The sequence below is a fragment of the Centruroides vittatus genome, unplaced genomic scaffold, assembly GCF_030686945.1.
Source record: "Centruroides vittatus isolate TY-2023 unplaced genomic scaffold, ASM3068694v2 contig_345, whole genome shotgun sequence".
Lineage (NCBI taxonomy): Eukaryota > Metazoa > Arthropoda > Arachnida > Scorpiones > Buthidae > Centruroides > Centruroides vittatus.
Window position 1 is genome coordinate 1,374,410 of NW_027122170.1, and position 288,358 is coordinate 1,662,767.

General features: G+C 33.6%; 6 protein-coding genes across 9 annotated transcripts; 1 reads left to right on the forward strand and 5 right to left on the reverse strand.

The window, feature by feature from the left end:
* Nucleotides 1-1,683: 1,683 nt before the first annotated feature.
* Set1 (SET domain containing 1) lies at nt 1,684-69,313 on the forward strand. Of its 2 annotated transcripts, none has more exons than XM_067269006.1 (15): nt 1,684-2,095; nt 2,187-2,431; nt 2,862-2,998; nt 21,064-21,168; nt 25,162-25,432; nt 39,702-41,917; nt 46,098-46,286; nt 49,487-49,553; nt 53,075-53,200; nt 55,253-55,481; nt 56,818-57,733; nt 64,349-64,519; nt 64,617-64,745; nt 68,039-68,296; nt 68,419-69,313. In XM_067269006.1, the coding sequence occupies exons 3-15, from the start codon at nt 2,864-2,866 to the stop codon at nt 68,590-68,592; spliced, it is 4,986 nt and encodes a 1,661-aa protein (XP_067125107.1). In that variant the 5' UTR covers nt 1,684-2,095; nt 2,187-2,431; nt 2,862-2,863; the 3' UTR covers nt 68,593-69,313. The 2 variants fall into 2 exon arrangements, with proteins under 2 accessions (XP_067125107.1, XP_067125108.1); XM_067269007.1 differs by having other exon boundaries at nt 1,684-2,069.
* Nucleotides 69,314-77,371: 8,058 nt separating this feature from the next.
* Nucleotides 77,372-78,685, reverse strand: LOC136974179 (protein FAM200C-like). The gene has a single exon (XM_067268982.1). The coding sequence runs from the start codon at nt 78,683-78,685 to the stop codon at nt 77,372-77,374; it is 1,314 nt and encodes a 437-aa protein (XP_067125083.1).
* Nucleotides 78,686-86,169: 7,484 nt separating this feature from the next.
* Nucleotides 86,170-136,766, reverse strand: Mdh2 (malate dehydrogenase 2). Its single transcript, XM_067269029.1, has 8 exons — nt 136,622-136,766; nt 127,908-128,102; nt 119,945-120,112; nt 116,527-116,652; nt 99,057-99,233; nt 97,298-97,348; nt 97,134-97,235; nt 86,170-86,361 (listed from the first exon to the last, which is right to left on the reverse strand). The coding sequence occupies exons 1-8, from the start codon at nt 136,697-136,699 to the stop codon at nt 86,236-86,238; spliced, it is 1,023 nt and encodes a 340-aa protein (XP_067125130.1). The 5' UTR covers nt 136,700-136,766; the 3' UTR covers nt 86,170-86,235.
* A 15,286-nt stretch (nt 136,767-152,052) lies between these two features.
* Nucleotides 152,053-185,172, reverse strand: LOC136974202 (uncharacterized). 3 transcript variants are annotated; one of them, XM_067269019.1, is made up of 14 exons: nt 184,787-185,170; nt 184,556-184,705; nt 183,381-183,542; nt 181,663-182,040; nt 178,593-178,847; nt 170,049-170,204; nt 169,790-169,943; nt 167,094-167,252; nt 166,866-167,008; nt 166,620-166,798; nt 157,070-157,202; nt 154,553-154,621; nt 152,310-152,504; nt 152,053-152,231 (listed from the first exon to the last, which is right to left on the reverse strand). In XM_067269019.1, the coding sequence occupies exons 1-14, from the start codon at nt 184,940-184,942 to the stop codon at nt 152,190-152,192; spliced, it is 2,331 nt and encodes a 776-aa protein (XP_067125120.1). In that variant the 5' UTR covers nt 184,943-185,170; the 3' UTR covers nt 152,053-152,189. The 3 variants fall into 3 exon arrangements, with proteins under 3 accessions (XP_067125120.1, XP_067125121.1, XP_067125122.1); XM_067269020.1 differs by lacking the exon at nt 154,553-154,621 and having other exon boundaries at nt 184,787-185,172; XM_067269021.1 differs by lacking the exons at nt 184,556-184,705; nt 184,787-185,170 and having other exon boundaries at nt 181,663-181,996; nt 183,381-183,536.
* An 11,690-nt stretch (nt 185,173-196,862) lies between these two features.
* Nucleotides 196,863-216,306, reverse strand: LOC136974156 (uncharacterized). The gene is made up of 6 exons (XM_067268958.1): nt 216,188-216,306; nt 214,491-214,634; nt 210,969-211,172; nt 203,219-203,436; nt 197,796-197,922; nt 196,863-197,066 (listed from the first exon to the last, which is right to left on the reverse strand). The coding sequence occupies exons 1-6, from the start codon at nt 216,245-216,247 to the stop codon at nt 196,863-196,865; spliced, it is 957 nt and encodes a 318-aa protein (XP_067125059.1). The 5' UTR covers nt 216,248-216,306.
* A 43-nt stretch (nt 216,307-216,349) lies between these two features.
* On the reverse strand, nt 216,350-225,934 carry LOC136974265 (SREBP regulating gene protein). Its single transcript, XM_067269104.1, has 5 exons — nt 225,818-225,934; nt 220,990-221,143; nt 219,986-220,137; nt 218,699-218,812; nt 216,350-216,473 (listed from the first exon to the last, which is right to left on the reverse strand). The coding sequence occupies exons 1-5, from the start codon at nt 225,914-225,916 to the stop codon at nt 216,384-216,386; spliced, it is 609 nt and encodes a 202-aa protein (XP_067125205.1). The 5' UTR covers nt 225,917-225,934; the 3' UTR covers nt 216,350-216,383.
* Nucleotides 225,935-288,358: the final 62,424 nt, after the last annotated feature.

Below are 288,358 nucleotides of genomic sequence, written 5' to 3' on the forward strand. Positions count from 1 at the left end.
CAAGTGACGATTCGAAGAGATGATTGAAAGGAGTTCGTTGAGAAAGCCCAAATTTTTATGTAAATTTGACGTAATTCCTTGAACGTCTCAATCTGAAAGTAAAGATATGACGTCTGATTGACATAATAATAAGAGTATAGTCTCGGCTTGTGACGCATAGCTACGCGCCAAGTAGTGCCGCGGTGGTTGCTGCCTCCTTAATGAGGACTTTTGATGAAAATGCGAAAACGAGTCGACTTAATTTTCATCCGCTTTACGAGAAATACGGCGTGTTTTTCAGAAATTTCGATCTCGCTATGAAATTTTTGTGGAGTGTTTGTAAATTTGAGAGTGATCGATACTCTCGTTGCCAGAGATAGCAGCAAACGAAGCCGATGATGTTGGAGTGCTAAAGGAGGACGCTTAGCCAGTCACCGGGCATTTGCATCTACTACTCGTCTGCCAAAGGTATGAGAAGAAAAGTTTCTGTAGAGAGGCTCCCACTTGTCTCTGTATGATGGACGAGATGCCGTCGCAGCTGTTCGTTCTTGTCTTGCAATCAGTCGCCTTTCGCTCTGGGAGATCGGAGTCGAATCGGTCTGCTTGGCTACATTGGACCCCATCCAACACCACCCGGCCGAAAATGGGCTTGCTAAAACGGTTCTTTTAGCACTTATAGGGCGGAAAAGGTTAAAACAAGAACACTGGTTCTCTTTACAGAATATTGGGGGTAACGATTGGGACTTATAAACGGTGACGCATTATAACCACGAGGCCTAAGCAAATTTGAATTAGGGGACCTCGTGTACAGTACTTCAGACATCATTTTTCGAGGAAAATATTTACTTATATAGGATTGATTTGGGATCCTTTGTTGGTGGGGTCCCCTTTTTGTCCATACGGTAACACGCTACAGAGTTCAGTGAAGTCATATTCCGTCGTCCTGCCACAGAAAACCCATTAAGATTTTTTTCAACTCTTTCCACCCCTGGGCACTAAGAGGGCTTTTTTTTAGCAAGCCCCTTACGAGTTCGGCCAGGCCCACAATGGGGCGGCCTGGTGGTGAGGGACGGGCCCAACCCCGACAAATTCCTAGAGATTTTTCGACCCGTCCGGATTCGAATCTGAGTCCTCAGAGCGGTAGGCTGCCACGTTGACTACTCGGCCATCCGGCCGTCAAACCCATTACGGGTTCGATATTTCAACGTATTGTCTGCTGGAGCGCACTCCGATATTTAAAGGCCGGAGTGATGTTTCGCATTAATATATAACTGGAAGAATGAGATAAATTTTCATTGTATATTTTTGTTTTAATATAAGAAAAAGATACCAGTAGCAACGCTAGGGGGCACCAATTTCAATATTAAATAATTCAATGTTTATTCTCGATGTTTTCCGTCTTCTTTGATCTGCAAATCCCAATAAAAATTAATTTCGTAATTGCATTTATCCTCTTACTGTACTTATTTTATCTAACACCATAAAATGCCGTTGCCGTATATTTATCGGTGAGAAAGCGCGACGTTAGCCCTCTAGCGGTGAAGTTTTTTGAGTCGTAGATTTCCCATAAAAACGTATTTTATTTGTACTCACGTGTTTGTTTCCTTCAGATTCTTTTTATATTAATTCGATTAAAATCAATCAATTAACGAAGTAAATATGATGAAAATACTCAATTTATATACGAAACTGATTCAGGAATTAAGAAATTTTTATCACCAGTGGGTTAAACTTCCTAATAACCTTTTATATGATAATCGAATTAGAATATTCATTTTATATTTAAAATAAGGTAAATTCCAATGTAAGCAGCATTCTTAACTTGATATTATATATCAATTAAACAATTATTCGTCGTAATTTCCGATCGCAATCATTGAAAGACGTTAAAAATAGCTTTCTATATTCGTTTTACTTGAAAATTTCAAACGTAAATCACAAAAAATTAAACAAAAATACGAAGCTTCTTATAATTCTGAAAATGCACACGCACCGCCATTTTGCTAAGTACAATTATCGCCGAGAAACTTTCGTAAGAAGTAATGGAATAATTCGTCCGATAAATTAAATATAATCAATTTATAAATTCGGTAAGGATTATAAAAATTCATCACATGTGCATATTTTGCCGTCGATTTTAAATAAACTATTTAAATCGGAAAAAACTTTACATACGAAACTAATCTTTAGATCATTATTATTAATAGTGAAGTGAGAGACGCAAAGCATGACGGGTAAGAGCCACCGCTCCGAAGAAGAATCGTCATATAAAAAGGAGAGAAACGTTTAAATGTCTTTGAGTTATATTTGTTAGTAAGGATAAAAGTATCCTTATGTAGCTTAAGGATCCTTCTAGATATTTATAGAATGATTGAAACGGTGTGCACGAGTGTAAGAACGTAGATCGAAGCAAAGAAAGAATTGGTTCAACAGAACTTAGAGGAACTGAAAAGTGAGTCTTGTTACAATCAACTTTATAACATTTATTAATTACATTTGTTTTTTTCTTTGTAGAGACACGTGGACAGCGTCACAATTACGTCACACAATGATAATTTTATATTAAAAAAAGGGTTCACCTGATGCTTGTTTCGAGTTTCCCCACTTTTAATCCACGACTAAATTTCTGTCGATGAGATGATAATGGCATAAAATTCCACAAAAATCTATTAATATTTTAACCATTACACTTGATTTTACTTATGTTATAACTTTAAACATGCATTATATATTATCATGTTGAGTATGTGGAATTGTAAACACGCGCTCATTTGTACTAAAACTTTGTTGCTGTTATTTGTGTATTAGCATATAAAATTTTGATTTAAATGTTTAAAATTTAATGTAATAATCTAATTTCTTTTTCCGTTTTTGTTTTTTAGCAATGAATGGTATGAGGCCTTTGCCTCCCGACATTCACGTGCCCGAGAAACGAAAGAGGAATTATAAACTGTTAATAGATCCTATATTAAAGAAAGGAACCGAGAAAATATATAGATACGATGGTGTCGTACCCGGGGTAATTAATGTTTACCTTTCTTTCTGCTTTGACGTAAATTTATTTTTGTATTCGTAAAACTGGAATGTTTATGGATGTAAACAAGTTTTAAAGTATAAACACAAAAATAATAATAAACTTCAATCAAATATATTAACTAAAAAATATGCATTTATCATTAACGTTATAAATAAAACGATTTAGCAAAAGGTAAGAGTGATTGCATATAATTACAAACAATCACTTTTATCTTTTTATTAATTTATGTTTTATTAATAATGACAAAATTTTTTAATTGACAAAAAAAATTTCGTGTGTTGCTAAACTTGTAAAAAATCTCATTGTTTGACGATTTTAGTAATAAAAAGTAAATAAATAATGGATAGAACTCAAAATTAACATTGAAAATTTTTCAATAGATTTCTTGATAATTTCTTTTTATATTACTAAATATAATTTGAATATAACAAATATTCTTTACAATATTTTGTAATCACTTCAAATATATAGTAAACATTATATCAGTTAGGAATACAGAACTAGATATTGAATCTCTTATATATTTGTTAGCTATAATATTACTGTGAAGTGTATTTTTAATTTTGCTTCAATGGTATATATATCTTACATTTTGATGTTTCAAAAGTTATATAAATATCATTTATAGTAATTATTCATTTTAATTTTGACAGTAATTTAACTACAGTTTATGAACATGTAACAATATATAATACTATCTAATTTTTTTACACAATGTTTATTTTGTTTCTGTCTTTAAATCATAATATTGGAAGACAATTTCAATTATAATTTTGTTCAATATTTTAAATTACCTTAAAAATAATAAATTTTAGAATATGTTTATAACATACTGTATCAAAAAACATCCATATTTCAGTTATTTTGAAATTAAAACTTTATTTAATAATGAGTAATACAAATAAATATTGAAAGTTTATAACTGTTACAGTTTTTAATATATAAATTTAAAAAATATTTGACTGTTATGATAAATGCTTATATACAATAAAATTTAATGCATTTGAAGTTTCTTTTTATATGCTTGAAGATGAAAGTTCAGAAACAATTTAGTTTTATTTATATAAAAAATTAAATTTTATATCAAATATTAAAGTTTTTTAATTATTTAGTTTTCATGGATAAAAAAAATATTAGAAGATAACTAATTTTTAATTTTTTTTTGTTTATTATTCAATAAAAATGGCATCAACAAAGTGGAAACAGTATTCAAATTTGTACCTTTTGCCTCTTTATAATTTTTAGCTTGCAGTTTATTAGTTCAAAGAAACATTTTTGGCTGCTTAAGTGGGCTTCGTCACTTAGTAATAGCTTATTTAAAAGAATTTGTTGCATTCCAAGACATTTAAAAGCTTTTAAATATTTATCTCTATTCATTATTCAATGAAATTGCTATAAATACTTGCAATTGAATATTAATTTCAAATTAAAAATTTCATTATATAAGTTTTGTTTCATAATAATTATTTAATAATTTACTGTTTATTTGAACAGAATAATATAAAATCAAATATTTTAAACAGTAAAAATAATTACAAAAAAGATGAAGAAGTTTTATTAGATCTCAGTTTACTTTCTAATAGTTTATGTTCAAAAACATGTATATATATTTTCTAAAGCAAGCTACAAACACATTGTTAGAATTGTAATAATCATCGATAATTTCTAGTTAGAAGTTTAATGTATCGTGATTATGTATGACCCGATTTTCTCAATTTGCTTGTTAATTTTTCGCATATTAAGAATGCAAAATACTAAGGTTATTTATACAATTCTATACTCAGCATTAATAAAAGTAATTGTTTTTTTTTTTTTACTGTTGATTACTATTAAAAAGTAGATTATTTTCATTTTGAACTAATTTATTTTTTATGAAGGATTGTCATTGCACTTTTAAAGCATGACAGCTCACTAAATAATGTTTTAAAATTAGTTTAACATTAATTCCCTTTAGCTAAACTTTTGTTAATATAGAGAAAACTGTAATGTAAGGTTCATGCTTTTAATTCTCTCATTAAATGAATGACAGCTTTCCTGCATTGTTTTCCATTAGAATTTTGGAATGTTATTGTGTTCATGCCAAATACATAACTTTTGTTATATTATTAACTGTTGATCTATTTATAAATAACATTTTGGCTTATATATAATCTTATTTACATATTTTTTAAATTAAAAATTACAGAATTCTTTTGAATTTTTATTTAAGCCAAAATAACCCTTTAGGAAAGTATGATTTAGATTTGTTTTTTGGTTAAATAACCTAAAGTTGTAAGCAGTCATAATACAGTATTATGATCAGACATTTTAAAAATTAAAAGTTTCAATACAGTAATAGACAAATACAATAAATATTTGAACAGCTGAGAAGTTTTTAAAAAACTACAAAAATTTAATTAATTTAGATAGTTAATTTTTATTCTTCTTAAAACTTTTTAATGTTATTAATACCTGAAAGATTGATTAAACTGGTTATAAATAAATGAAAAAGCAATGCTTACATAGATGAGTGAACTCCTTAATATTGTTTAGTGTATTTGTTTCTCTGAAAAAGCAATAAAAATGTCACTATAATTTTATTAGTTTTGATACATCAATAGTTCATTACTGCATGATTCTGTTATTAAAATCAGTCATACACATGTAATTTTATTGTTATTTAATTTAAAGTAATTTTTTATATTATATCTGTGGCATATTTAATTATTTTTTATTTAATAATTTTATCCTGTTGATTGTAGAATTTTTTCACGTATGATATGATACAGCATTAACGTAACAAATGCATTTATATTAAAAAAAACCCTAAACAGATTTAAATATAAATTTGCTCTCCATTTTATCTGGAAAAAAAAAAGTTGTATAAAAAAGACGAGTTCTGATTTTATTGAGTGATACGAAAGACCAAAATTTGTGCCTACTTTTCTATTATGTCAATAATGAATATTCTCTATAAATGCTATTGAAAATTTCTTTTTTGATTTTTTACTTAAAAACAATAAATGATTTTTAAAATAAAGTTCATTAATTAAAATAAGAAGTCACAAATTGTTTTATTTAATCTTCTGATTTATTAATAAATGTCAGTTAAAAGCTTGAAATATGATATATAAAGCAATCCAATCACTGCTATAATTTTTAAAAATTTATATAATCAAACTGATTTTGTTTTTTATTTGACAAAATAATTATTATAAAATGAATCTAAAAATATGGCATTAATCTGCATTTCAATGGAAAAAATTTAATTTAAAATGAATTTTGCAAATTTGATTTTGTTAGTGTCTCTGAGGAATGTCAGATTTATATGTAAAGAACATGTCTTTACTGACCAATATTTACAGAATGTTGTTATATTAAAAATTAATTTTTATTGTAAAAAATATATGAGATTTGGGTAATTAATTTGAATTTAATTAACATCTTGATTTTGTAAGTTAGTTTCCATACTTACAATATTACTTTTGTCTTGTGAAGTCATGTTTTCTGCATTTAGTACTCTTAATGTCTCTCATTCAATGGAAAAATAACATGCAGAGAAATATTAGTTTTTATTTTAAAATATAACTTTATTGTTTATATGTTTAAACAGCTTTGTCAGTGACAAAGAATTAATTTGGCTAAACAAAATTAAAATTTTAAAAATTCCAAAGTTTATAGCAATGTTTGGATTGCTTCAAAATATAACATCAAATCTAGCATTATTGAATGTCATATCAAATTTTTATGTTTCATTTTCAAGAAAATGATGATCAACAGAGTGTTAAAATATTATTAAAATAAAAGATCCTGAGAGTTCTGTAAAATGTTTTTAAACTGTATCTCTAACAAAATTTATACTGTATATAATATGATAGACATATCTGAGACCCTTTCACCAAAAATTAAAGATATACTGAAATTTTAAATGGCATAAATTAATTAAACTTGTCTTAATATATTTGAAAAATAAATACACAGTAAAACCTGTCCAAAATGGAACCTGAATAAAATGGAAACCTGCCTAAATGGGAAAAATTCTTTGGAATAGAGTGATTTTCTGTGTTAAAAAAGAGCTGTTCAAAATGGAAACCTGCCAAACCATAAAAAATGTTTGCTACAATGTGATTCAGCTTATGCAGAGTTTAATTTAATAATTAGAAAAATTATCAAAAAATTATCATCATTTAAAAATTTTTTAAGAACATGCAAATTAACCTTGAAATTAAATGACAGCTTTTGTATATCAGTTTGTAGAGATCCTATAGTCCGGGGGTGGCCAACATGTCGATCGCAAAGCCATTTTGGTCGATCGCTCGCAATGTCTTGACTTAATGTGTTACACTTGTAACCAAATGCAACATGTGAACGTAATGTGCAAATGCAACCGTATGCATGCAGTTATTACTCGACTTGTAGAAAAATACGGCCATTTAGCTTGAATATTAGGTACCGTCGTACATCAACTGAGAAAAATATCCCAGTATCACCAAATTAGCAAATATATTTATTCTTATTTCGGATCTACATACCTGTGTGAATTGGAATTTTCATACTTAAAGTTAATGAACAATGTGTTCTGTCCTTACTGATTACCATACTGAAGGCTCATTATTACCATCTTTGTCAGGATATACACCTAATTATGATTCCTTGCTTAAAGACATGCAAACTCAGTCCTTCCATTAATATTAAGATAAAGACAGATTTAGAATTTTTGTCATCTTTAGCTAATTTGAATTAATAAATATTGTTAATAATTACTCATGTTGTTTTAATTTTTCTGGACGTGAGTTTATTGGCCCGTTAAATAATTATGTTGTTTTTTATGTAGGTAGATATACAAGGTGTTTCAGTACAAGGTGCACTCCCCACTCCCGTGAGCTATTGATAGATTAGCAAAAAATAAGTCTAAAAATGATAAATTTTTCTGCCCCAAAAAATTGTGAAAGTGAAATCTTATAATCAAATTATCAGTCATACTGTGCATTTTTATAACAACTTTTTCATATTTACAAACAAATAGTACCACAACTTATACATTGCAATTGATAAAAAATTAAATTAGATTTTTAGTATCTTAAAATATATCTTGTAAAAGAGTCAAAAAATTGAATTTTTTAGATACCACCTGTACAGAATGAACTCGTAGCTGCAAATATCAAAAGTTGGGTCTGAAAATTTATTTTCATTATGAGCCTCTATCTCGAGAACTTAATAAATGATTAAAACTATTTTTTATTTTTTAAAACTTATATTTTGCTTATCTTCCCATAGCCCGTGGGAATGCACCTCGTACTGAAACACAGTGTATAAACATAGTACGTATTTCACACCTTTCCCCCCCACTTAGACTATGCCTATGACAACAAGTCAATCGCAACATATTTTTAAAATAAAAAGTAGATCTTACGTACACAAAAGTTGTCCACCCCTGCTATAGTCCATTACTGAATTCCTTTAAAAGTACATCAGATATAAGTTTTTAAAATGATGATTTTGATTAAAAATTAAAGAAAGAAGGAAAAAAAAGTGTAATAATAAGTATTGAAAAAAAGTCATGGTCTTTTAGTGCTCTCTGAGCAGAAAAAGACCTAAAATCTCAAAAAAGAAAATAGTTAAAAAAGGTTTCATACATTTTCAATACTAACACTTTAGAAAATTGATCAATAATCAAACATATCATTGTAAAGTGTAATAAAATTGTTAAGTAAATAAGTAGAATCTGTTTATCTCTTCTGTTCTCTTTTTATTAGGGAAGAGGCATTAAGTTCAAGGTCACTGAGTGTCATTACCTAGTGACCTTGAATAGTGTTATAAAGAAATTTGAAACTAAGTATAGAAGTCATAAAATAAAGTTTACTTTCAAAACAATTGTTTGTTTGTTTATATTTGTAGATTTAAGTAATAGTTTCATTAATTTTACAGAAGAAATATTCTTGCAATGAACTATATTGATTTTAGAAGTTATTACAATGCATGTAAACAAATGTTTTTGAATGCATTCTGTAATTTATATATTTATTTAAAATGGTGGAAATGCTATATTATATGTTTAATTAACATCCTGTTTTAATTTTATCAATGATATTTCATAGGAAATTATTTAATTATCTTTTTATATTTTTTTTTTTGTGAGCTTGACATTCAATTTTATGAATTTACAGTATTTCACCAAGGTATTGTTTTGTTAAGATGCTTTAAATGTATCTTGCAAAATGTGAATTTGTTGTCTAATTGCATCCTTTATTTTTTTAGTAGTTTTGTTTCAGTAATTCTCAAGTAATGTATTACAAGTAGTTAGATGTACTATGAATATTATGAAAATATACAGATATCTCCAGCTTTATGGAAATTTGTTTTATGCCACTTTCCTTTTTACAAAAGATCTATATTAGTACCCATTTTTGTTTACCAAAATAAATCCAAACAGGATTTTTACTTTTACTACAAAAGTCGAAAAGCAAAAATAACCTTTAGTGTTTCTTTTGTAGTGTGCTGTTTTAGAGGCATTGTGCACCCATCCAGTGAAAGACAAGCGATTCTAAGCTCCTTCCCTGAGAACTACATTCAAGCTGCTTTACCTTTTTGAATTGTCTGAGCATCTGTGCTTTATGAAGATTTATTGTGTGCATCTGCTAGCAAAAATAAAATAATAAAATGGAAAGTCTATTGCTTGAGTGAATTGATGGATGTACAAAGCATGATGTTCTGTTAATTTATTGGGTATACTATAGATTACTCCCTATGGAATTTCGTGTGTTTGGGTATATATCTGAACTCGGGGACCGAGACGAGTTCAACGATACTCTACTTTTGGACTGGAGACGAAAAATAAAAAAGTTATCATACTTTTTTCTGGCAATCGCGCGATGATAGGGAGTCACATCGCTCTCCGCTAAGTCGGCCTCGCTATTGCGATCGGGAGTCGCATGCTTGCCATTAAAATTGCCTTTAGTAGACGTTTCCCTCCTTTTTTTACTTTGTTCAAGAACTACCGTGAATCGATCACTAGTTTAGCACATGGTGGCATGTGGTGGCTCCCATACCAGAAGTCAGTCAGGCCGCCATGTTTGCTGCCATAAGTAACATTAACCGAAATGGCGATCGCGCGATGATCGGAAGTTGCGTTGCTCTCTCTGCTCTTGTATCGCGTGTTTAACGCTCCGGGAGATGACCGTAGTCCGACGTCACGGTTTGCAGACTTTACTGCAAGATGGCAATACTAGCAACTACAATGCCGTCTGCATGAGAGCATTAAAAAAGTGTGATAACTTTTTTATTTTTTGTCTCCGGTCCAAAAATAGGGTACTGTTGAACTCGTCTCGGTCCCCTGAGTTCAAATATATAATCAAAGTCCTGAAATTCCATAGGGAGTAATCTATAGTACACCCAATTTATCTTCACTTAAGAAGAAATCAGTCAGTCTCTTCAGTTAGCTGAAACAGAAAGAAAAGATGATGATGATGAAAGTATTGAAAAAGTGGAATTTAAAGATAACCGTGGATTGTTTGATTGGTTTTCAGACAAGAGCAGTTTTATAGCTTAATGGTTACTTACTAGAGAGAACCTTCTGGTTTAGTTTCCCTAACTAAACTGTACTTACATTTATATTTTTTATAGGCTGTTTGTTTATGATATTCCTGCTTTTACTATGTATTAGTATTATTTTGTGTGTTGTTTGGTATAATTTACTAAGTTAATTTTGAGACTAGGAATGTTCAAAAACTTGTCCTGTATAAATCAATTGAAATTGTTTTTCACTTCATGTAATTTTGGTTTATGAAAGATTTCATAAATGCTCTACTTTTGAATAGCAGGGGAACCTATATTTTAAAATGAGTTACACGAAAAGAGGGAGAATGCCAGTAACTCAAGTCAGTTGCAGATGTTGTCAAACATCCAATTTTAATTGAGTGCAGGGTGCTAGAGATACTGTTGATCTTTCTTTCAACTATGAGGTGGTCATAACAGCTTCATAGTGCGAGAGAAATGGTGGTGAGCCTGATTGCTATTACTGGAGCAAAAGAGCATTGTAATAACGGTTGTGCAATGAAAAAGGAATGGCACAGCCAGATTCTGTTTTTGGGGAAGTGGTGACTCCTAAAGCCCTCCCACAAATCATCTGGCAACTGGTAAGGATGGGACCCAATGTATCTGAATGGTCCACCCCAGAAAAAATTCTCGGGATTTTATTGATCCATCCGGATTTGATCCCTGGTCTCTCGGAGCACTAGGCTGCCACCTTTAACTGTTTGCCCATCCAGCCTAAGGGCTTCAGTTATTGTATGTAGAGTTGGGTAGTTTTGGGAAGTATCATACAAAGAAGTAGGATGTTTGTTGTTGCCAGACAGAGTAGTTATGCTTTGACATTACTATAATAAAATGTGTTCTCTTTTTTTCTTTTGTTTATATAATCATTTTTAACTTTTTCCCTGATTAACTTCAATTACAGAAAATCGGTAAAAGAATTTCAGTAATTATCGGTAGTAAATTTCCAGTTTTCACATCCTAATGTGAACTGACCCATTTTACTTGTGAACTGAAAGTTATTCTGTGCTCTTATATGTTTTATTCATTTTGTTTTATTTGAAAGAATTCTCTATCTGAAGTATTTTCCATTTCTATTATCTTCTTTTCAATCTCAGGTATGATGGTTGTGAGATTTGATTTAGTGTGCAATATCTATACCAGACCCACTTCTAGAGTTTGTTGTACTTTAAAGGGTATTACAAATGCCATGAATGTGCTATGACAGATTTAAATCTATTTTTTTAGGATACATTTCAATTTTTTGATATAATTTTGCTTTAACCTGTGGGCCACTTATTAGACATTGTTTGTTTAATATATTCTTGTAATGCACTGCTGAAAGTCAAGAACTGCCTGACTGAATTGTCTTAATAGGGGAAAAGGCTTTAGAATATCTTCAAAATTCATTAGTTTAGAAGTATATTCAAACAGAACCACATCACCATTTTTTCTAAGGTACTAGGTCTAATAGCAGAAGTCACTATAAAAAATATTTTAAAATATTATGCTTTTATAAGCTCTGCATGTTGTGTATATTATGTTATAAAAATAAAACTCATGAATTACTCAAAAAAAATTTTTAAATTGTTGAAATAATTTTAGCAGGGAGAACTGAAATATTAAATTTCCCAAATTTTAAGCATTAAAATAGATGTCTCATGTCCCATTTTTCATATGTTAGAATGAAACTTATGGATCTTTCCATTTAGTATATTCAATGTGTTGTTCAAAGCTGGAACTTAATGATAATTAATTTTACACTTTTCTTATGTCTTCCGACAATACTTTATTAAATGTTTTTAGCCTAGTTTACAAGCCAGCTTTAGGTTCTACATATTTGAGTTGAAAAGTTTACTGAGTGTTTCAAAATTGGAATGTTCCAATCTTTAAACTGACTTTTTAAAACCTCAAATAACCTAATGAATTGAATTAAAAATAAAATAAATAAATAAAAAATTAGATATGCGAATGTATAAAGTTATATATTTTGAATATTGTTTACATAACTCAAAAAATAAAACAGAAACAATAACTGTAAATAACAATTAACAACTAAAGTTGTGCATGAGGTGTTATATTACACAGTAACAGCATAATTCTAATTAGATGTGTGTAGTTGTAGGTTTGGCGATGAACAATTGCCAGTCGAATGACAAGGTCTCACGTTTTTTATTGTTAATGCAAACCCCCTTCAGTTTTAGTGCAAAAGATCTCAAATGTCTTTAAAGTTCTTAATTTGTAATTATCAAACTCCCTTGTATAATTTTTGCTTCATCCCAAATGGTGACACCCTGGGTTCACTGGCATATTGTGCTAGTGCAGTAACAAATTATATCTATGTTTGTTTAGACCAGTGTCTGCCAAACTTTTTTACTTCACGGCACACTGGGCAAAGAGAATTTATTCGTGGCACACCAAATAAAAATCCCAATAAAATTAAATATACTTTACCAGTATGAATAAGTCTACTATACTATACTATATATGTCACTATACTAAAAATTTATTTACATTTATTTTTAAATTTAGTATAATAAATTTATAATTTTTAGTATAGTGACAATAAAATAACATTGTTTTATCTAACAAAACACACATCCTATAACCGGCCAATAACCGGCGTGAAATATCCAAAACTGGCAAATGTTTTCAATGCCCCTCCTCTTCCTCGAGCTAAATTTGTTTTTCGTTGGAATCAAATTCCTTCATTCAAATGTTTTTAAATAGAAACGTGCTCTACTTCCTAAAGCTCGAATATGGAAGGAATCAAGTAAAGAATAATTAACACATTTGTGTTGCGGCGTTATTAACAGTTATTTGAAATGTTTCACATAAAAACGCAAGTACTTTCAACAACTTAAGATTGTCATCTTCAGGCGAAATCGAATACTGTGATTTTCAAACAAATTAGCTTTTTTAACGGACTATTTAAATTACGTAAAACACAAGTGGTGAAAAGCTTTAATCATTGTTTTATCTATATATAAAATATGTAGGTAGGTAAAATAGATGATAATTTTATTAGTGAGAAGGATGCAATTGATTTTGAGAAAGAATTATGTCAAAATGAGGTTCAAAATTAGATAAACAAACATGTAACTCGTCACCTACCATCTTGTAATCATTCCTTTTTTTTTTTTTTTTGTTTTTATTATTTCATTTCCATAAGTGCCAAGAAACCTAATTTGCAAAGAAAAGATGATCCAAAGGGCAACAGAGATTTAATGGCTGTAATAGCTAATTGATATTGGCTCCAAAGTGAAATCCAAAATTCTGGCAATTCTAGTACAGAAAGTGAGATGTGCACAGGATCATTTTTTCAAGTCTATTACATTTTTTTTTTTTCTGTTAATGTTAATGGCAGATGTTGCAAAAGGATTGATGACCCACTCACATTTGATAATCAAGTGATGGAAAGTACTTAGAAAATGATACAGAGAGGTTTTTTACTGTCTTCTGCATTTCTGATAAAATTTTAAATTTTTTTGGAAAAGACTCTACATTTGGAAAACAATCAAGCTGCGAGTTTTTAACTTACTTGGTACACGGTTCTAACCCTTCGGTGAAAGACTTTAATTTGTTTGTAATTGTAATGATATTTTCGTTCACTCCTTGCAGAGTCAAAATGTTCAACTTCTCAAAAAAGATTGTTGAGAAATGCTACTTTCAGCCAAAAATTACTATCGTTAAGAAATTCAAATCCAGAATTTTCAGTATCAAAGAAACATATTATTTCATGTTGCAAAGAGATAAATCATGCAAGCACTTTTCCTTTTGAGAGCCATTGTACTTCTGTATGAAGCAGTTAACACCTAAAATCAGAATCCATAGTTTCACAAAGGGAAACAAAAACTGCAATGTAGGGAATGTGATTTTATATAATTCACTACTTTAACAACGTTGTCCATCATCTTCAGGTGACCATCAGATAGAGATTTTGACACTAAAACTTTGCCATGAATCATGCAATGTACAATTTTAACTTGTGAATGTTTTTGTAATACATAAACCGTGAAACCTTTTTTTTTCAACCCTGAATGGATGAAGCACCATTAGTTCAAACACTAATTCAAGTTTGCCACTGCATCTCTTTCAATATGATATTTTGGTTGACCAGGTTAAAGACATCTCCCGTTGTTCTTTCCTTCAATTCACAGGAAAAGAAAAACTGACTTATGATTTTACCACCTATTATTATTTGCAGAAATGTAGTTAGTTGAGCTTTGTTGCTGATGTCTGTACTTTCATCGATTTTTGTAAGGCCCACAAGTTTTGAAGTTCATTTTTTGCTTCGGTGAAATGTTTGCAGAGCTGATCATCAATGTCTTGTGAATTGTCTTGAATTTTATGAGAAATTGTGTGAGCTGACAAAGGAATAGTCTTAATTTGTTTGACAGCATCGCTAATCATTCTGCCAATGGCAATCTGGTAAAATAATGTTTTTGGCATCAGAATGTGGTTTTTTTCTTCTTTGCCAAAAGCTGACAATCTTGTAACTAGCAATTTGAACTTCCTTGAGAATTGAGTGAAATTTCTTCAGCCTTTTTGATTGAATTTTTAAATTATTTCTTAGCATTTCAAAGTATTCTTTTGGTTTGTCCTTATGTTGCAGATGATTTCTTATTAAACAATGTTGAAGTTTACTGGAAACCATCGCTTCATTTGAGAGTGTTGTTAGTTAAACAAATCATACAAAAAGGAACCGTGTTGTCTTTTTCCAATAATATAAAACATATTGGATGTAATTTTCATTACATTTTCGTTTTGACGAGATGGAATTTTTATTTTGGTGTTTGTCTTGTTTGTTATGACACACTCATTTTTCTGAGGTCTCAATAAAAATTTGTTCATGTTTAAAATATTTTCTCTCCACTAAAATTCGATTTAATTTATGTAAATTATAAATAAATTATAAACTAAAATCTACTAGGACTTCTAAACAAACCAGGATTGTCAGTAGTTAAATTAACTTTTTTAATGCAGAAATATGATATATTAATGGTTGATCAAGTTAAAAATGACATTAAACATTGTACGTCAGCCAGAATTTCAAATTAAGAAAACTAAAGCGTGTGAAAATTGAAAAAAATATGTTAATTAAAAAAATAGTTCTTTCCATTTATTTAAGTTAATGCATTTCATAATATATAAAGTATTAAACTTTAATACTAATTAATTATTTAATAATTAAATGATGCATAATTAAAAATGCTGAAAATCATTGTTAATTAACAAAAAATGGTTTTCCATCATCAAGACTTAAAATATAATATAGATTTTGAAAATTTAATTCACACTCGTAGACGGTCCATGGTGTCTTCATATGTTTTTACCTATATTTTTTAATCTTTCGCGACACACAGTTTGGCAGACACTGATGTAGACATTTGGTCAATGATCTATTTGCCAATCCAATATATTTTAGCTTTTTGTTAAATCTGTTGTCCTTAACTGGGACTCTGCTATTATCAATTTTGTCTTTACCCTTTGTTAACAACTTTAAATATAGTAGGATTGTGTTTAATGTGACACTCGTGTTTACGTATTTAGCAATCTTTTTATATGCAGAGTAGTTTGGGGTCGTACTTTGTTATAGTGCACTTCTGACTCTATATTAATATATTGGATAGAATTCTCTCGGTCCTGTGTTGGTTTCTAAGGTTGTTTTCTATACTGTGAGCCATGTTAGAGAGAACTTTTGGATTGTAGCCATGTGCTGCTGTGGTGTTTTAACTCCTGAAATGTATCTCTAATGTCCAAGCAATGGGTGTAAGCTTTTCGAACAAAGCCGTATAAATTCTGCTTTTTTATAATTATGCAGATCATTTGATATAACAGGGATAAAAAAGGATATATAGGTTGATTTGAAAACACCAGTGTTACTGTTTCGGTCAAGCTTTATTGCTAGGTTGAAAATGTTTGTTTTTAATAAATATTGCTAGAAGACATAAAGAAGGTGTGTAATTAATTATAGTATATTTACCAAGATTTTTCAGAATACAATTTGATTTTTTAACTATGTAGGTCTCTGTTATATTTTTGATTTGATACTTGTTATGTACAGAAAAAATTTTAAATGTGGCATTTATTTCCCATTTTCATAAATCTTAAATCGCTGAGAGTTTAAAGCAAATTTATAACACAACTTCCAGCACCTACATTTCTCACAAATTCAAATGTTTTTGTTTTTTCAATACCCGAAGAAGGCCTCTGAAGAGACCAAAAATGTATGAGATTTGAAATTCTTATACATTTAGCTTAAAATTAGTTATTTCTCTAAAAGTTCTGTTTGTTAATCCAGGAATGCACAACCTGCGGCTTGGGGGCCACGTACGGCCCCCTTTCAATGTTTATGCCGTCCGCGCGGATGGTACAGGCCAAATTCCTTCTTTCCAAGTTTCTGAGTATAGAACTTTTTCCCTTTCACAAAGTCATTAGCATCCAACTGTTTTATGCCTTTCCCTAGGTGAGAAATGGGGGGGTTGAAGTTCTTCTATTTCTAGCTAACACACTTTCTGGTTTAGATTTCAAATATTTTAAGTCTAATACATAGTAGTATAATGATTTTTAGAAGAATCAAATGTAATAAAATGAAGATAGAACGTCATTTCTGATGTTATTGGGAAGTTTCTACTTTGGCGGGAAATTTTCAATTTTATGCTTCGGAAAACTTGCTTATTCGTATAAATAGCACCAAATAACGTAAAAATAAGTGAAAAAAGTGCCGAAAAACCATGAAAATAGCGATTTTTTTTTTTTTTTTTTTTTATGCTGGTATGGTATTTCGCTGCATTATCTATATTAGCAAAAAGAAAGTCCCTCAGTTCACAAAAACAATTTTTTTTGCTAATATAGATAATGCAGCGAAATACCATACCAGCATTTTGGAACTTGCAAATTTAATATGTTACACGTCGTTTTTCGAATTTGAAGATGATACATATTTGCAAGAAAGAGGGGTGCCTATGGGAAGCCCTATGTCCTCTATTTTATGTGAACTTGTATTACGGCGTTTGGAAAGCAAGATCATACTCATCTTTCAACATCAGATTGTTTTATATACAAGATATGTGGATGATGTTTTCATCCTTTGGAAAAATGATAGTAGCGCTCCGCAGTTCCTTCACGAAATCAACAAAAACCCATATGGTTTGACCTTAGCACTAGACCAAGAAAGTGCTTTTAATGTAAATTTCCTTGATCTTTCAATCACATGCAAGGAGGGTCAAATATGGACTGGACATTTATAGAAAACCCACCTATCAGCCCATTATTATACCAAAAAATTCTGTCGATCCGATGAATTTTAAATACACAGCGTTCCATGCCTGGATCAAGCGTGCTCACACGCATTGCACCAGTGTTATTGACACCTATAAGGAACTAAGTTACATTCGTGCTACAGCATTACAACATGGGTATCGGAGTAAGGAGATTGATAGACTTATCGACAGGTTTCAGAGGACGAAAAATCAGCAGCTTCCTCCTATGAATCAAGGGAGAAAAGTGATTCTCGATTATTTTCCTTTCTTGCACACGATGATTAAGAAAGTAGCCAAAAACAACAACTTAAGATTGTTATATCGACGTAATCCTACAATATATCGATTATTAAGAAACGACAAGAAAAAAGAAAACCAGAGTTTTAAAACGGGTATATTCTATACCGTTAAAGGATCGTCGTTTTAATTCAGATCTGGTATACGTTGGTGCAACTATGAGGCATTTAAAGCAGAGGCTTAAGGTGCATAGATACTCCATTAATAAAAGCTTGGATACTACTGTGCTAGCAGCTTTCGCTAAATATCAAGATGTTGACATTTATTGGGACAAAGCGTCTATTATTAAGGCCACGACCAACAAACAAATGCTGAAATATTTAGAAAAACTAGAAATCTACAAAGCCCTCGTTAACACCGGTTGTATTAACCATAGAGACGCTGATGCTTTGTCCACGGCTTGGAGATCGTTTTACCGCAGTACATAACATTTTTTCTTGCAATAGACAGGTTTTTGTGGCAATATTTTGTTATTTGTTTTATTTTTTATTTTTATTCTCACTGCGATATGTTGCGCATGCGCAATTTGTTATTTTCTTATCCAGAACGGCATTTTTACTTTGGAATTAATTTGAATTTTAAATATTTGCTTGAGTTCTATTTTTTCTGCATTCTTTTCGTTTTTGAGTTCGTTTTAACTGATGAAGGCTGTTTAAAACAGTCGAAAACGTTTTTATTAAATATTTTTAATGCTGGAATTATTAAGGTTTTTGTTTTTAATGGAAGCTGATTACACTAAAAAGTTTTGGATTTAATAATTATTTCAAACCCTGTCGAGTCTCGTAAACTTCCTGTAATTATCAACACTGTCAGCGGCTAAAGTAATTACACTCCTTGTGTCAACAAAGAAGGTTGTAAAATGGTCCGGGCCCTCTGGTCAGTAAACTTAACCCGGCTCTTCTTCAGAAAAGGTTGTGCTTCCCTGGTTAATCCTTTCATATGAAATAATAGAAAATCATTTTGAATTTTTGCTGAAAAGGGAAACATTAAGATTAGAAATTTTCTGGACTATACTCTATAATTGAAATTTTTTAATAATTTAGGTCTACTCAGATGTATTGAGCTGGATTTAAGTTCTTATGTGTAATGTCTAGAGCTGTTGCATGTGGCAAAATGATGTCATTTTGATGCATTCCGACATACTAGAGCAATGATGCCCAACTTTTCAATTGGCAGTCCAAATTTTACATAAGTTGTAGGTGGTTGGCCACAAATATTTTGTAAGTTCTATATTTACAAAGATTAGGCCTATTTCTGTCATTTATAAGTGTGTGTCAAGTATGTTTGCAGACAGGACTTGGTTCCAGAGCCATAGTTTGGGCATCATTGCATTAGAGTTATGAGAGCAGACACTACTAAATAATTTAAATATATTAGTCTTTACAATACAATGTTAACTAAAAAGAAAATGATGATAAACTTATATTGGAAGATGCAATGAATGCTAAACTTCTTTTTGCTTGAATTGTTACCAATCTGAACTATCTCAACATTTGCAGGTATGCAACCTAACAAACACTAGATAACTATCTATATTATTTACTAAGAAAGCACTGATCATGTGAAATGACATAATTCACATCTTACTGATTAGAGGACAATGCCCTGGCTTAAGGAAAACAAGGGGCATGCATTTGAATTGCTGTCATAAAATAGCATTTCAAATCTGATGAAAAGGAGGTCCTGCAATTTGAGGAATGTGTGCATGATTTTGTTAGTCAAATAAATAGTTTTACTCACAAAAACGGTTTGACTAACATCAAGTAGGAATTGTAATAATGTGAATGAAATGAAGAAAACAGACTGGAATCTACAAACCATCTAATTGGAGCATTTGGGAATTTTATCTCACCACACTCGTGATTAGAATATTTTGTTTTCATAAAGGAGAAGAGAGATTAAAAAAAATTAGATGGTTGCATTAAATTCTCAACATTGAGTACTTATATAGTGTTACACCTATTTATGAGTTTGATATTTTCAAAAAAAATATTGTCAATTTGTGTGTTAATTGTTGAAAAATCTAAGTTTCTCAGATTTATTTATTAATTAAAAAATATAAAATATGAGGGGTGTTCAAATGAAAAGGTATGAAATGACACTGTGGGTATAATTGAAATCTTTATTCAAAGTAATCACCAGAGACCTGAGCACAACTATCTCACTGTTTAACGAGCCAAAGTATTCCCTGTTCCCAGAATTCCTGTGGCTGTGACAAGAGCCAGTCCTCCACTGTGTCCTTCAGTTCGTCATCCGAATTGAAGCGTTTCCCTTTGAGATGTTTTTTGAGTGGACCAAACAGATGGAAGTCGCAGGGAGACATGTTACCGTGTTTGCCTGGCCGGTCTCGGGTCATCACTCAAACACTCCCAGCCTTCACGAAAATGGGCACTCTGCTTTCTCACTGACTTGTCAGACACACAGTCTCCCCATATACGGCCACCATTCGACAATGAATATTGGCCGGTTTAACACCTTCCGCAGAAATCCGATAACACCTCGCTGCTCCTCAATCGTCAGCTTTTCCAATGTGAACACCATGATGTCCTCACACGCGCTGCTGCATCAATTGGACAGAACACACAACTGCCTGCTTCTCTCCTGTGTCGTGTGCAGGTGCACAACCACACCGGACGCTACATTCACATCCCTAGATGTCTCACTACGGTATCCCAAAGTGGCATATTCCCATTTCAACTGGTTTGGTTGTGATGACATTTTGTACCTTTTCATTTGAACACTTCTCATACATAACTTTTCTCTACCTGATTGATTAAACCTTTCAATCTGAAATAGCCAAATTCAGTCAATTAAAAATGTAACTTTATTTATTTGTCAAATTTATTATTAAATATATTAATTTTACATGTTACAAATGTTGATTTATTTAATTTAAAATGTTTTATTTAATAACTTTATAGTATCGAAGGGTAATATATCCTTTACTTATTCATTTCTTTCCTTTTTCAATAATAGCAAGAATCACTGTATCCACCAGTGCAAATTCGAGATCCACGATCAAGACTTGCATTGCTGTGGTCCAGGACTGAGTGTGCAGAACTGCCGGTACCTAGATTTAAGGTAATTTTCAATTTACAGAAACCTTTGTAATTATTCATGTAAAAGCTTTCTCTGAATATTTAAGTAAATAAATAAACTTATTGGAGAGTCATTTAAAATCCAATTCAAACTATTTAAAAAATTCAATCACTTTCAAGTTTTATGATGATTATCAGGAACTAACAAGAGAAATTTTTCTGTTGCTTTCTAAAAAAGTTTTCATTCTGAGAAAAGGAGTTTGAATTGCAAATAAATATCTTAATACAGAATGGCCTTGTTTTATGTGAGGGCTTTGTGTTAGAATTTCATTTTATACAGTATCTACTATGTGTAACTTTTTGCTCCATTCTAAGTAGTTCCCAGATGATTGCCAAGACACTTATCTAATCATTTACAATTAACAGAAAAATGTTAAATTGATTTACTTAAGTAAAATAACTATATATATATAACATATATATACTATAGTCTATATAATAACATATATACTATAGTCTATATAATAACATATATACTATAGTCTGTCTATGGAAAGAATCAACTTGGGTATTAACCAATAAGCATCAGCCATTGATTGCTTAGTTGTGGCAAGTTACTTCCAGTTTCTTTTTCATTTATTAAACATGTCACTCATTATAAACAGTGTTATGAAAGTTTCATGTTCTGGTATTGGAATACGAGGAAGTTCGTTATAGTAGTTGTTAAATGTATAATTCTTTACAGTGAATACATGCTATAAAAAATTAACACTATTACCACCCTTTCGGGAACCTTTTACTGGTGTTGGACGCAAAACGAAAAATCTTCGTTAACGTTTTCGAACTTGGTAGTTTTTCTTCAGACGGTAAAAAACGAGGAACGTGGATCGAATAATGGAAACTATTAACACTATTAATGGAAAAGTTGCTATGCCTTCTAGTGAGAGAAAATAAATTAAAATTCATTGCCTGACATATTAAGTGAAAAGTGCTGACATCATTAGAGAATGTACTAATTGGTTTAACTGAAGTGATATCGCATGTGATGTTGATCTCAAGTCAATTCTTTTCATAGACAGACTATAAATTTATGATAAAAATAGTCAGCATGTGCATTTATATAATTATTCCTGTGTATCTAAGAATTAACCTAATCGTTGTCATCTGTGGAAACATGAATCCACATATGTAATTCAATTCCCATGTAAAACAAGACCTTACTGTTTAATTTATGTGCCTTAATTTATTAATTTGAACTTAATTTGTCAACTAGGACATAACTACTATTGGGATTTATTATACTGGATAACTGGTTCTGCAAATTAAGTAAACGAAATCAGAAAAACAGTCTTTATTTATCACCTGAACACATACATGATATCTTTGTGTTTTGGACCTGTTGGTCTCTCATCAGCAGGTTTACCATCAACATTTTTTAAAAAATTTCAATTTAAAATTGTTACAAAATCATTTAAAAAATATAAAATTCCCAACAGTAAACTAATTTAAAAACTTACAATTCCTGGGTTTTTAAGTACATCCTCGAAACCGACAATATTTAATGATAAATTCAATAATATCAACCCAAATATATTCCTGCTTTTAAAACAATAAAATTAATTAAATTAATGAAGATTGGTTTAAGCTTATTCTAATAAACTTACATCATCGAGCTTTCGCTTTCCCTTGAACATTGCTTTAACCTTACTTAATGCAAGTAAAAGTTAAAAATTAAGTTTACCAATGTTATAAAAGTTACAAAATAATGATTTATATTTGAATGAGTAATATTTAATATATGAAATCTACTTGTTCACACAGCTAATAGACTTATATGAAGACATACAATGAAAAGAATGATTTTCAAAACTGTAGGAATAAATAAACTATTTGGTAATTTCTTTGTAATGAAGACATGTATTCCAAAACTTGTTTGGTCTGTGAAGATAAATTTTACAAAAAGACAAAAAATCTGTCAAGCAAAAATGGCTAACATATTGCTGTAACTCCTGGCAGAATTTAAGTTGATCAAAGGAGGTATACTGACAGATGTCATATGAAAATGTGGCTGTTGCTCAAGACAAGATATTTGGTGTCAAAAATCTTGGGCATACTCAAAACTCATTCAGCCTGTAGACTGAACAACTTTTGAGAGTTTAACTCATTACAGACCATTATATAGAATACTCTTGTAACAATAACAGATAAATAAAACACTAACATCAGTTATTGTTTCCTCATTCATAGAGTTCATCACACATTTTGATATGAGAATGCTGTTCATTTGTCCTTGTTCTAGCTAAAACATCATTATAGAACTGCCTAGCTGACTGTTGTATAGTGAAATACTTTATAAGTTTTTCAACATTTCTTGCCTTTTTTTTTTTTTTTTTTTTGAAACATTGTTTTCCTTGGTTAGTGAAAGTGCTTAAGAGTTACACAAATCTAGTTCTTCCCTGAAGTACAGAAACTTGTCAGTTTGTTATACAAATAGATGAAACACATCAGTATTGCCATGCTGTGTAAATATTTATGTCCAGAAATAGTGCAAAATACCTTCAGAAACCTTTTGAATATAGTGAACAGTACCTCTGAAAACCTTTAATCTGTATCAGTATTGAAGATAATTTAAACTTTATTTAAATAAAGCATGTGTTCAAAAATCCCATAATCTAGATTTTATTTTGCAATACAGTAGACCCCCTATAACACGGTAGATACGTTCTGTGTTATATGAATTCTGTGTTGTACGAGTCACTTAGGTTTTACAATTACACGAGCCATTCACGGCCTGGCACTTGTGCAGTTTAGGGGGTACGGCTGTTTGAAAGGTTTTCTTCCATAAAATTAATCGATTCTGGACTAATTTGACTCAAACATTTCCAAAACACATATAATTTTTTGGGAATAATCCATATAAACTATGCCATAAACAAAAATTGCAGGAATAATTACCGAGTGCACGCCGTTGGAAGACACCATTGATTAAGCTTGTTTTCGTCGCGTAGCGGCTCATGGAACGGCAGACGCATTTCCCGATAAGTTATTCTTTCTGCGAAAACTTCGCCGAACTTTGGAGACATCGTTAATAGAAATATGATTTTTATGGCCGTTAAATAATAAATGGTTTTTAGTAGGTCCGCTGCTCGTTTAAACTCGACGGTTTGTGCAATGTCCACTATTGGTCCAGATTCGACCAATCCTGTCGAGACACGAGTCGGCCATGACAATCTGTCTCATTCTTTTACCATGTTATACGAGCCTCTTTTAGCGTGTTATACGAACACGATCGCAATTTTTCTGTTGTGTTATACGAATCCGTCTTATATGAACCTGTGTTATAGGGGGATCTACTGTATATCATTTTATACTGTTTCCTTTTTTGTCAAGCAATTGTTTGTAGTCCACTGCAAATCTTTTTTATTTAAAGCAGTTAAATCTCTCCTAAAATACATAATATCAAATATTACATTTCCATTTCATTTACTTTCCTCAGATTATAATTATCTAGTTCATATTTATTATATAAAAAACAGCAATTAGGATTTCAACATTTGCAATGTACTGTACTTGATTATTAAAATTCCATTAAAGCACTAACATTTGTGTTCTAGTGCTTTCAAGCAGTTGATATTCATCTTCACAAATATGTGAATGTTGCTTGCTCAAAAGCACTAGAACTTAAATATTAAAAACTATTAAAACTCTATAAAAGTGAGCATATTTTGAGTTATTCATATTTTTAAATTCTAAATTCACATAAATTATTTTTTGTATTATAAGAATTGTAATCAGCAAATTCCTGTAATAAAAAAAATTATTTCTAAATGTCTTCTAATGACATATTATTATAAATGTTTGTATTACTGTTCTTGCAAATTTCATTTTTATGTTTGCATTAGAATTTATAGTAAACTTTCTAATATATTTAATTACATTTTTGTGATAAATTTACTTCACTTGAATTACGATTGTCTTAAAAAGTTAATATCTATAATTATATAATTTATAAAATATGGATTTATTTTCTTTTCAGATTGATAATAATTACGTTGGAAGTCCTCCCAAACTTGAAATCACTATAAGTAATTTAAATGATAATATCAATAAAGCATTTTTAGAGGAATTACTTAAGAAGTATGGTACAGTAGAAGAATCACAAATTTTTTATCATCCAAATACAAAAAAACATTTGGGATTAGCAAAAATCACTTTTACAACAACTCAAGCTGCAAAGTTTTGTGTTGAAAAATTAAATCATTCATCTGTCATGGGAAATATTCTTAAAGTGTTTTTTGATCCATTTGGTAAGTTTGAAAATTTAAATTGATTATCAAAGTATACTTGTTAAAATTTTATTTTATGAAAACTGAAATGTACTAAGCTCATCCAGAAAGTAAGTACGTGTACCGTTTGGGTATTAAAAAAGATTTTCAATTTGTTTTCATTTGTATTTTATTACAGAAAAATCTACATGCCTTAAACTAGTTTTCGACATATTCACCATGTGAATTAAAGCATGTTTCATATCTTGGCATTAATTGCAACATACCTGCTTCGTAGAATTTGGCCGCCTGAGATCTGAACCAGTTCTGGACGTTTACCTTGATCTCATCATCACTTGCAAAGTGGTGGCTGGCAAGAAATTTCTTGAGATGAGAAAACAAATGGAAGTCAGATGGAGCTAGTCCGGACTATAAGGAGGGTGACAGAATTGTTCCCAGTGAAATGAATCAAGCAGCATCATTGTTATGTGTGCAGTATGCGGTCACGCATTATCATGCACAAACACAATGCCGAAAGTCAGTAGTCCATGCCTTTTGTTCTGTACCACATGCCGTAACTTCTTCAATGTTTCACAATACATTGTAGATCTCGTCACCACTTTGCAAGTGATGTTGAGATCAAGGTAAACGTTTAGAACTGGTTCAGATCTCAGGCGGCCAAATTCTACGAAGCAGGTATGTTGCAATTAGTGCCAAGATATGAAACATGCTTTAATTCACATGGTGAATATGTCGAAAAGTAGTTTAAGGCATGTAGATTTTTCTGTAATAAAATACAAATGAAAACAAATTGAAAATCTTTTTTAATACCCAAATCTGGATGAGCTTAATATATAGTTGTATCTTAAATGAAGCTTAATGAGATAACTGTGTCATAATATACACTTGAAATTTACATAGTACAACTGATACTCAGTATATGCTGGGGATAGCCTAACATTGTCATGATAGGAACCATATATTGCGTGAGAACCGAGGGGGTTAGAGAAGGGATCTCTATGCCCTGCTTACCAGCATGGTCTGGTGAGGACAGTCAGTGTCAATGGATGGCTTTAGGAGGACAAGTAGTGGAGTGGGAAGGTTGCAAGTAAGTCAATAGGTGTTGGCCGTTTCTGAGAAATAGACAGGTTTAACATAAACACAACAACAATTTAATATCTCTAAGTTAAGATGCATAAGATTAAAAAGTTATGGCTAAATATGGCAGTTATATGCGATAAAAGATACAAAGATATAAACTGCGCGACAAAGATTCGTATGCCACCTGATATGCAGGTCTGCTAAATCTAGGTGCAGAGAGAAAGTCACATAGATCTACTTAATTACCTCAGAGCACCCGTTCATACGATGTTGGCTGGATGATTGTGGATCATGGAGGTTGCTTTATGAGAGCTCTGGGAGAGGTGACAGACTGAGCCTGGGTCCTCGCTTCTTGAAGATTGTCCATGCTGAGGAGTGGGTACTACTACTATTTATACAGTCATCTGGCTGATGCAATCTTGATGTAATACATTCTACGTTCGAACTGAGTGCAGGTGGTGTTTATACGAGTTTTCAAGAGTCATACATCTCAATGAATTATTGACACTTTCTATCCGGCATTGTTACTCATCTTACTTCAAAATTGAGACAACAGCTGTCAAACATACTAAATTAATTGCCGGTAGTGACTAAGGTTTGATATTAGGTTACAACCTGAGTTATAATTGTTTAAATTTGAGAGACATTTAATCACTAATCTGTTAAGAAATGGGTGAAATAGGATATGTGTGGGTTTCTCCATTGACCCTTTCCTCTCCAATTTCAGCAAAGAATTAAAAATAATTCTTAATTATTTAATTACTTAATTACTTTCATACACCCCTCTCAGAATGTCACAATATGCAACTATTATGTAGTTAAAATACTATAGTATATGGAAGCCTCAGTAACAGCTAATTGCAGTGACAACGTTTAGATGCTGATGATGATTTAGAGATCATCTAGATCAGTGTTTCTCAAAGTGGGCGATAACGCCCCCTTATGAGCGGTGAGTAAATCTAGGGGGGCGCTGGAGGCAGGGTACTGAACGATGACCAAAGGCAAAAGTTGGGGTCACTGACAGCTGTTCCCTTTCCTCTGTTAAACAGATAAGAGGAAACGTTGTGTTTAATGGTTTCCAGATGTTGAGAACAATGTACAGTAAGGGCACAAAGTGTGAGATTCATAGAAAAGTTTTCCTAAGAATATTTCCAATCCTTTATCACACAAGAGAAAATGGGTTAGGGGATGTTGGGTATAACTTTACGGAACAAAGGGGAGGTAGATCAAAAAAGTTTGGGAATCACTGATCTCTAGACCATGGTTCAGAAAATTTTCATTGCAGAGATGGCATTTTTCACTTGCCGCAGTTTGTGGCAAGCAAGAATTGCCGTGAAGCGTGAAGGTCAAATAACTTGTTTCTAGATTCCCTCGATGATAGGTTTATCCACCATTTTACTTGAGTAGAAGTCACCATATTCATTTTTTGGTTGCAAAGTTTATGTTATAATGGATATTGTTCATTTAATAAATATTGTAAACGAGACGAATCAAGAGAATTATTCATGTTGACAATTATGAAGACAGAGAGGGTAATACATCAAAATATTCCTTTAAAAATCTATTCCGAGGACAGATTTTGAATTTGGTATAAATTTTCTTAATCTGGATTTGTTTGTCTTTTAAATTGTAGTGGCAATGAAATTAAGCATCTAGATCAGTGGTTCTAAAACTTTTTTACCCATGGACCTCTTTTCCTCTTAATTTTTTTTTTTGTGGACCCTCCCATAGACATTGCACAGGAAAAAAAAACCTTACATTTTTCACTAATAGAAAAAGAAAGGAAAATATTCAGAAATGTCACTGTTAGGTGACATGATGCTGATGGTATAAGATTCTCCTAACAAACTCCGGCTTTATAATCTCTCTTTGACCTTTGTCAATGAGATATATATGTCGTATATGTATTCAATATTTTAAATAATTTATATTTTAATTCTTATGCAAGAAATGAGTAATAAAGAAATTGACAATATATATATACTGTAAAAATTTAATTCTCAGTAAAACAATTGTTCTGAAGTAGAATTACCCTATAGACCACTAAAATATCACCGTGAACCCCAATTCAGTATTTTTTTTCTGTGGACTCTGTTAACAACTACTGGTCTAGATGTAAGAGGATTGCCATTAATTACTGAGCAACAGTTGTTGACGGCATTATGATTTTATGCCACCGAAGCTTCCAGAGGGTAGCCAGTGATCTTATCAGAGTTCACATCTCTATTGTATGCAAGTATCTATCAAACTACTATTAAATAAATTTAAAAAGTTCTTTGTATAGTGATAGAAATGTTTATAATAAGAATAAGGTCTTGTTTAATGAATAAGGTCTTACTGCAATGACAAGGAAACGACGAAGAAAATTTGTCTGTACCATCTCCCATGCAGGTTTTTTTATCCCCAGAATACAATTGTTCTAACCTCTCTCCTTAACTGCAGGATAATTTTTTATAATTTCCATAAGGACACTTTTTTCTTCTTCAAAAAAATTCCAGCATGATTTGAACACATTGTCACTTTTTTTCTGGTGTCATAAACAAATAACCTGATTGATTAAATGACTCCTGAGAGAGGAAAGTAACAGTGAAGAAAGTAATAGCCAACGTTTTGCCGAGATTCGTTTAGATGGCATTCAGAAATAGACAATTGTCATCTTTGCAAACGCATTTTAAACTGCGGTTCAGCCAGCCAACGTCTAGATGCCGTTCGGCTATTAAACGCCATTTAACATAAACCCTGTCTCTGCAATCAGCTGTAAGGGTTTAGAAGAGCAACATATGGCTTGTGAGCTGCAATTTGACTACCATGGGGTATATGCAACAAATACTGAAGAATTCTGTGTTGATGGAAAATTCATACAGGTCAAAAATTGCAGTTATATTTACATTATAGTATAATAAACAAATGAAATAATGTGAAATTTTGAAATAGAAAACTAATACAGTAATACCTCAGTTTTTGTTAACTTCGGTTATTGTCGATTTTTTTTCGCAAAAATTTGTGTCGGTTTTCATTGATTGCCTCAAATTTCGTTGCATGCTCAAGTGACTTTGCTGAATTTTGTGAAAACGAAGGGTGACCCATGTGTTTTTCGGCACAGTGTGGCATTATTTCTCGTTGCGTGACATTACCCCATGACGGTCCACCATTTGCCAACTGTTCCATTTGCCAAACACTGGGAGTTTGGTTGTGGGTTTGCGCTTCGGCAGGGCGGGCTGGCCACATGAAGCTTTCCGGGTTTTGTCCACTTCTGTAACACCTGAATAGGGGCCAGTTAAACGGATTTCCCCAAAGGCATTATTCTCCTCGATACTACCATCATAAATGCATACAACTACTATTACATGACAATTACGTCACACTTTACTACAGGTAATATAGGGTAGAAGCTCATGCCCAACTAGCTTCTACAAGACAAGACATTAACCCGCATGTCTAGCAGAACAATTCCATTGCTTTCATCTAAATTCTAATTATCTTATCTTTAATCTTAATGCTTTTATCTTTATGCTAATTAGTCTTTTATGTTAATTTCTTATTGCTTTTAGTATTTAATGCTGTATTAATTCTCTATAAAATGAGTTTTTGGTATGTATTTTTGAGTGTCTAGAACGAATTAATTGGATTTACATTGATTCATATGGAAATAATTGCCTCGGTTTTCGTCAGTTTCGGATTTCATTGTTTTTGGACAAATTATCAACGAAAACCAAGGTAAAACTGTATTGACTTAGCCCATCTATCTGGCAGTTGTGAGAGAGAGAGTTTACAATTCTTTGTGAGTCAGGAAATACCTGTGTTGATGGCAATGCTTCTTGATTTGGATTCCACGAGGACTTGGATATCTAGGGTCTTGAGGTTGTCTGGATTTGGATTGTTTGGGACAGGTCTGGATCAATCGAGGAAAGTTCTTCTAGGCACAGTCGAGGGTAATGTGAAAATCGGATAGAGTACGATTGGCACCGACACGGGAAAATTTCTACGACTTTAATCCTAGAGGAACTGGCAACGACTATCTCCTTCGACCGTTAATTACGATATTAAAATCAGTAACGCACGGCCAGGAGGTCAAGGGATCACGGAAAAGTGTTGCTTTTGCCGTTGAGAAAATGTAAATCAAGATGTTCTCAGGTAATAGACGACAACCATTATCGAATAGGTACGATGAAATCGACAACGAAATTTTGTTAAAGTTCGGATTCTCACATTGGTGTGTGTATGCATATCTCCAAAAATGAATATGAATTATTTTGATAACAAACCAAAGTGCTGATATGAAAATAATGTGATGTTTGTATTATATTTGTAATGTATTATATTTGTGTAAATTGTATTATTATGAAAAAGTGCATAAGTCAAGCATCTGCAGTATGAGTATTCACAATTAAAATCTTGTTATAGTTTCATGGATTTATATTTGTATTCATAAATGATTTTATGGTTAGCTCTTTAATTAAGAAATAATTTTAAAATCTAAAACAGATTAATATAAACAAAAGTGTAAAAGTGAAATTTCATTGTAAGCAAAATGTTTTATTTCAGAAAAATATTTAAATATATTTAATAGTTGTTTTTAAAGGTTTTTTCTTTCTTTGAATATTTTCAATCAAATGCTAATGAACATCAGTTTCTGTCAGCTTCTAAAACCATGTTTGTTTCTAGTAGACAGTGCAGATTTGTGAGAAGAATTTGAATTGCTAACCTTGTAATTTTCTTGTTAATATAATTTTAGATTAATAAAGCATTTTATCATTGAAAGAGTGTTGTAATTATCAACTACATTTTTAAAAAAAATTTTGAATTTAACAAATTACTTTATATCTAAATATAACTTAAAATATAGTTATTAGTTTGTTGAATGCATCTCAAAGATCTTTCTCATAACAAGATAATTTTTTATGATTAATGATTAATTTAGTTAGTTTTATGATAAAATAATTCTCCAAAATTATTGATCCGATTCAATGCATTAATAATTCCAAAAGATTAAAACTTGAGAGAATATTTTATTAAAACTATTTTGTGTAGTCAATATTATAAGATTAGTATAAAAAATACAATCATGTATTAAGAGTAATCTAAATACTAATGTTTTCCAAGTTATAGAAATTTTATAAAAATAAATATTTTTATTTAGAATACTTCATATTTGACAGTTATAAGTAAATTACAATCAAAAATGGTCTTCTGTTAGTCATTCAAAAGAGTACATTAAAACATTGATGACCTTGACCCATTTTTGTAGTTATTTTGTAAAGGAAAATATGTCTTATTGATTTGCCAATATCATTTTCTTTTTCTTGTACAGTATATATGAAACTAGAGCAATAAAGAAATAATAATAGACTTAAGAAAACAGTTGATTAAGTTGTTTAATCTTATGCTTCTGGAATACTAGAGAATGTTCTACACTTTGTTGGATCTTATGAAAACTGTTCTCTACTACAGTAGTTTAATGTGTTCCTATGAATTTTGTGAATGGTTATATATGAATTATTTTTTTTTTATAAAACAATTTTCCTTTAGAAATATCAATGTCAGTTTTGTGTTTTTATCCTTAGCTTGCTATTGACAGTTGGGATAACGATGATATATATGGCATATAATTAAGTGAATTACTTGTATGCAAAAATATTTTTACTTTTTATTACAAAACTTTTAAGTGAACATTTAAATAGAACATGACAGTTTTATATTGATTTAAACAAAATAACTAATGGAAAAAAATAGAGATGAGTGAATATTACTTTTCTGTTTTTGTGCATTCTTTCCTGACAAGGGCCTCTGAAAGATGGCTGAAAATGTTTGAACATTAAAGATTATATGCTGGAATTTGCATTTAGGTGTTAGTTTTTTGTTTATTTTTCTTGAATTTGAATACTTTGCATACCTTGTGTAACTTACTTAGTTAATAATTTATTTAATTTATTATTTAATATGTTTTATTTATTTCAATATCCCAATAAATTAATAAAGTAAAATAAAAAGAAAAACAATGTACTAAATTTTAAGAAATGGAACTTCAAACTTTTAATTTTCACTTTTAACTAAACTAGTTTTTTTTTTCTTTAGGTAATTGTATCTCAACTATAGTAAGTTAACAAATAATTGTTCTCATTCTCACCTACTGCAGATTTTTATTTAAGAAAATAAGAATTTGAAAACATTCGGGATCTAGTTTGCCTCTTTTCTTGTTGCAAATTAAGCCAGTAGTACTGACTCTGTCTGAATGCAGTGGCAGATAGATACAAGGAAATATTATTAGTGAGGTTGCGGTCGATGTTTTTATCGTGAAAACGTGTACGTCACACGTTTGGTGCCTCCTTCCTGTAAGCCTAGAAGTTTGACAATGGTATTTGGAATGTCAGTGGAATCATGCTCGACATTCCAAATGCCATTGTCAAACTTCTAGGCTTACAGGAAGGAGGCGCTGAATGTCCGGCGTACACATTTTTGCTATGAAAACGTTAGCCAAAACCTCTCTATTGACATAAAAAATTAATATATCCTTGTTTGAACTTTAAAATATTTTAAAAAATATTTATGACAACAAATACAATTTATTTGGCCATCCACTTATAATAATTTAAGTATTTTTAATTTTTGAGTTAGTCATTTGAGTACTTCTAGATCCGCCACTGTGACTGTATATATGGAAATAAATTTGAATACTATGAATACCTCCAATATTTATTGGTGATGTTCATAGTACAGTTGACTCACCTTAAAGCAAACACCAATAAAGCAGATTTTTGTGTTAAAGCAAATTTTGCCATTGCCCTGGCAAAACACTATTGTCAACATTAATTTTCATATGATCAGTAACACAAAAAAACCTTTCACACTTTGTTTCTAGCAGTTTAATCACTAAGTACAAATGTTTTTGGCCATTTTGAATGGCCTTCTTCGGGTACAGTAAGGTCGATTGGAATGTTGGTTAGCAGATATTTAAATGACATCACTGTTCATAAAGGTTTCTTCTTACTAGTGACGTCATTGCTAGGAGTTTAAACGATATAGACATTGTTAATTATCTTTTGAGTTAAACCAAGACGTGCGAATGACTATTGATGATAAGATAATTGTTAAAAGTGGAAAATAAAAAACGAAATAAATTTAGAAAATGCTCGAAAGATTGCAACGGGCTCTATGAGGGTGGATTGGCTTATTTAATTTAAGGGGTTATCGAGGAGTGATTGCCGTGCGCTGGAGAGCGAGTCTGCGTCTCTGCTGTTAATACAGTTCTCTTTAGAAATTTTTACAAAATCCCTCATTGTTTCAATTGTTCTAAGCTTGTTATAATCAAGCTTAGGTATAATAATCTTAGCCTCTTCCCATTTGGCCGTTATATTCGGTTCACTTGCAAACTGGGCTAGGGTGGAATTAAACTTATTGTTGTGTGTTGTATTTATGTTCAGCTATCCTTTTTGTAAGTGATCTGTTGGTTGAGCCTATGTATGTTAATTTTTCGTTCGGCTTAAATCTATTGTCCTCAAGCAGAACCGAGTAAATCTCCGGTCTTCTGGCTTTATCCTTGGTATTATCCTTGGTATTAGCCAGAAGTTTATATATCATAGGGTTGCGTTTGTATGTAAGATCAGCTTTGACCTTCTTAGTTCTGATTTTAAATGCTTGGCTCATTCTAGGGTCAAAATCAACTACAATTTGTTTACATTGTTGTTTAAGGGGTCTGGAATTAATCGCTTCGTTTTTTAAGTAACTGTATTTTTTGAGCTAGCCTATCTATAAGCTTACCGTTGTAACCGTGGGCTATGGCAATGTGTTTGATTTCATGAAGCACGTCATTAATGCTAGAGCAATACGTAAAAGCTGTACAGATTAGAGCCCTGTAAGCGGATATTTTATAAGTAAATGGGTCTTTCGAGGTTGAGGGGATGAAGAAAGATCGAAGATTAGGCTTATGGTATACCTTAGTGGCTATACAACCCTGATTCAGGTAAATATTGAGGTCAAGAAAATGGGCCATCTTATCGTCCTGTTGGTCTAACTTTAACTTAAGCTCAAACGAATTGTTATTGACAGTCTGCAGAACTCTATCAATATCTGGCTTGGATATCCAAATAATAAGAATATCATCGACATAATGCGTGTAAAGTATGATTTCTGTGTTGAAGGATTCTAGGACTTGGCTATCTAATTTTCTAACTACTAACTCACAGAGGTCTTCAGATATTCCCATTCAAACCCCTTTTTTTTTGAAGATAGATTTGCTGGTTGAAGGTGAAAAAAGAGGTGTAGCACATAAGGTGGGCTAGTTCTAAAATCTGCTTGTGGTGTTTAGGCCTGGGTGGAACAGCTTGGAAGAGGAAATCTCTAAGGGCACAGAAACACGGTTCCAATTTAATGGAAGGATACATAGCTTCAAAATCTAGAACTGTAATAAATTCTTGATCTGTTAAAGCAATATTTTGTAATTTAGTGATGAGTTCACAAGTATTAGAAATGGTGTAGCTATATTCTTTCAAATGGTTTCTGAGGAGCTCATGTAAACCCTTCTTAATGGGTAGCATTGGGGATCTTGATTTGTCCACGATCAGCCATATTTGTTTGCCTGGTTTATGGGTTTTAGCATAGCCAAATAGTCTTTGTATCTCAGGTGATTGCATCGTGGCATTTCCTAGTTGGACGTGTTTAGCTAGTGGTGAACTGGTAAATCTAGTAACCCTATCATGGAGTTTGTCTAAATATCCTTTTTATATTTTTTGGCATTCTGCAGAGCCAATGTATTCTTTGAGCAGCTGAATTTATGTATGTTTCTTCATAAGAACTAGATTTACCAGTTCACCAACTAGGAAATGCCACGATGGCATTTCCTAGATGGATCCAAAAGATTGGATATCATGCAGATCTTTTACTTAAACAAGAAAAGAAATTATCACAAAAAGGCATTAATTATGTATAAATACCGCTTTATTTGCTAGCGCTTTGTTTTCAACATATTATAAGGTGTTGTCCTCAGGCAGAAACAAACTCAAATAAATATTTCAAACAAACTTTTCAAATTAAAACAAACAGCTTTAGTCCTTTAGAACAAAATTATAATTAGAATTAGTTGAATATCATTAGCTGAATATTAATTAATAACGTCATTATTAAATATATTGGTAATCTGGGTAAAAAAGTTTTCTGATTTACATCAATAGCACTTTATATTGGAAAAATTTATATATGTATTATTAACCAATAAGGAATATTTATTAAGACGAAGTTGTGAGAATAATCGTTTAATATTCATATTTATATCAGTTGTAATAAATCTGGAGTCAGGAATTTTTAAAATCTGAGAATACCAGGAATGATAAGCCAATTTTAATATTGAGTTTTGATCTTGAGTTATTGATTTACGATATGGCCGATTCCATCAATAGTGTATAGGCGTTATTCCAATTTATGTCAGATTTATCTAATAAAGCACTTGAGATTCCATATGTTTCAATTATATTGTTAAATTTATATTGCCAAGTATCTTTGGTGGAGTTTAGAACATTGATTTGAAACATATTTTGGTGTAAAAATTTTATATTCTCACCATCTGTATTTATAAGTGAAGTAAATTCTAAGTATAATTTCAAATCATTTTGATTTGAAATTATAATTAGAATTAACGAACGTAAAGAATTTAAATTAAAGTGTGCCTAGCAACCATGTGCACTTTAAATTAAATTCTTTATTTAAATTAATTCTAAATTTTTTATTTAAATTAATTTCTTTAACTTAATTGTAATTATAATTTTGTTCTAAAGGACTAAAGCTGTTAGTTTTAATTTGAAAAGTTTGTTTGAAATATTTATTCGAGTTTGTTTCTGCCCCGAGGACAACGCCTTATAATACATCGAAAGCGCTAGCAAATAAAGTGGTATTTATACATAATTAATGCCTTTTTGTGGTAATTTCTTTTCTTGTTTAAGTAAAAGATTGGCACAACATCCAATCCTCAAATTTGATTAACTATTTATTATATCATCACAATGTAAAGAATAATTTTTCTCGTGATAATAGCATCATTTATAAATAAATATTTTAAAAATTTTTTTATTCAACTTGATGATTGCTTTGCAGGATTCATATATTACCTTTATAGTGCAAATAAATTTGAATAAAAATTTACCATTTGTTTGATTAAATTAATGATAACAGGATTAAAGATATAGTAATAAAAGTGATATGGATTTGAAAATTATTCAATGTAAAGTATGAATTGACTAATATTTTAAAATAGACATACATGACAATAGATGAAACTAAACATAAAAGTTTTTTTATAAAAGTTCAAGATTTTCTCTTGTGCTTTTATGAAATTTTTCAATACTTTTTATTTTTAATTTTCAATAACATAGTAGTATAAAAAAATAAGAGAGAAGTTAAAATATTTTTAACATTTTCTTTTATTTATCTTCAATTTTGTGATAGTACTTTAGATCTTACGTACTTATCTTATGATCTTACTTTAGATCTTATCGTACTTCAGAGGTGTTCTTCTCTGAAGTACCCAATTTTAATTTGCCATAAAAAAATGAATGGTTTAATATATATAAAAGTACCAAGCAGCATCTAGTGGGAAAACTCGCCAAGTTTCATAGATATTTTTTGTACAGCAAAATGGTGCAGAAGTTGAATTGTGAGCATTATTATTATTATTCAACCATGGCTTCATCACAGGAGAAAGTACAGGTTGTGGTCTGGTATGCCCTGTAGCATGGCCACCAAAATCTCCCAATCTAATCTGTTTAAATTTCTTTCTGTGGGGCTACATGAAAGGCACGGTTTACATAACTTTGGTCAAAGATCTTTGGGAGTACATTGTCTCAGCCTTCACCATTGTGAGATAGGACATGTTGCAGTGTACATAGCAGGAAATTGTCTACTGCTTTGATGTTGTCACTGTGACTGCTGGAGTGCATAGAGAGATGTGGTATTTTTAATGAAATCTTGTGATTTTTCCTCTTACATAAAATTTGATGAACTTGTGGTGTCTTTAACTGTTCATTTTTTATAGCCAAATCAAATTGGGTACTTTTAAGCAGAACACCCTATATTTATAACTTTTTAAGCTCTGTATGTAAACTAAAACTCCTCACAATTTTTGACAGTAATTTTTATTTTTTAATAAATTTGAGAACAAAAACATAGATTATTGTTCAGATTTTGTAGATTTTAATTCATTTTGTCATGGCAATAATATCCAAATGTAAACAAAATGGAACAGCTTAATGAAGAGCAAAGAAAAACATGAGGAAAGGGGAGAAGTTTCACATCTAAGTACTTTGTGGATGTGTGAACTACAAGAATGGTTTTCAGCATCATAGAAAGGCTGGAAAGTGGTAAGACTGTCCAGTGGGCTAAAGAGAATTAAAAAAATATTATTGAAATATCGTTGGTGCACAAGAATAGTGACACAACTCAAAAATTTCCAATTTCAAGTTTATTGTAGAAATGTGTAGCAAACTCCCCATATTTTTATGTGGAAGAACAAACACTAATATTTATTTCCAAAATAGATTTGAAAATTTTCAAAATCCAAGATCATGACAAAGCCTTACAGGAAACAAGAAACTTTTAAGTGGCTGTTCTGGAGGAACTATTTTTTTGAGTTGTGTCACTATTCTTGTGCACCAACGATATGGTCTTTCAGAAGTGAAAGTCAGCCCAAAATATACAAAAAATGAAAAAAAGCTCAAATCACAAAGGACTGCTGCAAAAAATGCACAAGGGTGATTTCAAGCCTTCAAATAGAATGGACATTACTAGCAATGAGTCATATTTTACTTTTTATGGAAGTGATTGTGCTGGGAACAACAACAACTATTGTAAGAATGGAGTTAAAGATGATCCATGGGTAAAATTCAAACACCATGAAAAATTTCCTCAGAAAATGTTGGCTTGGTTAGCAGTCAATCCAAAAGGAAGATCTCAAATATTCATAGAATTCCCTTCCCACTTCATCAACAAAGAAGTGTACATAAAGGAATGTATTAAGAAGATGCTGATCCATTCCTCAAGAAAAACATCACTCAGATAGCCTCTGTGTCTCTGGCTAGACCTCATAGCTGCACATTATGCAGCAGATACAGTTTCTGTGCTAGAAGAATATGGAATCTGTTATGTCAGCAAAGAGAACAATTTTGCAAATATTTCTCAGCTGTATCCAGTTGAACAATTCTGGTATCAGCTGAAACAGAATGTGTACAAAAATAAAGCAGAACTGAAACAGTCTAAACTGTGCCAATTTAATTCAGGGTACTTTCAAGACTAAAATCAGAAAATCTGCTCTGCTTATATTATTGAAACATATTTAAAACTTCGATATTAATAGTTTACATTTGACTTTAGGTAAAGAGGTCTAACACTTCTTGGAAAAGATTTATATTTAGGAAATATATTTTGGAAATATATTTAGGTACCTAAACATATTTCCATAAAATACAGATCTTCTCCAAGATGTGTTAGACCCGCATTAATATCAGAAGATAATTAAATAAAATTATTTTTTGACAATAATATCAAAATTTCATTTCTTGTGTAAGTACCCAGTTTTGTAAAATAAATATGCTACACTACATATTAAAATTTATGATATAAAGTAGTTTTTTAACGTAAATATAGGTTAAGATTTTCTATTGAAAATGTTATACAAATCATAGTCCTACATAAAAAATAATATGGAATTAAATACAATTTTTACATTAATTAATGAATGGAGTGACAAAATCCAGTCACCAATACATAATTTGAACAATTATCGAATAAATGAATTTTAAAATTTTTTTTATGTATATTGATTTAGGTATGTCGAATTTTCACGGTATATTTTATATGTTGGAACACGCTACACAAATTCGTCACAAGAATGCTGTCTTTTCGTATCATATTAAATGTTAAATGATGAAATTGTAAAGAAAGTAATTTTAAATAAAAAAAAATAAAATAATATATTGATGCAGAAATTAAAAACTAATAACAATATTAATGTAATTGTATTTAATAAAATGTATGAAACACTGATTAATGCAGTTTATTAAATTAAATTTAAAAAACTTAATATGCTTATTATAATTAACAATTGTGATGTTTAATGGCAAACCTTTGTTTGGAAATAAAAAGCAAATAAAAAAAATAAATTTGTAAATAATTGTTAGATTGAATTAACAAATTTTTAAAAAATTTTGTTTTATTGTTTAATCTTTAGGAAAGGAGTGTAATCAGTTATATGAAGAAATTGTAAGTAATCGTCCTCGTACTAATTCTGCCAGTGATAATGAAAGATGGCCTGTGGTTCAGAATTGTGATCCAAGAAGAAGAAGTAACTTAACAGAGAGAGAGCGTGTAAATTATAATGAATATGGAAATTCAAAGAGTGAATACATGATGACCCAGAAAGTTGGACATAATGAAATACCTAATCAACATGCCGCTTATAAATGTGACACTATTACACCTAGCCATTCGGACTATGGATATAATTCTGAAACGACTTATTATAGTGGACATTCGGATAGGAGCTTTTCGGTTCCTTCAGATTATAGTGGTTATCAATCTAACCAATCAAATCAATCTACTCCATTAAGTTATGATAGTGGATTTTCTTATAAACATGGTAGTTATTTAGTGAGTAGTCATATACCTCAGCAACAACCAGGAATGCCAAGCATGACTCATACAAACAGAATTTCTAATTCATCACGATGGGAGAGTGGTCATCAACATCAGAGAACGTCGTCATCTTTACCTGCAACATGGGAACAAAGATCTGTAGTTCAAAGGAATGAAATCAAACAACAGGTTTCCTGGGAAAACAACACTTCTTCACCTTCTTGGGACTCTCAAAAATTTAGTCATGGTCGTCAACGTCAGCCAACACAATCCGATTCATCATCATCTAGACATAGTCCCTTAAGAGGAAGCTTAGATTCCAGAATAGAATTGTTATTAAAACAAACTGAGGGTAAAGGTCCTGCATTTTTAGATCTTGGGTCTACTCTTGGTAGCCCTGCATTTGATACAGATTCTTCTACTTCAACAAGGGAGAAAAATCTTATGGGTCCACCTGAAGATTTGACTTTTGCTGAAGAAGCAGCAGCAGCAGCAGCACCTTTACCTTCAATTGATTCATCTCCTATTCCACCTCTTCCAGAGAGTGATGATTTACCACCTCCTCCACCTGAAGAAGATGAAAATAGTAATGAGATACTATCTACCCCACCATCACCTTTTTTGAATGCATCTGAATATTTCAAATGGGCTCAGATAACTAGAGACATTGACAATGGAAAACTAACATCACTTGAAAATGATGATTTCTTATATGAACCTGAAAGAAATGATGATTCTGACTTAAAATCATCATTGAGTTTATTAAAGCTATCAGAAATACAATTTAAACATGTGTCTGAAATTGATAATGAGGATGAAAAGAAAACAACAGATTCTGAACTGAATAATAATGATCATATACAAAATTGCTCCCAAAATGATAAAGAATCTACTCCAGTTAGAGATGAACCTCCAGAGCCTCCGACAGAAGCAAATGAAACAGTTGAGGACAAAAATGAAGATAATGATAATGTCGACGATGATGATGACAGAATGTCTTTATCTTCTCTGAGTAGTGGTGGTGAAAAACTTGAAGTAAATGAAATGCCTCTGCCACAATGTATTTCTCATCAATCTACTCAAGAAAATTTAGTGTACAGACAGCCTCCCATTGCTGGTTCAAACTATGTACCAATGTATCCTGTTCCAGAGCATGGTTATGCACCAGGTACTATTAATACAGCATTACCATCAACCAGCATGGCTTCACCATATTTAAATGCAACCTCTTCTCATGTTGCACCTCATCCTACTTATATGAATCATCCAATGTATCCAAGTGAACATGTAAAATTAATGGCAAGAATGGGTATTTGGAAACCAGGAATGGGATCAGGTGTTTATGAATCCTATTATGGAAGTTATCCTCCTCCAGGTTACAGAGATTCTATACATTCTAGAAATTATTCAATTCCTCCACCACCATATGCTCCAGGGCAAGATTCTAGAATAGCAGCCATGTCTAGAGGAATGGGACCATATCCTCCTGGATCTAATTTATATATGTATATGCGAGATCAAACTAACTATAATACAGTGCCTACACAGCAAAATTCTATCAGTAACTATTATAGCAATAACTATTGGTCCACCACAGCCATGCATCCACAACAACCATATCATCATCGCCCTTGGCATCAAGAGCAGTCCATTAAAGAAGATCCTCATATGCCTACTGTTCGAGGTGTTTTGAATACTGTTGTATCTGAATTAAAGGAAATAATGAAGAGGGATTTATGTAAAAAAATTGTAGAAAATTCTGCATTTAAAAGTTTTGAACAATGGTGGGATGAGCAAGAAAGAGAATCCAAGGTAAGATTATTATTTTCTAAAATAATTTATATTAAAATAATTATAAAGCAATATAATATTATTTTACAGGAAGTAGATAAAAGTTAATAAGAAATTCCAATAAAATTTCTTTTGAACATGCTTTTATAACTTACTAGCTGTTACTCGAGGCTTCGCTTGTGTGTATTTTGCATGCAAACCCTATTTACATTCAATATTTCAACAACCATAGTAATTGTTATATAACACCTACCGCTGAGAATTGCTGAGAATCAAACCAACTGTTTTAATTTGATAAATTTTCTGGAATGTTTACAATCATTTTATAATCGAACCAATATGCAATAATAAATTCAAATTTAAAATGGTTTGAACATTTGGTAAAAAAATCAAAATATATAAATATTTATAACAATGTCTGAAATGTTACCAATTTAATACCCCTAAGTACTCAATGAAGACTAAACGTAATTAAAAACAAAAAATCGCATCTAAAATAGAACAGTAGAAAGCTGTTCTTCAGGTTAATGCTCTCCCTCTCCCCCTGTGGGGGGAATTTCGAAAAATCCCTTCTTAGTGTGCATTTTCATGATGTACCCTAACTGTGTACCAAATTTCACTTCTAGGTTCTGGAAATTTCTAAAAAAAACTGGAACATTCTCATTGAAGCGTCATACATTTTTGTAGTCAACCACTTTCAACCCCCATATCTCCCACACCCTTATAGCTACAGAGATGCAACCACCATATGCACAATGGGAGGCTTGGGGCTACTACCATACACAAACATCATTCATGTGCGATGTATAGTTTTGGCTGCAGAGTGAGATATAGGCACAAACACGTCCATTTATATATATAGATTTAAAAATTTTTCTTCAATTATTTCTTAAAATTTACTTGATTTCTAAGGGGTGGAGGGTGGTCTCTGTGGGTGGGTGGGATTGGTGATGGGGAATGTCATGTAAGCTACCAGACCAGGCTCAGTTGTCTCCAAGCCTTGGAATGTGTAGATCGTGCCTGAAGTGAAAGTGTGTTTAGTGCTTGCATCAAGAGTTAAGATGCAGTGAACCATTGAGCAGTGTTTTGCCATCAAATTTTGCATTAAATTGAACAAATCTGCTATGGAGACTTTTGATATGATCAGTAAGGCTTACAAGGATGAAGTCATGTCCAGAACATGTGTTTTTGAGTGACATAAACAATTCAAAGATGGCTGGAAAGACGTTGCAGATGAACAACATGCTGGGCATCCGACGGCAACTTGAACCGATGAAAATGTGGCCAAAGTGCAAGAACTTTTGAGTTCTGATCGCTGGTTAAGTGTTCATTTGAGGATTAGGATTTGCTGCATCTGAAAGGAGATGGCCGATACTTGGATGCTCCATCACAACAATGTGCCCAGTCACACATTGCAAATTGTGAGGGAGGTTCTGGCTAAATGTGTCAGTGCTACCTCAACCACCCTACAGTCCAGATGTGACCCCCTAACTTCTTTTTGTTCCCTCAGATCAAAAGGAGCCTGAAGGACATTGTTTTGGAAAGATTGAGGCCATCCAAGTGGCTTTGACGGGGTGCCTGAACAGCCTTGTGGTTGCCGACTTCCATGGGGCATGTGAAGACTGGAAAAAGTGCTGGCAGTGATGTATTGATGCAAGAAGATTATTAACTTACTGTACATATATCTTCAACAAATTTCTTTTTATGACTTCAGTCCCAATACTTATTAGACGAACCATGTAACACTTACCTTATGGTTTAGTCATTAATATGAGATATTTTCTTTTGTTTTTAATTTCCAAAGGTTATTAGCAAAGTTTTATTAGCAATTAACAGCATATAAATAAGTTGGGATAAAAATATAAATTCATATATTATGTTGTTTTAATTAGAGAGAGAGAATATTAATTTATTATTATTATTATTTTCTTTTATGTATCAAAAAGAATAATAGCACTTTTTATAAAGAAATCTATCAAAAGGAAAATTGAGTTCTGTGCAAGTATATATAGTTAATAATTTTTCTGAACTTCATAATAAATTCTAATTTTATAAAAAAATAATTTTAAATTAGGATTTAATAAGAAATAGTTAATAACAATAGTTATTATTATGAAACAGGATTTATTTATTTGCACAACATGATGATGTATAACAGATGGTTCAAAAAGTTCGGGAGAATGTAGAGGGGTTGAAACGGACAGCTTTCAAATAGGAGCCTGTGTTTGCTGATGTAATTCTGAGTTAGTACAAGCTATCTAATGTAAACTTTTTCGGGCATGTCAAAAGCATCATTTATGAGACACTGCTGGTTAATCTGGAAACACTGTTGACCAGAATTCTTGCAACATCAGATGTGGTCTGGAAGATGCTTGGGATATTTGAAAGGTACACCAGAGTTTCCTTTAAAAATGCATTGTCTGCCTTGAGTGTAGTGGTCACCATTTCAAACAACTTTTGTAATGGCACCATTTCATATGTACTACATTTAATTTATGTATTTTTTGTTTCTTTATTAATTGAATGCTTTATTGGTATGTTTTATGTTGTCATGCTATCTACAATATAGTTCCTTACATTAGACAGCTTGTACTGACTCAGGATTATGTTAATTAACACAAGTACCTGTTTGAATGTTGCTTAATTTCAACCCTTCTATATACTTTTGAAGTTTGAGATCAACTTTTGGAATCACCCTGTATATTTTATTTCTAAACTAAAATTACAGAAAGCAGCTCATTTACTAATAAGGCAAAAATGAAGCTAATTTTAAAATTTATCTTGTATACTAGTACTTTGTTATCAATTAACAGGACTTATTATACTGGAATTATGGATGCAGATATTTAGTCTTACATATCAGAAATAATACTTTTTATGTAGTTCACCTGACTTCCTGAAGAACCATAACTATAGTTATGGTGCTCCTGAAATATTCAGCTTGGAAACAATAGAATGAGACTACAAAATTAGTTTATATGTACAAAAGTCAAAATATGTATATTTGTATGCATGTTAAGTAAAGGCTTCTATACTGTTCAACTTATCCACACCAAATTTGGCATGAATATTTTTTGATGTCCTAGAAAAAATATTGTGGGGTCTCCATCTCACAACCACCACAAAAGCCTGAACAATATTTAATACATAAAGAAAGTTTGTTAGTTTGTTCTTTGCACATTTCAACATGGTTTAAGCAAACCCACCCACAACAGGCTCTTTACTATTTACCATCAGAATGGTGACATTTTAATAGGAAAATTTAATTAATACAAAGTTACCAGCAAGCACAAAATTGTAGAATCTATGTGAATCTGTTTCTAGGATGTTGAAGAATATTCATGCCAAATATGGCATGAATATTCCAAAATCCTAGAAAAAATACTGTGGGGGATCTCTACTGCAACCACTCTAAAGTCCATGCCCTTTTCAACTTAAGCTTGAGCAACTTTTGTGTTTTGCAGTTTCATTATTGTAAATACGTGAGTCAATAAATATACATTTTAGTTACTAAGACCATTGTTTTTATCATCCACTTCCAACTAAACCTCACTAATTTCCCATCCCCTAAAAAGCCTGAGCAATGCTGGGCACTTGCAGCTAATAATTTATAGTTTCATTTTATTTTTATATTCAATTTGTTATTTAATATCTCTTCTGTTAATGATTAATATTATTTTGATAATTTTAATTCTATATTGGTAATCAAAATTAAAATCTGACTTTTATAATGTAATTTATCTTTTCTTAATATACTTGTAAAAAAGATATAAACAATGCATGTAAATAATAATTCTAAGCAGATTTCACATACATTTTTTCAAAGTATTAAAGTATAATTTAATCTGTTTCTTATCTATCATAACATTATTTTCTGTGCTCGAGCAATTTCTTCCCGTGTAAAATTAGCCTCCATTTATTACCAAGTTCTGTATGATTTTATGGTATAATCGTGACCCCTGCCAATATTTTATTTAAATTTCTCACAATGATTAATTCCTCAGCTGTATAATAATTTAAAATAATTATTTTTTGTATTTTTCTTTATATTATATTATATTATATTAGATAAAGATATATATTAGATACATATCAAAACATATTAAGATTTATTTTACATAGATAACAATAATGTAGTATTATTTAAAACAAATTTAATTCTAGGTTTTGTTTTACTTTATTTTTCTATTTATCTGTTTAGAACAAATCTTCAGAAGGCATGAATAATCAGGAAAAAACTAATTCTGGAGAGAAGAGCAAAACGGAATTTACTCCACTGTGTAGTTTATTCGATAGTTCTCGTTCTGATCTTGGTCTCGGGTACGGATTAGACAGCATGGGATTTGGATTAGGATTACGAGCTGTAATACCCAAAATGCCTTCATTCAGAGTGAGTATATACAGAACCAACTAACTATATCTACACATATATTTAATTGCTGTTCTTAAAAATGTATACAAGCTATTTTCATTCATAGACTAGCAGAATATTTAAAAATTACAAGGTTTTTGGCAAGTAATTGAAGAAAACTCATTTTTCAAACAAAACCAGAAGAGAGAAGTTTCTTAAAACTTCCCTCTTCTAGTTTTCATTTAGAAATATTTATCAAAATATAATTCTCAAAATTAATTACTTTTTTATAAAATAACTGGAAGACTATGCTCATATATCTACAATTGATATTATTATGATGAGGTTTAATAATAGTGACATAAGAATATACAAGAATAATATGGGGCAATTATGACAAAAATCTGTCAATATTATTCCAACAATAGAAAGACTATTCCTCCACCATACTTCATCTCTAAATAGATGAAAAAATGTCCTGTAAAATCCTGTCTTTGTAAAAGATAAGGTTTGATTGGCATAGCCAAATGCTATGTTGATCACACATTTGTATACAATGATTGATAATTCTGGACAATTATCAGTGAGATACATTTTTATTAGTCAAGTTATAGAAAACAATGAATCATTAAAGGCAATTACGTATGTGACTTCAATTTAATTCATTATCTTCTATTCTTTAAATCCGTGGTTCTCAATCCGTGGTCCGGAACACGGGTGCTCCGTGAAAGCCACTTCAAGTGTTCCGCAAAAAATCAAATATACAATTAAAAATTGTTGCAAAAGAAATATCAATACGATGTAAAATAATTTTTGTATGGGAATGTAATCGGCAAATGCCAATGTTGTCATCTACTAGACCGAATGCGCCTGATTTTAAAAAGGTTTGCCACCCTGCTTTAAAACCGATGTATTGTAAGTGTTCCACGGAAAAAAATGTCAAAGTTTAGTGTTTCCCGACTTCAAAAAGATTGAGAACCACTGCTTTAAACGAATCAAAAGCAACTGTAATATTTTAATATTGTCAAAACACGTGACAATGAAAATAATTTAGTGCATCGGTTAATAAATATAATTACGTTTGTTGGCTTACGAGATGTTGCAGCATGGAGGAGGTGCCCTGTAATTCTGTAATGGTAAATTTAAGAAATAGTTTATTGTTAGTACAATGAAAATTTAAAATTTACTAAAAATTAAGTCTAAAAGGCAATAAAGCAAAGTGTAGGATCATTACTTACATTATTTTAGTATTATTTACTTTGTATTTATTATGACATAATCATCTTTATCATTCTCTTTATTATGGTTTATAAATTATACGTTTTTTGTTATTTTAATTTTTGAATTTCAAATTTGTTCAGATAAGTAGATGATTAATTTTTGATTAGGACAAATTTTTCTGAAATTGCTGAGAGAATAATTCAGTTATTGATAATTAACTGTGTTTATTAACTGTGCTTATGTGATAATTAACTGTAATTAATTATTTAATTAAATTATATGGATAAATTTTTTAAAATATACTGTATATCTTGGTAGATAAGACGATAGTTGAATCGTAAAAAAAGGCCCCCAAAATCCGGGGTTGTCTTATAGGACAGATACAAAAAATTAGATTGAAATTTATATAAATTAAAACCTTTATAAAAAAAATGGACAAACCGTAATTACTTACTAATAGAGAGTAGGGTATGTACACAAAATAGAATAGTCCATACAAAATTTTTGTGAATAGTCAAGGTCATTACCCGAATGCCAAATCAGTGTGAATGCTTGCAACAATTGCAAGGCAGTGCTGCCAGATGCAAGAAAATAAATTTGTTCATTTGAAAAATTACCAATAGGACATAATTCTATATACGCTATACAGTATTATTATTCAGATGACGATCGCCGATCTAAACTAAATTCATAGGCCGTCGATAGTTTGCGGTCATCTTGTAGGACAGATAAGCTAAAACTATAAGACTTTGACGAAAATTTATACCTCGTCTTATCTGCCAAGATATACGGTAATTATTTTCATTTACATTTATAAAAAGTTAAAAAAGAGGAAATGAAGTAAATGAATTCTTTGTATGCCCATAAGATATATAGAAAATCTGCACACCTCCATTGATGTGTGGTCATCTGTATTAACAATTGATGTGATTGATACTTTATCTGCATTTTGGGTGCATCTAGGTGGTAAACAGCTAAGTAAGCAAGTCAGTGACAAATGTCATTAGCTTGCTTGCTTAGCCTAAAATGGTCAAAATTAAAATATTAGTAGTAGCAAGTAAGATAATGTGTACATGTGGTCAACCAAAGTGTTATATCGGAGAGATGAAGCGACCTTGCAAAAAGATTGGCAGAACGCTTGCCGACAATACAATTTAAAGACAAAAATTCACTGTGTTATCAACACTGTGAAGAAAATATATGTGCAGGAGATGAAAATACTATTAAAATACTGTATAAAGAAAATAATAGTGTAAAGTGGGGAATCGAAGAACATTATGTAATAATGTTATATAAAAATAATGCTAATTTAAATAATGGTATGATAGTTGATATATGCTGAGATAGAATTATATTAAATATAAACGGATCATTACACGACCGATTTGTTACACGGACAACGAAAGCAATTAAAATGACTGTTTTTGTGTTATACTTTGTTTTCTTGTCACACCACCCTGTAATCCCACTGAAGAAGCCTAGGCTGAATAATCTAGGTGAAATGCATTTGGAGGTAATAAATTTTTAAAAGTATCAGAATAAGAATTATTCCTTTTGACTATGTAGAGTAATTTTATATGCTTAATCTTTAAAATTGGCCTAGAAAGAGAAGTCCCTTTTTGCAACTGTTTTAAAATATTTTTGAAAAAACTTTATTAGCTTACTTATTTAGCTGCTTGCTACCTAGATGCACCCTTTAACTCTAGTGTTCATTTGATAGGATAATGAGGAAAAAAACTGATTTGCTTTAGAATTTTTTTCCTGCTTCCAGTCTTTGAGTAGGTTAGACTTACGTGAATCTGTATGTAGGTAAATTCCGTACTATCTGAATCACTCTTGGCTTTAGGAATGATGAAAACTGTTGCTTTGATGCTGTCAAATTTTTTTCTCAAGTTTGCTGTTGTTTCTTTATTATTAAGAAATAGATAATTTTGATATTAATAGACAGTCAGAAATTTTGTATAGAAATTATATTGCTGAAATATGAATCAAAAGTAATAATTAAATAAAATTACTAGGTTAAAAGGAAACCACCATCTCCACCTCCTATGGATGAAGATGATAGCAAGAGAGATTTTGATTCAGGTAAGTTCAGTATTTTATTTTTAAATTTAAATAGATTATTATTTTATGATATAACATTAATTAATTTTGTTTTGCTATGTTTTTAATTTTTAGTATGTCTTTTGTAATTTGTTGTTATTTTATTGGGAATCTTTCTTTCTTGTTATCTGGGAGGGTGGAATACAATTGTCTTTTGACGTTTCCAATTGTACTAAATAAATAAATAAATAATTATATTATTCTAATGCAAATAAGTAATATTTCTGTTTTAAATTATGACAATTTAGATATTTTTTAGAATTTTAAAACTGTCTACAATGTATAATAAATTATAATATTAACACCAATTTTAAAATCAAAAATAAAATCTTTTTGAAATTTTATTTTGATAACATCATTATGAATTTTGATAAATCTGAAAGCAAAAATTTTGGAAAGTATTGTGAGATAAGTAGGGGTTTAGGGGTTAATCCCTTCTGACCACTTAATCTGCACGGGCTTGTAAAACCCGATCTCTGCATCTGTTGGATGGCTTTAGGAGGGCGAAAAGTGAGTGGGGAGTGCATTGGTAAGTCGACAGGTGTCCTTCCGGAAAAAGAGATCGACGGGTTAACAAATAAAACAGTTATTGGTTAACTAGGGTTAACATACAAGATTGTTTACAAGGCTACTCGATTAAATGCGGTTAAATACAAGTTATACAAAGGGCAGCTGTTAGCTATGCCTATTCCCATTTCTGGGGGGGGGAAGAGAGTTCACAGATCGCTAACAAACAATACCTCTATGCAGGAATGAATGATATGCGTCAAAGTATGGCGGACGTCGACTGTATGGAAGAGTCTGTATTGAATTTCTTCTCAGATGGGATCCAAGTTCGTTGCGTAGAGATCGACTGGCACAAGTACAGAAATAACTTCCGAGTGCAGACGCGCCCCGAGCTTCTGGTAGCTCGTGCTTTTATAGCATTAGTGTGGGAAGCGGTCCATTGTTGACAATGACTTGCAATTCTCGACAACTAAGTGTCAACTTTCCCACCTAACTGTTGATAGTTGGAGGAGACCTCTGCTCTGATACACCGCGAGGAGTTTTTTCTAAAGAGGATGTTTACAACAATTTTGAACAACGAAAAAAGGTTTCCTTTCATTAAAAATTCCCTTTTAAAAATCTGCGGTTTCACAGTATTAAGTCAACTTTACAAAGTGTGTAACAGACGTTTAGTAATTATAAGTTAACCATAGTGCTGGGGTGCACTAGGGTGCAGCAATGGCACGTTGAGGATGCCTCGAAATATAACGCCAAGCCGATCCATAATACTTCTTACATATATTATTAAAAGTACAAAAAGCACAATAACTCTACATTGATAAAGAAATATGGGTGCTGCAAGGAAACAGTTACCAACTTGGGGTGCTATTATTAGAAAAAGTTAGAAAACACAGTATTAGGAAACTAGACATAGAACAAATTGCTTCTTGCTCTCGCCACATCAGCAGTGGAAATAAGTCAAATAGATTTGAAGATTTGAGATAGGAAAAAAGAAACAAAACAGCATTAAAATCTCAAAGTTTACACAAATGGAGAGTAATTCTTCGTCAGTGAATCTTTTTTAAGGCAGTGTGTTCTGTTTTTTCTTTCTTATAATGCTGGAGAAAATGCCATGACTAAAATCAGGAAGTCTTTTTGTATTAAGTGCAAAAAAAAAGACATGATGCTTGTTCCAAAATTGTAGAAATAAGACAAAATTAAAGATGATGTATTAAACTGATGCTCTTTAAAGAAAATTTTAATAATAACAATAATAATAATAATAATACATATAACAAAACAAAATACTTCATTAAAAGCAAAATTTATTTGAATTGAGATTGACTTAGATCTCTTAGTTTTTTTGAATTTAATAACAGTTGATTCTAATTTTTTGTTCTCTAGAAATGATGAATATTATAACAACAGAAACTACAGTTATTATGTATTATTACCATATTTTGTGAATATTATACAACAAAAAAATAACAACAAAATTAGTAGGATCTGACAGGCCAGACAATGTTTTCTGCATACCAATTTATACATTTGTATTACAGATTTATCATTGTTTACTAGTAACATATTTTTAACTGAGTGGAATTATTTGATTAATGATTACTTGCCTATACCTAATTTTTTCTGATAATTAAAACTTTTATTAAAATTTTGAGGCATAACTAGAACATTTTTTAAAAACTCATTCTACACTCTGGGAACTAAGAAGGCCTTTTTTAATATCCATCATGAAATTGGCTAGGCCCACAATGGGGATTGCAGGGATGGTGAGGGACTAGACCTGACATATTTGGTGGATCTGTCCATGAAAAATTCCACAGGTTTTCCAGTGATAGGCTGACACCTTAATTGTTTCATCTATCTGGCTCCATAAAATTTTTTGTTAATACATGCTAAATTGTTACCCACTCTGATATTTTTCTGTTTGACAAGATAATACTTTCATCTCTTGTGTTGTTTCATTGTTTATTTCTAATCTATAAAAACTATTTCAAAACTATAAACTGTTAAAATATTATATAGAATTTGTCTTTAAGTTAGATTGTTTGACATTCATTTGTATATTTTAAATGCAGTGAAAAATATTTCTTTGAATATTATGAAATTTCTTAATAAGAAATTATTGCAAAAATGATTTATTGTAATTATTATATATTTATATAATAAAGCTACATTAGTGTCACCAACATGAAATTTTCAAATCAAAAGGACTTCTTACAGAAAAATGAAATGCCAGATCTGAAGTGGACATTACCAGAAAAATTCGGACTTTTAAAAAAGATATTTTAGCCAAAAATTATATATATATAAAATAATTTGACTATCACTACCTCATAGAGCACCATAATAACACAATTAATGCTACAAGGTTTTAACATTTATCCATTTTATGGTGATTTAAAAATGATGAGCACAATTTTTGTTTGGAGCAAATACAGTAGAGTCTCTTACATATATTGGCTGGCAGTTGTTGGATTACTGGATTTTGTATGTATATATGTATGTACTGTACAGTAAAAAAAAACACACTTGGTTAATTTATCGTATTAATCGCGATTGTGACTGTTTTGCCAATCACACATGCAATAAACAACTAGTGATTGACAGTATGCGTGTACATCACTCTCTCTCTGTCATGTACATCAACATGGGATAACAAAAATTTCATGTGCACCATCCTGCAGAGTGTCAGATTACTAGATGTGTTGGACTGGTGAGCGACTGAGTCTAGAGACACTACTGTACTTTGAGAAAGTATACATAAATGGAGTATTGCCTGTTTAAGAAAGAACATTCTTAAAAATTATATTATTATATTAATTCTTTTTTTCTTATTAATTCTTTTACAGGATAATATAGTTAGTCATATTAATTATTAGTGTAAAAATATTTCTTTGTTTTTAATAAAAAGTTTTATTTTATTTATATTATTTTAAATATATAAATTACATCAAATTAATATGCACAAAATAAGTAATTTAAGAATGTGATTTTTATAGATAACGATATGGATAAACTGTACGATTCAGAAACCGAGAGCCCTATGAGACAGAATTCATTTCAAACGATGCAATCTACAGAAGAAGAGCCAAGTACTCAAGAAAGTGATAGTGATAGAATCTCGGGTATAGTTTTTTTTTTATAACATTCATTTTTTATTTTTTTATGTAAGTGTGATAATAAACTAAAGCAATTCTGTTATTTACTTAGATGATTTGTTTAAATGTTTTCATTTACAAGATTTTCTTTGCTCTAATTATAAAAATGGTTGGCTGAATGAAGTTAGAGTTTTCTTTATTAAGTGTTTCTAGCAAATAGGATAATTTTGGTTCTTTTTGTAGCTTAAATGTGTTATTTTTTGAGGTGGAACAGGTGAAACTTTTCCTTTTCCTCCTGCTATAAATAGACACTTTCAAAAAAATTGCTACCATTTTCAATTGTTGTAATTACATTAATTGTTATTTGAGAATGTTGTAATGTATATTAGAACATTGGAAAACCATAAGTTTCACATTTGTCCATTACAATTTCTCAATGTGTGCACTTCACGTTGCATGGCACACATCTGACTGATACTCAAATTCTTATGCCCTCTATGGCATATTCATTGTCACTCCTCCTGTAGCAGTCACATTTCTATGGCTCTTGTAGATAACTCATCTTGCACAATGACAAGTGATTCCAACTTTGTGAACTTCAGAATGCAAAACACCTTCTTTTTTGTAGAATTGTCATTTTCACTTATGGTGCTTCCTAGAGGACCACAAAGGACAACAAAATGTTCGACTGCAGGTGGGATTTCATAATAATTCTCAGGTAATAATTAACCTAATTACAGTAAAATAAAGAATTTTTGAATCGAGTGTGTCTTCATTTTACTAAAAAATTTAGCCATCTGACAAATTCCTATAATAATTACAGTGATTTAAAGTGGTAGAATTAATTTTGGAAGACTATATATATGTAGGCTGTTTTTTTTTAACCTCCGATAGTCCATAAAAAAAAAGACAAGTGTAAATAACAAAATGAATTTATTACCAAAACTTAGGTACAAACATAATTACTTTTTGACATAATCATTGTGAAGATTGAGGTATTTGTCATATCTGTGGATGAGCTTTTTCATCTCCTGTTATAAAATGTTGTCACCAATGATTTGAGATGGACCCTAACATTGTTTTAAAGATTGTCGTTAGTCTCAAATCTCTGCCCTCCTAGCCACTTTTTCTGTTCAGGAAAGAGGTGGAAGTCACTCGGCGCTAAATCGGGGCTATAAGCTGGGTGTTTAAAGTTGGTGAAGACTTCCACCCAGCACATTCTATGACAAGGGGATGGAAAAGCTCATCCACAGATATGACAAATGCCTCAATCTTCTTGGTGATTATGTCGAAAAGTAACCATGTTCGTACCTAACTTTTGGTAATAAATTCATTTTGTTATTTACACTTGTCTTTTTTTTATGGACCGTCGGAGGTTGAAAAAACAGCCCTCGTGTGTGTGTGAGTGTGTGTGATATTAAATCAAATGTTGATCTAATGTCATTATTTGTTTGCCTCTGAAATTGTACTAAATCAAATGCAGCAATAAATTGAAGTACCTCAAATGATAGAAATGATATATAGATCTACATAAGAGTTAGTTTGAAGATCAAATGATTTGGTGATAGCAGTATTATGTGTGATGCAAAGTTGTATGTTTATTAATTTACAGATATTGACAGGTTCTGTATTTAATATTTATAGGAAAGATCTATTTATGAGCATTCATTGGTACTTTACAAGGTTGAGATGCTATTTAGGATGAGCTTATATTGACGTTTGACTGTATTTTTGTAACAGGTAGAACTGGTTTCATCTTCCTGCTATTTTGAAAATACGAAACATGGGTAAATGAAAATAGTACAATTTCAAGTAATACTGTTATGTAATAAATATATGAAATTGGTTATATAAAAATTTTTCAATACAGAGTAATAGATTCATGAAAGGATTTAAATACAGCATGTCAAAATAATATATAAATATTCAAAAATTGTGTTATTTGACTTTAAAACTTCTCTGATTTAGTGATGATAATGTAGATGCATTAGTGTGATCATATAAGAGATAATTCTAAACACACTGCATTTTGAAAGCTCACATTTTTTCATACAGAATCAATAATTATATCCATTTCAGAAGGCGAATCTAGTTCGGATGAAAGTTCTGATGAAGAGAGCTCTTCTGCTGCTTCGGAATCTGAATCCGAAATAGAAGAAAGTGAGGAGGAATCCGAATCAGAAGACGAGAAAACAGAGGATTCGCAAATTGAAACAGAAATGTTAAGTGATTTAGATTCTACAAAGGACACCGAAATGGCATCTATTTCTGAAATTGATGCAAAGAAAGAAAAGTCTGTAAGCGAAAGGTATGTAGTTATAATTTGATTTACCGAAAATTAGTAAAACTTCTGTAACTTTTTGTAATCTGATATCAAATTTGAACATTCCGAGCATTAGCTTTGATACAAACTCGTAATTTGAATTTGATTGAAATTTTAGAAGAAATTGTTAAATTATAATTTAAATTTAGAGAATTTCATTGACGGAAAATTATTTACAAAGACAAATCAAAGTTATGGTTCATGTTATAGTATAAAATGTTAAAAGTTACTTTAAAAATGATTCATAATAAAATTAAATAATTTTTTAAGTGGTGCTTTCTATTAAAAATTTAGATATTTAATATATATGTATGTTCATATTTACATTAATCTGTGTTCCTGTGAAAGTCAGTAATGCTACAATTATTGTCATTCATCAGTGAATATCTATTCAATTTCCATATTCTTACTTCAACATTTCTGAATCTTAGGGAAAAAGTCATAAAAACACATCAATAGATGGCTATTGCAGAGATTTAAGCTTGTTTCTACATTACATCCTATCATGTGATATGTGGAGGAGTCTGTCTTGAGAAAGTTATACAAATACCAATTATATATCAACTAGAGAATACTTCAAAAAAGATACTGAAAGCAAGGGGGTTTCAGTTAGCAGGCTAAGTAAATTTTGAAAGCTTCAGATGTAACACTTCCTATTAAGATACCTTACAAACTGACTTTCTAGATGTCGGTTATAGTCGGACATTTTCAGCAATATATTTAGTCACTGCTATGACTGTACATAATAATGATTTTTATCTGGTCTGAAACAAATGTAGCACAGTTAAACATTTGAACATCTGTAATCAGTTAAGTGCTTGCAATAAAATCTGTGTGGCATTGGTAAGGTTTCCTATGAAGATTGCAAAGAAACTGAATCAAATAATAAAGGATGAGGACACAAAAGATATTCTTGTAAAAAAAAAAATGTGCAACAAAGAAATGTAACTGCTGTATGCAAAATTTCAAAGAACCATATTGGTATCTTTACTGTAAGAATTAAGCCAAAACCTCTGCAATTGTCATCTATTGATATGTTGTAGTTTCCATAATAAAAAAAATATGCAACAATGTTTTTTCCTAGATACATCATAATATATGTGACAATATTGACTTTCACTAGCAAATGTCAAAGAATCATAAAACACCCTGATTTCTAACATACACTACATTTGTGTGGTGATTATTAATATTTGCTATTTATTGTCAACATTAGTAGCATTATCCACTTTTACAGCAGCATATGCATTATATCAATATTCAGAAATAAACAAAACATTTAAATTGATAAATGTACCAATTGTTTTTTTTTCTTCTTTAGTGTTACTGAAGATAAGAAGACAAATGATTCTGTTGAAGAGCAATCAGTGATATCTAACAAAATTAAAGATGCTGCGTTTGAAAAAGTAAAAACTAAAACGGAAGATTTTGACGAAAATACCGCAGATCTTGAAATGTCCAAAAAGAAGGTGCCCGAGTTGACGAATGAAACCGAGAAACAGATGCTGTCAAAAGAAGAATCCAGAAGCTTAGAAAATGATGCCACCGAGGCATTATTGGCATTGGCAGCAGGCTTTAACAGTTTTACAGATAACCATGCTTTTGAAGACAAACAAAAGATTGAAAGAGCTAAAAATGACTATGTAAAATCAGACATAACTTGGAAAGAAGATTTGGTTAATGGTGAAATGGATGTTAGTGTTAGCACACTTCCCGAACAAGAGTTACCGTGCGTGACATCGAAGGTGGAGGAAGTGTCTACAGTCAGTATGGACGTCGATGTGGCACAAGAGGTTCCGACAGAAGTTCCGGAGCATCACATAGTTCTGGATCACTCATACTGTATTCCATCATCTGTGAAATTAGCAGACTTGAATAAGTTAGATTCAAATGTTGATTCGGTCATCGAATCTGTAATAAGAGGACCTCCTGTAATGTTAGATCATGAATATATTCGAACTAGATTACCCTCTCCTGAACCAAAATCCAAACAGAAGAAACCTTCCAAATCTCGCAGGACAAAACTTAAACCCTTAGTTCAGGAAGTAGAAGAACCTGAGACTAAAGTTGTATTCCAAAAGAGGGAAGTTTTAGAAGAAATGAATATTTTGTATGAATTTCTTAAAACGGGAATAGATGCAGAAGACGTGCAGCATCTAAAAAGAAGTTACGATGCAATGCTACAAGATGATATTCAGTTGTACTGGTTAAACGATACCCATTGGGTTGACCATCCTCATATCCTTTATTTACATTCAGTGAAATTTATTTTAATAATAAATGTTTTTACACCTTTTAATGTTTAAAGAATTAACATCAGTTTATATTATTAAGATTTTAACAATTTTTAGCACATAAATCTTATTATATCATACAGAAAACAAAATAGCACTTTACATCACTTTCTGTATGAATTCCATTAATTTTTGTTGTTCACATATTAAAATATTAAATTTATTCTTTATATTTAAGATTATATATTAAAGTTTACTAATTTTAACAGACTTTGCCATTGTTCAAGCACATTAACTGTAGTAATGTACAATGGAACCTCGCTTAACAAGTAATTCACATAACGAGCAAAACAAATTGTAAAAAATGACTCTCTTAACAAGCGATGTTTCGCATAACGAGTGACGAGAAAAGGGAAAGTCCCAGATCGTGCACATGCTCCATCAGTCTGTGTTTAGCACTCGTTCTGCTAGCATCTTAGTGTCACTTATGATTACACATTATTCCAAACTTGTGTTCAGACATATTACATATAAACATAAACAACCATTTCCCGTTATATAATAAACCCGCTAAACAATATCCCAAATTCTTGGGCTATGTAAAGGCTATAATTAAATATTAGAAATTAATTAATTTGACTAGAGGTAGACAGTTATGCTGCCATCTCATTAAATTTAATAACCAATTCCAAATTAAATTTTAGAAAGGTCTAAATTAAAAATTATTTGGTACTTATGGGTTAAGAGGACGCCAGTTGGAAATTGCGATCAAATTCGCGTTTTTGAATGAAATTATCTAAATAGACTAGTAAATTTAACTCTAAAAAGAAGAAAAATTACTGTTTAAGTTGTAAAAATGAAAAAACAGCAAGAAGGATGATTATTGATATCACATCTCTGATTCCAGCAAACAGAAGAAGCAATGGAGATGCACGTTCTAACCTTACCTAACCTAACCTATTCTAATAATTTGGTTGATAATAATTATGGTAATTTGTTAGAATAGGTTAGGTTAGGTTAGAATGTGTGTTCCCATTGCTTCTTCTGTTTGCTGGAATCAGAGATGTGATATCAATAATCATCCTTCTTGCTGTTTACCATAGGTGTTTACCTGTGGCACCATAGGTAACATTAACTGTTATCTGTAATCGTAAGAAGTAAGTAGTTTTTGAAATTTGTTAAATGTTAAAACTAACTCTTTTGTAAATTGTTAATTTATTGTTTGATTTAACAATTGTTTTAAATTTGAAAAATAAAAACTTGCATTATTCAGAAAAATCACAATTTCCGACTGGCATCCTCTTTAACCCATAAGTACCAATTATTTATTTATAATTATTAAATTTAATACGAGATGGCAGCATAACTGCCTACCTCTAGTCAAATTAATTAATTTCTAATAGAGAAATTGTGGCTGAAGTTTTCATTTCTAAAATGTGAACATTGAATGTTGAGTGCTACCATCTTCTAAGCCTGGAAGTTTGACAATGGCATTTGGAACATCATTGGAATCATGCTCGACGTTCCAAATGCCATTGTCAAACTTCCAGGCTTACAAGATGATGGTGCTCAACGTTTGACGTTCACATTTTAGAGATGAAAACTTTGGCTGCAACCTCTAATATTTAATTATAGCTTTTACATAGCCCAAGAATTTGGCATATCTTTTGGCATGTTTATCAGACATAATCTGTGATTTTTTTTTTTTTTCCTGCAAATGGAATGTGCATTTCAGGTTGGTTCATTCCATGCTAGAAGAAAAGATGATGATGATTCACACTCCTTAACATTGAATATTGTATAATTGTCTTTGAATAAATGTTATACATAAAATATTTGTGTATTTATTTCAGCATGGAATGCATTATCATATTTTACATTAATTTATATGGGGAAAAACTGTTTCACTTAACAAGTGTTTTGCATTATAAGTAAGAGATTCTGGAATGAATTATGCTTGTTAAGCGAGGTTCCACTGTATTTTGTATTGTTGAATTTGCATGTTATGCTTTTGAAACAGTTTATGAACTTGTTAATACCAAGTATTACTGTAACAAGTACATAAATTGCCATCATTTTATGAAATTAAATACTGAAAATTATTATCATGTAAGCAAATACAAATATATTTATCAGTTGGCTGTTAGATTGGTTTATTTATAAATGGCTGCTCTTATCTCAGAATTTCAGTTTACAATTATGTGTAACTGAAATGAACTGAATGGTTTTAATTTGTTCACCTGTTAGTAGTAGTTATTGTTATATAAGATACAAGCAATATAAATTGTTATTAAAGTCAGTTAATTTAATAAGTTTTCTGAAATGATTTAAAACTCTTTCAAATTCTTTAATGAAAGAATTTGAAAATATTGAAGTACTAATGAGTTTGTTTTTTCTGTTATCGTTTGTAGAAGACCAATATTGAAGTTTACGTAAAAGACGACGTAGTAACTTGTCTAACGGATTTTTAACATAGCATTCTTGGATATTTTAATATCCAAGAATCTTTTACCTGCTTATTAATTCATGATCATATAGTGTTTGATAGAAATTTTAATTCACTGTTTGATAAGTAAGAGTTGGAATTGTTATTTGCAAATAATTTGGAAATAGTTGTTTTGATCAGCTGTTTCACAATTTCCCATCTTGCGCAGAATTTAATTATTTTTTTGCGAAATGAAAATCTGATACTTTACCAATCAAAAATCTTCTTATGTATTAGATAGAATTTAATCATTCTCATTTCTGCATATGCAGACCCTTTGATAATTCTAAAATATGATAGTAGCTAGTGGCAATAAGGTGCATCGTCTGTGTGTGAAAATTACAAAACTAATCACAAAAGGATTGATTTTTGTCTGCATTTTATTTTGCAGAATTGTTTATATTTTTATATTTAAATTTATGAATTTTAATAATAGTCATGTACAGTAGTACAGTTTCATTAAAGGATGGGTTTGAAATTTTTTACAGTACATATTCAATTCTAAGATGCACTTTTTGACCCATTTTTACTTGTTTGAAATTGAGTTGTATCTACAATCAATGGTGTCTTACATTCTCAGTTCAAAACAATTAGCAATTATTGCATATGGACCTTGTGGTATGCTATGCACCATTAATAAACGTTTTGGCTACACTGTCGAATGATCGCAAAGGTTCAAAAGAACTTTGAATCGAATGCTCGCTACCAGTAAACTCCTTTTTAATATTTAAAATGCTTTCAAGATGACTTGTTATTATTTACCAAAACCTAATAAAATGGATTTATTTTTAAAATTTTTCCTTTAAAAAATGAGAATTTTAAAACTATTTCAAACTTGTGGCATATCTTAGAATTACAGAATTGAATATTATTTATAAGTGCATTCAAAGTTGGCTACTTTCTTTAAAATTTTCTGTAATATAAAAATACAATTGATTACTTTTCAAGATTTTATCATTACTGAGTGTCTTCAACCAAAAACTTCTTTTAATCTTTAATTTACTCTTTATTCATTGCATCTTTATCTCTTAGTTTTCTCTTATTTGTGGTCTCCCAAACTTTCTCTTTTCATTTTATCCTTGGCTATCTTTTCTTCTTTCTAGTTTTGGGTGTATAATAAGCTTTAGTATTCTCTTGTTCACAATGCAGGGTGGTGCAAGGTTGGGAACCAGGAAGAGTTGGAATTTTGCACATTCAGGGAAAGTTGGGGATTTATTTTAAAATACCTGGAAATTGATTCATAATTGTGGTACATTATCCTGTGTAAAATCTTTCTAACATTCTTTGAAGATATACTGTATAACCATTTATGGTGTAAATTTGCTACTATTTGCAGTGAGCCAAATTACATGACTCACTTTGCTGCTTGCTTCTTTCCAGTTCTTGCTTACTAGCAGCATGTTCAATGGATAGATGTACCAAATATATTAGCAGAGTTGTCAAGTTTGTGTTTTTTACTCTAAATTTATTTAGTAACTTGTGGTAAAGGTTAAAAATGATGAGACTGTTTAATTACCACACTGCAGATCATGATGTTACTATAGTTATGGCCTGTACCTTTAATATCAGACTCCCCCCTCGTATAATGATGTATTGTACTGCATATGGCATTTTGTTAATATGTTAACAACAGATGTAGCAGAATTTTGGTCTGGTTTTGCCTGATTACGTCAAATTTTATGCTAAAGCTACTAGATACTAGTGATATTATTTATCGGCCTTACTTGACATCATGATGCATTTGTGCCGATCAGCTTAAGATTGCAATTTACTTTTGTTGTCAGCTGTACAGGCATTATTTGGCTAATTTGAATTTCATTATTGAGTTGTTGTTTAACTAAGTATGAAGTAATTTTGCTTGTTTTATATTTTTCCCATTTTATATTAATATTTATTAAAACAAATACCTATTTGATAACATAATGAACAAAAAAATAGAAAAGGTAGTTCACTTCTGAAAAACCAAAGTAAGTGTTTTATAATTTTAAACTTCCCTAAAATCAGTCTGTAATTTAAAGAGAGTAGAAAGCTTGCAACATAGTCACACCACTAATAATACACTCGAAATAGTCTGTATTAAAATTGTTTATTGCTCATTATTTGGGCAACTTATAAACACACACAACTGATTTATAAAAATTTTGTAAAATATTAAATTTTAGATGTTTCCAATCATGCGTATGTATACATACTCCCATTCACACATGCACACTTAATATTGTGTTACTACAGTAGAGCATCGATTATCCGACTTAATTGGGGACTGGGGTTGGTCGGATAACCAAAAAGTATGAAAAAATACATTATTAGTATAGTGTATTAGGCTCGGTTTAAATACTAGCCTCCCTTTCACGGTCGAGCCAGTGCTGCCAGCTAAAACATGCAAAAATTTAACAAAAATAATATTAAAGTAGCCAAGACATAACCAAATACTGTAGCGCCACATCACTAGCGGACATTTGAATTTGCCGACTAGAACACGGTCGGTTAACCGATAAGTCGGATAATCGATGCTCTACTGTAATTCTAAAAGTTACTTAAAATTTTAACTCCTGAGCATTTAAGTTTGTAGAATCACCTTACCAATTTTTATAAATTGCAGGGAAAATATTCTGATTTATATATGACAGGATAAATTGTAATTTTTTGGCATGTGTATTAGAAACGTAACCACGAACGAGTCACGATAGCATGTGTATAGTTATGAAAATCATTATGGTATTAAAAGTTGTATTCTGTAACACCACAATGTTAATTTTCAAAAGGCTGAAAGATTCAACAGTTAAAATGATCTTTTTTTGTTTTGTATTTATTATATATTTAATATCAAATAGAAATAAATGAGAAAAAAATATTTAGGTACAACTAACAATTTTTGAGATTGCTTAAAAATTGCATGCAGTTTGATTCTTGCATCATACAAGCTTTATCTTAAAAACTTGCGTAAAAAATCATCTAAAAATATAAAAGGTATGTAATTGGATAATACATTATTGGAATTAATTGAAAAGATATTTGGGTTTTTGGGAATTAATTGAAAATTTCGGGGGTTGAGAATTGTTTTGTCTTGTGGCTGGATTCGCAAAAGTGCCATTAATATCAACATCTTCAAACTGTCATTTTTAATGATGATAGTATCATTAAAAATGACAGTTTGGTGATTTATTGTAGATTTGATTCATTAAAGGTGTAGAGCAGTGATTCTCAACCACTGTGCCGTGGCACTTTAGTGTGTTGCCACTGCGAATATCCATACATAAGTGACATCAGACAAGTAGTTTAATTGGTGTTACCGGTAACTGCCAATAGTTACTAAGATGTTTAGAAAATGTGACCTAAATAATTAACTGCATTTAAAAATCACTGTTGTGATGTCACCGGTTGCACTGTGGTACTTACCAAAGTAACTGTGTGTACCACCAAATTTGTAAATTATTAAAAGTGTACCATGGCAAAAAAAAAAGGTTGAGAATTGCTGGTGTAGAGTATCATGCTGCTAATGACAAATTAACTAACATCTATTATCATAAGGATTGTTGTTAGCACTTTCCTTGGCTATGGTTGGTAAGGAATTGAAAGTTTTACTTTATGTAATTTTAGCACTTGAGTGACTGGCTGTAATTATGGAAGTATGATACAAAGTATCAATGTTAGAATTATTACTAATTGTTGCATAACTCCACCTAATTAAGCTACTAAATTTTATATACTTGCTTGACTCCGATTAATAGTAACATATTTCTCTTTCTGTTACTCAAGTGGTAAAAGATAAAATTTGACTTTTGAGTAAAAAAAGTAAATTATTGTGCTTCATTCATTGAAATTCCATTCTGTATAATTGTTATATACATGTTACACTATAAGACATAGTCTGATATTCTGGTTTTTGAAGAATGCAGATGAAATTCAATGGTCAGGGAAAAGTCTTAAATTTTGGGTTGGAAAAGTCTGGGAACTTTGTTAACCAATTTTGGTAACCATCCTGATAATAGATTACTTATATTTTAATTACATTTCTACTGTATCATTCTCATTAACATTCTGTAAGATTCTATTTTGTTTTGATTTGTATTATTGCAATCAATTTATTTACATTTTAAAAGGTTAGATCGTATATTTCTTAACAAATATCACCAACTAATGTTCCTCTTCCACCTAAGAAGAAGAAGAAAGACGAGTACAGTCGGATACATGCAACGGGTTGTGCACGCACAGAAGGTTACTATAAAATGGATATGCACGAGAAAGCGCATCACAAAGAACAAGTTGCTAGTACAATTTTAGAATCAATTGAAATAGAATTGGTAAGAGTTGGCAAATTTATACTTTTTTTGCAAAAGAGCGGTCATTCATTTATCGAAGTGACAGCATTTATATAAATTGTCCTAATTTTTCTGACAGGATCCCACAAGCAAAGCTAGAATTGCCGCACAGGCTACAAGAGAAGCACGATCGAATCAGAGAAGGTTGCTGACGTCTCTCGGCGAGAGCGATTTCACGAGCGACCTTTTAAAATTCAATCAGCTCAAGGTACGACTTGAATACTTTTATATTTTTAATGGAATTTGTAATGCACGACAATTTAAGGGATTAATTTCTAATCAATTTTCTTCTTAGTGTTTAGAAACAAATTAAAACTAGCTTCAGTTATGATTATAAACACAAAGTTTCTGTAGACAAGTAATTATGATGATGATGATTACTATTTTCTAAACTGCACTGGAAATAATAAAAAGTATATTGAAGAAACATAATCTGTCATCTTAAATTCATCACTCATATTCACCAGAGGACATTTTAACTATTTTCTGGTGAATGCAAGTGATGGGTTTAAGAGGACAGTTTGTTTTTTTATATATATTTTTCATACATAAATGTCGTCAGCCAGTTTTAATCAAAGTATTAAAATTGAAAGATCATCAAACAGATAGAATAGTTTTTATTTTAAAATAATAAGCAAAATACTTGCATTATTTTACTACTATTACTAATACTAACTACACTACTAAAACTAGATTTTGGATATAAAAAAATGAATGGGTTAAATTTAGTCCTTTGCATGTTTTAACAAAAGTATTGTTATTGTTTCTAGTAATATGTTATGTTTTGTCTATGAACAGGCTTTTAAGAATTATATTCAGTTACAATTTGTCAAGGCTTATTTATTTTCTAAAATAAAATATAATAATCTTGTTCTTAAATATTATAACACAGAGTTAAATTCTGAAATTTCTTAAACTTTTGGGGAAGTACTCGATCTTTAGAGTATTCCCCATGCAGGAACAAAGAAAAAACTTCAAAGAAATAAATCATGCACTCTACAACTCCAATGCAAGGAACTTAAAGTTTATTTCAGTCCTTCCAATCACTTCTCTGTCCATTTGCTATACCAGTCTGACACTATGACAAAGGAAACAACACAAAAAGAAACAAACTTGTGACTCTCATCTATATGTCTTCTCTCTTTGCCTTTTCTTTTAAAAAGTCCCACTTCCTTCTCGAGTGTGCACGATATCCCGCCTCGGTCCAGGTTCTTTGGTGGCCGTCGACCCCGGAGGGTTTACAGGCTACCTTAACTACAACAATGTCCATCCAGATAAAGCAGCTGGTCACATGACAGAACACGTGGTCTTCAGATCACCAAACTACTTTAATTTTCCCTCTACTGTGTTCTTATATTTTTATTTTTTCGTTTGTTTTTGAGTTACTTTGACAAAATTAAGGCTATCGTCGAAGGGATTGCTTAACTCTTAGTTACCAAAAGTTACGTGACCAGACCAAATGAAATATGTCGCAGAGTGCATTGAGCTGTTGTTCTAGTAGTTGCTGCTGCTTTAAGAATATTGTATTTGCATGTTAGTTTAATTTTCTTTCTGAGTTTATTATCATGTAATTTCAACAGTTTCTTTGTTATTCCAGTATAATCATAATTGAATAATCATAATCCAGCAAAGCTTTTTCATAAAATATTTGAGCTCTAACTAGCCAGGTGATAATTTTTAATGTTCTGCTGTATGTTTACTGTTTGCCAATATATAACTTTCAGGTATATGGTTGATAAGAGCTTTTGATCTGTTTTAATCTGATTTGTTAATATTTCTTCATAAAAAAATACTTCTCTAGCAACATTATTTTGTTTAACAGAGTATTGCTTACTCCTACTTCTGTAACTAGATCCAATTAACCTCATAGTATGGATCAGATTTTTCAATTTTTTGTTGTGGAATTCATTTTAAAATAAATTCAATGAACAATAGATAGAAGACATTCTAAGAAACAAAACTATATGCAATATTTATTTTCCTAATGTAAAAAACAAAAATCAATTAATTTTTTATTGTCAATTGTTATTTTTTTGAATTGATATTAATGCAAATTTTATATTTAAAATGTTTTTTAATTAGAAGTTTAATTTTGTACACGTAAGTACGTAATATGCCGAGCCGATACCGTACAGAATAAAAACAAATACAGGGTCTCCCAAAAAGAATACTGAATTACTGCAATTACGTTAATCGTTATCCGAGAAGCGTACGACGTACCGTACATCGATCGATAGAGTAACCGTTCGAGTTTTGTCTACCATCTGTATTCAAACGTCTTTGTGTTCTGCAGTCCACGAACTCTTAGTCGGTCATCATTCTGCAATGCGAGTTTCGCAGACGATTTCGGCGATCCACCGCGTAAGGTAGACATTCTTGTCGAACGACGACGACCGATTCGGAGTTTGCCAACCTCGGAACACAAAAAGCCTTCTCCGTTGCAGAGTTGCCATTTTTGTTTACAACACTTCCTAGAGGCAGTAGACAAAAAGGTGTTTGAATGCATACGGTAGACGAAGCTCGAAAAATTACTCTATCGATTTGCGTGCAATGCATACTTTTCAGATAATAATAAACATGGTTTAAAATGGTAGATTCCTTTTGGAAGACCCCATATTTTGTTGTATTTTCAAATACAACTCGGAAGAAATTAAAAGTAGATATCGTAATGTATACCATCACTTCAACTTTGCATTCTTGGACTAATGGGTTTTTTAAGACCGACTTAAGAAACATACAATAACAAAATTTGGTTCTAATCATTTTGAAGAAATGGATTTTTGGTGTCATTTTCAATTATTCGGACCAGATTTGATTGCCAGTCTATCCCTGTAAAAAATAAAGAAAAACAAAAAGTGATAAAATAAAATGTTTTTAAATAGTTTTATTAACTTAAGGTATAAAAGTATGAAATGTTAAGTGAAATCTTCTCGTGGCCCGATAATAAATTGTTTACGGACCAGCACACAAGGTACGAGTAGCACCGGTTGACAGTGGGAGGTGCTATCCATAAAATTATCATAAATATTTCAGTAACGAGAAATACACGGCCATAAATTAAAATTATCACAACAGATGTAAATTCATAATTAGCAAACAAAACTGTTATAGAATATGTAAGAAATTACAATTACAAAAGGTAATTAATAAAGGCCGGATGGCCGAGAGGTCGAGGTGGCAGCCTACCGCTCCGGGGGACCCGGGTTCGAATCCCGACGGGTCGAAAAATCCCCAGGAATTTTTCGGGGGTGGTCCGTCCGGTTATGTCTGGCCTCGTCCCTCCACCCGGTCGCCCCATTGTGGGCCTGGCCGAACCCATAATGGCTTGCAAAAAGAGGCCCTCTTAGTGCCCACAGGGTAGAAAGAGTTAAAAAAAAAAGGTAATTAATATTCGTATACAGGACAAGTTTGACGTTAAAGATTAATCCCATTGTGTAAATAGCTTCCAACATATTTAAAATTTGTAAGAATTATTAAATGAATTTTTGTATATTTTAACAGTTTCGAAAGAAGCAATTGAAATTTGCCAGGAGTAGAATCCACGATTGGGGTCTGTTTGCGTTAGAACCGATAGCGGCGGACGAAATGGTAATCGAATACGTGGGCCAGATGATACGTCCGATCGTGGCCGACCTGAGAGAGACCAAGTACACCGAACTGGGAATCGGAAGTTCGTATCTGTTCAGGGTCGATTCGGAAACGATCATCGACGCGACGAGATGCGGAAATCTGGCCAGATTCATCAACCACAGTTGTAACGTAAGTGCTTTTTGCTTTTTTCTTCACACGCCGTACGTTTTAACCGTCGGTAAATTAAGCGGGCAAACCAACTACACCACCGTACTTTTAAAATTCATTTTGGGCCGCTTAATCTCTTTCAGCCGAACTGTTACGCAAAGGTTATTACCGTAGAGGGACAAAAGAAAATAGTTATCTATTCCAAACAAGCGATCAACGTCAATGAAGAAATCACTTACGATTACAAATTCCCCATCGAAGACGAAAAGATACCTTGTCTGTGTGGTGCTCCGCAGTGTCGTGGTTATCTGAACTAAAATTCTGCGAATACCATTTCTCGTAAGACGGTTTCAAACAAATTGCATTTTATGATTTGTGCATTAATATTGCCATGTGATTGTGAATAGTTTTTTTCTAGGAATTTGAACCCAGTTCATCACGTTATGTTAAGTAAAAAGGAAAAAAATTGTAAATAACGGTATATAATATGTACATAATATAAAAAATCTCTCCTGCCTAAGTGTCGTTGCCGTGTCTCATTTTAGCTTCTCGTTCAAATATATTGGTGCTGGTGTCGAAATGCCGTGGTGTCTTCTGTTTTTCTCGTACGTTCTGCAAAAATTATTTACCGGCGAAATGTCATTTAGAGATATAAAACAGCATCATCATATCCAAATTGTGTTTTATATAAAAAAAAACAAAAAGTAACGACTAAAAAAAGTACTGATTAACATTTAGAAATCAGTAAATTCTTCCTATAATAGGACGAAATGTACAGAATATTCAGTTTATCTCCCCCCAGAAAAATAAAAGAATGGTCTAAGCGAAACGGAAGATGGCTTAAACGGATCGGAAAGAACGGAAAATATTCATAATTTCATCTGTAAATATTCATTATCTATGTGTTAAATACAGAGAATAAATCTCAATTTTATCTGAGAAATTTTGAATGTGTGGATAGCGATCGAACTGGCAATTTTTGGTCGGTTCTTTAATTTTGTATAATGTTGAGGAGTCATTAAACATTATGGTTTTTAACCATTGCAGTTTGATTATGTTGTTTTTCGAATGGAATCGTCGTCGAGACTATTATTTTAATTTGGTAAAAAATACTCCCATGTGATTTTGAAAGTAATGTGATGTGATGAATGTAAAATTTAACCCGCACGAATGTCAATAAACGTTGAGTGCTACCTATGTAATTTCCTACATAGTAGCAAGTTTTACACAGACATTTAATCACATTTGTTTTATTTTTTTCTACGTGTTAAGTTAAAGTACAAAATGATACAAAAAATGCACATTGTTTTATTATATAATTACTTCATCCAATCATATTTTTAAAATAAAGCAGATATAGATTATATATATATATAAATTGCATTTTATCGAACGTCTTTTCACGTTTATAAATTTGAATATATTCATTTCATCATAGAACTATATTTATTATGTGATATTTTGATATAATATGTACACAAAAAAATACTCAATTTAACTACGAATGGGTGTCTAGAGATTTATAAAACGGTCGATTATCTTTTTAAATAGTTTTTTGATGTCGAAAACTACCCTTTTAGTACAAAAAAGAAACAATTTATTCTATATACAAACGATAAATCGCCACGATAAAAATTATAAAACGACGGTCGATCGCTTCGATACTTTTTGTTACCTTAAATTATTTTGTTCGCAAAAGAAAGAAATTTGTAACGTTTTCTCTCTCGGAACAGTTGTCGAGAGATTAATTTATATTAAGAATTTATTGCCATTCGTCAGAGGTAGAACAAGATTAAAAATAATAATAATGTTATGTTTGTACAACAATGTATTGAAACATTTAGAATGATTTTTCTTTAATAAAAAAGAATAATAATAAAATTGGAATTGTTTTTAATACATCTTGCCTTCGATAAGCGTGATAATTAAATATCTTTCCTATAAATAAAAATGCCTTTTGTTTGGTTGCAGTTGGAGCCATTAAAATTTGTAAACTTCCGAGAGGTTCTCGACTAGTGCACGTCAGATTTATGCCAAGAATATTTCAAACTAGACTGTAGCTTTGTCCACAGGATGGCCTTTATTGGAAGGTTCGTACTGGTACAGGTAACCCCCGTATAACACGGGTGTTATGTTCCAAAAAATTGCCGTGTTATACGAAACAAAGAACTAATACGAAAAGGGGGGTTAGGTTCCAAAAATTAAAAAAACATGCCATTATATTTTCGTAAGATAAATATCTTTGTTAAAATTTTCTTAAAAAGTGATACATATTAATATAAATTAAACAATGTTTTCGTCGTCATCACTAAGCACTATTAACCGAAAATTTTTAATCTACGTAGCCAAAAAAGAGAGAGAGTTAAAATCTTAAAGTATACTTGTAAAGGTGTGGATTGTCCCAACGATCGGAGGCGCGGTTCAATGCCCAAGAACCGGTGACGGAATAAAGCAGTGGTTCTTAACCCGGAGTGAGTACACCTCGGGTGCGAGAGAAATTTCAAAATAGCTAATGCGCGTATGGAAATGGAATTTGAAAAACTAGACTTAGAACAGTTCTGGCGTAAACAGTTAGAAGCTTATCCACAACTGGCAAAAGCGGCACTAGAGACACTTTTACCATTTGCCAGCACCTACCATTGTGAAATGGGATTTTCGGCACTTTTGCACGTCAAAACAAAAGCCAGAAATCGCTTAAATGCATCTGATGACTGGCGCCTGGCTCTTTCAAAAAAGAGCCTCGTTTTAGTAGAGTTACAGTAGAGCGTCGTATCCGAAAGATTTCCAGTCGGACTGTGTCGAGCCGAATCGAACTTTTTTGATACTAGATTTACTTCTAAAGTATAATTTTTTTATGTTTTTATATTTTTCAATATACAGTCAAACCTGTTTTTATGCGGTCTTTTTTTTTTGTGCGAATTTTTAATTTGTGCGGTATAGTTGGCGACTAGTCTCGTGCGATTTGTCATGTCTCACGTTGACTTATTATAGCTAAATAAACTTATTATAGCATAAATGAACTTATTATAGTAATATTATTGCATGAATATGCGAAAAATGAAATAATTTATTTTTTAAGTCAAAAAAAACACCACCTGGACAAAAATATGTAAAACAGACGATAGACGAGACGATGCAGTCAAGTGCTGACATCTGTTGTCAATAAATTCTATTTCGTACGGTTTTGAGTTATTTTCTATGTGAGACTTTTTTATGCGGTTCCTATTGACCGCATAAAAAATATTTTTTTAATTGTGTTGCGAAAAACTATTTTTTATAGCCACTCGTGAAGTTTCGTGCGATTTTTTTTATGCGGTCCCTATCCACCGCATAAAAACAGATTTGACTGTATTTAGTTTGTACAAAATAAAGAAATAATTTTTAACGATACAATACCCTCGATTATTATTATAAAAATTTTCGTTAGGCTTAAAATCGACGAAAATTCGACGCGAAGCGACACGCAACGGAGAAAAATTTCAACATCGGGTAGGTTAATATATTTTTTCGTACATAATCGGTTATCCGAACAACCCCAGTCCCCAATTGAATCGGATAACGACGCTCTACTGTATTATGAATAAACAACCTGGCCATTAAAATTTAAATACTGCTTTTTATGTTATATAGTAATATATATTTTAAATAAACATGGCATTTGTTTATGCAATAAATGTTTTTCTTAAATAAAAAAATATACACACACTTTTTAACGGGGTGCGAGAGCTTATTTTCAGATTCCAGGGGGTGCCGACCACTGAAAAGGTTAAAAACCACTGGAATAAAGCAAGTATGGAATAAGGGAAAAACATCTGGCAACAAAAACGAGAAGCGTCGAGACCTGGCAACACGAAACAAGTTTCGAGAAGGCCCGCGTGTATGAACAGAAGGCGGGAAAAGAAAATTTACATACTGTACTTAAGTGCTAATAGTTCACGAAAATTATGCAGGAAATCTGATAGTACGTACGCGCTCAATGGAAAACGTCAAACGAGGTATCTTAAAAGCTTTATCACGTTTACTGAACTGTTGTAGGGGGATTTCCCTAATTTCAAATTAGATAAAGTTCGCTTCTAATGGTTTTTATTACATTTCGTGTTGTACGAGGGTCCAATTCCCCAACCGTGTTAGAATGAATCCGTGCTATAGAAGTGCCGTGTTAAGCTTCGTTCGTATCTACAGACACCGTACGTGGCAGACACGTAACAGCACAGACATAAAAATATTATTACATACATTTTCAATGGGCATATTTACATATACCGCGCGTGAGCGGATCGTTTCCGCACAGACACGAGCCGGCACCGGCCAGCATTGTCTGCGAGAATGTTTTGTCTGTGCCGGCGCGGTCAATACGAACGCCATCGTCGACACGCGCAGACAGTGCTCGGTTAAAATGATGAATCGAGAGAAATTAATTGAATTAGTTCGGGAATATACATTTCTTCATGATTTAAGTGCGTGCACTCCCTAGTATGTTCGAAGGCGTCTGTGCATGCTGGGTTGTAGATGCGAAAATTATTGTCTGGGCCGTGTCTGCCACGTACGGTGTCTGTAGATGCGAACCAACCTTTATACGGGGGTTACCTGTATATACATCACGATAAAGAACATCCCGTGGACTGTAATCCTATTTATTCACGGGATGTTCTCCTTCGGGAATTATATACCGGTACGAACCTGTCAATAAAGGACATCCCGTGGACGAAGAGAGAATTACGGTCCAATTTTTGATACGACTCCCCGATCCGTCCGTCGAATTAACGGCGGCGAAATGTCTGAAAATAGAAGAGGAAATTTTAGAACATTCTGTAAATACACTGTTAGGGTTAGTTGTATTATAATACCGTTATAGTATTATAATTAATAAAAATATTTCAACTCTAGGACTTTCGAGCACGTAATGCCCATCTCCAAGAACACATTACAATAAAAAAGACAGGCAAGATTGTCGTATCAATTTAGATCTTTAAATATTTTAGAGACGGCTTCCCTAAGGCCCAGAAATGGTCAAATGTGAAAAAATACAAGCAGTTTCGGGTATAGAAATCTCCTAACTAACCGTTTCTTCTTTATCGTAATGTTCTCGGAGACCAGCGCGGCTGGCTCAAAAATTCTGGAATGCAACTATTAGACTTAAACTCCAGAAATGTAGATGCATCTTTTATTGCGTTATAGCGTAATACAAGAATGTCGCGTGGTAAAGCATTTTGGAGAAATCGCAGGAATTGCTAGTTTTCCAATTATCAATTTTAACTATTACGAACGGGATGGACTCACAAAATCGGTACAGACGAGTGACGTCGCCGTGTAAGGGCTGTTTCACACTATGACCGACTGGGCCGACCGGTCCGACTCCTAGTCGTATTGCCATGGCAACAGCAGTCGGTCGACAGACTGGTCGTTCCAGTCGGACAGATTTAAAAAGTTAAATATTTGTAGTCGCGTCGGAGCAGTCGGTGAGCTACAGCCAATGAGGGCTTCGAAGCTATAACCAATCAGAGTTTAGATTTATCCGAAGTTAGAAAATGGCGGAAGGTAAAGTTTCTCGGAAGCTTTAATAAACGAAGTTAGAAAATATCCATGGCTTTATGATATTCGGCGAGCCGATTATAAAGGCGACATTGAAAAAAATAATTGGTTAGAGTAAAGCGAAAGGTATCCAGCTAAAAAATAGTCTTAAACTTCATATTAACGAATAGACGTAGACATATCTAAATGTAATTTGATACGCTGAATCGATTGGTATTAAAAAAATATTACTTACGATCAACCGTTTAAAAGTTACGAACGATTTTTTATTTCCGTCTATTTGCTTCGTTTAAGAACAACTTTATTAAGAAATACGCAGGCACTCATCGATATTAACAAAACGAATTACTTTAATTCACCATAATACATTTCATTTACAAGAGAAAGCGACATTAAAAATGCTAAAATGGTGTCGTTAGCCCGCGAACACACGACAACCTTATAAAGACGGCCATGTTTTCTGTTTAAATTGAAAAACTTACCACGATTGGCTAGTGTTCTGATCTGTAAGACGCGTTCCGATTGGTCCTTACGAGTCGGCCACCGACATAATCGTACTCAGTGTGAATTCTTTTACTACTAGTCGGTCCGATTATAGGCTCGGTCGGATCGGACCGGTCGGACCAGTCGGTGACAGTGTGAAACAGCCCTAATGGAAACTATTGGCAAAAAGGCACGAATTTCTCGGAGCAATCGGAGAATCTACGGAAAAGACAATATATAAATTTAGATATTTAAGTAACTCAAATTTCCGTCTTAACGTTTTACCCGTTTTTATACCACACAAAAGAATTCGTCGACGGAGGTGCCGGAGCTATTTCTGGATAATCCAATCGGACCAATCGTCTTATTTTTATTTGGATGGTAATAAAAACACTTCTTCGAGTCGTTTAACCGGAACATTAATTGTCGGAAACGAACAAAAAGTATTTATTTATTAATGCCAAGATTTTTGAAGGGTTCGATCTAATAATAATAAACATCCCGAGAGGGCGCTGCCGGACGAAATAAATTACAGCGGCGACGAGTGACGTCGAGCCCCGGCCACCGGGACGCAAATTTCAAACCGAGCGGTACGGAAAATGGAGTTCGCGGGTTGGGACGAAAGTCAAAAAATGCGTAAGTGAAAACGACGGACGGAGAAACAACATTCCGGCCATCAAAGGCTACGGACGATTTTTAGAAGAGGCGCCGCGCCCCGGTTAACCGACACCCGGTCGGAAGTTTCGCCGGCCGTTTTCGGCGTTTTTGTCAAATATTAAGACGGATAGTAACGGCCGAGGTACGTATTTTAATATCTATATCTTATTACTAATAGTCAACGGCGAGATTTTGTATAAAATCATCCGAAACCCGAGGGATTTTTACACTATTTTAAATAAGAACTCTAAAACTAATGTTTTTTTTTCTGTCTTTCTACATTTTAATTTCATTTCGTCCGGATTTGTCGAGGTTTCCTAATTACGTCTAACATATTTATTTGCGCAAACGTGGGGATTTCGATGTAGGGCGCGACCTCGTTTAGCGCTTAGCGCGTTCCTAGACGACAAAGCGCTAACCCGGCCGATTTTAACACGGAGTAAATAGGGAAAGGAAACGCGCCACCAAAAATAAACAGATTTTACTCCGAGTTATTTTTATATTAATTTGCGTAATAACGCATAAACATACGCGCACAAAAATGTAAAGTTCATTTTTTGTGACGAACGCCTTTGCCATAAAGTCGCGTAGTTTCGTCCTTTTCTTAAATTAAGCAAATGTCGGGAGCGGAAGAGCCCGGTTTCGCTGTTGCTCTCCTTTCGAAAGTCTGGATCGATCGACGATTCCGGTTACGGCTACCAAACTTTTCCTAAAGAAATCTCTAGCCGTTTTCGGAACGAGGCGAATTCCTCGAAGGCTCTGGCCGATATTCCGCCGTATCGATTAGGTCGACCTAACGATACGGCCGTAGGCTCCACTCGTCGAGAATTCTCGAATACCTCCCGGTCGTGCATTTATCGGTTAATTCTTGCCCGGCCTCCCCGACGAACGTTCTATTTTTTACAAAATTGCGCCATTGATTATTTTCGCCGTACGAAGACGATACGCCTCGAAATTTGACGACACTCCCCATCCGTCGGCCGAAGTAACGACCTAGTGTCGGACGGTGGGTAAACTATTTGGAGGGGAATGCCGGTGTTTAAGTCGGACGAGTGGGTGGGATGGCCGGAAGCGTTATCCGTCGGTAATAGAGCCTTCGCTCGGCTTTTTTTTAATTCGCGGTGGACCAATTTTAGGGTTTATACAAAAACCGGTTTTGGAATTTTTGCCCAAAAAATGCAGATAAGGGATATTTACGACTCGATTTAAAACCTTTTCGTTTATTTCGTATTTATAACATTTTAGTCGGTTTTACTTCGTAATATTTTTAATGTTTAAACAAAACAAAAAGCTAGAATATCGCGTTAAACTATAAAATTTACTCGGTAGAAAACCACGAATTCCTACAAAATATCATTTTATTTCTTATTTTTCCTAAGAAAATGCCATTTTGGACAGCAAACGACGTCCGTAGATCTATTGCCTTATTTTGCCGAGGAAATTGCCTAGAAATAGAAAAAACTCTCCGGCTGGCTACCCGGCCGGGTTTAATCGCCTTTACGGCATTAAATAATAATTCCAAGTTTTTCCTTCTTCCGTTTGTACCCTCTAATACTAAAAACTCGTTCCGTAGCCGGTGACTTTATCGCGTTATCGAAAATATTTGCCATCGATCCGGCGCCACCCGATTTCGGGGGCCGTGGCCGTGGCCGTACAGGTACGATTCCTTCGACGTTTCGCTCCGATAAGGTCCCGATCGTCTCGTTTAGAACTTAAATCGAGCCGAATCGGACGGTCTTTAGGCGGAGGGAAATTTTTTGTTTCGTAGTTAGTTTTACGAAACGGTATTTAACGATATTCCCGCTTTATGCCGGAAAAGATCTTCCGCCCAAATGTCGACGTTTTTAATCGAATAATTAATTTCTATGTTTTAAGTGTAGGCTTAAAAACCGACAAACCCTAACAAATTTTGAAAAATGTCTGCGGTGATCCGAGGTTTCTTATCGCGTAATAACCGTATTACGTACGAATCGAGCGATAATCGAAATCGGACCGCCTTAGCCGAGGAAACGCTAAACCGGGTGACGGGTGTGGCCGTATAACCATTTTTTGTTTCGCCGGCAGTCGGGGGAGGGAACTTTTGAAAAACTAAGAGAAAAAGATAAAATCGTAAATTAAACTCTTCTCTAACGCGGTTTAACAAATTCTGGTCGAGTTAGGTCGGTGTTTCCCAAACTTTTTTAGGCCACGCCCCACTTTAACATTTCTAAAATCATCGTGTCCCCCATATAATAATTTTAGTTAAAAATTTATTTTTGTTCTTTTTAGTAATACGAATGATAATTTTGAAAGCGATTTCTTACAACTGTCGTCAAAACAAAGAAACGAACTTTTAATAAATAAGATATTTTTAAAACTTAATTTAATGTGATTTGTGCACTCGATGCTTTTTACACGGCGATTTTATATTTGGCTCGAGCTTAGTTAGTCTCCGCGTTGTGTTATATCCAGACGATTTCTTTTTTTAGTCAACAAATCACTCGCGGCACTAAAGCCACATTCGGCTAGATACGAAGATGGAAACGGCAATAAGAGTTTTCTTGCGCATTTTGTGGTATTGGGGTATTTTGCTTGTGTTTCGTCGCAAAGCCGTGCCATCGCGCCTTTAATATTAAATAGAGTTATTACAGATTCGTCACTTTGCGACTCCGCGAGTTCTTCTCGATATTGCGGATTGGATATATCGGCTAAATCCACCAAAACTGGTTGCACCATCCACGTCGGAAAATTCATTTCTTTTAAGTCGGCAAATCTCTCTTTAAAATCCGTAATTAAAATTTTTAAATGATTAACAATTTCAAGTATCGCGGAGTCAGAAATATTACACTTGTCGAGCCAATGAAACTGTTCAAAATTTCTGTTACTTAAGTGTTTCTGACTTAATTCTAGATTCTTAACAAAACCAAATATTTTTGCTTTGGCATCGACCAGTGTTTTGCTTGGTCCTTGTAGTTGCTTGTTCAATATATTTAGCTTCTCAAAAATATCGGCTAAGTAGCTTACGTACGCTTTGCCATTTGTTGTCAATAAGAACTTCGTTTCGGGCTTATCGATTGAAAACTTTTTAAGCGAATCAAACAACTCGATAAATCGTTTCAAACAATTCCCTTTTGATAGCCACCTTACTTCGGTGTGTAGTAACAATCGTACGCGGTCTTCATTTTGCTCCTCACAAAATAGCTTAAATAAGCGCTCGGTTTTAGCGCTGGCTTTTATCGAGTTAATGCATTTGATAACTGCATTTAGTGTTTCGTGGAGGATAGGAGACACGTTTTTAGCCACCGAGTTTTCTTTACGAATAACGCGGTGAATAAGGCTCATTTCTGGATTATCGGCTTTCGTCGATTGTAAACAACCATTTTTCTTGCCCATCGTATTGGGGGCACCGTCTGCAGCGCACGAAATAACATTCTTCGTGGGGATCTCATTGTCATCCGAGTAGCATTTGAATATGTTGTAAATGTGTCTCGATTTGGTAGCGCTTTCTAATTGTTTACAAAATAGCATTTCTTCCGCAAACTGTTCACGTTCAATATATCTAACATAAGTGATAAGAACGACCTCACTGTCTCTTAGAGTCGACTCGTCCATCTGCGCAGAAAAATTTCTGGTGTTTAGTTTCAAAACGAGTTGTTTTTCAATGTCATCGCCCATCTCGTCGATCCTTCGGTTGACAGTATTGTTACTAAGAGGCATTGCTACTACATCCTCGTCGTCTTTTTCTAAAACGGTTTTCATAAAAGCGGAAATAGAGGGCTTTATTAGATTCGCCCCTATTGTGTGGCTCTTCCCCGATTTAGCAATTAACAAAGATTTGGTATCTAGCTTCTTGGATGCGACTATTTGTTACATTTCTAGACGTGAATATTGAAGTAATTGTCGTCCTTTTCTCGAACTTTTTCTTCAATGTTTCGAAGAAACTGAAATCTGAATTAATATAGTCCTTGTGTTTGGCCTTCAAATGTGCTTCGAGCCGACCCAATTTCATAGATTCGTTTGTCAAACATTGCTGGCATATTAAGCAAAACGGCATCCTCTCATCATTAACTGCTGGTACGAATCCATATTTCAGATATTCCTCCGAATATTGACGAACTTTCTTTTTAGTTGTTCCACTTATTTTTTATAGGCTAAAAAAATAAAATTTTGTAAAAATAATTCAATGTGACAGAGTAAACGTAAATTAAGAAAAAATTGTTTTTGTGTAGATATACATTTTGCCGCAAGTAATACTAGGGATAAACGCGAGCCCCGAAGATTCCAAAAGATTAGATTGCGGGAATTAAATTCTTATGGACTCCTTTATCAAAGACACTCCTATTAGAGATATTCAAACTAACAAAAATAGAACAATTTATTAGTTTATAAATATTATCAATAGTTTTAAACTTATGTAAAAAGTTAAATGTTTAAAAAATAAACAAAACTGATTCAATACGTAAAAATTATATTTATACAACGTGTATCAATAAATTCATTTAATCATATAAATGACAGACAATTAAAAATATTACGACATATAGGTGTTAAAAATATAAGAGTTAAATTCTTAGAAAAATTTTGCAAAAACGTTGTTACTTAGCGACTTTAAAAGATACAAGATTTATGCGACAAGAGATACAGCAAAGGGAAAAGCTGAAAAGTTACAGTAGTGAACCGAAAATCGGAATCGATTGGGGACTGGGGTTGTTCCGATTACCGATTATGTACGAATTAATACATTAACCTGTCCGACGTTCAAATTTTTCTCCCTTGCGTGTCGCTTCGTGTCGAATTTTCGTCGATTTTAAGCCTAACGAAAATATTTTAATAATCGAGGCTATCGTATCGTTAAAAATTATTTCTGCATTTTGTACAAACAAAATAAATATATCGAAGAATATAAAAAACACGAAAATTATACTTTAGAAGTAAATTTAGTATCAAAAACGTTCGATTCGGCACGACACAGTCCGACCGAAAATCGTGCCGATTACCGGGGTTCCGATTTACGAGTCTCTACTGTACTTGCGGACTCTAATAACACAGTTTAGGTTTTGATACCATCTTAAAAATTATTATAAATAATTAAAATCCTCTATTTAAAAAATTGCTTTTTCATATTATTTGTCACCTAAAGCGTTGCGTTAAAAAAGCTCATAGCGAAGGGGGTAAATTATGTCATGTCAATTCTCAAATTGCCCCCCTCCAACCAGCAAATTGCCTCCCTGTGGGGCGTACGCCCCACTTTGGGAAACACCGAGTTAGGTCGAATCGCTTGTTTTTCCATCGATCGGAGTCAAAGACGGAAGGACGTGATCGAAATAACAATCGTTTTTCGACAAAAAATCATTTACGGCTCGACGATGGGATAATTGTGGAAAATACCGATTTGCCAGAAACAAGCGCCGGCACGAAGACGAACGACGGGACGTCCCGAGAGAAATATTTCGAAAACGACGATGGAAACTCGAACGAAATTACTCGGGCCGCCGAGGTAAAATTAAGATTATCCGGAAAAAGACGCAGCCGAGCGGTAAAGAGTGTGGCGCGATCCCGAAAGTATCAAACTCGGAGCTTTAGTGGACCTAAAGACGGATCGTCTTATCGTCACTAAAAGATGTATTAGTTTTTCCTAGAAGATAATTGTAATTTGAAGAATATTACCGACGTTACCGGTGGGGTTTGGACGGCGGTGCGGGACGAACGGAGCTTCGGAAGAAGTTCCGGGACGCTAATATAATTACCACGTCTTCGGTGCGTATACAAAGTTGCGCTTACGACAAAAATGAGAAAAAGGTCATTATATGGCAAAATCGTAGACCTAGTTCTACCGGATGTTGCGGACCGATTCGTTTTCTCTCGGTAAAAGAAATCCGTATTCGCGTCGAAAACCAGATTTGTCGGATACAAAGTACCGAAATTACGTATAAGAATTTTACTTTAACACCAAATAAATCGACCGAAACGTGTTAAATAAGACGATGTAACGAAGAAACTTATTCGTTTGGCCTATCGACTCCGTTGTCGCGTCGGATTCTCGAAATGCATCCTTCGCGCAGCGTATCGAATGGATATTAAATGACAGTGCTCGATACCGAAAAGACTGTCTCTTTAGGCAAGAAAGAACGCTACCGTCGATAGATTTAGAACTTTTTTTAAACTCTGTCCCCCGGGCACTAAGATGGCCTCTTTTAGCCGGCCCGTCGTGGACGGGGCCCGACGTATCCGAACGGATCGTCCCCGGAAAAATTCCCCACCCGTCCGGGTTCCGTCCCGGGTCCCCCGGAGCGGTAGGCTGCCACCTCGACCGCTCGGCCGTCCGGCCGACGATAGGCTTAGAACCGAAACCGATCTACTTCTGGATACTCCCGGGACCTTTATCCCCGCTTCGACATATAATCGATATATATTATAAAAGTAAGTGTACGATGCGCGTGCCGCTAAAACTCAAAAACGAGTCCCGGTACGATCGAGGGAGTTATACGGTGTGGTATCTCTCTATCCCCCATCCGTAACGAAGTTCCCGTTTTTACTCGAAGGGCGTGCTGTCGAAGATATGAGGGCTGGAAGTTTCGCGATCTAGAAATTTCTAGAACACTCCGGAACATTCGAGAGCATTCCGGGATGTTCTGGAACGTTCGGGAACATCCCAGATCATTGCGGAATCGATAGCAATAATATTAACGAAGACGTGCGGCATTGACACACTTTAATAAAATTTCTTTAAAAACCCCAAATAGCGTTTATTAAAATATCAATAACAAAAATAAACAGATGGCGTATTGTTTAACATTATTACGAAGAAATAATGAAAAATGTTTTCGTTGTATAATGCATTGTTTTCGCTATAATGTTTCGAATTCTAACACTTTCCTTATTATTTAAAGAAATCGTGACGATTGCTATAACCAGTCGTGGACGGACGAAACACGATCGATCGTATGTATGGTAGAAGCGAAAACAATGGATTCGCTACCATCGATACCGAACTCGATCCGCGCGGATACGGCCCCGTCAACGACAAATATAGATTTCCTCTCGAAAGAATTAAACAGAAATCGCATCTTCGAGCAAAGGAAGTGAATTTAAATCCATTTTTGTATAAGCTAAAGGAGGCATCTACACTTCATTCGGGATTTGAATATAATCCTAATTATCCTAGGATAATAAAGAAACAAAGACATTCGATCGAGTCGGAGAGGGATAAGATAATGCCTTCTAATGTCCTCCTTCGCAAAGTAATCGCTGTACGACCAATGCCACGATTAAGTTTACGGTGACCCGACTCGAATCTAAATTAACAGACTCGAGGGACGAAAAGACGAAAGAATTAGATCTCGTTTTGACCCAACAATTCGTCGCTACGGAGCCAGCTACGAACAATCCGGAAACCGTATCTATCGACGAACAAATAAAAAGGCGATATTTAACATTAACGATGTCGCTATCGATTTTGTTTTTTATAACAACGATCACCTTTTGTGGCACGTCGATTCGACGACAGGGCTATATCGGATTTCGTCTGTGTGGAAATTTAAAAACATTACTAATGTCCAATGGTTGTGCGCTTGACTTTTTTAAATCAATAAATCGAATTTGATTTTATGTTTTGATCATTAATAGATTTTTATCTTTAGTCCAAATTTGTTTAAACTAGTTAATTAGAAAATATATTACAGTAGAAAGTCGTTAATCCGAACCCCGGTAATCCGAATCGCCGGTTATCCGAACGATTTTCAGTCGGACTGTGTCGTGCCGAATCGAACGTTTCTGATACTAAATTTACTTCTAAAGTATAATTTTCGTGTTTTTATATTCTTCGATATATTTATTTTGTTTGTACAAAATGCAGAAATAATTTTTAACGATACGATACCCTCGATTATTATAAAAATTTTCGTTAGGCTTAAAATCGACGAAAATTCAACACGAAGCGACACGCGACGGAGAAAATTTGAACATAGGACAGGTTAACATTTTTCGTACATAATCGGTAATCGGAACAAATCACTAATTGGAACAACCCCAGTCCCCAATTGATTCAGATTATATTGTATTACAGTAGAGGCGATAAAGTTTTTATAACGAAGTCTAATAATAGATGGCGCCACAGACAAATTTATTTATGATTGATTGTCGAGTTATGGCATCGCGATACTTGGCGTGATCTGCCCGGGAAATGCCTTCCGGAGGTCATTTTAAGGGTAACGGACCCCTATTCAGGCGTTACAGACGTGGAGAAAACCCGGAAATCTTATTTATGATTAATAATATAAAAGTTATTTTTTAAATAAAATCTCCTAACACCCGAAAAAATTACATAATTTGCTGCTGGATTTTTTTTCTTTGTCTTATTTCGTTGAATTCCATTTCTTCTTGGTCTTAAGAGAGATATATTATCCAAAATTTCTATAAAAATAATTTCTTCATACAAAATGTATTTAATTTTAAATTATTTATACAAAATTTGTATATAATTAAATATTTTTGACAACATAAAACAATACATACGCGAATGAAAAAACGAAATTCGATCCTTACGTTCATTGACATGAAATTCAAAAAACATTTGTAAATTAATAACATTTTTACCAAAATTTTCCATCCTTCCCGATGCTTTTGTTAACCTCTGTGATTTATTAAATGCCGACATAAGCTGCAAAGAACTATGAACTTATGAAATCGTTGCCCATTTAGCCACGAACAGAAAATTCTGTTTTTTTTTCCCTTATTTGCTTGTTAATTTTAGTAAACGTATTGCATAAATCTTAACTTCGAATGAATACCTGCCTAGCGAAAATGAAAATTATTCATTATTTTAAAATAATAATGAAATTGTAAATCCACTTTATCCGGTTTTTGATTTCCTTTCGAGTCTCTACTTTTAAGACCTTAAAATTAATTTTAAAACATTACGTAATTTGTTGAATATTCCGTCATGTTTGTCTGGGCCAAGCTCCGACTTCTGGGGTAACTTTTGCACTCGCTGTCCGATTTTTTTAAAAAAGTTCCCACGTTAGATTTTGACGATTGTGATGTCGAAATACTCAGTAGAACCATGGCATGCGCATAAATTACTTCCTGTTAAACATAATTAACGCGGGAAAGATATATTTAAAAAACGAGTGTGCCGACTTTCGCTTAATAACAAAAAAGTACTTCGACATTTCGGGTGATGTTTTTTGGATTATAAAGCCAGACGGTTGCTTCGTATTTTTGCAGAATTTGGTTAATTTCGGTTGAACTGCGGGAAATTTATCCGAGTTCAAATAAAAAGGCACCAGATTTATGTTCCTCGTCACCACTAGACGGCGCCACGTTACCTAGTTCTTCGATCGCCTCTGCTAGAGTACAGTACCTAGATATCAAAGTAGCGACACGCGAGTCCTCGCCGCCATGTTCTGTCGACTGGCATCACGTGGTCTATGGATTTACAGTAAGAAATGACAAATTTTTAAAGTTTAATAAAGCATTTTTACAAATAAAATGCGTGTCGCTACTCTGAAATCTAGGTACTCTAGCCTCTGCTGTAACTGCTTGCCCGGGCCTGTACCGATTTAATGGAAATGTCAGCGGTTACGTTCAACTCCTTTTTCTCGTCTCGTGGGAAATTTTCAACTTTTATGTAACTGTTTCAAATATGTGTGTTTTTAGTGGTGTCAAGCGACCGACCGAGGGCAGTTCCCTCGGTCCAGACTGGACAAAATCTCAAACGCGACTCCAATTTATCCAGACTTTTCCCACTTAAATTCCGACGGATTTTATTTTATTCTTTTATTATTTTTTATTTATTTATTTACTTTAAGTTCAGTTTAATTTAACGTCTTCTTTATCTGTACTTTTCATCGGTTTTTTTTCCTCGGCAATAATCCTTCATTTGTGACACATTAGCCTGGACGAGCAATTTGAGCAGTAATTACATCGATAAACATCGTTTCGAGCGACTTACTTTACTAGTTACATACCGCATTGGTCCGGAGTCGTCGGCCATATTTGTTCACACCGAGGTAAGACCGGAAGGGATTTTCAGAGGAGAATTCCCTTTGCAAAGAATTGTTAAGACATTATTAAAATTAAGCGGTATATTGTACATATTAACTTTTTGGGGTTGCCACGTCGAGTCGTAGAAAGAACCGAAGTTGCGTGCTTACAATCGAATTATATGGCAGTACATTAAAGAGTAAAACATGTTTTTGTACCCATATTGTACTACATTTATATACCACTTACGTTTGTTTATCACGGGTAGGCCAATACGAAAACTACACATTTCAATCAGAAAAGGCAAGAAAATCTACCAACGAGAAAGATTCCGCATCTCGAAATCTGTATAAAATAACCACCTCGTCTCGGCCCCCGCGTGTACAGTACGTAATGCGTAATACATAAAAATTGGACGTTACTCCATAGCGATTAAGAAATGATTGACGAGCGAGTCAAATTCAACTAAGAATGTTTTATTTGGGGTACGTTCGTAAAATACAACGAGTAGGAATTTACTCGCGCGCCTGCTTGTCGTCGAGGTTTCAAACAAAACTTTAAGGAAAGGAAATGGCAAAGGACGACGACGGTGTTCTAAATCTACTCGAGTGTAGGTCAAAGGCAAAATGCCCGCGTTAAGCAATATTTTCGAAAGGAATACGACAGAAACGTTCCGACTCCGATTTTAAGGACGTGGCGAGATTCGATTTAAGAAGGTCCACTTTACCAAACCCACACTACGTAGTTACGTTTGTGATATATCGCCGGTTATCCGAACGATTTTCAGTCGGACTGCGTCGTGCCGAATCGAACATTTTTGATACTAGATTTACTTCTAAAGTATAATTTTCGTGTTTTTATATTCTTCGATATATTTATTTTGTTTGTACAAAATGCAGAAATAATTTTTAACGATACGATACCCTCGATTATTATAAAAATTTTCGTTAGGCTTAAAATCGACGAAAATTCAGCGCGAAGCGACACGCGACGGAGAAAAATTTGAACATCGGACGGGTTAATGTATTTTTTCGCACATAATCGGTAATCGGAACAAATCACTAATCCGAACAACCCCAGTCCCCAATTGATTCGGATTTACGACTCTCTACTGTACATAACCTTTTGAAAAATATTAATTCCTAGAGTCTGTGAAGTAAATGTACGTTTATTATCGACAATATATTTAACAACAGTCGAACCCGTTAGCCTAAACCGGTGCGGCTTTTTCCAAATGTCTACAGAAATGACAAACTATATAAATTCTACTCTGTCCGTTTAATGTTTCTATTTTGTACAGTTATCGTCTCCTTCCGCCAATTACGTCAACCTTTCACGAAGTCTTCTCCCTTCTTGATGTTTCCTTTTAGTTCCGGAATGGCCGCCTTCAGCAAGTCGGATTCGTACGACGACAGTTTGCCCACTCCCAGGTTCTTGGCCACGCCGTTTGGCTGTAAAATAAAAATATCGTTATTGTGCCTAAAGGAATTTTAATAGGAAAAAATTAGTTTTAGAATTTAACTTTTTCATATTGGACGACACCCGGCACAATCGATTATTAGTGCATGGATGATAATTTGATCGTTGCTTCGTTTAAATTTGTAACCTTGTACGCACCTAACCTGCACTAAGAAGATCGCGACTTCTTAGTTTGCGCATTCTTTACTTTTTCGTTCAATTGCCGACGGTGCAATTTCCATAATGCGAGGAGAGCTTACCCTTTAGGACGGCAGTCTTTGCACAAATGGCTTTGCTTACCGTACCGAGTGCGGCCGTTGTAGAAACGTTAAAACCGAGAAAAATTTTCGACTTTTTGTCGTTAGAATGCTTTTAATATAAGAAGTTAGCTTGTGATTAAAAAAAACAGTACCGACGTGCAGAAAACCCCGCGGCGGATCTATTCTAGCGCAAACAAAACTTCCGCATTTGGAGTTTTCGTAAAAATATTGTCTAAGTTGATCTTTGTAGTAGTATTATAAAAAAATTCGCTAAAACCTCGTCCAATCGGGCATAGCATCTAAATAATGAAATTTGTCTTGGTCCTAATTTTTATTGTTGGTATTTTATTGCCAATCGTTCCAGTCATCCAAGAATATATATATATATATCGTCGTCATTTGAAACGATGTGTGCATTATATAATGCAATTTTTTGTCGTCGGATTATTATTCGTTGCTAAGAAAAACCAAACATTTGATCTGATCGATCTATGACAGATATTGTCGTACCGATCGTCTCTGTATCTATCTCGACCTATTTTGAGAATTTTCAAAATCTATTTCGAGATAAAACGAGTGGGATTTTTTGGCAAATGTAAGTCTGGCTGAAGAATAATCTTACAAGTTATCCTATGCAATATTCAATTTATAAAGTTATTTGTAACCAACAGTCGGCATTAAGGGCATGCGAATTTGTGTAAATTAAACCACTGCAATACTATGTCAATAGTCAATGCCAAACTACTTCAAAGAATTCTTGTGTACAGTCTAACAAAAGCATAAACACACCTGTTTTTTGAATTTTTTTTATATTTTAAGTTTAAAATCTGTAGCTATAATACAATTTAAGTAATTTTTAATATATTTTTATATTAAAATGATTACTAGTTTAAAAGTTATTTCAATTTTTTAATTTTGGTTTGTAACAAAATTATAAACACAGGCTTGAAAATGACTGAAAATATATAATAAATTTAAGTTGCTCTTATTATTAACAATAGACAGCAATAATAATTTGAAATCAAATACAGTGACAATTTAAACAGTGTTTAGAAATTTTGAAAGGATTTTAAACCACGTCCGGTGGTTGCAGTCCGACGGAAATTTGCGAAATACATTTACTACGTAGATCCGGCGAGTCGTTCTACGTCTGCCGTAAGGCCCGTTTTACGGCAAAAAGAACATTATGGAAAAATTAAATGATCCGGTAGGCCTAAAAACCCGATCGACAGACAGACGGCGAGTATTTAAATTAACGACGAACAAAATCGCGTCGTAGAGTAGCCGCGGCTTCTCTCCCGACCGACGTATCGTACGTGACCGTTTGGAGAATCCTAAATAATTATCGAACTGTAAACTTCCTAAAAACGAAACAAACCAAATGGCACCGATTAGCTAGACTTCAATGGGCAAAAGAAAAAATGTCTCGAGTGTGGCATCAAATAGTGTTTACAGATGGAAAAAAAAAATTGGAATTTAGATGGACCGGATGGCTTTGAGTTACTGGCATGACTTAAGAAAGAATGAAAAAGTGAAAATAGACAGCAAGAAAGAGGAGCAGTAATGGTATGGGCAGGTTTTGGATACGGTGGTAAGACAGACATTGTTTTTATTAGTAATAAAACAAACTCCTGAAAATTATCAAAAGATGCTCTATGACAGCTTAATTACATTTGGGCCATTAATGGGTGGAAGTCGCCGGAAATAGGAACGGTACAATGCTTCGGTACGTACCTCGATTTTTTTTCTTTTTCGAGCCGTTGTTTTGTTGATTTCGAGTACGGTGGAACCTCGCTTAACGAGCATAATTCGTTCCGGAATCTTACTCTTGATGCAAAACACTTTTTCCCATATAAAATAATGTAAAATATGATAATGCATTCCATGCTGAAATAAATACACAAATATTTTATGTATAACATTTATTCAATGTTAAGAAGCGTGAATCGTCGTCATCTTTTCTTCTAGCACAGAATGAACCAACCTGGAATGCAAATTTGATTTGCAAATAAAAAAAAAAACAGATAATGTCTGATAAACAGCCCAAGAATTTGGCATATCATTTGGTGTATGTAATGCCTATAATTAAATATTAGAAATTAATTAATTTGACTAGTGGTAGGCAGTTATGCTGCCATCTTGTATTAAATTTAACTGCTTACCTTTAGTCAAATTAATAGCCTTTACGTAGCCCGAGAATTTGGCATATAGTTTGGCGCGTTTATTATATAACGGGCAACGGTTGTCGTCGTTTATACGTAATATGCGCGAACGCGGTTTGGAAAAATGTTTGATCGCCGCCGACGCTAGGATGTTAGCGGAACTAGTGCTAAACGCAGACCGACGGAGCACGCGCACGATCCGGGACTTCCCCTCTTCTTGTCTCTCGTTAAGCGAGTCGTTTTTTCACAATTTGTTTTGCTCGTTATGCAAAATACATGTTATGCGAGGTTCCACCGTAATCGATTGGCCATCTAGAAGTCTAGATAGAAATCCCGTCAAAAATCTATGGGGCAGTCTAAATCATTTACTGTCCGTGGAGGAAACAATCAGTATAACAGTGTAATTGAACTAAAATTGGAAATTATGGAAGCATGGGAGGCACTAACTGAAGAAAAAAAAATTAGTAAACTCAATGCCAGATAGACTGTTTCAACTAATTTCATCAAAAGATGGGATTTCAAAATATTAAAACAATTTCAATTTTTAATAGTTATTTATTATTACTGTGTTTATAATTTTGTTACAGTCAAAATCTAAAAAAAATATAAAATAATTACATCATTTATACAACTTATTATAAAACTTATGTATTAAATTATTTATACAAACAATAAAAAGGTAGTTCATACTTTGTTTTAAATACTATAGTCTGTAACAAAATTGCCATGATGAACAGTACATCTTAAGTAGAGAAAATGCTTCGCTCTTAGTTAACGTCAAAACAAATTCTAGTCGTCATTTTGAATCACTTGAAAAGTGATTCAAAATGACGACTAGAATTTGTTTCTTATTCTAGTCTTTCAGAAAGACTAGAATAAAAAATAAAGTAATAAAAAACAACTTGAATGACTATGCTGATGGACAGAATGAGAAAAGCACATCTGGAATGGTTTGGCTACGCGAAATGAACGAACTTAAAAGACAGCAGACCAAGAGAAGTCGGGAAAACAGTAAAAATTTTTGATGGAAACGGGGAGATAATCAACCGATATTGAAGATTGAGTAAACCTATACGAAAAATAGATTCGGTTTGAGTCAATTTTATATACGGTTGACTCGCCTTAAAGCAAAGTCTGCTGTTGTCCTGGCAAAATGCCATTGTCGCAATGTTAATTTTCACACGACAAATTGAGCAAACATTTTATCGGAACCCCCAAGAAATAACCCCATTTCTAATAATGATATTATTTACATTGCTTTTTACAGTTTTCAAAGTGGTACTGTAATTAATGTTCTATTTTGAGTAGAATAGATTTTTTTTCCTTGTAGTAAACAGACAGGTTGGACCCGATCGTAAAGCAATTCGAACATCTTGTTTTAGCAGACCGTTCTACCGCACTCGGAAAATAAGGGTTAAAGTTTAAGGGCGTCCACCTCTCTAAATGGATGCGATCCGTGCAAACACACACTAGTTTGCATTTCGGGGAGTTCTTACAACGACGACAGGTTTAGCTACTTTGTGCCAGATTTGGCTCGTTTTTTATTCCTTTGGTTCAAAAAAAGTTGGCAGCCTGGATACTTTCGGGTTAAACGTGTACTGTCATTAATGTGATTCAAATTTATATGTCCTACTCTGCACAATAGTGTAGAAATGCCTGTGTCTATCTATGCACCTAGTCGTGAAGATAAAAAACAGTCAATATTCTTATTGTTCATCTCGTATGAAATGTGTATTTTCCAGTGATATGCCTATAGGATTGCTTTCTGTAATACTAAATGATATGGCACTTGTGCACAAACATGTGTTTATTCTTCATTGAAAAAACTGTCAAGAATACTGTAATTTGTTCTATTTTCTTTTGGTAAGAATACATAATGTATTGATATATTGTAGGCAGCTGATCAGAAAAATTTCATTACTTATATGGTAAACAACAACAGTATAACACTTGCATTTGCCATTACTAATAAATCTGAAGACATCTGTCAGTATAGAAGAAGATTATCTGAAAAATTAGAAATGCACTTTTCCACATGTACAGGAGGGTCTAATGATGTGTTCACTTGTTTATAATCGATCAGCACAAATCGCAACCGTCAATCTCGTAACGGTCAACTCTTTGATAACAGGTGCGTGTCTGGGAATTGTAACGGATAAGTTACGGCGGCGCTGATCGATTATAAACAAGTGAACACATCATTAGACCCTCCTGTACAGCACTTAAAATGAAGATTGTGACAACCAGTTCCAAAAATATATATGGAACTGGTTATCACAATCTTCATTTTAAGTACTGTACGTATGGCTGCCATCCTAAATTATTTGCATATTAACTTCACTACTAGTGTGGCAGCAGCTAAGTGGAAATAGCTTAACTGTCTTTAAACAAAGCCGATTTAAGCAGTTTTACCAGAAAATGCACCCAATATGTACAACAAAATAAAATCACAAGAATAATCCAGGAAAAGACAATAATATTAGTACACAAAAATCTGTCTCAATTTAGTTCCCTCTATTGATGCAGGATAATATTTTTGTTTATATTTATCTTTAACCATAAAAATAATAATGGTTAATTTTAATCTTAATTTCCCCCTCTATGATAGTGTTCTCTTTAGAACACCTTTTAATTTTTAAATTATTTCCATTGAATTCAATATGTTTTTTTTAAATATTAAATGGTTAATTCACTGAGGAATGCCAATCATATTAGGTTGAAAATGTTATGGTTTATTAAATCTATCAAAATGTTGTTGGAGTCACAAGGTGATCTGTTCATTACTGTTTCTCATTCTCTGGTTAGATCTTATTTATAATACAGACTGAACATTGAGGTAAAACGAACTATTGTGAAGACCAGTGATTCTCAAAGTGGGGGTCGCGAAAAATATTTGGGAGGGATCGCTGAAAAATTGATGCCAGATCAATTTTTTTTCAAATATTTTATAAATTTACTATGGATTCATGTTTAGAAATAAGTAAAAATTATTTTATATATTTTTTAAATAAATTGCACATATAAATATTTATATTGTTTTTATTAAGAGCCTAAATATAATATTCATAAATTTGTGCGCTATTGGGGAATCCCCAAGTGCCACTCTCCGCCTAAACTACGATAGATCGCGTTATCATTCGGAATGGTGTTCGCTAGCAGCGTTGCGTCTGTAGGCAAGTCGACTTAGAAATACGGTAGAGCGTCGATTTATCCGAAAACCGATCGACCGAAAGCGCTTCGGTCGGCAAATTCGAATTTCCGCTAGTGCCGTGGGACTGCAATATTTGGCTGTGTCTCGGGATACTCCGATATTATTTTAGTTGATATGCGTTTTAGCTGGCAACACTGGCGCAACCACGAGAGGGTACTTAAGGATGCGCCAGTATTTGAACGAGACTTTTTTCCCAAGGACTGTGTTGTGCTGAATCTGAACATTTTGAGACTAGATTAACTTCCGAAATATAACGATTTTTGTTTTTATATTCTTCAATATATTTATTTTATTTGTGAAAAATAAAAAAATAATTTTTTAAAAAAATTTTGTTAGTCTTAACATTGACAAAAACTCAACGCAAAGTGATACGCAATGGAGAGAAATTTCAACATGGTATAGATTAATTAAACAAAAGAAATTAACTCCTCCTGAATTTAAATTAACCCCCTCCCTCCGGGATGCTTTTCTACACATACTCATTCTTCGGGGGTCTTTTGAAATTTTTAAGTGCAAAAGGGGGTCGCGGACCAAAAAGTTTGAGATACACTGGTGAAGACCACCATTTCCCCCCTCTAAAAATTGTTATTGTATGCATGTATGTATTTGTGAATTGTTATTTACGTTATCTGTAATAATTTTAGTTTAATCACTTTATTTTAATCTTTTGCTAATAATGTATTAGGTTGGGGAAAAAGAAATCCATTATTTTGTTGCTAGATGGCTGTAGTGATATATATCTCGTAAAGTATTGATCAAACAAGTTCAGACTTGTGCTCATTGGAAAAGTGACATTCTGTACTAAAAAAATTCTGTTACAGTTTTTTGATTGGTCGATTTAGTTTGAGTTATAGGGTGTAAAAGATGGAAGTTACCAAAGAGAAAATTTGGTATATTTTACAATTTTGCTTTGATAAAAGCAAAAATGCAAGCCAGGTGGCTGAAATTGTGAATGATGTTTATGGTCCTGATACTGTCACAGCCAATTATGCACAGTTTTGGTTTCGTTGATTCCATTCTGGTAATTTCGATGTTAAAGATCACCTCGCATAGGTAGGTCCGTCATAAAAAATGTCGATAAAATCATGGAAATGATTGAAATGGGCCAGCATGTTAGCAGTTGTAGCATCGCCCAGGAGCTAAAGATTGACGACAAAATAGTTTTAAACTATCTGCTTAAAGCTGGATTCAAAAAAAAGCTTGCTGTTTGGGTGCCACACGAATTGACGCAAAAAACATGATGGATCGAATTTCCATCTGCAAAGCTTTGGCCAAATGGAACGAAATCAACCCATTTCTTAAATGGATGGTGACTGGGGATGAGAAATGGGTCACATATGACAATATTGTGCGAAAACAAGTGTGATCAAAGCGCAGTGAAGCAGCTCAAACGGTGGCCAAACCAGGAATAATGGCCAGGAAGGTTTTGCTGTGCATTTGGTGGGACTGTAAAGGAATCATCTACTATAAGCTGCTTCCATATGGTCAAACATTAAATTTGGACCTCTACTGTAAACAATTAAACCATTGGAAGCTAGCGATTGACCAGAAGCGGCCAGAATTGGCCAACAGGAGAGGTGTTGTTTTTCATCAGGACAATGCCAGGCCACACACATCTATAGTGACTCGCCAGAAACTCCAGGAGCTTGGTTGGGAAGTTTTGATGCATCCACCTTATAGTCCGGACCTGGCACCAAGCAATTACCATCTTTTTTTATCATTGCAAAACTTCCTTAGTGATAAAAAATTGGCATCAAGAGAAGATTGTGAAAATCGCTTAGTTGAGTTTTTTGCCAATAGGGACCAGGGCTTCTATGAGAGAGGCATTATGAAGTTACCTTTAAAATGGCAACAAATTATAAAACAAAACAGTGCATATTTGACCTAAATCGAACAATCCGAACCACGTTAAATAAAGTCTTGAAATAAACGTAAAAATAATGTATTTCTTTTTCCCCAACCCAATATTTGCTTTAGTTAATTTATATGTATATTGTAACTAAGTTTAAAATACAATAAAATTTCTATCCTTTTTTTGACCTTTGAACCCATATCTCAAAGATACCGAGATTGTTTATATATGGACCAAAGTTGTAAGAGGAAATTTGCCTATTTTTCTGATTTTAGGGACTTTCCTTTAGAAATTTTTAATAATATAGACAGAATAATTTAGAGGAACAATTTCAGAATAAGAAGTTTATTAATAAATGGCAATAAATGTCACAACATGCGAGGAAAAGACGAGAGGGCAATTAAGTAATTAAATTAATTCGTAAAAGAATAAAACTTAGTGTGAAAAACCCCACTTCCCATTTTCCCCCGCCAATCGTAGAACACCGTTCTAAGGCACGGGAAGTATGATGCTTAACAGTAACCAAAACAATCGACAAATAATGATTATATAATGAATCTATGAATAATGAACTGTCAGTGATGACATCTGCAGAGTTTGGCGTTATCACCATACGAGGTCAAGGAAGAGTTAAAACGGTTTTGCTACTGTAATGACTCGGCTCAAAAGTCAAAGCAATAATATAGTAAATCACGTGATAACTCTTCTGCACTTGAAATGTGCATAAAAGAGGCCCAAATCCAGGCATCGGAGAGCTTCTCGGCAGACAACCGTAGAAAGCACCGACCTCGCCAGACTCGCAACGGACCATCCCATACGAGGAGGGCATCGACGGACATCAACAGTAGACAGAAGTGGACCCATCCTGCCATAATCGCAAAGGACATTTCGACGAGAAACAAATGACATTTACTGGCAGACATCAGTGGAGGACCAAGCAAACGGGAAGAAGGGACTAGCTCAAGAGACTGACTGGCTCTCTTTTTCCTGGTATGTTGTAGTTTGGATACCTCCATCAGGCAACCCCCCTTGTTTTACAGATAGGCAGATTTAAGAAATCTGATTTTATTTCTAAGAATATTATTGAAAACAAAGTTCTGAATAACAAACGCCTGTTATTTGTATTTGACTCTGCATTCATCCTCCTGAGAGGCTCATTCCTGAACTTTGGAGTGACTCTTACCCTTACACCTTAGCTATCTGTTTTTGTCTAAATTGGCAGTGTATCCGACAAAACACACCCGGTGGCACGACCTAAACTAACATAGTCTAACTTTTGACGGCTCGACTTTCACACTATGCAAAAATGAATGATGGATCAAGGTTTCACTGTACAGTACATATATAAAACTCAAACTGAAAATCTGTTTTTCATACAGTACCAAACCAAATATCTAGTTCCAGGAAATTAGCTACTATATCCGTAATTTTCCACACGGGTCTTTGGAAATCAGCATTGCACGTTGCACAATGCCAATTCCAATATGACTGCTGTTGAATGCAGGTGATCCTCTCCAATTATTTGTTGGAATTTATTAAATTTTCTAATACAAGGTCTGTTTGATTTGTATAAATGAAGTGTATTAATTTGCATCTGTTAAATACAGTTTCTTTACTTTCCATTGTTTCTAAGGGTAATGTACATTTAGACTGAGTCCAGAAATCCAAACCACTTCTGGTCCCAAGCTTGCTGGATATTTGGTCTAGTATTTTAAAATGTTAGATAATTATAAAAACAAACTTACTTTGCAGTTAATATACTTATGGTTTTATTGGACTATAATTTGAAAAAAACAGTTTCAAATTGCAGAGACTTTTAAATTCCACTGTCATCCATTTAATCTTTTCTTAATCTAAGAAAAGTTACATAGATGAAATCTGAAAGCAGGTATGAAAATCTTACGGGCAAGTGATCCCAATTAACTGTACAGTGGGTGATCGGTTAACAAACAGTTTCACAAAATATCTTTATGTTTGGATAACGAACACCTCACAGAACAAACACAAGCAGCAGCAATGTAAAATAATGAATACCGATTGGTCTTCTCTTGTCTTCGGGCAACAATTCAAAACCTTTCGGAGCACGGGAGACGTCGACATCGACGCTCGACCCAGTATATACCGATCGGATAGTATTCCTCCGAACTTTGAAACTCTTCCCCGTAATTCCAGCCTTTTATTTTTCTGACAAACAATTATTTTATAGTATTCGCGAGAGTGGGTTTTTATTTTCGAAAGGCGAGAGTGGGCAGTATGGCTCGAATGGGTATACAGTAAGCCGCAGTTCAATCTTATCTAAGAAAGATACGGTACAATCGAGAAGACTCGAGCAGCTTAACGAGTAACAAAAATCACAACCGAGAAATAAGGAACATTAAAGAGCTCATAATGGAACCTCAAATTGATCAGACAACAGAAGAACACCAAGAAACTCGGCAAGATATGTTTTCTTCCGAAAAAGAGGATTAATGCCGACATCTGCTATTAAACATCTTTTGAAGAAGTGGGAGGATGTCAGAACAAGAGTTTTAGAATGGCATCCAGACCAGGTTGAGGTTAATAGGCTTGGGAATCTCTACAATTACAATGCTATTAATTACTTCTGAAAAATCTCAAAGAGAGAAAAGCAATCGGCATTAGACAGATTTTTTAATCCCCACAAATGGAAAAAACGTCACTAATAAAAATGCAAGACTGCATATACGTCTATTTTTATTATTACATGTAGTAATAAATTATATATTTTTTATTTATTTTTTGGGGTCTCCAGAACGAATTAATCAAATTCCCATAAAAACCTATGGTTAATTAACCAATTATCGATTTACCAAGTCTTGGAACGGATTATGTTCGTTAACCAATCACCCACCATATACGAACTTAACGTGACTTTCGGTTTGCATTTGATTTCAATTAAAAAATTTTCCACCGTAAGGCATTAGACGACGGCACGATATTGTTGCCAACAGGATAAGTATGATGGTACAGGGGCAAGACACTAGTAATTTGAGGTGAGGAGCATATAGTTTAAATGAAATAAATTTTTAAAAAATGATTAAAAATTGCAGCCCAGTATTGTGACAATGTTACAATAAATAATTGCTTGATGTTAATGGTTTTTGTCCATCTATCTGTTCATTTTTTTAACAAAAGATTAAAAGATGCAGGTGGCAACAAATTAGTTAAAAATCTAACAAACTTTGCAAATTCGTTGTTCTTTTGCTATATTGTTTATCTCTTCCACAAAAAGCTTTAAGAGATTATTCAAAAAACAACTTACTCCTAACAAGATCGGAGTCGAAAAGTAAGACGCTTCGGTTTCTTCGGATTTGACGTACGAACATTCGACGACTCCTTGTTTTCCGCTCATTGCATTAAGCAGCTGTAAAAAAACAAAAGATTTTGTATTTTGTTTTATATTTTTTAAAGTATAAAATTACTTACTGAAAATGTGAATCTTGCTCCGGCAAATGCCATAGAAAGAGTTGCTGAACCCTGAAAAATAAATATGAATGTTACTTTTATTCAATCTTATTACATTATTGATGTATAATCAGAGCAGAAACAAAATAATGTAAATTTTCAAAGTTTAAAGAAAACTAGTTGAGGCAATAAAATTATATTAATCATAAGCCTAATTCATTCAAATCAATTGATGAGGGAAACTAATTATATCCCATTCTAAAGCAGATACAATTTTTTTATTGCCGTTGCCGTCAATTCTTTTCGCGTGAAGAAATATCTGACAACGTTAAGAATTATTTAATAAATGTTGGCTCTTCTAATGTTTATGCTTTTTTAATCTTAAGACAAGACTCCCATTTATTTTTAAGTCGTCTAATTATTTGTAAATCAATCTCTATCGTCCAAGTTACAAATTGACCGTCCACGAGTTCCGTACGTTTGACGGGGTACAAAATTTTCTGTCCTTACATCCGTCTCGCACGGACCACCAAACAATATAAACTAGTCTTTCTGTTGCAATTATTTTTCAAGAATTTTTGCACTTATTCCAACATACTATTGACGGTTGCTCGTAGTCATACGGTCGACCGAAACCAAAATTTCTACCGCGTCGGCAAATGCATAGCATCGAGTCTAGAGCCGAAAATCCCTAGATTCTCTGACCGTATAATTTAAGCAAAAATAACAATTATGAATCGGTAAATATCTCAAGGTATTTATTACTGTAGAACTTGCTTACTTTGAGTAGGTTTGAAAATCTATTACATCAAATTATTCCCCCCCTCTCATAATTCTCTCTCTTTTATCCCAAGTAATACTTTAATGCTTTAAAAAAGTGTTTCTTATTCCAGTATCACTCTCAAAAGTATTTTATACTCATATATTCTTTCCCATATTCCATCATCAGTATGATGTGGAAGTTTGGTGATGACTTTTATTCAATGCCCAAAGAAATCTTAGATGCATTTAAAAAATTTATACATAAAGTAGTTTTTAAATTTTTCATTACCATCATCAAATCTGGAAGAGTTTTATAGATAAACTGCAGTAACATGCAGTAACTATTTGAATAAATATCTGTCAAGTTTATTACTTTCTATGAAGTAAAAATTTAATTTTTTTTTTCTTTTTGAACAGAAGAACAAAGGAAGAGGAAAAAATGTGTTCAGAATCAACAGAACTCGCACAAGACAAACTGAAGAAAGTTTTGCCATCCACAAAAGAAGCTAATGTTTCTCCAATCAGAATATATTTTGAAGTTAAATGATTATTTTGAAAAAAATTTTTTATATCATGTTTTGATTTTTAACCCATTCCTGGAGCTTATGAACACATTTTATATTTCCATTTTAGAAGATAAATCTAAAATCAAAATTATTAAATTAAAAACACAATTTTATTTTATTAAAAATAAAAGAAATAATATCAAATAGAAATTCGTCAGTATAGGAGGAGGTTAGTAAATTAAATCTAGTTTTGGTAAGAGGCTTGCAACAAGATGCTGGAAATCCCAGATCTAAACAAACAAAAATCTGCATACTAATCAAAAATGTCTTAATATCATTTTAAATTGTCAGAAGTAGAAAGTCTTTTGTTTTCATTTAAATTGCTCTTTTGTTTAAAATACCAACTAATTTTCTCTAAAACAAATTAAAAAGTGTCAATTTATTTTAAATGGAATCCGGCACTTGCCATAAAAATCTTTATGCGAGCGAATGCTTTTTGAAATGGTACTTACCGTTCCGGCTTTAGCTTTGACCACTTCGGTTCCGGCTTCTTGTATTCTTTTTGTGAGAGCGTCCAACTGGTCGGCCGGAAACGAAACAGACGGAGTTGCTTGAGAAAGTAAAGGAATGATGGTGATTCCCGAATGTCCTCCTATTACCGGTACGTTAACTTGAGCGGGATCTAACGACTAATACGTTAAAAATCATTGTTTGTTATTGAAAGTAGAAAAATAAATTTACTTCAAATATATAATGCACCTTAGAATTGAGAAAATGCAATAAGAGTTTAAAAAAATCAAATCTCAAGAATTTTATAGAGGAAAAATTTTTAAATATCAAAATCAAGTGTGTTATTTTTTGTGTTAGTTTACCTCTTTTTGAAGAATTTAAGTTTTGTTATGTTTGGCAACTCTATTTCTAGACTCTTCTGATGCCATAGCAGTGTCATCTCAAAAGTATCAAGCCAAAAATGTCTTACTGGTGTATGTGATGATTGTCAATTCTTGTTTTGGATGTGCAAATTAAGATTGCATCAATTCTAACATATCTCTGTTTCAGACAAGAAAAGGCGGCAAAAAATATCTTAGGACTAGTGCCGAATACCGGACAGTCGTGCATCGGGCACAAAAAACGAGTTTTATCTGGCTAATCGAGTATTTGGGCACCCAAATAAAGAAACGTAGAAAGAATAAAGTGTAAAGAACACGGAAGAAAAATCTGACGAGGGTTCTTGCTCGACTTTCCCGACACTCAAACGGGAGATTAAAACGATTGGGAAGGAAACCCGAAAAATTTCAATTATACAACAATATAAAATTTAAACAACAAAAGCTTAAAAAAAGGAATAATTTTGAGCTAAAAGGAAGAATAAAAGCTTACTTTCGAGGGAGAGACGACGTTTTAAAATATTATAAATGTCGGCAACAAGTCCGACGCATCGTTCGAGATAAAACACCGAGTACGAGGGGACGGGGAAATGGGGTCGAGAAATGGAAACGGCATTAATATCCCATATATAAAAAATAATCTTGCAAAGCATAACATTTTTAGTTAATCCAGCCCCAAAATATAATGCAAAATAGACACCAACACACACCACAGAATTTTGCTTTATTTTATTTTTTTGGGGTTGATGGAGTGTTAAAAGTAGTACAGGTTTGACACACACTAATAACAAAAATTAATTTTTAAAATAAAAATTGCAAATAAATTAGGGTTAGTAAACTAACCGAAAATGTTAGATTATTCTGCAGTTAAATTATTTACTTAAAGGTTGTTTGAAGTAGTTTGTTGTGATCGCAAATAAATTGTCGTTTTTATAAAAACTTATTTTTTTACAATACTCGAATTAATTATATAAAAAATGTGATTGGCTGGTTTTTTGATATAAATTAAATTTTAAGATACATTAAATTTAATTTTAACACCAGGATCAGTCACGGAAGCATACAGTTTTATTATTACCTGCGACAGCAACAGAAATCATCCTGTTTTTCCTCGGTTGCACAAGTCGTCGGATAGCTGTATTGCCGCGGTAAGTAATTTTAGCTTTGATATTCCCGATAATTTTTCTATTGTTTTGCATTATTTTAAAGTTAACGGAGAAATACGGAAAGGAGATGGAAGATTGGTTTTATAATTGTCGACGGGGACGGAAGAATTAACAAAGTTAGTAATAAATTATATTATTCCTTCGAGGAATGTTCAAATGTTACGAACGAAGTTTAATATATTCTTTTTATTCTTTTCAATGTAAGGTTTAGGGAGATAAATAGTAAATTTATAATGCTTTGTTCCACAAAAGTTCGTAAGATCAATTGATATGTATTTCAAGCATACAAGTAACAGTACAATCGACGGACTGTCACAATGTGGAAAGACTACGCTAGTAAGAAAAATTATTCGCTGTAAAATTTATGAAAAATCATTAAAGAAAATTTTATGGTATTATTCTGTATATTTGCCATTTTTTCGCAACGAAAAAGATATTACATTCGTGTACGGCCACCCGAATCTGTGTAAGGATGGGATTTAATAATAATTGATGATTTAATGCACGAACTCTGTTCAAAAACTGCTTTTCTGTTTACGACAGTGTCTCGTCATTATAATGTAAGCGTGATCCAGATAATGCAAAATCTGTTTCTGAAAAATAGAATTACGAGAGATATAACTTTAAACAAAATCAAATAATGTGTATTTAAAAATAATTGTGACGGCAATCTTTTGCCGGCAAATGTAATTTTTTTGTGGATGTGTATAAAAAAGTGACAAAAAAGGAATTTGGTTATTTGTTATTGGATTTTCATCCTAAAACAGACAAGAAACTTTCGGTGTGGGATTCTTGTTTTCCGGATGAACAAGGTATTTTTTGGATATACTTACCAATAAAATGAAGAATGTAAAGAAAAATTATATGTTGGCACTTTTAGCCAAAACTACTACTACGCAACAAAGAGCAATATTGAAAGAAGCTACTACCGATTAAGTTAAAGTTGTGTGTGAAATATGTGATAATTTGCAGAGAGGAAATATACCTGCCGATGTTCGTAAATTACAAAAATGCCCCGATTACTTTCCGGTTGGCCTAATAAAAAAAAATCGTTTTTTTACATTAAAATCAAACAAACAAATTTTTAACTTTTTTTCATTTTTAATCAATGATGTAATCACCCTTGTTATCAACAACCTTTTGCCATCTAGTGCACAAATTTTCAATGCCGGATCAATAAAAATCAATTGGTTTTTGAGCAAAATATCTGGAGATGGCATTTCGGATATCATCCAAATTTTCAAATTTTTTATCACAGAAATTAGTATGTAGTGATCGGAATAAATGGAAATCCAATAGTGCAATGTCGAGTGAGTATGGTGGGTGAGGCAATACCTCCCACCCCAATTCATTAATTTTTTCCAGAGTTTATCTTGCACAGTGTCGTCTTGCATTATTGTGTTGCAGAATAACACCTTTTCTGTTGACAATCGTTGGACACTTTTCAATTAAAGATCGATTTACTCGATCCAACTGTTCACAGTAAAGGTCTGCATTCAGTTTTTCCAGGTTTTGGCACTTCAAAATAAACGATTTCGCAAATACTCCATCAAACACACACAAGTGCCTTTTTGGGATGTAAACCTGGCTTAGCAGTACTTCGTGGCAATTCATTTGGAGCGAGCCACTGCCTTTTGCATTTTGGAGTATCGTAGAAGACCCATTTTTCATCTCCGGTGATCGAGCGATCAAAAAATGTTTCTGTATTGTGCCGTCTAAGCAATAAGTTGCATGTGGTGGACGGTTACTTTGTTTTCTTCGGACAGATCGTGCGGGACCCGAAAACCTGCTCTGCATACTTTACCAATCTGCTGCAAATGTTCTTGGATGGTCGAGCAAGGTTTGTTAAGAGTGCTTGACGGTTCCTTGATTGTCCGATATGGATTTGCTTCCACTTCCACCTTTAACACGTCATTGTCTAAAGTTGTTGGTCTTCCCGATTGATACGAGTCGGAAAGATCAAAATTATCGGATCTGAACTTAGAAAACCACTTTTGGCATTTACAAACGTCTAATGCACTTGGATAAAAATCACAAATGTTTTTGGTGACAACTGTTGCGTTACTACCCTTGTGAAACTCAAAAAGCATACAATGCCAGATATGTACCCCTTCTGGTATTTGGCTAGCCATTTCACCCAAAATTGCAAAAAAAATTAAGATTTAATTATTTACAAGTAAACAAGTCACTTTAACCTCAAAATGTCTTTTGCACAGCTTTGAAGTACACAATGAGCTGATAAATGATAAACAAGTATTGACATGTGCAGAAACGACATTAATATATTAGGTAAACTGGAAAGTAAAGTGATAAACACATTCCTTTAAATATCAAGAAAAAAATTTTGGTTAATCAATCTGGTGGATTCCTTCCTCTTCTACTGGTGCCATTATTGTTGATGACAGGAGGACTAATTGGTAAAGTAATACGAAAAAGAATTTAAATAATTTTATACAATATTCGTTTATTATTTGACATTTGTATTTAGGAGTTTTTCTGAGTTTATTTTAATTTTTATTCCTTATTCCTTATTTTTAAGTTTATTATTTACCATCTTTTAATCCGTTGTCAATTTATTGAAATTTAAATATTTGTATTCGATCCTCTGGAACGGAACTGTTCCATTTGTCGGTTTATTTAACCTGATGATGGCCTACGAAATAGGTCGACCTCCATTGACTAAGTACAAGTGCCGTCAAGGTGTCCAAAGATTCACGTGTAGACACAATGCTCCGTCGTCAACCGACTACACTTAAGGAGATTGAAAAGACGAGGAAAATAGCCGAAATAGAGAGGAAGAAGGACGAAGAAACAAGGTTAGGAAATCTTTCCGAATTGGTGGAGATAGAAGACAGTTTGTCATGCACTACTCTACAGCAACTTTCAAAATTGATACAAGATTCTCACAACTCTATTACTGAACAAATATTGGACCTTAAATCTGAAATAAATTTAATTCACCAGGATATAAGCGAATTTAAAGCCAAGCTTGGTATGTTAGAACATAACTTAAATCTATTGGAAACAAAAGTGCCAGAATTAGAAAAATAGAAGCCCAGAAATACTTGGTAAATACCATTTTAAATATAACTAACCAATGTAATCTAATGTTATTTGGATTACCAATTACAGAAAAAACAAACACGAAAGAAAGTCTTACTCAATTTTTCCGAGAGAATATTACGATACCAGAATTCAAAAAAGAGGAAATTCTGGACACACACATAATAAAAAAATAAGATCCTTCAGTTTTAAAAAGTTTCTCTGAGCAAGGTTCAGAGAAAAAATCAAATCCTTTCAAATTTTTATAAAAATAAAGAAGTATCCTTAGAAGAGCCATTTAAAAATATACGTATGTCATCCGACCTTACACAAGAATCTAGAAACCGTAGAGCAAAAATCCTCCCATACTATAAAGAAGTCAAGAAAAAAGGTGAACAGATATTACTTAGAAATGACTATATAATATATAAGAATAAGCAAATAACTTATAGTTTTATAAATAATTGTTTAGTTGATACTAAAACTTTTTTAGATTTAACAATCAATATTTAAGCTCTTCTAATAAAAATAACACTAAGCTGTTGAGTAATCTAAATAGAGAGCCTGACAAAGTTAATATAGAGGAATTTAAAGATTCGGATATTAGAATTTTGTCTTGGAACGTTCGAGGACTTAGAAATAAGTTTTCCGCTTGTTATTTTGAAAAATCGTAAAGACACATGATATTATAGGATTGGAGGAAACGTGGGTCAACAAACTAAATACAAATGAGGAACATCTTCTCCAGGCCTTTGAATATATACAAGTTCCAGCTCAAAAAAATCTAGGTGTAGGTCGACCGAAAGGAGGAATAATGTTAATAATGAAAAAAATCTCTGGGTGAAATGATTTATAGCTTTTCAACAACTTACTTTATATTCTCATTAATTAAATTGGAGTCTCTTAAATTTAATAATCACACAGATAATATCTTGGCAATAATAGTAAGCTATTTTCCACCTTATCAAACAATACAAAATCTTTACCAAGAAATGGAAAAGGTCATAATAGATTGGCTACATTTTACCTCTTGTTGGATAATTATGGGTGATTTTAATGCAAGAATTGACAACTATAATGATTCCTATTAGGAATAATTGATTCCTATAAGGGTAATAATCAAACAATTTATAACTTAAGAAATAGTCATGACACCGGTAGTAATCCTAAAGGGAATCTATTATTAAATTTCGTTAAAAATTATGATTTATACATTCTTAATGGACGTACAAAAAAAGACTATCCCGGTAGGCATACTTTCATGTCATCAAGAGGAGCATCGGTAATTGATTACATAATATGCTCTGAAGCCATACTAGACTATTGTGAAGAATTTAAAGTATTAGACCACGACTTATCTGACCATTTCCCTGTCCACTTGATTATTAGAGATGAATCAAACAAATCAAAATATGAGAAGGCAAGAATTAAAGAGAAAGTGCAGGTTGCGAGAGACAGATTCAAATTAAAAAAGTTTGAAACTGAAATAGGAGGAAGAATTAAGTCAATTGAAAAAATTGAGACTAAGGAACTATATGATACTTTAATAAAAATTTTTAATGATGATAAGATAAAACCAAATTATCATAAGAATAGACATTTAGATAAAATTAAATCCAAATTTAAGCAAGACTGGTTCGGTATGGAATGCTACAGAGCAAAGAGACAAAAGGAAACTAAATTAGCATCTTTTTGTAGGTTTAGAACAAGAGATCAATAATTGAATATATAAATTCAAAGAAGAGTTATACAAATCTTATTAAAGCTAAGAAAACAAAATACTTTAATTTAATCAATCAAAAACTATCGGCTGATAAAAGCAACAAATTTTTCTGGCTGACTGAAAAAATACCGATTAAGGAAAGATAACGAAAAACAAGACCCTATTGGATTTGATAAACGGATCAATTTTTTTGGAAAAAGACAGTTAACTAACATAAATATTCACCCAAATCTAGAACAGACAGGTTTGAACAGAGAGGAGAGGATAGTAAACATGCCAATTCAGGCCTCAGAAATAATAAAAAACTATTAACAAATTAAAAGAAACCACGGCCACGGGTCCTGATTCAATTCCCACTTGTTTATTAAAAAACTACCACCCGAAGCAATCGACTTAATAGCGCTTAGCTTTAATCACATGTACGAAAATAATATATATCCAGATTCGTGGCGTTCGGCATACTTCAGAATTATATATAAAAAAGGAGACGGCTCAGACCCATTGCAATACTATCATCTTTAAGGAAGGTTTTTACAGCTATCCTCGCAAAAAGATTTAATCAATGGTTAGAAGAAACACAGTTGATGTCCGATACCCAATTTGCCTTCTCTAAAAACGGTGGTACAGAAATAGCCATTTTTATATTGATTTCAATTATTCAAATATAGTTATCTAGAAAAAGGCAAAGTTTATGCAGCTTTTTTAGATCTGGAGAAGGCTTTTGACTCAGTTTCAATAGAATTAATGTGTGAAAAACTAGGAAAAAATGGAGCAGATATCTTTTTCATAAATGCTATGAAATTTTTATTTGGTCATTATCATGTTACTATTAAATCTGGCAAAACTGTCTTCTCCCCCTTTGGTATTTTTGGGGGTCTTTTACAAGGTGACCCATTATCACCATTTTTGTTTAACTTTTTCATATTTGACAGAAATAAACAATTTGATGAAGCAGAGGACGGAATAAGGATTGGAAATTGTATAATTCACTCAATACAATATGCAGATGATATTGTTTTACTTTCAAATAAAAAAATTGGTCTCCAGAGAAAAATTGATTTGATGCAGAAGTACTTTACACAACTTAAACTGAAAATTAACCCAAGCAAAACCTATATTCAAATTTTCAGAAGAGGAGGAAGACTGGCGAAACAAAACCATAATTTTTACCTTTTAAATGAGAAATTGAAGCTAACAGAGGAGACCTCTTACTTGGGGCTTAACATAACTTCAACACTATCCTTCGAAGTCCACGTTAAAAATATGCGAAATAAAGCTAACAAACTAATCAACAACCTTATATATCTATTGGTCAAAATAAAAACTAATTCAATTCAAAAACAAATGCAGCTTTTTTTTGGCAATAGTGATGAACTCGATACGTTATGCTTTTCCAATATGGGGAATTGACTGGATAACTCGTTTTGAAATAATACAATTACAATATATAAGGAAAATATATGGGTTAGACAGAGCGGTCCCTGGATACGCCATACGTCACGACACAAACCGACTACAACTGGAGGTACGACGACACAAACCGACTACAACTATTTGGTATTAAGAATACAAAAATTTTATAAAAGACCGATTACCAGTGAAAACCCTCGGATTAAGACCATATTAAATGATCTGAAAAGTCTAACAGAAACAAAGAAAAATTATGTCAACAATTGGTTTACTAAATTTAGTTGACTGTGGGGGGCGCTACAGGCGTTTAATCATGAGGGTGCGAATTAAGTCGGAGCTTTTTTGGTGTGAAAAAAAGAAACTTTTATCGATAAATTTGTGGTTAATTCAGGTATATTTATTGGTAATTATAAGGATAAAGCTGATAATGGCTGGGATAGAACAAAACCCAGGACCATTGTCACATTCTCCGCCAAAGAGAGGACGACCGCCACTGACTAGAAGCACAAGTACAGTTAAGATGTCTAAAGCAGCCTGTGTGGATACAATGCTCCGTAGACAACATACATCATCCAAGGAGAAGGAAAGGACGGAAATAACACAAGAAAATAAGAGAGAAAAGGAAAAGGAGGCTATGTTGGAAAACTATGATGAAGTGAGGGAGACAGATGACAATCCGATAACAACCAGCATAGAACAACTGTCAAAACTAGTACAAGCTTCTCATAAATCCATAACTGAACAAATTTTGGATCTTAAATCCGAAATAAGTTTAATTCACCAGGAGTTAAAGGAATTCAAAACAAAGTTTGGCCGGTTGGAGCAGAAAGTAAATCAACTTGAAGTAATAGTTCCTGACCTTGACAGAAAAATCGAAGCCCAGCAGTATATGGTAAATAACACTTTAAATATAATTAAGCAAGCTAACCTAATGTTATTCGGATACCCAATAGAAGAAAATACAATTATAAAAGAAAGCCTAGTCAAATTTATTCAGGAAACCTTAAAAATAACAGACTTTAAATTAGAGGAAGTTAAAGACATTTATATAATTAAAAAGGAAAAACCTACTATTCTAAAAATTTCTTTAACTACTGTCCAAAGGAAGAACCAAATAATATCTTATTTTTATAATTATAAAAAAGTTTCATTGGAAGAGCCATATAATAATTTGCGCATGTCATCTGACCTTACCCAAGAAACAAGAGATCGTAGAGCCAAAATTCTTCCATATTATATAGAGGCTAAGAAAAAAGGTGTACAGATTTTACTAAGAAATGACTATATCATTTATAAGAATAAGAAAATTACATACAGTTTTGCAAATAACTGCCTAGTGGATACTAACACTTTTTTAGATGTAAATTTCAACTACTAAATTTACCCAATAATAATAATGTTTTTAATAATAACAGCAGTAAGTATGATAAATCTAAAATGGAATATATGAAAGAGTCTGGAATTAGGATACTCACTTGGAATGTCCAAGGATTCAGAAATAAGTTTTCTTCAACTTATTTAAAAAAGATGATGGAGAAGTATGATATAATAGGTTTAGAAGAAACTTGGCTTAATAAACTAACCACAAACGACATACATATTTTGCGGGCTTTTGATTATATAATGGTCCCTGCAATAAAAAATCCCGGTGTAGGTAGGCCTAAAGGTGGAATTATGTTAATAATGAATAAAACTTTGGGGAGCTTGATTTATTCTTATACAAGTTCATATTTAATATTCTCATTGATTAAATTGGAAACAAAAAAACTTAGTAGTTTTTCCGAAAGATATCTGGCAATAATAGTCAATTATATTCCGCCCTATGAAACGCTTCAAAGTCCTTATCAAGAAATTGAAAAGATTTTATCGAACTGGTTAAATTTTACTCCATTATGGCTAATTATAGGCGATTTTAACGCCAGAATTGGAAATTACAACGATTCATACTATAAAGGAAACAATCGAATAATTTACAATATAAGGAGTAGCTCTGACACAGGAAGTAATAAAAAAGGAAACTTGTTACTTAAATTGGCCAAAAGTCACGATTTTTACATACTAAATGGTCGTACTATAGAGGATTATCCTGGCAGACATACCTTTCTGTCTCCAAGAGGAGCATCGGTTATAGATTATATAATATGTTCAGAATTTATATTGGACCACTGTACTGAATTTAAGGTGTTAGATAACGATCTATCCGATCACTTCCCTTTACAATTAATTATAGGAGAAGACCTGCCTAACTTATTATTGTGCGAAAGGAAAAATATAAAAGAGAAATTACAAGAGATGAAATGTAGATTTAACATTAGAAAATACGAAAGTGAAATAGGAGAAAGAATCAAATTAATCCATAGAGTACAGATTGGAGAAATATATAATTCTTTAATAAAAATTTTTAAAGACTATATTATAGAACCGAATTGTCATAAAACTAAAAACTTAAATAAGAAGAAATACAAATTTAAGCAAGAATGGTTTGATATGCAGTGCTATAGAGCAAAGAGAAAAAAAGAACATGCATTGGTATTATTTCGTAAACATCGATTAAGAGAACAACTAAAGGAATATATAGACTCAAAAAAAGGATATAATAATCTTATAAAGGCGAAGAAAAAGAAATATTTCAATATGATCAATCAAAAATTACTTACTGAGAAAAACAATAATTTTTTCTGGTCAACAGTTAAAAAATATCGACCGAGAATAAATGAGGAAAAGCAAGTGTTTGTTGTCTTTGAAAAATGGTTTGAATTTTTTGGAAAAAGGAAAGCAAATAATATGAATAATACTCTAGAATCAGGACAGGATACAATGAACAGAAATGAGGGTGTATTAAATTCGCCAATTCAGGCTCTAGAAATAGTAAATATTATAAAAAAATTAAAAGAAACCACTGCTGTGGGACCTGATTCCATTCCAAATAGTTTTTTAAAAAGATTACCATTCGAAACGGCTGAATTGTTAGCACTTAGTTTTAATTATATGTATCAAAATAGTATTTACCCTAAGTCATGGAGCTCGTCATATTTCCGAATGATATTTAAAAAAGGCGATGATTTAAATCCTAGCAACTATAGACCTATTGCAATTCTCTCTTCATTAAGGAAGATTTTTACATCAATCTTGGCGTCAAGATTTATTCAATGGACGGAAGCAAATTCCCTGATTTCAGACACCCAATTTGCTTTTACTAAAAAGACTGGAACAGAAACAGCATTATTTACATTAATATCAATCATTCAAATCCATTTATCCAGAAAAAGACACAAATTATATACAGTCTATTTGGACCTAGAAAAGGCTTTTGACTCGGTGCCAATAGGAACACTATGTGATAAACTAAAAAACCATGGTGTGGATACTTTGTTTATCAATGCTATAAAATTTTTATTTGGTCATTACTTTGTTACAATTAAATGTGGAAAAAATGTATACCCACCATTTGATATTTATGGTGGTCTTCTGCAGGGTGACCCACTATCGCCTCACTTATTCAATTTTATGATTTATGACATTAATGGGCAATTTAAAAAAGAAGAGGATGGGATTTTGATAGAGAATCAGTTAATTCACTCAATTCAATATGCAGATGACATTGTGTTAATTTCGAACACTAAAATGGGTCTACAGAGAAAAATTAATTTAATGCAGAAATATTTCTTACAACTAGGTTTAAAAATCAATCCAAACAAAACGTATGTACAGATATTCCGAAGGGGTGGAAGACTGTCTAGACAAGATCATAATTTTTACCTTTTAAATGATAAACTAAAAGTAGTCGAGGAGGTTTCGTACCTGGGAATCAGCTTATCTTCAACATTATCCTTTGAAGCTCATGCGCAATATGTATGGAACAAAGCACACAAATTAATTAATAACCTTATTTACTTATTAACTAAAATAAGAATAAACTCTATACAGAAACAAATGCAGCTATTTTCAACAATAGTCATAAACTCAATATGTTATGGCTTTCCGATATGGGGCATGGACTGGATATCCCGACTGGAAAAAATTCAATTATTATATATAAGGAAAATATATGGCTTAGACAGAGCTGTACCCGGATATGCGATCCGACATGATACAAATCGCTTACAACTGGAGTCTTATCTGGTATTAAGAATACTAAAATTCTATAAAAGATTGACTAATAGTCATAATATTTGGATAGACATTATATTAAAAAAACTTAAGAGTCTAACTGAGACAAAGAAAAATTACGTAAATAATTGGTATAATAAATTTTGTCAAATGCTGGCAAAATATGGAATATCACCTACACTATTTAATAATACGGAAGCAGATTGGAATTTTGGGTACTCCATTCTAATAGAAAACATGTATAACAACTCAATCCATCAAGAAATGGATAAACTACAGAGCTCTAAATTTCATCCCTGGTATATTGATAATCTTAATTTCCCTCCTTCGACTGTTTATTTGCATTTTCCCATTCCATTCGCGATGAAAAGATTTTACATGCAACTCCGATTGAATAGTTTTTATGTAATAGTCAATCAGAATTATCTGAATATCAAGAACAATTTGTGTAACTTATGTAAAGAACAAAATTCGATTTATCATATAATTTGTGTATGTAAGGAATGTACAGAGATCAGATATCAATTTGGTATTACTGCCCTGTCTAACAGTAAATCAACCACGAAATTCTATATCAACTTATTTCAAATAAGTGCAACAGTGTTAATTAGGTTATATAACTTTTTCAATAAATATATTAAAATGTCTGAGAATGTAAGTAAAAACATAGAAAGCGAATCATAGAGTTAACTGATATAAATTGTAATTTAGAAATAATACAGAATTGTACAACCTTATTTATTATTGCTGCGCTTTTCTATGATTTCCCCCCTTGTAACGGGAATTTCCCATAATACGCTAATAAAGATTAATAATAATAATAATAATTTAGTTGACTGTTGGCTAAATACGAAATTTCTCCCATTTTATTTCAGAAACACAGAAGAAGATTAACTATTTGGTAACTGTACATTAATAGAAAATTTGTTTAACAATTCTATCCATCAAGAAATAGTTAAATTACAGAGTTCAAAATTTCATCCCTGGTATATGGAGAACTTAAACTTTCCTCCTTCAAATGAATATATTAATTTTCACCTACCGTTTATGATGATAAAATTTTATATGCAGCTCCGACTAAACAGTTTTTATATATTAATGGATCAGAACTATATAAAGATCAGAAACGAAACATGCAAAAAATGTCAAGAGCAAATTTTGATCTTCCATATAATATGTTCATGCAGAGGCTGTACAGAGATTAGGAAAAAACATGGTATTTTCACTCTATCCGAGAGTAAATCAATTAATGAATTCTATAAAAAGTTGTTTCAAATGAGCCCAACTATAATAACAAGATTGTACAATTTTTTCATTAAGTATGTTGTTGTTGTTGTTATTATTATGTGTTGGGTTAAGTGAGATATACTCCGTTAACACCGGTGGCTGTGTACTATGCCGGACCAAAGTCAACGCATAGTAACCAAAACAGAAATTAAAGAAGTGTATCAGTGTGTGTGTCTGTATTCAGGAATTTTCTCACAATATGACATGTATTCAATATAGTGGCTTTCTGTAGTGTGATGTATGTGTTTCTATTCAATTGTAATGTGCCCAGGCTTTTGTGTAGTGTGTGTGGTATGACACCTGTAGAGGAGAGAACAACAGGTACAATAAGCACCCTATCCATCCTCCACAGATGCCTTATTTCCTGGGCGAGTTCTGTGTACTTGCTAATTTTTTCAGTGCATGCGTTTTGTACATTGTGAGAGTTTGGAATGGATATGTCTATAATGTATGTGATTTTATTGTGTTTGTCAATGAGTGTGATGTCTGGTCTGTTGTGGTAAATTGTTTTATCTGTGTTATGGCTCTGTCGTAGTACATTTTGTGCGTGTTGTTTTCCAATACTGTCTGTGGAATGTATTTGTAGTATGGCTCGTGGATGTCTACTAATTTGTGTTTCTTTACAAGCTCTTGGTGTATTATATTTGCTACTTGATTATGTCTGTGTAGATAATCTGTCTGTGCCAAGAGCTTGCAACCAGAGGTGATGTGTTGTATAGTTTCTGGCATGATGTGACATTTTCTGCATGTGTCATTTGTGAGTGTTGCATCTTTGAGTATGTGTTTTCTGTAGTTTTTAGTATTTATGACCTGATCCTGTATGGCGATCATGAATCCTTCCGTCTCCCCAAAGAGGCATCCCCGAGCTAGCCAGCTGTTTGACACAGTTTTGTCAACAAAATCCTGGGCCAGATCATAAGGATGCCTGCCATGGAGTGCCTTTCGAGCCCACGATTGCTTAATGGTGTCTATGCTTTTTATATGTTGTGTTGTGTCCATATGATGTGAGTGTAAGTTTAATGGTGTGTTATTCGAGTCTGCTAGAGTTACTGCTTTATGTAATTGTGATGTTTCTTGTTTTTTATAGAAAAACTCTCGCAGTGACTGTATTTGTTTGTAGTGAAGGTTAACTATGTCAATCAGGCCACGTCCGCCATCTTTACGTGGAAGGGTTAATCTTTCTGTGGCGGATTTAGGATGATGATGTTTATGCTTAGTAAGTGTTGTTCTTGTTTTCCTTTGGAGTTGCTCAAGATCTGTGTGAGTCCAATGTATAACTCCAAAAGAATATGTGAGTACTGGAGATGACATATGTGTTTATTGCTTTAACTGTGTGTTTTGCATTTAACTGTGTTCTGAGAATAGCATTTAACCTACTTTGGTATTCTTTAATTAATCTTTGCTTTATTTGTGTATGTTCTGTTAGTTTGGCCTGTTGGAATCCTAAATACTTGTAGAACTCGCCCTCTTCCATGGATTCAATAACGTCTCCATTTCCAAGTGCAAAATCTTCTTTCTTCAGGATTCCTTTTTCTATGTGAACTGTTTTGCATTTATCTAGGCCAAATTCCATTTGTATGTCCTTGGTGTATGAGTGTGTGATTTGTAGGAGTTGATAAAGTTGTTTTTGTGTGGATGCATAAAGTTTTATGTCATCCATGTACATGAGATGTGACAGTGTAAACTGTGTTGTTTTTTCATGTCTGATATTGTAACCATATTGCGTGTTGTTTAACATGTTGGATAATGGGTTCAGGGCTAAGCAGAACCAGAGAGGACTCAAGGAATCTCCTTGAAAAATTCCTCGCCTAATAAAAATTTGGTTTGTTTGTATGGAAGTGTTACTAACCCTGAGATGTAGTGTTGTTCTCCAGTGCTGCATAGTGTTTTGAAAGAATGCAATGAGTGATGGATGTATTTTGTACATATGTAGAATATGTAGCAGCCAACTGTGTGGAACACTGTCGAATGCTTTTCTGTAGTCTATATAAGCCATGTGTATGTTTCTGTGTTGTTTGTGTGCTTGCCGTAGAATGACTGAATCTATGAGTAACTGTTCTTTGCATCCCTTGTGATTTCTACGGCAACCTTTTTGTTGTTCTGTTAGAATGTCGTGTTCTTCAACATGTTTGTATATTTTGTTTGCAATACAGGATGTCAATAATTTGTACAGTGTAGGGAGACATGTAATTGGTCTGTATTGTGTGGGGTCTGTGGTATTGTTGTTTTTAGGTTTCATGTAGGTGATGCCCTGAGTAAGAAAATTTGGCATGTCTTGTGGATTGATGATGATGTGTGTTAGGTGTTTAGCTAGTTCCTGGTGCAGTGATGTAAACTTTTTGTACCAGAAATTGTGAATGTTGTCTACACCAGGTGTCTTCCAGTTGTGTGTTCTGTTAACAGTGTATTGGAAATCGTGTATGTTTATTTCAGCACAGGGCATAGTTGGTATGTTGTGCAAGTTTCTGTTCTCCTCCTCGATCCAGCCTGCATCAGCATTGTGCATGACAGCACTGGACCAAAGAGAAGACCAATATGTTGTGAGTTCTTCTTCTGTTGGTGTGCCACTGTGCTGTGTATCAGTGTTTGCTTTGTTATTAATTTGTCTGTAAAAGAGTTTTTCATTGTTTGTAAATAATTTATTTTGTTGTTTTCGTAGTGTACATGTTTTGTATCGTTTGAGTCTACGTGCTTTGGCAGCAAGTTTTTGTTTTAGTGTATCAATGTATTCTGTAATGTGTGTGTTGTGATGTTCGTGTTTTGTGTGTGTTTTTATTTTCTTGAAAATGTTTTTGAGCTGTTTCCTTAATTTGGGTGTTATGTTGCTTTTAGTGTATTGTGTCAGCCTGCCTAATTGCTGTCTAATGTCATTTATTTGTATTTCTATTCTTCTCTGCTAGGCAGGCTTGTGATAGTATTGTGTTTTCTGTGTATTTGTCTGTGACTGTACTTTCAGTCCATGGTGTGTCACTACTGTGACTGCCCCAGCATAAACTAATGTATGAATGTCTGCGAGTGTAGAAATTGAATGAATGTAGTGTGGTAGTAAGTGAGTGTTTACATAATTTAGTGTTTTTTCTACTTCTTTTGACGTGTTGATTTTTGGTATTCGTGGTCGTTGTGTGGGATCTGTGCCTGTATATTTAGTGAGTGTTTCCTGAAATATAGATTTAGTTAATACGCTCTCACCTATGTCTATGTTATCAGTGATGGACGAGGAAGTGTCTGTAGTATCATTAGTGGTAATTGTTGTATGTGTGTTATTATCAATGCTTGTTGCTGGATTATCCTGACAGGTTACATGATCTTCATTAATGTTAGATGTTTCTGTCTGTTGATGTATTTGATCAGCAACCTGTTGTTTGATAAGTTCAAGTGTTGTTTGTGGAATAAGGTTGTTGTGTATAATTGTTCTGTTTTGATCAACAACCCTTTGTTCGGTGACAGTGAGGTGAGGATATTGTTGTGTGAATTTATGGTGTAGTTGTTGTCTGTATGCTGTCATGTTTGTTTCGAGTTTTGTGATTGTGTAGTAAGTACGGATGATAAATTCGTTCATTTCTACTGTCCATTTCATCCGTTGGCGTGGTTTTCCAGCCTTTGTGGTCTGTGGATGCATTGCCACAGAAATACCAAGGCTGGGTTGGTTCCTCACATCTGTTGAGGGCATTGCAGTAGCCATGCTTGGGCCGGTGCTGCTTTCGCCACCGGTAACCAGGGGAGACTGTGGCCTATTTTTCGAACGTGAGCCTCTGCCTAACTCACGAACGCGGACCTTGTTAACCCGGGCGACGTCCGAGCCGGTATCACATTTGGATCTGGTTACTACCATAATACGTATCTCCACAGAATGTGGGTGTGTGGTCACTCTTAGCTCCATTTCTCCCCATAGACCTTACTGGCATGGGTGTCCCTACCAGGAGCTTGTGCTCCAGCCTGCATTGCCCTATGGATCAGTAAAATTACTGGGCTCTCCCACCACGACCAGGTGGTGACCATGGGAGAGTTATTATTATTATTATTATTATTAAAATAATTTTTAATAATATAAAATGAAAAACACATTTGACCATTATTTGGATGTGTAATGCATTTTAAAACTCTTATTTTGAATTAAGAATGTAGAAGTATAAATAAAAATAATTGTCTTAATAAAAATAGTCATTCTAGAACATTACAATGAATTACATTTCAAAAACAGTTAATACCATTTTTTTCCTGTACTTTTTATGTGCCGATGCCGTTTGTTGGCATTGAAATTCTGAAGTGACTAAATTTTAATTTGATGCATTGATGGTTACAAAAATCTTCTCTCTTAAATAGTTATTTACCTAATTTGAGATTACAATTTACTTACTTTTGCTTCTGCTACAAAAGCATTGGCTCTGACTACGTCCAGAGTTGTGACGCCAAATATTCTATTGGGATCGTAAGCATTGTGTTTCTTGAACACTTCAGTGGTGATGGGTACAGTGGAATTCACCTTTAAAATGAAAAAAATTATTAAGTTAAATGATACAAACTAAAAAATGATTCTAGTAATCATGAAATTTTTAAGAAACATTCCATATCAATAGAAGTTTATGATAATTTTTGTTATTTATTGTTTTTTTTAGAAAATTTATTATAAATAATTCTTATATAATAATTAATCTAAACTCGATTTTTTACATTAGTTATAATTACCCTTACCAATTCAATTCTTAATGAAGTATAGATATTTTAGCACCCAATTTTTTTAATGATGTTCTTATAGATTACCAATTTCTAACAAAATACACATGCTAGTCTATGTATGTATGTATGTATGTATGTATGTATGTATGTATGTATGTATGTATGTATGTACGTGCTTCATCATTGGACAAAATAGAGAGCATCATGGTTGTTTAAGCATAAGCAATGGTGAGAAAGACTGTTTCTCACCATTGCTTATTGCAAAATCTAACAGTAAAAGTTATCCAATATAAATAAATAACGACTAACCCGTTACAAAGCTATACATCCACAAGAGCCGAATTATCGTGCGATAATTCGGCTCTTGTGGATGTATAGCTTTGTAACGGGTTAGTCGTTATTTATTTATATTTATACGCCTTGCCAGGGTTGCGATGGCCGGTTGAGTGCCTTGGGAGGACGTGGGCACTTGATGTGTCCCCAGCCGGCATTGTAATGACCGTCGATGGTCGTCATGTTAGCTTATATATACTGGAGGAGGCAATCGGACTGAAGGTCCGGGTAGCGTAACTGGTATTGTGTCTGCACGGATAACAGAAGTTGCGGGTTCGAGTCCCGCTTCGGGCCGATTTCTTTTCCTCCAGTTCCAAATTATTAAAATTATTTATTTAATTTAATTATAATTATTAAGTTTAGTAAGAGATGGCGCCTAACGCCAAGCTCTGGTGCCAAATTGTCTTATTAATTATTTATTTATTATAGCCAACTCTAGCCCGATAATTCAGCTCTTGTGGATGAAAAGTTATCCAATTTTGCAATCTTGAATGTTGGTATTATTGCATTAATTATTAAAAATCATAAATGTTTTGTTTTATAGGTCAAATTTTTAATGTTGATTTCCAATGAAAACTATATTATGAAGCATTACAGATTTAAAAATCGATACCAAATAAATATTTTTCTACTATAATAATCTTGCATTACAATGTGGTGACAACTCAGTTCCGTTCTTAATGTTGGATTACATTAAGTCTATTTACTTAAAATGAATTTGATTTAAGCTAAACTTTTGATGCATGCATACTTAAAAACAATTTATCGTGGCAGCTTTCATTGCTGCTGCTGATCAGAATCCGAAACACTTTGACTGCTCATACATTTTAGGTAATGGAAGAGTAAGGAGATTAAAGAAGCATCATTACATTCTTCTAGTTTGAATATTTGTCAAATAAAACAACCAACATTCATGCAGGACACTCACTGCATCAAAGAACTCTGTTTTGTCTCTTCTGCAAATTAGTTGGCTTGTGTTGTATGGCTTCCTACAGTTGGCCAAGAACTTCAACATAATCTTTTATTGGTGGCATGCTCACTATTCCAGTACATATCCTCACCATTTAGACCAGTACATGTAAGCCAAATAAACTTATCATTTTAGTTAGCTTCGTAATTATTAATTATATTTGGCTAATTTTTTCCCTTATGCAATGATCTTGGCAGAGTGACAATTGATTAAGTATACAATTAATTTTAAAATTTAAGAAAAAACATTTTTCATAGTAGACATACTTATTATTACTTAAAGGAGGTAGAGAGCTGTCTGACCTTTATGTCAGACTTATGCCCTAAAGAAACAGAAAGAAGAAATTAGAAAAGAGAAGAAGTTAAATGGAAGAGGAAGTAAGGAAAATAGGAAAATGTGAAGAATAAGAGCAACTATGGGGCTCCATGGAACCCCACGGGCATTTGCATTGCTTAAGATTCCTATTGCTCAGGAGAGTTCAGAGTAGGTATGAGCGCCTTGGTCTCGGTTATGAATCGGGTCAAGGCCCTAAAGGTTTTTTTGTTGTTAAAAAGCTGGTGCTTCCCGGGCGGCCAGTTTAGTCCTTCGTACAGGCAAGTTCCCCGGAAAGTCTCTCCTAAGTCCTGGTATTTAGTGCATCCGAAAAGAAAATGTTCTGCAGTATCTTCGCAGTCAGTGTCAAGTTCACACAAGTTATTGGTTTTCTTTTTAAAGCGGTAAAGATAGGCACCAAAGCTCCCATGACCTGTAAGACATTGCGTGAGGGTAAAGGAAGGCTGAACGAATTTGTTTTTGTGCCTTGCAGTGATCGAAGGTAGGTATTGGTGGCAAAGCCTGCCCATTGTGGCATTATCCCAGTCGTCTTGCCATAAGGCGTCAATTTGATTATTTATAATGTTGTAGAGGAAACTGGTAGGGTATTTTGAGTACGTTATTGTCGAGTTGGTAGTTGCCTTTTTTTGCCAGTTTGTCCGCCAGCATGTTGCCTTCAAAGCCTTTGTGGCCTGGGATCCAATTGAAGGTTATACTTATAGTTTGTCCTAATTTATTGGTGAGGTTCATAATTTCTGTTGCAAGAGAAGATTTTGACTTCGTGCTCTTGAGCACGTGGAGGGCAGCTCTGCTGTCAGTGAGTATCAGTAGTTTTCTGCAGGCATTTAATTGATGTTGTTCGACGTACAGGAGTGCCCCGAAGATAGCCCAGAGCTCAGCTTGCATTACTGAACATTCGTCTGCCAGACGCAGTGCTGCTAAATATTGGTGTTTGCCATTATATTTTTTGACCACTATTCCTGCACAGACTCCAGTATTGTTTTTGGAACCATCTGTGTAAATAATTAATTGTTCTTTGCTGTTTTTTATTGTGTTCTGATCAGACTCGAAGGAGACCTCATAGTGCTGTTTGATTTTGGGGTTCTTCATTCGTTGAGTGCTGTTTGATTTTGGGGTTCTTCATTCGTTGAGTGCTGTTTGGTATGTGGTCTATCATCCGGCTCCTAATTTTCTATACATACATAAACATTTGAATAGGCAGAAATTGAATAAAAATTTGTAACGTTTATCCCAGAATACAACCTATTTAGCTGTAAACATTTAATGGGTAGTGTGATATTTAGGATAAAATCACAAACAGATGAAGAAAATTTAACACTATAGACAAACAAATTTAATTAGTTGCCTTATGCTAAAAAAATACGCTATTACATAAACAAGAAATTAGAACTAGTTACTAATTATATTTTGCTCCTGAAAGATATAATAATTGACAATATTTAATTAAAAAAAATCTACTCACGGGATTAGCAATTATGCAAATCATGGCTTTCGGGCAAGTACGGGCACAGGCATCTGCCAGATCCCGAACGATTGAAGCGTTCGTATTAAACAGATCATCTCTAGTCATTCCGGGTTTTCTGGGAACTCCTGCAGGTATGACGACCACATTACAGTTTTGAAGACATTCCTTTAAAATAATTTAATCATCAATGATCATTTCATTAAATAAGTAAAATTATATACAAAAGACACATAAATTTGTGCATTATTTTAGTGTAACTTATATAGTTACATAAATTGTGTATTATTTTGTGATGTCAATTAGAAAAGTTTACCATCCAGTTTGAGGAATACCTCAAACTTTTCTATTTTGGCAACAAATAAATATCAATTACTTGAATCTTAATAGTAGCAAAGAGTTCCTCTATACCAGGGATGACAAACCTTTTTGAGCCAGTGTACCATATAGTAAGCATACTTAGCTTTAAAGATATTCGCACATGCCAAAGTTTTAGACTTCGAATAACGATACTTAAAGAAACTTATTCTAATTAAAGCACATTCGTTTAATGTAAAAAAGCTGATCAGACGATAAACTAAAAGGATAACTGAAAAAAGACAGACAATAAATCAAAATCATATGATACATTACATGCCAGATTATTTCTCCTTACGTGCCACTTTGGGCAAGCATTCCATAGATTTGCCATCCCTGCTCTATACAATTGACGACTAGCAATACAAAACATTGTGTTGCAGAAAAGGATATTCTCACTTTTCTGTAGATCATTTCTCGTATGGATAATAAAAAATTATTATTGAAATCAATAAGAAGATGCATATTTTTTACTAAATGAGACATCATGTAACACATAACACAAACCTATAGGCTGAGAGTAGCAAACCTTTTTGAATCTGATGCCAAAGTAGGCATGTTTAAATTTTTAAAAAACTTTTCAGTGTGCATAAATTTTCCTTTAGTTTCAACTCTTAAAAGTTGATTGAGAAAAAATGACAATATATCAAATTGAAATTAATATAATTTAATAATAATTCAAATAAACTTTATAGGGTGCCACATAAATTTAAAAATGACAAATGCAAATGTAGCAACTTTGTTTATATTGCAATTAAATGATGTCTTAGGTATTAAGTGGACAGAGATTCATGTTATTGCTAATCCAATTTTTTTCTCAAAATCCAATAATAATAATAATTTGCATTCTCTACACTTTCACCTTTTCAAATAATCTTATTGGATCATATTTGCAAGATTCCTGCATTTACTGGGAGGTCAGAAAATGCAAACAAAGTACCATCATCATCACTTACAGGAAAATTGTATTTTAAACAATAAAGTGAATATTAAGTATATTAATAAGATATTTCAAATTCAAAATTTAATGTATACAAGCAATGCTTTCATAATATGAAACTTCTGTAATGCAGTTTCACTCATGCATGATTAAAGAATTGTGGCAAATCTTGCATAACTATTCCCAAACTTTTGCATGAGTAAATCCTTACTAGTATGTTAAATATAAAAGTAACATTTTGACATTTCATTCTTTTTTGTGAATCCACACTGTCAATTCACTACATATTAACAAGGGGGAAATCTCAAGCACTATTTTCTTTGGGAGATCTCCTTATTAAGTTCTGTGCTACCAAACTTGTCCTTGTTTGAGACCATAAATATTATAACTTTGAAGCACAGTTTATTAAGAAAATCTTAAGAATTACAAAGGTATTTTGTTTTTATTTGATCAGGTATGTATCAATAAACTTTATTCTTAAATATACTAAAATAATTTCTTTATTAAGAATGAAATTCCAATCTTAAATTATATCTAATGAAAAAAAGAATGCTTGATCAAAAGAAATGTTATTTTTCTAGAATCAAAAAATACTAGTGAGGTTGAGGCCAAAGTTTTCAATGCAAAAACGTGTACGTCAGACATTCGGTGCTGCTTTCCCGTAAGCCTAGAAGTTTGACAATGACGTTTGGAAAGTCAGGGGAATCCTGCTTGACATTCCAAAGGCCCTTGCCAAACTTCTAGGCTTACGGGAAAGCGGCGCCGAACGTCCGACGTACGCGTTTCTGCATCGAAAACTTCGGCCTCAACCTTGCTACTAAATTTTTTGTTTTGAAAAAGAAAGAGCCATGTATTACATTGACAAAAGTTTAAATTTAAAATTAAATGAAAATCCAGATCATAAAGAAAAACAGAATTTCAACTACTATTACTATGGAATATTCTATTTTTTCAAATTTTATGAAAAGAGGAGTACCATATTCACCCAAATACCAGTCAATATTTTTTATCCAGCTTTAAAAGGGGAGGAAAATATTTTTGCTCTATATTTGAGTCCAATTAAAGCTTCCTTTAATTTCAATAACTAGCCATAGTACGCGCTGTTTGGAGTTAATGCAATGTTTAAAATTTGGTGTGTCGATCGTCTAGTGATGTCTTTCTGATAATTAGCACTGAGTTCAGCGTTAACGTAGATTCTTCTTTTTATTGCAAGCACTTTCGACGAAAAATTACGATCGTCGTCTTCAGGCGAATATGGAAAGAACAAATTTGAAAGAGGCACGTGCCGAACGTTCCAAACCGAATAACGGAAGATTTTCGTTGGCGAATTTTTAAAAATATATTGTATTCTTTTAGCGTTCGGTAACTTCGCCGGTTCGAAGGAGATTTTAGATCGGCACGAATTGACGGTGCATGCGCTGAAAAGCTCACACGTTACGTGTGCGCTTGTCGGCGTGCTTGAGTGTTTATGCGCTTGTAAAGAGTGACCCAAATTTCGGGCAAGTCCAGGGTGGGGACGTTGCATGCCTCTGCTGTTATTGTGAGGATCGCTTCCCAGATGAATATTATTTTTCTATTGTTGGAGCTTTTTAGGAGCGCTGTTTCTGACCAAAGCGGAGTGTAACCTTGTTGTAGAACTTTTTTGGTCAGCTCTGTTGTTTGCCTTCCTTTATTTATATCATCCTGGTGTTCCGCGATACGGCAGGCGATCATTCTTGTTGTTGCCCCTATATATTTCTCTATTTCTCCTGTTGTTGGATTTTGTAGTGGCACCGCGTAGACCCCCGATTTTTCTAATGCGCTGATTTTGTCTCGGTCGTTGCATATGGTTCTGCGTAGGCTGGGTAGAGGGGTCAAGGGGAGCACGAAGCCGTACCGCCGGAATATACGGCTAATGAGTATGGACTGTGCTCCTAGATATGGTAATGTTGACGGTACTATTGCCATTTCTTTTTTGTTGTGTAGCGTGGTGAACGAGTGGATGGAATCGTTCACTCTACGCAGTACATGCGTAAATTTGGCGCCTGTGAACCCAGCGTGTAATACTGCCATTCGTATGATTTCCAATTCATCATTTATTAGGTCCTGCGATGAGGGAAGCAGTATCGCCCTTCTGATGAGAGCTGCTATGGCGGCATTGATATACCGCGATGGTTGGAAGGCGTCAGCTGGAGTGATGTGGGGAATCATGTCGGACTTGTGGTATACCGCAAACCGTGGTCCTTCCGGCGATTTCTGTATCTGCATATCCAGAAATGTTATTGTCTGGTTCCGCTCCTTTTCCCAAGTGAATTTGATGGTGGGATAAACGCTTGATAGTCGCTGCATAAATCGGATAAATTCTTCCTCTGAATTCCCCCATGCCACTAGGATGTCGTCAACATATCGTAGGTATAACAGGGGGTAGCAAATAGTGAGCGGTGCGTTGAAAGTTTTTTGCTCCACGTCCCTCATGACGAGCTCGGCCAAGACTGCAGAGAGAGGGGAGCCCATAGGGACACCCTGTTTCTGGAGATAGATTTTCTGGTTGAAGCGGAAATAATTGTTTTCAGTGACGAAGATCAACGCTTCGCGAATATCTAGTACCTGCTGAACTGTGAGACCTTTCTTAAGGAGCATAGTATTGGCTAGCATTACGGCTTCAAACGTGGGGACGGAAGGGTATAGCGATATCACGTCCATTTTGTAGAAGGTGCAGATGTTGATGTTTGCTCTTGTGATGTTGGCTTCGATGGTGGTCTTGGCTTCTATGGAGGAGGGAGTGACAAATGGTGACTCCGGGAGCAGCTCTCGTAGAAATTTTGCCAGGGCTTTTTCCAGGTGGTAAGTTGGATGCGACCTTTTGTTTACTAAAGGTCGTAACGGCCAGTTCTCTTTATGCGTTTTGGGCTGAAAGAACAGCCTAGGGCAGGCAACATTTGATGGAGGTTCAAGGTGACCAGATAAAGTCAATGCTAGTCCTGGCAGTGTTATAATTTTCCTTGCCTTTCGCAGTACAGTTGGCGTTGGATCTCTGTCCATCTCCACTGAGCATGAATGCAACAGAAAGTCATTCGCTCTAGAAGTAAAATCGTTCTCTCTGCATAAGACAAATTTTCTGTCCTTATCTGACATTAAGAGCCTGAGACTATTCGTGGCTAAGAATCGTGTTACTACCTGGTGGTTTCCACGGTTTTTTGGTGCACCTTGTGATCGCTTTGTTGTAGCAAGCTTCGTGAAGACCTCTAGTTCCATTTGCTGATGCATGGGTGTAGGTTGGCAGGACTTTATGGCCGCTAGGGCGGCCGGGACCAGCTGGTCAAAATCGGAGCTTGAGGGAGGGGGGATATATTTCGGACCTCGTTGCAACATGTTATGCACAATGTGCCCACATTGTGCATAACATGTTGCAACGAGGTCCGAAATATATCCCCCCTCCCTCAAGCTCCGATTTTGACCAGCTGGTCCCGGCCGCCCTAGCGGCCATAAAGTCCTGCCAACCTACACCCATGCATCAGCAAATGGAACTAGAGGTCTTCACGAAGCTTGCTACAACAAAGCGATCACAAGGTGCACCAAAAAACCGTGGAAACCACCAGGTAGTAACACGATTCTTAGCCACGAATAGTCTCAGGCTCTTAATGTCAGATAAGGACAGAAAATTTGTCTTATGCAGAGAGAACGATTTTACTTCTAGAGCGAATGACTTTCTGTTGCATTCATGCTCAGTGGAGATGGACAGAGATCCAACGCCAACTGTACTGCGAAAGGCAAGGAAAATTATAACACTGCCAGGACTAGCATTGACTTTATCTGGTCACCTTGAACCTCCATCAAATGTTGCCTGCCCTAGGCTGTTCTTTCAGCCCAAAACGCATAAAGAGAACTGGCCGTTACGACCTTTAGTAAACAAAAGGTCGCATCCAACTTACCACCTGGAAAAAGCCCTGGCAAAATTTCTACGAGAGCTGCTCCCGGAGTCACCATTTGTCACTCCCTCCTCCATAGAAGCCAAGACCACCATCGAAGCCAACATCACAAGAGCAAACATCAACATCTGCACCTTCTACAAAATGGACGTGATATCGCTATACCCTTCCGTCCCCACGTTTGAAGCCGTAATGCTAGCCAATACTATGCTCCTTAAGAAAGGTCTCACAGTTCAGCAGGTACTAGATATTCGCGAAGCGTTGATCTTCGTCACTGAAAACAATTATTTCCGCTTCAACCAGAAAATCTATCTCCAGAAACAGGGTGTCCCTATGGGCTCCCCTCTCTCTGCAGTCTTGGCCGAGCTCGTCATGAGGGACGTGGAGCAAAAAACTTTCAACGCACCGCTCACTATTTGCTACCCCCTGTTATACCTACGATATGTTGACGACATCCTAGTGGCATGGGGGAATTCAGAGGAAGAATTTATCCGATTTATGCAGCGACTATCAAGCGTTTATCCCACCATCAAATTCACTTGGGAAAAGGAGCGGAACCAGACAATAACATTTCTGGATATGCAGATACAGAAATCGCCGGAAGGACCACGGTTTGCGGTATACCACAAGTCCGACATGATTCCCCACATCACTCCAGCTGACGCCTTCCAACCATCGCGGTATATCAATGCCGCCATAGCAGCTCTCATCAGAAGGGCGATACTGCTTCCCTCATCGCAGGACCTAATAAATGATGAATTGGAAATCATACGAATGGCAGTATTACACGCTGGGTTCACAGGCGCCAAATTTACGCATGTACTGCGTAGAGTGAACGATTCCATCCACTCGTTCACCACGCTACACAACAAAAAAGAAATGGCAATAGTACCGTCAACATTACCATATCTAGGAGCACAGTCCATACTCATTAGCCGTATATTCCGGCGGTACGGCTTCGTGCTCCCCTTGACCCCTCTACCCAGCCTACGCAGAACCATATGCAACGACCGAGACAAAATCAGCGCGTTAGAAAAATCGGGGGTCTACGCGGTGCCACTACAAAATCCAACAACAGGAGAAATAGAGAAATATATAGGGGCAACAACAAGAATGATCGCCTGCCGTATCGCGGAACACCAGGATGATATAAATAAAGGAAGGCAAACAACAGAGCTGACCAAAAAAGTTCTACAACAAGGTTACACTCCGCTTTGGTCAGAAACAGCGCTCCTAAAAAGCTCCAACAATAGAAAAATAATATTCATCTGGGAAGCGATCCTCACAATAACAGCAGAGGCATGCAACGTCCCCACCCTGGACTTGCCCGAAATTTGGGTCACTCTTTACAAGCGCATAAACACTCAAGCACGCCGACAAGCGCACACGTAACGTGTGAGCTTTTCAGCGCATGCACCGTCAATTCGTGCCGATCTAAAATCTCCTTCGAACCGGCGAAGTTACCGAACGCTAAAAGAATACAATATATTTTTAAAAATTCGCCAACGAAAATCTTCCGTTATTCGGTTTGGAACGTTCGGCACGTGCCTCTTTCAAATTTGTTCTTTCCATATTCGCCTGAAGACGACGATCGTAATTTTTCGTCGAAAGTGCTTGCAATAAAAAGAAGAATCTACGTTAACGCTGAACTCAGTGCTAATTATCAGAAATATATGCAACTTTGGCGTGAGTTAACTTTTATTATTTTCTACTAGTGATGTCGAATGCCGGCCAAGTCGCGACCCGTTGGGTCTTGACCCGCAAAACAATGTGAAAGAATTAAATGTTTGGCACGATTGTAAATAATTGATTAGGCAGTTGTTTTTGAACTGACTAAGCCAATTATTATATTCAAAAGATTCAGTCAGTTTTGGTAACTTCTACATAAATTTTATTTTAGTAACTTTTTTTTTACTTCTAGAGTCCACTAATAAAGCAATTGCCAAAAATTGAAAAGAAGGTTGTCAAAAATTTACCATGAAATTTATTGTCATAAAGTGCAATTATAAACTTATACATTTAATATAAACTGTCTAATACATAATACAAGTGAAAATGAAACACAAAGTTTTGGATCATTTTTGATAGTCAAATTTGCAAATATACTTTCTAGAATAATACAAGTGAATGTACAAGGAAGCCTACTACTTTTCTCCAACCCAATATATATGCCAGGCAGCTGGCACCATAGGTGCAGGTGCCTGGCATATATACCTGTGCTGTGCAGGTACCACCTGGCACATAGAATATTGACTTAATTTTGCTCTGTAACATTTATTAATTAATTTCATTTTATTGGTGTTGACAAAAAAGAACAAAAGTTATAATTTGTCACTTATCAATTTCCAATGCATATATTTCCTTCTTTAAAACAAGCCCTTTGAGTATATAGCATATATTCTGATTGAATAGATAGCTAACACCACCTGGTGGGCTTTTTTAAACTTATCTTATATTTTTGGTTTTGATTCATGCAGCTTTGTATGTGCTTTATTTATATTGCCTTGGTCATGTTTACATAAAATTTAAAACAATAAAACAGCAAATTTTAGTAGTGGGTAATCAAGGTTATCTAGTCCTTGCTTGAACTTTCTGACATTCAGTTCTATACATAATAAATTTCGTTAAGGTATAGTAGAAGTATCTAGCTATGTAATCTGCGAGATACAAGCCAGATTGCACGGAAATACATTCGTACAAAAACTTGCACATCAAATCTTGTTAGAATAAAAACTGGTTCGTGAAACAATCTACTTACTGGCAACTGGTCTGGTCCGAGATGACCGGTAACTTTAGCTTTAGAATTTATGTGACTCAAATCTGCTGCAACGCCCGGTGTATTTGCAATATCGTAGAGTGCCAACTGAGAAACGAGGGGGCTCTCTTTTAACAGCAGAGACAGGGGCTGACCAATTCCACCACTGGCACCTAACACAGCCACCTTGAAATTATTCTGAAATACAGCAAAATAAATTTTAAATTTACTTTCATACATTATAAATTAAATAAAAATTTAACATTTGCTTTGAAGAGATGTTCTCTTTAAAATTATAAATACATTCTTCTCTCTAAAATTAAATAAAATCAAATTTTATTAAAGATTTATAGCAATTATATGAACACAACACTTAAGCATTTCATTTATAAGAAATCAAAGTACAAGTAACATTAAAATTATAATAAAAATACACAATTTTCTTCTAGAATCATAACAAAAATTCCAGCTTCTTTTATGCATGAAATAAAAATATTAAAATTTTACATTAATGTAAAATGGCCAAAGAACTTTGTAATAGATTTGCAAATATCTTTTTATAAATCATGTAAGTTATTCTATTATTTGATTCTAAAGTGTTTGAATCAAGTCATTAATGCAGGATGTGAGCGGTTTTATATACCTTTGAACTTACAAACACTTCTACTGGGAATATTGTATAATTGTACAAACTGTCTCAAAGTACTTTTATAAGATATCCATCATATTTCCACTAAAAATGATCAACACAGTTGTAACACATTTGTAACTTTGAGATTAATGGTCACCATTTGTTTGTCATTCTTTTAATTCTAAGTTCTGAAAATTTCTTCTATATATTTTGAAACGAAACTGTTTTTACCTCCCTCAGACTAAAAAGATAATTTCTGTAAAAAAACCCAGTCAAACAACTTTCCCTTTGGTCAATTTCATCTCGAATAGGTTAAGGGCAGTTTTGACCAAGCTTGTGTTTAAAGAGTAATAATAGTAATAATAATAATAATAATAATAATAATGCCACTTAAGAGAGACTTCTTAAAGTAGAATCTTGCAGCAAGTCATTCTAAGCTCAGTCTAGTAGCAGACAGAGTTTAGAATTGAAGAATCAGCCTTATTCATAGATTACTAGATAAAACCAGCATCAAACATGCACTTCCAAGCTACTCCAAATGCTTTCTCTACAGAGAACAAATTCAAATAAGATCAATCCAATAAAAGTAAAATCCAACAGAAAATGAACCACTAAAAAAATATATGTACAGATATCCCTCATACAACATGGCATTTCTACAACGCAGTTTGAGAATTTGGGATAGGGTCCATACAAAATTTCATAATTTCTAAGTGAGAACTCCGGTGTCCGAAAATATTTTTGTATTCGAGTAGAAATACGTGCAGTTTCAAATTTGCCCCAGAATTTTATAACATTGAAATTTTCAATTTGTTTTGTGCCTTTCATCAGATTTACTTTAAAGAACTGATAGTACAAGCATTTCCTTCTCTGTCCTAGCCATATGTATGCCATTCAGAGGGATCCTACCTTTCTCTACTGTATTGCCTCTCCCCCCTTCCCCTACCCCTACCCTCTTTTCTGCTGGCCAAACACTTGTGTACGGCCGATGTCTTTCTTGTACGTACGTCCTAGCTTTCTATCAACTGGGTGTTGTAGTCATTGTTGTTTTAAGACTCTAGCCTTTAAGACTGTCACTGTACTTTGTTTTTAGTAAAGTTTAATAACATTTCCTTAAGAATGTTGAAATAAACTTTTTAAACCATACATAAGTAATCATTTGTAAAAATGACAAATGAAACGCAGCGATAGCTTGGTATTTGAACAATTCGGTATTCAAATACAAATTCTGGGGCAAAAAAACCACTCTGTACAAGACTGAACAAACATGACCCTCTAGAATAAATTTTCAATTAACAACATTTATATTTTGTCATCCATAAAAAAAAATGTTGCTGCTGCTATTTCTGATTGAGATCAACAAAAAAGCTCAGATGATGACAATCTTTGTAAAAAGAAAACAGCCTTGTTTAACTAAAATTAATATTAAGGTGTAATACATCACTTTTTATCGTGATTGTTAGTTAATTATCAATTGCTTTAATACACACATTTCTATTAATAATGAAATAGAATAGTATACTTTTGTTAACTTTTGGAACCTAACCTTTATGTTTAGCACTAGGCCTTTGTTTTGTATAGCACGGATTTACATAACATGACACTTTTTTGGAATCTAACTACAGTGTTATATGAGGGATACCTGTACATATAAAAATACATGAATAATTGCAAGTTTATACTCATTATTTTTAAAATTGCCAAGAAATATTAGCATAGGACTAGGAGGCACATTTATTTTGAATTATCTTCAGTATTAGAAAAGTCTAGTCTCTTTTAAAATACAACTTATAACTAAAATTAACTTCCTACTTTCATAGTGGTGTTTTCCAAAATCAAAGCACCGTACTACATTGAAGTCTGATTTATCATTAGAGAAAATGCATATATGATTACAAAATTATTATTAAAAAGTGAGGATTTAACTTAACACAATGATATAATTCTTGTTAAGGAATTAGGAGCAAGCATTTCATTAGGAGGAAAAAAACTAGTTTATTTTTATTCTAATCTTTGTAGAGAGATTACCGTATTTTACGGACTATAAGACGCACTTTTTTCTTCGAAAAATTGCCTCCAAAATTCAGGTGCGTCTTATAGTCCGTAAAATACGGTAATCGTCTTTGTCAATTTTGAATGTCTCTCAGGTCTACTTGCATCAAACTTTAGTTATAAATTATGCCAATCAAGAGAAGAAAATCTTTTCACTAAATCTTTTCATTTAAAAAAAAAAAAACAACTAAAAGCCTGATATTTTTGTAATAAGTCAAACAATTGCTGAATTTTGGGGCTGCTTTACTACTACTAATTACTTAATATTTAATTACTAATACTAGCAATAAAGTAGCCCAAAAATCCAACAATCACTTGGCTTATTAAAAAAAATAATAATAATTTATCACAGCAACAATAATACAGGGCATCCAGCATAAAATCACTTCTGTTTGCCAATTGCATAAGTTATTGTAATCTTTATATTGGAAAGGAATTTTTTACAAACAAAACAAAAAAATTAGACAGAAACTCTTTGAAAAGTTTGTTTTATTCCACAAAACAATATGGAAGCTTTCATAACCAAAGCTTTGTCATTTAAGGCAGCCTGGTTTTATATGCAACATCTTGTACAGTACAATAGTAATGTGTTTGAATTGATTCATTAGTGGTTGTTTTTATAATAAATTTTCTACAATGTTTATTTTAAAAAATGTCAATATATCTTATGCAATATTAATCTTTCTATAAATATTTTTGGAATAAAATACTTCATTTTCTTTTTACTTTTATAAATCTTAAAAATATTTTAATGCTACAAATGTAATTTGATTTTTCATTATATTCATATTGAAAAAAAAAAAGCTGCTAACTTATCTGTAGTCAACAAATAGAAAAAATATGTTTTTATATATTAGATTATGGAAAAATTATACAAAATTACAGCAGCATTGTTCACAGATTTACTGGCATAAAATGTTTGAGTAGGATCAGACTATTTACAGAAAAATAACAGTTCAATCAAAAGGGAACATTGTGTACATCACTGGAAAAATCCAAATTCTTGAAAAATTAAAATGGTATTAGCTACAAGCCATTGAAGTTTAACTCTTTAGAGACCCCTTTCATATGATCTGGTTGTTTCCCTTTGATAAAAACCAGAAAGGCAATTGCAAGACATGAATGTTGCATTGAATGGGCATTAAATGTTGCCCAGATGACTGGCAGTGAACTGCAAGAGAAAACTTTTCACACCAACAAACAGTGAAATCTCCATCCAACAACAAATCTGCCTGGACTGTCCCTGCTACCAACTTGACACAAATGTCTGTCCATGTTGCAATGTAGTGGAGGAAATGTGCATCTTCGCACAATCTGGGTGATTAGTTGTCTGTGCAACTTCAACTAGCTACTGCACGTGCTCCACTGCACTGTTTTGTCAGTTCTATCAGACAGTAAAGTTACATAATGTTTTTATTCTGAAGAAGTTAAAAAATTTGGCATCATCTACTCAGAGTTTGTCAAAAAACATAGGAAACTTCGAGAAGCAGTCTTTTTCCACCAAAAGGATCATCCCACATCTACCTATTGCATTTATTTTTCCATCTATGTTGCACTGAACAGAGTATTAGCAATTTTTCTACACACATCCCTTCTATTGGACTTGAGAGATTTCTCATTTTCAACTGAGAGGAGATAAATCTTAGTCTAGGGCAACACCTAAATGGTACCTGGATAAAATCTGGATGTCATCTGAAATCATATGGGCATTACCATTCGGGTACTTACCCATCCAGACAAAATAGCCAAAATTTGTGATAAAAGACAGTTAGCTCTTTACCACTTAATGGTGGGAGAGTCGATAAAATGTAGCTAGACAATCAAAACGGGAATGACTCAAATAATAAGTGAACTGATTAAGACATTCAGAAATTTTTTTGAAATTGCCTGATCTTTTCACTAGATACCTATAAGAAAGTGTAACTAGAAGTTCTTCAACTAGTAAGAAATGGAACCCTGAAAAGGTGCATTATTAAGTTCTGCCTAATGTATTGTATTTATAGTAGTAGTGTGACTAGGATTCCATGCAACAATGTATTCTAAGGAGGCCTATATACTCACAAGTGAAAACATATGAGAATTATCATAACCTCCAAAAGATAGTCTTAGAAATACCTATCATTTCTCTATTACCATTATCATCCATAATTGCAACAACAGAATAGGAAAAAATTTGCACCAAATGCCCTAAAAAAATTGCATCAGGAGCAGAAAGGAAAGGCAATGATCAGACAAAAATCAGCTTGTTACAAATTATCTCTATGAATCATTGGATATAAATAAATCCTGGTATTAGCTGCTTGTTTCACAAAGAGGTTTGTGGCTAATGCAAAACATTAAAGAAACTACAGTACCTCTGACTCTATGGCATAAACAGAAGCATCATCTTCCACCAAAAATCACGAATTTAATGGTAGTTTTTTCGGAGGAAAAGTGATTTTCTCCGATGGCTCAGACAACTTTTACTCATATGCAATCATATCTGATCACATTATACTCATCCATAAGCATGTGAAGTATCAACAGTACGAAAGAAATGTTATAACTAGTGATCACTTCAAGGAAAACCTGAAAGTTTAACTTTCAACACACATTTCTTTCAGGAATCAAGCACAGTTTAGCCCAAAAAAATAGATGTGGCAGTAGAATAATGATATATGTAGTCATCATCCAGTACATTCATGCTGACAATGTAAAATGTTTTTCAGTGGCCTCAGAGTTCAGATCTAAATATCATAGAAAATATCAAGTTTTAGAAGTCAAATATACCAACAACAACAGTACAACAACAATGAAAAATGCAATGCTATATATTAATCTGAATGCTAACAATTTAAAGCTGTGATCAAGGACCTATATAGGTTCTCGATTGTAGCTTTAAATTGTTAGTATTCAGATCTACACCAAAATGATTTCTAAAGGTGGTAAGGAAAAAAAAAAACCAGACTTAAGTCTCTTCTTTGATACGACAATGTTTGTTTACCACCTAAGAATCAAGCCTACGTCCATGTTAAAATCTCAAATAAAAACCTATAACAGAATTTCAAACCCGCACTATCTTTGTTGTTCGATACCACTACATTCCAAACTTCTGCGCGAGAGTACGAGCATAGCACATTACATGCCGGATGGCAGAAAACGTTTTTGCCAGAGGCATGTATCTTGCTACCGCTACCAATTTAAACTAAAAGACCTAATTTAATTTAGGGGCTCTCTGCCTATATACCCAATTTAAAACTGTTTTAATTCAAAACCATCTTTTATAAAATACCATTCAATCCATATTTACATAAAAATAAACTACGAAATTGTAAATGAGCTTTGTTCATCATATTACATATGAATTTTTGTTGCATAAATAGCCAATTAATCACTTTGTAAAAAACAATCCAAACAACGGAACAACGGATTTAGTTTTACGGCATTTGGAAACGTCACGGTTATATTCGCAATATTGTCGCTTACGGTGCACGATAAATGCTACATTTTCGGTAATAATTTTTACTAATGTACGTAATTTTTTAAAATAATCCCACAACTACAAATAGTCGATTATTTATGGTTATCGGCAACTATAAATAGCTACTCGGTTACTGCGACCACGACCGTAACCACACATTTTCTGCTATTAAAGCTTTTCGTCTAATACACTTCACTAAAACGTAAGAATCGACGAACAAACGATTTACAAAAATATTTATCGACACACAATTTGAAATATAAAAATTTGCATATTCAAAAACTAGTAAGGAACAAGATTCTAAGTGCATAAATGTCATAACTTCCATTCTCTCTTCTTCAATTCCGATCTCCCCAAACTTTTTTGCGGAGGGCCAGATAACCGAGAGAACGACAAGCACGGTCCGCACGACCATTTCGCTCGACACGGCGCGCGCAAACAAAAAAAAAAAAAAAAAAAAGTGATTGCCGCAGCAAGCTCGTAACCGTTTTCCCCCGGGAACTTCGTCACGGGTACTTTTACAAAAAGCACTCTGACAGCCAAAGTCGCAAAACGTCGCCAAATTTTTTATTTCGTCGATTTTCCTAAAAATTACGAGGGTAATCCCAAAAGTAAGGTCTCCTAATCTTTTATATACAAAGAAACATTTACACAAATAAAGTTTGGGGGTACTATAGATTACCACCTATGGAATTTTGAATTTTTGAGTATATATCTGAACTCGGAGACCGAGACGAGTTCGACGATACCCTACTTTTGGACCGGAGACGAAAAATAATAAAAGTTATTATACTTTTTTCCAGCAATCGCGCGACGATAGGGAGTCACGTCGGCCTCGCTATCGCAATCGGGAGTCGCATCGTTTGCCATTAAAATTGCTTTTAGTAGACGTTCCCCCCATTTTTTACTTTGTTCAAGAACTATCGTGAATCAATAACTAGTGACATTTAGCACACGGCGGCCTGCCGGCGGCTCCCCTCCCGGAGGTCGGTCGGGAGCACGAACGGCGAGAACGGCCGCCACGTTCGCTTCCATAAGTAACATTAACCGAAATGGCAATCGCGCGACGATCGGAAGTCGCGTCGCTCTCGTATCGCGTGTTTAACCCTACCGGAGACGACCGTAGTCCGACGTCACGGTTTGCAGACTTTACCGCAAGACGGCAGTACTAGTAACTACGGTACCATCTTCACGAGAGCATTAAAAAAGTACGGTAACTTAAAAAGTTCGACAACTTTTTTATTTTTCGTCTCCGGTCCAAAAATAGGGTACCGTCGAACTCGTCTCGGTCCCCCGAGTGCAAATATATAATCAAAGTCCCGAAATTCCACAGGTGGTAATCTATAGTACACCCTAAAGTTCATATCATTTTAAAGCTCGAACATTAATCTATTTTTCTACATAATCGGCATTTCGGTCGATGCATTTTTGTACGCCCACGTCACACCGGCCGGCCGTCACGTGGCGTTAAACCGACGGAAATTCGTCGCCAATAGACGGAAGCGCGTGGCGAGTCTCGCATAGACGTCAAAAACATCTTCCGGCAGTACAGGGGAGTTTGCAGCCGACGGTACCGAAATTCACGACGAAGAAAGAAGCGGGAGATGGTCGATTTCCGACGAGACGGCGGCAAAGGTCGAGCAAACCGCGCGCGAAAGATCGGCGAATCACTCCGGACGATCTCCGCATTTTGGTTATTGGGCTTTCCCCAAGCACAAGATAAACGTTCGAGCTTTAAAATGATACGCGCTTTAATTTTATACAAACGTTTCTTTGTATTTAAAAAAATAGGAGACCTTACTTTTGGGATTACCCTCGTATATTACCGTCAGATGCAAAAATCAGACCGGACCAATTTTGACATTTTTAACTTACAACGTAGAAAAAAATTAAAATAGGTGCGAGTTTATCTGCAACCTGCGATATTTCCATATAAATAATTATATTTCAGCTCATTCGTGGCACAGCGTGGCAACGAGCCACCCCGTCCCAGAAGACAAATATACGTTTGAACGAATGTTATTTCAACGTCCACAATTTATCACGCTTTCAATTTTTATTTATTGAAAATTTTAAGGTTTGTCTAATTCTACGTGCCGTAAACGAAGTAGATTTACGGTTTGAAAACATACGGTCGAGTCCCGCAAACTCGACTTAACGCCATCCGAGAAGGGGACAAGTTTCACCGACGCCGATCTAAACGACGGAATTTCTGCCACGATATTACGTGCAAATCGGCGTACGTATTAACTACGTACCAATAGCGTCTATTTCTGGGTAAATTATAATTTATCAATGGCGGCTTCCACCGGGCAGAGTCGGTAAGTAATCCGACGAGCTTTCGCTTATAGCTCCTATTGTACGCGTCGCCCCCAAAAATTTCTGTTTAGGAGAGAGCAAAATTAGGAAAAAACGCCCCATGTACGAAGGACGGACTTCGTTACCCATTTGTTAGGCCAGAGAATATAATAATTACGTAAACTCGATACGAGATTTAATGGAGCCACGACCTTGCCAAGGACGAGACTCGAGTTTAGTAACGCGTTGGGATTTAATCGAAAGTAACGTAAATACCTTGGATGTGGTGGCAAAGTGTCTGTAAGCCAATCCAAAACCCGAAGCCATCCAACGTTTCGCTAATGTCGAAAACATCTTTCCCGTTTTCCTTGACCAGACTTTAACTCGCCGGCCGCACCACTTATCACTGAGGCCGACTGTAGCCTCGACCCCCTTTATATACAAATTTAAAAATGAATTTCGTCTGCTAAATTTAATTCTCTATAATTTTATAATTTATAAAATAATAAACGTATTTTTAATAAATGCATTAATATTTTCTCCAGCTAATGATTTAACCATTAGTTTTTTGCAATTATTCTAGTAGTGTAGAGGTATTAAATTAAAATTTAACGATCGATTTTTTAAAATAATTTAAATCTTTGTTTTTTATTTTAAATTTAATTTTACGTATTTTAAAATTTTATAAATTGATTAATAGAAATAATTGTGTTTGAAATCCATTTTAACGGTTGGCAGCATTCGTTCAAAAAGAGATTTGAAAAATTGTTGCCAGATTTGAAGTTTCTAAATGTTTTTCGTAAAAAATTCAGGTTTTTAATGTTTAGTTAATTTACAAATTCGAATTTATTTTCTTTAATTAATTTTTTATTGATCGATAAAATAAAATAAACCAAGGTGGAATAAACCAATCGATAAAATAAAATAAACCAATCAACTAAATAAAGGTGGAAAAAAGCCAAGTGGTTGTTATTAACACGAATTTGTGTTTGATACTTCGAAGAATAATACAACACGGTTTCACAAAAATCAACAATAGCCATTGGTGTAGAAACGGCGAATACCACCAGAAAGAACAGAAAGGAAAAGAACATTTGCGTAACTAAATAAAGGTGGAAAAAAGCCAAGTGGTTGTTATTAACACGAATTTGTGTTTGATACTTCGTAAAATAAACCAGTTAAATAATAAGTTCGTGATTACGTATAACGAATCTAATGTATATATAAAGACCGGATGGACGAGCGGTCGAGATGGCAGCCTATAGCACTGGGGCACCCGGAATCGAATCCGGACGGGTCGAAAAAATCTCTAGGAAACTTTCCGGGATGGTCCGTTCGGATATATCGGGCCCCGTCCCTCACCACCCGGCCAACCCATTGTGGGCCTAGCCGAGCCCATAACGGGCTTGCTATAAGAGGCCCTCTCAATGCCCACAGGGCGGAAAGAGTTACAAAAAAAAAAAAAAAACTCAACATATCAATTCATTCGTGAAAATTTCCCGGCCGACCCCGAATCAATCCCGGATTCCTCTTAAAAAGTGGCCGATACTTTTAAACTTCAGAAGGAAATTTGTTCCGAAAAGAAAGTTATTACGTGTGTTTGAATAGATAAAAAGTATATCTTAAAGTCAAAATGGAAGACGTGTCTTCTATATAGTATACAAAAGGAAAACATGTTCTCATTTTGGATATTCTACGGTAGTCTTACCTTTACCCCCGCGATTACCTGGTTGTTAATTACCACGTCTTACGCTGGATTTATCGCCACTGTTAATTTCTATTTAGATATACAGTATTGTTCATCGTCGAAATTACACCAAAATCGACATAAAATTTTATGGCCACGGTGGGAGCAATGTGCAATTTTGGGAGGACCCAAACGAGGTCGGAAATCGCGTAAATTGCAGAAATTTTGTGTAAAAAAATTAACAATAGATTATATATATATATAGAGAGAGAGAGAGAGAAAAGAGAGGAAACGATAGAGAGAGGAAAAAACTCTTGATCTAAATAACGTGACACAAAATATAAACAACGAGTCCCAGGCAGGGCCGGATTTACCAATTCAGGGGCCCTAGGCACAAATTCGGTGGGGGCCCTCTTTAAGAGTAGGCAAATTTGATGATTTAGAAAATTTACACAAAATACTGTACTTTCAACTAGATTTCAACTAGGAAGTTGTAAATTTTATTTTAAAAATAAGGTTACTGTAAACATACTTATATTTTATTGTGTAAAACTAATTATTTTAATTTAATTGAAAAATATCTATGTAAAATTTTTTGTCGAAATTTTCCGATGGTTTATAGGTTTTTTTCCGGGTTTGGTTTTCTTTGCCTGTGGCCCTCATGATTAGGCCACACTAGACTGTCGCAGTAATAAAAAAAAATTATGTTTATACATAGTTTTGTGGGGGCCCTGGGCACCGGCCCCAAATGCCCCTATGTAAATCCGGCCCTGGTTCCAGGAAGACGCCAACACGTGTTAAACGACCTATTAGTGTCAAACCCAAAGGTAGAACTCTGCCACGAGCTCTACCTCGAGTTCTACCAAAAGGTAGAACTCTGCTCATAAACAGGTAGAAATCCGACTCAAATACGTATAAATAGTCAACTTAGGAAAACAATTTCTGAAAAGGGGAAAAATTTGAGGGATAGAAAAACATCGCGTATGATCGTTAGAATTTCAAAATGACAGCATTTACAAACAACGGGCTAAATTATGAGCGCAGGCGTTGTGGTTCTATCGACAATCTCCGAGCATAGTCAACAAAAGGTGCAAATAGACACCTCGAATCGGACCTTTCTCGTGACCCGAGTCGGTCTCGGGTTTTCCGCCGGAAAGAAGGGGGAGACCAATCGGGAAGCGAGAAATGGGTCGATGACCGATCCGAAACGCGGATAGTGGAAGAAGAACTATAAAAATCGAAATTTCAAGTCGAAAGGACAGTCTCCTCTGGATTAAGCCAAAAGTTGTGCTCTGTCTATTGTGTCGCGCTTTCGCCGACCACCTAGAACGCCGCAGCTTCATCTGACCCGGAGCCGGATTAAGCCTTTAGCGAGCCTTAGACAAAATTTAAATTGGGGCACCATTTAAATTGAAAAAAGATACGAATGAAAATCAGTAAGTCACAAACGAAACCGCGTTAGCTTATTCTAAATAGAAGTACAATCAAACTTCGATACATGGCCACCAGTCATTTTCTTCCAAAATAGCACTAAATCGAATGTGGCGCTTAGCCGAAGACCCTCGAACAATTATCGGTAGATAGAACAATGAGATCTATACGCAAGTTTCAAAGTCACGCGATTTGGTGATAATGTGGCTGTCCGCCATTTTGTTGTTTGTAAATACTGTGTATAGAATTAGAACCCTTTCTTCTTCCCTTAATCCTTCTCTCTTCCGCTCTTAACCCTTCCCGTCACCTGACAGGAACGGCTTTTCTCGTGGGTCCTGATTGGTGGTTTTCACAATAGGGACAGGAGGGGGTCCTGCCCGAATGAACCGTGAGTCAGAGGGGTATGAATATCGGACACTTTCGGACCGGACACCGAGAAGGAAGGTCGGGAGAGACTCCTTGGTACGTGGTGGAACGAAGACCAACGGATAGAGCCCAGATAGAAAAGGTGGGACAGAATCGAGAACTAATTGAGAGATTCGTTCCTGTGAAGTCTAAAAGAAACACCTCGGTGCATATCGAATATCCACCGCATAGTATAAGACCCGATGCTAACGGACTGGACATCCACCGTGATTGACCTCCCAGATCAGGACCCCCTTTCGTCTAACTACCGGTAGCGCCTCCTATTACTTTCTTCATCTATCTATTCCTATTAGTTATAGTGATAGGTTAAGTTTAGTTGTAAGTATAGTTATAAGTAGTTAATTCTAATTGTATCGCGTGTAACATAAATTGTAAAATCCTGAACGAGAGCGGAGACTATATATATATATCCGCGAGAATTCGTCTCTGTGACGGGCATTCGTATCTTGTTAATAAAATAATTCTGTAAATAAATATTTTTGTTCCTCGTGGCTTGTTCATATCTTTTGTCTTGTACATTCCACTTATCACAATAACCCTACCCTTTGCAATGCAAAATCGTACATTTAGTGATTCACACATGCCATCAAACCGTGCTCTCGGCGGTTCGCAGAAGTCGAAACTAGTATCGTGCCGTGACATTTGATGATAGGAAAGCTGTGTTTCTGTAAGAAGCCGACTTCCAGGGGCAATCGGTTAATTGCCTGTCAGTGATGGCCTAGGGTCCATTCGTACGCGCGTGGTGGCGGAAGAGACGTATCTGACAAAAGCCGACAAAAAACAAACATAAAATAAACATATACTGTGTACAAAATAGTTTCCTTTAGGACAATCAGCCGTTCGGATATCCTGGGCGTCGATGTGGTTCTTGGACGGTCGATCGAAGGTGGCTCGGGGACGGTGGCATTGACAAATCTGTAAGGCACGGGGAGACTTCGTCCGTTGGCGTCGGGGACACGGTCTAAGTCCGAAGTGGCACGGGTTACGGGTTGGCACAATAGACGAGAATTTTTTTTTTTTTTTATTGCGCTTTGACACACGGCGTTATGGTTATTCGGAACGTTAACCGAGTGCCGGGTGTCCTCGATTGTCGGAGATTATATCAATCTCCGTTCTTTCTTTCGTCCATTTTGATTGGTCGTTCTCCTTTAATCACGCCTCCCGAGTGGTCGGTCTCCGGTTACTAAACGTAACGAGACTCTTACCCGGAGCGCGAGAAAAGTCAAAATCGAAGACGAATTCGATCTTCCACCGATCGTAGGACGACTTCCTTCCGCGATTTATAGTTTCTGCCTGGCAGTTTGATACAAACAATGGGTGTCCGACTACAAACGACTTTTGCCTATGTTTTTCTAAACTAATACATTTTCCTCTAAATTAACCGTTTTTTCGCCTCTTTCGTGACGGGTCAGACCCGTCCGGTACATGACATTTCCATAAAAGTTTTAAACAAATACTGGAAATGACAAAAATAAACAATTTATGTATTTAGTTCTAAAATATAAATAATACATATGTGAGGTTAGCCGATTGAGTGAAAAGATGTCGCGACAGTCGAGCGGTCAACACTGCCGTGTGGGAGTGGAAGGATTTCACGGAGACAGGTTTTCCATCTCAAAACCGTTTAATAAAATAAAAATTTCTTACAATATTTCCTTGAACAAAGGGGTAACACAGCACAAAGCACGAGAATTAAGTCCAAATAAAGTTCGAATGTTCGGGATCTCTTTTCCTACAGTTCGGCGTGGACGGTGAAATGATCGTAGACCCCGAGGCGTTGGGCACGACTTCGGGTGATTTTTCTCCGAGGAACCTGGATGGCACTAGGCGACACGACAGAGAGGTTGTTTCCACGATGTCCGAAAGTTCCCTCCTAAGTTTACGGAAGCACACACGTCCAAGATAGGACGAGCCAAGTACCGAGAGAACTAATGACCGAGAACGTCATCTCCTCTTTTTCTTCGGGTTTTATAACTTTCCTTCGAGTCCCAGATCGAACATTTCGATAGGTCGATGTCGACTTGCCTCCGCTCTCTAATTGGTCCCCCCCTCGTTACGCATTGTAACGAGATCGGAACCCCGGTCGTCGGATGAGTCAACATCGACTGACAATTCGATTCCTACCGAAGATGTTCGACCTAAGTACTCAAATTCATCTATTGTTTTAACCCGAGAAGTCCGACTTTCTTGGAAATCTCTACAGACATGCCCTTTTATGGACATAAAACATTCATTTTTCGTTTTCCCTTTTTTTCTTGTTGATGGTTTTTTAACATAAATTTATTATAATAATAATTATTATTATTGGCTTCTATTCCAAAACAACGAGAAAAAATTTCTTTTCCCCTTTTTGCACAAATTCTAGACTATTTCCGAAGTTTCACACATACATAATACAAATTGATACGATAAAACAATAATAGAAAAACTTGTTTTTTTAATTTTTTATAAACTAGCTTAGTTAAATTTAACGTGGTAAGCAACGTGAGGTCACGGGTCGACACGAACTAATGGATTGGAATGTTTAGAATGTCAGTCAGAAAAATCCAGCTTCGATTCCGACTCTCGTAGACTTGAGAAAATTTCTGAATAAACGTAGCATTCCTTCGGAAGCAAAATTGAAAACATAAAGGAAAATTTTTAGGCGTGAGAGATACGAGCGAAAGTTTCAAAGTTGGATCAACGCGGACCAAGTCGAACGGAAGTGTCCAATTGATTAACCCATCAAACTAAGAATTTAGGGGACAGATCCTTTAAAAAGCCCGAAATTCGAGGAGAAAGAATGGTGGCTTCTCCCTGGCTCAATCTGTTTATCCTTTGTGTCGGACTTCATTTTCGTTCGGCCGCATTATATAGGTTTTTCGGTATTTTTAATATTAACTTTATCTAGTTTGATGCTGCATTAATACGCGAAACCCGCAACCCCGACGGCGACCGAGAAATCTTTCCGAAAAGCGAAATAATATTGGGCCAAAGCCTAAAAATTTGATTTATTTCATCCGACGGCCAAAAAAGATGTTTATTCAAACGAATTTCGGAGATGGTCGAGCCTCAAAACGTAGAATTTAAAAAGATCGTCTTTTACCTGTCCACGGTGGACATTCTGCACCGCGTAAATGCAGAAGATAATTTATTTATCAAATTCCGAACACAAGAAAATGATTGAAGCAAAATTTAAAAAAGAAAAGACATTAAAAATTGATTTTTTTTAATTTTTATTTTCACGTAATTCGAACATCTTTTAACGTTTGTTCGAAATTCGTCACGCATGACGATTGGCAGTTCGATTGTGTTTCTTGTTGTGCTCTTGGATCGCGTTGCTTTTTTTGCTATTTGAAGACTTTTGCAGAGAAGATTAAAGATTTTTCAGGTAAGTCTTAGTCCATATTGACCATAGACGTAAGAATTTATTTAATATTACTTGGAGAATCGGTCCCAGAAGACATCTCGGCGCATCGTTCCATGGTCGGATTCGAATCTTTTAGGTTTAAAAAGGCAGCTGCTTGAGCGTTAAGAGAGTCATCTGTAAACATTCGAAATTCTTTTAAAGATCTTCGTGCTCATCGTATATTTCATCACTTCGTAACTAAACTATAACACGCATATTTCATATAACCAACGTCCGATGACGTCAGGTAACCGCTTTTAAAATGGCGTCGGATAAACGAAATATTACGAAATTTAGTAAAAATTACAATCGGAGAATACTGGACGAACGAGAGGAATGATTTGTTCTAGTTTTGGGGGTGGCGACGTTCGATTATAGAAAATCTTTCTTCTAACCCCTTGTGGAGAATGGAAACCGAAGGCGTAGGGTGGTAGGGAGTCTCTCGATCCCAATCCGTCGTCACTCGGGGGATAGAAACGTAAAAAATGCAGATATTTAGCCTTAAAATTCAAAAAGAATTCATTACGTCAATCGCATTCGAATTCGTTAGGCGCTTTCTAATCTCCATAGAAACGGCAACAATTGCCGTTTCTATTGTTGCAAGACGGTTTTGCGTCACTTAGCCCGTTTTTCGCTTGCCGAACGGACGTGTGCGCTCTGTGCTCTTGTTCTCGCTGTGTTTTTTGCCTTTTGTCAATGTTCTTTGCTACCGGAACGTGGTTTTAAGAAGACTTTTGGACGCCTACATTACACCAAGTAAGATTTTAATTAGAATTTAGCTAGCTGTAAGATTTTATTTTCGTTTGGTTTAGTCCAACATTCAAAGACGACATCGGCCGGCGTATTTGCGTTTAAATCTGCCGTCGCTTGAGAATTCTTCTTCTTCCTGGTTTTTATGGAGATGTTAGCCTTGTATGCTCTTTCTCCGAATAGACGTCGCTTGTGAATCAGGATCCGAAACGACTTTTAAACGAGCCGCCACATTGGAAAGCGACCGAAGCGCCGGAAACAGATTGAGTATTTGCTCATTGGTTTATTTTCGTAATTAATTCTTTTATATTTTATAAAGAATAAGGATTATTTATAGAAATTCAATTAAAAATTATTTAATACTAACTTTAAATACGAATTCCATCGTAATTTTAACTGAAATATACTCTGGTAACATTGATGGACGGAGACCGTATTCCGAAGCATGGAATGTTCCTTGGACAGGTCAAAACTTTCGCCCTTTGACCTCCGACTTCTCCAAGCAATTTATGTATTAGTTACAACGCTTTTCAATGGCTTATTTTGCCAGAATTAAATTGTCTGCAAACGCTTCTAATACTAATACATCTATACAGGCTGGACACAAAGAATTCTTTTCCTTAGGCTCTTTGTCTCTTTCCACAAGGTGGTCTTTTCCGAGTGCAGTCGATATTCCACACTTACGTAACCCTCTGCCAATGCTTTGTGCCACTTAAACGTTCGTGTCCCGAATGGCGAGTTGGGCTGTGGGCACGTTTGTCTTGTATTTTGGTCGACTCGTTGGCAATTTCTTTGCACGAAACTCTTTTAAATGCCGTAGTTGCGTTTATGTGACGTACACGTTAGGGTAAATTGCTCTAGAAGGAAACACTTGTTACGACTCGGGCTCGAGTGCCTTTTCGTCATGGCTACGTGCGGCGTGTCTTTAATTTACTGTCGTACAAATACAACACGTACAGACGTAAGAGACGTATTTACACGTAAGAGAGAGTTTCTTCGTTCCGGGTCGGTCGTCTCTACTGCAAATACAGTTGGAACGTTCTAGCAATTTCCGGTAGATCTCACGCGAGCTATCCGAATTGCGATTCGTCGTGAGTATAATCTTGGACTTTTTCTGCGTTAATCGGTCCCAGAAGACATCTCGGCACGTCGTTCGATGGTCGGGTTCGAATCTTTTAGATTTAAAAAGGCATTTTGTGTTTCTCGGAAGAATTTAGACATTAATTTAAGCTTTTGTTTTAATCGACTAATTGGAAATTTTCTTTTGTTTTTTCAGAATGAAGATGTTGGAGTGGTTTCGCTGGAGGTTCCGACGGAAGAATGCGGGTCCTCGGACGTCTCCGATGAGACGTCCGAGGACCCGGGGGTGGGCGTGGTCTCTGCCGAATGTTCGGTGTCGTTGGAGACTGTCGAGCGAGAGGCAGCGGTGGTGACGACCTTCCCCCAGTGCGTGTGGCGTGGCACTCTCCCGGAGGCGGGAGAGTTCCGAGTCCATTCTACTTGGCCAAGGTCGTCAGGGATCAGCCAGCCACAGGCCTTGTTGTGGAAGACGTACGAAGTGACAGCAGCTCTGACTCCTCTTTTTGGGTTTCGTTGTTACTTCGTATTTTCGCGATGCCTGCCTCTTCGTCCACGCTCGCGACGTCGTCGCCATCGTCTTTCGGAAGTCGGAACGGGGAAGAATCAGAGGAGAGCGCCGCCGAAGTCGAGGGACCGCGGTTTTGTTGCTGCGGGTGGCTGCGTTTCCCTTGGCCTCTTCGATTTTCCCCAACTCGTCCTTTGCACCCGGATGCGACATTCTGACCGGATTCGACACTTTTCACCCGGACCCGACACCTTTTCCCGGACGTGACTGTCTCCTACCCGGACGTGACCCACGGACTTGTCTCCCGAACGTGACACTCGATAGACGACAACGGATTTGACTCCCGATTGTGACCACCCGGACGTGACATTTGGCCGACCTTTCTTCCCAAACAGCTGTTACGAGGATTGAGCTTCCGGTTAGGTCAGGTTAGGTTAGGCTAGGTCAGGTCCTTCGCTCTCCTCATGACACTGTTCGGGAAGAAAGACTAGCTGATAAAGGTAATAATGTTGACCTTAGATAATAAATGAATGAACTTCTTTTCTCACTGTCTTTGTGTTTTGTAGGAACATTTGGGAGGGAGATCAATCTCCCTCCCCAACTTTACCACGAAGAGGACTGACGAAGTGACCATTTATCGTACAAGTGAATATTTTCCGAAGTCTCCGATGGTAAAAACTCTTTCGTTTCATTTTCAACACATCTTATTATCGTACGTAATTTACTGCTTTTCTGTTTTTAGACACGCCGAAGATGTTCTTCGATCACACACGGACATAACATCACTGTACACGAAGATATACACCGTTTAACCTTTACTCGAATTCTCGCACTCACGCACTTACACGTCAAGCGCCTCGTTCTGTGTAATTCCACACAATGAAACAACCCGAACACTCGCTTCCCACAAATCCAACCCCTGGGTCCTCGTCCCGGGAAGTGGAAACGCCAATTTTAAAGATTAAAACACTTTAAATTGGCGGCCGAAGGGGCCCTGGTATCACACATCTTGCATGGATTAAATAGAATTTCAGACATTAGCATCAATAATCGTTTTGTGATGAATTTTTCTGTTAAATTTAGTGTGGTAAGAAATTATCTGCGCACAAATCTCGCTCGTATTTCAGTATTGCTAACTCGTTAAAGATTGTGCTTATCGTATATTTTATCATACTTGCAAGCATCGTGGCAGCTGGTTTTGTTCATCGAGAACTGTCTTAATCTTACCCATTTTTGGTTTTTTAAGATTCACAATGTGGGCTGCCGGACTGCATGGAACGAAACTCGACACATCAGGTACAGCCGCCCCGAGTTCTTCAACAGCCCGAATTCGATGCCAGAGCGGTAGACCGAGGTCTTAATCGCCAGTGGCGTGCCGTGACATTTGATGATAGGGAAGCTGTGTTTCTGTAAGAAGCCGACTTCCAGGGGCAATCGGTTAATTGCCTGTCAGTGATGGCCTAGGGTCCATTCCCCCCCCCGAAGTGGGAAGCCGACCTTGTCGTGGTGGGGGGCCTAGCGGCGAGAGACTCGGGTGCGAAGTCTCGGTCTCAATGAGGCAAATAGGGACGGAAGCCCAACGTCTTGGCCTCGATCGCCGATGGAGTTTTAAACTCGGGCCGAAGGTTCCAGAGGTGTCAGAGTATCAGAGGCTTTGGGTCTGCGTGATGTGCCTCATGGCAGCAGTGGGTTCGCCCGCGGCCCCCGAAGGAGTTTCCGTATTTTTCTCTCTATCTGGAACCTATCTCTGATTGGGGCGGATGGCAGATAAAGCTGTGAATTGGCCTGTAACACAAAGACTCACATCGAGACAGAAGGGAGACTGGTGCGATTGTGGCACGGACTCATTCCTAATAGTATTGGCAATAAGAGGGCCAAAATGAGCCCTCAGTAAGTCCAGAGCTGGGGGATGAGCACCGTAACCGCTAGGAACAGGAGTCCCGGAGGCCTTGTCTTCGAACGAGATATGTGGAGTGTGGTCGTTTGGACTTGTCCGACGAAAGTTGGTAGTCCTGCCGATGGAAGTTCTGGCGCTTGTCGGTCGGCATCACTCGATAGGGGCGCTGCTGAAACGTGGTAGGGACCCTACACTCTGGTGGAACGGTCCCGAGTCCCCCTACTCGCGACGGTCAAATCGTCTGCTTGTAGCGAGATGATCGTCGAACTCAACCGACAAGTTTACCTCTGACACGACACAGAGGTTGCTGGGCTTCTTGGATTCAATTCCCGCGTCGGCGAGGTATCTGGAAATAACCCGGAAACCGAGACACACGAAACGAACTCCCTTACCGGATCTGGTGGCGCGGGCCGATGTAGTAAAGGGGCGACCGAAATGCAGTCGATAACGCCCCGCCCGTGGTAACGCAAACCACGTAAATCCCTTCTGCCCGGTAAAAGAAGAATCAGCTTCCTGGGGGAAAGGCCCCGGTGTGCCGCACACACACCCTGGGCGCTGACCTGGGGGCCTCGAACTGCATTGATATCCAAGCTGCGGAGCGAGGAGTTGTCCTCCCATGCCGAAGCCCCGTAGTGATGGCCAGAGGGATGTATGCACCTACAGAGGTTGGTAGGGTCCCGCTAGCTGATGTCTATCCTGACGGGCAGTTGGCAGAGCCGCTCTTCAGGCGCATAGGGCCAACTTCCCTATGTCCTGGGGGGAGCGGTGCTTAAAGGCCTGACGATGCGTTAGATGGCCGTATATGGTCTCGGAGGACTGGAAGTGGGAAGAAGGTCTCCTAGTAAGGTGGATGGGGCGGCCCAAGCCAAGCAACCAGCTGGTGGTGGCGGAAGAGACGTATCTGACAAAAACCGACAAAAAAGAAACATAAAATAAACATATACTGTGTACAAAATCGTTTCCTTTAGGACAATCACCCGTTCGGATATCCTGGGCGTCGATGTGGTTCTTGGACGGTCGATCGAAGGTGGCTCGGGGACGGTGGCATTGACAAATCTGTAAGGCACGGGGAGACTTCGTCCGTTGGCGTGGGGGACACGGTCTAAGTCCGAAGTGGCACGGGTTACGGGTTGGCACAATAGACGAGAATTTTTTTTTTTTTTTATTGCGCTTTGACACACGGCGTTATGGTTATTCGGAACGTTAACCGAGTGCCGGGTGTCCTCGATTGTCGGAAATTATATCAATCTCCGTTCTTTCTTTCGTCCATTTTGATCGGTCGTTCTCCTTTAATCACGCCTCCCGAGTGGTCGGTCTCCGGTTACTAAACGTAACGAGACTCTTACCCGGAGCGCGAGAAAAGTCAAAATCGAAGACGAATTCGATCTTCCACCGATCGTAGGACGACTTCCTTCCGCGATTTATAGTTTCTGCCTGGCAGTTTGATACAAACAATGGGTGTCCGACTACAAACGACTTTTGCCTATGTTTTTCTAAACTAATACATTTTTCTCTAAATTAACCGTTTTTTCGCGTCTTTCGTGACGGGTCAGACCCGTCCGGTACATGACATTTCCATAAAAGTTTTAAACAAATACTGGAAATGACAAAAATAAACAATTTATGTATTTTAGTTCTAAAATATAAATAATACATACATAATACAAATTGATACGATACAAACAATAATAGAAAAACTTGTTTTTTTAATTTTTTATAAACTAATTCTATTCGGCGATTTTTTCCGCAAAGTCGTTAATTACTTTATGATAAAAAGTCGCCGGTCGTCGACTCCATCGACGTATTTAAAAGCTCTTTTTCTATCGAAAGCAACGCTAGCGACCACAACCTTTCCTTCGACCGAGTGTTCCTGGCCAATGCACGAATTTGCTTCGTGATCGAAAAACTGCGCTCGACAGACCCGCCGGTAAATGGTACCGTAAATATTAGTGATATTAAATCATATAATTCTTTTAGTACGTCTTTGTTCGGATCGACATTAATTATAATACGTTTTATGTCTAAGAGTTACTCGTCGATATAGTCCGGACACGAATATAAATATTGCGATTCGCTACGTAATTTAGATAAATCAAAAAATTTCCCATAAAATTTACTTAATTTAAAGAATTAAAACACGCTCGGAAAAATTGTTTTTCGTAATATTAAAATTATTAACATCTAAAAGTGATAAAAATTCTAAAGATTTTATGTCTGAAAATCTGTCGATATAATTACAGTATAATTAAAAGAAAATTATAATTAAATATAACTTTGCAAATAAAACGGACTACATAAAACTAACATCGAATACTCTTTACTTTTTAAATCTTAAACAATTCACTTAGTCAGATAGCTCCTTACCCAGTGACTAAGGGTCGTTGGAAACGTTACGCGTGTGTAGCTTCCACCGGCTAAACCGGCCGAGTTGGTGCTCTGCGAAGCTCACGAGCCAATGCCTATAATCTGGCTGCTTTACACTATTCGGCTGTTCTCGCCGTGGAAGCCGACCCGGTTTCGACATTCCTTCCGCCACTGATAGTCGAATATACAATAGCAATCTTATCGTTTTTTTTCACACGTAGTATAGAAATTTGTAAAAGATACGTAATGCAGTTATAATAAAATATTCATTTTAATTAATGCGAAGTACGTTAAAATATGAAAATTTATATTTTGTAAAATACGAGGGAAGGTCGTTGGAAGGTGGAATCGGCGCTTCCGTCGCTTCCGATGACGGCACGCCACTGTCGTAAACAAACATACGTATTAAGATTATAAAATCTACTATAAATATTTCCATCGTAAACGGAGCCGACCAGCTCGATTATTCTTCGAATACGATATAGGTGTAGGGATGATTCTCCGATTACGCACGATAAATTGTGGAATCTAGACCAACTTCGAAACCGGATTTACGCCATAAGTTAAAACTCTAAGGCGTGGCCGTCCGGTCGGCCATTTCGATTATAAGATAATTGCTTATTAGCGGAAATAACCTTTAAATTTAATTAAAATTGGCCTCGATACGAGAAATAGCAAAAGTATTTTAAGAGATTTAACACGGCAGCATTAATTTTACGAAATGGTATTTTTAAATTATCGAGTGGTTTTGACGAGGTTATAGGGGGTCGTCCAAAAAGAACGCCACCTTCGTAAACTACCGTAACCGTGTTGTTATTATCCGAGAAGTATTCGACGTACGCCGATCGATAGAGTAACCTTCCGAGTCGTCTATTGATCTAACCGACCGCCGACGCTCAAACGTCTCGCCGTCTACTACGTCTAAAATGAGCCGTAAACGAAAAAGGCAGCTCCGCGACGGAGGACGTTTCGTGTTCCGCGGGTCGTAAAGTCGGAATCGCCGGTTATCGCGCGACACGAGTAATCTACGAGAGCCATAAAATCGCGGCTGCCGCGGGAGCGGCGAAGACACTTATGTGGGAAACGCCGGGAGGTAGGACGGAGTCGTACCTCCTTTCTGTCGGCGAACGGGTCGGCAAGACCCACCCCACTGTCGAGGATGGCTAAAATTTTTACGATATCCCGACTCGTCGGGATTGGGTAATTAATTGTCGAGTCGAGTGGAGGAAGCGTGTGGGTTCGTCGATAAGTTCGAGGCGATATTCGAAGTAACGGAACCACGAGGAAAACAAATAACGATTTATTTAGACGGTAAATAGATACAAAAGATCTAACGCGTTGCGTTTCTAACCGCGAGAGAGAGAGTTCACAATTGTTGGGGGGGAGGGTTCATACCTCTCGGTTATCGACAACAATCGCAGAATGTTCTTCGGCTCTGGCGGCGGCTCTGGCGGTGGGCGGAAGAATCCGGCGTCTTCGGAATGGCCTTCGTACGGGACTCTGTTTCGCCGGGACGTTCGTCTTCTTCGGACTTTCGGCCACCCCGTTCTTAGATATCTCCCCCCTTTATATACTCCCGGTCCCGTCGGTTACCGTCACCAATCGCGAGGGAGGGTGATGATTCGGGCTCCGTGACTCGGAAGTCGGATCCGGAGAGGAGGGAAGCGAGTTTGATGGCGGAAGGCTGCGCATTCTTTGACTCGTGATTGTTATCTTTGATTTTGATCGTTATCTCCCGAGGGGATTTGAAACAATAAAATTTTAAAATCGGACCGGCTGGTTTAACCCGGTCCTCGCACTTATATTCCGTGGCCGGCCGAAAAAGAATTTCGATATCGGTCGGACGCGCGCCGTAAATGCGGGGCGTAAGCGCCGAAAGACCGTAACGGGCAAATGCGAAACGCTTTTCCCAATGTTTTAATACGTTAAAACATTCTCGGATAATAGTTAACGTAATTACAATAATTTAAAACGATAGAATTCATTTTGGAAGACTCCGTACTTTCGACTTCGTTACGCGTAGTTAAAAATGTAACTTAACCGCGCATACGGCAACTAATATAAGACGCGTACTACGTTACTTCGCTACTTTTCGTTATTTGATATCGAACGGCACCGATAAAAAGGTTTAGAATTTACGTACGGCGTTCTTTCGAATAATAAAAGTCGAAACACGCAATTTCTTTATTACCGCATTTTATAATTATCGCGATTGTTCGTGAATTTATTTATTATTTTCCATCCGCACAAAATATATTAATTCCGTACAGACAAAATTAGCGACGATCGCGCGGTGCTTTATAAATACAATTGGCATTATATTAAAGGAGAAAATCCGGCTTCTTTCAACGCATTATTCTAGAATATTTTCAAAATAAAAAAGATTATTTACGCGACAAAATTTTAATAATTTCGTAAAAAATATAGAGATATTACCATTAATATATTAAATTTCTCTCGAACTAATACTTCGAATTTAGATTTATGTTCTTCGAATTGTCTGGAATCTTCGCGTACGGTAGAAGGTAGAGATTCTAATAACAACTGCTGCACCGGCGGTCCTCCGCACTGCACCCTGGCTTTCAGATATTTCTGAGGATGCGGCGTCAGTCTCAAATACGATTTTATAACCTTCGAAAAAGAAAAAGACAAAAAACTTTAGAAAGACTCGCGCGACGTCCTCTCGTTAATCGGAGAGTCGTCGGGACGGGCGAGATTATAAATAAAGAAAAGAAAGTCGAAAAGATCCGCACCGCCGAGCGCTACTTAACCGCGGACGGAGCGGAAAAATTGGCGGTCGCCCTTACATTTTCCTCGTTTAGATACGTAAATACTTATCGTCGCGTTACGTACGGACTATAACATAAAATGTTTGCTGGGCAAAGTATTTCTCGGAACGCGTCCCCGCGTATCGTCTTAGAAGAAATACAATTTTATAATTTCGAATTGGCGCTATCGGTCGCGCGTCCGTCGTAACGGTTAAACGCGTAAATAGTTAACGAATCGTAACGCTTATCTATTCTAACTATTAGCGTTCCCGTAATTGTACAAATGTAAATTTATGCCAAATAAAGAAATTATTAAAAATAAAAATTCTAAAATCCGGAACGGAAACGGTCTTACTTTTACGAATAAAAGTTTACCGGCGTAGGCAAAGAGGGAGCCCGTATAGAAAAGTAGACAACGTACAGTACATTTCGAAATTTCTTTTTGTAGTTTCGGAAGAAATATTACGTCGGAGTAAAACGGCACGCTTTTGACTTTTCTATTATAATTTAAGGAACCGCGTGGTCGAATACGAAACGGAACAGAAAAACTAGCGAAACCAATTAACTTCGGATACGAAAATTTTCCTGTTTTGCATTATAAAAATTCCATCGAATTAAGCGAAAACTCCGTAATAGGTTTCGTTCCGGAAGTCGGAATCTCTTAAACGGTATTCTCTCCCAATACCGTAATTGCCGGAGATCCGAATTGTATCGACGAGTTTTTCGCGAATAATTTGCAAAATTAATTAAAAATTATTTATTTATTACGCAAAATCTAGAGACGAAAGGTACGATTTCGATCGAAAGATACAAATAAAGTAAAACGGTACATTTTTTTATATCCTAAAGTTTATCGATAGACGTTTCGGGTAATTTAATAAACGGCGTACGCCAGTTAATTTATATTTTAAAACCTACGGCGAAATATTTATAAAATATCGAAATAAATTACGAATCTATAGCTATAAAAAACGGAAAAGGCGGGTGGGTGGGTGTTTTTCGGCACCGGAGCCGCGCGGACTACGCCGCGCGGTAGGACGTAAAAGAAAGCTACGACCGCCGTTGGTCGGTAAAATTTGTAAATTTATATTTATTTTTGTATTTAGAACGAGTTTTTTCGATTACTTAACTAGCAAAATAATAAATTGTAACCGTCGGACGACGGATTAAAAGCTTCGGTTTTCCGGAACCGTTTTAATATTCTGGTAAGACGAGCTAACTTAGAAATTACGAATAGCTTTAGAATATTTTTAAGATTCCTTCGTTTTACGATAATTATTTATTCTATAAATAGGTGGCGCGATTTAAATCTAGTTAACGGCGGTCGTTTTTTACGCTTTTCCACGCCGACCGTCGAAAGCGTTACCGTAACGCGTATTCCCGACAGAACGGATTTTATTCTCCTACTTAGCGAATACCGGGTCCACCTCCGATGCTAGAGCGATTCCAACCATCGTAATTTACCGTTATTTTTCCCCATTCGGTTAACGAATAATTTCGTTTTTATAACGACATTTGTACGTTCGAAATTTTAATTAAGGCCGTACTTTACTTTAGGCGCTTCGTTTTACGGCGCTGGGCTAATTCGGCACTTTTCGATTATATTTATCTTTATCATTTTTGACCATCGTCCGCCTCTTAAGGGAATTTGCGGGTTTTACTTCTCTATTATTTTGACTTTTGCATTATTCTTTTAGACTTCTATAAGCGCTAGACAACGAAAAAAAGCCGCGTTTCGCTTTACGGCGGTGGATCGGAACCCGACTCGTGGTATTACAGAGATAAGTCTATATACGGTAGTCGTTTTTCCGTCGCGTATACTGGCGTAATTAAACGCGCCCTCGTTTAAGGTAAAAACAGTTAGTAATTAAGGCGACCGGTGACGAGAATGGCAAATTAAAACGTATATACCGGTAAAGGAGGACAATCTTCGCTAGCGAATCTTCCGTCCCACACGGTGACTTCCAAACTGGCCAATTCCTAAAATATAAAAATTATCCATTTAAAATTTTAGCACACGCTTACAATTTATTCGTATATTTTGGATTTCCAAATTTAAAACCGGTTTCGAATATCAAATTAGTTTTCCTTCTTAAAAAAAACAAAAATAGTTAGTTTCGGAATATTAATTATGCAAATTTTAATTTAAAAAAAAGTATTTACGTCTAATAATTCTTTAAAAAAAATTTGCATTTTAAGAATTAGATTTAAAAATTTTTGTCTAAATAAACGCATTTACGAAACGAGAAAGCTATTGCGTAACGTTAATACGTTACGTAATAGAAAATACATTAAGGCGGGTAATTTAGTCGGTGCCCGCCGGGACGTAATTTTCGCGAAACGGCGGCGAAACGGCATTTTGCCAAACAAAATCCGTTACGTTAGCTCGACGGCACTTTCGTTCGAGGCGTCGAGAGGAACCTTTGGCTAACTCTATTCGACGACGGTATAATCGTTTCTGGAAAATGCCACGTTCGCGCGTCGGCGAGAGTGGTGGCCGACCCCGGGTTTCGATCGAACGTACGCGGAATTGCGCGCGTGCACCTCCGAAAAACTAATCGATTCTAACGGGTTCGAGGGACCCGGACATTCCGCCAACGACGGCGTGGCAGATTTTAGGAAAACTTTTTACCCGGCCGGCCGTACCGCGCGGCTCCGCTTTTGGCCCCCACGGCCGATAATCCGCCTTATTACGAAAACTACCTCCCGACAAACGTAAATGTAAAACGTCGCGTATAGCGGAAATCGGACATTTTCCGAATATATCGGAGCGGAAACGATGGTTTAGTGCGGTGGCTCTAGGACCGTTTTCCGCGGAACCTTAAGACTCTGCAGAAAAAAAAAAAAAAAAAAAAAAAACTTAGAAACCAAATTTAAAAAGGATTTTAAAACGCATCGTCTTTCGTTTCGATAACTGCGAAACAAACTTTCCGACGAAAAGACGTTATACTCGATAAGTGCGAGGTTCCGTATTTTTCCGTTTCTACAAACCCGCGACTCCTCTCGCAAACCCGAACCCGGCAAAAACGAGTCGAAAATCGAAGCCGCCTTACGCAAAAACGCGCGAGCGTTTAACACGCGTAACGAAACATCCGTCGGAGTACTTCCGGATGCCGAGGGTATCGACCGGGTGCAAAAACCATTTCTTAACCGAAATAAACCGTTCGTCGTCCGTGCCACCGAACGACTCGACGTACCGTACAATAAAGTACAAAAAGCTTATCGAAAATTGAAATTAATATACGGAAAGAGTGGAATATATAATAAAATTAATTAGAATACATTAAAAATAAGCACACTTATTACGTTATTGCGCTAGTCCCGAAAGTGTGTCGTTTTTCATTTTGTATCGCATAAATCGTTTCTACCAGAGTTAAAGGGAATTCGGAATTTATCGTTTACGATATTCAAATTTCTCGTCTAAATCGAGATCGATACGACGCTTACGAACTCGGTTCCGCGGTTCGTCTTTTTGCAAAGTTTAGCTTCGTCGGCCGCGATTTTAAAATTGCGGACCGAGGCGAGAACCCGGGCTAGCATTTTTGTAATTTTGGCAATTTAATAATTTAATATTCGCTCCGACGGAAGAAAAATGAATTAAGCCCGAGACGAAAAATGTAACGGAGGAAGTTTACGAGATTTCCTTTGTAAGCGACGCATCTTCCGGCAAAAGCTACCGGTCGAAATTTTTCCTAAAATCGGAGATTGGCCTAGTAGCTAGCTCCCCGAATAAGTTTGCAAAATTTGCGCGTAAGAATAAAGGGGAAAGACCCCAAATGCGAGGAAAGACGATAGAAGGACGCGGAAGGACGGAGACGGACAGTTCGTCCGTTCGTCGGTCGAGGCGCCCGTCGATTTTGGAATCCATTTGCCGGTGACGGACTACGTTCTTACCGTTAGACCAAAGTCGAGACCGGATATAGAAAGCTCACCCAATTTACTACGAGACCTCCCGTCTGGTCCGGACCGGAAGCCGGACGAGTGATTTCCATTAAAAGTTTTTACCTTACTATATAGAGCGATAAATTCGATATAGAACGGATTCTTAGGATAAACCGCAATTAATAATACATCGCTATACCTTCTAAGACGTACGTTATTCGCGCCATCTCGCGTTTAAAAAATTTAAATAATTTATATTTTGATTCGATCCGAGCGTAGATTTTATTTAAATTAAAATATGATAAAAAATTGCGGCCGGGCGTTGCGACGTGGCAATAAGTAATTCTGTAATATTGTTTTACCCTTATTCGAGACTTTTTTGGCAAGTCCGTTATCGATATTTTGCCCGCCGGCGTGTCTTCCAAAGAGAGTTCGTTTTTCATATTAACATTTTGGAAGACCGTAGATTATAATTTATTATACGAAGATAATTTTAAAAGTAATGAAATATTTAAAAATTTACGTTTAATCGTAAATATTAATTACAAGAAATCTTAAATTCTTCACATTTTTCCTTATAACGTCTTCGACGGGAGAATATTGAAATTCTTCGACGATATTCTTCGGAACCCGTCCTTTAAATAACGGCGTAAGATGAATTCCGGCCAGAACTCCTCCTCTAAAACACATTAAAAAAATAACTAAATAATTCGATACGAGAGTAAATTATCTTAAAATTTTATTTACATTTAAGAGTAAATAATAATACATTTTAGTAGCGTTAAACGGGTCTGTCCGGCGTATAGTTACGCCGAGTCGAACTAGCTACCGTAATTAATTTAACGAAGCGAGCGATTCGTCTTTAACGATGGATAAGATCGACGAAACGTCAATGTTAACGATCCGCTTTATTCCTTATTTCGGACGGCCCGTTAACGAGTTCGAAAAACGTTAGCGTTTCTCCACCCTTACCGTTAAAGGTGCATCGCTTACTTTGGCACGCGGCTACAATTTAATACTTTTGAAAAAATCGACAGGACGGGATCAAAATCCCGAAAAATTACAACAGCTTTTTCATCTCGCCAGATGAAAAAGCTGTTGTAATTTTTATCCAAAAATATATATACGGTCGACACCCTAAGAGGAAGCGAAAGTGTGTCGAGTTATCGGATGTGACGACTAAACCGAAGTTGGAAAAAAAAACCACAAAACTAGTTAGGAAAATCCAGTAGTGCGTTATACAGTAGTATAGACTTACGATACGTCGTGTCCTCCATTTACAATTACTCCGTAGACGAAAAACCGAAAAATTCGTTTAGCGTTGTTTGTTTCGAGCACTTAACCGTCTCGACTTTCTTTTTCGACCGTCACGAATGCCTCGAAAACACCGTCTTCGCAACTGTCAATTGTTGGCGAGTAACGTCTAAGGATTCTTAATGCCTCTAGCGTGAGAAAATGCAAAACTGGATTCTGGTGTGACGTCGATGTAGATTGTATATTTTCTTTTTGTTTATCCGTTATTATTTTATACATAAAAATACATAAAATGTTAAGGCATTTTTATTGATACGTACAAATTATTTTGTACGTTGTCTCTCCTGTTGGTTTGTAGTAAGCATTTTCGAAAATTTAATTCTTTAAAAAAAAACAAGACAGAATATCTGAAAGTATAAAAAATAATCTTGCAACGAATAGTATATTCGGCCTCGGCCGAATACCGAATATTCGGCTCGATTAACGCACGTACGAAAACTTCCCACAAATGCGGAAAAGTTGATTTTTCTGCACCGTAACCTACCACTTATTAATAACTTCAGTTATGATAACTTTTTGTTTCGTTGTACAAAATTATTTAATTTAATTTTCAAGTTTATAATAAGGGACGGTTTCGTAAAAACGCTTTACGGATCGTTAATTATTATTTTTTCACATTTTACGACCCAATTTCCGATTTCCATCTAATGCGCCCAGGCAGTAAAAGTTTTCCTACAAATTTTTTACCCTTCCCCCCCCCCTTTAGGGTCGAATTTCGTATAATCTTTTCTTAGCGCGCCTAAACTTTACAAAAGGAACACACCCTCAAATTTTTAAGTTTCTAGCACCGGTAGTTTCGGCTCGGCGTTAATTATCCTCTCGGGACTCGTTCTTTTATATACGAGTATATACTGTAGACGACTAAACTACATAATAAGTAGGCAGTTTTCATTTGATTCGTTACCTTTCTTTCATCTCCTAAAAAATAACTTAGTTATATTACGTTTCCTTTGATCTTTTAGATAAATAAGCAAAAAATCGCGCTTTCTCCAACTCGAAATGTACAGTACGTTCGGCATTAATAAAAGTTACCGCGTTTTTGTTATTTCTTACTCCTGTTTTTAGGTATTCGGCCGAATACCGAATATTCGTTGCATAACTAATAAAAAATAATTTTTACTGAGATTGATATTTTTATTCGGTGTACTGATAAAATATAATTAACATAAAAATTTCATACTGCAACAAAAATACATATTCGGAATATTTTTAGATTGAAAAATTGAAAAGAATATATGACGAATTAAAGATAGAAGTATATATTCTGTGTGAAGTAAAGTCAAAAATAAACAGATTTACGATAGGACTTGGCAGGCAAAGCCATCTTCGGTACCTCTCCAAAACTGGGAATATAACTGGGCATTGTTAGGAGGAGAGTGAAAACAAAAACGAATTGTCTCGGATCGAGTCCCTGGCAACAAAACATGGATACACATCCTCTTTGATCAAATCTCTCGTGAAACAATATCTAAATAAGGAGAACAGAACTATTCCATAGGAGGAACAAATGAAAGTTATCACATATAATGCAACACTTTCTAATATATATATAGAGAGAAATCACCGGGACTACTAAGGTACACTTAATATATTGATGCACTCTGACAATTTTTTCACTCGTCAGAAATGATAAAAACACTATAAGTGACTCCTACTCTCGAGGGATTTACACGGTACCTATTTCCGATGACCAAATCGACTGCTCGTTATTACGCATTAGAGCAACGGCGAGAGGTCCGGACACGAGGACGAAGAAGCATCGATATTCTATAAGAAAGAAACTGTCGACTATGGCATTAGCGACTGGTGCGGGTAATGACGACGTACGGTCTGAACTGCAGGATGTAAAATTGTTACGCGGGGTTTCGGAGCACGCCGTAAATACCCGGAGGCGGTGAAATCTATCGAGTGCTTAAAGAGGGAGTCGCTATTAATTTCGAGAAAACGGGCACTCCGTTTTTTAACTAGATCGTGCCGATACAAATTCGCATTAATGATAATTTAAATTATATTTGTTATTTATGTCATAATAATTAATGTAAAATTAATTGATTTTTTATTCGTTAATCATTTAAATAATATACATATTTTGAAATTATATCCCGAACATAATATATAAATTTTAAACACAATGTATTATATTTACATAATCGATTGGAACGTGTAAAAAAGCATTCGATTTTTGTTTCAGTTGTTTTGTTCTATATCGTTTTTACCTAATGTTTATTTTTATATAGATGGAAATGTTAGTAAATTTTTCTTTTCATAGTAGGGGAGACCGGGGTTAGTTGTTATTTTAAGTTTTCTGAGCACACGCAAGAGGCAGCACTTGCTAATTAACGTGGCATTTGACACTTACGTCATTCTAACGCTACGTGAAATTTGGCGGTAGGATAAGCTGATAGAGTTGTGATATCTTCATTTGTATCATTTTCCAAACTAAAAGTAATTTTTTTTGTATTGTGATCCCCATCTACTTTTGAATACAGGATTGCGTGGTAGGTTTCCAATGTTTAACATGCTTATTAACAGTATACGATAGTGTAATATTTTGTTGTAATTGCATAAATATCTTGAAATGCTCAAGAGTATTTCGCCATTTAATCAAAATGGCGGAATCGGGGCAAGTTGTCACAAAACGATTGGGGCATGTTGTTACATTGTAACAACTTACCCCATGTATTTGTTTGCTTATATTTTTTATTGTATTTCAGAAAATGCCACGAACACATAAAAGGAAAACCACTAGAGGTTCTACAGACGTGAGTATCTACGAAGCTGCAGCAAAGGATGTAGAAGAAAAGAAGTTATCACTTAGAAAAGCAGCTGATATTTATAAAATTAATTTTATGACTCTCCAACGCTACATCAAAAGAGTGGGGAAAAATAACGATAATTCTGCACCATCTGTCAACTAGGTTGGGTACACTAGGCACAGGCAAGTTTTTTCAGATGAACAAGAATCAAAACTCGAAGAATATATTGTTCATTCAAGTAGAATTTACTATGGTTTATCTTCCCCTGATGTAAGGATGCTTGCGTACGAATATGGTGTTGCCTGTAAAGTTAGCTATCCGAAAAATTGGGACGAAACAAAACGAGCTACAGAAGACTGGCTTTCGGGATTCTTAAAAAGGCATCCCAAATTATCCCTTCGAACTCCTGAGGCCACGAGTTTATCTAGGACAACAAGCTTTAATGTTCACTATGTTGGACAGTTTTATGACAATTTGCAAGATGTTCTTCAACGTCATCGATTTGAAGGGCACCAGGTTTGGAATGTGGATGAAACAGGTGCAACTACAGTTCAAAAACCAAATAAAATCATAGCTGAGAAGGGTAAAAAACAAGTAGGAAGAACAACGTCCGCAGAAAAGGGAACTACTTTGACGATTGAAGTAGCAGTAAATGCTATAGGCAATTCTGTACCTCCCCTCTTCATATTTCCACGTGCCCACTTTAAGCAGCATTTCATCGCCCAGGGTCCAACAGGTTGCATTGGTGCTGCTCATCCCAGCGGATGGATGACTGGACCAATTTTTTTGCAGTTTATGGAACATTTCCACAAGCATGTATCATCATCAGTCAATTTGCCAGTTTTAGTCATTCTTGATAACCATATTTCTCATATGTCATTACCAGTTCTTGACTTTTGCAAAGCAAACAGAATCTACCTGCTGTCATTTCCACCTCACACTTCACATTGTAGGCAACCTCTAGATGTGAGTATATACGGACCATTCAAAAAATTTTACTACGCGGCATGCACCGACTTCACGAACTCCCATCCTGGTATTCCAATATCAATCTATGACATTCCGGGAATTGCCAAAGAAGCTTTAACTAATGCCTTAACACCAAAAAATATAACATCTGGGTTTCGCAAAACCGGAATATGGCCATTCGACCGCAGCATTTTCTCGGATGAAGATTTCCTAACGTCGGCTGTTACTGACAGACCTGTACCACCAGATAATCCACATCGGGGACCGCGAAATATAGCCATTAAGGACTATACCAAAGATACCAGCAGTGCCGATGGGCGAACTAATGTCCATGAAGAACAAGGTCCTTCCACCAGTGGAGCCTATAAAGAATGCCCCATATCTCCCGAAGATATAAGACCATACCCAAAGGCAGAAGCTAGAAAAACTATGAGCTGCAGGAAGAAGGGGAAATCGTCAATATTAACTGATACTCCGGTGAAAGAACAGCTTCAAAAAGAATATGAAAAAATAATGAAAAAGAATGAGAAGAAAGGACATAAAAAGGAGACATCATTCAACAAAGACAGAAGACCCATGAAGAAGAACTTAAAAAAGAAACTTGAAATCAGTAGTAGTACAGAAAACGATGACGAAGATTGTCTTTGTTTGATTTGTTTTAAACCATTCTCTCTTAGTAGTTCTGGGGAAAAGTGGATCCAATGCACCTAGTGTAAAAAGTGGGCACACGAGCGCTGCGCTGGAACTGATTTTTACTATGCTTGTATTCACTGTGTTTCTGATATATCAATGGACTCTGATTAATAAGATCATTATGCTTTGTAAGAGCACATTTTGTTTTAAGAAATATGTGCTGAATTGGTGCATTGCTTTTTTCTCTTACTATATATATATGTATAACTGTGTTTCATTGTGAAAGTTTTTAAAAATAAATATTCCTTAAACTTTACGTCATGTTTACTTTCAGATTTTCAATTAATCTGTTTTGTTGGTATGAAAAAAGTAAATGTAACAACTTGCCCCACTAAGGGGTACATTGTTACAATGTCGCACTCTTCAGAAAACTGAATATTTCAGAATGTTAATAACTTCATAGAAAAGTACAAAAATGTGGAATATATAGCTAAGAGAATGCTTAACCTGTCAGCAGACTTACAGATTTCTATGCTAAGTCAAATTTTCATTAAAAAATTTTAAGTAAAAACTGTCACAACTAACCCCGGTTTCCCCTACTGGTGCTCTGTGTCAAAAATGAAACTAACTTTTAGCATAAGTTTGACCAAACAACACACAAACACTTATGTCGGGGTGCATAGTAAGGTCCTTATATGCTGATGGGTGTGAGTGATTACACAGCACACAGTAATGAATGTAGCACAAAATATCGGAAAATGAGAAATATGCACATTATAAATTAACACAGGAGAAATAAACATTCTACTGTCTTGCTTGATATGCACATGACAGTTTCATGCTTTCCCTGTGTGTTCACTTATGCAGGGTGTCCTTTTGTACTAATGTGAGGCCCGGAAATAGCCCCCCAAAAGGGATATGTACAAGTTTGTTAGGTCAAACCCTAAGATTATAACTTTTATAAGTGTCGAGTCGGCGACACCGGACTTTGACGTCGACGCTCATAAAGAGTAACGGGAAAAACAAAATTTTAGGTAAAGTAAATTTAGAAAGAAAATTATTAAAAGTTTAAGATGCAGTTTAGAAAGCAAAACGAAACTAGAAAGAAAAAAAATATCAAAATGAGCGTAGGTGTCATAGTCAACGATTAAACGCGATCATAGTCTAAAAGACGGTGTCAAATAAACCTTCTCTTGCCGACCTTTCCTGCGACCTACCGAAGCTCCATTTACACCTGGAGACAGGTGGGATACCAATTGGGAAGCGAGAAGGAAAAGAGTTAGCCAATTAACGATGATTCGATCCCGAGAAAATTATAAAGCCTCCGATGTCAAGGACAAAGGAGAGCCCTCTGTAGAATGCATCTGTTGTGATCGTGGTTTGTTTTCGATAATTTCTGTGCTTCTTCTCGATATCGAACATCGACTCGACGTCGCCCCGGGGCCCCGCCTGTGTTGGACAAGAAAAGAGAAAAGAACCCGTAAAGACTAGAAAACCAAACTTCGGACTTGCTAACATCGACTTGATTGTGTAAGCATTACCTCCTAAATAAACGGTTTCTTTGTGAAAAACTTGTCTTTTCTGCCTCCTGAAAACCGCCACCCACATGTGTATAGCCCTTAGCCATCCCGACGGTTGGAAATAAAAACTCCCCCATTTCGGCGAACTTACACTAAATCAGTCATGCTCTACAATTATGTAACTGACTTTTTTCCATACCATAGATTGTTTTTAAGATGAGAGTGCTAACTTATGAATTTAACCATTAAGGGTGCTGCTACTGATGTTGTCTCATAACACATTTACTTTACTATAAGTCACATTCATCTGTTACTTGGTGAATGTGTAAGGACTTTACTATGCACCCTGTATATTTCTGTTATCATCTACACTAAGTTATTTATCAAAGAAGTACTGATGGTATCTTTAAGAGTTCAAGAAAGGCATAATGGTATTTTCCTAATCTCTCTGCTCCACTGATCTGCCCCTTTATCTTTTTAATTTTATCTGTTCCTAAAATGAAAGAGAAGTTGAAGGGTAATAGAACCAATAGTAGATGCAGCTTTTTTTTTTTTTACTCTATCTGCCTGACATATTGCCAAAAAATAATTCCTGAGTTGTTTGCTTATATTTGATCCTGGTTCCCCAGAGTAAAAAACTGCTACCTTAGCCATCTCAGCCATTGGCAAAATGCATTAAAAATATCATCAAGAAAATGTGTCTTCCCATACTGTGATGATGAGTAATACAAATGCTGGCAGAAGCATGTAGCTTCAGAAGAAGTTTGTTCTGAAAATGGAAGTGTAAAAGTCTGTATATTGTGTAATAAAATCTGTACCGAAAGTTATATATATATATATATATATATTATGGTCAAGGATGTAAGCATACAAATTCACAACATTTGTGCACTGTGTTGGGCAATGACACGAAGAGCAGGACAGGACATCAATCACCACTCTAGAGCCTAGGTTCTCAATCCGTGGTCTGTGAAACATAGGTGTTCTGTGAAGTGTTCCTCAAAAAAATCAAATATACAATTAAAAATTGTTGCAAAAGAAAAATTGATACAATGTAGAATAATTTTTGTATGGGAATGTAATCGGCAAATGCCAATGACTTCATATAGTAGACCGAATACGCTCTTGATTTCAAAGAGTTTGCACCCCTGCTTTAAAGCTGACATATTGTAGGTGTTGCAGAAAAAAATGTCAAAGTTTAGTGTTCCCCGACTTCAAAAAGATTGAGAACCATAGCTCTAGAAGACAATATTGGCGATACATTAAAGCAACAATGTCCCAATTCTGCTAGATTAATTATGTGAACTGTCGTGGCAGCCCTTTGTACTCAAGGTAGTGCTATCAACTTGTTAATTATTTTTAGCTGTTTAGTAAAGCAGAATTAATAAAACCACAACAGTTTAATTAAAATCTTTCATATAAGTTTCATATTTCATATCATATGTGAATTTGATTCAATTGTACCTGAATCAAATTAGTTGAGGATTAATACATTTTTAAATCATAATTTAAATGTGTACATTAAATATTTTCTATAAATACATTCAATAAAAAATTATCTATTATTTTTGTATATATAATTAGCATTTTAAAATAAATAAATTAATTAATTTTAATTAACAATCAATAGTTGTTTGATATTTAATATTTTATTTTTTTAAATGAACTTCAGAGATAAATTTCAAATATTTTCTGATAATTTTACAGTTCACTTTAAAAAATGGCTTTTCAATCTATTATAAAAGGAATCTGTTTATGATTCTACTAATTATACTTCAGAAAATAGCCAAAAACTATCAATAATTTAACAGTTATTGGTAACCTTTCTCTGTTCTGTTTATCTTCCCCTACAACTGGGTGAAGAATGGCTTAATCTGTTTTGAAAATTGCAAAGTTAAATTGAAAAGTATTTTAGTTTTTGTTATTTTATAAATATATTGTGAAGAGCAGACTTTATTTACTTCATTTATCACATACACCTATTCAGTCTTATGCAAGAGGTAGAAAATTAATATAGACCTTACACTAGAGTTTAAGCCCTATTCATTCATTTTTTTAAATGTTGGGACCTAAAAGGTCTCTAAAAAAATAAATTTATTTTGTATATCCATGTTATATGACTAAATTCTGTAAATGTCCTTAATCGTAGGTGTGTAATGATATAGAAAAACAATTCATCATACTGACATTCGACAATGACCGATGACTAACCGCCATTCACGTCAATGCCCGGTCACTGTCGACGACACTCGTTTGAAAAGAACTCGATACGTATTTGGACGACGACGTGAATGCTCGGTCAAATACATCATTGTTGCTTTACTTTGGTCATTCATATAAATGAATGGACATTGGGTCATTTTACACTTCACACCGCTGATCGTAATCTTAGACAAATGGACAAATTAAAAAAAGATAGAAATACTTATCATTCTATGTATAATAAGTAAAAAAAGACATAACCAACCTAAAGTATGAAAGTATTTATAAAACTTGTTTATTTAGATATTTTCTTGTTATACTTCAACTACATAAATAGCAAATTCATCTTTTTTTATTGCAACAGAAGTTTATTATTTGGGCTAAAAATAATCAGAGTAACTACATTTTCATACTACCATATGAAATTAAATATAATATATAAAAGAAAATCCTACTTTTTTAATTTGCTTCTTACTAGTTATGTATTTATTTGGCAGCATAACATAACGGTGACATCACTGTTTAATTATAAACACTAATGACATGACTTTGTTACTTAGCTGATATTTTTGTGTACTGAATTACCTGTCTTTGATGTGAATTTTATTTAATTTTAATGGATTGTTATTATTTATTAATGAAAACTATGTAATTTTTCAAATAAAACTATAAATAGAATGTTTCCAAAATTTCAATTCATACTTATCAAAGCATTGTACCACTCCCCAAGCTACTGAATGTTCCATAGTAAATATCAATTCGTTTCCTCCTCTATGAGTTAAATAGGCATCTTTACCGTCTCTAGGTGGTACGTAAGTCGGTCGTATTCCGTACAGAGAAATAATTAAGACGGTACGTTCGTCGTAATGTAATTTTAAAACCTGAAAATTTATTAAAAAAAAGACTTCAGAATCAATTTTATATAAATGAATTTATTTTATAACTTACTTTTGGAGGATCCAACCAGTCGGGTGATCTCTGAACACACTTTAGATCTTGTTTCTGAGTAAGAAAAGATTGAATTTGCTCTCCTCCATTTCTTCCAGGATAAATTTGAGTAAGACATTGAAAAAATCTTCCTTCTAAATATACTAAAAATACATAATTGCAAAATATATATTTTAAAAAATAATAAATTTATTCAATAGACCAAAATAAATAATAATAAAATTTTACCGGGAAGTGCCGAAGCTTTATCTGCGACAATCATCACACCATATTTTTTATCATATTTAATAAATCTTTCAAATGGAAGCTCTGGAATTTCGAGGCCCTTTTTTTGAGATAATTTCTTCTTCATGCTATCCATAACTGCCTTATCATCATTAGAAGAATCTAATTATAGCAAAACTCCAAAAAGTAAATGAATAGTTAAATAATTCATATTTAAAATATTTAAAAAGTGCAATGATTCTTAAAATTGGTAATGATATATTTGATAATTTAATAAAATGATCTTAATATTTGCTAAAATTAAGTAAATAAAAATGTTTATTAGGGTTTATACAAAAACCAACTTTTTAAAAAACCGGTTTTCAAATCTCGACTTCTCTATGAAACCGGTTTTAACCGATTTTCAAATTTTCACTACCCAAAAAATGGAGATAAGGAATATTTATAACTCCTTTTAAAACTTTTTAATTTATTTAATATTTATAAAATTTAAAAAATATAACAAAATAAAATCGACCGATGTATACACAAAACAAAACAAAACGCTAGATTATCACATTAAACTATAAAATTTACTCCATATAAAACATAAAGAAAAACAAATTACAATGTGTGCCTACAGAATATTATTCTACATCTTATTTTTCCTAAGAAAATATGATATAATTAGAAAGCAAAGAACGTCTATAGATCCATTGCTCAACCGTGTCCTTTTTTTGTACACAAAATTGCCAGAAATAGAAAAGAAAAACTCTCACTTGCTACTGAGCTGGGTTTAATTGTCTTTAAAGTATTAAAAAATAATAAATCTAAATTTTTCATTCTTCTGTTTGTACTCTATAATACTAAAAAGTCCTTTTTTAGTGTTTTAGGGTAAAAACAGTCATTTCTTCGGGTTCTTAAAGATATTTATGTATCAATTTTTCCACAGCATTTGTTAAAGCTATCACTCGATTTTCTTCTTCGTCACTTTTTCGTCGTCGCAGTCGTCTTCTATAGAATAATTTGGATATAATCTCGATAATATTCATCCAGAAAACTTAATAATAGCAGATTTTGCAGCTAGTGGAAGAAATACGCTAGACGGCTTTATTCAAAGGTTCTGTGGATTTTGTAAATAAAGGAGAAGTGTTACTAATCCCGTTTGTCTTCTCTCTTGAATTCATACCTCTACAGCATGTAACAACTTGGAACTAATTTCAGTTTTTAAATTTTTCAAATTCGCATAACAGAAATTCAAATATGCCTTCACTTGTAAATAAGTAGAATGATAGGATACAAATCTTGTCATTCTAAGGCATCACTGCTAAACATATTGGTCCTAAAACTTTAAGGAGCTCTTCAAGTTTACAATATTCTGCTTCATTCTACAAATGAGAAGCACCGATGTCAATCGAAGCTAAAACAACACATTTTTTTAAGTGTACAAGTCTTTCTATTGTTGCAAGATCTTTCCCTATTGTAGGGTGAATTGGATGCTTTTATTATTTTTGTAGTTAGTTTTATGAATCTTAGTACAGTGAAACCTCGCTTAACGAGCATAATTCGTTCCAGAGTCTTACTCGTAATGCGAAACAATTTTTCCCATAGAAAGTAATGTAAAATACGATAATGCGTTCCACACCAAAAAAAATGCTCAAATGTTTTATGTATAATGTTTATTCAAAAAAATTGTACAACATACACTGTTAAGGACCGTGAATCATCGTCATCTTTTCTTCTAGTGCGGAATGAACCATCCTGGAATGAGAATTCGAGTTGCAGAAACCAAAAAAAAAAAAAAAAAAAAAAAAAATTACAGCTAATATGTTTGCTAAACCCTCCAAACGATTTGCCAAATTCTTGGGTTATGTAAAGGCTATAATTAAATATTAGAAATTAATTAATTTGACTAGAGGTAGGCAGTTATGTTTCCATCTCGTATTAAATTTAATAATTATAAATAGTTCATTTTTAATTCAAACATTTCTAAAATTGAATTTGGAATCGGTCATTAAATTTAATAACCCGAGAATTTGGAATATCGTTTGGCGTGTTTATTATATAACGGGCTATGGTTGTTGATGTTTATAAGTAATATGTGTGAACCCAAGTTTGGAAAGATATGTGATCACAAGTAATACTAAGATGCTAGAGGAACGAGTGCTAAACACAGACCGATGGAGCATGCCGCATGCGCACAATTCGGGACTTCCCCTCTCCTTGTCACTCGTTATGCGAAATGCTCGTTAAGCGAGGTTCCACTGTATTTAACAATATACCCGTTTTATGCTAGAGATGATTTTGTCTCAAAATATTGATATTTTAATCAAATAATTAGTTAATTTTTATGTTTAAGTCTAAGCTCAAAAACTGGTTTTTTAATTGGGAAAACCCAGTTTTCAAATTATGTAAATTTCTTCAAAAACCAGTTTTTCAAAACCGGATTTTAAAATCCGACAAACCCTAATGTTTATGTTAAGAGACAATTTAACCAAATATTTCATGCAAATTATAAAATAAATTATTCATAAGAGCTAATAATAAACTCATTAAAATCTATCAAACAAGAAGAAATAATCACTGAAAACATTTTATATTTATAAATAAATTACAAGCTTTATAATTTAAGTTTGTGCTGAAATTGAAAATTTTAATATAAATAATAAATATACTATTGTGTTTTATTTTAAAATAATATATAACATTAAAATATTTACTTATAATTTGTAATTTTGATGCCAATTCTGTCAAAGTCATTCTGTATTCTGGATCATTGATATAATGTCTATAAACTCTCTTTTCGGATTCATTAGGACAAGATAAATGTGATTTATAATACCTCGTGTCGTAAGACGGAGCGGGAATGTCTTGCTAAACAAAAATTAAATTATTATATAAAATATATTTTATATAAATAAATATATTTATATAAAATATATTTATTTAATTAAGTATAATTTATTAGAATATTTTTACCTCGTTGTGAGCCATAAATCGCACAAGGACTGTCGCACAAGGTATATTAGGATTGTCGTCCATGTGTTTAGATTCTAAGTGACGTACATTTATTTCCGGGCTCGGAAGGCCACGATGCAATCTAATTTGGTGCCCCTCGGCATTCACCTGGACCGGCTAAGGAAAAATAAAGTTTTTCTTTACTCACTGAATACTGAATTGTCTGAATTCTTTACTCAATGAATACTTTTGATATTTATAACATTTTAATTTGAATACTTTTATTTTATTTTATTTTTGAGCAATGGATAGTCCCAACTGAATATATTGGCTCTTGTCAGATCAATTGCAATGTTTCCAGGCTTTTGCATAGTGTGTGTGGTATGACACATGTGGAAGAGAGAACAACAGGTACAATAAGCACCCTATCCATCCTCCACAGATGCCTTATTTCCTGGGCGAGTTCTGTGTACTTGCTAATTTTTTCAGTGCATGCGTTTTGTACATTGTGAGAGTTTGGAATGGATATGTCTATTATGTATGTGATTTTATTGTGTTTGTCAATGAGTGTGATGTCTGGTCTGTTGTGGTAAATTGTTTTATCTGTGATTATGGCACTGTCGTAGTAAATTTTGTGCGTGTTGTTTTCCAATACTGTCTGTGGAATGTACTTGTAGTATGGTTTGTGGATGTCTAATAATTTGTGTTTGTTTGCATGCTCTTGGGCTCTTGGTGTATTATATTTGCTACTTGATTATATCTGTGTAGATAATCTGTCTGTGCCAAGAGCTTGCAACTGGAAGTGATGTGTTGTATAGTTTCTGGCATGATGTGACATTTTCTGCATGTGTCATTTGTGAGTGTTGCATCTTTGAGTATGTGTTTTCTGTAGTTTTTAGTATTTACGACCTGATCCTGTATGAAGATCATGAATCCTTCAGTCTCCCTGAGCTAACCGGCTGTTTGATGCAGTTTTGTCAACAAAATCCTGGGCCAGGTCGTAAGGATGCCTGCCATGGAGTGCCTTTCGAGCCCACGATTGCTTAATGACGTCTATACTTTTTGTGTTGTGTCGTGTCCATATGTTGTGAGTGTAAATTTAATGGTGTGTTATTCGAGTCTGCTAGAATTACTGCTTTACGTAACTGTGATGTTTCTTGTTTTTTGTAGAAAAACTCTCGCAGTGACTGTATTTGTTTGTAGTGAAGGTTAACTATGTCAATTGGGCCATGCCTACCATCTTTACGTAGAAGGGTTAGTCTTTCTGTGGCAGATTTAGAGTGATGTTGTTTATGCTTAGTAAGTGTTGTTCTTGTTTTCCTTTGGAGTTGCTCAAGATCTGTGTGAGTCCAATGTATAACTCCAAAAGAATATGTGAGTACTGGGATGACATACGTATTTATTGCTTTGACTGTATGTTTTGCATTTAACTGTGTTCTGCGAATAGCATTTAACCTACTTTGGTATTCTTTAATTAATCTTTGCTTTATTTGTGTATGTTCTGTTAGTTTGGCCTGTTGGAATCCTAAATACTTGTAGAACTCGCCCTCTTCCATGGATTCAATAACGTCTCCATTTCCAAGCGCAAAATCTTCTTTTTCAGGATTCCTTTTTCTATGTTAAGTGTTTTGCATTTATCTAGGCCAAATTCCATTTGTATGTCCTTGGTGTATGAATGTGTGATTTGTAGGAGTTGACAAAGTTGTTTTTGTGTGGATGCATAAAGTTTTATGTCATCCATGTACATGAGATGTGACAGTGTAAACTGTGTTGTTTTTTCGTGTCTGATATTGTAACCATATTGCGTGTTGTTTAACATGTTCGATAATGGGTTCAGGGCTAAGCAGAACCAGAGAAGACTCAAGGAATCTCCTTGAAAAATTCCTCATCTAATAAAGATTTGGTTTGTTTGTATGGAAGTGTTATGAACCCTGAAATGTAGTGTTGTTCTCAAGTGCTGCATAGTGTTTTGGAAGAATGTAATGAGTGATGGATGTATTTTGTACATGTGTAGAATATGTAACAGCCAACTGTGTGGAACACTGTCAAATGCTTTTCTGTAGTCTATATATGCCATGTGTATGTTTCTGTGTCGTTTGTGTGCTTGCCGTAGAATGACTGAATCTATGAGTAACTGTTCTTTGCATCCCTTGTGATTTCTACGGCAACCTTTTTGTTGTTCTGTAAGAATGTCGTGTTCTTCAACATGTTTGTATATTTTGTTTGCAATACAGGATGTCAATAATTTGTAGAGTGTTGGAAGACATGTAATTGGTCTGTATTGTGTGGGGTCTGTGGTTTTGTTGTTTTTAGGTTTCATGTAGGTGATGCCCTGAGTAAGAAAATTTGGCATGTCTTGTGGATTGATGATGATGTGTGTTAGGTGTTTAGCTAGTTCCTGGTGCAGTGATGTAAACTTTTTGTACCAGAAATTGTGAATGTTGTCTACACCAGGTGTCTTCCAGTTGTGTGTTCTGTTAACAGTGTATTGGAAATCATGTATGCTTATTTCAACACAGGACATAGTTGGTATGTTGTGTAAGTTTCTGTTCTCCTCCTCGATCCAGCCTGCTTCAGCATTGTGAGTGAGAGCACTGGACCAAAGAGAAGACCAATATGTTGTGAGTTCTTCTTCTGTTGGTGTGCCACTGTGCTGTGTATCAGTGTTTGCTTTGTTATTAATTTGTCTGTAAAAGAGTTTTTCATTGTTTGTAAATAATTTATTTTGTTGTTTTCGTAGTGTACATGTTTTGTATCGTTTGAGTCTACGTGCTTTGGCAGCAAGTTTTTGTTTTAGTGTATCAATGTATTCTGTAATGCATGCATTGTGATGTTCGTGTTGTGTGTGTGTTTTTATTTTCTTGAAAATGTTTTTGAGCTGTTTCCTTAATTTGGGTGTTATGTTGTTTTTAGTGTATTGTGTCAGTCTGCCTAATTGCTGTCTAATGTCATTTATTTGTGTTTCTATTCTTCTCTGCCAGGCAGGCTTGTGATAGAACTGTGTTTTGTGTGTATTTGTCTGTGATTGTACTTTCAGTCCCTGGTGTGTCACTAAACCCAGCATAAACTAATGTATGAATGTCTGCGAGTGTAGAAATTGAATGAATGTAGTGTGGTAGTAAGTGAGTGTTTACATAATTTAGTGTTTTTCCTACTTCCTTTGACATGTTGATTTTTGGTATTCGTGGTCGTTGTGTGGGATCTGTGCCTGTATATTTAGTGAGTGTTTCCTGAAATATAAGTGAGAGCGTATTAACTAAATCCATGTCTATGTTATCAGTGATGGATGAGGAAGTGTCTGTAGTATCATTAGTGGTAATTGTTGTATGTGTGTTATTATCAATGCTTGTTGCTGGATTATCCTGACAGGTTACGTGATCTTCATTAATGTTAGATGTTTCTGTCTGTTGATGTATTTGATTGGCAACCTGTTGTTTGATAAGTTCAAGTGTTGTTTGTGGAATAAGGTTGTTGTGTATAATTGTTCTTTTTTGATCAACAACCCTTTGTTCGGTGACAATGAGATGAGGATACTGTTGCGTGAATCTATGGTGTAGTTGTTGTCTGTATGCTGTCATGTTTGTTTCGAGTTTTGTGATGGTGTAGTAAGGTAGTAAGTACGAATGATTAACTTGTTCATTTCTATTGTCCATTTCATCCACCGGCGTGGTTTTCTAGCCTTTGTGATGTTTGAATGTATTGCCACAGAAACACCAAGGCTAGGTTGGTTCCTCACTTCTGTTGAGGGCATTGCGGTAGCCATGCTTGGGCCGGTGCTGCTTTCTCCACCGGTAACCAAGGGAGACTGTGGCCTATTTTTCGAACGTGAGCCTCTACCTAATCCACGAACGCAGACCTTGTTAACCGAGGCATCTTATAAACAGTCTTACTGCATTTATTATCTATAATTTTCTATCTTACTGCATCATCTAAAGCAAACTTATTTTTTAATATTGCTAGTTCTTTTTTTACCTGAATTTCATAATCCATTTTGTTTAAATATATGTTTATAGTATTTTCTTAGCACAATGTTGCCACTGAGAACATATCACACAGGAAACACTTTCAGAGGAAAAAGGTTGGGTTTTTTTTGAAGTGAACGGATATGCATTTCAGGCTTAACGCCCCTCTTCTGTCCTATTATTACATATTTATCAGCAAATTGATTGCAGCTTTACAAATTTACAGAATGCATTGAAAAATTTAGGATATGTGTACAATGGTTTATACAATAAACTTAATTACCCGAGATAGTGACAGTTAAACCAACATGACTGCTAAGAAGATATACACGTAGTTGAAAAAAGGAGGGGAAATTGGAGCTAAAAATTCTTTTGGCTCCACACTTATACATATTTGGACAGTATAACATGTGCTAAAATAAAAAAGGGGTAAAGTTAAATCTAAAATTGAGTAAATATTAAGAGGCAGAATTTTTATAAAATTAATAACAGAATACCTGTAGGATGTGAAATAATTCTGATGAGATGTACAGAGAACATAGACAAGATATGAGAGGTTAAAAAGAAGTGTGTATTCCCTGTATCATACACTGAAAGTTTGGTGTGACTTGCACAGTGAGGTATGATAGAGGGAGGGAGGTAAAACATCTTAATGGGCTTTGCTACTTGGTTAAGAATGGCTGCCAGATGTCATTTATGACTGCACCTGTATTGAGGTTCATTCTGTGTGTTTCTTTAGTTTTAATAATTTCAATGTGTTCATAAAATTTTCTTTTAATAATATTTTTTTCTCTTTTAAAATAAATTTGTAAACCTGTAATCAATTTGCTGATAAATATGTAATAATAGGACCGAAGAGGGGCGTTAAGCCCGAAATGCATATCCGTTCACACCAATAAACCAACCTTTTTCTTTTGAAAGTGTTTCCTGTGTGATATGTTCTCAGTGGCAACATTGTGCTAAGAAAATACATATAATAAAGAACAACAAGCAACCAAGATATAACTTTACAGTAGTTTAAAATTCTTTCATAATTAAACTTTTTCATATGTAATATTCTTGAATTTTGTCAATTTCCTCAATAATAAATTTATAGATATTTTTTCTTAATAATTTAAAATAATTTCTCTATCTTATTTTATAATATTAATCATCTGTATACTTAAGCTTTCTAATTCTAAATTATTTGCACTAGTTTTGTTATTTCTAATTCCTTCTAAAAATGATTTTTGCATCGTACACTTTCACAAATTTTTATTACACAAAAATAATATTCTTTATATAAAAATATTTTTTTGCATGACGAATAAAACAATTGTAGCAACAAGTTGCTCAACTTTTCTGGCTGTTGCGAGATTTTATTTTAAAAATAACATAGTTATTACTAATCATAAATAAAACTGTGTAAAGTGCCATCTGGTATGAGATTTTTGTTATGAAAAGTTTCCATTTTATTAATTATTAAAAAATGATAAAAAGATTAATTTTGAGGGTAGAGATGAGTTTTATAAAAAAAATTGTAAATGCTAATAATGAGTAAAATCATCATTAAGTCCGATTCCTCTCCAGATATGACGTGACACCCCTCTTGCCCTACCCTGGACCTTTAACCACCAAAATTTAATACATCAATATCCTTTATATAGAAGTTACAATGCCAAATTTTGATTCTTAATCTTCACCCCATCCTGAGATATTATGAGGGGTGTCCCAAAAATAAAGAATGTTCGGCTATAAAAAAGGAAAAAAGTTTTATCAAGTAGTTAGTACTAGACCAGTTACTTTTCTACATAGTCACCATTAAAATTAAAGCACTTGTTGTACCACAACACTAGTTTTTGGATTCCTTTCTCAGAAACTTCCACTGCCAGTTCTTTCGGTCGGTGATGGCTATTTACGGTTCGTCATCTATTCCAAAAGTTCCAAATCCACCCAAAAACTCTGTCGGCTTGGGTGAGAGACGAAAGTCGCCGGGAGCCAGACTTTCCGAAGCACGGTGCGAGTGGCGGCAGTAGAGTGCAGTCGCGTGTTATCTTCCTCGATTAAACATTAAACACCATTTTCTCACACCTGCTTCGTTCATAATGTGATCACCATACACTTCTGTGATTTGTTTACGAATTTCTTTAGAACGAAATTTCTGTGTTTAGAAAATGAATAATACTTTGCACTTCGTATGATTTTCGATTTTTGTATACATTTTAACCCATGATAAAACGGTAACAATAAGCCAATAAGTCTGTTATCAAATAAAAACTTACACGTGCTAAGCTAACATGTAAGAGAACAAATTGACCTCAAATCAATGTTGGTAACTCACCTGTGCAGAGTGCTATGTGCAAACATTATTTTTTATTTTCTGGATGCTCCTCATAAATGAAATAAATAGACACATATGCACGCGCGCGCGCGCAAACATAATCACGGAATATTTATACCCTTTTCTTTTTTTTCACGTTTTTGGGTTCAGGTATACAGCTAGGAAAGTAAAAATGTATTACTTAAGATCTAAAAAAAGATGAAATTCAGATTTGTTTAATTCTTGAATAAATGCAATTGATACATTACAAAAATAAAAGTTTTTCCTAAATAAAATGGTTTCTCTCTTAATCTTTTGGTGTTTGTTTATAAAAACACAAGAGAAACAGACAAGAAAATCTGTCAAATAATAATTTTGATTTTTTTTATATCATAAATAAAAATAATTAGTGGTTATTTTAAATTATAAATTTTTATTTTATTTTAGTTGTTGTAACTTTTTACAGTTTTTGGTAAAATAATTCTTATATAAATTTAGTAGCCATGCCTCCAGTAGCACACATCAAATATTTCAAGTTACTTTGCAATGAACATATAGTACACTTCACGCCAGCATTTAGAAATTAAATAAATGACACTTCCATGTTGTGGTGTTACTAACAGCGATTTATTAAACTTCAGATATACTTGCAATTACTTTCAACAGTTTACAACCGTCATCTTAAGGCGAAAATCGAATACCTTTATTATCAAATTATCAGCTTTTTACCAGAAATTTCAAATTATGTGATGCACGTGGTTGAAATATAGAATAAAACATTAAAATTGAATAAATAAATAAATATATATATATATATATATATATATTTTTTTTAAAGAAACGTACTGTAATAACGTAAATGCCCCAAAAACATAAATAGCTAGTAATTGTGCTGTGTATGGCTGTGGTATAAGATTAGAGCAACAAAATTATAACTTGGATTGTTTAAATAAAGTTATCCATAGCTGTGGTATTTCCAATGTCGGAGTATTACACGGCAGTACGGCGGATACGTAAAGGTTCCCCCGTATGAATATTTGGCAATGATCGTTGCAATGCTCGAGCAATTTAGTGTGGTTCCAAAGTGGCAGATAATCTTGGTCTAGAACCTTTTTCGCTAATTCTGTTGCTGGTCTGTTATTTCTAATATCCTCTTGATGTTTGAGGATGCTGGACCATAGCATTCTGGAGGTAGCTCCAATGTAGACAGCATCCTCAAACATCAAGAGGATATTAGAAATAACAGACCAGCAACAGAATTAGCGAAAAAGGTTCTAGACCAAGATTATCTGCCACTTTGGAACCACACTAAATTGCTCGAGCATTGCAACGATCATTGCCAAATATTCATACGGGGGAACCTTTACGTATCCGCCGTACTGCCGTGTAATACTCCGACATTGGAAATACCACAGCTATGGATAACTTTATTTAAACAATCCAAGTTATAATTTTGTTGCTCTAATCTTATACCACAGCCATACACAGCACAATTACTAGCTATTTATGTTTTTGGGGCATTTACGTTATTACAGTACGTTTCTTTAAAAAAAATATATATATATATATATATATATTATATATATATATATATTTATTTATTTATTTATTCAATTTTAATGTTTTATTCTATATTTCAACCACGTGCATCACATAATTTGAAATTTCTGGTAAAAAGCTGATAATTTGATAATAAAGGTATTCGATTTTCGCCTTAAGATGACGGTTGTAAACTGTTGAAAGTAATTGCGAGTATATCTGAAGTTTAATAAATCGCTGTTAGTAATGCCGCAACACGGAAGTGTCATTTATTTAATTACCTTGCAATGCTAGACACATTATTATTGAAACTTACTGTTGTGCAAATGAGTTCAAATAACTGTAAATATTAAGAAAGAATTTTATACATAAGAAATAATCAACAAAAAAACAAAAAACTGTAATTTAAAATAATACAGAGAAAGTAATTCTAGTAAACATCTTAAAAAACAGGTAGAGGGCACTAAAACTCAACCATTTGAATGCTGCAATGTTCTATGAGGCATCAACAGAGTAACTTGTCTCTTGCTGAACCAAGTATTTTTTTATTTTTTAACATTTCATGTTTTTTGAAAACCTATTCAATGCTTCTTTCAAATCCTCCATTTCGTTTTAGTGGAAGAAGTCTGCTTCTCTTCGAACATTTCAAGTCAGCGAGTCAGTAAAGCCAATGTTATTTTATATACATAAATTTTGCATTAGTAAAATTTGTAATTAATAAATTAGTTATTTTCATGGTTACAATAATAATTTCATAATACTTACTTTACCACGAATGTTACAAAACACGTCTATAAGACAAGATCCGATAATAACAATCTGTTCAGTATGTCTTTCTATCGTATATACTCTGAGTAACACCAGTGCGTCGGGATTCATGACTTGTTTCTCTCTGTTTATCGTAAGCTTGTAATCGAACTCGGGATTACGAGCCGGAGAATTTATCTCGGGAAAAGCCAATATTTCTGGAGTTTTTGGATATTTTTCGCCAAGATATAAATTAATAAATTTTCCTGTAACCTAAAATTAAATATATTTTAATAAAACAATAATGTGTAATTGTGATAATCAACTAAATATATGCAAATTATATATCTTATTGTTTTTTTCAGATTTAAGTGAAAATTTAAACTATATAGATCTATTAATTCACATTAATATAGACAAAATTATAATAAAATTATTGTAATTTAAACAGAATTTAAAGCAGGGGTGCATAAAATATAGCCCACATTTCAATGCAACCAATCATTTAATTTCGGTAGAATGATTAAGTTAATAGGCCTGTTCAACTATTCATAAATGCATAATAAGCATTATTTTAACGTAAATCCACACATTGTAGTTGAGTTTAACTTAGCTTTGGACTGTTGGGTTTGAGCAAAAGTATTTGCTTAATGTCTATATGAATATATATCAGCTATAATAATGTGATCTATTTAAAAAAAATTTAATCTAATGTGATCTGATTCAACAGTGTCAATAATGTTTTCTTTCATTAATTAAATTTTCAATAAAATGTAAATGCTCTTTAAAATAAACTTGATAAAAGATAATTTTCAAGAATTTTACGTATAAAATCAGTGACTAAGTAAGAGTTCATTATTACAATACTCTGGAATGTATAGTAAGCTGGCATTCTCTGAAAAGTAGCCAATAATTCAAAATTGTCCAATAAAAATCTGGCCTGCTAGTATTCCACAATTTCAACATGTTTGGGCATATGGCACAATGAAGATTTTAGGCAGAAAAAAAAGTATGTCTGAAAAATTATTATTACAGGCACATAAATCATTGCAAATGTTGATTTTTTACAATAATATGTTCATTAATATTTTTGCAGGTTTTCCAATCTGAACACAGTATAGTCAGCACCTTTAACAGTGGATGAAGTTGAAGTTGAACTAATGTTTTCAATTCAACTAATGAGCAATCTTCAGTTGTGGATGGATTAAAGTAAAATGCCAGTGCCAATTAGGAGAAAAGAGGAAATCTGCTACAGTTTTTCCTGGTACTGAGACTGGCAGGCAGCCAAAATCAGAATCATCTCTCCCTCATCCCATATTAGCATTGTGAAAAGTGTGAAATTTATAACACTGTTATAGTATGTTTTAAATAGCAGGAACAGGAAGTTCCTCTCCCTGCCTAGCAATATCTCCTTAGTCTTTTGCACCAACCACCACCATAGTCCACCCCTTCTTGCTTGTTTAACTCTATCCTATCTTCCTAACAGGTACAGGCATTGCACTTTCTTCTGTCCACATGCCTGAAGATGGCCCATTAATCAGGTCAAAAACATTAATAGTAAGTGTTCCTTAAACTTCACTCACTGTTAAAAATGTGCTGATTAATTCAGTAGATTAACTACAGTGTTTAGTTCATTCCCAGAGTATAGTCATACACTGTCTCATATTTGGACTGATTAAAGTGAATGTAAACAAACTGGAAATGCACTGATGCAAAATACACAGCAATGTCTGCAATATTCAAACTGTACATAATATATCAAATTTTACAAAAAATACAAAAATTATTCAGTAATTTGGCATATCTCTGGTCCCATATATGTCAAATTAATGAAGTTCTATTGTAATCCAAATTGCACTTTATCCTATTAAACAGAACTAGTAATCAAAATAGACAAACTAACAAAACTTTTCAAATTATAATACCTTATAACAGATCAAATAGCAAATGGAAAAGTATTATTTAAACTTAATTAAACATTCCAATAGTTTTAAATGTGAACAAATGACAGGAAACAAATAAAATATGGGAAAATTTGTAGACCCATCTGGTTCGGCAAACACTCGACGGATAACAAATCTGGAGACTCGGCAGGCCAAGAAAGTGTAACACTGTGACAGAGATAGTCCTAGGAAACACTACCTGTGTACAGCTAAGCACTATACTAGCCCTGCCATTAAAAGCAACATGAGAATGCAGAATTTCCTAAACACTATTTTGTCATTGATGTCTCATCCACTATTAGGGATGACCAACTGTTATACATGATGGCTATCCATATCAGCACACCAACAGTGGGAGTGGTGTACTGTCCAACAGTATAGATGAAATTGAGGCAATCATTAGTGGTACCCTACACTCTAACACAGTGGTTGTCAGTTTCCAAACAGAACTGGAATTTGTTTTTTTTAAAGATGATACATTGTTAATTGGTAGCAGTCCATACTTCTCTGTCACAGCTGTAATGAAAACAAAGCCAACAATGTTGCGATGCTAATGGCAAAACACATAGTGGTCACTGTGCATGCAAATTTGTCTCTGCTAGTTGCCTGCCAATGATATAAGAAAACACTTCCATCTATTTCTGAATAGTATACAAAGATGTCATCACAGCTGTTTGTGCTTGTCTCCTGATCAGATGATCATCTCTTGGTCCAACTGAAAAATCTAGCTGTGCATAATATCTATGTCCTACAGGTATGCCTCCAAACAATATATACTGAAAATTCTAAATAAACTGAGCCTCTGAATGCCTTTTTATAAGATATTAGGATAGTAATTTTAAAGTACTCTGGTAGCATACTTTTTTAAATATACCACCAGAGTAGTTTAAAAATGTACTCTAGTGGTACATTTACTGACACTTACTGAAATTCTAAAACGATTATCTACAAGAGCAACTTAAGCAGCCAAAAATATTAGTTCATTGTAAATTTCTGAAGATATAAAAAAAAACTAGAATTACTCTGAATTCATCAACATACAATGAACATATATTCTATGTTTTTCCCCATAAAAAATATAAAAAATGAAAATATATGTAGTTATTTTATGTAAAAATAGTTATAACATAAATAACAACTCTTACCTTAATAATTGAAGAATTGTCTGATGTAAATCTAACGGAATCGATATAAAAATCAAATTGATCTGTTAATTTTGGTACTATACTTGTTGTACTGTTCTGTTCTTTATGTGGTAGCCACGCATTACCACAATCTTCCTTTCGAGTTTCTGGTGATTTTGGTGATGGATCGGGAATGGGAACGGGGACGGGAACTGGAACAGGAGCAGGAACTGGTTTAGGTTTTGAAGGTGGTGGAGGAGATTCAGGAGGTTCAGAAAAATTAGCATTGATGTTTCTATTCATATCAGCTAAATCTTGAAATTTTCCTCCATTTAATACATGTTTCCATCCCTGTCTGATATCAATGGTATATAATAATGATGATTCTTTTATAAAGACCTACAATAAGTTTATATTAAAAATTAATTGTAATATACAGTATGGATTTTGTATAAAAATGCATTAATTATTTATAAAATTTGATATGTATATCAGGACATACTGATTATTAGAACACATTAAATGCAACAATCTGAACAATCTTCATAAATGCAGCAGGAGATAAATGTAAATATAAATTCTTTTAATTGAAAGTAAAATTGTTAAAAATATAATAAACAAAAAGACCTGAAATATAGATTATTTACAGGCTGTAACTGTGTAATTTGATTCATTTTGAAGTAAATAAATTTATTTAGAAGTTTCCAGGAAAAAATTGGCCCAGATTGAAGTTTAAATCTGCATCCTCTGCAGATACTCTACTAGTTAAGGCATTGGTTTATCACACTAGAAACAAATCTGGGCAGTTGAAAAATTCCAGGAATTTTTCATGGGCCAAATATGTCAGACCCCATCCTTTATTACCTGCTTATCCACTGTAAATTGTCTGAACCCAAAATGAGTACGAATAAAAGGTCTTCTAAGTCAAGGTCGAGAGCTTCAGGAATTATTTTCAAGTGGTTTGTAATGGATATGTCAGGCTCCATTCTTTAATACTTTGTGGCCCTCACTGTAAGTCTGACCAAATCCATGATTAATACCATTAAAAAAAAAGGCTATGTTAGTGCCTCAGTGAAGGAGGAATAAGAAAAATAAGAGTTAAAATATTCTTAGAGCAAACTTGATTACCAACATTTAAATTTTACACAAAAAAATCATACAGTCTATCCATGCATTGAAATGCATTTTTGAAACACAAACTGCCTACTTTTAAAAAGTGATCTTAATGATAATATAAATTGTTTTAGTGATCTTTATTCAAACAAATAAAAATACAGATATCTTTGACAATAACAGAATAGTGTACTATTGTGAGATCCCAGGTTATAGCTCATTAAATTAAAGTATTAAATTGATAAATTTGTTTAAAAAAAGCACGCATTTATATTATTTACAAATTTTACAAATATTACTTACTTTTTTTAGTGTTAAATTTTTAAAATTTAAATGTTGGTAAGTGAACTTTTTCTTTTTACATTTAAATTTTATATTACATTCAATTTATATCATTATTTAAATTTAGAACTTTCAAATTTGTATTTTGTTCTCTTTTAATTTTAGAACATAATTTTGTATTCGATCTGTTAGTTTGTTCCATTTCCGTAGGTTCTAACTGAGGAAAACTTCAAATAGGTCAAAAATGTTTTTAATGTATTAAACTAACTGCTGGAAGTCAATAAGGTGTGAAAAATATGAATCTAAACATCTAGAATTAATGTTAAAAAAATCAATGAACTTACTTCTCTAACTCCTCCATAGTCTTTTGCAATGAAGAACCACGGTTTCAGTAGTCCTAATAACACAAAACAGACATGCTGCAAGGATTTTTCGTTCCATTCGTCCAAAAATAGCTGATCCCAAACGAACATTGCCGCTAGCGGTTTTAATACGCTAACAAAACCCTTTAAAAAATTATTAATAGTTATAAAACTAAAATAATAATAATAAATATCAAAAATATTTTGGCATATTAAAATTTATTCACACAAATATTAACAAAATAAAGTTTTTTATGTGTGATAAAATTACATGGTGTAAAAATGAACAAAAATAAATATAACGATGAATATTTTTGATTATTATAAACAAAACAAATTATAAATGAATAGACATAGAATATTTCTTTAAAAGATACAAAAATTAAGAATTCATTTAGATGAAATTTCTGCTTTATTAATTATTTACTTTTCTTTATTATGTATTTTATTTATATATTTATTATTTTATGTTATTTTAAATTTCTTGTTTCTATTTTAATTCAAACACTGTTTTATTTTTTAAACTGTATTCTTTCACTTGAAGTTGCTGTTAAGCAAAAACGTTGGTCAAACCAATTGAAAATGTTCTTAATTTTAACAAGCAATTATTTATTGTGACATTGTCGTAATGTGCATGCTGCGCTGCAATTTTTATTCATATTTTTTAAATTTCTTTAACTTAAAATATATGCTCTCCATCTCAAATCACCCCCGTACGTAATACTTTTCCTATTAGCAATAGTCGTGCCGGTCGTCTATTAACTCCTTTCGGGGAAAGTTCCGAACCGAAATAACGCCTTCCGACTTGCGTCGGAAGTTCGTGTATAGTTAATGGTGATCTCCCGTCCCTAAGCTTTCTGTATCTTAGCTCAATGTTCATCTAACTCTATTCTCAAGATTAAGGAAAGACAGATGGACGACAGTGGAAATTTATAGGTCTATGATTTTTTAAAGTTGCACCCCCAATAAATACATTGCAGGGATTAAGGTAATTTTTTGTTTGCTTTGACACTTTTCCTAATCACATACCACATTTTGTACTTTATTTATTTATTCACTTTATTATAAATTTCACTTAAGACATAAATATTTCTGCTAAAAATACAATTACTTTTATTAAAAATTATAATATATACAAACTAAATATATTTTGTTACCTCTATAAGCCACTTTCGAATAAAAATTTCTGGATCTTCAATAATTTTCTTTTGGGATTTTAAATTGTCGTCGATGTCGTTTTCTTGAGTTTCGGTAAACATCATTTGCGTTTTATTTTTACCCATATTAAAAATTTCGTGTGGAAAATCCTTTAAAACGAAAAAATATGTATGAAATTTTAAAAAATCTATGTTGAAAAATCTAATTTGAATAAATTTATTAAAATTTACCTCTGAATGAATGATAACATTTTTCTTCATACATTTTGAAATGTGATTTTGCAAATGTTTATCTTCTTCACCTACTCTTTCCCATACTTTAGACGCAATGTCAGTTGCTACTTTTGGCTTAGGAGCAAAATTCCTAACAAGTATTTCTAAGTACATTGCCGTTATAATCAATTTTTTCGTCTGCAAATAATTTTAAATAATTATCAATAAAAATGTGTAATCATGTACAATAAAAAAATAGTGTAAAAGTTTATGCCAGATATAGAATTTATTATGTATGTTTAGAGAATTAAATAATTTTTAGATAATTTATATCCATATAATACAGATATACCAAGATACTATTTATATATTTATGAAGATGAAAAACTCTAGGACCATGGGTAAACTAGATCAAAAAATGAAGATAATAATGTTGAAAAACTTTTGTTAAATGATTACCCATTAAGATACTTAAAATAATTGCATAATCTATCTATATATATAATCGAGACGAGTTGATAATAATAATAATAATAATAATAATAACTCTCCTGTGGTCACCACCTGGGCGTGGTGGGAGAGCCCAGTAATTTTACTGATCCATAGGGCAATGCATACTGGAGCACAAGCTCCTGGTAAGGACACCCATGCCAGTAAGGCCTATGGGGAAAAATGAAGCTAAGAGTGACCACACCCACATTCTGTGGAGATATTTATTATGGTGATAACTAGATCAAAGTGTGATACCGGCTCGAACGTCGCCCGGGTTAACAAGGTCCGCGTTCGTGGGTTAGGCAGAGGCTCACGTTCGAAAAATAGGCCACAGTCTCCCTGGTTACCGGTGGCGAAAGCAGCACCGGCCCAAGCATGGCTACTGCAATGCCCTCAACAGATGTGAGGAACCAACCTAGCCTTGGTGTTTCTGTGGCAATGCATCCACAGACCACAAAGGCTGGAAAACCACGCCAACGGATGAAATGGACAGTAGAAATGAACGAGTTTATCATCCGTACTTATTACACGATCACAAAACTTGAAACAAACATGACAGCATACAGACAACAACTACACCATAGATTCACACAACAATATCCTCACCTCACTGTCACTGAACAAAGGGTTGTTGATCAAAAAAGAACAATTATACACAACAACCTTATTCCACAAACAACACTTGAACTTATCAAACAACAGGTTGCTGATCAAATACATCAACAGACAGAAACATCTAACATTAATGAAGATCACGTAACCTGTCAGGATAATCCAGCAACAAGCATTGATAATAACACACATACAACAATTACCACTAATGATACTACAGACACTTCCTCATCCATCACTGATAACATAGACATGGATTTAGTTAATACGCTCTCACTTATATTTCAGGAAACACTCACTAAATATACAGGCACAGATCCCACACAACGACCACGAATACCAAAAATCAACACGTCAAAGAAAGTAGGAAAAACACTAAATTATGTAAACACTCACTTACTACCACACTACATTCATTCAATTTCTACACTCGCAGACATTCATACATTAGTTTATGCTGGGGCAGTCACAGTAGTGACACACCATGGACTGAAAGTACAATCACAGACAAATACACAGAAAACACAATTCTATCACAAGCCTGCCTGGCAGAGAAGAATAGAAACACAAATAAATGACATTAGACAGCAATTAGGCAGACTGACACAATACACTAAAAACAACATAACACCCAAATTAAGGAAACAGCTCAAAAACATTTTCAAGAAAATAAAAACACACACACAACATGAACATCACAATGCACGCATTACAGAATACATTGATACACTAAAACAAAAACTTGCTGCCAAAGCACGTAGACTCAAACGATACAAAACATGTACACTACGAAAACAACAAAATAAATTATTTACAAACAATGAAAAACTCTTTTACAGACAAATTAATAACAAAGCAAACACTGATACACAGCACAGTGGCACACCAACAGAAGAAGAACTCACAACATATTGGTCTTCTCTTTGGTCCAGTGCTCTCACGCACAATGCTGAAGCAGGCTGGATCGAGGAGGAGAACAGAAACTTACACAACATACCAACTATGCCCTGTGTTGAAATAAGCATACATGATTTCCAATACACTGTTAACAGAACACACAACTGGAAGACACCTGGTGTAGACAACATTCACAATTTCTGGTACAAAAAGTTTACCTCACTGCACCAGGAACTAGCTAAACACCTAACACACATCATCATCAATCCACAAGACATGCCAAATTTTCTTACTCAGGGCATCACCTACATGAAACCTAAAAACAACAATACCACAGACCCCACACAATACAGACCAATTACATGTCTTCCAACACTCTACAAATTATTGACATCCTGTATTGCAAACAAAATATACAAACATGTTGAAGAACACGACATTCTAACAGAACAACAAAAAGGTTGCCGTAGAAATCACAAGGGATGCGAAGAACAGTTACTCATAGATTCAGTCATTCTACGGCAAGCACACAAACGACACAGAAACATACACATGGCATATATAGACTACAGAAAAGCATTTGACAGTGTTCCACACAGTTGGCTGCTACATATTCTACACATGTACAAAATACATCCATCACTCATTACATTCTTCCAAAACACTATGCAGCACTGGAGAACAACACTACATCTCAGGGTTCATAACACTTCCATACAAACAAACCAAATCTTTATTAGGCGAGGAATTTTTCAAGGAGATTCCTTGAGTCCTCTCTGGTTCTGCCTAGCCTTGAATCCATTATCCGAACATGTTAAACAACACACAATACGGCTACAATATCAGGCACGAAAAAACAACACAGTATACACTGTCACATCTCATGTACATGGATGACATAAAACTTTATGCATCCACACAAAAACAACTTCATCAACTCCTACAAATCACACATTCATACACCAAGGACATACAAATGGAATTTGGCCTAGATAAATGCAAAACACTTCACATAGAAAAAGGAATCCTGAAGAAAGAAGATTTTGCACTTGGAAATGGAGACGTTATTGAATCCATGGAAGAGGGCGAGTTCTACAAGTATTTAGGATTCCAACAAGCCAAACTAACAGAACATGCACAAATAAAGCAAAGATTAATTAAAGAATACCAAAGTAGGTTAAATGCTATTCTCAGAACACAATTAAATGCAAAACACACAGTTAAAGCAATAAACACATATGTCATCCCAGTACTCACATATTCTTTTGGAGTTATACATTGGACTCACACAGATCTTGAGCAACTCCAAAGGAAAACAAGAACAACACTTACTAAGCATAAACAACATCATCCTAAATCCGCCACAGAAAGATTAACCCTTCCACGTAAAGATGGCGGACGTGGCCTGATTGACATAGTTAACCTTCACTACAAACAAATACAGTCGCTGCGAGAGTTTTTTTATGAAAAACAAGAAATATCACAATTACATAAAGCAGTAACTCTAGCAGACTCGAATAATACACCATTAAACTTACACTCACATCATATGGACACAACACAACATATAAAAAACATAGACACCATTAAGCAATCGTGGGCTCGAAAGGCACTCCATGGCAGGCATCCTTATGATCTGGCCCAGGATTTTGTTGACAAAACTGCATCAAACAGCTGGTTAGCTCGGGGATGCCTCTTTGGGGAGACGGAAGGATTCATGATCGCCATACAGGATCAGGTCATAAATACTAAAAACTACAGAAAACACATACTCAAAGATGCAACACTCACAAATGACACATGCAGAAAATGTCACATCATGCCAGAAACTATACAACACATCACCTCTGGTTGCAAGCTCTTGGCACAGACAGATTATTTACACAGACATAATCAAGTAGCAAATATAATACACCAAGAGCTTGCAAGGAAACACAAATTAGTAGACATCCACGAACCATATTACAAATACATTCCACAGACAGTATTGGAAAACAACACGCACAAAATGTACTACGACAGTGCCATAATCACAGATAAAACAATTTACCACAACAGACCAGACATCACACTCATTGACAAACACAATAAAATCACATACATTATAGACATATCCATTCCAAACACTCACAATATACAAAACGCATGCACTGAAAAAATTAGCAAGTACACAGAACTCGCCCAGGAAATAAGGCATCTGTGGAGGATGGATAGGGTGCTTATTGTACCTGTTGTTCTCTCCTCTACAGGTGTCATACGACACACACTACACAATAGCCTGGGCACATTACAATTGAATAGAAACACATACATCACACTACAGAAGGCCACTATATTGAATACATGTCATATTGTGAGAAAATTCCTGAATACAGACACACACACTGATACACTTCTTTAATTTCTGTTTTGATTACTATGCCTTGACTTTGGTCCGGCATAGTACACGGCCATCGGTGTTAACCGAGTATATCTCACTTAACCCAACATAATAATAATCAGCGCAGAGCCCAAACGGTTAGGAGTTGAAAGTTGAAATTTGGTACACAGTTAGAGTACGTCACGAGAACGCACACTAAGAAGGGATTTTTCGAAATTCCTCCACGAGGAAGAGAGGGACAGAATTAAGGCTTAACACTTCCATCAACAATGGAAGTGTTAAGTAACAATGGAATTAAGAGAAAGCGACGTGCAAGACGCAGAAGCAGTTTTTTTCATTTCTGCAGGAAATCGAACATATTTTTAGACCCATCTAAAAATTCTGTAATTAGTCCAGAAACAGGAAGGACCCAATTCTTGCATTCTGTGAAAACGTGTAAGGTTGACTGTAACGTAATAATCTTAATTTTCGCTAAAACGGTTAAAACTTGAAAGTTGAAATTTGGTACACAGTTAGGGTACCAAATTTAAGTACCAAAGTGTTAAGTAACGATGATAGTGTGAAGTAACAATGGAAAACAAGAGAAAGCAACGTGTAAGATTTACCGGCTCTGGAAAAAAAAAAGAAAAAAAGAAAAAGAGTAATATGTTAGAACACGTTCGATTTTCAAATTTAAACAGATTAGTTCTCGACCTTTCTTCTTCATTCGATGAAAATCGAACGGTATAATCAGAACACGATCGTGAAAATCGAACAATATTAGAACATTCGATTTTCAAATTCGACCTTTCTTTAGAAATACTTAGTTCGTTGATGAAATTACTCTTTTTCTTTTGTGACTATAACGAAATAATCTTAATCTTCACTATCATTACTTTTGCCCAAGCAACGCCGGGCCTACCTGCTAGTATATATATAATCGAGAGAGTTGATAATAATAATAATAATAATAATCAGTGCAGAGCCCAAACGGTTAGGAGTTGAAAGTTGAAATTTGGTACGCAGTTAGGGTACGTCACGAGAACACACACTAAAAAGGGATTTTTCGAAATTCTTCTCCACGGGGGGGGGAGGAGGAGGAACAGGATTAAGTCTTAACACTTCCATCAACAATGGAAGTGTGAAGTAACAACGGAAGTGTGAAGTAACAACGGAAATGTGAAGTAACAATGGAAGTGTGAAGTAATAATGGAAGTGTCAACAATGGAAGTGTTAACAATCGAAGTGTTACGTAACAATGGAAATGTTAAGAGCCCAAACGGTTAAGAGTTGAAAGTTGAAATTTGGTACATAGTTACGGTATGTCACAAAAATGCACACTAAGAAGGGATTTTTTGAAATTTCTCCCCATGAGGGAGAGGGACAGAATTAAGGCTTAACACTTCCATCAACAATGGAAGTGTTAAGTATCAATGGAGAACAAGAGAAAGCAACGTGCAAGATTTACGGGCACTGGAGAAAAAAAAAAAAAAGTAATACGTTAGAACATATTCGATTTTCAAATTTAAACAGATTAGTTCGGTTTTTCTCGACTTTTCTTCTTTAGAACATTCGATGAAAATCGAACGATATAATCGGAACACGCCGTGAAAATCGAACAATATTAGAATATTCGATTTTCAAATTCGACCTTTCTTTAGAAATATTTAGTTTGTTGATGAAATTATTCTTTTTCTTCTGTGACTATAACGTAATAATCTTAATCTTTGCTATCGTTACTTTTGCCCGAGCAACGCCGGGCCTATCTGCTAGTATAATATAAAAACATTAGATTTTATTAGATGTTAAAGTAAATAAATTATATTATAATTGTTCATTCCCATGTGTAGATTAGTTGTATAAAAAATATAAAAAATACCTTTAAGTCATATGGATTATATAGTACCTAAGTTTAAAAATTCCAGCAACAAGTTGCTTAACTTTACCAGCAAAATTTAGATTGGACTTTTTTTAATAAAATTTTTTAATTTTTAATTTTATTAAATGTTTGCAAAAATAGCCAAAGGCTATTGAAAACATTTCATATCATCATCAAGTTATGGTGAAGTGTTCAAACCCAAAAAACATTTCTTTTTGGGTAAATACTACATTTTTTACTGAATTTGGGCATAATTTGATGCTATTTTGTGCATAATTATCCAGTTTCTGTGGTGGTTGTATTAAATCCTCCTAATTGTCTATCCGTAGAACTGAATTTTAATTTGCGTGTTAACTTTTGCTATGATTATCATTTTGGCACAATAAATAATTTTGTTGAAGGACCCTTAAAATAAATCACTTGTTAAATATAACAAGTTTTGCCTTTCATTTGAATAGTTCAAATATTCAAATTTCAATTATTTTAAATATCTATTTCAAGAATTAACTGTATGTGTAAATTTGCTTGTCAAGAATGATAGATTATATGTAGATTATAAAATATTTAGTAACGTTTAGCTAAATAAAATAATTCTATGCATGGAAAGCTATAACTTCTTTAAATAAGTTTTACAAAACCTTTCACTCTTTCTAGCAACCTCTTTAATTGATTAGATAAGAGAACAAATGCATTCGGCTATTTTGAATGGCCTTCTTCGGGTTCTACAATATTGGAATGTCAGTTAACAAATTTGAAGTTCGTTTTCATTCTTATGACATCATTGGTTTTACAAAAAATTTCTTTTAAATTACAATCATTGAATAAATATGGAAATAGATAAAGTTTTTCTAAAAAAACAACTAATTAATAAATTATGTAAATGGATAACAAATTACAGTTATACGTTAAATTTAACGACTCTAAATATCAAATAAATGACAAATGGAATTATAAGCGTATGTTATAATTATTGCAGATAAAATTAAATAACTAGATATATTTTAAAGAAATGTTTATAAACTCATAAAATTGCAACGTCACATGTCGTTTGAGATGGATGAATTCCAAAGACATGCCATTATGCAGTTTATTTTGCAGAATAAACGACGATTCACCTCTTGATGTTTCACCGACCCGGAAACAAACTTTAGATGCAGACATTAAACCAAGTGCACCAAGTACAAAAGTATTAGCAATACTAAGTGAATTAGAGAAGATAAGAAATAAAAGTGACGACGGTATAATGGAGAAATGCGTATTGATTTCGCAATGGGTGTCCGTGTTGGAAATTGTGGCAGAACACATCAACAAAGCAGGTTATCGATACAGTATGATTATAGGAGATGTAAATGTAGAAGCGAGGACAGAAATAGTTGAAGAATTCGACAACAATCCCCGAGAAGCAGAAATACTGTTGTTGTCGCTTAAGGCCGGAGGAGTCGGTCTAAATCTGATTGGTGAAAACCATCTTTTTGTGTTGGACGTTCGCTGGAATCCCGCTCTGGAGAACCAAGCCTGCGATCGCATCTATCATCTAGGCCAAAAGAAGAAAGTCTTCATTCATAAGTTTGTATGCGAAAATACTATTGGAGAGAAGATCGTGTCATTTCAAAAAGGCAAAATGAATCTAGCAAATAACATATTAAGCACAAATAACAAAATTCAAATGACTCTAGGATTTTTATCAATTACTTCAGATTTAATGCATGAGTCCAATTAGTTTTTATACTTCCATATAATGTTTTCTCGCATTCTGATGGAATTTATTTATGCAACTGAATGTTCAAAGATTTCTGTGATACAAATACATATCTTTGTCTTATTTGACTGTGATAAATTATCTGCATCTTTGCTGTTAATGCAATTTTCTTTGAGGGATTTTGCAAAGATTTCTATTGTTCTAAGTTTGCTATTATTGAGTATTGGGGTGGTATTAAGCTTCTTATTCTACATATCATACTTATGCTCCACTATCCTTTTTGCTAACAATCTGTTGGCTGAACCTATGTAAGTTCATTTCTTGTTGATATTAAATCTGTCGTCGTCTAGCGGTACCAAGTATACTCAAGGTTTTCTGGCTTTGCTACATTTATCTTTAGTATTAGTAAAAAGTTTATATATCAAAGGGTTACGTTTGTATGCTAGATCTGCTTTGACCTTCTTGGCTATGATTTTATAAGTTTGGCTCATTCTAGGGTCAAAATCAACCACTATGCGTTTTCTTTACTGTTTTAGAGATCTGGTATTTACCGCTTCTGTTTCTACATTATCTTGTATCTTGCGAGCTAGCCTTTCTATTAACTTACTGCTGTAACCATGGGCTATGGCGATGTGTTTAATGTGTTGTATTTCTTATAGCTGGCACACTGCTGAGTATTTAATGTCACTAGTTATTAATTTACAGTAGTTCTTGAACAAAAGAAAAAAAAAGGAAGCATATACTGAACTACAAGTAGCACCACCTAATAGAAATCTCTAAAATAGCGTAGAATGCGTTGTGAAAGGCAAGAAATCGTAAATATGATAACTTTCTTATTTTTGGTCTCCGGTCCAAAAGTAGGGTATCGTTGAACTTGTCTCGGCCCGAGTTCAAATATATACTCAAAGTCCCTGAATTCCATAGGGAGTAATCTATAGAATATCCATTCTACAGAATGCCAGAAGATAGAAGAAGGATATATAGATAAACTCCACAATAGGGTTATAAGATTTATGAGTACACCACTAGCTAAACATCTACAATTAGGGAATGCCATGATGCAATCATCTGATATACCGAGGCTATTTGGCTATGCAATAACCCATAAACCAGGCAAACAAATACGGCCCATTGTGGACAAATCGAGGTCTCCAACACTAGCTGTTGAGAAAGATTTACACGAGTTCCTAAGAGACCATTTAAAAGAAGATAACTATACCAATTCGAACACTTATGAACTCATCCCTAAATCAGAATGTATTGCCTTAACAAATCAAGAGTATATTACAGTTCTTGATTTTGAAGCAATGTATCCTTCCATTAAATTGGAACCATGCTTCTGTGCCCTTAGAGATTTCCTTTTTCACACAGTACCATCCATGCCCAAACACCACAAACATGTTTTAAAGCTAGCCCATCTAATGTGCTACACATCATTTTTTTACTTTCAACAAGTATATCTATCTTCAAAAAAGAGGAATTCCAATGGGTAGCCCCCTATCTGGAGACCTCTGTGAGTTAGTAGTTAGAAAATTAAAGAGCCAAGTCCTAAAAAACTTCAGCTCAGAAATTATATTATACACATGTTATGTCAATGACATTCTTAATATCTGGAGATCTAAGCCAGATATGGATAGAATATTGCAGGCTTTCAAAAGCAACCTGTTTGGGCTTATGTTAAAGTTAGATCAAGAAAATGATAGGACAGCCATTTACTCGACCTCCAAATACAGCTGGGAAATGGTTGTATAGTTACAAAGGTATACCATAAGCCTAACCACAATATTTCTTTATTTCCTCAACATCTAACGACCCTTATATTTACAAAATAGCATCACACAGGGTTTTGATTCGAAAAGCTTTTACCCATTGCTCTAACATCAAGGATGCACTACAAGAAATACAATGCATTAAACACATCGCCATAGTTCATGGTTACGGCAGTAAGTTAATAGAAAGGCTAGCTCGCAAGATACAAGATAATGTAGAAACAGAAGCGGTAAATACCAGATCTCTAAAACAGTAAAGAAAACACATAGTGGTTGATTTTGACCCTAGAATGAGCCAAACTTATAAAATCATAGCCAAGAAGGTCAAAGCAGATCTAGCATACAAATGTAACCCTTTGATATATAAACTTCTTACTAATACTAAAGATAAATGCAGCGAAACCAGAAAACCTTAGTAACAGAAAACCAGGTAAATAAACATTTTCAGGCTCCTTCTAAACTGTGCTTCAGAAAGAACCCAAAAATTTTGTTCTACAAAATTTGCATTCTACAAATAAAAATGGAACATGCATTGAAGCCTTTAATTGAATGCATACTCTATTCGTAGAATGTGAGAAACCCAAAGAAGAGATCAGGAGTCCAGAAACATTTGTTTACCTGTGAAATTTGTCATTGGATACTGGTAAAATTTAGCGAGATGTGTTAAATAAAATAAGTAATAAGTATTAGTGGCACATCCAGAAAGAGCCAGAAGACATGGCACTCCCAAGGAAAAAAAACACTAGAAAATTTTCCAAAAATTTTTCCTAGTTAAAACCCAATTTTTTATTTATATTGTATCGTTGCTTCTATTTCTACTATACTACTTATGAATTAGTCATCATATAAAATGGAGCTTATATTGAATTCACATAAAAAAATTTTAAACTGTTCAACTTGGCTCTCACAAGATTATTCTGAATGTCTCACTGATAAGTATACAATATTTTACCGAAGAAACATTTAGTGTAAACCACAAAACTTTTTTAAAAACAATATTTCTAATAGTTTTTGGATGTTTATCAGACACTATAATCGCTTGTTAAAAAGCAAAAACGTAATAACTTACAAAATAGATATTTAACAAAACACTAAACCATGTGAATTGCCATTTTGTAAACTAAGTGCATTAATAGACACTTACAATGTTTAATCCAATAGTTACTCAAAGTTTTATGAACATAAAATAATTTTGATGAAGTAAAGCGTGTAATAAATTTGACACTTTTAACATTTTGCTTATGAATAATGTCACACACAATAGCAAAAATAATCATGTGACAAAATGTAAGTCACTATAAATGTAACATTATAAATGTATTTCGTGTTTTATAATTTTAATAAAGATAGACAAGTTAAGATGATTAATTTAAGATATAAATTATCGTACAATGCAAAACATTATAACAGACTACGTGACAGTACTACTGGATCATGAGATTGATAAAAAATTGCTAAAATCACCACGATATCACTGGTGTTCAATAAATAAATAAGCAATTACCTATAACCAGCATTAATTCTCTTTTAAACAAACATTTTCTGCCATCTTTAATGGTCATCATCAGGTTTCTATGTATTGGAATGTTTGTAAAAGAACGCACCACCTTCCAAAAATTTAAAAATTGCACGTTGTGAAGATACGCGCATGCTCAATGTAGCGATTTAAAAAAATTAGTCTTTAAACTGGTTTCCTATTTTAAAAAATACAACGTTTATATAAATTATAAAGACAAACTTGATGACAATCTATTTTACGTCAAAATACGCCCTCCACACAGCTGCCAACGAATCCGTTTCTTTAAAATTGATCGCCGTTCCCCTCTTAAACGCTTTAAATATCTCCGGCTGTTCGAGATATTTTAGACCGGCCTGGTCCTCGCACCGTTGCGGTAATCGTGCATTATCAAAGTCTACCCCGACGTCGTTATCAATGGTGAAAGAAGCCAATGCCGTAGTGGAAAGACCTTTTTGAATGATGTATTTATGTTCCTCAATCATTGTACAGTAGCACCAATATATTCACCAGGATGGTTCACCCTATGATCGTAAATAGCAGCATTATTACAGCAGTTAATTATTAATAGTAGCATTAATATAGTCCAATAAAATCTGGCAATAATATAGTCCAATAAAATCTGACTTTAAAAAAATATTTTATATATATCAATATATAATATGTACAGTACTGTAATACGATGTAATATGTTATGTAAAGTTGTATTTGTTACTCAGAGGGCCACAATAGACAGCCATGAATCACTGGTATGAAATAAGTGATTTTGTTTGCTTTTAAATATATAGATATAAATAGATTAAATATAATTACAGTGTTAGATTAAATATATACAAATAAAAACTAAGGAAAGTAGTAAATATATAAATGTTTACTTCTGCAACTTCATAATTTCTTTAGAATTTTGATACAAACCTTTATCAAATTCGTCATTATGAAGAAAAATTTGTTGAATCATAATTGCCCAATAAATATAATACAAGTGATAACTTTTATTGTAAATGTGAACGATATTGAGAAGTTGGGCAGTTTCCGTAATATCTTCATCAGTTGAATTATTTGTTTTGTGGTAAATCTGAAAGGAGAAAAATGTACATTATAAAGTTTATGATAATTATATATGTATTATTTATTAATCAAATATACTAAAATTATTTTTATAAAAGTTCTCTCTTTTTCTAATCTAAAATTAAACAGTTTGTTCATGAGTTCTGACTGAATTTATTTTCAAAATATGAAGCAAATAAATAAAACAAAGAACTGTTTAGTTAACAAATTAGAGTGATGTTCTACAGATTTGGTTTTTAACCAGCTTGTCATTTTAAAAAATGCTAGGTTTTTTTGTCTATTTTTATTATTATTCATGTAGAAATCTATAGAACTTAAACATTATGTTTTGTTTATACACGTAAGGGCATATTTGATGCAGCATCGACTTGCTGGGCTGCCACCAAAAGTCGCATGCCACCGGCTCGTAAAAAATTTAGAATGCCGTAGAACGGCAATTCTCGTCCGTAAACGAGTTGCTCTAGGCCGAGGACGGTCGGAAATTTTGCCGAAAATACGTTTTAATAAAAGTGTCGGCCGTAGGCCGAACTAAGCCGCCGCTCGATTTATTTATTTATTAACATTGTGTCGAGTTTGAAATTTTTGTATGAAATAATTAAAGAACTTCCAAATTTATCTCCTACGATATTACCATACGAAACAGTTTAGTTTCTTTCTTATTTAAGAATATTATATATTTTTTAAAAAACGTTAAGTTTAATATTAGTTACATTTATAAAATTTAACTTTTCTTTACCTGGAGTACTTCCTTATCGATTTGCTTCCATATCGAGCTACGAGTGACACGTGTTAATTTCAACTCTTTCATTGAAATGGACAATGATTTTTGAAAACTGTCTATAATTTGCTGGTAATGTCCTTTTCTAGAAGAAAACATTATAAAATGTATCAATATGTATTTTTTCTTCAAATGTTTTGAATTAACATAATGTCGAGAGACATCAGAATATGGTACAAATATATAAAACAACAATTCAAATTTTATAATAATCCTAAGCTTAATGAATGAGAATATTAATGTTTAGTTTAAAATTAGTGATAACAATCAAAGAATCATTTCATTAATAAAAACTTTTCTAGGGCATTGCTAAAATATTTGCAAAGATTTTGGAGAACATTCTTCACACTAAGATATAAAGCTCGCTGTTTGCGAGAGTTCTTTTCGTGACACTGGCGATGGATTATAGTATACAATACTATGGACTATGGATATTTTTGTCTCGATATACTCGATACTTGCCATCCATAATTTTTCATTTTGATATTGTCGATAACACTAATCTACAAATTGAAAAAAATTTTTCAGAACAGAAACAACAATAAATGAATTTTATTCTTTTTTGTTAGCTGAATCTGAAAATGAAGCCAGTTTTTCTCCATCACCCACCACATTTTTATTATATACCATTAAAAAATTGATGAAAAATGTGAATTTCCCACAGTGACCAAGTTTATTGGTATATAAAATTTCATGCAAAGCTAAATAAATTTCTAATACGCATATTTTATTTTGCTGATTACATAAAAAACTGTCGTATAACGTAACTAAAACAGACATAAAAAGTACCCGAAGATTTTTATAACTGGAGTCAAATAATCACTTCTTCCTTCGGTGTGGGGTAGGATCTTCTCTTTGCAGAAACCGGCAGTAGTCACTCGTTATCGATTCGTTCCATCTCCCTTGGTAACGCTGCTCAATTTGCAATATGTCCTGGTAAAACAGTTCACTCTGCTCGTCACTCACTGCACCCAAATTTGGTGAGAAAAAGTCCAGATGAGAATGCAAGAAATGAATTTGTTAAAGACATCCAGCAGCCTAAATTTTTATAGTTCAGCAGGAGATTTTTTTACTAAAAATATCAGTATTTTGTGCTTTGTTATTTCCAAGAAAACCATGGACTACATCCTTAAATGATTTCCATGCCCTTAGCTCTATATTATTCAACTTCATGTCAAAATTTTCATCATTAACTAATTTTCTAATCCGAGTCCAACGAATATTCCTTCCTTTAATTTAGCTTCACTTAACCTAGGAAACACTTGGCTTATATGTTTAAATTCTGGTCCTTCTTTATTCGGTGCTTTAACAAAATTTTTTATCAACTCCAATTTTATATGTAAAGGGGACAAAATTACTTGCTGAGGGTTGACTAATGGAACATACTTAATAATGTTTTGCCCAGGAGTGAAAGTGTCTCTTTTTGGCCAATATTTAACCACATAATGTTCACTTGTTGCACGATTGTCCCAGACATAAAAAGCAGCAGTATTTTGTAAAGCCACCTTGCAGTCCAAGAAGAAGACCAATAACTTTTAGGTTGCCACAGATATGCCATAAGTGAGCACTATAATTGACTACTTTTAAAATTAATGACATATTTTCATATGTTTCTTTCAAACCAACAGCATGTACTACTGGTATAGAAGGATTCTTGTTTGAATTATGCAGTAGCACTGCTTTTAAGCTTGTTTTTGATGAGTCTGTAAATAACTGCCAATCATCAGCTTTATAAGGAATATTCAACTCAGACATCAAACCATTTATATCACAACAGGAACACAACTGATCAGCCATAGTGAAATATTTCATTAAATCCTTATTTCTGTGTTTGAAAAATGAAACTTTGTTATCCTTATGCAATAAATTTCACTGATTTAAGCATGAACCTAACACTTCTGCTTGCTGTTGCAAACCAAATTGTTTAGTTCATCTTGTGAAATGAGTTGTGGTTCACTATTTGATTTTTCTGGTATAAAATATTCATCTCTTGAACCTTGTGCCACCACATCAGAACAATCCTCTTCAGAATCAGAGATCTCCTGCCAAGAAACTGGGGCTGTGGGAATAGGTAAATTCTCTACATGAGGAACCGGTGTCATAGCCAATAGAATATTTGGATATACAATATTACTTTTATTTTTTGCAGAGAAACCTCTGACCTTTGCTAAACAGAAGTAGTAGTCGTCATAATGATTTGCTTGTTCTCACCAAATCATTGGTATAGCAAAAGGCAAATATTCCTTTTCCCCTCGTAACCATTGCGTGATGCTTGACATAATACCTAATACACATTAAATGCAATGCCCATTGTTTGTCTTGATCTCCGAGTGGACATCCGAAATAAAGTCCATAGACAGTTTTCATCAATTTTTAAATGGGCCTATGCTGACTCTTTGTTGCAAATTCGCCACATACATAACAAAACACATCCGGAGAATTTGTACACGAACGTGTTTTCCACCGCATATTTCAATAAATGTCGAGGTAAAATTTAAAAAGGAAAAAAAAATTTCAAATTTATTTTATCTGCAATTGAACACGGATTACCACACACAACTTCACTTGCCAACGTATCGAGCTGCACGGAGATAACGTGTTTTCAAAGACCAATAATTAGTCTTCTTTGTTTACAGTCGATGATTCGTTGGTTAAAGCGTGGGTGCAGGAATAAATACGTTATAAACTGGCGCCAATCGGGCGGCTGTTCTTTCGTCAGCAATCTTACTCATATCTGGATGTACCATTTCTCCAAAACTACTGAAATGTAAAAATGTAAATGTAATTTACATTTTTACAATTCAGTAGTTTTGGATGTGTCGATTGTAAAAATGTTCACTTTTGAAATTGAAATTTTAAATTTAAGAATTTTTTTGACAAAATCTTTACTTTAAATAAAAAATTTATTTACGACTGAAAAATTAAATAAAAAACAGGTTAAAATATGCCCCACCACAAGAGGAACAAGTCAAAGTTTGCCATTTTTACATGAGCTGGGATTGAACATCTGACTGCCCTTAAAGTCAAATAACTAAATAACGTGACACGATAGAGCATTTCTGATCACATTTTCCATTTCGGCATGAAAAATACATTATAAAAAAATCACTGAGGTATCTCTTCTGAAAATCATGTAGACTAGTGTAATCAATAGTTTCCATGCACTATATCAACTATGATGATTTCTGTGTTTAACTGAGTAAATATCTGAGAATTAACTAGAACATGTGCACGAACCTAGTCATTCTGTCTCACATAACACACTAAATACAAATGTATTCTTACAAACAGTGTCTGTGGCCAGATGGCAAGTGACAGAGGTAGCCAAATCTGTTTAAGACAGTAGCCAAAAGCAAACAAATGGTACTTTCACAATACAGTAGAGAGTCGTTAATCGGAACCCCAGTAATCGGAATGGCCGGTAATCGGAACGATTTTCAGTCGGACTGTGTCGTGCCGAATCGAACGTTTTTGATAATTTTTATGTTTTTATATTCTTCGATATATTTATTTTGTTTGTACAAAATGCAGAAATAATTTTTAACGATACGATAGCCTCGATTATTATTATAAAAATTTTCGTTAGGCTTAAAATCGACGAGAATTCAACACGAAGCAACACGCGACGAAGAAAAATTTGAACATCGAACAGGTTAATATATTTTTTCGTACATAATCGGTAATCGGAACAAATCACTAATCCGAACAACCCCAGTCCCCAATTGATTCCGATTTTCGACTCTCTACTGTATTCTGAAATAATTCCACAACAAAATATTTCCAGATTGCTATTCTTGTAAGATTTTCATCCTTTACATATGAGGGGATAGGCTCTCAATGTTTATTGAAAATTTCAGAAATACTGTTATTTTGATTAAATGAAAATTAGTGATTTATAATAATTTTGTTTTAAAATAGGTACAGTCACCAGCTGTTGCGATTTAAAAAATTTAGACAAATTTTTATTAAAAAATAGTCTATAAAATAACAAAATTCTCCAGAAGAAAACAGTTAACTAGATATATATTTGATAAAATGGTCAGGACAATAAGTATAAACATAAAAAATTTGCAAAATTTTTCATATAAACAATACTTTAAAAAAGTCTTTGCACTTCATTCCTTTCACACACCATCAGGAAATAAAATCTCACGTTATTACGTGATGGTGTGTGACATTCCTGATATTTTAACATTTCACATATTGAGGCAGATGAGAAGTTTCTAAAGGAACATCCACTCCATCATGAAACTGCTATTTCCTGATGTGTGAAGGGGATGAAGTAAGATGACACATTTTTTAAAGTCTAGTCTATTTGAGAATTTTTTGTAAAGTTTTTAAATTTAGAATTAATTAGATAATGATCACTTTCACTTATAAAGAATCTAGTAAAAGTAAATTAAAAAGTAATTCTAGTAAAAAAAAAACAATTATAAAAGACAACTGTCTGAGCATTTAAATATAATTAGGCAAACTAATAAAATGAATAACAACAATGGTAGAGAGATCCACCAATCATGGTTAAGCATTATAAAAAGGGGGAGGAAGAGGTATAAAAGATGTGATGGAACGTATTAGAATCGAAATTAAGTAGAAACGAATAAAACAAAAAGAAGTAAGTTAATTGAAATAATAATATTTTAGATAATAATTAAATTTATCGTTTTAAACTGATTTTAGTGTATAAAAATTAGGAATGTGTAAAATTGTATGGTTGCCGTGGATCGCGAGTTTAAGTGGAAATGTAGAGAAGATCGGAAATACAGAAATTGTAAGAATTTTTAAATTTATTGTCGGAAAATGTTTGTGTTTTTAACTAATTTTAGTTATAATTGTACCGAGAAATGTTTTTATTGTTAATTGTAGAAAGTGTCGTTTACAGGCCTGCCGAGGAGGGACGAACGAGTCCGAAACACGTGTTTAAAGCGTGTGTGTTCGAGGTGAACTAAATAAAGAACATTATTTTTGATCTGTAAGACTAAATATCTGCATCCATAATTTCCGGTATAATAAGTCCTGTTAATATATAGAAAGTACTAGTATACAAAATAAATTTTAAATATAATTAGTTTTGTTTTTATATTTTTCAATATACACTCAAGCCTGTTTTTGTGCGACTTGTTTTGTGCAATTTTTTTTGTGTGGTATACCAATTTGATTGAATTTCATATACCGCACAAAAAAAATCACACAAATCGCACAAAAACAAGTTTGAGTGTTATTTATTTTGTTTGTGCAACATAAAAAAATAATTTTTAATGACACAGTAAACACGATTATTATTTTTAAAAAAAAATTTGTTAGGCTTAACTTTGACAAAAATTCAATATGGAGTCACAGGCAACAGAGAAAAATTTCAATGTCGAATAGGTTAATCTTACCCTTTTTTCTTCTGGGTTTCTTTTCTGATAAGATAATCTCTCCACAAATGTGGTCTTAGAGAATGAGGGAAAATAATAGTATATTTTTTCAAAGATTTTGTTAAATCGGGAACTAATTCGGGACTATCTTCGATAAAGGAAGTCATTGCCGTTCCGACTATCTCGGTGGAATTTTGTAATCCTCCGCTTCTTTTGTAATTCGACCCTTTATCGCCATTCTAAAAATATTAAATTACATGTTTATCTGTAATAATTTGATATAAAGTATTACAGTTACAAATCCATTATATAACTGAATTGAATAAAATATAAATAACTCATTCATTTATCCATGCAGTTTTGTCACACCAAGATACTTTAATAATATTTTCTAAATTAAATTTAAGTATAATATTTAAAGTATAAAATATGCAAACATCAAAACAATTATTAATATATAAATAATTGTAATATACCTTTAATAATAATACCTTTTTTTTAATATAGTTTTTATAAGAACTAATTGAAAAGTCATGTTGAGATTTACACAATTCTCAAATAAAAACATATATCTGTAGAAGTCAAAAGTCAGAGAAGAGTTTGGAATTTAGCTTGGCTATTTGGAAATATCGAGCCAAGCAGAGGTTTTGACAAAACAAGCTGCAAGACAAACCATGAATTTGGACCAGAACCAAGCTGGGTTGAGTTGCAGCAGAGTCCATTGTTTAAATTAACGTTGCATTTGTGATAACAACAGATACACAGTATGTCAGATATGTTTTCATTTATATATTACTAAAATAAGAGTATTCATATAAAAACTACTTGAGCATTGAACAACTGAACTATAAACTCTAAGTCAGAATGACATGCAGTTATTTTAACCTAAAAATTATTAACTTTTAGATTAAGAGAATTATAAAAAGATAATAAACAGTAATAATTTAAAATGATACAAACAACAATCACTTCTAGCAAAAGTGTACAATAGACTCCGATAATTCAAAGCGGACGGGACCGAGGCTACCTCGGAATGTGGACTCGAGTCAAGCCGAGATTCTGGACTCCAGCCAAGAACCGAGCCCACATTCAAAATCCCAAGCCATAGCTCGGTTCATTTGTTAGAACTCTAAATCAGAGTAACACTCATATATGTATTTTCCCACAATATTTTCAATAAAAATCTCATTCAAATATGTCACACTAACCTTGTATAGCTTTGCAAATAATATTTAGAATGTAACACTAATGTTTTTGACCCATTTCTAGGGTCTTCTTCAGGTGTTCTATAAATTTTTCTGGTGCAATATAAATTTGATTCTGACTTTTAAACATTCTAGTTTCCAATGCTTCTATCAGCAAAATTTTTTTTTTTTAAATTTCAAAATTTAAAAGACAAATACTAGAACTATCGCATATAGAATATGTTATACCTCGTGCTTACGATTAGATGGGAAGATGTTCCTTCAAAAAAGAGGGGTACCTATGGGTAGCCCACTGTCAGGGGACTTAGCTATAATTGTAGTATGGCTTCTAGAAGCCATCATCATCCCCAAGTTTCTTCCCAATATTGAAGTGTATAAGCAATATATCGATGACGTATGCACCATATGGAAGACAAAGCCAATCATCAAAGAATTTATACAGTGCATGAATTGCAACCCGGAAGAATCACGAAACCAAGATATACCGTATTTTACGGACTATAAGACGCACCTTAATTTTTAAACATTTTTAAAAAAATACCTATAAGACGCTACGGACTATAAGACGCACCTGAATTTTGGAGGCAATTTTTCAAAGAAAAAAGTGCGTCTTATAGTCCGTAAAATACGGTACTGAAAACCAAGTGCCATCCTAATATACATCCCAGCCAACTCTAACGATCCATACAACTACAAAATGGCAGCTTTTAAAGCACTTATCAGGAGGACCTACACACACTGTAGCAAAGAACAAAACAAATGGAAGAAAATAAGAAAAATTGCAGAAATTGCTGAAAATCACAGCTACGATAAAAGTTTAATATATAGAATGGCAGATAAACAAAAAAAAAAACCAACTCAAAGTCCAATTAAATAGGATTTCAAAAAAGGATCAACAACAAGATGCTTCTTCCTACTGTACAGCTATAACATACGAGCCCTATGCAGTCCCTATATCAAGAAATTTGGGCTTACACTAATTCAAAAATAGCCTACAGATGTAAGCCAGATATATTGAGCATGCTAAGGAATGAGAAAGATCGGGCGGAAATTGAAAGGACACCGGGAGCATATAAAATTCTGCTATGAGATAACAGATTCGATAGAGACCTCGTATATGTCAAATCTACAAAGAGATTGCTCAAACAACAGCTCCACGAGCACAAAATGGACAATGAAAAAAAGAAAAGCAATACTACCTAAGTGATATATGCTAATGAAAACGTCATTACGTCTAATCTACAACAAGCAGCAATGATCCAACAAATCCGACACACAAACCAACTGCAAAATCTAGAGACATTAGAAACTTTTAAAGCAGACTGCAAAGGCCTGTCAATCAATTTTAAAGATGAAAAACGACTATTGAGAGCATTGCAGGCTATTTACGACGAAACGCTATGACAGGTGCAGACACGCGTCTTTCGGAGATTTAAATTTTGAAATTTTAAAAAATAAATTTCAAAGATAGAAGCATTGGAGAGTAAAACATTTAAAAATGGAATCAAACTCATATTGCACCAGAAAAATTTATAGAACACCTGAAGAAGACCCTAGAAATGGGTCGAAAATGTTAGTGTTACGTTCTAAATATTATATGCAAAGCTATACAAGGTTAGTGTGACGTATTTGTGTTTATTATCGCTTTGTTCGTTGAATGGATTTGATAAAAATCTAATTTCTTACATCGTTAAAGAAACTGAAATGATCCAATTAATTAATTTAATTTAATTAATCCAAGAATTTTTAAAGAAGTAAAATAAGTTGAGATATGCATACTATTAAATTCAATTTAAAATTTGTGAACTATTATTCAAAGATATATCATTTGGGACTGCCCCAGAGCTGGTGTTGCCTGTTAGTCTCAAACGAGAACAAAAGACAAGGGGGAAGGACATCCAACGTTAGAACGAAGCAAAGAAAAAGTGGTAACCCCATAGAAAGTAGGATTAACGATGTTAAAGAGAAGATTTATTCAAATTAATATTAGAAAATTTTAAGCAAAAAATGAAATTTATAAATTTCAATTTACTTAAGATAACATAAAATTGAATAATTTCAAAATATCTATTATTACGATGATTGTATATAACGGGTGGCCAACAAGTCGATCGCCAAGCCAATTTTGGTCGATCGCTAGCGATGTCTTGACTTAATGTATTATATTTGTAACCGAACGCAACCGTATGCATGCAGTTATGACTCGACTCATAAGCAGTGAGTGCACTTCGTACTGAAACAGTGTATAAACATAGTATGTATTTCACACTTCCCCCTCCCCACTTAGACTATGCCTATGACAACAAGTCGATCGCGACACATTTTTACGATAAAAAGTAGATCTTACGTGCACAAAAGTTGGCCACCCCTGGTATATAAAACACTTGGAAATTGATATAAGATCATTAATTATTTTATTTTTAAAAATAACAATCCAAACGTTTTCAAAAATTAAATTTCATAAAAATTTTCTACATATTTAAAAAAAAATGCATCTTTTTTTAATATTGGACTTTCAATTCAGAAAAATTTACAATCAATTTATATTATTAATAGTTTACTTCTACATTTTAATAATTTATTCAGCAAATTTATAATTTGAAAATGTTTTAATATTTTAAGATATTTTAAAACATTAAATATTTGCATTATCGTAATATATAATTTTTTCTTTTCAATTAAATTATTTTTATTTTTAATATAATCAATTTTAGCCATAATTGGGGTTGTAATTATCACAATATAATAGTGCAAGTCCTCTAAATGACTTTAAAATAAGCTACATTATGAGCTCTGTGTGATAAAAATCATACAGAATTCCTATAATAGCCTTATTAAAATCTTCATTCATTTCGTAACCTGTGCTGTAAATTCACTTGTTTTTCTCACTGGTGGCCGAGTGGATAAAAGTCGCCAAACAATTGAAAGGTGGTCCCGAGATTTCGTCCGACCAACGAGCTGGCCGTTTGGAGTTTTCCAGGTTTTCTTTGTGTGTATAACACCTAAATAGGGGCTGGTTACCCAAAGAAAGCCCTTCAGAGAGGCACCTCTCAAGATGTATTGCCTTATCTTGTTGACCAAACCTTTCATTTCACTGATTTTGATATTCCATAAGATTTTTCCTTCAATTAATTCTTCTCATGTCCTAATCATATTTACAAACAACTGTCTTGTTTAATATTATGTTGCAATCATTCTGATTATATTAAATTTCAATTTTTATAATTAATGAGAAGTATTTAATATTTATGCAATTTGTATTAGCTTAATGTAAAACTTCACCCAACTGAATGATATCTTCTATTGCAATAAATCTGTTTAGCAATACATTTCTTCTTTGACCATACTTGTAAAATGCATAGCATTTTCATTTCTCTACAAGAATAATTCAGTTAATTAAATTTTAATTTATTGCTTGTTTTTGAAATTAAAATGTAGTATTCTCTTAATAGTGATTCCAAAATGAACATTAACTATAGTCAGTAGGCATCAGTAGAGATGAAAGCAATTTTCCAGATTTAGCATGTTTTTGATGTTTTAGCACTTTAATCTTTTAATAAATGTCTAATAATACTATAGGTTTTTCTGTTCTGACATTGTCTAATTTTGTAGAATTATGGTATTTGTAGACAGACAGGGTAAAATGAGGAAAGGGATACTTTTTTAAAAACTCTCACTATAACAATAAGCTTCTCTACTACAATATTTTTTCTTGTTCTGCTAAATATCTCTATAGACGGTTTTAACTATATATGAAATGTTAAAAAGGTCACACAAGCATTGCTTAGCTTATATAACTGTAAAGACTTCCTTCGAGAGATTAATAATCCATCGTTAGCGAGGTTGAGGCCGAAGTTTTAAACGTGAAAACGTGTACGTCGGACGTTCGTTGCCGCTTTCCTGTAAGGCCGAGACTCCACTAGCGTAAAACCCCTCGCCGAAAAACTTTTAATCACGTGACCTATTTGCGTTTGTGCTTGGATTGCGGTGGAGGTCTCGCTAGAGAACTTTTTACGGCAACGGTGCTGTCGAAGTTACTCCTGTATGGTTGTATACATGATATATTGATATAAAGACAATGATTATATTCTACAAGTTTTTTTGTACTATAATTACAAATGTAGTAAAAATAATATCTTTACTTTCATATATTAACTTTTATTATCGTATTATTAAGATAATATACAGCACTTATAAGCTTAGCTTTTTTATTATATACTCCTCGAAATTGGAGGATTTTCCTTTGGCTGTCCATATCACGTGTTTCAGGCATCCATTATTCTAATAGGTATACCTCTTGTTGTAGAAACACAAATACTTTCGGATGTTTTCGATAAATCTTTCCAGATCTATTCTAGAGTAGCCACGAGAGAACATACACAAAAACTCGTTTTCTGCCATTTTCGCACCGTATCACAATGACCTAGATTTCACTGACTTCTGATTGGTGGATAGTACCGTTTTACGGCCGTGTTTGCGTTGAAAGTTGAACACTGCTCAACTTGCTTTTATGCTGTTTTTACGACCTGCTCGGGCATAAAATATCATGGTCACGTGATTAAAGGCTTTTACGGCGAGGGTTTTACACCCATTTTTATGCTAGTGGAATCTCGGCCTAAGCCTAGAAGTTTGACAATGGCATTTGGAATGTCGAGCATGATTCCACTGACTTTCCAAACACCATTGTCAAACTTCTAGGATTACAGGAAAGTGGTGCTGAATGTCCAACGTACACGTTTTCGCGTTTAAAACTTCAGCCTCAACCTTGCTATTAATCTTTAGTAGCCACCATTAATAACGGCTACCCAGTACAAAACAATCAAGGTAACCAGTGTTTTTAATGCTCTTATAGAAGAGATGTATCAAAATGTTATTTTTGTGGATTGACAAACTTTTTTCAAATACAATGTACTGCAATATATTTTATTTAAGTTAATTATTGTGTAATTTCAAACTGTCAATTGATATTTTTATACTTTTGTGTTAAAGGAAGATAAACCATTCCTGTGAAAAGTTAATATTACTGTTGCTAGTGATATGTTTGTGGCATGAATAACATGAGTTTTTACAGGTATCTCTTTGTAATTACAGTAGAGCGTCGATAAGTGGAACGTCGGTAAGTGGAATAACCGGAAAGTGGAACGATTTTCAGTCGGACTGTGTTGTGCCGAATCGAATGTTTTTGATACTAAATTTACTTCTAAAGTATAATTTTCATGTTTTTTATATTCTTTAATATATTTATTTTGTTTGTACAAAATGCAGAAATAATTTTTAACGATACGATAGCCTCGATGATTATTATAAAAATTTTCGTTAGGCTTAAAATCGACGAAAATTCAACACGAAGCGACACGCAACGGAGAAAAATTCAACAGGAAGCAATACGCAACGGAGAAAAATTTGAACATCGGACAGGTTAATGTATTTTTTCGTACAAAGTCGGAAACTGGAACAAATCATTAACTGAAAGGACCCCAGTCCCCAATTGGTTCCACTTATCGACGCTCTACTGTATATAAAAATACATATATACTGGATATCTTCCTTTTTAAATTATTATATTATACTATATTTATTAATCATCATCATCTTTTGTAAATTTATTGTTTAAAGATATTAAAATATTAAAAAATTTAAAAGAATTTCAAAAATTATCTCATAACATGAAAGAATCAATGTTTATCAATTTGAACTTCATTTATGTGGATGTCTATCACTATTCATTTTACAAACAATGATATAAATTGTAAAGTTTTGAATATAGAAAGGTCCATGGCTTATAGAGATCAACAAAATGATAAAAATTCAAACTATGGTATTAAAGCAAAACATCACAGAAATGGTAATATTTAATTAATCAGTATCAGTAACTAATACAATTTTTCAAAACACTGTATAATTAGTAAAGTTTAACTGTGAATTAAAATTTAAAAATTGGTAAATAAATAGCATATAGCGACATATGCTGGTCCAAAACATGTATGTATGAAATAAAATAAATGATTAAAAATAATTGTAAGAATAAAGCTGGAAAGTGTTTATATTATATGAATGACTAGAGAATATAGATGAAATTTTAGTACCTTAAAATCTTTCAAACTGAATTCTTGAAATTAATTATTCTAATCTTTTGTAACACAAAAAAGTTTCTAAGAATCTTAATTTTGAAGTCTAAATGCTTATTTGGATAATTTTTTAAACTATTTCTTGAATAAATATAATATCAAAATATATGGAAATATTGTATTATTAAGAATATCGTATAATAATGACACCACCTTTTATTCATCTGAATTTTATCTTAACAATATGACATGTATAATAATCATTAGATAACACATACATCATAATTTTATTACTAAAAATGTACTATCTTGAAAAGACAAAATTAATTACTTCAAACTAAAATTAAAACTGATGACTAATCCATAAAAAGTTTATCATTGATTTATTTTTGAAAACAAATTCCAAAATCTGAGATTTAAATTTTAAGTAACAACAAACTATCAAAACTGTGTGTATAAAAAATTTACAAAACATCTAGAAATTTTTAATCAACATACTCGTCCTTGTCGAAGCTGCTTTTTAACATTTTTGGAAACAATATCTCCAGACTGATTCATAAACGACATCAACTCTCCTTGAGGCTGTCCACTGCTGTCCTTCAAACCTTTTTCAAGCAGTATTTTATCCATTTCTTTCTTTAACCAGGATTTCATTTCCTGTACTAATTTTTCTTTCTTCTTTGATGATTTGATAGTAGACTCCTAAATAAAGTAATTTAATATTAATTTATCTTTTCTGTGGCCCTTTTAATCCTTTTAATCAACATTAAAAATTAAATAATATTTTAAATTAGACTACTCGTGTTTTAGTATTCATTATTAAGTAATAATTATTATTTAAGAAATCCATCAATGGCATTTTGAATAATTATCCTGCAAAATATTGATTGCAAAAAAATAAAAGAAACCTTTACATATTTTTATTGTAAAACAAAAATCAATATGAATCTTTATCTATTCTATAATAAAATAGGTAATAATAAATTAAAAAAACACTATATGCATGTCACAGTGCATACTACAACTACTTCACAAGAATTGAAAATAAATTTGCATCTGAATGCATAGTTGATAATAAAGTAGATTCTCAATTACATAAGAGTTGTTTTCTAAACAAACCACAAGTATTTTAAATATTGCATAATATGAACAAAATTTTACCACTTAAATTAATGGTAAATACTGAATTAAAGATGAAGATGATCACCATTAGATGGTGATCTCTGCCATCTTTAATTCATTTTCTTTCTTCCTTCGTGCTCACAGAACGCAGATTTACCATCAATTTGGAGATGGAGACGATCACCATCTAAAGGTGATCTTTAATTTAGCTTTATTTTCTACTTATTTTAACTTTAATTTCTACTTATAAACTAAAACTTCTAGATATAAAACTGTTGAAAAGTTTTAGTTTATAAGTAGAAATCTCACTAGATAGAGAGTTGGCTAGAATAGAAGTACGTTATTCAGATATTTAAGTTATTTGATTCAATTATAATGGGTACTGTTAACTATGCTTTTCCAGAGTGGAGTTTAAGTTAATTTATCAGAAGTGATACAAAATCAATTTTATAAAATATATTTTTAAAATTGAAAAACATGTTAAGGATAGACTGTCACAGAACTCATATTTCTCTCAAACTCCTTAAAACAGTATTAAAATTTACAGGGAAATTATTTTTTAATCAAGATACAGTGGAAAGAAAAATTCTCAATGAAATGTTTATTAAAAATCAAATACTTATAACAAGAAACATAAATTTTAATAAAGTAGGTTTGTCTATAAAGTTGGTTACAGAATTGTCAGAATCATTTGATTTTTTATTTGGAAACAGTTACATAAAGATGAAACATAAATTATTATTCTAAGAATATAAACTGTTAAAAACAATTGCAAGTTTCACTCTTGATCTTGTACAATGGCCAAGGTTGGTGAAGTGCCTTATTATAAGTGTAATAAATTAAGTTACATGTATTTATTAATTTTGTTACCATTAAGTTAATGTAAAGTCTAACTAAGACATAAAAATCAAAAATTGCCTTTTTTTAATCAACTGTGGCAATAAAGAAAATTATGTCACACATCTAATTTTTGAATGTCAGAAAAAAAGGATTAAATGATTGTATATATCATAAAAAATAAGTTTTTACTTGTATCTGTATTACCATACCATACTAAGTTATTGTTAGTGTCAGTTAAGAAATACATACATTTTGTAATTTCTTTTAATGAACTGAATTGTACTTCTGTTAATTAATGCTTCTAATGATTTGATGTTCATGTTGTTCAAAACTTTGTTTTAATTTTTAATTTATTAATATTTTGTATATCTTTTTTGTATCCCTGACAATAGGGGTTTCCCTAATTGGTAATAAAGATTTGATTTGAATAAACTGTGAACTTATAATAATAATAGTTTTGTGTTGACTAATCAGTATATGCTTGAATCCTCTCCAAAGGTGACACACTAAAAAAATAATTAAAGAATTTAACTATTTTTCAACATGTTCATTGCAACAAATTTCAAGAAGTCAATATTTCTCAAACAATATGACATCATTAATAGCTAAAGAACATAACTAAGACACAGAGGAATTTTCAGTCAAGAAGGAATTTAAACATTGCATCTCTCACTCTCATTATTCAAAATTGTGTATTTTAAATGTTTGAGAAAATCCACTTTATATTATATGCATTCATCTTTGATATTTTGGTTCTTAAATGTCAAATACTTTATTTAAGTTGAATTTTGTTCATTATTATTTCATTTATACTTATTGAAATTAAAGTAAGTGACATTGAATCCTAATAAAGTTCCAAATAAACACACATGAAATGAAGCCTATAAAACTATGCAATTTTTCTATAAAACATCCCATTTTTCTCCATAAAACATAAAACTGACATAAAAAAATAAAATACATAGAAAAGTATATTCCCTATTCTAAAATTATTATTTCATTAAACTTAAAAAAATTTAAATTATGTGCAATTTTAAATATTTTTAAGTTCAATAAAATTATTACAGTAAAGCTTTGTTTATCCGAAAGTCGATCAACCGAAAGCATTCCGGTCGGACTGTGTCGTGCCGAATCGAACGTTTTTGATACTAGATTAACTTCCAAAATATAATTTTTTTGTTTTTATATTTTTCAATATATTTATTTTGATGGTACAAGATAAATAAATAATTTTTAGCTACGATTATTATTTTAAAAAATTTACTTTAGGCTTAATATAGATGAAAATTCAACGCATAACGACATGCAATGGAGAAAAATTTAAACACGGGATAGGTTAATATATTTTTTCGTACATCGTCGGTTATCGGAACAACCCCAGTCCCCAATTGATTTGGATAAACTACACTCTACTGTATTTACAAAATATCATCTATAAAAAATTTTTAAATTTAATCAATATACAGTAAAGCAGAATTTTTGATTTTGAACTTAAATTTATCGTTGTTTCAACTTTTCACATGACTATTTTAAAGTAAATTTCTTATTTTAATTGATTTTAATGTTATTTATTACACATTTTATATAACTACATTTATTTAGTATATCTTTCATTTATTGTAATGTGTTAAATTATTCAAATTTATTAAAAGAAAAAACTGAAATATTGTTCAAAATAACTTTTAGGGGTTTTAATATTTTAAAAATTTATATCATTAAATTTAGTTTGAAGCAGCTTTCAATTTATCAGTATATAAGTTCACATTCATTGAAATTCTTATTATATACTATAATTTCATAAATACTTCTACTGATTTAACAATAGTCTTGATAAAATTTAAATTTAACATAATGCTATTATATTTATGCTTTGTAAATTATTATAACTTAACACAGTTGCCATTCTCTTTCTTAAAGTACACTAATTTATACACTAAAATGTTTTTAATACAACTTAGTATGCTGTAGTCATTAAGAATTTGTATGCTTTTATTAATAGTAATATTTGCAAATATCAATAAAATAAAATAAAATTTTTGCTGAGAAAAATCAACTTACTGGAAATGGATCCCCTGGTTGATTAGGAATATATTTTTTTGTAAACTGAGGACCAAGTAATTCTATCAAAACTTGTCTTCGAGAAATATCATTCAATTGGGGTTTAACCTTCCTTGCCAAATCTTCTTCTACAGCACTTCTTACCTGAAAAATGAACTTCTTACTTAAAAAATTAAAATTAATTAATTATTAAAATGAAAAATAAGTACAGGTAACACCCTCAATTTATGAGGTTAATTGGTTCCACAAGTATATCAAAACTGCACATATCAAAGTTAACAATCAATGGAAAATAAATTAATTCATGATCTATAAACAAAATCTAACACCTTATCTTCGCTGAGAAAGTTTATATAATTTTTGCTGGGCACGTTTTATTTAATTCATGATCATTAAGAATTCATATGAAATCATAATTTTTGCATTTATATTCATTTGAGGAAGTAAAACATGAAAATGAAAACATCAAATAAAAAAAATATAGTTTATTGAAGAATTATTAATTAATTAAAAGTTTTAGACAAAATACAATGTAGTACATGAAATGAAAACATATTATGAAAAATAGTATTAAAAAAGACTGATTATAGAGAATTTAGACTGACTAATAAAGCAGCCCGGAAAGAAACAGTAAAAATATTTTAAAAATTAAGCAAAATATTTATCAAGCATTTCTGCACAGTTGATGCCTCATTTTTTTCTTTGTAGTTTTCTATAAAAGCTGAAGAATTATAATAAAAGGAATGTCTGCAAAAATTACACCTAAATGTGAAAATAAAAATTTAACAATCTAAATAAGAGCTCTATACTAGGAAATAACTAGGGTTTACTTTTTCCTACTAGCTAACAGTAAGGAGTGGGCTGAAGGGATTGCTTTAGCATTACCAGCTCTGAGCTCACTTGAGCTAGCAATGTTGAACTTCCTGCAGAATGGACTGGCACTAACTTAAAACTGCTTGCATCAAAATCACATATATCAAGGGTGACTTAAATTTAAATAGTTCTTTCAAATATTTAATAATGAATGAAAGTGTTTTAACTAAACAGCTTTTCTTAGTATGACAAAAATTAATATAATATTTAATTCAAATAAATTTAAAGTTGCTTTGAAAATGTTTGACATCATACACTAGAGATATCCTTTTCAAACTGGAGTATTTTTAAATGTACGTGCAGGGATGGATCTACATAGGGACAAGTAGGGCCTAAGCCCTGGGCCCCCAAAAATTAAATTATCATCATAAATTTTTAATACTTTTTCATTAACAATGAGCACATGTCGTATAGTAAAAAATAGTTAATATTAATAATATAGTAATAATGATAATTTATAGTATTATTTGTATTAACAAAAAGTGAGGCCCCATTGGACTTCGATAAGCCCTAGGCCTCGAAAAACCTAGATCCGCTCCTGTGTACGTGCCTAGCTATTGCATGGCATAAACTTGAGTTATGAGAAAGGTAGTCTAGAATTCACATTTTCAATGTCTGTTTTATAGTATATAATTTATAATCATAAAATTGCAATAAAACACTATATAAAGATATTTTTAAATAATAATAATAATTTAATTAGAAATAGTTATTAACAAAATATTTATAAATTATTTCCACTATTATATTCATATATATTGCAATAAACAATATTCAAATTAGCTAAATATTCTTTTCTGTAAAAATAATAAAATGATACTTACTTTATTCCAACTTGGGCATCCAATCATGGCTTGATCCTTACATGCTTGTAACCATTCCATTTTAATATTTTGTATTAGAAAATATTTTTCATAAATTACAGTTACTTTTAATAATTTTAGAAAAGTTCAACAACAAAAAAGTAAAATTTGACACTGGCATGAATGCGACTGAATTTGTTTATTGTAGAGAGTTAGACTACGATACTCCAACTTGGACAATTGGCGTTGCTTCTCCATAACAATGCTTAGCTTTGGGGTCACGATAAGAATTTTCATGTTGAACACTCTAAAAGATAAGAAAAATGCATTATTTCATAAGTATTTTCAAGAATTATTTAGCATAATAATTTGAAAAGTTTAATTATCATTATACAATTCTTTTACAAATTAATATAGAATTAAAATAACTGTTGCTAAATTCTTATTGATAAGAATTCTATTCTCTTATTTCTTTCTTGATTCATAAACCAAACAATTTGATACAATATTCTGTTTTGAATTTCAATTGCCTGGACTTGCAGTAGCTAAATTAACTATGCAAGTATTTTTAACATTATTTATTCACACTGTAGCATATATGCATTTCAAATCACTATATTTTAGTGATTCCTCTTCAGTATAACATGAGTATGTGTGGCTATCCAGTGGTATCGGAACGTCTTGACAATTAAACACTGGTAAAACTTGGGATGACACGATGGTTATGTTGTTATATGCCTTATTGTTCTTATAGAGTAGACATTCATTGTTAAGAACATTCCAGCATAACACTGTCAAGGTGAGTGACAAACTACCACTGAATAGTATCACAATCACAATTGTTTAATATGTAAATCCATCTAAGAATACAATATTAGAGAAGGGATAAGATGTAAATGAATGAAGTCTGTAAAATGAAATGGTGGTTATCACATTCCAAGTTAATATCTATCGGTTCATGCGGCAGAGCACTCAAAGTATTTGCGAAGGAATTAACGTGCTCAATTTTCTTATACTCTCTATAAAATCTGCATTGTTCAGCATTAGTCATTTTGGGCTTTTCTAATTCCTTTTAAATTTTAAATTCTATTTTATCAGTTATTATTGCTAAATAATATTGTAGATCCTGTCATTCTGTACAAATTGACACCAATTTCAATGTCCTATCTCTTCTCTATCCAAAGTTTCACTGCCCAATGCCACACCACATCACCATTTTCAGTGTTCATACACTTCTACCCCTCCCCAGCTGCATGGCCCACCAGTGGCCAACAGTTCTGTTCCTGAACACTGGGAGTTCTGTCATGGATTCGCACCTCACCAGAACGAGATGGCCACGTAGAGTTTTCCGGGTTTTCTCCACATCCGTAATGCTGAATAGGGGCCAGTTACCCTTAAAAGATCTCCTGGAAGGCATCCCCCTAGGTAGATCGCCCAAGTGTCGTGTTTCCATAATTTAATAAACAAACAATATAGCTGCACACCACCACTACACACCATTTTAAATACGGACATAAATCTTCTATCCAAAAAAATTTAAATCATGAGACTATCATTTATAGTTAATCAGATATAAGCTCGACAAATCTTATACAAATAAATAAAAAAAACAAAACAAAATTAAAGATGTGTTCAGATCAAAAGGGAACGAGAGCAACAAACAGGTTCCACAGTATTTGCAAATGTACTGACTTTCCATGACTTTTTAAGCTAAAAATCTTATTCCCAGACTTTCTGGGTCTACTCTGTACTTAGAATGGCATTCAAGTCTAGTTCTTGCAAGTGTATTATCAGTTATTCTATCTGGAAAAAATATGATTTAGATCTACATTACTTTTTTCATTGGAATGTTATCATAGTAATTATTTTATTATTAAGCAAATTAAAAGTGCTTTCATACACAGGTCCTCTGCTGGTTAAATACCATTTGAAAAGCCTGTGGCAATAAGCAATCTGAATAGTATAACAATAAACTAATCACTATGAATATATTTCAATGACAAACTGATAAAAATCTAAAATAATTTCTATTCAAAATCCACATGGCATAGTTGCTACAGTTTGTTTTATGAATCTTGATCAGGTGTAAAAATGCACCTGATCCAAGATCAGTAGCAGGGACCAGTGTATTCCAGAGCCCCAACCAAGTACCATATATTGTCCTGCCAAGATATGCAAAACAAGCTGTAACTTGTATGTTAGAAGGAAGATGATGCAAATTTTAAATATGCTATAAGAAGATAATATATTTGAATAAATTTTGATGTAACTATTATATTTTTTACAGATGAAAATAAACCTACATGTAAACATGTAATTAATGATTTACAAAAATCATTAATTAACGTAAACAATGCCGAATTCTAACCAGAAGGTTTTAGTATTATTTAATAATCTTAGACATGACATTAATACAGTCAGTAAAAAAATCAAATCTAGTGACTAAATTCAACTATAATGATACATTTTATTCTAATTAAATCATTTATACTTCATATTTTTCTAATTTTTATTAATAATAATTTTACTAACCTGCGAAGACGTTCGGCATTTTGTAAGACATAATTCAAAATGATCGGTTATAGATGCAAATAATACATTGAATGCTTCGGATGCTTTTTCCAAAATCTTTTGTAATAATGCTTTCTACATAAATAAATAAAAATGTTTTTATAATATTACAAAAAAGAGATATTTTCATGCTGCTTGTATGATTAATTTCAAAATCTTGAATTGTTGTTTAAGTTATTTTTAATTTTTTGTATATATATATATATATATATATATATATATATTATATATATATGTTATGTGTGTGTGTGTGTGTGTGTGTGTGTGTGTGTGTTTATGGAATAATTTCTAACATATTAACTCAAATAGCAGCTATTCCCAAATATATGATTTGTCTTTGATGTGACTGATAACATTGCCTTAATTTGAAACAACATATAGCTAAACAATTATTTATTATGACATCATCACTATGCTGGGCTGCAATTTTTAATCATATTTTTAATTTATTTAATTTAAAATATATGCTCTCCACCTCGAATTAGTAATGGTTGCCCCCTACGTCATACTTTTTCTTTAACCACAGAGTCGTGCCGGTCATCTATCTAACACCTTTTGGGGAAAATTTTTGAATTGAAATAACATCCAGTTTGCATCGGAAGTTCTTATATAGTTAATTGGGCCTCCTGCCCAAGGTTTCCATATCTGATCTCATCTTTCATCTATCTAACTCTGTTCTTGAGATTAAAAAAGACAGATGGACAAACTGACTGTGGGAATTTATAGGTCTGCAATTTTTTCAAACTGCAGGCCAAATAAAAATTTGTCACATATTGCTATGCTGTATGTTGTAAAGCCATAAATTATATTTAGTTAACTAATTATATATATATACACACACACACACACATTTTACAGACACTTTTTAAGAAGAATAACATTAAATACAAATTATATTTTCTGAGAAAATAAAAATTAGAAATAGTGCATTTAAATTGCTTCAAGGGAAAAAAATAATGTAAGTAATTAAAACAAAATTAAACTTTTAAAAGTACAATAGCTCTCATAATTGTTTGCATTAACACACAAAAGTAATTACAAATTTAAAAATTTTTAATAATGTTTTTAATTATAAAATATTTCACTTTAATAAATTAAATATTTAAAATGTACAAAATTAATAAACTTATTAAGAAATGTAAAATATTTTACAAGTGAAAAAGTTATAATCTACAAAAAAAAAATCATTATTACATTATGACTTGTTCACATAACAGCAATAATAACATCATACAAAATTTCACTCACCTTTTCAGGTTGCAGACAACATGAAATGCAATGTTCATAAACAGAACAACAACCGTTACTCTGACACGTTTTACACGAATATTTTTCTGCCGTCGAAGCCTTTGGATTACAACAACCGTTAGACAGCACGTGGTGTCTTTCGCATACGTATCCTAAAAAAATAAAAAATAAAAAAAATAGAATTTTATTTTAAAAACTATACAGTTTCCATGTTTTTCATTATTGTTCCTTGGTTGCTAAGACAAGCAATTTATTTCTATGTAAACATCATTACATTATTTAAATTACTAAAATTGTCACAGAAACTTATGTTTAATTAATTAGTTGACACAAAAATTACTGTTTCTATTTGATATGCACTATAGCAACTTATTGATTGTTGAAATAAACACATTACTATGAATATAAAGAAAGACAAAAATTAAAAAGTATGTATTAAATACATTTGCATACCTTTGTACCCACATTAATTAATTTCTAAATTAAGCACTTTTCAAATAATTTATTATTTTAGGTTATCTAATGCAAAATATTAAATATATTTTTTTCTATAAAAAATCATTTTTGTGAAATTATCCAAACAATGACTTAATCTACGTTTAACCTGCAATTAAATAATTTTATTTTTAGGCATAATGATGATGATAATGTTACAAGTACAAAGAAAAAAATATTTAAAATTATAATCATTATATCTTTATACTGTAATCACAGGTATTGTTGTAGGTCATTTAACATCAACAGAATTAGTAATTATAACAATAACAAAATTAATTACAATGGTAATTAATAAATCCTTCAAGTTATGTATTTTTGAATTGTTTTAATACGTCTTTTTGGTATGTTAATAAAATCAGAATTACCACTAAATATAGTCACTTTTACTTACCCCAATTACCATCATCAGTATTTGAAGAATCTTAAAGTAATTACTGTACAATAAATGGATTCTAGTGTATTAGAATTAATCAGAAAATCAATGTGCTCAATTTCGTTTTTTTTACCTTTATCGTCGGCAATTAAAATTTTTCCTTGTATTGAGTTACGACAAGTTGATCCTTTACCGGTTCCATTGTTAATAAAATCGTACGGCGGATGCCAGTTAAAAGACGGTACCGGAAGACGAATGTCGGTAATGTCTGAACTTGAATTGTCTGTCTACATTCAAATATAATCTTATATTAGCAAAATTCTAACAACTAGAATTATATTTTATTTTAAAATTCAATAGAAAAATTGATTAAAAGTAAATTAATTTAAATCAGATCTTGACATAAATAAATTCCAAGTAAACATTCTTACATTTTTCAATGTTAAAAGTAAAATCATTATTTTAATACCAAATTTAAATTTCACAGCTGTTTAAATAACTATGTTTATTTTATTAATATTAGTTTATTATGACTTTTTTTTTATCCTCGCCTTTTCTCGTTTATATGGGGTCGGCGTTTCCTTCTCTAATACGTTTCTTCCATTTCTCCCTATCTAGGGCTTTTTCTCTCTTAAGTTCCCTCTAGTTCAAGTCTTCTTCCACCTTATCTTTCCAATGCATCTTTGGTCTTCCTCTCCTCTTTCCTTTTATTACCAGTTTTCCAATCTTCTTTCCAACGTAATTGTCATTTCTTCGTTCCACATGACCAAACCACCTCAACCTACATTCTTGCATTTTTGCTCGAGGGGCCCACCTTAACACAACCTCTAATAAAATCATTCCTTATTCTATCCTTCCCTGACACTCCACACATCCCATCTCAACATTCTCATCTCTGCCACCTCCATCTTTCTTTCTTGGGCTCTTGTTATTGCCCGTGTCTCCGCTCCATATAACATTGCAGGTCTAACAACTGATTTATATAATTTTCCTTTCAGATTACAGCAAACTTTCTTGTCGCATAACACACTGCTCAGCTTCCTCCAGTTCATCCATCCACACTGAATTCTATGCTGCAGCTCCGATTTCAATCCTCCTCCCATTTCGACAAATGTTCCAAGATATTTAAAACTCGGAACCAAAGGGAGCGGCACATTTTGGATTTTAATATTACACTCATCTCTACCATTCAGAGTCATATTAGTTTATTATGACTATAATCTATTAATAGAACTTATTATACAAATTCTATCAACAGATTATAGTCACAATAGAATATTAATAAAATAATATTTAAAGGACTAGAAGCATTAATTACCTAACTATATTTGAAGCAGGCCATTAGCAAAGCTTCTTCTGTGAAGCTTACAGAATTGTGATTGTGTTCATTTTCAAAATCTGATAGACTTTGATTAAACTTTGCCATTTTCCATTAATTGCAATGCCAAATCCAAAAATGCAATAAAAAAAGGGAATTGCCATCGACTGTTTTGTTCTTGGATCATCTCTCCATACCTGACCAGTGCAAGAATTGTGTTTCCCGTGGCCTGTAAGTATGAGGATAGCATCTTATGTGGCAACAATTGCAAAATTCACCTGTCCATGTCCAGCAGGTGCAGTACAAGAATCACCTCTTCTGTGCCTAACAGCTGCAGGGATCGCTTCTTCTCTTCTGTCTCCACTTCAGTTCTATCACAATATGGCAAAGTCACGCAATGTTGCGCTATGTTTACTTACAAACTGCATATTCTCAATTAAGATTCTAAAATACTAATTGACCAGTTATCACAATAAAATGTATTTATTCAATAATATCTTTGAGGATGTTAGTCAATATTTTACAAAAAACCCATTACATTATCAGGTATACATTTGTGTGAAAAGTTGAAATTGGCTTATTCAGTTTAATTGAAATATAAGAAAATAGTACGAATATATGAATTACTGTATAAAATCTATATATATATATACATACATACACGTGGTACGATCCAAAAGTTCAGGGACTACAGTAATTTATGACAACAAAAGCATGTATTTGAAGTTACAGTGTATGAAATGGATTCTACCAAGCCACCTCTACGTGTTCGGGTTAATTTCACCCATGTCATGTGATTAAACCGCGAGCGCTGATGTTTTTTCCGGAGATTTGTTCTGCGATGTAATAAAAGTGGAGTTTCAAGAACAACCTCCAACATTAAATTTTGTCAGTGTTTAGGTAAAACACCTACGGAGACTTTAAAATTGCTAAGAAAGGTGTATGGTGATTCTACCATGGCCAAGTCAAAATGTTGGAGGTTGTTCTTGAAACTCCACTTTTATTACATCGCAGAACAAAGGTAACTATCTCTGGAAAAAAACAGCAGCGCTTGTGGTTTAATCACATGACATGGGTGAAATTAACCCAAACACATAGAGGTGGTTTGGTAGAATCCATTTCATACGCTGTAACTTCCAATACACGCTTTTGTTGTCATAAATTACTGCAGTCCCCAAACTTTTGGATATATATATATATATATATATATATAAATGGACATGTTTGTGCCTATATTTCACTCTGCAGCCAAAACTACACATCGCACATGAATGATGTTTGTGTGTGGTAGTAGCCCCAAGTCTCTCATCGTGCACTATGGTGGTTATGTCTCGATAGCTATAAGGGTGTGGGAAATATGGGGGTTGAAAATGGTTGACTTCAAAAATGTGTGACACTTCAATGAGAATGTTCCAGTTTTTTCTAGAAATTTCCAGATCCTAGAGGTGAAATTTGGTACACAGTTAGTGTGCATTTTCATCACGTACCCTAAGAAGGGATTTTTCGAAATTCCCCCCCACGTGGGGGAGAGGGAGAGCATTAACCTGAAGAATGGCTTCTACTGTACTATTTTAGATGCAAGTTTTTATATTTAACTACGTTTTAGTAGGGTACACAATGAGAATAAACACTAAGAAGGGATTTTTCAAATTTCACAGGAGAATTTCAAAAAATCTTAGGAGAAAATTTGGGGGGAGGGAGAGCATTACATCTTAACCTCAAGAACGGCTTCTACTGTAATATTTTAGATGCAATTTTTTGTTTTTAATTACGTTTAGCCTTAAATTGAGTACTTAGGGGTATTGAACTGGTAACTTTTGAGACATTGTTATGAATATTTTTTTTTATATATTTTGATTTTTTAACCAAATGTTCGAACCGTTTTAAATTCAAATTTCTTTTCGCATATTGGTTCGATTATAGAACAAAGCGGATACTTGCAGCTAGAAGTCAAATTAAGAACAGTTTGATTCTCAGCGGTAGGTGTTGAATAACAAGTACTATGGTTGTTGAAATATTGAATGTAAATAGGGTTTGCTTGCAAAATCTGTGCGAGCGAAGCCACGGGTAACAGCTGGTTCAGTAATAAAAGGTATACTCTTTGTATATTAAACTATTCAATATTTAATCAGTTTTTCCATAAATAATTTTTGTTTCGATACAAAATTTTTTTATAACAAATTTATATTTTCTTAGACAAAATATCTGTAAACATTATCAGACATAGCTTATTTGAATTTTAAATATATTTGATTTTAGACTGAAGTAATTTTAACTATTCTAAACGTGTTATATGCTTTCATTGAATTCAGTTATACATCAATTTTCTTTTTATTATATTCTGAAGAAAATTTTGCATAATTTGGCAGCCCCCGCAAACTTCTTACGGACCCCCAGGGGGTCGCGGCCCCCATTAACAATCACCGAGTTAGACGACTGACAAGACTCGATCGTTAACGGGAAAAATACGACGTACGGAGGCAAGACACTACTAAGACCGAGAGCATCGCGAAAAAAATTGCAGTACGGTAGTTCGACAACGTCACAATAAATAATTGCTCGTTTACAAAGATCTTCGTTACGGTTTTTAATAAACAAAATTTTATTTTGTTTATTAAAAACAATGCACGTATTTTTTTTATTTCAGGGATTAGGATGCATCATCTACAAACGCAAGTGCCGTCATCATTAGATTTTGTGCCATATTTTTGTATTAATTATTAAACGAATCACATCTGCAACGGTACCCGGTTTAAAACTACAAATAAATCGCAAAAGCAACCAACGAGACACGATTCCAGATGCAAATGATACCGTCGGGACCTTAACAGAACCGTAGAACATTCCCTTAGGAGCAAAAAACCCAAAGAAACCACACCCCCACACGCGACCGTTTTGCAAGACACGGCCTTCCAAAATCGGCTTTTTCGAGGACGCAACCGAGAATGCCGTCGTGCGCTCCGCCAAGACCGTCGCGTTTAACCGTTCGGCCCGGGAGACCATTCCGGCCTCGAGCGGCTCGCCCGACGGTTTGCAGAGTACTCGACATCACGTAGTTTCGGAGGCGCAAAGGCACGGCACAAGGGCGACAAATATCAAAGGGCGCGACCGCGAGCGGAGCATCGATCACACGCGGAGAATAGGCAGTACTACCGGTTCTAGTAAAAATTGTTTTCGGTCAATAGAAGTTAATGCATTTATTATTTACATTAAAGGCACTAGTCACCGTGCCCAAAAGATAACTAGTTTGCAAACACGACGACCACAAGCAAGCGGGGACCAAAACCGTTACCATTGAGGCTCCACATTTGGAAACGAATATCTTGCAAAGGATCACGTGTCGGACTTTTCTTTATACTTAACCGATAACTATCGTTAAGATGTCTGGACTGTCTGTTAAACGTAGTGGAGCCCGAGATGCCTGGAAGTAGGCTGATTTCGGGAGCTTTATCTCACGACTTTTTGCTCCTAAGGGCATGGTCTACGTGTGTATTAAGGTCCCAACAATGTCATTCACATCTGCAATCTTAGCTTAAACTAGATCGGTATGGTTTGGCAGAAGTTACGCTTAGATCATTAAACATAATTAACTTCCACTAAATCACATCATTTATATATTAATAAGTTATTAATAAATCGATACCTGTCTCATAAAGCTTACAATACAATAACAGCATAACAATAAAAACAAAATCAATAAAAATAACTTTCGTTTAAAAAGTCTGCTTAAACGTTTTAACATCTTCGCTTCTCGTCAACAAATTGAAATACTCCAGCGCCACCACGTTCCACGAAGTACACGTAGACAATATTAAATTTATTTTATTACAAATTTAGTAATTATTTATTTAATGCATTTTCTGCCATTTTTATAATAATGTGTTTATTTATGAAATATTTCTTTATAACTACAGATTTGACTTCGAATTGACCTTGAACAACGCGGGTCTTTGACTGCTTTTTTTAAAACTCTTTTCGCCCTGTGGGCACTAAGAGGACCTCTTTCTTTAATCGTGCCCAGTATGGGTTCGGCCAGGCCCGCAATAAAGCGACCGGGTGATGAGGGACGGACCCCCCCTGAAAATTCCTGAGGATTTTTCGACCCGTCCGGATTCGATTCCGGGTGTCTCAAAGCACCAGGCTGATTTTACTACAGTTATAATTTTAACCGTATTAATAGTTTATTTAGGCTTTATGCACCTCCACCAGTAATGGCCAAGTGAATAAAATCACCACTGGGGCGCCTCGCCAGCGGGCCGGACACGTTGAGTTTCCCGGGTTTTCTTCACGTTAGTAACACCTAAATAGGAATTATTTTCCTATTGAAAGTCTTCCCTGGAGGTATTCCTCTTCGGCAGATAGCCCGTTTGTGGCGTTACCGTAAACAAATACAACAAACAAAATAAAATTTAGGCTTTATGCTGAATTATTGATAAAATATTAAGTAATTTAGATAAAACGATTAAAGTGGTGATTACGATTAAGAATCGTTTTAACCCTAAGAGGGTCTTTTTTAGCGAGCTAAAAAATGCGACGAAGCGGCCAGATAGTGAGGGATCGGACCCTACATACTCGGAACGGGCCGCCTCGAACATTGCTGGGTTCTTTTGATTCGCCCAGGGGCTTTCCCGGCTCACCAAAAGCGATAACCTGACGGCTTAATCGCATGGCTATCCGGTCTGCCATTTCCGTTCGTCAGAAATTTCGTCGTGCATAATACGATTATAAAGTTTATTTAAAATGAAGTAAAAGAAAGTCTAGGCTCTATTTAGATCTACAGTCGTTTGCAAAAGTTTAAGACTACACATAGAGAAAGCAGATCTAATGGAATTGTATTGTAGGAGCTTCTTGGAAATCGTACAATAATTCTTCTTATCACGTGATCATCACATGGAAAGGTGACCATTTTTCTTGAGCGATCATTTTTAAATCTATCCAATCCTTCTTTGAGATCACAGACCGGAAAAAGTCTAGAGTGAAAAAAAACCGTCGTATAAAGTTTAAATGCCACTTGACACATCGTCCAAGTGTTACGTTGCCTTACACCCCAATCCAACCGTTTCTGAGATAAAGTCCTAGATCAGTAATGAGAGACGGCCGGATGGCCGAGCGGTCAAGGTGGCAGCCTACCGCTCTGGGGGACCCGGGATCGAATCCGAGCGGGTCGAATAATCCCCAGGAATTTTTCGGGGGTGGTCCGTTCGGATATGTCGGGCCCCGTCCCTCACCACCCGGTCGCCCCATTGCGGGCCTGGCCGAACCCATAATGGGCCTACTAAAAGAGGCCCTCTTAGTGCCCACAGGGCGGAAAGAGCTAAAAAAAAAAAAAAAAAAAAAAGATCAGTAATGAGCACCTTTTCTGGATGCGGGCCGCAAGAGAACATTATAAGAGAAAACGATGTAACGAGTTTCTGTTAATGTTACCCTAGGATCCAAGATGGCGACGGGGGAATTTTTTCCCCACGTTGGAGACTGCGACGGGGAAAAAATTTTTCCCTAGATTCAAGATGGCCGCGTTTCCGGCCGCCATCTTGAATTTCTCTGCAGACTCCGCGGACGTTAACCGAAATAACCAAAAAAAAAATTTTTTTTTACTCACTTTTCGATGGTGGTTGCCTACTTCTTCCTACTTTTTTTTTCCCTTTCCGATCCATTCTTTTTTCGGTTTTGTCAGCCTCGATACTTTCCTTTTCTCTTGGTGCGGCTTTTTTCTTCCCTGTTCTTTTCGATTCGGTTGCTCTTTTATTGGTCGATTGGCGTTTCCCTCCGTTCGATTTATTACTACTTGGCCATATAAACGACAGAATGCAACCCAGTGGCGTAGCGTAGTGGGGTCGGCAGGGGCGGCCGCCCCGGGCGGCACTTTTAGGGGATGGCAAAATTTCACATTAAATAATAATAATATCTTGTAAAAATTTTTGTAATAAATGTGATTATTATATTGCAAAACATGTATACATGACTTTTATTTGTAACCTGTACAATACACAATAATGATGATTGTTCTTGCCGAAAGTTTTTTAGAATTACTGTATATTTTAGTCTTTTAAATTGAGATACCTAAATAAGGGGGCAGCGAAATTTTCCTCCGCCCCGGGCGGCTGACTCCCACGCTACGCCACTGATGCAACCCCAAGAAATGTGGCCAGATTTACTTTTAAATGTTCCTTCAAAGGCAGAAGTCTTCGTTCCGCGCTTACTACATCGCAAGAAACAGCTTTCTCTATTACTCCGATAATATAATTTGCATTTAGAATCGCACGGAATGCAAACGGACTTGGTCGGTTGTATGCCTAATTTTACAGCAAATTTCAATGCGTTATCGATACGGGGAGGCAAACCTAGCTCCGAAATGTCGTCTTCCATTAACTTGTAGAAATCACGGGTGGTGTAACTCGACCGAAATTAGTCGTTGAAACTCAAATCGGCAAAACTACTCATTATCGAACAATTGGCAATAAACTAAATGCGGGGAGGTGGGGAGGGAAAAAATGAAATATCGTAAAGAGGAAATAAAAAACAGCAATTATTCCAATACGCAATTCGTCGCAACACTGCAGTAAACGATTCCAACTGGAAACTAGTCGATTTGCATAAAATTGCCCAGAAAGGAACAGAAATCACGTCGTAGATTATGTATTTGCATATTCGTTCGTAACACCCCTACGTATTTTCCGCCGATTTAACTCTCGCACTACGTTACGAAAAGCTCCCTCTACCGTCGCAAATATACACTACAGGAAACTCGGCCACGTCGAACGCATGGTAGAAAGCGAAAGAAGGAAAAAAAATCCCCACGTCGTCGACGTCTCGACTCTAGGGAAAAAATCTTTTCCCCGTCGCCGTCTCCAACGTAAGGAAAAATTTCCCCCGTCGCCATCTTGGATCCTAGGGTAACATTAACCCGAGTTTCTAGCTGGCCACATGCATTTTTTTACTTTCCGACTCTGTTATATAGGCTATAACAGAGAAAAAATGTGGCGATGGGTCAAAAAATGACCCCCCCCAAGATTTTTATATTTTTAGACTCGGGTGATCTTGAAACGTCGAGAAATGCAAAAATATTCGGGTGGTTTTTGTGCGTATCGATGTTAGTGTGTATGGGGGGCACAATTTTTTGGGGCTCTTTTAAGCTTAAAATATCCTGTACTTTTTGCCGAGAATTTCTGAAATTTTGAAGAAAGGTTTGTTTATTAGGAAATTCATGCTATTAAATTTCGGTGGTTGTAGCCCTTAAAAGTCGACAGGGCAGGGAGATAGTATCGTGTGCTTTTGCCATTTTATAATAATTAAAAATATAAGATTTTAATAATAAAATATCATAAATAATGGCACCACACACGTTGTTTTGAAAGTTGTCGGGAAAGTTAAGCAACTCGTTTCTGGATTTTTTCTTACGGAGTTGCAGACTTTAAGACTGTCCAGTACCAACATAACAGACTCCATAACCGCCAATACCCTAGGAATTCATATATGACAATGACATGCAAACTAGAAATATAACGTTTATTCTCATCTTTTCACAAATCAATTAGTTTTTGAATGTTTTTCGCCACGAATATCAGTTACATTAGAGTTACATAATAGCACGAGACCAAAATGTTTTTTGGCCTCGTGCCATTATGAAAATAAGATTATAAGATTACGTTGCACGTTACTCAAACCCCGGAGCTGCATGTCGGGACCAAACGGGCCGCTGCTGCTCTAGATACAGCAGTGGCGTGCCGTCATTGGAAACGATGGAAGCGCCGATTCCACCTTCCAATGACCTTCCCTCGTATTTTATAAAATATAAATTTTCATATTTTAACGTACTTTGAATTAATTAAAATGAATATTTTATTATAACTGCATTATGTATCTTTTACAAATTTCTATACTGTGTGTGAAAAAAAAACGATAAGATCGCTATTGTATATTCGAATAATTCGGTGGCGGAAGGAGTGTCGAAACCGGGTCAGTTTCTAATCAGCCAGATTATATAGGCATTAGCACATGCGGTTTACAATGCACCAACCTCACCCGGTTTAGCTGGTAGAAGCGACACACGGGTAAAGAGTACGCCACTTTATATCCCGGAGCGGTTGTGGGCTGTTAGCCGCCTGCTAGATATTCGGCCACCCTCGCCCGATTATGTGAATCACGAGCAGACTAGATCAACGGCGGGCAACCCGCGGGCCAGCTACGGCTGGCGAAAAGTTTCTATCCGGCCCGCTAGATCTTTAATAGATTATTAAATTGGAAAAATAACTAATTAATAGTTATTTTTCCAATTCTTTGTAATTTTCGAAATAAATGTAGTATAAACTTTTTATTTATTTATTTCATATTTGCAGACTAAAAAAATTACGAGTCGCAAGAAGGCGTCAATTAACTACTACGGCGCGGAAAAAAACGTAAAATTTATTCCGGCCCACGTTATAAAAAGGGTTGCCCACCCTAGACTAGATTTATAACAACCCAACCGATAGGAGTTTACTGGCACGTTCTGTATAGTTGACGGAAGTTTAAAAAACTCCATTAAAATATTTGATATATTTATTCCGCGTTTATTCCGCTCTCTCATCTTATATTACTTACGGATTTCGATGTTAAACCGGTGATATTACGATTTAGTACGTCCCATCCGTAAGGGGATGAAGAAAAAACGTGTACAATTCTAGTACAGTGTTAAAAATTAACTGTTACTTTGGCAGCATCATTTACAACCAAATTTAATGAATGAGACGTACAGTACATGCAATGGTACAAAAAAAAGCTCTAGAATTTATTTTCCTTAAATTTACGATTTATATATACGTTGTCATAAAAATTTGTCTTTCCACCGTTTTCCCAAGACTACAGATATTCAGGTACAAAGTAACCGGTTTCGACTTATTTCTACTTAAGAAGTGACTAAATAATTAAGAGATTAGGGAATGGGGACATAAATAAAACCCTGTTGAAAGAGCCAGAATTTTACTTCAACAAAAGCTTAACAGAACCAATCACTCGCTCGGTACAGTGGGAAACTGATTTCCGTGTACACCCGGTATTAAAACGAATTAGTTAGAAAACGAATGACTATTAAGTTTAACATAGATTTTTACAGCTACGGTGAGAAACGTTTAAAATTTACAACAGCCCCGTGGCGTCCTTTGAGATATACTAGTGACGCGACAAAAGAGGCATTCGACATTGACCGGTATCGGCACCCTCGGGATTTTGCACGCACACACTCACTACACACCTACCCGGACCGGCACTAGTTCCATCCCTTAGCTACTCGTATCGAGATATTTGACTAAGTGGATTGTTTTAAGATTTAAAAAGTAAAGAATATTTTATGTTATTTTTATGTACGTTTCTTTACAAAGCTATATTTTAATTATAATTCTCTTTAAAAGTATATTAATACAATCGAACAATACATTGTACCAGGTATGTATATCCACCGCACATTTTATTTCACCGAGTAAGTTTTTATAATTTATTTTTAATTTTAGCCCTTATATCGTGGCTAGCGATTCGGAATGTAATTGTGATATTAAAAATACATCTAGAGAAGTCTACAGTTTTTACTGGCTTATCGAACAAATGAATACGAATAGACCCTAGACCGGTGATTCTTAACAGGGGGGGCCGCGGCTCCTGGGGGTCCGTAAGAAGTTTGCCGGGGGCCGCCAAATTATGCAAAATTTCCTTCGGAATATAATAAAAAGAAAATTGATGTATAATCCGAATATCGTATTGAAAAGTGAAATAAGAAAGATAAAGTTTTCCTATTTAGTTTTTATTTATTTATTTTGTATTTCTTCCTACATACAACTTTGTTAGTACAGAAGAAATAAATGTAAATATGCTACTTACACCGCAGTATTTACTTCTTTTATTCCAAAGCAATTTTAAGAAACTATTAATGCTCGGAATTTTAAAAATAATTAGGAAAAATAGTAGGCTTTGAAAATTTAAATATTTTTGCAAAAGATATGCAAAATCCTTACCACAAGTGGGCGTTTTAGTTTTAGTTTAGTTTTAGCATCGACGTTGGATCGATTTATCGACGTGTTTCTTATTTTATTTTCTGTTAAAAATTAATGAGTTTTCGTGTTTAATTGTGAAATTTGAACGTTATTTAAATAGATAATGAAATAATAAAGTTATGATTTACATTTATTATATAAAAATAAAGCAATAATAAAAAAATCTATTTATTATAGATAAATTATCAAATATAAATTATTATTAAAAAATGGGGGTCACAAAAAAATTATGAAATATTTGGTGGGCGGCGAGTATAAAAAGGTTAAGAACCACTGCCCTAGACCATCACTGAGGCGCAATTAACTGATTGCCCCTGGAAGTCGGCTTCCCTGTCATCAAATGTCACGGCACGCCACTGAGATAGAGAAAATACTGTACAGCAATCTAGCGTCGCCTGGTAATTTTAAAATAGCTGCCATTTTAGATGGAAGTTATTGCTTTATACTTGTACTTATGGAAAAAAGGAAAACCATATAACGAGACAATTGTGCATTCGATTGGACAAGATGGATAAACATACATGTTAAATTACTTTTAATTTCAATTTTTGTAATGAAAATGTATGGCGATCGGTTTTTAATATATAAAAATTATTAAAAATGTGGAAATAAATTTAGTTTTTTGGTCTAACTTTCAATAACATAGCTATAATGTTATTAATTGTTTAAATTGTATAGTGCATGGATTAAAAAATCGTTTCAATAAATAAATAAATAATAACCATATAAATTATGAATAAAATATAACAAATTAATATGGGAACAATTTGCTTTAGATTTATATATTAATTTTGGCTTTTATGTGGGCTATTTTATTTAATTTTAAAACAGGTTTTAAGGCATCGTAATCGAATAGGACACAACCTTCGACGACAGAAAAAACTGTAGGTCTCACCGAGATTCGAATCAGATCGCTGGATTCAAAGTCCAGACAGCTTACCGTGACCTTCGCACGATCCGCTTAAAAGTTACTCGGTGTGCCAACGGACATTACCTGGTTCGTTCGTCACACACAACGGAAATTTGAGTGTCGCAAAGTTCATCGTCCCCCGTCGTACATCGCGAGCCGTGCCGGACGAAACAACCTCGCCTTCTTTAGCATTAATGATTTGATTAGCTAAACACCGAATCACGGACAACCGTCGACAACATATGATCTATTTCCTTTCCACGCGACGAAACGACACACATTTTTAAATTTTCGTTCACCGCGTTCGACCACCGGAATCTTCATTTCTTCGCGACAGCATTCTCCTACGATAGATTTGTAGCAACCGCTTCGCTTTCCAACGCGAGAGTGTAGACGGAGAAACCTTCGTTATCGGCAACAACAAATGCGGCGATAAGGCAATTTGCAATGCATTAAAGTGATATGCGACTCACACCTTTCCGCGAGGTCCAGTGGTGTAATGGTTAGCACTCCGAACACTGAATCCAGCGATCCGAGTTCAAATCGCGTTGGGCATTCTTTTTCGCCCTCGTCATCATTAATGCAATTGAAGGCGACAAAGACAGTAGAATTTCGAAACTTCTTTTAATTTAGAACAGAAACTGTCGCCGCACGCGTGTGTGTGTGTGTGTACGCGCGCGAGAAACAAAGTTCCTGTTTGACGCTTCGCAATGTTTCCATCAGTTTATTCTAGTTTTTCCATCGCCGAAGAACGGAATTCGACATGTCGCGAGCTTCTGACACACTTATCATTACAGTTTCTGACGTAAGAATTACAAAAATGTCTTTCAGGCGCAAACATATGTCACACTAAAAATAACATTTTCAATCAACCGCACGAAGAAAACAAGAAAGTTTGTGGGATTTGATCCCATACCCATTATCCTCGACCAGAATGCGTGTTCCTGCATTTGCAGGAAAGGTCTACTTTAGCGACAGGCGCCTTAGAGCGGCCGGACATGCAATGGCTTAGCGAACATAACTGGCGCCCGGGGCATAACTGATGCCCCTCTCCTCCCTCCAGAAACACATATAGTTTGTCTTGGAGACCATTTGGGCGCCCCTCCGCGAGTAGCGCCCGGTACACGATACACCCCCCTTGCACCCTCCTCGCTACGCCACAGCGGACATGCCGAGACGACTTAGCAGTTGCGACTGTTGCCTAATGAACGGTTATACAGGCTTTACAACGGGCCGACGTTAGAATTCCCGACACACGATTCGATCGCAGTAGCGAAGCGATATTGTTGTTCGGATGGAGAGATTTGCTCTGGTTATATTACGACGTAACAAACACTGACGTTTGCGGAGCAAAGCAAATCGCTGCTTCCACGGCCGCACGAAATGTTGGCGGCAAGAAATTTCGAATCGAAAGAAGCGACCAATACCGAGTCTCGCAGATTTTCGAAATAAGTTATCGCATGTTTTTCTTTCTAAACGAAAATTGGTGTTTACAGTGAATGTTTTTACTGACAAGAATTAGACTCTTGTCAGTAAAAACATTCACTGTAACATAATAACATATGCTATTTAGCATATGTTATTATGCAAATTAATATTAAAATAACTTAAAATTAAAGTAAAATCTGTTTATTTTTGGTGGCGTGTTCCCTGTCCCTATTTACTCCGTGTTAAAATAACCTGGTTTAACGGTGTTTCGTTTAGCGGTTAGTCGTCTAGGAACGCATCCCCCGCGTTAATTGGGGTCTTACCGTAATAATAATAAACGGGTTTTTCGGAATTTACTCTAGCTTTTCTTATTTAAATTTTACATTGTTTCGGTTTATATCTACCAGAATACAGTACTCCCATTATAAACTAGAAAACGACTCCGTGTACATTATTAAAATACAAGGGATCGAGCTTCATTGAAGGAAACGAAATTTATATAACAGCAATACTAATTTTTCAATTATGAAATTCCTATTGATGCAATCTCGGGTTTATATTCGAAAATCGAATAGCCTTATCATAACGTCCTAAAATTAAGTAGCTGTAAGTTTAATGTTAATTATCCTATCGAAAATAACAGCTACACGAATATTGTTTTCGTATTTCAATTCAAACTTACGTGCTTTCGAAATACAGTGGACTCTCGATATAACAAATTAAATCATTTACTGTATCAGGGTTCACTACAGAATGAAACGCAATGTCCCACAACATCGTTCACTCTTCAAAGTCCACATTATCTGGTGATCGCTATATTAAAGTCCACTGTATATGAACAAAAATGTTGATATATTGGACTATCGTATTGTGAAAGAATTCGCCTGCCCAAATATGCGCGATTGATTAAAAATTAGAACTTTGTATCATTTGGTTTATTATTCGCCATGTCGAGTGCGTTCGCGAAAAGGTTTCGCCAGACAAATGCGAATTTTATCTCTTTGTTGGCTTTATCATTGTTGTCTGCCGGATCCTTCCTTCTACGGGGAAAAGAACACGATTTCTAATGGATAAAGTGAATTAAAGACACGAGAAACGTCACGAAAATAAACTGGAGGATTTGACATTGACATGGACAGTAAATTCCTTTGATGCAATGTCTAAAAGTCTTTGGATCAACGAACAGGAAAGTTTGGACGATTGGAAACGCGAACAAAAATGAATAAACGTATATTTTGGACGGACAAAACACGAAGAATATTAGGCGGTAAGGGAGATCGATTATTAAATCGACAAACTGACAAATTGTTTTTTCGAAATGGACACCTGCGTAACAAAGAAGATGACAGGATTTATTTCTCGGATCGAAATTCCGGAATTAGAAAACCATCTAAAAATCGAGATATTAACAACAACCCAAAGGATATCCATCGTTTCGTCTCTCGAATCGTCCGAAAAACGAAAGGCAAATATTAATATTAATAATACCGTGGAAGATTATCGCCTCGGAAGAAATATAACAGCTATGGATATAGTAGAGATGGCTTACGGAATATATACATCTTCTGATGTCATCTTTACGATTATTTTCGTGTTTATTATTCTAGTAGTAATAATGTGCATTTTGTCTAGGATTTGATTCCGCTGGGATAAGCATTGCAGTAAGCTACAAAGATGTTCAGTAATATTTCCAGACATATGAAGAATTCCTCATTCGAGAGAAGCGTTCGAAACCTCTACTCAAAGAAGAATCTTTATCTAGTCAAATTCCCGACAATAAAGATGAATTGATGATTCCTATTGTGGCTCCAGTTGATAAATCGAACCGAAATAGAAATTATACTAAAGATAGGAATCTGGACCTCAAAACTACACATTCCTCGAATCGTTCCAAACGTCTTCACAAATAACATTTTCTTACGGAAACGACAAAGAATAAATCGCAAAATGGATCATTCAAATGTATCGAACTGAAGAATATGTGACTGTAATTTATCTGAATGGGTTCGGCCAGGCCCATGGGGTGACCGGGTGGTTAGGAACGGGGCCCGACATATCCGGACAGACCACCCCCGAAAAATTCTTGGGGATTTTTCGACTCATCCGGATTCGGGGACCCATCGATCTCGGGTTCCCCAAAGCGATGGCTGCTACCTTGACCGCTCGGCCATCTGGCCGTCAAAACTTTTTAACGTGGTATTTATAATATAGTGGCTCATTAGCTCTTTCGTTATAAACGTGGTGGCAAAGTATAGCCAGTAAAAATTTCTGCATCTAGAATCGTAAACTGTAAGGTAACTATTTAGCGTTTATAAATGGAGTTTAATAGATACTTATTTCTATTGGGGCATTTTAAGTTCGATAACCCCGAAAAGGACTTAGTTTGTTTATTGTGTAATCTGCCACTGATGCACACGAATTACGGCTGGATGGCCGAGCGGTCAAAGTGGCAGTCTGCCGCTCTGGGGGACCCGGGTTCGGATCCGGACGGGTCATTAAATCCCCAGGAATTTTTCGGGGTGGTCCTTTTGGATATGTCGGGCCCCGTCCCTCATCACCTGGCCGCCCCGTTGTGGGCCTGGCCGAACCCATAATGGGCTTGTTAAAAGAGGCCCTCTTAATGCCCAAAGGGCGAAAAGGAAAGAGTTTTAAAAAAATGCGCATGAATCGTATCAAAAGTATTGTATTATAGGATTTCACAATGTCGTATTTCTGTTGACAGATCAATTACTGTTTAGTCTGTAGTGCTTATAGAAATCTACAAGAAAGCATTTCTAGAATTACATTTTGAAACATCAGCAATCATCATAAATCAAAAACAATATCGAATTGCGAGCATCGGCCTCGTGGGAGTTGAATGAATTCCACAAAGTTCCCTGTTGCGACTTTGTCAGAAATTATTAATTTTTGTTTTTATAGTCTTAAATAAATACTAGAGTCTATTTCTGGAAAATAATTATGCAACGTATTTACAGGAATGTTTTATCTATTTTTCAAAGTTTACAAGTCGAAGGGTAATCAGATCCAATTTTGCATTGAAAGATCTGATTAATGTTTCTGAGATATTATGGACAACAGATAAACTTTGCGCGATTCCCATTATTAAAGCTATTGTAAAAATATATTGATATTATAGAATAATTTTTTAAACTTTAATTTTTTTTCACTCACAGGCACTAAAAAGGCTTTTATTCAGGCCTCGGTCAGGCCCATAGAGTAACGATCAGTTAACCTGACTTATACCGTCAACTCTTTCACGAAAATTTAGGAAGATAAGATCAAATCAGGACTAGGGTTCTCTGGGCCAGCTGGTGCTTTTCTGTCTATGCTATTCACTCATCGCGGAAACAGACAGAAAATATCCACAATGAGGCAAAATTGAAATACCCACGACGATTTTTTTTAAAAATCTATTTCCGCCTTGTGAGCACTAAGTGGGACTCTTTTAGCAAGCTTATTACGTGTTTGGCCAGACCCACAATGAGACGGCCGGGGACAGACATATTCGGACAGATCATTAACTAAAACTTCCTGGGGATTTTCTGCCCGTCCGGATTCGATCTCGGATCTCCCAGAACGATAGGACGCCACCTTGATTGCTCAGTCGACCTGATCGACTGTCTAAAGTCATGATTGAAAAGCTATAGTGGCTATAAGGCAATTGACCTCCATAACGGTCGCTCTTAACGATCGTAACGGTTTTCTTGTTAAATATTTGTTCTCTTAAATTTCCAGTAAGTTTTCTTCAAATTTGCGACCAGCAATTGTGTCATTGTGATCATTGTTATAGTGTTTTGTGTTCTTTGGATTACACAAACTACGTAGTGTGTTAGGATTACACAAACCACGAGACTGCGATTCCTGGTAGTTTTGTGGAATAAAGGCCTGGAACGACGAGGGACAGGATTCAGAATTCTTCCTAGGTGAGTGTCGTTATTCTAATGTCATCTGCGCGTGCATCCTTTTGGCCACATGGCGTGTGACGATGGTGACTCGTTTGCGAAAACGCGACTAGCGACACTCGCGATTTTAGATGAGTTAAAGGGCTACTTAGTCGACAATTATAATAGTAAAATTGGGACTCCAAACCATACGGAATATATTGTATCGAGTGTTGAAAAAATCATTGAACTATTTGATAATAATTGTGTAATGCAAAAAATCGAGGAGGAATCGAATAAACTCGAGAGGCTTGTAGCAATTGAACAAAAAGCTGTTCTGGATAAGCAGATTGAAATACTAGAAAAGCTTAATTCCTTTTAGATGTAAACAAAAACACTCCGTACTCCCAGGCCACGACGTATAGTGCAGTTCTACAGTCTGGAAAATGTGTTAACTTTCCAAATACAATACATCCGCCCACCTCAGGTAAGCGTGTGCTGTTGGTGTATGCAGTGGTGATATTCAACGGGTTCGCACAGGTTCGGCCGAACCCGTTGGTAAAATTTTCAGTTTTCCGAACCTTGTTAACCTTAAACACACGTAACATTTCTCAATGGTTTTGTTTCTTTTAAAAAATATATTAAAATATACGAGCCTTATACCCCGTTCGTACCGAGCATTTCAATCTAGATTGTGAGCAAGGTCCGGGGACTATGCCTTGGTGCGATCTCTCTCCACTGTTTCAAACTCGACCGAAACGAGGTTTAATCGCGATCGATTCGAGAGAGTTCTTGAAACTAGATCCAATCATAAGAGGGATTTCACAATCTCACGCGCGCGAGATAATACAAGATGGCTGCGGAACATGTGTCGGGCTATGGACAGCGAAATAAAAAAGATATTGTATTTCGCGAGATGATGACATCTGTCTATTATCAGCATTGCCATTCGGGGTGAAAAATTTCTCTGCCCAAAAAAAAAAGGTCGACAGCACCAATATACTATTGCTACCTGGTCTTCGCCAGGGTCCCTTACGTTCCAAATACGCTACTGATTATTAGATTTATCGTAAGAAAAGGTATTGTATTTATTTCTAGCCAAAACTTCCATTTTGTTTGTCGGTGATTGTTAGGGAAAAATTTTCTGCTAGCGAACCCTTTGTTAAATATTTCGAATATCACCACTGGGTGTATGACAGACAGAGCCGGATTAACCAATAGACAAATTAGACAAATGTCTAGGGCCCGTAATTCGGAGGGGCCCGGTTTCAGTGCAGAATCTTTCTCTGTTTTAAAACGAGTTAAAAATTATTTAAGAAATTCGATAGGACAGGAAAGACTGTCTCTAACAATGCTTACTAAAGAAAGAGACTCTCAAACGGCAAGATTGATCAATTTTCTCAAATGAAAATCCAAAAACGAAAAATTTAAATATTTTAAAGGCTGATTAATGGATAAAATTACAGTACAGTTGTCTCTTGATAGTCCGACGTTTTGTAATCCGACATGCTCAGTAGTCCGACGTACAGTACCTCCCGTCAAGGTCACCGTAGTTAACGTCCCCGTTAGGTGCATGCTTGCACAGAAACATGTTGCGACATGAATCTCCCCACCTAATTCTTACACGATGACACATTTCTTGTGTTTTCCACGAACAGTTCTGTACGTACTGCATTATTTATGCCCATACATACTGTATGTACTGTACATTCATTGGCTTCCATATTTCTTTTAATAAACATGTTTTAGTTAACCGAAATGGGTGTTTTATTTCCATATTAACCTAGGCAGCATTTTACTCATAAAATGTAGGAATATTGTAGGCTACTGCTAGCAAAATAATGCCAAATATGTATTCACTTTCGGTAATCCGGACACTTTTGGTAATCCGACGCCCCTTTGGTAACATACCTGTCGGATTATCAAGGGACAACTGTACAGTCATACCTCGGTACTCGAACGTTTCGAAGCCCGAACAAATCGGTACCCGACCGAAAATTTTGAAAAAAAAAATGCCCCTGTTCCCGAACAAAATTTTGGTACTCGAACGGGAAAGCCCGCCAAGTCGACGTGTGGTAATTTCTTATAACCGTGAACGAATCAAAAAGGGGCGATACAAAATTAACGAGAACATTTATTAACTCACATACATCCAACTTGGATCTTACACAAAAAACGCCTCCTATCGTGAACAATTGACGAAACGAAAGTGTACATTTGTCAGACAATGAACAAAGACTTAGCTTGTAAACAATTTACCTTTTGTATACATATAACTGACAAGATTAAGGTTCAAATTATGAAACTCGATCCCGAACGGTCCCTTGACGGTCGGACACACAAAAAGAACGGATAGCGCCTAACTAAAGCGCGGTTTACAATGACGAATATGATTAACCTTAACACGACAGACAGTTACGAGACAGTCATTGTTTCGCATGCACATTAACTTACGCTGTGCTATATTTTTTGGATTAGCATCCTTTTCTTTTGATTTATTATCCCTTAAACATGGGTCCCAAGAAGTATAAAAGTGAAAGTGGTCAAGTGAAAAGGAAAACAGTGAGAACAACAATCGAACTGAAAAAAGAAATCATTGCTAAACACGAAAATGGAGTGCGTGTTTCGGATCTTGCTGTCCAATATTCTATGGCTAAGTCGACGATATCGACTACTTTAAAGAATAAAGAAACAATAAAAAGAGCTAATGTTGCAAAAGGAGTGACTACGTTGACAAAGCAAAGGCCTCAGATACTCGAAGAAATGGAGAAGTTGCTACTTATTTTTATAAATGAGAAACAGTTACGAGGTGATAGCATTAGTGAGACATTTATTTGTGAAAAGGCGCTAGAAATCTATGTCGATTTAGTGAAGAAAACCCCTGGTACAAGTACGAGTGTTTTTGTATTCAAGGCTAGTAGAGGGTGGTTCGAAAATTTTAAGAACCGAAGTGGAATACATAACGTAGTAAGGCATGGAGAGGGAGCTAGTTCAGACAAGGAAGGAACTGAGAAATTTGTCGCCGAGTTTAGTAAACTTATGATGGAAGAAGGTTATGCACCTCAACAGGTGTTCAATGCAGACGAAACTGGGCTATTTTGGAAGAAAATGCCGAAGAGAACATATATTACAAAGGAAGAAAAAGCACTACCAGGGCACAAGCCAATGAAAGATAGGCTTACTCTTTTGCTGTGTGGTAACGCAAGTGGAGATTTTAAGGTTAAGCCATTGTTGGTTTATCACTCCGACAATCCAAGGGTGTTTAAAAGGAACAATATTATGAAGAGTAAATTGCCTGTTATGTGGCGTGCTAATTCAAAGGCTTGGGTGACTCGGCACTTTTTTGTTGAGTGGGTGCATGAAGTTTTTGCACCAAGTGTGAAAGAATATTTGCAAGAAAAGAACTTGCCAATAAAATGCCTTCTCCTATTAGATAATGCTCCTGCTCACCCTCCAGCTTGGAGGAGGATTTAGTCGAAGAATTCGACTTTATTCGGGTTAAATATCTGCCACCTAACAACCGCTTTGCTACAACCAATGGATCAACAGGTCATTTCTAATTTCAAGAAATTGTACACTAAATCCTTGTTTCGGAAGTGTTTTGAAGTCACTAATGACACTCGGTTAACTTTGAAAGAATTTTGGAAAAATCATTTCCATATTCTTAATTGCGTTCATCTTATTGACAATGCATGGAACCAAGTGACATACCGTACCATGAATTCAGCATGGAGGAAACTCTGGCCCGACTGTGTTCCAGAGCGAGATTTTGAGGGCTTTAATGAAGAAATTGTGGATGACATTGTTTCTATTGGACAAAGCATAGGCTTGGAGGTCGACAATGAGGATATTGAAGAGCTCGTGGAAGACCACAGTACCGAGCTTACTACAGAAGAGTTGGAGCACCTTCAAAATGAGCAACAAAGGATTTTGGCTGAGGATGTGTCTTCGGGAGAGGAGGAAGGGAAGGAGGATATCCCAAGTTCAGTGATTAAAGAAATTTGTGCTAAGTGGGGGGATGTGCAAGCTTTTGTTGAAAAATCTCATCCTGATACCATGGTAGCCAATAGGGCTGTACACCTTTTCAATGAAAATGTCATGTCTCATTTCCGTAAAATTCTGCAAAAAAGGCAGAAGCAACAGACAATGGATAAGTTTTTAATTAAAGATTTACCTGCCCAAAAGCGACAGAAAAGGGAAGCAACCCCCGAAGTTCCATTACCAGATGTTTTTATGGAAGGGGATTCCCCTTCTCGGCAGTAACTCCCGCTCTTCCTCCTCACACCTCCATCCACTTACGCCATCATATCGCAATCAAAAAGGTAAGTTTTCGTATGTTAAAATGACTTCTTTAATGTTTTTACTATTTATTGAGAGTTATATATGTGTTATTTACTGCTTGCCTAAAAACTAAATATCTATCATTTATACTCTAATCTGTTATGTTACTAACGAATCAACTGGGGATTGGAACGCATTAATTCATTTTACATTATTTGTAATGGGAAAAAATGATTTGGAGTCCGAACATATTGGGACTCGAACCTCTTTCTGGAACGGATTATGTTCGAGTACCAAGGTACCACTGTATATACATTTTTCGTTGTATCAGAAACTTTTTTACTGTAAAATTATTGTTGTATTAGTGTTTGTATTCTCTATTATTAATAAAAATTTTAAGTGACATTTAAGATTTGTTTAGAAGCAACTTATTTAAATGGGGCCCCAATTTAAATTTTGTCTAGGGCCCGCTAGAGGCTTAATCCGGCGCTGATGACAGAACCGATACGAAAAATAGCGATCGTGTTAAGAAGCGCTTACAGGAGCAAATTAATCCCAGTCAACTCAAGATCGGAGTAGACAAAATTATAAGAATCAGGAGTGGAGGTGGAGTGGCAATCGAGCTAGAAAAAAATGGTGGATTTAAGCAGCTTGGAAAGCTGCATTAAAGACAAATTGCCAGATATCATCACGAAACTTCCTCAGAAGAGGAAGCCCTACGTGATCTTGTATTCAGTTCCAAAGTTAGAAAACCAGGAAACAGTGATAGATAGCATTTATTGTCAAAATAACATATTCAACGAAAACATCACAAAGAAACAATTGTAATGGATTTCAAAATCAAATTTGCTACAGGAAAGAGAAACAGCAACTACAGTAATCTAGTGGTTGAGGACACGCCTCAATTGAGAAAAACCTTATTAATTAATAATAGAAAGAATAAATATAGAATGGTCTCGACGTAAGGTAGCGGATTTTTGCTCTGCTTTACAATGTTTTCGATGTTGTAGATACGGGCACTCCTCTCGCAACTCTGAGCAACAACAGAGCACTTGCAGTTATTGCGTGGAAGTCCATGCTTTTAAGGACTGTCCCAAACGTGAGGAACAATGTAGATGCATCAATTTCACGGAGCAGAAATCAGGGAAGACTAACCACAATGCTCGTGATTCTGTTTGTAAGCTATACCTCAAAATGAAGAGCAATCTAATTGCACGAACAGACTATGGGTCAAGTTAATCACCCTATATCCGTTTTCTTCAGGTAAATCTAGGGAGAGGCATTGCTGCTTCCTCCCTATTCTCTACAGAGGTACACAATTATGACTTTATACTCGTGCAGGAACCGTACTGTCAGCAGATCGTTTCTGCTGCCCTGCCTTCTTACTGTACCGTTATCAAGGGGACTCACAATTACCCTTGGGCCATTATTCTGGCCATTCACAGTAATATAGCTATTTTACAGCACCGTTGTTACAAATGTGGCTTTGCTGATATGGCAAAATATTGCGTCGAACTACTAAGATGTAGCAATTGTGCCAGGAGCCACCGTTTCGCTGAATGCGCCAAAAGAGACGAGGTCCCCTGCTGCATAAATTGCAGCCAAGCGAACAAAAGCATACCAAAAGAGCAAGAGATGCCAACTGATCACGCCGCTTACAGCCAGGGATGCTCAATAACCAAAAAGACGAAAACTTTAGCAGTTAAACAAACTAATTATGACTGGTAAGCTCAACTGTATATCAAATTCGAGTAATATCACCTCGTTCAGGACTCCCAACATGAGTAATCCTGCTAACAATACTCAATTGGAACTGAATATCCTTCAAATTAATGTCCAAAGGTGTAAGGCTGCTTCCTCGCTAGTGATAACGATGGAAGAAGAGCATAACACGGACATTTATCCTTTTACAAGAACCATACCTTGTGAAAAAGGCTATTGTTTATTCTGGAGGATGGAACATCCTTTCTCCTAACAACACCAGTGATGGGTCTAAGATGGGCATCCTCACTTGCATCAAAAACATAAATGCTGTCTACTGCCCGGAACTGTCGACTACTTATGCCACCACTGCCTATATTATACACAACGACATGATTATCTACTCACCATCCATCTTCTGTCTACTGCTCTCCGTTCGAATCCATCGACCAGCTTATCCAGGATTTACACAGAATTAACAACAAAATTGGCTCGTTTCCCTGGCTGGTTGGGAGGACTTTAATGCAAAGTCACTCATCTGGCACAGCTCGGAGGAAGACGGCAGAAGGTACCGGGTAAAGCCTGGTACTCACGTGCGGCAACGGACGACGGAAACCATCGACGGAACTGCAAAATGACGTCACTTTTGCCGTCGAACACGACGGAATACGAAGTTGAAAATTCTCAACTTTTGCCGTCGCGGAAAGCGGAACGGCAAAAATTAGACCAATAGGAAGGTCGTTTAGCAATGTCGTCATAAAGATCACGTGAACGATAGCATTCGAACTATGGCGGTCGGCGAGCTAAAAAGTTTTATTTGTACATTAATGCGCTAATATATTTCATTTACACGCTATATTACTATCTGATTTAAATATTAATGTCAAATAGACATACTGTACTTACTGCGTAAAGTATTGGGAATGGCGTAATCGTAATTCGGTGACGAAAGTATTCGATATTCCTAACTTTCGACGATTTAGAATATATTTCCTATTCAAATTATTCGTTTCTGGGGTTTTCTTATTTGCGATAAGATCGAAGACAAACTTAAAAAAAGTTTAATTGATATAACAAAGCAATTCCGATAGACGCCATTTTCGACTACTGGAACGTGATCTACTGTAGTAGCTTGTTTATATTTACAGCTGGCAGATGGCGCGTTTCAATTGTAGGGTAATTTCCGCATGCGAGTACACGCGACACGGAAAGACGACGGAATGGCAACCGTTTCCGCATATGAGTACCAGGCTTAAGTGAGTTTGCGTCTAGGAACCACCAAGTTTCGCTTAATTCCAGCCCTTCCTCACTTTTTTTCTGTGCAAGGAAGCTGGGTGGACATCTATTTTTCCAACCACCGGGCACAACCCGTCGTGCATCTCTGCACCATTATGGAGGAAGACAGTGTGAACGATTGGTACAGTACATCAAAAATGCCATTAAAAGCAATGATCCTGCGAAGAAAACTACTAGGTACACCAGCAAGTTCACTGACTGGAACTTATTTGATGAATTGTTTAACACTTACTGGGCTAATCCAATTCACTATGAACTAGATGATATTAATGATGCAAACAAACTGGCAGAGCATCTTAATGCTAACTAGCATCAGTAATGCTTTTTCAAACTCCACCATAATGAGGGAAGACAAACGCAGGAACGCCCATTGGTGGAACGATACTCTCGATGCCCAAAGAAACAGGGTCCGCAGGCATCGGAGATCCTTCGAAAGGGAAAATGATCCCACCCTGAAATAACAGAAAAAGCAAGAGTATATCTAGAAATTAAACGCTTACAAAACCGAGATAAAGCACGCACGAACGCGTGGCGCAAATACTCCACTGGCATAGGGAATAAAACCACTTGGAGTGACCCCGTTCACATCATCATGAAGCCCAGAAAAAGCATTGGTATCCCAGCCAATATGGAGAAAGAGAACGGTGGATACACCACTGACCTGGATGATACCATTAAACATCTTTTCACCACCCACTTCCCTCCAGACGACCACGAGGATAACCCAGAATATCAGGAGCAGCGACGTAACTAGGGAGGTGCCAGCGGTGCCCAGGCACAGGGCGCAGACCCTGGGAGGGCGTAGAAATAACTTGAACCAAGTTTTATATCATGTTTTGGGGCGTAGTTACAGAAGCTCGCATCGGGCGCATAAAAGACTAGTTACGACGCTGATCAGGAGAGAAGTCCTCTGCCCACTTATCACTGACAACGACATCCCGTTCACTTTTACAGAGGTGGCCATTGATATTAAATCTCTACGGAACAATAAGGCTCCCGGCATTGACGTGATTACGGCCCGTATGGTGAAAAGAGCATTTAAAGCCATCCATATCGCCTTCGTCCTTACTTTCGACTTGTGCCTCGGTAGGCACCAGTTCTCAAAATGCTGGAAACACGCTGTTGTGAAATTCATACTCAAAATAGGGTCTCCCAACTCAGTGAAAGCCACAGATCTGAGGCCAATTAGTCTTCCGCTCATACTGGGCAAAGTTCTTGATGGACTTCTGATCAATAGGATTAACCACCATCTCAGGAATAACAACCACCTACATCTCCATCAGTTTGGCTTCGCCCAAGGGAGCTCCACCCACCATGCTATCCACAGGGTAATCCAATTCATAGACAATGGACGCCTGGAAAAATGAAGAAGACGTAGTGTTGATCTTAATAGATTACAGAAACGCATCTAACTGTGAAGGTCGCAAAAACGCGTAGAAATTGTGAATAATTATAAAGTTCCAAAGTCGGAAAGTATCAAAGGTCAAATCGGGTCCGGAACACGTGTTAGTGATGTAGACCAGCCGCGAAGGAAACTTAATTAAGTTAAAACAAACGCAACACAATAATAAACGACAGAGGAGATGTCAACCCAAAGAGAAGGAGCTTTGTTCAAGTGCTCGGAATCGGAAAACAAAGGGAGGTAAATGGCAGCAGAGACATCTGGCGAATCGCTTGGGGACAAAACGTCAGAGAGAGGGTCATAACGGCGAAAAATACGAGCACAAACTTCAAAGGCTCCGTCAACACCTCTCGGACCTCTCCCGAACCAGATCGGTCTCGGTTTTCGCATTGAAACAAGGGAATGACCATTCGGGAAGCGGGAGAGGGGAATTAGGACCAATCAAAAGGGTGAGATTCGGGAAAAATATAAAACTCCCGAGTCGCAAGGTCAAGGGGTTCTCTCCTCCTTCGGTCCTCCTTAGGAAAGGTGCGGCGATTCTCCTCGGGACAAGTAGTGCAGGACAGACCTCGATACCTTCGTCCGTCCGTTCAAGCCTTCTCCGAGAACAGCGGATCCTCTACCCGTCGAGGAAAGTGTGCCAGAACATCTCGATATCCACTCATACTGGAGCCCCGGAATTCCACCTAAACTACGGACATCCACTCCCAGGAAGCTTCGGAGACATCTCAAAGTCTCACGTCTCGCCGTCGGCCGACGATCTTTGTTGTACTAGATCAGGAGTGGCGAATCTATGGCACGCGTGCCCAAAGTGGCACATAAGGAGAAATCATCTAGCACGTAATGTGTCATACAATTTCTGTTTTTTTTTTTTTCAATCATCCTTTCGGTTTATCACCTGGGGTGCATATACTTTTCGTTTTGTATGGATCGATCTGTAAAATCGGATCAGTCCTTGTCACGTGATACAGATAGCTTCTGTCATGGCGGAAAATATACAAGTAGGATCGAAGATGGCGGCAAACATTTGTTAGTTAATAATAGTCTTTCCTTGTTGGTTAACATATACTGTGTTTTAAAAATATTATACGTATAGTATCTTTGAAACTCTGTATATGTTAACTAACAAGGATCAATTAATTAAATTAAAATAATTCATTTTATTTCTCGATATTAAAACTGTAGTTAGTACTAAACGACGTACGCTGTTACGAATTATCGTTTATTTGACAAAATTGTTTGTGCTCATTCGTACGAATTTTCAAATCGTATTACTCTGCGAATAAAATTGTTTTCCACAAAATAAAATTTAAATAAAAATTTCACAAAATTAAAAAATAAAATTTGCAGAAAAGATGAAAGTGCACGCCATACATTCTTGCTGTACAACCTCGCAAAATTGTCTCTAAATACTTATTTTTTCATCTCAGTTTATCGAATATTTTAATAATGATGTTTTAAATAAGTTTCCTTGTCAACAATTAAACGTGTTTCTTCGTTATTTACTGTAAGCTTAACTTCAACCATGGAAGCTGCCATCTTTAATCTCATTTATCCGATTCAAACGATCCTACGCTCGGATTAGTTTGATCGCGATCCAGTTGATCCTAGATGGCGTTTGTACACGCAAATAGAGATCGATCGGACCGCAGTAGTTCCTTTGTATACACGATTTGAACGATCGAAGTGATCTTGGATCAGTTTGATTCCAATAGTATAAGTACCCCTGATCATCCTTTTTTCAATCAGCTTTTTTACATTTATTCGAATTAAAGCATATTCATTTAATTTCTTTAAATATTGTTATTTAAAGAATCTTTTCGAAATCTGATACTTTGGCACGCATTAACATCTTTAAAGCTAAGTATGCTTATAATATGGCACGCGAACACAAAAGGTTTCGCCATGCCTGTACTAGATTATGTAAGTTAACTTAGTTGTTAGAATAAACGGTTTTGTGTAAGTCATTTGTCATCTTTGTCTCCTACCGCCACCACCCACATTTTGACCCTAGGTTTTCCTGACGTGTGATTAAGTATTTTCCCCTGGAAGTCGGCCACCTTATATAACTTCTCTGTGGTGGCCATCTCTCCTTTGGCAGATCAAGACCTTTAACTGTCCACAAAACCTACTCAAGCTGCTCATCGGCTATCTGAAGGACCGTACGAGCTGGACACACCTGTCATCTGGCCTGTTGCCCAGGGATCCCGTTTCGGGCCTGGCCTTTGGAACATCATGTACAGTACGTACTGTACAACGACCTGCTTGACATCGTCCCTAACGCGATCACTGGCACCTGGACTACCCAGAGATACGCCGATGATACTTTGGTCATGATCAATAAAAACAGTAAGAAATAGATGCAAGAGGCCAATTCTTTTCTTAACCAAATTCTAGAGTGGAACAACTTTAATAAACTATCCATTAACATTGATAAGACCACCTGCATGTTAATGTCGAAAGGGACCCAACTGAAGAAACCACACTCGATCAAATAGGAGGTACTAGGATAAGATACTCCGACAGTATAAAATATCTCGACATTACTATCGATCAGGGCTTAAAATGGAATATTCACATAAAAAAACGCTTGTGACAAGGCCATAAAACTTTCGAACCTTCTCTGCTTTCTCGCAGGGAAAAACTGGGGCCTTAACAAGAACTTAACAAATATCTACTGTCAGGCCATCGAACCGGCCATCCTTTATGGTGTGCCCTTTTTGGAGGAAAAAAGTACACGTAAAGCGTAAGCTTCTAAAAACTCAGCATGTCAGTCTCCTCAAGATCACCAAGGCCTACAGGACAGCCCTCACGTCCGCCCGGTAAGTGATTACTGGCATCCTACCAATACATCTGAGCGTAAAGGCTAACGCGGCTAGCTGGCATCTCACCAACCTCAGTCTCTGAAATCGTAAGACTGAGATAATAAGTTATCTAAATAGGCCTGGATATGCAACATACTTTCATGCTTAACCACAAGAACACCGAAGTCACTCTTCACAGGGGTTGCAGGCACTCTGCTTTATCTCCTATCGTTAATTTTCTCACCGATCCAAGGTGTTTCCAACATCAACAACGCCAACACCATCTTTACAGACGGATCAAAATCTTTTTCTGGTACGGGCGCTGCCATCGTGCATAGAAATAGCAACTGTACACACCTGGTCACAAAAAGGGCTTTAAACTTGCGGATTACTGCTTTATTATGCAAGCGGAACAGCACGCCATTTACTAATCATTGGTCTACATTAACAATTCCAATCAGTTTCGCGGAAAGCATCTGTTCCGACAGCCAGGCCGTTCTCTGGAGCATAAGCAACGAAGCCCAACGTAACCATCTCCACCAACTCATCATGGTCGAACCAGTGGCATAGGGTGGGTGTCAGCCGCCCGGGACGGAGGAAAATTTCGTAGTCCTCTTATTTAGGCATTTTTACAAGATATTATTATTTATTGTGAAATTTTGCCGCCCCCTAAAAGTGCCGCCCGGGCGGGGCGCCCCTGTCGCCCCACTACGCTACGCCACTGGGTCGAACTCAACAAAAACAAAAGCAACGTCATTTACTTTTCCTGAACCCGCGCCCATCAAGGTGTTATAAAAAATAAGAAAGCAGATTTGCTGGCAAAGGAGGCAGCCACTTCTCCTGCCACGCCAAGCTTCGATGACATCCCAACCGTTGCTATCACGGATGTTATTAGGGAAACCCTCATCCACATGTGGCAGAGGGAATCGGAAGAAGCGGACACCGGCAGGACTAGCTTCAGGTTTCTGCCTAACATTCTCACCCGTCTCTCTCTCAACCACAATTACTTCACTAGCCAACTCCTTGCTGGCCACGGGAACTTTCTCCAGTACCTCAATAGATTCCACCATAGCAATACCTCCTTCGGCCAGTGTGATAGCGGCGCTATAGAGGATCCTCTGCACTTCATCTTTGAGTGCAAGTTCCACAGTAATCATCATAATCACTTTTTGTAGATTTGTATAAATGGAAGCTTATAAAAAATATAATTTATCGACCGGATAGCCAAGTAAGTAAGATGTTAGCCTCCCGCTCTGGGGAATTGGAGTCAAACCCCAAGAGCGACCTGAGAAATTTTCGGGTCCCGTTCCTCAACAACCGGATATCTCATTGTTAGGCTCATCATGCGCTTGATAAAAAGGCCTCCATAGGAAGGAAAGAATTAAAAAAAAAAACATAACTTTTAAGTAATAATACATAATTTGTTTTCTTCGTGTCTGAATCTTGTGCTGCAATTGATTTTGGTATTAATTATTTTTGTACAAACTGAAATATTTTTCTATTAAATAAAAACATAAAAATTTAAATCAATGGTCTGAAATTACATTTAAATTTTGATTTTATTTTACAACCATTTAAAAAAAAAAATAGTTTTAAAGAAAAACAAAATTATTTCAAAAGCGACATAATTACTCGACATTGTCGAAGAGATACGCTAGATGGCAGTCGAGAAGGTGTACATAATTATTGTTACTAAAACATTACAATTGAGAATTTTCTTAGATTTATTATTTAATACCTTTGACCCCTATAAAATAATACGAAGTTTACTTCATAATATTTGAAAATAAATTGACACCTATTGGCCGATTTGTAGAAGTGCTTTTTCAAGATGGCGAAGTGAACGTTGGAAATGGATAATAAATCATCAAACGAAAGGTAGGGAAATTTCAGACGCGAATAAAAACACCGTAATACGATAAAATGGGCGATAAATATCACACGACATTCGTGGTTTGTTTATAGCACGTTTAAAATAGGTTATTTTGACACGATGACGATATGCAAGGCAGCAAAAGTTAGTCTATACGCAAAATTTCTCAATAAAGAACTTTAAAAAGTGTAGTTATAGTTAATAATCTCGATACTAATCCCGATGAACCCAATATAACGTTGCATGTCAAGTGTTATTTCATAATTACGGTTAGATCAAAGGATAATGCCATTATGTCTTAAAATGGGTATATTGGCTTTAGTAATAATTAAGAGATAAGAGGAAAATAAGCACTTTATTATTCACAATGACAATTATAATAATAATAATAGTATAAAATATGGTGTAATTTTACTGAATAAACAATAATATACAACAAGAAAAAAATGTTTAAATTATATTTTATAAATCTAAATATAATATACAATAATTAAATGTAATTATTTTGTATAATATGGTTATTTAAATGCAATGAATGATTCTGATTGATTTATACGTTAGGCCTAATGTATAAATCAATCAGAACAATAATAATGTACCTCGTACTTGTATACGCCGGATAAAATGCACGAAATAATTAATTTGTCGAGTAAATGTAATACGTGTAGTCCGCGTGCCGTCGATTTTAAGTTACCTTTGACGACGAGATAATATTAGTGTCTCGGTTTCGTCTGTCGGTTCGACAAATCGAAAGTGTATCGTCTTCGAGCCTTTCGTAAGAATATGATCGTCTGATTGCTGCGATTAAACGCGGAGAGAGTTTCGAGTTAAAAGTATGTTTGTGGTAAAACCGATAATGTTTTTTTATGAATTTTATATTTTTTATTTCCGAAATTCTAAATAATTTACGAGTGCTTTTCTTCGGTACGAAAATGTAAATAATTTACGTCTTTTTATCCTTTCTTTAATAAATTATTTATTATAAATTATACGTATTGAAATTTAGAATGCGATGAGTAAGTTAGACGTTTTTATGCCGTATTTGCTCGTAATACCTGTTTGACATATTTTTTAAAATTAAGTAATGCATGAAAGCTTAAGGAATTAAAAAGCCATATTGTATCTAGTGAAGGTTAAATGTTAATCTTAAAATATCTTTAATTAAATAAAATCAATTGTCTTGATTCGTAGTAATGGTGTCTTTCACGTGTTTAGAAATCATCATACTGTACACACTTATCTGGAGGTTAAATCATTCTAAGGGATTAGACAGATTAAATGATGAAAATCATTATGAACACTAACTTTTGTTGAATTCACCTAATCATATTAATTTATGATTGTTAGTAATTATGTAAGCAATTCTGTTGTCAATAGATAGTAATGATTATATTATTATTTTTTAATCCTGTATATACAAGTAATGATGTTAGATTTGCTTGTTAACAGCTTAATGTATGAATATAATAGTATAAATCTGTAAGATGTATTTGCAATAAATTAATTTTCTGTTATAATATGACTAAAGCTTAATTTTACTAAAAGCATAAAATTAAAAATAAATCATGCATGAAGTTCAAGAATCAGTAATTTTATATTCAGAAATATTTTTCATTTATAAATTTTGTCCCGAGCTAAATCTATATAAATATAGTTAGGGAGAATTATCTTGAAAATTTCTCGTTATAAAGACAAAGTTTACAGACATAAATCTATTGATTATGCAATCTATTCGTGTTTTCTTGTTTCTTTTGTCTTCCTAAGTGATTCCTTTATATCGGGGATGGGCAACCTTTTTCTATGTAAGGGCTGCATTTTAAAACTTTTGTAGTGATGCGGGTCGCATACGAGAGAAAAGAGAAAAAAAAATGTCGGTAAATCACAATTATTTATTCATATATATTATAAATTAGCATACGTGTACTTAATTTAGCTTTGGGAACCGATGTAAACATAATATATTGGAAATATTTGGTTAAATATCCGTTGCTGCTAGTTTTAAATTAGTTTCGATGTGTCTGTTAGCCGGTTTCTTGTTTTAGTTTTTACTAAATTCGTGGCGGAAAAACTATTCACATACATAAGTTGTAGAAAATAACGTTTGAATTTTGGCGCATACTCTTTTAAGCTGGGAAATTGATATATTTATTCATATTTTATGCCACGCAGGCCGCAAAAAATATTAATGCGGCCCGGGGGCTGCCGGTTGCCCATTCCTGCTTTATATCATGAATGAATTGTACTTGTAAGAATTTAATATAAAATAAAATGTTGTCTGTAGCCTGTATGAATTATAAATGTAATATAAATAATTTAATATTCTCTCATGCATACCATCACATTATTTTAATTATTGAATGTTTCGAGTCATTAAAGTAAATATAGATAACATATTCTTTTACAGTTCAAAAGAATACTAATTCTTTTGAGTAGTTTGAAAAACAATAATTTATTTTTACTTATGTGTTATAATATCAAATTAATTCAATTTTAACAATAGTATCTAATTAAAGCTAGGACATGTAGACACTAAAAATCATATATTATCACTCTTAAGTTTTTATAACTATTTATATGATTTATAGAGATATTTTTAATGAATCACATAGTAGTTTTTTAGAAAATATAACATGAAATATTACACACAAAACATATAAACAAAGTTTTATCAGCAAAAGAAACGATTTTCAAATTTTAATATTATCATTATACAGTCATCATATTTTGGACTTTTATCTAATTGCTACACACTTTGAACCAAGCCTATCAAAATGACATAGCCTATATTTTAAAGTACATAAAAAGAAACCATAAAAATAATAGTAAAATGAATTGTTGTAGGCTTATTACATTATATCAAACATACATTTTGTTAAAAATATAAAAGAAATACTTTACAGTTTAAATGAAAAATTGGTTTCTTATAATAAAATATTCTGTTTAACCATGTTATCTTTCATATTATAGCCTATATACATTTTAACTAGTGTTATAAATACAAATTTTTAAAATATTATTTTTGAAATAGCAAGTTAACAAAAGAATGTTTTAAGAAACTGAAAAGAAGTATAAACTTGAATGAAATTTTATGCATAAAAAAAAACTTAAAAATTTGTATTAACAACATTTTTATGAATTTTTGTATAATGAATCATTTGCAGTATATAATTTTTAATAAGTAAATTAATTTAATTTAAGTTGAATTATTATTGTGATGAAACAAAAGACTAACCTAATTAAATATCACAAATAAACATTGTATTATTTTATAGGGTTAAACACATTATAAAAAATGTCATAATAATTACATGAAAGTTTTAAATACAATAAAAACTTTGCTGTCTAGCACCTATTTGGAACTGTAGTAGCTGGCATATTTCCAATTGGTCAATACATTTCAAAAAGTCTAAAAAAACAAGTCTTTCTAATGCCATTTGGAATCTTGTAAACATTCTAAGAGATTTCAAGTGTTTCCTGCTTGATGTGAAATATAGATATTTTGCCATTGTTTTTTAAGCCATTCTAATTAACTTGAAAAAGTTGATAATTAATCAATTTTTTTTTGTATTTATAGGAAATTCTGATAATTGAAAAATTAAGTATCTGGCATACATCAATCTTCATTTTTATTAAAAAATATTTTTAGTACATCTAATAAAAAATATTAACAAAATTTAAATTATCAATAATGAATCAAAGAAATTGAAAAAAATATATATAAAAATATAGGTTTTCTTTTAAAATATAGCTTTAAGTGTTCTAAATGAATATAAGAATGTTATATAGTAATTATGTTAGTGACAGACATATCAAATATAAGCATTATCAGAATAAATTTAAATTATAATTGTAGACTTTTACTGCTTTATTTTATATTTTCAGTTTAAATCCAAACATAAGTTTATTTTTAATAGATCCACTATTTGTATATGTATAGTGGTTACTATTTATATATTTTATGTTTGTTTATATATTATATATTTGCATATTTATATGAACTAATTAATCTTTTTATTGATTGATAATCTATTTAATATTTTATTGAATAGATTTTGACATGAAGTATCTACAAATATTTACTATAAGGTAAGCCTCAGACTATTGTGTGTAGGCATGATCTATAGTGATATTGACTAATCTGATTGAGGAATAGGAAATGGTGACCTTACCTGAATTACTCTGAAAAATCACTACGTTAAATTTTCATTTTAGAGTAGTAGAATATTTTATCATGCAGTTATCTGTCTGACAATCTATAAAGAAATATTTTGTTTTTTATATAAGAGTAACTGGTTTTGAAATAATTTTTTTTTTATATGCAAGTAATATTTGTCATATATTTGAACCTTAGCTAGGCCAAACATATTATTTCTTTAGGTTTGTTTTTTTTTGGATGATTTAAAGTTCAAAACATTAGAGCAGAGGTTTCTAATCTTTTCTAGTTCACATATCTCTTTCATGAAAGTGGAAAATTTCATGTATGAAATGTCCATAAATTGAAAATAGTTAAGAATATTGTCAAATAGTTTTCAACAGTTGCTGCATAATCATTGATTTTTAATTATTAAATATTGCAATTTAAAATGCTATTGCACTTATTTTAGTAACATACAGTTAATTGATAGAAAAGAAAAATCAATTTAAAGTAACTGATATTAGATCTTTAGAACTATATATAAAATATCATAAAGTTGGAAAAAGAATTAAAATTACACCTTTGATGGATTTAGGTCTGGAAAATTTTGAATTATCTAGGTATAAACATCTTTTAAATTAAAAAAATATCTAGATTAAAATTACATTTGGTAGCTTTTATGGATTTTGAATTTTGTGTACTCTGGAAGTTCTTTGTAATACTCTAGTTTGGAAAAAGGTTGCATTAGAGTTTATATTTTAGATATTGTATGTCATTTCTGTTATTTATTTTATGCCACTTGACTTTGCAATATAATATCAATGTCTTTAAGTGATTACTGCTTTATTTTTGTTATTCAGAATTAAAAGGATTTTTGTCATGTTTGTTATTTAATATTTTCCAATTAAACTGCATATTCTGCTATAAAATCCATCTTCCTTATAAAGATTATACAATATAATAATTTCTTCTGAAGCACTAATTAAATGATCCTGTAGTGATATCGGACCTCCTCGTCCTCCCTCGACTGCAGTTTTGTCAGTCCATGTGCAATTCATTTGCATGCAGTCATAAAGGATAGTAAGAAATGTAGACAAAGGGCCATAAAAAAGGTGGTGGTAAAAGGTGGAAAAAGGGACAGCCAGAGTAGATAGGAGGACAGTAGAGAGAGGAAGAGTTGTAAAGTGTTGGAGTCTGAAAGTGGGATTAGAGATCAAAGATTTTGTGTTATGATATTTGGTTGTTCGAGTTTCTGTGTGATGAACTGGCAGGATGGAATTCGTAATTCAGATCGGGTTCCCTACAAATTCTAATTAACTAACAAAAAATACAGTTTATGAGTATCAATTTACACTGGAAGTAAATGTTTTAAACTCATGTTTGTTGGTGCTCTTACAGTTTTCTAATTAGAATTGTTTTCTAATTTTACAATTGAATTTATTACATTTATTAATTATACATATAAAGTTATGTTAAAACATTAAACACAGACAGGTTAAATAATTTCATTATGCAGAATATTACAGATGAGTACTTCATTCATGGCTAGTGCAAGATGGGTTTAGTGCAGTTTATGGAAAGCTAATTTTAAAGTTTGCAGGATCCTTTATAGTATCATTTATGTATAGTAAATTCAGCTGCAGAATATGTAGTTAAAAAACTAAACCAAAAAACTGTGTAGTTTACATGCTTATCCTAACTAAAAGTTATAAAATAAGTTGTATGGAGGCATGCATGTACTTGCACTTTGTATTTAAAAGATCATTTATTATACAGGGTTTTCACAAAATAACTTGAAGATTTGAAAAATTTACATTACTCTCTGTAAGTGAGATATTAGAAATATATTTGTTCCAGTGTCATCATAATCTCAAAAAGTTTTTTGGCGTGCATTGCATTGAGTAAAAATAACACTATGACTGCACTGCAGTGTCAGTGTCATGGTGACTATCTACCAGAAAGTGCAGTGTATGACTACCAACCCTATAACCATCAAAGGCAGTAAAAATTTCTTTATTAAAATGTTTTCAATCATCTTAAATGATCTTACAGCATTTGTGGTTGTAGATTGATAATTGTACAAGTACTGTTCCTGTAGGAGTTAATAGGTGTTAGTATATGATTTGCTTCATCAAAAATAAATCTGTTACTATTCAACAAAATTTTTGCTATGATTATGGAGGTAGAGCACTTTCAAACAAGACTATTTATTTGTCAAGGGTTATAACATTTAAAGAGATAGGGATTATGCCATTGTGACCATCATGCCTAACTGGTGTGCATGTGAAAAGAGAGAATATTGTTTGGATGTTTGCAGGGCCAAGAAGAGAGTACATATTAAAATACAGTAAGATCCCATGTAACGCTGATTCGATATAACGCAGTCTGCTCGAAGCCTAAAAAGAGATTAAGATTTATGCTGATTCAAATTATTATGGCATTTCATTGATTCATATATAATACGATTATTTACGAACACCAACCAATCAACAAAAGGTGGCAATTTGTTATAGCACTGTACTTCCCTTAAACTTATGTTTGTTTTGTGCAATTTTGGAAAATATATAACATCATAGATGCCATAGGCAATATCGACTTGGCTTGGCAAGAATTAACTGATAAATGCATGAATGGAGTGTGGAAGAAGTTATGGCTGAAGGTATTCAAGAATTCTCAACGAGAAGAACCTAGAGACACAGACTAAAACCAAAAAAAAAAAAAAAAAGTGAAAGGTTTTAGTCTGTTTCTCAGTGTTACACACTACAGTGTTATTAGAAGAAGTCGTTTATTGTGTGAGAAGAACCTATTGCTGTATTGTTAAGTCAACTAAATTGTCAACCTAATTGATACAGTGGAACTAGGAGATGTAGACGAGTGGGATATTGAGGAGTTACCGCAGGTGTCTGGCGAGAGCATTACCAATGATGACCTTCGAGAACTGGCAGAACAAGGAATTCGTGTACAACTGTAAAATAGTGATTCTAAAAATGAAGAACCCGAAGAACTTACTACAGATTTCCTTAGTAAAAGTTTGGTAACCATAACCGAAATCATTGATCAAACTGTAGCAAATGATCCAGATTTTGAAAGGAGTGAAAAAGCAAAACGAGGCATTTTGGATGCCATCTTCCACTACTGACATTTGCTTAAAAAAAGAAAAAAATGCCACAAATGAAACTACACGACTTTATAGTAAAAAACAAGAATTTTGGAATAGCCAAGGCCTTTGTCACAAAAAATGAACTTTACATTTTTGTGTGGATATGTTTATGCATTATTTAACATATATTATTATGTAAATTAATATAAAAATAATTTAAAATTAAAGTAAAATTTGTTTATTTTTGGTAGCGTGTCCCCTTTCCCTATTTACTCTGTGTTAAAATAACCTGGTTTAATGCTGTTTCGTTTAGCGCTTTGTCATCTAGGAACGCATCCCCCGCGTTAAGTGGGGTCTTACCGTAATAATAATAAATGGATTTTTTGGAATTTACTCTAGCTTTTCTTATTTAAATTTTACTTTGTTTCAGTTTATATCTACCAGAATACAGTACTCCTATTATAAAATAGAAAACGACTCCGTGTTCATTATTAAAGCACAAAGGATCAAGCTTCATTGAAGGAATCAAAATTTATTTAACAGCAATCCTAATTTTTCAATTATGAAATTCATTAGGTACAGTAAGCGGGGTCTTACTATATCTTAAATGCAGAAAAAAACTTGAAAATATGTTTTTTATTTTTGTGTTGGTTGATTAAATAGGTCCTTTTATTTCATCTTGTAATTCAAATGAAATTTCTTATTTATCATTTATTAAATTGTGTGGGGGATGCCAGAGTTATTTTGTGAAGACCTTGTATTATAAAATTTAGAAGTACATATAAATGTCTATTTTTGGCCCTACACAATTTTGGAATCTGGACCTGAAAAAGTGCATACATGTCCTGGCCCCATTCATTGCATGGGAAAATGCCAGATGACCAGGACAGAGAGAGAACATTGGTTAAGTTGTAATTTGTTGTTCATATTTTAATGTGGTAGTATGATATGATGCAGTTGTGATTCATTTTTGATGTCATTCTAAACTTTATTTTTATGACTTTATGTTCAATATTTGAAATTATTGTATAATTTGAAATCGTGTCTTCTTTTTTTTTGATTAATTCATTATCACCACTAGGTGCATATACAGACATTACACTGCTGCTCATGTGTTGGCAAGTGGTCTGTAAGTTTTCTGCTTTTAGTTTTGTGCTATATTGGTTATCTTTTGTATAGAAGTTATTCTACTGTTTTATCAACTGATTGAAGAAGGGCCACGTGTCTCGGAAAATAAGAAATTCCCGAACGAAAGTTGACGATAAAATTGTCAGGTGTCTATATATGCATCTAGTAGTGATAAGGAATTAATTTGAAATTATAACAATACCAATACAAAATAAATACTGTCACATGCATATGTATGAAAACAAAATACAGAAATGTTTTATTAAATTAAAACAATTTCTTTGAATTTCAATGGCACATATATGATTTTATTACTAAATAACAGGAAGAAGCATCTTTTATAGACTAATATTCTTATGAATTGACTTTTATAGACCAATATTTTTAAATAAGTAATTATTAAAATTACTTACTTAAAAGTGTATTACTTAATTATTAAATATTTATAATTAAAACTTAATTGAAGAATTTTATATTTTAAAATGCCAATAAATACACGAATTAGAAGCAATTGTTTTAGTTTTAAATTTATGAATGAAAAATTCTAAATGCATTTTTCCCATAAGGAATTGTCATCTGTTGTTAAGATCAGGAAATTTTGGAATAAGTGGAAGAGAATACTCTCTAAAGGCTAATTTGCAGATGGTCTATTCACATTTATTACATAAAAAAAAAAAGAGGCAAGTTGGATAATTCTAAACCAGTTTATTGTAAAGCAATTAGCAAATCTCCAACAAATTAGTATTCTTACGTCTCATTAAGCAGATTTTGCTGTATTGTACTAATTACTTGAAATCTATATGTTGTAGTTTTGAACAATAGAAATTTGGCAAGTTCTTGTTTATCAACAAAGCATGTGTTTGCAGTTCTCTTGTTTGTGACTGATGATTTTACATATGGTTTTAGTATAATATTGAGGCTATCAGTTTTTAAATAGGCTTAAAGATTCTGATTTGATATAAAATATATATTTTCATTTAATTTTAATTATTAAAACAAAATATGATTATAATAATTGATTGTAAGTAAATTGATAGTAATATTATTGCATGCTGACAGTTTAAAAAATGTTGATTAAAGGTAATTTAATCAAGGTATCTAAAAAATCGATTTATTTTAAAATTTCTTTTGTTTTATTTTTAATTTGAATGTATATAAATAAAAATTAATGTTTTATGATTTTCATAAGAATTTAATACTTACATGATGTGTGACAACTTAAAATGAAATTTATTATATAAACATTTATTTTAAATAAAATATAAGTTAATTAAAATTAATAATATTTCTCAACCTGCATGCTAACAATTTTATATTTTTAGAAAATAAAATTGAAACAACAAATTCTAAGAAAGTTTTTAGATGTGATAGTTTGATATGAAGGAAGAGATGTTTATTTTTAATTAGTTGTAATTATATAAATATTAATAAAAAAATAATATAAAATTAATTTATACTGGCATATTATAAATTTATTTATACTAAAAAATAAATTATAATAAAACACATAATTACACATTATTTTATAATATTCTTTATAATGAAAAATACATAAATTTATTTATTGTAGCATTTTAAGCTATATAACTGTATTTAAAATGGTATAGAAACTATAATATGAATCTTTATTTATGACTTTTATTTAATTTATTAAATACTTTTATTAATAAATTATGATTTATTTATTTAGTTAACTTGAAATTATTTTTACAATATTAACAGTAGGTTGAAATATGTATATCAAATACAGACTCTTGTAATTATAAGGAAAATTTTTTCATTACGATTTAGCCTAATTTATATGGTAAACAAAGCAAATGAAACCAATTCCCAGCACAAGTTTATAAGAAAGCAAATGTTTTCAACTGTGTTAAATGGGCATCTTTATGATAACTGACTTAATCTGAAGATACCCATTTAACACTTGAAAACATTTGCTTTCTTATAAATTTATGCTGGAAATTGGTTTAATTTGCTTTGTTTATTAAGTATACCCAGTTTTGAATAGTTGATTACCTAATTTACATGATTAGACTTATAAGTTACACTTGCTTTATGGAGTTCTCCCAGTGATACATATTTCTTCACTTAGCACTTACAAATATTTTGGCACATTCTAAGATTTCAAATCTTTCCCTTACTGTTTATCTCCGAAACTGCAAAGAGAAAAAAATTAGTATCATTGGTAAACTCTACAATGCAAGAATAGATTTTGTTTATTGTTCAGCAATCTCAGAATTGTTAATAATAAAATTATAAAATGTCATTATAGATGTTTTAAAGAAGCTACCAGATTGTGTTTAAACTTGTGTAATTGCACTACTGTACTTATAAAACCTTGTTCTAATTTATTTTTGAACTAATATTCTGAATTTTAGTATTAAAATTATGAATATGAATGATACATAGAACATTTATGTATGCATTTTGTCAATAAATTAAATAAAATACCTTCTACAGATAATACATAAATATACAGTCATCTGCATAAGTCACACCCAAGGAGAAGTGAAATTGTGTCGAGTTATCCAATATGATGACTAAAACAAAGTTGAAAAAATCCACAAAACTACAATTAGGAAAATACAGTAGTGCTTTATATAGTATATGCAATGTATCTCATTCATTACTGGCACTAAAGTTGGTTTCTACTGCAAGTACCTTGGCAATTTCCATCGCTTTTTGTTTCAGTATCGGTCTCAAAACAGGAAGATTTGATGAACGAATTTGCTTTAGCCAACGTACCAGAGAATTTTTGACATTTTTGTACGGCGACTTTTTCTGGTGTTTTTGAGATACCTGTGACGAAGACCCAAGAAAAAGTTTCCACCAATGTTGTTCTTGGAAGGTTTTCTTGTTTTGCAAATTTAGCTTGCAAAGTTCTATTACATTCAAATTCAGATACACGTTTGTATTTTTCCTTTGGCGTAGGCATTGTTAGATTTCGGATACTCATTTCTAACAGAAATGTGAAACGTTGCAAATAATGCACAAATAAAAAGTGAGAAAATGGAAAATTGGATTCTGCTGTGACGTTAAGCTGTGTGGTGTGAATTCATTTTTTTCAGGAGGGGGAGTCGACTTATCATATGTCTAAACGAGTGTGGGACAGAAAAAGTATGTCGATTTATCAAGTGGTGACGAGTTAAACAGTGTCGCATAAACCCAAGTTTTTTAACACTAATGCCTATGTAAGTTGGCCGGGACCACAGAAAACGGATTACTCAACTGACGATATTGAGTTACACCTATGACAACTTATGCGGACTCAACTTGTATTTAAATTAATTTTTATTTTCATTGTTTTCCATTAAAAAAAGGAACAAAATTATTTTTTTTTTATAATTAAAAATGATAAAGTAAATTTCTAATTAGTATTGTAGTAAACTAACTCATTTTTAATTTCATTAATTTCTTATCGTTAATTTTTCAATATATGATAACTGAAATAATAATATTTCAAGAAGTTATAAGAAGCTAAAAGCAAAATAGACATCGAGAATATTTATGACTAATAGAAACCTGTAAAGGTTCACTTGTAATATGTTTACACTGAATATATTAATGTGTAATTTCCATTTAGTCAACCTGTTGGTTAAAAATAGAAAAATCTTCTTAAGACAGTCGTATTCTTAATTTTTATTAATCATATGTCTTCCCGCAGTGATAATTTAGCAGACTAACAAATTACCATTTCAACAGATGGAGTTATATGTAAATTGCTTAAATCTGCTTTTGGAATAAGTTAGTTATTAATATTTATTTATTATGTTTTTTGATGAAACTCATGAATTATTGGTAGCCAATTGATCATTAATGAAACTACATAATAAATTCAGCTAACTTTATTCTTATGTAAATTACATTTCTGTGTTCTATAAAATTAAATGATGTAGACTTGGATAATTTGCATTTTAAACTAATATTAGAATATAATGAAATATTTACTGAAAAAATGTAGTATGAATATTTAGTTCTGTAAATATTTAATGATATACTTTTAAAATGTATTGATATCATTCTGTTTGAGTAGATCACAGACAGATAAAATAAATTGGGATAAACTCTTGTACTTGATAAAAACAAATTGAAATATTTATTATTTATGAGTGAAATAATATAAGAAACACAATGCTAATTAAATTAATATGCCAAAGATTTCAAGAAAAACAAAAAATACTGTTTTATTGGAGTCATTATATTGGAGTCATAATAGTTAAAGCATAAAACAAAACTACTATCCTAATTCTTTCAAACCTCTTAGATCTATCTTTGGAGAATATAAAACAAAATTTAAATATCAAATGTATAGAAAATTCAGTCTCATTTGAACATCATTTTCTATAGTGAATTTTCTATACATTTGATATTTAAATTTTGTTTTATATTCTCCAAAGATAGATCTAAGAGGTTTGAAAGAATTAGGATAGTATTTTGTTTTATGCTTTAACTATTATGACTCCAATATAATGACTCCAATAAAACAGTATTTTTTGTTATTCTTGAAATCTTTAGCATATTAATTAGTATTATGCTTCTTATATTATTTCACTGACTTATAATAATTATTTCAATTTTGAATTTGTAATTCAAAATTATGTTCAAATTTAAATTTGCTTATACTGTGTCTTCTTTTCTGACTTCTAGTGTAGCTCAATAAACATAAAATTTATATAATATAGAAATAAATTTTTTTGACACATTCATTTTTCAGAAAAATTGACTAAAAAATAGTTCACAAACAACTAATAGATTATTTTTAAAATATCCTTTATCATTTTGTTTTATTATTTATTATAAGGTACCTTGTTAAATTCAGAACATAAATGCAAAATTGCAAACTGCAATATGATATATGGTCTTATGGGATCTTTCCGAAATGGGAGTGGTCTTCCAATTGAAAAAATTTCCCATCTCTGACCTTGCAAGGCCGAAAATATTAGGGGTAATTATTATGCAGTATGTTTAAACAGTTTGACTCCAATAAAACAGTACTGTTATTTTGTTTTAATATAAGATTATAAAATCAGAATTAAAGTAAGTTCTCACTTGTTTTTATTATAAGAGATGACTGTTTCTTCTAATATAATTGTTTTATTTACTTATTAATCTGTTCATAGTTTATTCATTTATATTAAAGTAAAATATTAGAAGACAAATTTATTTAAAAAAGAAAGAATTGGTTTGTTGTTTCAATTTATTTCATTGTTTAAAACATGAAATTCTCATTTAACCATTCATACTTGAATTTATGAATGGCAGTAGTGATTATGTAATAATAATTTTTGATTTTTTAACATAATATAAATAAATAATCATCATTTGAATCTTGAATAATTATATTAAACTCATAGGCCTAAATCCTTATAAGGCATAATGAAATTGATATTTAATGATGGGATCATTTAAAAACTATTTTTATTAGCTATATGAAATGTAATAAGAATATTTGCCAATTATTATATATAAACAAGAAAATATAAAATCTTTAGAGTTGTAAAATTATATTTATTAACTCTAAAGATCTTTTAATAATTTGAAACTGGTCATTAAATTTATGTCAAATTTTAATAATAGATGTTAGCTCTTTCTGTATTAAAGTCACAATGCTACTTATGATCTAGATATAAATTTAATGAATTACAATTTTTATAAAAATATTTATCATTAGCCAGTACAAAATAATGTAATAATTATTTCAGATCATCCAATATACAGTCTCTATTCTTTATCATATGAAAAATTTTAAATTTCTTAGCTTTTAAAAACTTAAAAAAATTTATAAAAAGCAGCTATTTAACATTGTAATGGATTGTGCAACAGTCTTGAAATATTAACACAGAATCAGTTCTAAATACTGTGCATGTTTTTCTAAAGAAGCAAAATTGCAGTACATCTCTGGGCTATAGCATTGAAACCATCCCATTTGCTATAGAAACTAGATCAAAAATGAAAAATATAAAGATGCCTGTTTGACTTTTACATTCTTACTTTTTTCTTGTTTTTTTATAATAATCTTTATTTTTGATTAATTTACATGAGAAAATTTTAATGTTTTGAGTAATGAAACCTTTTTCTTTATGTATTATTTTTCTTACATTGTTAAATTTTTGTATGAAATAATTCTGAAATAATTTTTGATGTGTAAAACTATTTGTTAATTATTATATTTATTAGTTTGCAGTATTTTTATCTAAAAAATTATTTCTTTATTGCTTTTAAATATTTTTTACTTATGGACTTTTAGTGATGTGTGCCATTTAGATCTTAACTATTACTTTCAAATTTAATAAGAAATAGAATTTAAGTGGTAAATTATTTTTAATTTTATGTGAATATTAATAATTTTATCAAAATAATGTAATTTATATACATATATGCTTAAATTACTTGTGACAATCTATATAGTAGCAATTAGTAACGTCTTGTGTAGTATTAGTTAAAAAATGAATAAAAGTCAGTAAAATGGGTTATATTTGAAAGAATGAGTGCTTAAATAAAATGTTCCTTTTTTGATTGAAGAAATATGTTGATTAATAATAGTACAAATAAAGAATAATCTGACACTGTTCATAAATAAAACAGACTAGACTATTATCACTGGAACCTGAAGCAGTTAACTGATTTAACTTGTCAGATAAGGTGCAATTAGTGATGTGGGTTGAAACTTCATATACAGTCAAATTTTGGTTTTCAAACAATTCATTCCTAAAAGTTGTTCAAAAACCAATTTGTTCTAAAACTTAAACAAATTTTCCTATAAGAAACAATATAAAATGGATTAATCCATTCCTAACTCCCAAAAGAAAGCCTTATTTTTATACCTGTTTAGCTATCTTTCATGCATAATAATGTCTACAAATGCAATGTAATATATTAAACATAATATAATATAATATAATATAATAATAATATAGTAATAAATTTTTAAAATTTAATTTAAGCATAATTAAACATGAATTCTTGGATGCCATTTTATATTATGTAAGTATCAATTAATGCAGTTTTTATAAATTAATTTGATTTTAATTCAACTGCAGTGCATACTGAAAAATGGAAGTAGTACCTTTCCCGCATGCATATTGAAATCTAATTTAAATAGCAATGCCATGGATGATTCGTGTTGTAGCATCTAATGGTGCTAGGCGATCTTGGCCTCACTAACTTCTGAATTGGTAGTTATGTCGTTGATTAGTTTGGCTTTTGACTTTCTTTAACATAGGAAGTATAGAGAGTTGACTGTCTGTGTCTCTAATCTGTGGCCAGCTCTTGGTGAGTAGCTTGTTTAGCAACTGAGTTATTGTATGGCAACCTGTGCAATTATGAGGTTGAAATTCTGTTCATGAACTGAATTGTTTGAAAAATGAGTCATTCAAAAACTGAGGTTTGACTGTTACAGAATTTAAAATAATGAACTATTTATTTTTAATGTTATCACCCTACAGAACAGAAAAAAATGTGTTCATAATTGTCTATAGGATGAACACATTCTGTAATATACTAATGTACCAAAGAACAAATACTATAAAAAAAAATCATTTGTTTGTTGTGAATATTTCCATAATTATTGAGTTGCCGAAGAGAAAGGCAAACATGTCAGTGAATCTGATATCTGAATTGTATGATGAAACAGTTTTTGTTTTTTTTTTTTTTTGGTAATTTGCACTGAAAACCAACCTTTGGTGTTACAGAATATCATTACTAAGACATTGACATTTCGGTTTGGTTTATTTTTAAGTCTTTATTGTGAGAGACAAAGTTAACAATAGTTTACAAAGTAAATAAGGTTTTTGTTGTTATAAATTTTATGAAGTAGATATATACTGGATTATATGATTCTATATTGTTTTGTTTCATTTTTGTTGGCTTACCATGCTTTTGCTTTTTTTGTGATAATGAGTGCTGCTTTTGAGTAATAAATTACTATACTAAAATAATTTAAAATTACAGGTAGGTCTCCTACAATGTGGTAGATACATTCCTTGAAAATACTGCGTTGTGGGATATCGCATTATAGGAGACACCAACTTAATACAAAAACTGGGATTCAGTTCTAAAAAAGAGAAAAACTGCCTTTTATGGTGTAACATTTTCAACATTTTTTAAATTTATGTACATAAAAAGCTTAAATAAAATTCAACATCATATAAAAACTAAAAAGATTATGATTTCAAGTCAAAATCAAAAAGAAACATAATGTTATGCTCACAAATTCAGTCCTCATTGTCACTTATTATAGTTGTTTAAGAATGTTTGACTGGCCTTATTTCAAGATCTGAGCTTGTTTCATCAAGTTCCACTGCACTTAAAGAAATGTCTAAATCTTGGTACAGTATATCTGAAGAGTAGATTTTTATTCTTTAAATATTCATACCGTATTTTCTGGCGTATAAGATGACCCCCGACTTTTACAATTAAAATATAGAGTTTGGGATATACTCGCCGTATAAGACGACCCCCGACTTTTGAAAAGATTTTCCTGGGTTAAAAAGTCGTCTTATACGTCGGAAAGTATGGTATTTGTTCCAAGTGAATTGCTTTCAATTTTTATTTCCAGTTATAGGATAAATTGAAATTTTGTTGAAAATAAGTTATAATCTATTATTCTATTGAATTATATTTAGTATTGAAATTTAGATTTTCAGTTTGAAAAGTGCTCTTACTTTGTGTATTCTGTTATAAAAGAACTAAATATTTGGAAATTTAGTTAATAAAAAATATATATACAAATTTAAGAAATATGTATAAAAAAGTTGAATATCTAATTTAATATTATTTAATTTGAGATCAAAATAATATCTTAATCATAATTAGTGTATTACACTTCATTTTTCATTTTTTTAAATAATTTGACATCATTCAATTGAAGCAATGGACAAACTCCCTGGTTAATGTGATAGACAAGTTTCTTGAAAGCAGCATCCAAGTGCTTACCTATATAGTGCTGAGTAACAATCTTTGGAACTATATCACATTGAAAAAAAAATTGTTCAGTAATTAATGAATTGCATTAAAACAAAAACATGTTAACTGAAAGCATATTAACTGAGGATTATCTGTATAACATAAGTGAGACAAATAAGCTGTCATTTCTATTGAATAATATTTTTAATTAATGAGAATGTTACAACATTTGTATTCTTATGCCATCTCATTAATTATTAACCACAAAAAAAAATAAAATGGTTACTTAATTTGTTTTTCAAAAACTAAGGAAAAGCAATTCATAGTAAAATTTTAAATATGAATAAAACATAATGCTGAGATTTTAAAATTATAAATTGACATTTAAATAAAAACATAACTATTTTTTGCTAAACTTATTATACCATCAATAAAAAGGAGGACAAGCTTTAGAAAAACTTTCTGTTTCTTTGAGTATGCATTTCGGACAATTATGTCCGTTTTCAACTCTTGTGTTACAACTATATAGGAAAAATTACGTATAGGTTAGCATAATGTATACAAGTTAGCATAAATTTATTGTAATGTTACAAAACTGTAAAAGATCATTAGGAGACTTACATAGATTATGAGAAATCCAGGAGTTATGACATTAGATAAAATATGGATGGCGATTATTGGTTAACAGGCATAAGCTAAAATAATGATTAAATTGGAAATAAATCTTCAACAAAAACCTAATAACCGGTGCAAGTCTAATTAATTTTCTACGGCAAACATTTTTGGACTCCACTCTAGGTCCATTTTTAAGCCTAAATTCTGTTCCATTTGGTGTTCAACAAATCGAATACTCCCAAACGCGTGCCATTCGAAAATTCAAAATTGTTTCATTAGCTTCTGTAGAACCTTTACCCGAAAAAACGCTTCCCATGTTCACTTTATACATCGTAAAAATCTTTAAAAAACTTATACAGCTCAAACCCTTCAATAAAAAGACTGTCAGCATCTTTCATTTCCTTTACTCCGTCTACTCTTTTTGCAGTAGGGTCTGCCAAGCTAGCGATAACTTCACTTCGTCCTTTGCATTTATCGGCTGGGACAATTTCGAATTTTTGAATGGCAAGCGTTTGGGAGTATTCGATTTGTCGAACACTGAATGGAACAGAATTTAGGCTTGGGAATGGACCCAGAGTGGAGTCCGAAAACGTTCGCCGTAGAAAATTAATTAGACTTGCACCGGTTATTAGGTTTTTGTTGAAGATTTGTTTACAATCTGGTGTTTTTAGGAGTTTATTAAATTGGAAATGATTTACAAAAAGAAAAAACAAACAACATAGATGTAAAAAGTTTTGAACTTACTGCAAACATGATGGCATGGTACATAGTGTTGGAAAAACACCCCAGTATACATGACACAGTGCTGAGTTAAGATTATAAAATTTGGGAAACCGTGATCTTGGTTATGGTAAGAACAATAGAAAAACACCCTTTGGAACAACCAGTATAATGAAGTGAAGGTAGTGCACTGTTAAAATAAAAGGAACATAAGAAGATTGTTTTAATTTACAGTAGAGTTTTACACGATGGGATGGTCTCCTCACCTCAAGATGATGCCTTTCTGATGCATCCTGTTAACTCTCCCATTTATAATTTGTGGACCATCCCATCATGTAAAACTCTACTGTAAATTAAAACAATCTTCTTATGTTCCTTTTATTTTAACAGTGCACTACCTTCACTTCATTATACTGGTTGTTCCAAAGGGTGTTTTTCTATTGTTCTTACCATAACCAAGATCACGGTTTCCCAAATTTTATAATCTTAACTCAGCACTGTGTCATGTATACTGGGGTGTTTTTCCAACACTATGTACAGGAGGGTCTAATGATGTGTTCACTTGTTTATAATCGATCAGCGCAAATCGCAACCGTCAATCTCGTAACAGTCAAATCGTAACGGTCAACTCTTTGATAACAGGTGCGTGTCTGGGAATTGTAACGGATAAGTTACGGCGGCGCTGATCAATTATAAACAAGTGAACACATCATTAGACCCTCCTGTACCATGCCATCATGTTTGCAGTAAGTTCAAAACTTTTTACATCTATGTTGTTTGTTTTTTCTTTTTGTAAATCATTTCCAATTTAATCATTATTTTAGCTTATGCCTGTTAACCAACAATCGCCATCCATATTTTATCTAATGTCATAACTCCTGGATTTCTCATAATCTATGTAAGTCTCCTAATGATCTTTTACAATTTTGTAACATTACAATAAATTTATGCTAACTTGTATACATTATGCTAACCTATACGTAATTTTTCCTATATAGTTGTAACAAAAGAGTTGAAAAGGGACATAATTGTCCGAAATGCATACTCAAAGAAATAGAAAGTTTTTCTAAAGCTTGTCCTCCTTTTTTATTGATGGTATAATAAGTGTAGTGAAAAAGAAAAGCCATCTTAGTGCTCATGTAATTGAACACAAGACTAGACAAGAAGCATATTGCATAAAAAGATAACTATTATCACTGTCTATAAAAAAATTACAGGACAAAATGCAATAAAATGTTGTTAATTTCTGTGAGTGAAGTTACTGTTAACTTATTGTATTTTAGGCTATTACTATATTTCATCAACAAATATTAAGTTGAAACACGTCTGAATAATGAAATTAACAAAACAAAAAAAAAATCTGCTTCACAAAATTATAGGAATCAGAAAAATATTTTATTTTGAAATTCTTAATTTTATCTTCAGATTTATTACATTTTAACAAACTAAATGAAGTAACATCAGAACAAATAGTTCATTACTTAAGTAGTGCATGACAATTGAGTTATTTTGAAATAAATCTAAACTTACTGATCCAAGAGAAAGTTCACAAAAAAGGCGTTAAAGAACATTTAAAGAAACGTTTTTATTATCCTGCTAGCGCTTTCAAGGTATTCATAAACGTCGTCTTCAGGCAGAATCGGAATGAAATAAATTTTCAAACAAACTTTTTAAATTGGAACAAAAATGGCATTAGCTGCTTGGAACAAAACAAATTTAAAAGTAAAGCATTAGATTTAAAAATACACGTAACAACATCGCGCATGCATCATACCGTGCAGAGAACACGAGTAGCGTTAGTCATTTAGAACTTAATACAAAACTTAGATTATTAATTTAAATTTGTGAAACATCATCGCGCATGCATCCTACAATGCAGAAATTGGGATCGGTAATTAGCCGTTTTTAACAAAAAGTTCAGAAACGTTAATCATCATCGTGCGTGCGCTTTAGTGCATATAGTAACAGGACTAATGCAGGTTTTTTAACTGCTTGTATAGATTGATCCAAATTCTGGGCAGTTCAAATTTAAACTTTGAATTAATTAACATAATTAAAAATTGAAAACTAATAACAATATTTATCAATTACAGTATATTATAACAAACTCAAACTTAGGTCTTATTCTCAAAGAGTGAATTTTTAAGTTAAATTAAATATAGTTGGTTGAAGTCACATTTGTATCTATAGCACTACTCTTTTGGCATCCGAATCCACAGATCCATAACATCATCATTTTTCTGTTTATTCAGTATGATGTCTTGTGATGTTGCAATTAATCATTTTTTCAAAACCTTTAGCCAGGACTATTGTAATGTCCATACACATTTCTCTTTGGATAAAATTACTTTTGAAAGAGCATTTGTATTTATTATTAAGAATTTTTTATGCCCCCAGTTTTTCAAGTTTAATCCAAAAAAATTCTTTTTATTGACTTGTATAATTTTGTGAAGTGATACTTTTTAGTTAATTGCAAATATTGGAGTTGTAGAGTTGTGTGATTGTGTGGTGTAGTTAAAGGTAATCTGGATGATGATTTATTTATTTGAACTAAATTTTTTTTAATGGTCAGTTTTTATAGTTATTTAGATATCTTATGTGCATTGGTAATGCAGTGGGTCTTCGTTATAGCACTGCTTGCTAAACCGCACACTGGGTTATAGCGCGGGCGACTTTCGTGATGCGATAAGCTCAAACACGTTTATACAGGTTCATGCGGCGTTAGTGAGTAGCGCATTTTATTGTTACTGTAAATTGAGTAATTGTGTATGTATTAAGTTCTTGCATGTATTTTGAATAGTGTTTAATTATTGTATGCATGATGAGTAAAAGAAAAGCTTTACAGTGTGAAAGAAAAGCTTGACATTATTGCTAAAGTAAAGAGCGGAGTTTCGAAAGCAAACATAAGAAGAGAATACAGCATACCTGAAGGAACTGTAAGGGGTTGGATGGCAGAGGAGACAAAACTGAAATCATTTGTTGATAAGCTTGACCAAGATGCCGGGCTTACTCGAAAAAAGACAAAAAATCAAAATGTTGACAATTGCCTCTATGCATGGTTTATGCAAAAAAGAAGTGAAGGTATTCCCATATCTGAAACTGCTTTAAAGTTGCAGGCTGAAAAATTCTTTGTAAGCTTAAAAGCAGAAGGAGATTTTAAGGCTTCTGACAGTTGGTTGTGGCATTGGCAAAAACAACATGGCATCTTCCAAATTTCCATTTCTGGTGAAGCAAAGTCTAGTGATATTGAAGGAGCTGCAGAATTTTTCAAACAGTTCACAATTTCCATTAAGAAAGAAGGGTATACTGATGCACAAGTTTATAACTGTGATAAGACTGCATTATATTACAGAATGTTGCCAAGTAAAACCTTAGATCTAAAAAGTAACCCACAAAAGGCGGGATTAAAACTAAGCAAGGAAAGGATAACAGCTTTATTTTGTGTAAATAAAGCTGGTAATCACAAGTTGATGCCACTCGTTATAGGTAAAAGTCAAAACCCACAATGTTTCAAGTCAATCAATACAAAATCTCTGCCAGTTGTTTATAAAAACAGCATAAATGCTTGGATGACTTCTAACATATTTCATGACTGGTTTCACAATTCCTTTGTTCTCTCTGTGCAAAAAGTTCTGAGAGGATTGAGTCTAGATCCAAAAGCTTTTCTTTTCTTAGATAATTGCCCATCATTCATCCACCAGCTCATCCACCGGCTGATAACCTTGTGTCTGATGATTGTAAAATAAAAGTAATGTATCTTTCAAAAAATACTACTGCTCTTATACAACCCTTAGATCAAGGCATTATTAGTGCTTTCAAAACAAATTACTGAAGAGAAATGATGAAGTCATTATTAGCATCAGACATTGACATCAACATATTTTTAAAAAAAATGGATCTCAAAGATGTGTTCTACAGTATGGGACTTGCCTGGCGGGCAATCATATCAGAGACAATTAGAAACTGTTGGAAAAAATTAAATGGATCTAATAATCAAGTTGATCTCAACCAAACCACAACACATTCATATTCAGCTTCAGATAATATCTTCACTGAGGCTGAAATTTCTCGTATCTGGGAAATATTGAAATGAGCCAGAAATAACTAATGATTCTTCGACTGATTGGTTAGATGTGGACACTAGAGAAGATATTTGTCAGAATATGACTGACGAAATGATTATCGAATCCATTTGTGGCGACGAAGATTGTCAAGAAGAAACAGTAGATGATGAAGAAAGTGCCAGTGGGATAGCTGATATACCGCCAACAACCAAAGAAGCAATACAGTCATGGAAACTTATAAAATGGGCTGAATTACAAGAAAATATTAACAGTGTCAGATTGTTGCAATTAGCATCTTTCAAAAGGAAAATGATACAGAAGTTATCAAAAAGCAAACAAATGAAAATTACTTACTTTTTTAAGTGATGTTTTGTAATTGAAATGATGTTGAATATATAGATTTTAGTCAAGTTATAGATAGTGTTTGTTTTTACTTACAGTACTGTATTTTCAAGCGTATCTTATGTACGTAAATAATAATACATATACAGTGTGTACTTATTAAGATGTTTAACTATGTTATGTGAATTTTAATAAAACATTTAATAAATAAATTGGTTTTTTTTATTAAAACACATAATATGTATGTAGTTGATGGGATGTTTCAGTATATAGCTCAAATCGTTCTGAGTAAATTTATTGTGTTGCCACCGCGTTATACCGAACGTGCTGCTCGGTATAATGCAGTTTACCTTATAACGCAGATGTTGTTTCCCGCCTGACATGTGCATTATATTAGAGGTCCACTGTATTCTTTATATGTTGCTTTGTTCAGATATGCTTGAATTCAGATGTCCACTTCAGTCTACAAATACTTTGTATTTGTGTTTAAAATGTTTTAATCTAGATATCTAGTTTTAGGCCGCGACTCCACTAGCCGTAAAAGGGCTGTAAAACCCCTCACCGTAAAAGCTTTTAATCACGTGACCATGATATTTTACGCCTGAGCAGGTCGTAAAACCAACGTAAAAGCGAGTTGAGCAGTGTTCGACTCGCTTTTACGTTGGTTTTACGACCTGCTCAGGCGTAAAATATCATGGTCACGTGATTAAAAGCTTTTACGGTGAGGGGTTTTACGGCCCTTTTACGGCTAGTGGAGTCGCGGCCTTACTTGACTTAATATATTAATGAAGTTCATTGTTTAATTAACTAAAACAATTTTTATAATTGATAGGAAAGTTTCTTATGAAGAGATGATTGATTTGAATACAGATTTTGATTAAGAAAGAACAAAAAGAAAAATTAAAAGGAGGATTAAAAAGATTACTCTTATTATATTTTTATTTTCTACATCAGTATCAATAACAGATATTTTTATTTAAATGTGTATTTAATTTTTGTTTTTGTTTTATAGTTTTAGGTATACAGTGCTGTTTAATCAATAAATAGCAGCAGCAGGTGGAATTTTGTACTTGGACAATTTAAAATCTATAAAATGTGATAGTGTTGGTCATTACAAAATTGTATAAATATATAATTGATGATTATTTTGATTACCTTAGTTCTTTTAATAAAATGATATTTTAATAAAAATAAGTCATAAAGTTCTTTATTTTCTGTCAAAAACATTCTGATTTATTTTCCAAATTTGATGTTTTTTATTACATATAATTATATATATTTTCTTTCTATGTAATTTAAAATAAAGTTAGAATAAATAATGTTAAAGATGTAACAATATCATTAAAAACATATATGAAAGTCAATGATTTCTTTGATCTATTAGTAAGTAATGCTATTACACAAAGTAAACATATTGATTGCTTTTATTATGTAAATTGAAAAAATAATGATGTAGAAAATAAAAGTTTGTCACATCACTGAGTTGACAGTGATGTGACAAACTAAGTTGCATTACTAGTCATCAAAGAAACAGACAGCTGATGGACTGAAGTTATTGACTTTTGGGAATTCAGCCTAAAACTCTGCTGAGTGAGCTAATTAGACCTAGCAGTAACTGACAATTTTGGCATGTCGTCATTGACTGTAGATCAAGTTGGCTAAGTCAGCAAAGTTTTGTACTGGACTGCCAAAGGCTGATAATTTAATAAGAAGTAGAACTCACTGTGTGTGGCGTTACCAAATATTTTTCTTCCGAGCGCTTTCGACGAATGTATTTCTGTCGACTTCAGGCGAATAAGAGATTTTTATATTGAACATGAATGATCAAAACAGAAAGAAACACATACAAATGTAAATAAAATGACTTTTTTTTTTTTTTAAATTCATCAAAAGCACTCAGAAGGAAAATATTTGGTAACGCCACACACAGTGAGTTCTACTTATTGATATTACTTGGCGTGAATAGCATACTAGACTTTACTGATAATTTAAATTGAATCAATAGTATTAATAACAAAAAAGGACATTTTGAAAACGTTTTTAATCTGTACTTGTGTGTATAGTTATATATGATGCAAATGTGGAATGAGAAAACAACAAAGAAAAACATTTCTAGTATTTGAAGTAAAATGCTTATTTTCTATTGATTTTATTTTTGAATATTTTGTGTTTGGAGAGAGAATTCACAAAGACAGTTTTGTTAGATATATATAACTACATGGCCATAAATAGTTTTGTGGTTATTTGTAAAACAAAACTATTTATGAAATAAATTATATTTATAACTGTTTATGGTTATAAATAGTTATAATTATTATTTATTTCATTGCATTCTCATAAAGCTTGTATTAAGTAATGATTAAGAAAAATATTCTGAAATTTAATACTCAAATAATGAAAATTATTTCACATATTTTTTCCTTTTAATTTTTGTTTATTAATTTAAAATATTTGACACATCTGAATTTAATCTCCCAAAAATTTTTTGTCTAATCATTAATTTATTATTACTATTATTACATGCATTTTATATTTACAAATTAATCTCTAAAAATAATAATTTAATCTAAATGAGCAGAACATTGAGAAAATTAAATTTGATCATTTCATATCCTGAATTAGTTTTCTAGCATTGAAAAAAAAGTAGGGATTAAAGTATTAATGAAAAAAGACAAGGTTATTTTCAAACATGTTTTATTACAATTCAACAATATTATAAAGAATAAGAACAAGTTGCATTGTATTTGAAATTCAAAATATAGGATTTAATATTGATATTCAAATAACAAAAAATGTACACTCTGTAATCAATATCTGGTGTGAAAAATCCAAACAGATTGGCAAATGCTTTTGATGCTCCTCCTGATCTCTTCTTCAGGCCAAATTTGCTCTAACTAGATTCTTAGAATCGAATGCTTTAAATCAGAGCGTGCCTCACTTCTAGATGTTCAAATATGGAAGGCAATCTCATGCTGTTTCAAAAAATTATATAATTTTAATGAGTGGAGATACGACGTGCGCATCATATAATAATTGTGTGTATCATATAATAAATTACGATTTGTCATCCAGTAAACATTACCAAGCTATTGAGAGATTCATTTCTTCTTTAAAATTGATGCAGGTTAATTTGCGATCTGCTTTGAATATTTCCATAGCTTCCAAAGTTCTTAGATGTTCCTAATGACGGGTGGTGTGAATAACTCGTGCCTCGTTAAAAATCGGGGTTATGTCCGGGTTTCTTGCATATGTAGATAATGTCATTGTACATTTGTTGTGGATGATATCTGATTTATGTTCTTTTACCCTAGTTGCTAATGGATGTTTGGTGGATCCTATGTAAATCAGTTGCCTCTGGCAGAGACAATTGACTTACATATGATGCGCACGTCGTATCTCCACTAGTTAAAATTATATAATTTTAACTAGTATGAAAAACTACATAGTTGTTTATTGCAATTTATACTTAAAGATGAGCATTGTAATTTACAACGGTAATTATTTCAATGTTCTTAAAAATGAAGTTTTCTCGTTTGGAAGATAGAATGTCTTTATGTAAGGAAAAAGATTTTTTAGGTCGACTAAGGGGGGCATGTTTCATTTTTACTTGGAATTCTAGTTCAGTGTAATCCAAAATATTGTTCAAATTGGGATTTTTTGATAAACTAGATCTGAGATTGTCCAGGACAAAACTGTCCAGTATATCAAACGCTTGACTTACAACATTCCACTGATCCTGCATTTCAGTTTCACATCTTTCCAGTTCCTTGATTGTATCCACCAAAAGCTTGTGCAAATGCACAGAGTAGAGCTCTGTCATCACTACTTGATCAGCAACCAGTTTCAGTAGCAGAAATGCCAGGAGGAAGTTTGTTGATAAAAGCATTGATTTTCTCAAAGTCTTCGCAGTAGAATACCACACTGTTTATTCAAGACTCCTAACGGATGACCACTGGACTGGATGGTAATGGCAGTCCAGTTACGTCTTGGTACAAGCGTTCCTGACTTGGGCACTTGAGAAGAACCATTTTCATTTTGAAATGAAGTCGTTGGCCTTGCTATATTCATTCATGAATACGTTCACATACTCAGTGTAAGACAAGTCACATGCTTTAGGTTGTTGTAGATGCACTTCAAATTTGAGAATGCTGAAAACATGTAAGATGCTTGATCTGTAATGACAAGCCAAACCTTTTCGTCCTGGATACCATTTGGCCACAACTTGATGTAAACATCATTGAAAGTTTGGGACACTGTAGTTGAGTTCATATTTTCAAGTTGGTACATTTTGAATATTAGAATCCAGTCAGTGGTGCAACAACAACGTTCAGCATGTACCGTTTTGTGGAATCCGTTGTTTCGTCTAGTATAAACACTACAGGATTGTCTCCGACAACGTCCAGGATTTTAGATATTGTTTGATCGTAAACTGGTTTCACGTAGGAAATCTGTCTTCAAGATACAAGCTACTAATAACCAGAGACAAGTGGATAGTTTGTGGAAACAAATTTCCAAATCCAAAAAATTGTTAAAGGATCATAACGTAATTGTTCTCAAAGCAGACAAGAGCAAGAGTGTTACTGAAGAAGGAAACTTACATCTGCATGATACAAACATACATCAACGACACGGAGTGCGACCCATCGATGATGGATTTGTCAACAAACTACAAGCACGTGTGAAAAAGCTTACACAAACTCCATTGGCCGGAGAGTTGAACATAAGCAGGGCAGTGGTGTCTTCCCCTGATATTCCCAGGCTATTTGTGTTTGCCAAAATTCACAAGGATACACCTTCATTGAGACCAGTCCTTGACAAGGCAAGGTCCCTCACTAGAGAGTTAGACAAGGCTATACATAAGCATATAGGTCACACCTTGAATAATTATCCATGGATAGTCAGGAACCCAGTGGAGTTATTAGAAGTTTTGAGACCACTTAATATTACAGAGCAGGCATGTATCACTGTTCTTGATTTTGTTTCATTATACCCTTCTATAAAAATCCAGCCATGCTTTTGCGCAATTAGGGATCTCTTACTAGCTTCTCATGGAATGCACCATGAACATGTATTGGAACTGGCCCACATTCTCTGCTACACTTCCTTTTTCTGTTTTAACAACAAAACTTACCTCCAGAAACGTGGTGTCCCTATGGGCGGACCACTTTTGGGTGATTTATGTGAGTTAGTGATTAGACAACTTGAGCAAAGAATCATACCCCTATTTATTTCAAACATCCTTATATATAAAAAGTATGTTGACGACATCTTTATTTTATGGAAAACTAAACCTAATATAAACAATTTCATTGATGCAATGAATAATAACTCCTATGGCCTCTGCATCAAGTTGGACCAAATAAGCAATTTGAATGCGAACTTCTTGGATATTAATATGCAGTTGGATGGTGGCAGGATATCAACTAAGGTCCATTACAAGCCATGCTACACTCCATTATTCATCCTGGCCGTTTCAGATGACCCCTACTCGTACAAGGTTGCTGTCTTCCGGGCCCTAACCAAAAGAGCATATATGCACCACTCCAAAACAGAAGACACCTTATCTGAATTACGGCACATCCAGAACATAGCCACATGGCACGGGTATGGTTGAAGATTAATTTATAACCTTGCATATGCCTATTCTACACAAGTATATCATAATGACAACACTAACACAAGCACTAACAACTCAAATAACACTCACTCTCTAGCGGTTGTTGAATATAACCATCACCTCAATTCTGTTTACAGGGAAATTGCAACATATGCCAACAAAAAGATTGCTTACAAGAGGCGAGTACTGTATACGACCTCCTGCGCAATGGCAAGGACAACATAGATAAAAGATTGGCTCCAGGGGTGTATTCTGTACCGTTATGGGACGACAGATTTCAAAGAGAGCTTGTGTATATTGGTTCCACGAAACGTTCTCTGACAAACGCCTACGTGAACACAAATATGACATCGATCACAGCAGGGACATTACTTCCCTATCCACTTATGCCTTGACCCCTGGAATAAGAACGGACCTGCAAAACGCAGAATTGATACGACTCTTCCATCGAATGGAACACTTACGATTGCTGGAAACTCTGGAAATATACAAAGCAGGGTTACGCACTAACTGCATCAATTCCAAAGATGCGATTAACATTTTCTCAAGCTTGAAGATTCTGTTATGAAGGGGAATACCCCCACAGCTCTATTTAATGTACTTTTCCATCCACTTGGTTTATGTATAGAATAATTTTATATTCCTTTGTTAGTGTATGGAATATTTATATTCTATATTTTGTGCCATACGTGCTACATTTGTCAGTGACATGTCTGCTGCCATGGTAATGTGTGTGCAAAATTGAAAAGTTCCAAAAATGTTCTAAAGTTTTATACACACAATGGTTATTCGAATCTCGACTGTATAACCTGAAGAAGACCGAGTAAATGGTCGAAACGTTTGTTTCAATTAAATATAGTACTGGATAATCAAAGGTTGCTGTGAGTTGATTATATTAAGTTACCAGTACAAGAGGGATTAACCTTTATGCAAAGTTATTTTATATGTGTTTTCAATTAGTACAATATACTAATATCATGCAAATAAACAAATAATTTTTTTTCGAGTGATTAAACCATTGAATTTTTTACCATTCATTGAATTACTTTCAATAATCTGGCAAACTCCTTAATCTGACACTGTTCTAGTCCTAAATATGTCAAATTATCAAGATTGTACTGTATATATACCTCAATTCTTCCGCAAATCTTTTAATGTGAAAATAAATGTTTCTGAATAGATTAATTTATAGAATTCTCTTTATATAGTATATGGTGTTTGATGTTTTTCCAAATGTCAATAAAATATCACAATTTTTTCATAAATGTCAGTAAATAAATAACTTCTGAGAATGAATTGGATGTCAATATTTCATATTGACTTCTGATTAGTCCTCAGAAATTAATGTTACGGTTCTGAAGATGAATTGAAATTTTTATTTGAATAATCTTTATTCAGATGAAGAATTTCAAAGATTATATTGATTTTGTGTAAATTGGAAATCAGTAAAACATTTTTCAATATTTGTGAATTAAACTAGTGAATAAATTATCAAAAATAATTAAAAAGTAACATTATTTAATGCATAAAAATTTTTGCAAATGAATACATAGTGTTAATAATTCAGAATTATTTGTATTACTCTAGAATATTATATTTTTTACTTAAGTTAAAATTAAAAAGAGGAAATTGAAGTGTACTGTTAGTACAGTGGAACCTTGCTTAACGAGCACCTCACACGAGTATTTCGCATAGCGAGTAAAACAAATTGTAAAAATTTGCCTCGCTTAATGAGCTTAACGATCAGTGTTTTGCATAACAAGTGATGGGGAGAGAGGAAGTCCCGAATTGTGCGCATGCGGAATGCTACATCAGTCTGTGTTTAGCACGTTCTGCTAGCAGCTTAGTGTCGCTCGTGATAACATATTTTTCCAAACTTGTGTTCACACATATTACTTATAAACATCAACAACCAAAGCCCGTTATATAATCAACACGCCAAACGATATGCCAAATTCTTAGGTCATTAAATTTAATGACCGATTCCAAATTAAATTTTAGAAATGTCTGAATTAAAAATTAACTATTTATAATTATTAAATTTAATACGAGATGGAAACATAACTGCCTACCTCTAGTCAAATTAATTAATTTCTAATATTTAACTATAGCCTTTACATAATCCAAGAATTTGTCGTATCGTTTGGAGTGTTTATCAAACATATTAGCTGTGATTTTTTTTTTTTGTTTCTTCAATTTGAATTCTCATTCCAGGATGGTTCATTCTGCACTAGAAGAAAGGATGATGATGATTCATGCTCCTTACAGTGTATACTGTAGTTTTTTTTTTGAATAAATGTTACACATAAAACATTCAAACATTTTTTCGGCATGGAATGCATTGTCATATTTTAATTAATTTCTATGGGAAAAATTGTTTCGCTTAAGGAGTGTTTCGCATTACGAGTAAAACTCTGGAACGTATTATGCTCGTTAAGCGAGGTTCTACTATATATGATTAAGAGAATATATATAGAATTTTAAAAATAAAACTATAACAAAAATTGTAAAATGAAAGAATAACAAAACAAATTTCATAAAATTAATTTATGAAATATATTGTTTTTGATTATAATGTATATTGAGAGCAAAAGATGATATTTTAAGTAAGAATTAATATTTTAAACATTAATTTAAAAAAATCTCAAAATCAATTGTTATAGCACAGTTAATTTGTTCTCAAAAGTAATCTATTTTTTTTAAATTAATTAATTTAAAATTAAAAATATTAAGATAATTATTTATACAAGCAAAAATTCAGTTTCCCATCATCTATGCAGTAAATTTATAAAGTTTTCTTTTAATTATTTTTTTACACAATTATTTTTATGATTTCTTAGTATACATCATTGATAATTAATATTCTAATAAAATGTAAAAGTTTTTTTAATATGGAAATAATAATTGATGATAATTGCTACTTTAAGCTGTACCTCGATAATGAATTGCTAAATTTGTCAAAAGATGGAGTCACCTGTTTTAACTTATCTGATATAAACATAAGCTGTTTGATATATTGTTAATATTTATATACTTTAAATGTATTTTTATTTGATATTATAAAAATTTAATCATGAGATCTTTTTTGAAATGTATATTTTACTGTTTCTTTTTTATTAACACTTTGACTTAAAATATGACTTTTAATATTTAAATATTTTTTTATCAATTTGCCCTCAAAATACCAATTAAATTTTTACTTTTTGTTATAAAATATATAAATTATTTTTAGAAGCTTCATTTACTTAAATTATTTTAATCTGATTCTAAATGGTTTAATTAATTTTAATATCTAGAATAGAATACAATATTAGCATTATTGAAATAACCAAAGTCTGAGTTTTTTATTATTCAAACATTACAAGTCAGATTGCATTCAGACTATGATTAAGCTATTTATCAACTGATCAAATAACATAATTTGGTCTAAAGGTAGACAGTTAGTAGCCTAATTAATTACTCTTAAGTCATATTACATTATTTGATCTTTTAATAATTACTTGTAGCCCAAATATAATTTTACTACAGATACAGTAGAATCTTGTTTTAACAGTTTGTGGAATGACAGATTTTTTACCAAGTTCCACCAAATTAATGTAATTTTATCTCCTTTTAGCAGATCAGTAACTCAGAAAAATGGATTTTTTCCTAGTCCCATCTTTTGTAAACTCTGCATTTTTTTCAATGTTTGGTTAGTATTTTGGAACTTTTAGAGTTTGATGACGCACTTATTACATCTGGGATATGTACAATTGAATAATTGTACATATTTTGTCTTTGTATAATTGTCTTTGTATAATTGAAGAATTATACAAAGAGTCAACAGGCTGAAGGATTGAGAAGGAGCACTTAGTGAACATTTTGACACTGATCCAAGTGCAGTGCTGAAATTTAGCAAGGATGTTGATTATTTCCAAATTATGAAGACTTTCCCGATGAGTTTCACAGAAATAAACAGGCTGTACATGACACTGGTAATATTGAGCAGTTGTTTATTCAATAGGCAGAAAAGCAACATCAAAACAACCAGGATAGACAAGTTTTTTCAACAAATCAAAGTCAAGTGAAGGGCTAATGAGCATATATAATTTCTCTTTTTGTGCTTATAGTATATACAGTTTTTGTCAGCTTTGTCATACATACATGTGGCATAATATACTGTCTTGTAACATATGTGTTTCTATAGAATAGAGATCTCAAGAGACTGAATAACTTCAAGTACAGGTATTTCTTATTTACAGAGAGTTAAATAGATATTTTTTTGGGTGGGTGGGAAATTCATTTTTTGCGATATAACAGAATCTCAGAACAATAGATGATTTTCGGCAGCTCAAGCAATCTGTTAAAATGAGATTCCACTGTATTTGGCTAATATTAGTACCATTAAACATGACAATTGTTCCAGTGGCAATTGGACAGTACCAAAGATATTCTTCAAAGAAAATAAGATTGACTTTTCTGTTCAAATTTTTGTAATATGTTTAATTCTTATGATGATTTATTATGGATTAAAAATGTTTAAGATGTAATCATTTACTGCTAAGGTATCTACAGTAGTACTGTTTTTTAATTAAATTAATATTGCTTATTTATTCCTGATATTTCATTTATAAAACTTTTAAATACTAAAATAACTAGCCTATTTAAAAATTAATCAATCATTGTTGCATGTGTAAGGATTTTTACAATAATTAGATTTATTGTCAGTTTATGTTGAGAAAAGACAACTCATCCTTAGAAGCAGTATTAAATTAGCAAACAGCCACTTTTTCTATAGAAGTTAACTATTTATTTAGTAATACTAATGCTTTAAACTCATTCATGAGTCATCAATACTAGATTTAAAATAGTTATAATACAATCTACAATATATACAAATTTGCATTCAGTAGAACAATAATGAGATTTATTTTCAGTATTTCTTGTATTATATTTCTTGAAAATTTTTGTGTTAGAGAATGAAACCAAAACTGTTTACAAAATTATTTTGAAAATGAGGTTTATCTATTTCATTTAAACATTATTTATGTAAATAAGAAAATATTGCTTTTAATGAGTAATAAATACAGAAAATAAACTGTACTTTCAAGCTCAACAACTCATCATCAGGAATGCAACTTTTTACCTTTATTTTATTTATTTTTTGTATTATGCCATTAAAAGTAATATGTTTATATTTACATTATAGTGAAATTACACTATAGTTTTGTTATTTATCTATCAATTATCAATAATAACTACAGTTACTCCCTTTTCTGCAGGAGATAGATTCCAAGACTCCTCAGTGGATGCTTAAAACTGCAGATAGTACTGAACCTTATATGTTGGATAAAATATAGTATATATAAGTATCTGTGATAAAATTTAATTTATTAATTAGGTACAGTAACAACAATAATTAATAATAAAATAGAACAATTATAACATTTTATTGTAATTAAAGCTATGTGAATGTGGCCTTAGCATATGAGTGTTTTTTCCTTCCTTATTTAGTTTTCACCTTTCACTTAAAGAAGTGCTTTATGGATTCTCTTGGACAGATCTGAATTATCAGCATCACTATTTTAGTGGTTTGGTGCCATTATTAAGTAAAAATAAGGTTACTTGAACATGAGCACTATGATATAGCAACAATTAATCTGATAACCGAAATGGCTGTTAAGTGACTAGCAGATAAGTTGCGTATACAGTACGAATATGCTGGACAAAGGGATGATTCAAAATCTGAGTAGGATAGAGTAGGACTGGACAAGATTTTATCATGCTATTCAGAACAATATGCATTTTAAAGTTTTGCTTATTTCTGGAATTTTCCTTTTAATATTTTTGAATGTTGTTTACTGCAGATAACTAAACTGTGGATAAGGCCTACTATACTGCCAATAATTAGTCAGTTATTGAATCATTAATATAAACATACTTGCAATTTTGGCAGTAAACATACGTATGCCATGGCAATTATAATAAACAACAGGCACAAATGATAGCAAATTATCTGAAATTATTATGAAATCTTGTAAATTCAGTTGTTGTATTAATTATGTTTGGTTTATATATAACTAGATAATCATCTTATCATTTTCCAGCAACCAACGCTATTAAAATGAACATTTTCGGCCACTTTTAGAGCCTGTCTCAGGTTTTAAACCAATATAGTTTGTTTATACCAGGTTAATTTGTTACATTTCTCAATTTGAAAGTTTAAATTGTATTGATTTGGAAGCTAAGGCAGGCCTCTAAAAGTGGCTGAAAACATTTGTTTTAATAAAGTGTTGATTGCTGGAAAAGGTATGGAAGGTGTGATATATTCTTAGCTGGCTCCAGCTTTAATAGAACTATCTTATTATTACGGTTATATGGTTGAATGAAAAGAAGTAATGTAATTATTTGATTGTTTTGATTGAAAATAGTGTAGGTGATTTAATCTAAATAATAAATTTTAATTTTTCAGTTTTGTAAAAATCATTTCTTTTATTCTACATTGCACTATATGAAAAATTTGTATTAATGATACTTTTATAATTTATTGCCATTTTTTTGTATTAAAATTTTATCTTTGATTTACAGATATTGTGAACATACTTTTATGGCCAATCTGTTATAACATAGGAAATTTTAATTTTTTGTATTTTTTTATTATTATTATTCAGTTAATATCAATACTAATTTTGATCGGTTTCTGAATACATTGACTTCATGGAAGTAAAACCTAAAAATATGCAATTACTAAACTGAACAGAGGAATCAAAATTTTGATTAAAATGCTTTTTGGAACACCTTCATCCCATCATCAGATTCTTAGGAAATTCAAATTAGAGAATTCAAACATCATCTGTAGTTTGTAAATTAAAAATCTTTTACCCTTTTCCAGTAAATGGGGTTTAATGAACAAATATACAAAAATATACAAAAATATTTGTATATTTCTGCATATTTAGTTTATTTTATAAACCTGCTTCAGGCTTATAAAATAAACTAAAAATGTTTGTATATTCATTCATTAACCCCATTTGCTGAAAAAGTGTGAATGGTTTTGATTTTACAAGTTATCTATTTCATTGTTGATTTTGGATTTTAGAATGCTTGTAGAGTTCTTTTGAACAGTTGAGAGAAAATTCAAATGTGAAAATATTTCTATAAACAAGAACACTATTACTCATTCAGTTGAAAACATGTAAGAATTAAAAAATTTTAAAATGTAGACAGGAAAAACATTTTATAAAAAGAAGGAAATAAACAATAAAAATAACAACAGGGAGAACATAAATACAATCTATAAAACTTATAAACAATTAAACATCTGAAAAAGAAGGGTGGATACAATTAAATATCTAACAGTATATTAGATAGTGAGCAAAGTATCACAGGAGAATTGGTCAAGTGTGTGAATGTGGTCAGAGAGATGAAAATGGCCAAAGAACTGACTATTGTGATGTCCACTCTTCCTATGCTGAACAAATGAAGAAAAAGCAAATGATTTGGACTTCTGGGGTGTGGTTTGCAATCAATTGCAATAAATCAACATTAACTATATATATATATATATTAATGATAATAAATTGCAATTTTTTGGCACAATTTTTACAGATGTAAATTACATAGGCTGTTTTTTTCAAGCTCCGATGGTCCATAAAAAAGACAAATGTAAATAAAATTAATTTATTATCAAAAGTTAGGTACAAACATGGTTACTTTTCAACATAATCACTGTGAAGATTGAGGCATTTGTCATACTGTGCACAAGCTTTTTCATCCCCTTGTCATAGAATGTTGCCACTAGTAAATTGAGATGAAGATCGTCATTAATTTTGAAACTCTGCTCTGCTAGCCACGTTTTCAGTTCAGAAAAGAAGTGGAAGTCTTCACACATTAAAAAGTTTCAAGCTGGGTGGAAGTCTTCACCACCTTTAAACACTCTGCGTATAGCCCCGATTTAGCACCGAGTGACTTTCACCTCTTTC

Bases quoted from the DNA above. Each gene is read 5' to 3' on its own strand.
- Mdh2 (XM_067269029.1), bottom strand. From the start codon at position 136,699: ATGTTTTCGACATTAGCGAAACGTTGGATGGCTTCGGGTTTTGGATTG. The intron at 120,113-127,907 runs GTAAGTAGATTG...ATTATTTTAAAG, and splicing joins TCGGACCAGACCAGTTGCCA to GAATGTCTTCAAAACTGTAA. The intron at 86,362-97,133 runs GTAAGTTGTTTT...TTTATTTTACAG, and splicing joins CGACTCCGATCTTGTTAGGA to CCAAACGGCGTGGCCAAGAA.
- LOC136974265 (XM_067269104.1), bottom strand. From the start codon at position 225,916: ATGTTAAAACGTTTAAGCAGACTTTTTAAACGAAAGTTATTTTTATTG. The intron at 220,138-220,989 runs GTAAAAAAAACG...TTATTTTTTTAG, and splicing joins TTTAATTGCCGACGATAAAG to GATACGTATGCGAAAGACAC. The intron at 218,813-219,985 runs GTGAGTGAAATT...TTATTTATGTAG, and splicing joins GTTGTCTGCAACCTGAAAAG to AAAGCATTATTACAAAAGAT.
- LOC136974156 (XM_067268958.1), bottom strand. From the start codon at position 216,247: ATGGAATGGTTACAAGCATGTAAGGATCAAGCCATGATTGGATGCCCA. The intron at 211,173-214,490 runs GTAAGTTGATTT...TACTTTATTTAG, and splicing joins AACCAGGGGATCCATTTCCA to GAGTCTACTATCAAATCATC. The intron at 197,923-203,218 runs GTAAGATTAACC...GTTTTCTTCTAG, and splicing joins GAAACCCAGAAGAAAAAAGG to AAAAGGACATTACCAGCAAA.
- Set1 (XM_067269006.1), top strand. From the start codon at position 2,864: ATGAATGGTATGAGGCCTTTGCCTCCCGACATTCACGTGCCCGAGAAA. The intron at 49,554-53,074 runs GTAAGTTCAGTA...TGATTTTTATAG, and splicing joins CAAGAGAGATTTTGATTCAG to ATAACGATATGGATAAACTG. The intron at 57,734-64,348 runs CATATCCTTTAT...TAACAAATATCA, and splicing joins CCCATTGGGTTGACCATCCT to CCAACTAATGTTCCTCTTCC.
- LOC136974179 (XM_067268982.1), bottom strand. From the start codon at position 78,685: ATGAAAACCGTTTTAGAAAAAGACGACGAGGATGTAGTAGCAATGCCT.
- LOC136974202 (XM_067269019.1), bottom strand. From the start codon at position 184,942: ATGTACTTAGAAATACTTGTTAGGAATTTTGCTCCTAAGCCAAAAGTA. The intron at 157,203-166,619 runs GTATGAATTGAA...AATGTGTTTTAG, and splicing joins GTGGTACAATGCTTTGATAA to AGGAGGAGTTCTGGCCGGAA. The intron at 152,232-152,309 runs GTAATATCTCTA...AAAATATTCTAG, and splicing joins AGAAATTTAATATATTAATG to AATAATGCGTTGAAAGAAGC.